At 37.3% G+C, this 258645-nt stretch overlaps 8 protein-coding genes across 14 annotated transcripts; 4 read left to right on the forward strand and 4 right to left on the reverse strand.

Moving 5' to 3' along the window:
• Positions 1–34374: 34374 nt before the first annotated feature.
• Positions 34375–53656, reverse strand: xirp2b (xin actin binding repeat containing 2b). 2 transcript variants are annotated; one of them, XM_014967903.2, is made up of 9 exons: positions 52001–53656; positions 50036–50198; positions 49475–49603; positions 48176–48262; positions 47247–47304; positions 47062–47150; positions 37383–46656; positions 36412–36542; positions 34375–36201 (listed from the first exon to the last, which is right to left on the reverse strand). In XM_014967903.2, the coding sequence occupies exons 2-8, from the start codon at positions 50084–50086 to the stop codon at positions 36451–36453; spliced, it is 9780 nt and encodes a 3259-aa protein (XP_014823389.2). In that variant the 5' UTR covers positions 50087–50198; positions 52001–53656; the 3' UTR covers positions 34375–36201; positions 36412–36450. The 2 variants fall into 2 exon arrangements, with proteins under 2 accessions (XP_014823389.2, XP_087857328.1); XM_088001202.1 differs by lacking the exon at positions 49475–49603.
• A 33564-nt stretch (positions 53657–87220) lies between these two features.
• On the forward strand, positions 87221–96204 carry csrnp3 (cysteine-serine-rich nuclear protein 3). Its single transcript, XM_014967901.2, has 4 exons — positions 87221–87417; positions 90911–91170; positions 91444–91740; positions 93077–96204. Exons 1-4 carry the CDS (start codon positions 87255–87257, stop codon positions 94223–94225), a joined length of 1869 nt encoding a protein of 622 aa, XP_014823387.2. The 5' UTR covers positions 87221–87254; the 3' UTR covers positions 94226–96204.
• Positions 96205–96626: 422 nt separating this feature from the next.
• On the reverse strand, positions 96627–104872 carry galnt3 (UDP-N-acetyl-alpha-D-galactosamine:polypeptide N-acetylgalactosaminyltransferase 3 (GalNAc-T3)). The gene is made up of 11 exons (XM_014967897.2): positions 104634–104872; positions 103161–103698; positions 102542–102714; positions 101241–101390; positions 100868–101102; positions 100666–100783; positions 100320–100520; positions 98468–98599; positions 98125–98226; positions 97864–98016; positions 96627–97769 (listed from the first exon to the last, which is right to left on the reverse strand). The coding sequence occupies exons 2-11, from the start codon at positions 103655–103657 to the stop codon at positions 97656–97658; spliced, it is 1875 nt and encodes a 624-aa protein (XP_014823383.2). The 5' UTR covers positions 103658–103698; positions 104634–104872; the 3' UTR covers positions 96627–97655.
• Positions 104873–105826: 954 nt separating this feature from the next.
• Positions 105827–120942, reverse strand: ttc21b (tetratricopeptide repeat domain 21B). Its single transcript, XM_014976012.2, has 29 exons — positions 120778–120942; positions 120321–120447; positions 120136–120246; positions 118059–118225; positions 117838–117960; positions 117266–117423; positions 116621–116705; positions 116375–116473; positions 115778–115973; positions 115551–115648; positions 115124–115324; positions 114896–115025; positions 114215–114372; positions 113881–114105; positions 113534–113772; positions 113152–113224; positions 112342–112452; positions 112126–112264; positions 111481–111587; positions 110999–111187; positions 110644–110754; positions 110476–110557; positions 110241–110391; positions 110007–110168; positions 108145–108340; positions 107668–107892; positions 107421–107541; positions 107263–107330; positions 105827–107178 (listed from the first exon to the last, which is right to left on the reverse strand). The coding sequence occupies exons 1-29, from the start codon at positions 120799–120801 to the stop codon at positions 107101–107103; spliced, it is 3954 nt and encodes a 1317-aa protein (XP_014831498.2). The 5' UTR covers positions 120802–120942; the 3' UTR covers positions 105827–107100.
• Positions 120943–125922: 4980 nt separating this feature from the next.
• On the reverse strand, positions 125923–150639 carry scn1laa (sodium channel, voltage-gated, type I-like, alpha). The gene is made up of 26 exons (XM_088001220.1): positions 149780–150639; positions 148628–148762; positions 147620–147708; positions 147392–147520; positions 146952–147043; positions 146356–146550; positions 145585–145648; positions 145291–145432; positions 144195–144401; positions 143314–143577; positions 141388–141762; positions 140261–140384; positions 139251–139489; positions 138977–139150; positions 138140–138496; positions 137489–137941; positions 135283–135421; positions 135048–135202; positions 134756–134929; positions 134442–134564; positions 131988–132251; positions 131846–131902; positions 129408–129549; positions 129231–129331; positions 128614–128884; positions 125923–128512 (listed from the first exon to the last, which is right to left on the reverse strand). The coding sequence occupies exons 1-26, from the start codon at positions 150107–150109 to the stop codon at positions 127326–127328; spliced, it is 5982 nt and encodes a 1993-aa protein (XP_087857346.1). The 5' UTR covers positions 150110–150639; the 3' UTR covers positions 125923–127325.
• Positions 150640–159628: 8989 nt separating this feature from the next.
• On the forward strand, positions 159629–163183 carry slc38a11 (solute carrier family 38 member 11). The gene is made up of 10 exons (XM_014976043.2): positions 159629–160059; positions 160162–160296; positions 160459–160524; positions 160652–160758; positions 160830–160909; positions 161026–161096; positions 161392–161553; positions 161662–161774; positions 161967–162098; positions 162203–163183. The coding sequence occupies exons 1-10, from the start codon at positions 160038–160040 to the stop codon at positions 162440–162442; spliced, it is 1128 nt and encodes a 375-aa protein (XP_014831529.2). The 5' UTR covers positions 159629–160037; the 3' UTR covers positions 162443–163183.
• An 807-nt stretch (positions 163184–163990) lies between these two features.
• cobll1b (cordon-bleu WH2 repeat protein-like 1b) lies at positions 163991–188621 on the forward strand. 5 transcript variants are annotated; one of them, XM_014976061.2, is made up of 14 exons: positions 163991–164292; positions 164492–164565; positions 180085–180273; positions 182266–182470; positions 182683–182908; positions 183067–183111; positions 183204–183298; positions 183514–183747; positions 183838–183967; positions 184848–185067; positions 185181–185263; positions 185792–187257; positions 187993–188083; positions 188189–188621. In XM_014976061.2, exons 1-13 carry the CDS (start codon positions 164290–164292, stop codon positions 188035–188037), a joined length of 3015 nt encoding a protein of 1004 aa, XP_014831547.2. In that variant the 5' UTR covers positions 163991–164289; the 3' UTR covers positions 188038–188083; positions 188189–188621. The 5 variants fall into 5 exon arrangements, with proteins under 5 accessions (XP_014831547.2, XP_087857351.1, XP_087857354.1 ...); XM_088001225.1 differs by lacking the exon at positions 163991–164292 and having other exon boundaries at positions 164438–164565; XM_088001228.1 differs by lacking the exon at positions 163991–164292 and having other exon boundaries at positions 164438–164565; positions 188192–188621.
• An 83-nt stretch (positions 188622–188704) lies between these two features.
• Positions 188705–216044, forward strand: grb14 (growth factor receptor-bound protein 14). 2 transcript variants are annotated; one of them, XM_014976093.2, is made up of 15 exons: positions 188705–188841; positions 191116–191330; positions 192980–193109; positions 204453–204609; positions 205838–205959; positions 206351–206425; positions 206511–206648; positions 208035–208145; positions 208276–208371; positions 208721–208783; positions 210145–210261; positions 211566–211635; positions 211715–211802; positions 212237–212330; positions 213816–216044. In XM_014976093.2, exons 2-15 carry the CDS (start codon positions 191152–191154, stop codon positions 213960–213962), a joined length of 1587 nt encoding a protein of 528 aa, XP_014831579.2. In that variant the 5' UTR covers positions 188705–188841; positions 191116–191151; the 3' UTR covers positions 213963–216044. The 2 variants fall into 2 exon arrangements, with proteins under 2 accessions (XP_014831579.2, XP_014831587.2); XM_014976101.2 differs by lacking the exon at positions 188705–188841 and having other exon boundaries at positions 188875–191330.
• The last annotated feature ends 42601 nt before the right edge of the window (positions 216045–258645 follow it).

The following is a 258645-nucleotide window of genomic DNA, read 5'->3' on the forward strand; positions in this document are numbered from 1 at the left end:
ATACTGCTGTCTCCTTAATATATTGTTTCATTGCTGAACTTCACTTTGGGGTAACTTGTGTCTGTTTGTGAACTGCTTTACTAGTGAAATTGACAGTGACATTGACAAATCTCCTTAATCAGCACTGAGTTGCTGGAAGCCATATTTCTGCAATTTCACAACACTGCACCAACCTTGGGGATGAAAAATGAGTGAACCAGCACTTATTGCTGGAATGTTAAATGATGTTTTTCCCTCCAGTACTTTGTTACACAACATAGATCAAACTAGAGCAAAACAGAAAGGAAAGTTTTTTTTTTAAATTAAAAGTAAACTCTGTATATAATGCTACCTCCACCAGTCATCTTATACAGAAAATACAGGTTTGCTATGTTGAGAATATTTAATCACATTTTAACAAACCCTCCCAAAAAAACATCAAAACTTTTCAATACTAAACTGAAAGAGCGAGTGTAATTGCCTGTAATTTAAAGCTGAAATTGTTATAATTTCGTGACAAAAAAAAAAAAAAGATATTTCTTACAGGAATAATTGTATGCTGAAGGAATACAAATCGGAACTCGGAAAAGAGTAAACTATTTACTTTTCTCAAACATCTCTGCAAAAAAAGGTACTCTTCACCTAGCAAAAACGTGCTTTCTCCTCCGAATAACATTTTAGCAGCAACATTACTTTAGTGCAGTTAAACAATCATGTTAAACAATGACTGTGCATAGGAAAGCGATATTTTCAGCTGCTTCCATTCACTGAGAAGGTTTTGACATAAAAGTTAACACATGCTCATGCACTTCAGAGTCACAGTTACTGGTCAGAACTGGTAAAAGAAATCTATAGTATCCAACTGAATGCATTTCAGCCTCATTACTCTCATCGTTACTAACTGCGTTCTTAGCTGTGCTGTGGTCACTGCTTTTCAAAGTTTGTTTTTTTTTTTTTTTTTTTACATATTTTGTGACTCCAGATGTGGAAATGAATATAACTCCTGTAGTCTGAAAAAGGAACGGTGGTGTAAATTAATTTTCAGAGCTCCTTAAAAGACTGAATATCCTCAAATGGGCAATGTGAAGTCAGAATCTCGCTCTAATAATAATTAGTTTAGTCTCTAAGTTTTATTCTGTGCCACATGCGTTGACCGTGTTCCATAAAATAGCAATGTAAAAATGCCATCGTGATAACAGGGTAAATATATAACAGCAACATCAGCACAACAGTCACTGAGACAAAGTTGCATGGCTGCATCTGTTAAACCCTCAGTTCCCAGAAGACTCTCACCTTCACTGAGTATCAGCTGTTTTTTGTTGAGCCATTACAGCATTAATCTAACACATAAATATAGGAAGTATGAGCTACACCAGATTTAGACACATCCGTTTTTATCAATCTTTGGCATATCATTTTAGAAATATGTCATATGTGAAACTTATATTCTGCTGCCAACCAAATCTGTAGGTACATCTACTTAGGCACATAAGAATTTGTTTTCATGACACAAATACTGTGTAAAAAAATAAACCAGGGCTAGATTTATTTTCCCACTACATTTGCTCAGCTGCCATCGTGAATGCATGTAAAACAGTTTTACTCTGAGACGAGACTGTTATTTTGTGATGTCTTATAAGAAAACCTTCATAAGAATGTGGCAACTTCATGAGCCAGCAGAGTAAAAAAGCAGAATGTGTTTTGTGAGATTCACAAACTCCTGTAAAACTGTGTTGTTACCTCCCACACACCGTGTTAGACTCATGGGGATTGAAAGAAAAACATGCACAATATTTGAGGTTAGAACATTTTCTTGCAATGCACCTCAGAAGCAGTAAAACAGAAAGCATCACTGTTTAAGTACAACATAAGGATGGAATGTTTGTTAAAGTACATTTAGTTTCTGGGTAAGACTCAACGTCGGTGCAGGATAAGTGTTGTTCGCATTTTAATTTTGTGAGTCTAAAAGCATGTGGTGCTTTGCAAATCTACATTTGGAAAATTTCTCTAAAAATTGTTTTTAAAAGAAAAAAAGAGAAGATTGCAGGAATGTAAGGTTCTATTTTAAGGTTTTTTCTACAACCACATATCCTTTAAAATAGCAGGGCAAGCAGTGGAACAAACAAATGTGCTTTTTTATTCCAGATCAAGTTATGATCTGGCGGTGTTTTTAATAAATGCGTCACAGATAAAAAGAAAGAGAAAGTAAGTATATTTTTGCTAACACTGATTAACCTTAATTAGTTGTAATTTATGGGTAAATTTGCTTAATGCAACAATATATGTGTGACTTCATACAATATGTATGTATTCACTATTTCTTAAAATATGCATAAATTGTATTTAAATTATTTTTATTTGGATAAAACACAAAAGGTAGTCTGCCTCTGGAGAGTTTTCCTATAAGTAGTAACAGCATCTAAAAATATTATAGCAATGCTAAGCAGATGGAGCCGTGTACTTCATTTTAAAAGTTGGAGAAAAAGAAATGATGCTCTGAGACATAAAAATAAGAACTGAAGTGAGGGTGTTCAGATGTTAATATGCAGGAGATTAACTGGACAAAATGCCAGCTGTACAAGAAGCAGTCCTCCTATGCCAAGCAAACACAGCTCTGGGTAGTGTGTTAAGTGTTGCAGAGATTTCCCTTAAATGTTGGCATCCGTACACAGAATAAATTGGGCCAGGGCTGTCCAGGCATTGGCTCTGGCACACAGGCTCCCACACATCATCAGGCCCAGATTAAACCTGACGTATCCTCATCGGCACCAAAACATTTCACTCCTTTTTCTCTCTTCTGTAGAAACGCAGCCGTATTCATATGGTAGTCGTTAAAGAAATCTGTTAAACGTGTGACATTTCCCTGCTTCAGCAGTCACTCCAAGTCCACCTGCCTGCTGTCGGCACACTTGGTGCTCTAGAGGCTGCTGCAACCCTGAAGTAACTGTAAACTTCTCATTTAATTTCACAAACAATCTATCCCAGTTCTTTTTATTGAAGCAGATAGAGTGAAAACTAAGTCTTAAAGTATTTACAATACTCTATTCTATTGTAATATAGAAGTGAGTGAAAGAGAAATTACAAGTTATTTGTTCAAATACTATAGAAGAGTGTTACTAAATATATTAAAATACAGACTACACTAGACCACCACTAAAATCCTCCTCGGTGTTTTCCAAGAAGATAAACTTTAAAATACTCTGTTATCAAAAGTTAAGGTCTTTGTTTGTCTCAGGGGGAAGATTGCTCCTGGGATGTGCCGTGCTCTTGTCTTATTTACTCAAATGCAGTTTGTTCTCTCCTTCTTTCCCAGACATCGTATCCTGCACACCCAATTCTGTTTGAAAAGGAATTCACAAGCACTGAGTGTTACGTCAGGGTGAAAAATGTCTCATTTTTGAGATATCACAATCCTCAAAGTGCTACACAAGAGAAAGTTAATGTGATAAATAATAACATAACATATGAACATAAATAAGCCAGAAGAAGAGCATCGTCGCAATAAATAAATATTCAATAATCCAGGAGGAACTCAACATTTCAAACAAGCAAAAGCAGATGCAAGAAAATAAGATGAAAATAAGTTCAATACATCCCACCTATGAAGAAAGCACCAGGTTAATTTGATTAAATAATGAAACATGGCGTGTTTTATAGTTGCCCATTATACAAAAATTAACCGTCTTTAGTTTTCATGCTATTCCAGTGCAAATTTCTTTAGAAACTTCAGCTTCAGTCTGAATGAAAAAGCAGCTTAGCATGATATTGTTTACCATTACCCATTACACCAACAAACTTGAATATATTTTTAGGGTGTTTTATGTGGTATTCATGGTCTTTGTGCTTGTAAAATCTAAAAATCTTAAAAGTCAAAGAGGCATAATGAAAATGCAGGTTTCTTTATATCCACTTCACAAAAATCCACTTGTGGTATTTCACTTCTTTGCTGTGCAATAAGCTTAACAACTCACACTCCTTCAGCTTTTGTCAAAATCTCTGAAAAGCAGAAATGTTTGAAAAGGCCTTAGAATGTAAAGATTATCCAGGGTCTTTGTGACTGAGTTTAACAAAAAAAAAAAAAAAAAAATCACTCAAAAATCACTGATATTTAATACTGTGTTAGAGTGAATCAATAGTGAATCAATGCTCCCTACCAAAAACAAACAAACAAAAAAAAACCCATTTACAGTCAATATTTTTCAGTCAGCTACCTTTTCAGTATTTCACAGAGCAACAACCAAAATAATGACTCAAATCCTTTTTCACTCTGATATTTTTTTTTTCCATCCTCCGATGAAGGAACAAGACATGTGAAAGAGCCACGGCTGCATTTTAGCTCTTTTAAAAGGAGAAAAAGCATCATGAGGTGTCATGAACAGCACAGAGCTGGGCAGAATGTAGACATTTAATGAGTGAATGTTTGCAATGGAACCTCTCCAGCCAACCGTGCCACATCACAGAGCACCTAGGTAGTCATTAGAGGGACAGATGGTGCTATGGCTGATTGGGCTCTCTGCTAGCCTATTTCACAGTGTTTCTACTTATAATGCCCTCTGCAGAGGTAGACGGCAGTGTCTGAAATATTACAGATAAATCAAAACTAAAAGAAAAAAAACAATAATACAGCAAATAAAGGTCATTTTATAAGAAAACCAAGCATTACTGAATATTCCTGGACAAAACGCAAGAAAAGTAGATAGGATTTTATGTGGGTGTAAGCTCACAGGCAAAAGAAAAAGGTTGAAAATATCTGCTTCACAACCTGATTTCACCACATGAAATAACAATATCAAGCCTCCCGTATGCTGACAGACGTGGAGAAACATCATACAGCAGGGTTATGTTTTACAACATCTATTCAGTTTTATTTTAAAACACTTTCAAAAAATAACAAATGAGACGGAACGGACATCGCAGGAGCTGTGAGAGCTTGAGGGGGGAAAAGATGACTTATGTATGTTTGGAAACAAAACAGAGGGAAAAAATACATTTTTCTATCCAAGGCGTGGCCTTCCAAGACACTGTGTGTTAATCAAGCCATCTTCTTGTTAAAGCTAAAGAAAAAAAAAAAACAACTTCCTGCACTTTAACACAAGCAGAGAGTATCTCTGAGCTAATTTCCAAGGAACTCTCTGAGTGTGTTTTAAAGGTAATTTGCATGAATGTGAGGCAAATAAAGCAGGACATTTCCTCATCTTTTTGTGCTTCCTTATGAATCAACTTTTCAATAATGTAGTAAGCAGAGTGAGTCATTCATGCCAGACGCTCCATGCTTTTGAGAATCTGATGATGATTCACAGCAGGTTGTTTTTATGGGCGAAACCGCAGTGAATCTTTATGGTGGGCTTCCTGCTGCCAGTATTTAGTGATGCCCTTTTCTGTATTATCAGCTGCTGGCCCCATACAAGCACTTGAAGCAGCGCAAAATTTTCCGGCCAGCAGCTTGCGACTCGCACAGTTTGACAAAAGTGAAGGGCTTCTGGCTAGTAAAAGTTCTTTGTTCACTGTAGCCACAATCTCAAAGCTCTTTAATATTACTGTCTGTTCTGTTCTGCAGAGGCCGACCTCGCTCTGTTTTCTTCTCCATCATGTCTTATGCTACTCCTACCATACAGACATTGTTTGATTAATTAATCCTTACAACAGAAATGTCTTTTCTGTGCTTAATTAGCACATAATTTTAATCCATTTAAGGGATTAATTTGTACTGTAGATAAAAATAATCCTAAGAATGTTTTTGTTTTACCTTGATTTATTCCTTTTTTCTTTCATCAAGAAATTGATGTGCCATCACTTATGCACGATAAATCTTCAAAGTTCTCTGACTTTTAGGCGAGCACAAAAACTTCTAAATCCATTCTTTGAACATCTCCACTGGTTGCAATTATTGCTGCAAGAGACTGAGCTGTTTGTCCATTCTTCCTTACAAGATAGAGCAGGCTCGGTCCTATTGAACACAAATGTCAATTTTTAACTCTTGGCAATGATTCTTAGTTGCATTTAGGACCGAATAGCTAAACCATATAGCATTGTAAGTCTAGCATTTCATTTAGACATGACCGAGTCCTTCTGCCTCTTCTGTTTTGTACCCCCCCGAGAGCTTTCTTTTAGGCTCTCCATCTTTAGCTCCTTGTCATCAGATGACAACATGATTCAAAAGAAAAAAAATAAAATAAAATAATAAAAATAATAAAAATGATAATAATAATAAAATATAATAATAATAATAATAATAATAATAATAAAACAGGCCCAGCACATCCTTGATGGGGCATGCTCTGGATCAACTTTAATGTGTGTGTGGGCGAGTGATGGGAGTGGAGGTAAAGGAGCAGAGGGCTGCCTAATCAGCGGTGTGCCTCTTTGTTATTGATCACATCATTTAGAGTGTGTGTTGTGTGTGTTATTTCTAGATGACAGAAAATGACATCTAGACATGTCATCTAGGTGGTTTTGCACCATCGCTTTAGCACTTTAACTTTAGTGCTAAGCCTTTATGCATCGCAGAAAGCACATACCACTTTTAGCACGACGCAGTGTTAGTTTTCAGCCTCACATAGGGTCTTGAATGAATGCCTGAAGGCTTAGTTTTGGTCTCATTGGACCAAAGCTATGTCTTTCACACGTTTGCTGAGCTCCCTATATTAACTGTGGCTAAATGCTCATAGGACTTTGGAGTTTTGCTGTGCTTAGGCAAAACCTTGGGACGTTGTCAGAGTATGAAGCCGAACTGCCACATTGGTGCCATGTCAAAACTGCAGCTTAGGCATGCCCATGTCATGTAAAACCCCATGTGATTTTTATCTGGGAAATGTGCTATATTAATACAATTTAGTTACTACAGCAGGCAGGCAGCATAATAGTGATCATCTAACTGGTCTCTCTGACTGCAGAAGCTGCCAGTTACGCCCCTTGCTCTGGTTGATGCCAAAACAATCTTAGAAGGCAGCTGACAAAAAAAAAAATCCCTGATCTCCACGTCAATGAATACAGAATTATCACAGAATCAACAGACTTATTTGCTTCCAGTGAAATAGGTGTGTGCATTTCTTTCCAGCAGAGAGAAAAACAAAACCCTCAAATGGTCTGGTAGAGCCAGAAACTATGAAGGAGTTTTTATCTGGAGTGAAAGGGGATTTAACTGAATAATGTGAGATCAGAAATGAGAATAAAAAAAATGTACCTCTCATTTACTGATAGAATGATATTATTTAAAAAATCCTACTTTCCTACAGGGAAATGTAGCAGAATGGTGTGCAATGAATGAAAAATGTTGCAAGAACTGTAGAATTTATCGTAGTATGTCTCTTCCCACGAATTAAAAAAAAAATAGTAGACTGTGTGCTTGTCTCAAATTAACCATGTTCTTGTTGTAGAAAGTTTTAGAATATAAGGACACATTTGATGCAAACACTAACTTGACCAAGCAACTTGGCTCAATAACAACAACTCCCAAGATTATGTACCAGGGGGAAGTAAATGTATATTTTAGTTGGAGGTGGTGTAGGAAGTGTCAAAGTGCAGCTTGAACCTCTGGAGTGCTCAGAATAAATAAATATCAAATAAGCTTATTTGGACTATCTTGTTGTATGAGATGGGTTGAGGTCACATATCATTACATGAAATATGGAGCTGCTGAGTCTCCCTGAACTACCTCTGCCAAGTTCACTACAGGTAATAAGAGCAAGGAATGGGACCAAACTAAAGAAGTGACAAGAATGTTTAAGTAAAATTGTGCTTCAGGAAGCCACTGAACAACCATCTCTGCATTTCACGTACACCTGAATAAAACTAAGAACATGAACTCTGCGGCTGTGCTGCAGTTGTGCCAATAAACGTGCAAACCATAACAATGTTTCCAGTCTTCTGGCAGTGTTTCAGAAAATATTACTGACAGCAGCAAAGCTTTTTTTTTTTTTTTTTTGTCTTTCATGGTTTGTGGTCGAATGAATTGGTTTGTTATCAATCACTTCTATTTGCTCCTTTTCAATCTTAATGACAGCATAAACTATCTGAATAAAACTAATAAAAAAATTTACATAATCTGTCTGATATCGCGCTTGCATAAAATGGCAATAATAGGTTTTCATACAAAAAGCCGGAGACTTTCTGAGCCACTGGCAGACTCTGCCTGTTTCATTCAGCGTTACTGATGTTGCTGAATTTTGAGCCATGAGAAAAGCAAAAATAATTGGTGAATAATCTGCAGGAGAAGGTAGTTTAACTTTATAAACATAAATAATTTGTTAGTTTGTTTTTGGAAGCACACAGAAGGGTCTAATAACCTCACAGCACAGCAACAAAGCAGCAGTACAACTGCAGAATTTAAATCCGTAGTTACTATTTAATGTGAATGTACTGTATCCTTATGCCAAACACACATTAGACATTTGCCTTTAATTCCTTTATAGCGAGCCATACAAAAGAAAAAAAAATGCATACTGTTCCCTTAAGTAAAAAAGGAACAAAGATCTCTGTTAATGAAATTTAAGGTTAATTACCCCAAAATAAGTTGTATTAACAAACGATGCTTGTTATACAACAGCATTTCTTAATTTTTCTGTTTTATTTTATTTTATTTTTTTCAATTCAATTCAAATTCAAAAAGACTTTATTGATCCCAAAGCAAAATTAAATGTTGCTTTATTTTTGGTAAATTATGCATTTTTTACTGCAGCTATAATATCTTAATGCCATTTTGAGTTGATCTGGCCGTCCTGTTATGAATATGTGCAGGGATGTATAGCTGGTGTATGGGTATAGAACTGAATTGTTCAGAATAGCTTCTATTTTATTGGGAGATCTAATCCTTTCTTAATAATAACAACAGCCTGGCCATTGCCTTCTTGTGCAATTCCTCTGGAAAGAGAAATCTTCTCACTTACAGCACATACTGGGCTTTCTACCCAGGTAGATTTTGTACCGGGTCCAATCAGTGAACAGAAGGAGAAGTTGTGAATGAAGCAGCTAACTGTTGCTATTAGATTTTAGCAAAAAAAAAACAAAAAAAATCATGTGTTTGGTGTCAAAGTTGTAACTGAATCCCTATTGCACAAGAAGTGCCTCGAGCTGATCCCTTAAAAACATCTAGAGAGACCGGCTTTTCTCATCACATTGTTATGACCTGATCATTAAGACGCTGCTGCATGCAAGCCCTAAATGGCTCAACTCTGTGTGCCAGACGTCATGAATGAACAACTAATTGTAACAGCAGCAGACCGCTTTGCAGAGGACAAATTGGCTTGTCATAGAAACACCACACAAATTGCTCTGTGTGCTGGTTGAGTAGATACGTGATGAAAAATGACTAAATCTGCCTCAAAAGCAGTCGACTGTATGCATGACCTCTCTCTCTACGGAGGTGTGGCACTAAATGTGAAGTTTGTTCTGGCTTTTAAGAGAAGGTCAAGCGATTTTAGCTTTCTGAAGCTGAAGGCTGAATGCACAATGTCGCATTCACACAAATACTCCCACACAGAATTGCTTTCAAAGTTCGTGGGTCAATCGTCCAGATGGCCAATGAACTGGAGAATGACCTGGATTATTTTAAGTCCAGCAGCAAAATGAACCAGAAGCTTCCCTGCTAGATACGAAATGGCAGCGGAGCCACCGCCACAGCGGCTGCCTTATCAGCCAATCATCAACAGATCAGTTCTCTAAAAAAAATAGCATTCTACAAAAAAAAAAAAAAAAAAAAAAAGCAATTCTATGAAGCAGATGTTTTTGCTATGATGATTTAAATAAAGATTTTACTCAGTAAGAAGGGGAAGGGATATGGGCAAACTAAATGTAATCTTGTTGGCACCAAGCGAAGGTCTGCTTCATCCGGTCAAAATTCAGAGCAGCTGTCCAGAGAAAATTTTAGAGCACCTCAAGCTTCACTCATAAGATTTCATTTTCCACTCAGACTTCCCAATTTCCCACACCGTGCTAAGTACTAATGTATGGTAGAATGCCTATTGTGTCACTGTACTAGAGTGACTTGACCAAAATCCAATGGAATCTGTGGCATTGTGGGTTTATAGTCCGTGGATGGTTTTCACTAGACCAACATTTTTTTCCTTAAACTTTATATTTATTGATCTTTTGTTAAATTTCATTTAACCAAGTAACTAAACTGTGGGTTCTCCTTATAAAATTTAACAGTAGTGAATATACAAAATATTTATTACAAATCACACTCTGTAATAAATCTATAAAACACATGAGTTTAAATACAAGGTTGAGTTCCCATCCAGGAAAATTACTTAACTGTGCAAACTGCCAGACAAAATCTGTTTTTCTTAATCTCAACAGATACCTTTCAATATCACCCTAATGAAGCCAGATATTAATGTAATCAATAGGCTAAAAGAAACTTTAGGATGTACGTGCACATTTGACACAGGAAGTAATTATGCCTCCATTATACAAAGTTGCTCATTTCTGCACATCACTAATGCACTCCAAAGATTTGTCTGCTTCAGAAACATATGGTCACAGTTAATGTAAATGGCCCGAGCATGGCCCTGCTCCCCCTACAGGCTTCACCCCCGAAGCAAAATCAGCATTAATGATGAATCATTATGCAGAAGAGTCTTGCATTTTGTCTCATTATCTAACAGGCGGCAGCAGCCAAGTCGACCCCAAAGACACCTACATCCCAGTCCTAATATAATCTTCCACTTCTTCAGACATGAACCTCCCAGCCTTTAAGTAGGCCACTCCAGTCTGATGTGTCCTGTTGACCACAGTTACATCTGTGACATCCTGCACTCCAAGTACACAACTGCATAAAGAGACGCACTGTGAATACAGATCGTGATGTCCTTCTGCACACCTGCACAAACACACACTGAGCATCCTGCAATGTTTTTGTTCTTTTTATTTTTTTCCATATGCACCTACTTGTTACACAGAACACAACGGACACAAGTTTCTTCTGCGGTGGCACTTTTGCTGCTCTAAAAGCTCAGGTTCTCTTCGACTCACTGACCTCTTTCCTCTTCTTTCCAACAGTCTGTCATGAAATATACATTCGCAGTCAATAAGTTGGGGCTCTGAGTCAACACAAAGAGCAGAAGGAACAGGCTGCCTCCGCTGCCATTTCCAGACGTCAAATCTGGCTTAATCTTGCCTTCAGTCTTTCTACAGTGTTTGTAATATCAAGCAAATTTAGGTAGTAGGGTGGGGCTGAAGTACTCCCCAGTTTTACTGGTTTGTATACAAATCTCACTCAGTAATAAATCCATAAATATAGACTTATTACTTATTTATAGTGCTCATAGTTAGATGAACATCTTTGTCTACTCTAAAGTCTCAATGCAACATATAAACTGACCCTAACCCTAACCCTGAGCAAGAGCTTTACATATATTCTGCACTTTAACCTTTAAATAATGCACATTTTCCTAATAAAAGAAGCAGTCTTAAAGTTGAATAAGTTACGCTGCAACTGTACTTTCTTCAAAAGATCCTTTGAAAAATGTCAGCTGTCAAATTTGTCAAGGTCTTTCAATCATCTTTCAACAACAATGATGCCATTTCAAATAAATAAATGGAATTAATATCACTTCCTTAAAACATTTACACAAAATGTTGCAAATCAAAAAGTTACTTCCAGTGTTTCTATTAACATCACTTTGAGACACAGTTTTTATATTATTTATATATTATTCCCAGCAATCATGTGATTAATCAGATTTTAATTTTACTCGTTTGACAGCCCTAATTATAACGTAATATAAAGAAGATTAAGATAGTAAATTTTACATAATACTTCCCCCAAATCAAATTCGTCTCCCAAGTTTAGTTGTCAAGGCATAGGAGAGCAAAATTCCTAACTCAATTGAAAAGAAAGTGAAAAACATATATATTTGTAATTGAGCTGTGGCTCATCAATGTTCTCACCCCTCTACTACTACTGCTCTGGTCAACAGGAGCTGCAGATACTTTGCTCTAAAGTCAAAAGTCCATACAAAGTGAAATTATATGCAGCCCATGAGCCAGTTTGGCCTGGAGGCCTAGACTGCTTAGTAGTTTGCAAATAGAGAAAGAAAATTACCATAAAGCAACATTTCTCACCAAGGACAAACAAACAAAAGTAAAAAAAAAAACACTAAACGTAAATCTGCAGAACCAACAGCTGTTTCCAAACACTGTTTCAAACTCAGCAAAAAAAAAAACAACAACAACAAAAAAAAAAGAGTTATCAGGATCCCATCATCAGGCATCATGCCAGATGAGTCACTGCTATTATCCCAATGCTATTATTCAAAGCCTTGCAAATATAAATTCACTCTCTATTTTCTATAGCTTCCCAGGGTCAACCTACAAAAACAGTTTAAAAAAAAACAACATACAAATCTCCTCCATATGAAGAAGAATCTGCATGTTTCTTTGTTTATATACCACATTAAAATGGATCCAGGGTTATCTGATCAGACAGGACAGCGCCAAGTACAGATTTGAACAAGATGGGCAGCTGTGGGTTAATTAGAAAGAGTCTGGCAACTACCTGGATGTGGTGTTCCAGCTCCCCCCCAGCCCCCGAACACGAACATTCAGCATGTCAAAACATCCTTCGGCAAAAAAACCGAACCCCGTTTGCCTGCCCATCTGTGAAATGCAGTGTGAACATGTGCATGACTGTATCTCACAATGTAAAGGCACTTGTCTAAGTGTGAGTGGGCAGTAAGACAAGAGAAGCAATACTATAGGAACAACAAAGTCTAATTCACCATCTATAGTACGGATAGATAACATATTCAAATTCATGTTGAAGCTGCCTATAAAGCATCTGGCTAGAGTTTTAGCAAGAATTCATAATGTGCACTGAGAAGATTCATGTGTAGCTGATTGTTTTTGATTTAAAAAAAAGTAAGTAAATAGTGAAAACATGTCGGATGTAAATTACATAAATATTTGTGCTCCCTGTTGGTGTCAATGCCTGCGAACAAAGCATGTGAGAGTGCAGAGCCAACACTAAAGAGCAACAGCATTAAAGACTGGATTACAGGTATTAGAGATACCTTTTTATTTCAAGTGAATTGCTTTAAAGTTTTCCATGCTTTTCTTCGTACATACGCGTTTAGAATAAAAAAGCAGAATTTGAAAGCTTTGGTTTATGTCTTTGGGCTGCAAAGATAGGATCACATAGAACTCATAAAAATTTTATGCAGCTTTTGCTTTTCTCCTTTTTGGGTTTATCACATAAGAAATCCCGCAGAGCCTTTGGTAAAACACTGCAGTCACTGTGAGTTTGGAGGAGGTGTTGAGGTGTAAACGTCTTAATCTGTGTCGTTAAAAAGTAATTGAGGTTCAGATGTTTTTGCTAATGGAGTGGGAAAATAACTAATCCCAATTAATATCTCCAAAAGCACATGGGGATGCCTAGGTTTGCACAGGACTCTGCTAGCTAGTTTCATTACCAGTGAGGTGTATAGACTGAAGTCAGAGTAAGAAAAGGCATGAATGAAGGGATTTAAGTAAAATACTTTTGTCAAATATGGTATTTCTGCATTGAGCTAAGTAGCCAGATAATTAAGTGTCAAATGTCAACACTGAACACCAAAATATTCAGTAAAACACCACTACTACATGTAAATTATGGACCTGACGAGGTGCTGATAAGCCTTATAAATTATTCCAATGGCATGGACACAGACAGTGAGTCAAATGTGACAACACAGTTTTGCAAAATGAATCAAGATGGCATGACCCCCACCTGCTGGCTTAAAGAACCCAAATAAAGCAACAGAACTAAATTCTGAAAAGAAAAAAAAAACCTTAAGACAAACAAATATGTCCAAATAAAAACTGCACTTGGCTTTCTCCAAGTGCAGTTTTGTGGTTGTAATACAAACACAATTATTTTGGAGGTTGATGAAGGGAGATTCTGAAATATCTATATACTTTCAATGCTGTCTTCTTAGATTGTAGCTGATGAGTAGAAATCAGCACTAGATAAAATATGTATCAGAATTAAATAATAAAAAAAAATGGCCCTCAAAATTCTGATTGGTGTGTGTGCATCAATAGCAGGCATGATTTTCACAGTTTTCAATCACACAAAAGTTGACATTTTGCAAAAAGCCTAATTGCTAACTAGCTGTTTTCAGATTGACTTGAAGCAGACACAGCCATAATGTAATGACAACACCCAATAGCAGTCAACTACAGTCTGTAAATAACCCTCTGCAACTTTCTAATCAAGCCTGGATCTATAAACCTTTTAAATGAAACAATTTGCAATCATTTCATTTCCAATCAGCTGAGGTTTTCAGTGGTTTTTTTTTTTCCTTCCTGGATATCATTAGTGCGAAATCAAATTTAGTCACCCAAAACTTGTGGTCTGAGCCAGTCCTTAACTTGAAGTAACAATAACACTGAAGAAAACAGTTGAACACGTTTAGCAGCACTTGATATACAGTAGATCCATCCATCATTTCTTTTTTATATAAGCAATCCCTTTCACTTTCAGTTTTTACTTCTGTAAATATAACCTCTTCTTTCATCGACATAACTGACTCCAAAAAGAAATGCATTACATTTTTATGTATGAGAGGTCCAGAAAAAAAATGATAACTAACTCTGACTCAACAAAGTAAATTTAGAGTACATCCGTCATAGGATAGGATTGGATTACTGCCAAGAGGGATAACATGCAGAAGCTAACTACTTCCCATTAATCAGATGCCAGTACTTCAAGTTCAGAGAAATGTGGATTTATGTTGGGAATGAAAAATGACGCTGCTGGCTTGTGTGCCTAAGACAAAGCACAGATCCACCTCGGGATTCGTGTGCTGCAGAAATAAATACTTGGAATCCAAATTAAAATGCAATTAGATGAGACAATATGCATACGTACTTACATTGAAGTTTTAATGCACACTACTTCCTTCTTTCCATGGCTTTATGGCTTATCAGCATGGAAAGAAGGGTAAGGGAAAGGGTAAGGGAAACTAAACATTCTTCTTACCTGAAAAAATGGGCAGACATTTCTTTTAACATACCAATTAGGAGGCGCATCCCTGCAAACCTGAAGGTAAATATGATGTTTCTGTAGAATAAATCAGAGTGATAAATTGTGTTTCTCTTCATGCTATCTCAACAGAAATGATGTAGGTGTTATTATCCAAACTGGACAAGAAGCAAAATGTGCTTCTGAAGTCATATGGGATTTTCTCTCATTTTAAGTTCATAATTAAATGTGCTAGTGAAATTAATCCTTCAAAGCTATTAAACCTAGGTATAGCTCTATATATTTCGAAATACAGGAGACTTACTTGTGGTTTTTTTGTAATAAAAAGTGATTCATGTCCTGCTGAGAAAAGAGAAAACTGGATTCTTTGGTGCAAACCTGCAGTTCTGTTTCCATCTCAAACTGAGTCGAAGCAGTGAAACATTAAAAGTCATTTTATGTTCTGTCCACATTCAGTTTGAGTTGATTCTCAAACTTCCTCAGCTTGAAATCAGGACCTACAAACTGATACTTTCCTCATGGTCTATTTTTCTCTTTAAATGTCTATTCATTTAGATTCATGAATTGCTTCGCTGGTAATTTTTGATGTAGAATTGTAGTTTGTTGTGAAATATAGTATTACTGAGGTGTTATGGAACAAAACAAGACAGACAAAGATGAACTGAATCGAATGCATTGCCCACAATAAATCCACTAAATCCTCTGGGACACAGATTAACAAGTCTAGTAGGGAAACTGAAACATTCCTATCCTTAGCAACACTCACCAGTTCATTTTGGTGGATCTTCTTTGAACGGAATGCACCTAGAAAATCTCCAATAGGAAGCGAACAGGAAGTCATCTGATCAAATGTCTGACTTACATAAGCTGACTCCTTTCAGTCCAGAAGAGCAGTAGCTCTACCCTGAGCTCTCCTCAAACAGCTCTTCATCTAATTCCCAGCCATTCTACAGCAACCAAATGTTGGTTGCACAATGCTTAGTAACAGATTTCATCCCATCATAATACCAGTCTCAAATTCACCAAGCTGCTTGGAGTGACCCGTTCTATCCCAAATGTCTACATTGCCAATGCACTTGATTTTATCCACTTTATGTATAAAAGTAACTGAAACTGGTAAGAATTAAATAATTTCAAGGAGTGATAAAATATTTTTGAATGTTCCACTAACCACAAAAAAGGCTTTAATAAGGTAAAAAAGTGTGCAGTAGAAGAACCTTTTAACAATCTTGCTTTAACCAGTCAATCTATAAACATTTTTGTTATAAAGTGTCCTAATAGCGTTGCATCATGTCAGATGCTTGACCTGTCACACTTCAGTGGATGTAACCTCCATTATTTCTAAAAACAGTGCATTTCAATCACATTCCCCTATATGCCACAGCCAACAACATCAATCCTAGGCGTCTAGGTCAGGAAACAAACCATCAGTTGAAAGCTAGATCAATGCATGTCGTGTCTCCGTTTGTACCAGTAGCCAAAAAAAAAAAAAAAAAAAACAGTCCCCCAGAAAAGAGTGAAACTTTCAATAAATTTTGTCAAGATAGATTTAAAAACATAAGGTCAGTGTATTGGGGAGAAAGCCACAATGCCTCTAGCTACTCTGCCCTTCTCATGTCTCGCTGAAGCAGCAACAGCAACCTCCCAGCATCTCTTGCACGGAGTGAAGTGTTTGCTGACATTTTCAGAAATGAGGAGGTCAGTAAAAGTTCATTTTCAGGTACTTTTTACATTGGTGAATTATTAAACAGTTATTCTGGCTTTTCCCCCCGTCTCTTAACCTCTTTTGGTACAAACAAAGCAAGTCTTATCTAACACCACGGAAAGTGAAATCTTCTATTTGTCTCTGTTTACATTGTTGTTTTTTCATAGCTGCTTTAAGCTGGTAATTCACCAGCTTTCAGTGGATTCCTCCAACATGCAGCTCAGCACTGTCGAACAAAGTCACATCATGCAGATATAAGCTTGAAGTGACAAGCAGTGATGAGTGAAATTCAACTGCAGGATAATTACTGTAGTAGATCCATCTTACTTACTGTCTATAATTTTGTCTTGTCAGTTTTACTGATCTACTTAAATGAGGGACAGTAGAGAAAATATTCAAGGGGCAGCAGAAATGCAGCAAAAACATACCTAGTCAGATCTAAAGGCACTGAAGTGTTACTGACATGTAGTATGAAACATATCTGTGTACAGACTGTGGCACATAGGAAATGGAGTGTGGGTGCAGCAATGTGCAAATCAGAGATTAAATAAAGCTTTTCTAGCAACTTTTTTTTTTTTATCTCACAGTCGGAACGATGAGTGACACATTTGCCTAAATTCTTTTTACTTGTGTATAGTCTTTGCCCAGAAAGCTAAAAAAAAAAAAAAAGTCAAATAAAATCGGTAAATCTTATTTTTTAGTCATCTATGAGGGAAAACTGGAATTAAACTGCCGGTGGCAAGATGAGCATTGACACTTGGTCGACCTTCTCCTTCCAAAAATAAACACTAAACCTCAAAGGCACCTTCTCAGTTTTGTCATTCCATTCTGCTGTTTTAATAGCAACCACAATGAAAGATGCTACTGTTGTTTATTTCTAAATAACAATTTGGGTGATACAGCTAAACCTAGCAGTTTTCTGGACCTGATCAACTGATTAGTTGATGTCATGGAACATAGAAATGGGCTTTCAATTTGTCTTTCATCAACAATCAAGATAAGCTGATAAAACATATTTGACATTCATATTATTTGTAATGAGTAATGCAGTTTTATTGTTGACAAAACAAACAAAACAGCAAACAGGCACAATAAATGTTAGTAAATAACAGAGACCATGACCGCAGTCCCAAAAGTCTCCAAACCACAGACTTTGCTTAGATTTGTGGTTTGGGAATCAAGTTATATGTAACCAAGGATACGCGCTGATTATGATCCAACAAATGACAACGATGCTCTAATGCCGTTAGAGCAGCAGAGTTGAGTTTGTGGGCTGAACAGCTTGCCAAATTTGCTCTACCAGTGCAACGCTTATTGTTTAACTTTTTGTAAGTTCTCTTTAAATATGTAAAGTATTTTCGAATTTGAATTGAATTTGAAACACATTTATTTGCTTTTGATTTTTGTTTGGTGCTGTTTATTGGATCGGATAATTGAGTTTGAAGAAAACAACACATAATGGCCATTTAGCAATTTAAAAAACATGAGCCTTAATGGAGCACAGAGAAACTGCACACAGGCTGAACACCCCCTTCTCTTCCTGATCACCAGCTCGGTTATGCTGTGTTTGGGACGTAATCCATTTTTCGAACAAGAATTTGTCGTCAATCTTCCAGAGCGTTGATTGTGGGGTCAGCTCAAACAGCTGATCCCACAAGACTCAAGAGGACTACATTCCCAAATTTTGGAGACATAAACTCTGCTCTGCAAGTGCAACGTCTATTAAGAATAGAGTTTGGCCTATTAAAAATTAAATTAAAGTCGCACTGACACTGCTTGCAGAATTATCTTAATATCCATTTGCATTGAGAATTTTTCAATTGACAAGCCTTTTTTTTTTTTTAGAGAGGATTGGAAGATGCCGTCCCACATCATGACATTTTTTCAAAGATCCAGTGTTGCTGCTCCACTCACAGCTGGTTTTCTCTCATAAATTTGGCACCATTCAAGTGAATTAAATAGGCTTTTAAATAGTTTATAGGATTATTTGCCAAGAGCCATTGTTAAAAAAAATCTACAATCACAAAAGTCCCTATTTTTTTCACCAAATTTAGAAAGAATTAGCAAAGTCATAGATTGCAAATGATCACAAGCAGGGATTTAATGAAGTATTTGAAAGAACTTGCAATACAATGACAAAATGGCCTGGAGAGTTATTTTAAAAATGTCTCTTGATACATTGATGCATTTCACACAAATATTGTTTTTGCACACTTTGGCATAATGCTATCTTGTAGCAAATGCATCTTCTCTGTCCTATTATTTCTCTCTATGTTGGGGTTAAGGCATGTAATCTAAGACAGAATCATCACCTGTGTCAAAGTGACTTTAAAAATAGTAATGTTCCCTTTAATATTGTTATTATAAATGCATTACAAACAAAGATACTTGCAAACCTAAAGTACTTTGTGCTCTGATCATTCAGGAAATGTATATTGATTCCACATTTCCTTCACATTGTGCCCATCTCTATTTTGAAATTCATAGCATACATTATATTGTGCTTTCTGTTGAGAACTGCATTAGTCTACATTTTTCTAATGGGATAAATATTACGGATCATCTATTTTCATAATGATTTACAGAAACTTAATGCATATTTAATTAAAGGTTCCGAATGTCTTTGAGGATAACACGATTTATGTTCACCTACTGCAACAGTGTTATAGAGAGATGAGATGACATCTTGTAAGAGAACACTAATTTCAGGATTAAGAAATTTTACAATTGATTTGAAAAAAAAAAAAAAGACTTGTGAGCAACTTTAATATATAGGTATAAGAAATGACTATGTTCTTAACACTCAAAAGGCATAATAAACACTGTGGTCATAACAAACACAACAACACACCCTTTATCCGTGTAACCTGAAACATAACCTGTCAACAAAGCAATTAAGAAGGTACTCTTCTTGAAAACCAATTACTGCACAGACCAAAGGATTATAATCTTTGGGCACACGGACGCAGAGTAATTAACCTTTATCTTTCAACCTGTCCCTGCTGTCAGACATCATTGTTGATGTGACTCTCAAAGAAAATTATGACCTGCAGCAAATGGAAACATGTAAAAGCACTTAGTCAGCTTTGCCTTACATTTACCCTTAAAAGAAGCCAACATCGATTCTAGGTCAGTACGTGCGCCGTTATCCACTCTACTTCATACTCAGACATTGTTTACACAGCTTGTTTAAAATAAATCTTTTTTAATGAGCGATTCAACTTCCTCCTCTGGAAGCTTGTGTGTAGAGTAAAGCTCGTGGATTTTTGTGTCCTGAGGTGTGTCGCACAGTGTGACCATATAACCTGAGAGAGAAAAAAGAAACATGGCTAATGAGAAAGCTGTGGCAGGTGAACACCATTCACTTCCCACCCTAAAGTCCTGTGGATGCGCTTATTAAAGATAAGCAGGGCCTTTATAAGTAGCTGCTTGAAATCACCCACCAGAGAGGGGTTGCTGTGCTATGGCTGTCACTGTAACACACTAAAGACGCTGCATGGCAGCCTTATATTAATTTATCTTCTGTCTAATTGTTTTTGCACATCAAAAGAAAGTGTCAGATTTCTTTCCTCAGGTAAGAAATGTCCTTTTTACCTGAAATCGAATTTCAATTAGTCTTTTCTCTATTCTTAAAAAAGACACAAGGGATAGAGTGCGTAAATAGAAAGCATGAATGCGTCTGTGTTGATAGGCTTTTGTGTCTATCAAGCATGTTTGTTTTTGCTCCTAAATGTTTTCCTTCATGCTCTTTTCATGATTGTGTTTTTTAGCTAAATTTAAGTGCAGTTTTATTGGCTAATCTCTTTAATTAGGAAGGTTCCCTACTAAATGAATTGACCAACAATACATATCTGCTGGCATAAGAGACATTCATATTCTCTAAAAGAACAATCAGTGCTCCTAGTTATCAGTACTTATAGAACAGGAAACCCTAGATCACCCTTAAGGATGAGGACTTATCTTTAATCACAGTATTATTATTCAAAGTGGCACTTTTATGATAGCACTAATTGAGTTGCACATAAAATGATACAAGGTCTTGCAATCTACATTTTACACTTAAAAATTCATTTATTTCACAGTAATAATTTCGTAGTAAAACGAAAGGACAGCCCATCTGGATTCTTGTAGTTTTTTTGTATGTGTGAAGGGTTTTGGAGTTTACTTTCTGCCGAGTTTAATTTCATGCTTGTGTAATAAATAATAACATGGTTGAGTGTACTGTTTATAGTTTTCTACACTTGAGAGTTAAATCTAAATAACCCCAGAACCTGGTACAAACTAGGTTATTTTTGTTAAAACCTTAAAACTGAGTTTACTCTCTCAATGGATAAAGACTGCATGAGTTTATTAACTAAATTAGTTTTCTGTTAAATATTTTTCATTTGTCATTTGAGTGTAGCAGAGTCACATAACATTTAAGTACTTTGTACAAGCTTCGGGGCAACAAAAGAAACTTTTCTTCACTCATCAATTATCGGAAGGATATTAAAATGTCTTTTAATGTCTATGAACAACGGTGACAGGGTCCTTTTGTGTATTCTTGAAAATTATTTATGTGAGGAAATAACATCAACCTGTACTGCAGACGGATTTTATCTGTTTGTCCTTTCAAGGGGATTAAATGTAGCATCCTCAAGTTTTCTTAAACATATGAATGTTTTTACATCCTAATGTCCTGAATATATAAATGAACAATTCTTTGATCTGTCAAAGCTGCTTTTTTTCTTCTTTTTTTTTTTCCCTGCTGCCTGCAGTAAGTAACTTGGCTGCAGAAATTAGTTTTTGCTTCTCCTCAGGCTGATCAGGCAATTTTGCACCACGACAACTGTAAAGCTATATTTATTTAAAAAAAAAAATATTCTTTTTTACAAAGAGCTTGTTTTTGCCGGGAATAAAAAGCAGTCCTGTTTTTACTCTGTACCGACCACTTTTGTTTCCTTTTAGCTTAAAATATCTCACTTCCCTTTAAACGTATACCATCTCAGAGGAGGCAGTGAATACAATTTTACTATTATTGTTATTTATATTAGAAGAAGAGGCGACGTCACACATTTGTCTGAGGTAAGTTATTGTAAAATGGGATAACAGTATTTTAAAACAAAGATAAAATTATAACAGTTCTAGCATTCACCGCGTCTAGTGTTGCTAGCATTGCTAAAATAGCAGTAAAGTACGGGGGGTAGTCTATAGTAACACGTACACAAAATCTTGAAACGGCTCTTTAGTGGGACCAATCTCCATATATGTGGCACCCTGCAGTCTGCAATCTCAGCACGTTGCACATATGACCCAAATCATCTGACCTTCCTAATAATTCAAAGATGAGTCCGATTCTTGTTCAGGGAGCACCTCTTGTCAGGAGCCTCCCAGAAGAAAGACAGAACACAGACAGGTTGAACAAACTGAACTCATGGTGATCTAATACCAGAATGTAAGTATGCTAAAACATTATTTATGGAACCCTCTAGGATATATTGCTAAAACCAAGAAATACACTTAAGATCTGATGTGCAGTCAGACACCACAAGGGTCTCCATGTTTATGGGTCTCCTACACCAGACCTCGAGAGCCCATGTCCTGCAACTTTTGGATACACCTGTGCTCCAACATGACTAAATCATGTGTCTCAATTACCTCCCAATGTCCACCAGTTCTACAGAGGCCAGGTAATGAGTTGTTTTATTTTGATGCAGGTGTGATGGTGCAGGGATTCGTTGAAAAACTGCAGGATGTCAGCTCTTCAGGACTGTAGCTGGGATTCCTGATCTGGACAACGCAAAGAAAAATAGATTTTCTTTTTAAGTAGTTTCACAACATCTCTTTCGTCTGTCTCTGCTGCTTCTGACTTCATTTCAGTTCTACTGAAAACAACTAATTTTGAGTGTTCAGTCAGTTACACCAAAGAGTGTTTTTAGTGAAATCTGGTATGGCCTGCCTAATAGAGAGTAAAAATATTAGATTTTTGAGTTTTTGAGTGGTCGATCATCGGATTGGGTTGATGAAGCTAACATTGCAGTGAAAAGCTCTTTTGGATGTGCATTTATAATGGTTTCCATATTCACATCTCATCATTTTTGGAGATGTGATGTTTTGCATGTATGCATGGTGACTACAAGAAGAGCGGGTTGTGAGGTTAATCTTTAATGTCTTTTATACACTAGTCTCTTTCATGAGCTGCATATGGGTCTATTCTGTTAAATATGTGAAAATGAGTTTACTTTGAAATGGTGGTGTGATCAGCAGATTTTCTTGTATAAAGGCATAAATATTTGCAAAAGTTTGAGACCAGCATAGCCTCTTTCTGGGTGTGATTCTAATATTTTTTTAAGGCAGAAATCATATTATTCCCAATCTTACTTTTTTGCACCTCTACAAATTTGAGATGTTACTGGTTGTTTGCAACAATCTTAATCTATAGATCATAAATATATTTTCCATTTGTTATCTCTACTATTTCTAATTGTGACATCTCTCATAACTCCATCATCATATGATGTATTTTTGACAAGTGCTGGTTTGGTCAAATAAAATTGCTGTGAGAAGAATAATTACTGGAGCAAAAGCAAGTGTTACTTAACTCACTTGCAGAAGTATTTCTCTTTATGTCAAAGTGCAGGAGGGTTTTTTTCAGTTGTTCAAGATACAGTTCACTATTGCTTACAATGCAAATGCTGCAATAAGGAATAGATATTTTAAACCAAGAAGGAATTGGTGTGCTTTGCAGAACTATTCAGACTACTCCACCTTTCCACATAATAAACATAAGCCTGAATGTATTTTACTGGAATTTTAACTGATGGACCAGCACCAAGTAGTACATAACTGTGAAGAGGAAGGCAAATGATAAATTGTTTTTAAATATTTTCGCAAATACAAATTTGGAATGCTTTGCTGTGCATTTATATTCTGCCCTTTTATCCGTACTTTGTGGGACCACATTTTGCTGGAACTGCAGCTGCAAGCCTTTCAGTGTATGTTTTGCACATCTATATAAAGACTTTATTTTCCTTTTACTTTCCCAGTGGTGTGTTCTGCTTTGTGTTGGACTATCACTTAAACCTGAGTAAAATAAATTGAAGTGTGTAACTGTGATGTGAAAAAATTAATGTGAACATTTTTCATAGGCATAGATAATCTTGCAATGCATAATTTTGCAACGCATATTAACAGGTGCAACATAAGAGGTTGGAGAAAGATTCACCTTTGACGGGTGATACTAATTAGTTGTTATATTCAACACGATGCATCATATTTTGAATGGCTAAATTGCTTCTTTTAGTGAACTGACTGATGAAGCCATTATTGTCTCAACCTCATATGTGAAAATTACTTGAGACTGTTTTAGGGTGATTTTAAATAAGAGGACATATCTAGGGAGACACAGGCTCCCGGTAGCAACATAACGGTCATTTTCTCCACGAGAAAACACTGATTTCTTCTCATTATCTTTTTTTTTCGAAATAAGTCTTCTGTAAACATGTGCAGACAATCAGATTCATAATTTCATACCATCCATTCTTCCATCAACACAAAATGATGTGTGATTAACTCAGACACATTCATAACTGCATATTGGATTACTTCTCTCTCATGCAAATTAATTAAAACTCGAATTTAATGGTGCAGAAACTAAAACGTTCATTTGCATCAAATGTGTTCATGTTGGAAAAGCTTTGAAGTAATAGTATACCAAAAAAAAAAAAAAATAATAATAATAGTAAGGTAATGTAGAGGATGCTGTGACAGAGGAATGCGCATACATATGACAGGGAATAAACTCAACCTTAACATATTGCTAGGCATCAAATTGCTTCCCACCTGTGCACAAAAGATGCTTTTCTGAGGAACACAGAAACTGAAGAAAGGTATTTCAGAATGCATCTCAAAAGTCAGCTTGATCCCTTCAAGGCCACTTAAGAGATCGAGTGGCCTGCATATCACTAGATGCATTTTTTAATGTTCTTTACTACCACAAAACAATTTCTTACCTCACAACACAAAAAAAAACAAAACAAAAAAAACATCCAAAACTGTTGAAACATGAATGACTATCTCAGCTTTGTCCGTAGACCAAATACTGTTAAAAGATTATGAATTTCCACTGGGACAACCCAAATCTGCCGTTGATGTTGAAAGATTCCAGATACTGTAAACCACGTAAGAGACTGCAAACTTAGGCTGCATTTCTTTTCATTTGGAACGGAGGCGTCGAGGTAAAGCTCTTGAAATAGTATTGAGATTTAATGTGAATGTTTGGGGATACTCCTCCCTATTTTTGTTTATCTATTTCAATAACACCCAGGGCAAAATGGTTTGAATACTGAAAGAAAATATAGCTGTTTGCGCTGCACAAATTGTGTGGGGAACATACCATCTGCTGAAAGCTGAGGGCAATTTTGGTGGAAAGGAAGAAAAACGGAAAAAAAAGCAAGGTCCTCAGGGATGTCTCTGAAGCTAGAATTAAAAATGAATAATACAATAATGTAAATAGTTATTAAAATCCTGCTGTAGCTTTTTTGAAAAAGCAGTACACAAATCTTACCACAGTAAACATTACAACAGATATTGCTCCAACATGCAGAGGTTAATAAATAAAATTCTGATTAATTTGCGGATGTCACATTTGGGTTTTGTAACGGTGAGACAAAAAGACGTTGAGGAGTTTGAGTGGGGAGAGGGAAGGTGTGAGTGACTGTACAGCTTGAAACAAAAAACCCTTTTTTAGTTTTTCTTTTCTTCTTTTTTCTAAAATTATAACAAGTTAATCAATGAAACATGTGTGTGTGATTACACATTTTATAATCTGACAGAATCAATGAATCAGTTAAATAGATGATTTTACTGTTTATGACCATCGGCAGCATTTTAAAAACACCATTCTGACAATCCAACAGTGTGGACTGTCAGAAGAGCTTGGTTGGTTGATTAAGATATTATTTTTAAAAGTAACATCATCTTCTCTTGCCCTGAAAGCAGTTTTCCACACCTGCTTTGTTTGCGTCTGTAGAGAGAACTTCAATGGATCAGATTAAAGATGAACATTTTCCCAACTGACATACTTGATGACCATGTTTGAATCTGGACATATTTTGCAAAATCTATTTAGTTAGTCCAGTGCAAATATAAAGCAAATAGTAAGATCAAAACTGCTAAAAAAAAAAAGGACATGCCTATGTCTCAGTGCCTGACCTCTACTGGAAACATCCATCTGTCATCCATCGAGCAAGATGGGGGGACAAGAGACTATTTCCATCAGTCCATTAGACAGATCCACTCTACAACTCCAGCATCCAAACAACCATTAACATCCCTCTAGGTGTATTATTAAAACTTCAAGCACAAATAATATATAACAATGTATTTCATATTTGTTAAATCTAAATATAGATGTAACTAATTTACAATTTCAACAAGTTATAAAAGAAAGCAAAAAAAGTGACCGGAACGAAATATGTGTAGTGTTGTAACTTTCCTTTATCTTAACTTGAAGGTCACATCCTATATAGAATTTGTCCACAGTGATTTTTTTTTTTCCCACAGCAATAAAATATACTTTCGCTGGAGAGACACTGGGGAAATCAAGTCACACTGCAAAAGGACCCTGTTCACAATCATTCTTCAAGTAAGGTGCCTTTAAACCACTCATGGAATGGACTTGTTACTAAATACTTTACTGCAAAACTCAGCTTCACTATTTGTGGCTACGAAACAGACAAAACAGAAAGGATATTGTAAAATGTATTCATTTAATCCTGCATAAATGTCATGAATGTTGGTTACATGCTCATTTTACTTGAGGACTGTCAATCTCAATCTCATGATTCTCATGTAAAAGCTGGAGGATTTTGCAGTTGTTTGTGGCAAGACTACAACAAATAATAGAAAACACACACACACACACCCCCACACGCACACACACACACACACACACACACACACACACACATATATATATATATATATATATATATATATATATATATATATATATATATATATATATATATATATATATATATATATATATAGCTGACTGTATAGCTCAGTGGGTAGGACACCAGTCTACCACCCGGGAGACCGGGGTTCGAATCCAGGTTGGGGCAAGTTACAACAGTGCAATTGAGCTATGCAGTGTGGGTCCCTAGGCAAGACCCTTGGAGCTATATAGCCTACCTCATACAATGAGAGACACTGATAAGCATGACATGCCGGCTCAGACGTCGCCCGGCCAAACAAGGTCTGCGTCAGGTGCTGGGGAACCAGAGCACCTTGATGAAAAATGGGCTACTGGAACAAGACGGAAATGGGCGAGAGACGAAAACATGGATCTGTTGGAGTGCTACTACTCAAGTAACCCTAGTCAGAGGGGTTACATGCAAAGACTGAGGGTGGAATGGTTACTTCGACACCCACAGTCTACAATGACTGCCAAACAACTAGTAGCTCAGTGCTCCAACATCCGCAAACGGCAACTGCTATCACAACTTGAGATTGACGAGGTACAACACAAATGCTACGGCATAAGGGAGGAGCCCAAAGGTAAGGTCAGGGGGGAGTTAACTACTCCCCACCCCGAGACTGGGTATGCAGCCCCAGTAATGAACGAACTATCAAAGCTGAACGAGACAGCAACTGACCTGAGAGAGAGAATCGTGGCCCGAATGAACACCAGGCAACCCCGACGCCAATTACAACGGCTGAGTGAAGTACCATCAGAAAGTCTCATTGAAGATGTGAATGAAGCCAGGAGGATCAACCGGCTCTTCTCCACCCAACCAGCAGAGCAGACCCACCAAGGCTGGAGACTGAACAATACTGGAAAGGCATATGGGAAAGGGAGGCGTCCCACAACAGCAAGGCACAGTGGCTAACCTCTCTACGAGAGGACCACAGCAACCTCCCTGAACAAGCCCCGGTAACCATCACTGTGGCAGATGTCCAAGAAAGAGTCTCGGGTATGAAAAACTGGACAGCACCAGGGCCTGACATGATCCATGCCTACTGGCTAAAGTAGGCATGGATGAGCGACTGGCAGCTCAACTGAACCAGCTGCTACAGAATGGGACTCACCCTGAATGGTTAACTGAAGGGCGCACAATCCTGATCCAGAAGGATCCCTCAAAGGGTTCAGTCCCATCCAACTATCGGCCAATAACCTGTCTCTCTACAACATGGAGATGCCCTTCTGTGCCGTGCTCATGGATAAATACATGAGCACGGCACAGAAGGGCATCGGCATAAATAGTAGAGGAGCCAAACACCAACTCCTTGTAGACCACACAGTCGCCCGAGACTGCACCGCTTGGATTGATTACAATTAAATATTAAAATTCAACATTTCATGATTTCAACAACTTACATTCTTTTTAGACTCTTAAGTTCCACATGTGGGCAAAATAATGATGCCTGATTGAACAGTAAGTAGCAAGGCTTTTTCTCAATATGAACACGAGAACATAATGCAGAGAAACTGCGGCTAGAAATATCTTGGAGCTAAACCCAGAGTGACTTTGATGATATTCTACCTTACCTGTAAAAGACTTCAGCAGTATAGAGTAGACCAGTTCTGTTCCCATTTTACACAAACCCCTTCAACAAACTGTGTTATATGATAAATACCTCACTAAGTATCACAAAATAAACCCCTAAAGCTGTCAAAAGCAGTTATTCAGAATTTATATGTATGACTCATATTCTCATGAGCATCCTATGCGAGGACTTGAGTCAGTTTCATTTGCGCTACTCACCGAACATTTTCAGAGGGAATTACAGGGTGCAGTGGTGTTACAACAAGCCTAGTTATGCCATGTCCAATGTGAATTGCTCTGCAATTTCCGCATACACCTCACAATTGTTTAAAAAAAGTATCTCATATTCAGATTTTACTGAGAACATAACAGTTTTCTTCTTTACTATCACATATTGAATGTAGTAGTCAATAAATTGTGATATGATTGAGAAGTTAATTGGTTTCTATAACTCTTTGTTAATGATTAGAAAGGTCTCCCAAAAAAGAAAACTTTTTTTGTTACCTATTAAATATAAACTGTCCATGATATCTTATGCTGAACATGCTCATAGGTTTATTTTCCTCTCCTGCATAGCAAACGTTTCTGTTACCCAAGTGCTGCTGTTGTTGCCTATTCCTTTTAAATTTAAATGGATATTTTTTTTAGTGAAGTGTACTACAGTCCTAAATATACCAGTCTTATAAATCTGATTAGCTGACAAAAGTGAAAAAAATCTGTTCTAGTGGGGAAATTGCAATGATATTGGGACTTTGAATTTACAGTAAAAGAAGGTGCGACAAAATGTTTTAGAACATAATGCCCACCTGTCTTTGAAAGACAGAGAGACTGACTGCTAGTACGATGATATCTGCTCACTTATGTTTTGTTTTCCTTTTACGGGTTTAATATTACTGTTGTTTTCAATAACTTGATGTTTTTCTTCCATTTTTTCTTTTCAACAGCTGAAATCACAAGCCTGGGGTGTTTAGTATTGTTTATATCCCCTTTCTTTCCTCTGATCCCGTAGGTATTTGTGGATGATTGCTGTGCTTAATCAATCTGGCCCTGCTGTGATTTCTTCAGTTTAAAAGGGAGTTTATTATCTTCACTGTGTATGACCTCCCTTCTCCCCTTGCAGATGTTAATTTCCCAAACGTTCAAAACTAATTGGCAAATTTGTAATTCAAAACTAAATTTAATTTACTCAGTTTGGCTAGATTGTATTTGGACTCAGTTGATCTGTATTGGTTTAAGACAAATTAGACTAGATTGAACACGTGTTGCTTTTTATTCTGTTTATCTTTCTTGCAAATGGGCCTCAGGCAATTTGTTTCTGTCAAAAACACCACAGTATCAATAAACAAAATGTATCTATTTTCAGGATTTTCACTTGAGGGATGTACTGAAATCCAAACTTAAGATCAAATTAAGGATAAAGTCAATGTGGATTTTGTTTGAACTGGAAGCTTAATAAACTACAAAGACTTAATACAGTCCTAGAGTCAAATAGGGAACAATAAGTTACTAGTGATGTGTAACTTACTATCAGTTAAGTCTGTTTTATCAAATGCTTGGAACAGGAGCTGCTTGCACAGTTATACTTATTGTGAAATATGCTGCAAACCTTTACATTGTGAGCGTGCAAGGGTTTTCTGTGAGTAAATTCTAATGTGTGTTCTTTGCCTTGATTGTAATTACACAGCTACTGACTTGAACCTTGCAAACGAGGTACCTGATCTTAGTGAGACTAATCTGATTAAATAAAGCTTTATTTTAGGGAGAGGTGACTTTTTTTTTTTTACAGCGTTTACTGAGGATTTGTTCCAGCTAATACACCACAATATTGATAAACTGCTGCAATGCCAACCACAAATTTAAAACACCCACAGTTTAACCAACAGCTGTACGGACAAATTATCATCGCACTAAAACAAAGATCTTTAGTTCTCCTTGCATTTACTTACATACAGCTGAAAGCAGACATTTGTAAAATGCATGACTTTTTTCCTCACTGTCTGGCAATAAATCAGATGACACCTTTTCCTATTTTATGTTTTTTTAAGAGTATGTACACATTTTCCTAGTATTGGTGGAATCGCCTTTTATACTGTATGGCTTTATTTTATTGTTGTGGGTGTCCTTCCACAAGCTTTTCACAATAATCTGCATCAAGTTTGGCCCTTTGCTCCTGATAGGATGGCTGTAACTGAGTCAGGTGTAGTAGGCAGGCCTGACAACAAATTTTCCAACAGACTGAGATCAGAGCTTTATTAGCGCCACTCCAAGACATCAATTGTGCTGTTCATAAACAACATTGTTACTAATATGACAGGACAATTAAGTCAGTGTGCATTTGGGGGACCTGTCTTTGCCTAAGCTTTAACTTTCTGACTGAAACCTGAAGATGTTGCTTCAATAATTCCACATGCTGCCACCCACATTCTTCACAGTTTGGCTGATATTCCAAGCTTGCAAGAGTCTCCCTTTTTAATAAATCTTTCCAAAAATGAAGATCTTTTTTCCTGAGTGTGTTTCAAAAGTGCAATCTGGACGGGACTCTCTTCACTGTAGATTTTCACAAGGTCCTTTGCTTTTAATCAAGGGCCGATGTGCACAAAACACATCAATATCTGTCCTAAGTATTAAAGCAGAATGCAATTGGACTTATTTTCTTTCTTGAAACATTTCATCTCCCCTTCAAAAGACATTGTCATTTTTGAGTGTGGTTGGAAACAAAAACCAGTCAAGGATCCCACAGCAAATAGAAAGTTAATAGATATTCCCTTTTGTCTGCTATTAAAAGGCATGCAGACAAATCCCGTCTGCTTTTGTCTGCCATTCATTTATGTAAATTGTTAACTAAAATAGCATATGCTAAGAGGTAGCATTAGGCATTTCAAAAATTAAACAAACAATGGTCATTAATTCATCCTTTCAGTACTAAAGTCCAAGCGATCTCTTCTAGCCAGTTGCCTCGTAAATATTCCAACAATATTTATTCGGAATGCATTTCAATACACTGACATAAATTGCAGACTGTAAGCCCAGTGCAACAAGGCAGACAACACTGACTAAGCAAAGATGTAGCACTTTAAATCGGGGATTAAGGCTTTGCACACAGTAGACGTGGAGAAAAGTGATTAGTGAGAGCACACACAAGAAGCACACAGTAACACACATAATCACTGTGTCATGGTGTGAACAAGGGGTTTAGCAACAAAAAGACACCCTCACCTGTGGTCAGCATGCCAAGAAAAGTTCTCACACAGCTCAGTGTTAAATAGACTTTTTTCTTCCCGTTGTAGTTGTCTTATTGTTTTGAATTGTATTTATTTCACAAATGATAAACCTACATTTTCACATTAAAGCAGTAGCGATAGTCCCACATTAGGATAGCAGAGCAAAGCTTTTCTGAAAGTATAAATACTTTCAAGACTTTCTGTTTTGATGAAGAAAGTCTAAAATAACTTCTACAGTTCATTGCATAGGTGCAAATCTAAATTTAGTCAAATATTCCGAAACATCTTTTAGATATTCTAAGTTAGAGCATTACATTGTTTTTTTAAATCACAGATATTTCCAAGAAGTGTTTTCCACCGCCTAAAATAATTTAAAATTAAAGAAATATGTTGCCTCTATCTCTATTAAACTTAGCAGTTGAGGCTGTCCACTAAAACACTCAACTACACTAATTACATTCAGTGGGAGCAATGACAAGCATAAATAAAATGAGAAAGTTTTAGGTTCGTACGTTTTAGAGATCAAGCAAAAAAAACAAAAACAAAAACAAAAAAAACAGATGTCCTACATGTCCTGACTGTTCTGGGATGTTTTTCAAAGTTTGATATTTAACACCATGCAGCTCCTGCTCCTCATCGCCCAGCTGGACAACCTCCGCAGCTCTAACGCGGAGCGCAGAGGTGGCAGCCCTGCCAAATAGGACAGAGATCAGTGTGTGCTCACAGGGGATTGAGTCTAAGTAGCTGCGTCGCTAAATACCCAGATGGGTATGACCCAAACGCACATAAGCAGAGATCAAAAGCGCCACAAAGGAGGAGACGCCCGAAATTCTTCGGCTGAGCGCACAGAGACCAGGAAGGACACATGAGTAGAGGATAGAAGGGTCCCCCACACTGCAGGGTTCTTTCAAAAAAAAAAAGAAAGTAGGACCATCCCGAGTCACTGCGCTCCACAACCGCCCAGGAAAAGCTCAGCCTGCGGATGCACGCGCCATAGCAGATAGGAAATAAAAATAGCCATCCTTGCTGCCCCTACCTCATCCTGCGTCCTCATCCCACTCTCACTGGTGGTGCCGCCGATACGCTTCTGTTCTGCCTCAGCATCCCAGAGCTCGAGGAGGAGGGGGGGGCAGAATCATGACGGTGATGCAATGAGGCTGACGCGCCGCTCAACGAGGAGGAGCCGACCAATCAGAGTGTAATCCGATAAATTCCTCACCAATCCACTCAATTGGAGAAAGTGAAGGCTGTGCTTGACCGCAGTCGGTAGTAGCAAGGTAGATTGAGGCTGTGGGAGAATTTTTTTAGTCAGCCGCCCGTGCGATCTGTTTTCATTCCCCATGTCTGCGCTGCAGATGTTACAGCTCCAGTAAAACAACATATTGTGTGACCTACGGTATTTGATTATAGTCACAGCTGATAGAGAATAATGTAAAGATACTAAATAACATCAGCAACAATAATGATAATAATAATCAGTAAAATTAAATTAGTGGTGATAAGCAAATAAATAGGATAATTTGATTTTACTTTTATCAACAAGCCGATGGGAATAATCTAATGTCTTTGGTGCATGCAGGAGAACAGTTCCAAAAGAAGTTGAACTACATCCAAGCTTACTTTATATAGAGGGTAGCCTACTAACTGCTGCATTTTTTTCCCCAAGGAGATTCTATCTCTATTTTGTTGAATACGAGACTGACTGTTTCAGTCTGGCTGTTTCTGTAGTCCTTCACTTTCACTCAACTGATCAGGACTTGCTTCAAAAATATGCCAAACTCTTGTCTGTTGACATAATCAGACACCGCACACCGTTGAATGGAAGCATGCACCTTACACTATTTTTCTCTGCATCAGTGCCACCTGTCCTAAAGTTGCCAGTCCCAATGATTTTACAGGTTCTCTTTAACAGGTAACAGGGTCTTCTTTGTGCATTACTGTTTCACTCAAATATTTCTGTCTGCACCAGATGGCTGGTCTGAGTGACAATGAGTTTTTTTTTTTAGGTCATCGTGAGCAACTGCGCCTGCAGTTTTTTTTTTTTTTTTCTTTTTTCTATTTACTCTTTTTGGGCTATGTTGTGTGTTTGGGTTGTTTGGATTTATGCGGTACATTTAAAACAATTATCCCCACCTGCTACATCTCTCTTCTGTAGCCACTTAGTTTATTACGTCTCCCATTCAAATTCCAATCAAAGGGCATTTGATATGCTCTTCATTCAGTCTTGTGACATTTTGCCTTCTGCACTTTGGTTTTGTTCCAGTTGAGAAAAAATATTGTGTCAAATCGGTTTAGTGCCTCCGGTCAGTAAGCTCGCATATGCATCATTCTTCACATCTCCACAGAACGACACAGAGGCATGATGGTTTTGCATGCAGTTCTGCCTGAGGCCTCAAAGATCTCCTTCATGCAGCAGGGATTTTCTTGTCTAGACCTTTATCCATTGATATTTTACTTTCCTCCAGAAATATGTTTGCAGTATTATGCACTGTACATATTGAAAGATACAAGTCTTAACAAACTTTTTAAATGAACAAAAAAGTTTTAATAAAAAATAAATAAATAAAAAACAAAGGATTTATCTGTATTTTTGCTTAAGGCTAAGGTTTAAAATCAAACTGACAAAAAAGCAATCTTATGGATTCCATTATTAACAAAGGTAATAGTCCATTCATCCATTCCATTCACTATTTACTATAGTAAATAGTGAATGGGGTTGGAGTGGAGGTGTGGGGTTAGATTAGATTACTAGTTTGCACAAAACATACTTCAGTGGCTTTAACATCATAGCTGAAGCAAGACAACCGATTTTGGGATTCATTCTATACGCATAGAATTTGGGGCAAAAACTATGCAAATAAACAATGATTAAACTCATCACTCTCCCAGACAAATCTGTAAGTACAATATAACTCTTATGTGGCTGGATTAAACATTATGACTTGCACTTGATCTGTAAAGAGACAAAGGAAGCAATAGGATTTAATTTTTTTTATTGCCCTTTGATCAACAGTATTTCAGATGAAGCAGCCTGACAGCAGGACATTTTCAGAAATGTTCTTGTACAAAGGAAAGTACAGTAAACTGTTTATTCTAAAAAATACACTTTTTTCAACGTAAAATATATTCTGTTCAAAGTAGGATACAAATGTCTCTATTAACTCCATTATATTATATACTTTCTATATTATAAATAAGACAATTTTAAGAAGATCGTATCAGTCTGCACACCAGGTGCGAATAATGATGCTTAAAAATGTTTGGTTTAAAGGTGGACCTGCCGAAATAGTACAAAAGTAGAGAAAACAGAATGAAGCTGTTCAGAGTCCGTTAGTAAAAAAAAAAAAAAAAACTAGAATAAAATTTAAAAGGACTGAGTTGAATTATATTTTATCTTAACTTTGCAATGGTCTAAATGCATATGATTCAAATCAACTAGATCAGGGGGTTTTTAAAGTGTGGGTTGTGTCTCCTCTGGGGCTGCCATGAGATGAGGAAAAAATAAGTAAACAAGAAAAAGCAACTGCGAACCTTTAACCAACCTAACTAGCCCTATGCCAGAGACAGATGGATTATTAGTACCTGAAGATGTGATGGGTAAAGCTAGGTTTATAGTTGATGCCATGCTAATAGCACTGTCCTTCCCTGTGCATCGGCTATTTCCACGGTTGTGGTGCCAGACTGTGCCAGATTATGCGCACAACCTTTCATTCAAAATTAACAATTTGGAGGGCGCCTTGCAGAACAGGTTCACCTGTACCAGCATCTATATAGTCCCTCGCTGAAGGCTCATTCTCAGATAATACTGCACCAACGTTTGCGTCAAATATGAAAGGGAAAGTTGCCTTTTTGCTCTCTTAGGGGGGGACTAACTTTTCCACACTTTCAAAACCCCTGAATTAAATTAAGTCATTTAATTAAAATGAATGTAAGTTTATTTTGTTTGTTTTTTATAGAATTGATTAACAACAACAGAAAATTGCTATGAGCGTCGGATCAAATACTGAATGGTTTATTAAACTGGACTACTGCTTATCAGGAAAAACTAACCATACACTGCAGTGAACATTAAAATGACACAGACTGATTTCCATGTCTGCCCAAGCGTACTGTATAAGGCATATATCCACTTTCTATACTTTTATCTGCACTTTTATCTACCTTTTCTTCACTTACAATTACACCCTGCTTTTTCTCACAATTTACAAATATATACACAGTTTCCTCTCTATTCCTGTCAGGTACCCTTACCTTTTTACATTACTTAACTGTATGACCTTCATTTAAACACTTTCCTTACTGTACCAACAGCAGTCTTCCGTTACCCTTAAGTCTTTTGTTCTCTTTTATTGATCGCACTTGACTAAACTCTGAATGTGGGAGATTACATTTCAAAGGACGCTTCTGGGAACAGCCTTTCTGTGTTGGAGTTTGGGGGACATGGGAGAGCTTTCCGGAGGGGGCCAGTGAGGTTTTGTGAGCTGAATGTCTTCCTCTATTTTAAAGGTTTTCTTTGGTGGATCTCCCTGAGGGGGCCAGACTACGGTTATCTTGTTGCAGTGTGGCTTGCTTTCTTTAAATGTTTTTGTCATTTCGTTTTCACCTCTGTGGGGTTTATCTATTGAATTCACACTGTTCATGGAATATCTCCAATCTATTTGATCATCTAAGGGATTTGGCCCACTGTTTCCCACAGGAGGGTTTTGTCCAAGACCGTCTTCGTATATTCCTTTGGATTTAAGAAGTTGTTTGTAATGAGGTTGGCAGTAGAAATGTCCATGAAGAGAGACATAATTTCCCAAACTGCAAAGACAAAGAGAAAAAAAAAACAACAAAAAACAATATATTTATTTTTTTTACAATTCTGCTTTCATAAACTAGTATTTATTCATTTTTATTTTTAGGAAGCAATTCCAATCCATTCCAATCAAATATTATACATTTATATAATTTAAAGTTTTTAGCAAATAAGACAAAAACAGAGAGAGAACATTGAACTAATGTCATATTTACCTTAATTTATTTCTGCAATGCTCACAGCAGAAACAGGATTTATGGTACTTTTTTTTGTCCACTATCAGAGCATCCATCGGATAAGCCCTCCTCCGACATACAGCACAGAGCTCCGACTTCGGAACCCGAATCTGCTTTCCAAAGAGATCAAAATGCAAATAGTGAGGTTTTTAGCACATGCAGCTTTTCAAACACTTTACTGAAGTTGAGAATATATATATATATATATATATATATATATATATATATATATATATATATATATATATACATATACATTTATATTACAATGCCATGTTGAAAATAGTTATAAAAACGTTGCTCTCTTCCCTCACAATGTTGGTATTTTGCTTTGAGTATCATAAATTTCATGAAAAATGTGTTAGGACACGTCATTTTATCAGTAAAGAAAAACTTGTAAGGAAACTAAAAAAACAAACAAAAATAAAGCAAAGTCGAAAATAGCAGAGAACAAGTTGAACAATCTTAATATTTTAGTTTCATTCACTGCAAAGCAGATTTTTATCGTAATTGTATCTGAATAAAACTACAAAGCCAGTAATACCAACAATCCTGCCAGATTGCTCCATATATTTTGCCCCAAGTAACAACAATATGCAGCCATGCACTGAGCAACACTGCTGAACACACATCAGTTTCAGCCCTAAAGGAATGGCACACATGCATCAATCAATGCAGGTAATAACCCACAATGACTCATGAACCACATGTAAGAACTTTAATTTGCTTAATTTATTTTACTCAAGATCATTTCTAAATTAGACCTTCTAAAGTTAGCATATTAGAAAATCAATGACATTTGTTTGTCAGCCTCCCTCTTTGCACCCCTACAGACTTCCTCTTCCAGGCCATTTCAGACACTTTTCATTATAGAGACTATGAAAACAATCTTGTAAAAGCACATAGGCCATGCTATCAAATTTTGCAGTTTCATGCCATGCGCTCTTTACCCGATGAGACAGTCTTTGTCTGATGTAGCACAGCTTGTGATGATGTCTCTTCAGAAACAGTGTACCCAAGATTTTTGAAAACCATCTCACTCTCTGTCCATGTTTTATGGAAATTCCTTAGCAGATTTTCTGTAGTGTCCTCATCGTAAGTTTCTGTTCGCCTGGCGGCTTTCTTTTTGACGGCGTCGGCATAAGAAAAAGCGACTGGCTGGGTTGAGACACTTTCAGAGTGCTGAGTTTCAGCAGTGATTGTTCCAGTTACTTTGTTACCAAATTCATCAACGTTCGAGAAATGTTCTGTGATAGTTTTTGCTTCAAATAGGGCAGATGGTTGTGCCAATATTGCTTCTGCGTCGTTTTTTAGAAAAGGGAGGGGGGTGCTCTGCCTTGAGCCTCCTTTTGTCTCATGAGATCTTTCCAGCTTTGAAGAGTCTACTCTTGTTTTGCCGAGACTTGACACAAGCTGCTCCTGATCCTTCCTCTCATCTGTAACTGAGAGACATTGCTCACCCAGTTCAAAAACATTTCTAATCGCCTGGATGTTAAAACTCGGCATTTCTTGTTGCAGTAGGTCTTCTTTTTCTTTATCACACTCTGAGCTCTTGTCATTGCGAAGGCACTCTCCAGGTGGAGTGAGCTCTTTACTGTTATATTGCTTTTCTTCTAGGGATTCAAATTTGTTTATAAAGCTTGACAAGTCTGCCTTTAGAGACTCATCTTTTTCTCTGTTCTTGTTTTCAGCCTTACGCTCCTCCATGTCAGGGCCCAGCCGTTCACTGATGGTGGTGGGCTCCTTGCGCACAAAGATCTTATTAAGCTCAGCTTTTTGTGCCCCTTCAAAGAACTCCCGCTTTTCTTTGACAGACGCAGATATCATGTCAGAATCATCCGAATCTTCCGCAGAATTTGGCTCCTTTTGGAGTAGTAACACATCATTCTCAGAGCTACTTTGTGTAATGCTCGTTTTTGAGTTGGCTGACTCAGTCAGGGTCCCTGAAGTCTCTGAAACTTGAGCATCAGTTTTGATTTGCTGGTGAAATGTTGAAGGCAGTTCCACAACTTCAGATTTTTTCTCAATGACTTGATGGGTGAGCAGTGGTGGGGGCGTGACAACCCGAGAGAGTTTTGCTGTCGTTTCTTTGAGTCGGGCCAAATTTTCTGCCTTATCAAATGTCGGCGAAGGTGTGATTCTGGTGATGCGTGATGTTGGGGTGTCACACCTGCGTGGGGGAGGCGTAGGAGGGGTGGGTGGCCTGTGGAGTAGGGTGGGTGATGGAGTCACTCTTTGTGGCGAGTCTGTTCTTCGTGTGGACTCGATGGTGATAAATGTTGGAGAGGGAGGACGCATTCTGAGTGAAGGTGATGGAGCCCGAAGGTCGATTGACTTGCACAAACTCACTTCTTCCTTTCTGCTTTCATGTGAGGTGCTTTTAAGAGTTTGGTGTTCAATTTTGGCAGAACCGATGCTGATTTTCGATATTCTTTGTGCCACCAAGGCAGAACTTGCTTTTTCTGCTACCGGCTCACATTCATGCTTCTCCAGTGTTTCATCTGTAAGGTCCATTAGTTTGGATTCTGCAAGTTTTTTAAGAACCAAAATAATTTCTTCATTGGTCTGAGCATCGTTTTCAGCAGCACTTTGTTCCAATTCGTGTTTCCTTTCAGGAGTTATGATCCAATCTGGCACTGAGTTTAAAAGACTTTTTACAGATTTGGAATGCGTTTTCTCTGAAATGCTTTGTATCTCTGTGATTTGAGAGATTAACACTTGGACGTCATGCCTCTGAGATCCCTTTGTTCTCTCTGTCGTGGATTTTACAAGTTCATTTTGTTCTGACTTGCATGTCACCGTAATTGGGACATCCCAGCTTTCTTTTGGTTGTTCCTTTGCGCTCTGTTGAGAAACTGTCTCTTCTTTCTTTTGAGATCCCTTCCCTGGTGTTTGAAGTGCTTTTTGTTGCACAGACTTCTGATCATCTTTTCTGTCAGAAGTAATAACCTCTCTCTTGATTTGAACGTGCTCTTCTTTTATACTTTTCTGAATTTGGTCGACTGCAATTGTTTCATCTCCTTGTTGAGTCATTTCAGACGTTACTCTCTTTACTTCTGTGTTTGATTCAGTGACATTTTCTTTACCCTGGCCTTGCTGTGCATTCCCTTTAGACTTTTTGGATTTCTTCTTCTTCTTTACTGGAGCAGGAGTTTCTGGTTGATTGGCAGTATTGCTTACAGGTGTTGCAGCCACAGCAGGGGAAGTAATATCCTTCTTTTTGTCTTGTTTTATCTCTGTGGCTTCTGCTTTCAAATCTTGTGAAACACTCTGCGTCTCATTGTCACTGGTTTTTTTCATCTCTGCTGGCTTTTCTTGTTTGTTGTAGTTCTTTTTTGATTTTTGGCTTTGTTTGCCTATTTTTCCATTTGCAGTGAGAGACGTATTTTCTGTTGGCAGATCTGAGACATTTTCTTGGCTCCTATTTGAAGACACATTTATTCTGTTTGTTTCATCAGTAGAAACATTATTGCATACCTGTTTTGCCTCGTTATCAGTTTTGTTTTGATCTTCTAATTTGTTGGAAGTAGTGTTGTGCGTTTTACTGTCTGTTTTGGCATGGCCACTTACATCGGCGATAGAGATCAAGACTTTATCAGTTTGGCCAGACTGATTAGAAGACACTGATACAGTTTTCTGAGTAGTTGTTTGCAGGTGCTGTCTAACACTGGAGACGGAGGAGATCTTTTGACTGGAGACCAACTTAGTATTTTCACTCGATACAATTTGCTGTTTTGCAGACAATGTAACCGTGGAATCCACAGTGGTGTTGCCATGGTGGGACCTCGGATTGCTTTGGGTTACATCTGATACCAAAACCGTCATGGAGGAGTCTGAATGAGCACCCGTTTTTGTATTTGTACTTCCTTTCTGAGTGGCTCCTGAGATACTGTAATTTCCCTGATCCCTGTTGGACAGCATATCAAGAGCAGCGCTCACAGAGTCATGTGCAAAAGTGGGAGATGGAGAAGTTGGGGGTGTGTTTTCCTCCCTTAGTTTCCGGTATTTCTCCTCTGCCTTTATCAATGCTGTGTTAAATTTACTAGCTTTCCCTCTCATGAATGGTGGAGGGGAAGGTGGTGGAGTGAATTTTACAGGAGCAATGTAAACTTTCCTTAGTGGCAGTGGCGATTCTGCTGGTAGAGGTGGAGATGGCGGTGGAGTAAATTTCATAGGAGCAATGTTGACCTTCTTGAGCAGCTTAGGAGATTCTGGGAGTGGAGGTGGGATGTCATGGGAGACCGTTTTCGAAATGTGCACGCTTGCTTCTGTTTCATTTTGGTTTGCCTGCACTTCAGTTTTCACAGATGTTGCCTGTACCTGTTGCTTTTTGCTGAATTCAACTTTAGACTCCAACTGTGGAACTGGCTGCAAAGCAGGAACTTTCACTTTTTTGACTATCATTCTTTTTGCTGTTGATGGAGAAGCGGGAACTGCTTGCGTCGGGGTGCGCTCCAGTTCTCGTTGAGGTGGGGGAGGTGGGAGGAAGTCTTGCTCACCAGTGAGTGGTGGTGGCGGGGGAGGAAGGTGGTCAGTGTCAGCATCAGCAGTTGGCGGAAGTGGACTAGGAGGAGGAGGAGGAAGAAGGTCTGTTTCTGCAACAGGTGGAGGTGGTGGTGGTAGAGGCAGATCATGCTCTGGTGCTTGTGACTTTAACGTGTAATTGTCAGTTTTTACTTTGGTTTTAGACAGTTTTCCCATCCCCTTTTGGTTTGATTTAAGATTACGAAACTCTGTTTTTACCGTTTTTATGCCATGGTTTTGAGTAATCGTTTTGTGTTCCACCACCGTTGAAGTCTTTATCCTAACTGTATCTGACTGATTAGTAATGGAGTGATTTTCCTTAGATGTTTCAACCTGCTTCGCTGTTTTTATCTTTTGTATGTTCCTCTGGGCGTCTGGATTTAGGTTTTTCACAGCAGGGCTCTGTTTGACTTTAACTCTTCTGTATCCTCCATGCCTGACTTTGGGAGTTTCCCGCTGTGCTGTTTCCATAAGTGATTTGATCGTGCCTTTAACATCACCCTTTATCACTTCCTCTTTTTCCTGTTGGGTTTGCTCCTGTGTCTCATATAAGGACTTGATTGACATTTTGATATCACCCTTGATGTTATCTTCAAAGGCAAATTTTTGTTGGGTCTTTGGGGATAGTGGAGGCTCCATGAACATCTGAATTGTCCCTTTGACATCTCCTTGAACATCTATTTCCTGCTGACATGCTTTTCTCTCACTTGAGGCATCTTGCAGACTTTGCATTGCCATATGAATATCACCGCGAACAATTTCTTCCTTTTCAACTCCCTTCACTGCTTGCTGTGCCATTTCCAGGGATTTTAGGGTCGCCTTCACATCTCCAGGAACTAAGTCCTCAACAGCAAAACTTCCAACTCTGGAGGTGGATGATTTCTCAAGAGATCTTAGAGCGCCCCTGATATTTCCGGGAATAATATCTGGCTTCTCCACCTCTTTGTTGCGTCTCTGAGCCCTCTCCAAACACCGCAGTGCTTTTGGAATATTGCCTTTTACCACCTCCTCCTTTTCCACAACCACCATCTGATTAGCTGATTCTGACAATGAGCTCAGAGCAGCTTTTAAATCTCCTTTGACTATTTCCTCCCTCTGGATTCTCTCCAGTGAGACAGTTGGCTCTGCCGTGAAAACTTTTAATGCATTGTGAACATCTCCTGGTATAACATCCTCTACTGTGCGTTCAATTTGCATTTGATGCTGGCCGAGGATAGATTTGGTGCTCTTGATGTCGCCCCCAATGATCTTCTCTTTTTTAGCTGTGTCATCCAGAGTTTCATCAGGGCCTAGCTGGAGTTGTTTGAGATAATCAAGAGCTCCAGATTCAATGCATGTGGAGTAAAAATTGACGTTCCCCCTTTCAGTGTCATCTATCTTTATCTTCACCGCCTGATCTGACTTTTCTGAGCTGGACAGCCTTTCAAGAGCACTCTTTATGTCCCCTTTTACAACGTCTTCCTTTTCAACATTAACATCCTGGTTTTTATGTAGAAGGGAGTATAATGTCATCCGTACATCTCCTTTTTCATCCTCCTGAATGAGTATGCCCTGTTTTGCTGATCCAGTCTTACTGAAGAGGTTGTTGATTGTTTCCTGAATGTCACCAGGCAGTATTTCCTCCTTTTCGACATTACTTTCCTTTTCTTGGCTGAATAGCTGCTCCACTGTTGAGCTGATGTTTCCCTTCTCTTCTGAATCAATGACAATTTGCTGCTCCCTTTTTTCCTTTCTGTTAAGGAGGTTCATCATAATAGTTTGTAGATCTCCCCTGATGATTTCCTCTCTCTGAATCTCTGGAGTCTGCTGATTCATTAGCTGGTATTTTGCCATCCTTACATCACCAATCTCGTCAGCCTCAATTAGTATTCCCGTTGAGTTCACCATTTTCTGACTGTAAAGTTCCTCAAGCGTTCCCTTGATGCTTTTCCCCAATATTTCAGTCTTTTCCACCTTAGTCTCACTAAAGCCGTCAAACGGTGTTGTTTCAAAGAGCCATGTTGTTGTTTTTACATCTGCTTTGGGAATTTCCTCCTGAGCAACAGATATGTTCTCACCCTCATCGACTTCTTTAATGTGATCGAGAGGATTTTTCTCAAAAAGCCATACTGAATGTTTAACATCTCCCTTTGCAACCTCCTCCTTTTTAACAGTTTCAATTAGATTTTCAGAGCTCATGCTTCTTATTTTGTCAATGGACTGGGTTTCAAACCTCCACTTTGCAGACCTGACATCACCTCTCTGTATTTCACTCACATTAACAGTCCTGACAGATCCCTCTGAGGAGGTGTCAGTTTCAAAACGCTGTTTATTCACTCTCACGTTGCCTCCTTGAATGTCTTCCACAGTTTTTATGAAAGGCTTACTTTCTTCAGCAATCCTATCAAGGGGCTGGGTCTCAAATTTCCATTTGGCAGATGTCACATCTCCTTTTTGTACATCCTGTTGTGTTACGGATTTAATGATGTAGACCTCATCTGTGTCTTTAATTGCATCAAGAGGTTTTGTTTCAAACAACCACCTAGTCCCGACAACGTCTCCCGTCTTCACCTCCTCACTTGTAACAGTGGTGACCTCATGGTAGTGACCCTCTTTGTCCTGTATGGCGTACAGGGGCTGTGTTTCAAACATCATTGTGTAATTTCTGACATCACCTTTCTCTTCCTCGTCGCAAACAATTTTGGATGTTTTTATGTTTTCTGTTTCAGAGGAAACCTCTTGGATTTTATCTAGGGAATAGGTCTCAAAAATAAACCGACCCTTGTTGACGTCGCCCCGTTGCACATCGCTGACTGTGTGACTGTTCATGTATTCCTCTTTACTGTCATGTATTTGGTCAATGGACTGGTTTTCAAAGAGCCATTTGCAGTTCACAACATTTCCTTTTTGTATGTCCTCTGTTTGAACTCTCTTGAGCTTCTGCATTACTTCATCAGAGGAAGACGTCATGATGTCTGACGTTTGGTTTTCGAAAATATATTTTTTTCTTGAGACATCTCCAGATGCAATGTCTATCTCTGTGACACGTTTATAAGATCCTCTCTCCTCCCCCGTGAGGTACTTCAGGTTTTCTGTCTCAAAAAGAAAGCAGGCCATTTTTACATCTTTTCCTTTAATGTCGTCTTGGTTTAAACTGCGTGTCTTCAAAACGGTTTCCGTTTCGTCGTGGATCGAGTCAAGTGTTTGTGTCTCAAACAGCCATGTGCAGGTTTTGACATCTCCCTTGCGTATTTCTTCGGATTCATTCTCTCCTTTCAGTTCCACTTTTTCATACAAGATGTCCATTGGCTTTGTTTCAAACAACCACTTGCATGTTTTCACGTCCCCCTTCACGATGTCCAGAGTTTTATTCATCTCCACAGCTTCTTCATCTTCAAGATTGCTGAAGTACTTGATTGCATCAAGAGGCTGCGTTTCAAATAGCCACTTTGCAGTCTTGACATCGCCAGATTCAACTTCCTGTTTAGATATTCCCTTAATAATTTGATATTTTTCAACACTGTCATCAAACTGATCAATGGGGCGTGTTTCGAACATCCACTTGTAGGTTGTTACATCTCCTTTAACCACCTCCTCACGGCGCACTGTTTTCACCTCATGAAAGTGGCCTGAACTGTCTTGCATGGCGTACAACGGTGATGACTCAAACAAGTTCTTGTTTGATTTTACAGAGCCAGATGTCACACCCTCTATTGCAATCATTTGCAATTCCTTACTTGTGCTAAAGTCCGTGCTCTCAAAAATGTGCTTGTAGTTTGACACATCCACTTTATCAATTTCTTCGAGGTCAATCGTTCGGATTACTTTTTTCTTTTCCTCTCTAATTTCTTCCAGTGGCTGGCTTTCAAATATCCATTTCTGATGTCTTACATCGCCCTTCTCCTCATTAAGTGGTTTGGTCTTATTCAGTTTGCCCACCTCGGCCAACTCCTTCAAGTCTTCACTTGGAATCGTTTCAAAATATTCTCTGGCTGATCTCACATTACCAGCAACAATTTCTTCTTTTGTCAAGGAGTAAGTATTTGAATCATCTTTTAATGTATCCATTGGCTGTGTCTCAAAGACCCAACAGTTCCTACGGACATCTGCCCTGCAGCTTGTTCCATCCTCTTGCGTGAGGTCATCCTCAATATTCACAGTACGAATGACTTCTTTTTTCTCTTCCCTTATTTGTTCTAGAGGCTGACTCTCAAACCGCCACTTCTGGTGTCTCACATCCCCTTTCATTTCTTCATCTACTATTGCCTTTTTAAGTTTTCCAACCTCGGGGCAGTTCTTCCTGGCTACTTGAGGGCTGGTTTCAAAAAAATCCCTCGCAGATCTAACATTTCCTCCTATAATCTCTTCAATCGACTCAGATGTCATGGCCATTGGAGAGTCTTTTGGTTGCGTTTCAAAGACTAACCGGTGCTTGCGCACATCGGCTCCAATAATATCTTTCTTCTCTGTTTGCAAACTTTGCCACTCATGGAGAGAATTTAATGTTTTTATCTCAAACAACCATCTGCCCCAATCTCCCTTGCTGCTATCCTCCATAGACAGACTGCACACAAGTTTTAAGGGAACAAATTCTTTGTTTGTCAGGTCCAGAGGCTGGGTGTCAAAAAGCCAGCGTGAAGCAAGAGAGTTCCCCAGTTCGGTTTCTATTTTGCGCACGGACTTTATCTCCAGCATTTGGCTCGATTGCCCTATGATGACACATTTAAACTGCGTGTCAAACGTGCTTGTTATGACTTTAACCTCTCCACTGATTTCTTCCAACACTGAACGTAAGCTCAGCAGGTGGCTCTCATCAATAGTCTCTGTGTGCCCCAAGCTTTCTATTAACTTACTATCAATCATGTAAATAGAAGCATTTCCATCATCTTCAGTAAACAAAATCTCTTTTGTCAAATCCTCCTCCTTGTGCATTTTGTTTAGAGTGTCCATATTCTGAGTTTCAAACAACCACGCTGCGGCACGAACATCCCCCTTGTCGAATTTGTTAAATTTGTTTTTGTATTCCGTTGAGTTGGTGTTCAGTGAGCCCAGCTCATCCATTGGCTTGGTCTCGAACATCCATGCCGTACGTCTCACATCTTTGCCCACAATTATTTCCTGTTGAGTAATTTTCTTGTTGTCTTCTTCCTCATCAGGAGTTTCATCTTTAATAGCATCCAGTGGTTTATTTTCAAACATCCAGCGCATGGCTTGCACCTCCCCAGGGAGAATCTCTTCCCACTCCTCATACTCCTCACCATAGACGTCATCGGGACTACCATCATCATCCTCATCCTCATATGTGTACACTTGGCTCTCTACCTGGTTGTTCTCTGTTTCACTGTATTCACTGTAGTACTCTTTTTCAATATTCTTACGAACCTCAGGATGGATGTGTTTGTATAGGCGTTTCAGCTCAGACATACCCTTCTGCTTGAAAAAGGCTTCTCGATTGAGTTGTTGTTTGTTTACTGGCTCCAGAGGCTCATGTGAGGGATGGCTCACTGGAATAGTTTCACTGTCTGATGGCATTTGTAATAAGTCTGGAGGAGGAGGAGGAAGATATTCAGAATCCTCAGCTGGAGGGGGTGGAAAGTCCTCATAATCCATCACTGCAGCTTGGATTGACTCCGTAGCAAATTCCTTACACACTTCACTAGTCAGCTTGTTGCTCTGATTCACGTTTGAAGACCACTTTGATCGATTGATGTCACGTCCAATCTTTGTTGGGAATAAAAATGATATATATTTTTTTAGTAAATTAACTATTAAAAAACATGAGTATATAATTTAATACATTGAACTCTCAAAATCTGGTTGCTGATGGGGGACTATACAGAACGGTAATCCATCCATAGTTAAATAAACTTCTAAATTCCAAACGACAGAGATAAATTGCTGATATAACACAAGACAAATCTGTCAAGGTTTTGAGTGAGCAGCACAAGTACACAGCAGTCCAGTGATACAATTTACCTCACCTACGTATTATGTATTTGCACAGGTGTACAGCTTCAGCAGATAGTATGTTCTACTGTGCAATTGTTTAACAGAGTTAAAAGAACTAATCTGTGCATTTTGAGAGTGATCTCAGAAAAAATATGCTTGCATTTCAAAAGTTATTACCTTAATTGGTTTTTGTGCAGCAGCCTCTTCTATTGTTCTTTCAAAGTGATCTCTCAGCTCTTTGGTTGTGAACCTGGGAAACTCTTCGTCTAATTGTTGGCACAGGAGTTACAACAAGATTTGTATTAGCAAAGCAGAGACGGGCAACAAAGAATGATGATTAACAGAGTTTCATGAGCTCCTACCTGCGTCATTCTGATGGTTTTCATAACTGGACGCCAGGTTGCTGTCGTTGTAAGTCACCTGTGTGTGTTTTAAATGAAAAATGATGAGAGGGAATTTGTGTAACTGACACGTACATAATTATAATGACTCTTCTTGCAGTTATGCACATTTATGTAAATGCTTAAAAAAACATGTGTTAAATGGATTGAACTTTTACTGATTAAAGCACAAACAAAATTAGCATTAGTTTAATTGGTTTTGCTGATTTACATGGGATGTTTCATGGTTAAAACTTTCAGAGTTCAGGGTTATGCTACTCATGGAAGGGTTATTGTGGCTAAAGTGAATGATTGTTACTTTCTTTTGTATATTTGTGGAGATCAGAGTTGATGCTCAGAGAAAGCATTTCCTATAATTAGACTGGTTTATATCAGAAAGGGAGACTTTCTCTGAGTTCTAGAACTCAAAATACCTCTGGCTAGCTTTTCTAATCAGGTTAGGAAGAAATTGAGTACTTAATTTCTTAATTCAGCTTCATTAAATGTTCCATCAATGTCCTGCTTTTCTCCCAGCGACTACAGTTAGGTATTGAAATTCAGGATTTTGTCACAGACTCCTGGTAAATGTTTTGTAATCAGTTTAATTTTAGTTATTGTTACCTTGGTTTTCATTTCCTAATAATGTAGTGGCACTTTTACATGTAGCATCAAGATAAGAGGCATTGTATATTTTCTTTTATTTTTTATTATTGGTTTTTGATTGTTTTGTTTGTATTATTTTATCTAATGAGTAGTGAGTAGCTACTGGGATAAACTGTAATAAATTTCATCCTTGATTTGAATCCTTTCGAATGTTAATTATTGCACATATTCTGCTGAAAACTGAGAAACATACAAAGATCTTCTTGTATTTCTTTAAGAATCATAATGGCAGAACATGTTATGCATACCATAGTTTCTTGGAAATGTAGCTGCTGACTGCCTGGGATGACCGACCTGCTGCCACTTGACACTGTAACCTCAGAGGTTGACATCTCCTGTTAGGGCAAAAGAGGCATTTGTCAAAGATGGTAGAAGACATACAACCTCATAACACAAATGTCTTAGTGCCTCATATCATAACCAACTAATTTTATGGCCAGTAATCAGACTCAACTCCAATTTACTAAGTCTGTTAAAGCATAATAGTACACAAGTGAACACCATTAACACATTACGCTTCTTGAGCTTTGAAAAAAAAAATCACAGGAGTAAAGATAATAAAGCCAAGTTCTTCTTTCACACTGTGAAAATAGCCAATGAATATTTCCTTTATATTCCTTGTTTAATTATCTGTCTACATAAATGGACTGCAGCATTTATAAATATACCCTAGAGCAGTGGTTCTTAACCTGGGGTTCGATCGAACCCCAGGGGTTCGACGAGTCGGTCTCAGGGGTTCGGCGGAGCCTCTGCCGCGGAAGTAAAGACACACTGTAAAGTCGTGATGACGCCCCGCTTTGCCATCACTTGCTCCAGAGGATCACGTTACATTGCTTAGCCAATCAGTGCTGCGGGAAGGAGTTCCACTCTCAGCATGGATTTGAACTTATGTCTTTATTTACTTCAGTAAAGCTCACCGTTTTTACCAAATTCTATAGTCTAAATCTGCTCCTTAGTCACATCTTTTCGGGGTTGGTACTGCCTCTAGTGGCGTGGGGGAGGTAATACAACTAATATAATTACATTAATAAATCAGAATACCGCAAACTGGGGGGTCCAGTACCTCAAAAAAGGTTAAGAACCACTGCCCTAGAGGCTTTAATAAAAGATGATGAAATATCAAGCAATGGAAGCAACATGGGTCCACATGTTCAACTACAGGTATAACAACAAAGTGCCATGCAAAAGTATTCATAACCTCTGATCTTTTATGAAATTGTTCACATTACAACCTCAACCTTCAATATATTTAATCAGGATTTTTGTAAAAGATCAGCACAGTTAGTACATTTTTTCTTGATTGATTCATGTCAGAATCTTAAAACATCTGAACTGTATTAGTAATCTTGCGAGGCTCTGCATATACAACCTCACACAGAGATCAGTTTATCAGTTTTTACTTCCAAAACTCCCATTCAAATGATTAGAATGTCAAACGTTATGATGCAGCAGCAACCAAGCTCAGGTCGTTACAAAGCATTGCCACGATTTGCACACTCATCTGCCCTGAGCACTTTGTATCATCCTAATGGAGCTGATCTGTGTACCTGCTCAGTTTTGTGATGAAAATGAAACTGAGCTACACTGTGTGATGTTGATGCTTCCTGGGTATGAATTTGTTTCCTCACACTTGTAAGTCCCCCAGGCAGAGAACAGACCTCTGACTCCTCCATGACCTAATGAAGCAGGAAACATTGTTAGCTGCTTCCACTTCTGGAATCAAACAGCTGCTCAGTATGGCTTTTCATATTGGGATGCATGCGGCGCAGACAGCTGTCAGGGGAGCTGTGACAGCTCATGTAGTTTGTGCAGTGTTTTTTCCAAATTTCCCAACAGTTGCTTAAATGTAGTAAGTGATTTTTATGGTCTGCATGAATGCAAAAACTGTCCTATGGTCACAGAAAAGAGTTGTCAACTTTATCAAGACTTTATCGCAACAGAAACAACAGTTTACCTCGATTACCTCAACTGTTGTTTCCATGATCCATGACCATTTGTGCAATTATCATGATATAATAGGGAAGAATACATTTTCTTTTCACTGCAACTTGCAGGGTCACAATGAAAGCAGCTATCTGGATACATCGTCCATGCACAAGCTGGAATACCCCGCTGGTGATGGTGTTGTCTGCTTGCTTGGAGACAGCTGCCCGCGACATAGCCTCGCAGTTGGCCTGTGGGATGACGTCTGAGTCCGCAGAGTGAATCCTGATTCCTCTGGTTTTAAACTTTTAGGATGTCCAGCCCTGGTTGAACCTGCACTGCCAGCAGCTGAGGCACATAAAGCCAACAGTTGGAGAACACGTTTACCATCTGTTCTTTTTTTCCTCCAATAATTTGAAACCAAATAACACGATACTGCTGTTATAAATACATTTAGATAAAATCAGGTAAGTAATATATTTTTGTTAAAATCTGATAACTCATAAAGTGCTGTTGCAGAGCAGCTGGTGCAAATACCATGATGCGCCTTAAAACATTTGCACACCTGTCTTCTGGCATCCAGCTGCTCACAGGATGTGCAAGATTTAGTAAAAAAAAGTGGTAAACAATTATCCAATGTCAAAGACATTAAAGTGATTTGTGGGGATTTAACATTATACCTCATTTAAATTGGCTCTCAAATTATATGAATGTACTATTTAATATATCTCGGCACTCATTATCCTCTTAGATTAATGAGTACTTCTGTGGTTGCATAACCCTGTGAAATTATGGCTCATATAAATTAGAGTTTTAAGAGGGTCAAGATTCACATTAAGGCTACTGTATTTCAGACTATTGTATGATGAGATATTTGCAAGCCCTGCTTGTAAATCATGTTTCTGGAATCATCGGAATAAACGTGACAAGAGAATAACCTAAACAGCTTTGTGATGATAAAATTTCCTTCCTTTGATTTTAGCCAGCTTCTCTTGTGCTTTTATTTCTAATTGATAATAAAACGTGTATGTGTAATTGCTAAACCTCAAAGGCTGTGTCAGGTGCTTTCCCACTTCTCTAATATGGAAAGTTATCTCATTTGTCTCTTAGTTCTTGTTCATTTAAAATGTGTTCAGAACAATAATAAAATAAACTCTGAACTCAGTTTTACCTAAAGAGTCTCGGCCCTTGTGATGGCACAGCAGTGAATCAATCAAACATTGTGTGCTTATTCAATTATAGAAAATAAACCTGAAATAAACTAATCTGTGCTTAGTTTATTTATTTTGCTAAAAATAAGTGAAACATATTTTTTTTTCACAATTTTTTTATGTATTAAAATGTTTTTAATTTATAAATTAATTTATATATTGAAAAAGTAAAAAAAAAAAGATTGAATAAGTGGTATGCCAGCAAAATGAAATTTAACCATGTTTTATGTTGGTAGGCTGTTATTTTAAATGTTTCAGTACAACTTCTGAAAGCTCAACAGATCTGGTTAAAAAAATTCAGTCAAGTCAAACAATTTTGATACGAACCAAAAAAATTCAAATCTGTCTTCAGGTCCAGCCTATTACATGGCAGACTAGGGCAGACTCGGTCGGGACAAGAGCTCAAATATCAAGAAAGTGAAGTTATCTTGGCGCCATGTACATGCAAAAATAAATCCAGCCTATTTTAGACTTAACCATCATAGGTCATGTTTCTCAGTGAAATACAGTGGAAAACTGGGAGGTCAAAGTTCTCCTTTCCAAAAGCATGAAAAAACTTGCACTCATGACCTTGCATTTAAGAATGCATTTTCAGTTTCCCTTCAAAACTCTTTGTTTCATGACCCGTCTCTGAGGTTATAAATTATCTAACAGCCAGAAGATCTGGCCTTCATACAAACAAACAGCTAAGCTACTGGAATAACTTCATAGAATTTTTTCTAATCTGTTCTTAGGCTAAAGGTAATTTTAACTTCTCATTTTAGTCACAGTTTGGTTTATATTTTGCTCTCAAATCCTGTACTACGCGAGGATGTTTGCTCAGCACCAATGATTCACTGATAGCCTTTAGCTATTTTGTTACATCTGACAACATTGAGGCAAAAAAAACAAAGTAAACTTGAAAGCTAGACACAGGCAAAATAGATAAACAGCACCTACCAGGAAAGGATGGTGTTGAATTATAAAATATATGATCTCAGCCAATAGAATCCCACAATAAGGCCACTGCACCCCTGCCTGCAGGGTCTTTCCAAGCAAAAACAAAAATCCGGGTCAGTGATGGAGACCAGCTCCAAGGCAATGTGTTCACCTCTGTCCAACTAGCAGACAGTGACAGCTGATTTTATTTTAGACCCTCCGCCCCCTTGCAGAAGATGGTCCCGCGGTGTTTTTTCCCCCCTTTTTTTAAGGTTGTAAGGCTCCATGCCTCCTGCGCCGAGTCCCAAGAAAACCCATACAGAAATACATACTGTGACTTATTTGCAGGCCCTTGTATACAGCTAAATCTGGCCACAGAGGTTTCATCATCATGTCTATCACCAGAGTAGATTCCATAGTTCAACAGCTGCTACCGTCTATCACTATACAACAAAATATGCACATGTTAACCCCACAACAAGGTACTCTTGAGAATTTAATCAGTATTCACTTTTTCAGGGACCAAAGCAGAAGAAAGCAGATGTAAATTCCTCGCGACAGAAAAATGGTGTTTATATGTGCGAGTCTGATTTGGGATCAGTGATGTAATGCTACATGCTGAGGAGTACAGAGTTTCTGGGGCTGTAAATACAAGCGACACCTCTTAAGTGTGGAGGAGCTGGCTGGCTCGTCTTGTTTAGCAAAGCTGCAAACTGTGGCGCCAGCCTGGCTGTGGCATCTCATGGAAGGTAGCTCAGTGTGTCTGCCAGGCATCGGCTCGTCCACCGCATGTAAAACTCACACCTGTATTTCTACAGACCACCTGCTTGGCGAAGGCTTTTCATGTTTTCTTTTTTTTTTTGTCTTATGCAGTCTTATTGATTTTCCTTAAAATTAACTTTGCTTAAATATTTGCATGCATCTAATTTATGTAATTGGCTCAACAGTTCTTTTTCTCTTCTATTTTGTCTATTAAAGAATAAAAAATCAAATTTGATCAATTTTTTTAAAAGCAATGTGATGTAAAATCAAAGATTTTAGTCATTTTAAGAAAAAATTATAAACTTTTTAGGCCTGCGTGAAGGACTTCACGTGTGATGGAAAACCAACACCACAAACACAATACAGTATGCTTGCCAATCAAAATGGTAGTGGCAGCATCATGGTGAGGGTCCTTTTCTTCATCAGCGGCAAAGAAGCTGGTCAGAGATGAAGGGGAACACAAACAAAAGTTTAGGGACATTCTTGAACAAATTCTAAAAAAGACATAAGACTGAGGTGGAGATTCATCTTGCAGTAGTACAATGACCCCAAACATACAGCCAGAACAATGATGGAATGGTGTAGATTGAGGCATATGCATGTCTTAGGATGAGCCCAGTCAAAGTCCTAACCTAAATACAAGAAGATCTCCAGCCACCCTAACTAAACTTGAGCCATTTTGCAAAGAAAAATGTGGAGAATTCTCAGTCTTTGGATGTGAAAAGTTGGTAGAGACAAAAGACTTCCAGAAAAAAATAAAATAAAATAAAATAGGAATACTAATACTTTTGCAAAGTATCCAAATGATTTTCATAAATACTTTTTATAGTAAATTAGATTTTCGTTTAGATACAATCAATCAATGAAGATGAAAAAGAGAGGAAAGGCAATAAACTCAGATTTGCATAACCAAAGAATGACCAGCTCTGGTAATAACAATTGATTTCATTTGAATACAATGCAGTCTTATGTGTTTGTCCTTTGATTGCAATCAAATTTTAATTACAGCATGTGAGCTATAATTCTCAACTGTTTGTGCATTTCCTTATTTATGGAATTAGCCTTCATGCTATCCGCAAAGCAAACAAACAAACAAACAAAGTACACACGTTTCATGCAGTAAAGCACTAGAAAAAAAACAAACACATAAAAACCCATTACATCATGAGTTCTTAACCAAATTAGGCTGTGCTGTGCTTTTACAAAGCACACTAAATTTTTATAGTGAAATGAAGACAAAATATCCAGAATAGGCGGGGCCACAGATAGATAGATAGATAGATAGATAGATAGATAGATAGATAGATAGATAGATAGATAGATAGATAGATAGATAGATAGATAGATAGATAGATAGATAGATAGATAGATAGATAGATAGATAGATAGATAGATAGATAGATAGATAGATAGATAGATAGATAGAAACTGAAGCCCTCTCTGCTTCCTCCACAGAGGTAGCATTTTACCGACCAACCCAAATATTTAGGAGAAAGTTAAAGAGTGAATTTTTTACGTACTCAGCCCGCAGCTGGTTGCTGTAAATATCTTTGAGCTCTTTATCTCAAGGGCTGAATAAATAAGAAAAATCCCCAAAGCAGAAGGTATATCTTTCTAAACCCCTTATTTTTCCTACAAAATAAAGAAAATGCATCATTCAATAAGGCTCCGAGACATGTCACTGTAAAAAAGAGAATAATGACAAACAAATACTGCTATTATGATGGAGAGACAAAATGAAGATAATAAATAACTGACAGTGTAGCCTAGGAATACGATTTGAAGCGAAGCGTCTTCTGCATCCACATATATGCTCTGTTTTCCATATTCATAAATTTGATAACACAGCCGGCCAACATTTGACTGCTTGTAAATTCAGAAGGAGTGTTTCCAGCGGTTTTCATTTCGACCCCTCTGTCTGGAAGAGACTTTGGTGTTGCTCACATCAGTGAGCACTGCATGAGGACCAAAGGCAGATAGAGCCATGGGGTGCATGACAATGAGCTACCAGATGCCATTAGAAGTGAGCCTGTAAATCACAAGAATTCACACAGAAAGAAAAGCTTTTTTTATTGTGACACAGATTAGTTTTTCTTTCTTCTTTCTGCTCTTTTTTTTGTCAGTTTTAGCTGGATTTGCATTTAGGAAGAATTGATTCCCCCAGAACCATGTTGTTAGAGCTTATTATCTTCTGAACAAAACGTGAACAATTTATATCCCCTACAATTTATTTGGGGTGAGGGACTCCTTTTCACTAATGCATTTTCATTTTGCTTTTGCTTTGGATTACCTCAAGTGGAGGTGTGTAGAACATGTTTTATGGATGTAGACCTTCATTAAAACCCAGCAAGCTTAAGTTATGATGTCAGATATGAGAGGCCAGTGATGTGCTGAATTTAATAGCTGACATACACTCCAAAGCACCTGAACAATTTTGGCATCATGCAGAGTTACAGCAGTTTTGCAAATCTCCTTGTAGTCAGAGCTCTGTGTGTGCTGATCTGTGCTGTACAAAAGAGTATAGCACTGTATCTTTTGACTACAAACCACCCACAAGCATTGACAGCAGACACCAAAGCGGAAAAATACATAGGCGAGTCTGGAAAGACGCTGTGAAATTGAAAAAAAATTAATTTAATGAAACAAGTGCAGTAAGTTGATGTGGAAAAAAAAGTGAGCCACACTTCACTGATTGCTACAAACAATGTGGCTAGACATGAACAAATTCAAAGGGGAGCTCTTTGCCATCATCAACAGGTCATTATCTTTAACAAGCTCTGCTGTTCTCCTGAATTTGTAGTAGGTTCTCTGCACACAATTGTCTGTCTGTTTCTAAATTTAGATTCTACAAGGAGAACGAACACGTGAACAAAAAAATAATGCATTTACTTCTGAAGCTAAAAGCTGTTTTAGCTCCACAGTGTGGCCGTCTCCAATTAAATCCCAATCAAATACCCGGAGGTTTGTAGCTGATGACTAAATGTGAAAATGTCTAAGGGGGGAAATTTTGTGGGACTCTGTGAATGCAAATTAATCACCTTTTCAATCAATTTTCCCTCAATGCAATCTGTTGGAGCACTGGTGAGGCACTACCATCATTTGTATGACTGTAGAAATAATTGTGGTGACAACCCTCACAATGCTGACATGCTGGCACAGGTCAGTGTGCCAACATTTGCTTAAATGCATATACCGTGGCAGAGACTGATGAGAATACCTTAAAGTATTTAACTGTCTATCATAAAGCGGTGAACAAGCAATGGAGATGGATGAAGGAAAATGCTTTCTGCGCTGATATCGAAGCTAATGCAATGAATTAGTGGGTAAAAGGGATGAATAAAGTTTCTGCTGTGCTTTAGGCCTTACAGAACCAACAACAGTGTTTGCTTTAAAAACGCAATGGTTTTTAATCTAAATTTCTCTATTTTCAAAAGTTAAATTTTACATTCTGTTTGAAACCAAGGTACTGACGTAATGAATCATTTTACACTTGCAAAACATTAAGAAATGATCGGTGAAGTTTACTATTTTGTCTGATATGTGTCTTGTATTTAATAATCAGTTATTTGTCAACTTCAAAAATGGGGCATCACTGAGAATGTTATGGTGTGAAACTCGATTCATTCGAACATCTTAAAAACATTGATCACCATCTCCGTTATGAGAGCATCGTCATAACTAAACACAGGCAGTTGTTTTTCAGGGCGTCACTATTTGACGATACACAGCTAAGATACTAATCACCACCACTGGGTTGAGAAATATTCCTATGTTGGTTTTCGTTGTTTGCAGATCAAATGAGATCTTGAACATGATTCCCCTGCTGCTTATTTATAAAATGATGTGGTCTGAAGCAGCAGCAGTACCATAACTTTAACACAAAATATCAGCTTCTAAATCAAAATGTTACATTCTCAAATTATGTTTTTGTTAGCAAAGAGAGAGAGAGAGAAAAAAAAAACAACAAGAAAGCAATGATCCTCGGGAGGCCTCATTTACAGGTGAAAACAAGTGTTTCTGAAATGTATTCAATGTAGCTAATGTAAAGCTAAAACTGTGATTATTGATTCTCCTCATGCTGAATGTTATAGGTGTTACACTTCCTGCATAAATACGAAATATTTCTGCTAAGATTTAAGCCAACATGCCTTGTTTATGGCATTGCAGGGCTGCTGCTGCTGCTGCTGTGCTGCTTAGATGTTCATTTCAGACCTAGAGCAGTTTCCAGTATTCAGAAGGCAGTTAAAGCTAACCAGACTCTATGTTTGTCCCTGATATATTTAGTTTGGTGTTGGGTCTCTGACTGGTGGAGAAAGGTACTTTCCAGGAGGATCAGTAAATTATTGAAAATAAACCAGTCAACAAAGTTTGAAGTATCAAGATACTGGGACAGATCAATAATTTAAGCAAGAGTGTATTTGCAATTTTCTTTAAAGAGACAATCGTTTCTTTACAAGTGCATCACCAAGGTGATACATCACACACACACACACACACACACACACACACACACACACACACGCACACACACCCCCCCACACACGCAAAATCAAGTTTCCACTTCAGTCAGTTTTACACCGCATCCTTTTCCTACACTAAAAACTGAACTACTCAACAAACCAAGAAATCACTCAAAACTCACAGCAAGACACATCAAAGATTTTATTGAAGCCCAAACAACTCTCCAGATACAAGTATGATGTTTCAAATGGCATCTGCATGAGGCAAACTGAGAGACTCCACAACACCCATCCATGGGTTCGACATTTATATAAAATCACCTGTATACAATATTACAGCACTAATCTTTACCTTTAGACTCCTCTTATTGGTCAATTCTTCTTTAGTAAGTGAACAAAGAGTACTTTTTATCCAGACCTGTGCGTGTGTGTGTGTGTGTGTGTGTGGGTGTGTGTGTGCGTGTGTGTGTGTGTGACTTCTCTTCCTTTTCTTGCAAACCCACACCAGGTTGGTAACAATATGTTGACTCGCTCTTTGTTCTGAATCTTTTTGATTAAAGTTTTAGTTCCCATTTATGCCCAACTGTAAAATCCTCTCTGGGGCTTCGGAGTAGAAGCAATTCATTTGTAATATACAGTATACCCTTCTCTATCATACAGAACATTCCCTTGGTTTTACCTTGAATGGCTTATCTTCAGAAATATTACCTCAATGAAAAACGAGTGTGGCCTCTGCAATTCAGTGGTGGGAATTTAATTTGTTCCTCTACAAGTGAAAAGCATATAAATATATACTATTTATTTAGCATACAAATATATGCTTTTTATTTGGTTGTGAAAATGTTAATTAAAATACATAAGCAAGCTTTTAAATTGTGTTGACCAGACCATCTTCCATATTACATACAAACCGAGACCCTCGCTCAGCCAATAAACAACACTAAAGTCACAGGAAGGTGGGCAAAATGAACAGACATTCTGTCTTGGACTGCCAGTCTTTGGCCCAGTGAGGCAAATGTCTCCCATCCTGCCAGCTGTCAGAGCTCCCACCACTCAGAACAAAAGCATTTTTCTAGACTGTCAGTCGGGTGTAGCCACTTTCGGAGCACTGTGTATTTGGTGTGTGGGAGTACACTCTGTCTCGGTGTGTGTTTTGGAGTTTTAACATCCAGTTAAGGTTTATGAGGAGTTGTCTTTCTTCATTATGGGGATGACGAATGTGGCATATGAAGCGCTGAGTTAATTTCAGAAAAGGTTAAAGAAAACATTTGAGAGACTGATGTGATTTTGAAACTGTTCATAATCCTCTGTGGGAATTCCCACCCTGGTAGAGATCATTGTGGGGGAACTGTGAATGACAACAAATCAATGGAACATTTTCCATGGTGGGGTTATGAATCAAATGAGTGACACCTCTAAAAATGTTCACAGAGAAAGAACAGCGAGAGCACCAACCCAAGAAAAGGAAAATGATGATTGCATTCCAGTTATTTAATGATGTGAAAAAAAAAAAAAAATCACAGTTTGGTTCATTTTAAGCAGCTTTGTCCACTTCCTGTTTGTGATACAGTCACAAATACAACCTTTTCATGTCAAGTTTACTAAAATGGATTTTTAATTTTGCTGCAATAATAACACACTAGAAAAAAGTGTCATTATAGTTTGTGAAACTTTTTTATCCATATAACTCAACTAAGACACGGGATCTAGTAATAGCAACCAAACTCACACAAGCAGTGAACGAGACTTCACTGCTTGTGTGCAACCTAAAGGTTGTGAGCAGCACATACACAAGTATGATTGGCAGGGGTAAGCCCCTCCTCTTGGCTCTGATTTAGTTGTTTCTGACTGAGCTGTGTATTTCCCTGTCTTATTCTATACTATCTTAATATAGTGACAGTTTCAACAAATGTGTTACATACGTCAGCTTTAAGGCTTGTTGTTATGACATGAGACAATAAGTTTTAGGGGTATAAATACTTTAGGAAGGCATTGTCTAAAGTCATTTATTAGTTTTTTTTTACTTTCTAGGATTAAAAGAAAACTAAAGCACAGATATTTTCTGCTTCACACCACTGCAGTTTTGACAGTCTGACCTTTGAGAAGAGAAACTCTTAAACCAAATATGACAACCAAATTTTCTGGAATTAAGACCCAGAAGGAAATGTGAGGTTATTAAAATGGCACAGCAGATGTATCTTCTTCAATGTGTGTCTGCGGCAGCTGTACATAACTTTTTTTTAATCCCTCCTACCACTGCTGTCTGTCAGTTGCGGTGTCAGATTTTTGCAAAATACTCTGTGTTAAGTAGGAAACTGATCTAGCCACAACCAGAAAAAATAGCTGAAATATCATCACATGTACATGTAAGAAATCGATGTTGCCTCATTCAAACTGCTGCATCTGCAGATACTTGGAGGCTATTCCTGGACAATGTGCACAATACTATAGCTGCTGAAACAATGACACAATCAGTTTACAACAGAAAAAGAAAAAAAAAACATCACCAACATTCATAGCAACAAGGCATAAATTTAGCCCCTGCTCATCCTATGACATCTTCATGCCTGACACCCAATCTTGGCACCAACAGCCATGACGGAAATTCAAAAAGCACCTAAATATAACTGTCTCAAGTGACAAAAGACGAGGCACCATGACTCACACAAGAATGACCTAGATTACCATCAATGAAGTAAAAAGTGTGTTCCACTTAACCCAAACCATAAATTTGGAAAACAACAAGCTGGTCACTCATCTGGAGTACGGAGGGAAAAATCTCAGAGTGAAGCTGTAGCAAAATGCTTTTTCCTCTCCACACATCATAAGACACACATTAGAAAAGACACAAAAGAAATCCAGCTGTAAATGCAATATAATATTCACACACTGTAAGATTTAGAAAAGATGGGAAAAAATAGACTAAGGTACATTTGTTTCAGTAACATCACCAGTGTCACACTTAGTGGTCCAAAAGATTGGATTAAATTATTCATTTATTAAATAACTAAGATAAATGTAAAAAAAAAAAAAAACATCAGTTTTCTTTTTATTTTTAGCTAGATTGTGTAGAGATTGGTGCCAATAATGCTTGTACTTACTAAGGACTAAGAACAAGTTAGAGATCAGTTAACCTAAAAGTTGTCCTTTGGATTGTGGGAAAAGACCAAAGTAGCCGGACAGAACATACATATGCAGAGAGGGATCATACAAACTCTATGCAGAGAGACCAAACACTTGGGATTTGAACCCAGGACCTTACCAACTGTGCAGCCCATAATCCCTTTCATTGCTCTCTAATTAACTTTAGAGAGCTTATTTGGCTGTGCAAGCTCCAAAATGAATACTTACTCGTGGCTTATTTTTGTAAGCTGAACCGTTCTGAGGCCATTTGTACTGATTTGAACCATCCAGCAGAAGTACAAAACAAATTTCCACTGTTTGAGAAGAGTGCAAGTTTAGTCGGCTCAAAAGCAATCACGGAAAATTGATTGCTTGCTGAGATGTTTTTGGGAAGAAAAAAACAACAACAATCAATCAAGGATGATTATTGTCATTTATACATTTACTGAAACTTTTAAATGAAATAGTATTCTTATTCTAAATAAACAAGACCTATTGTCTGAGTTAAATTCAAACATTCAAAGGTGGCCCCTCATGGTTTGAGGGCCCTAAGCACTGGCTTATTCTGTCTATGCTAAGAGTCTCTAACTTCAGTTCTCGAGATGTATTGCCCAACAAATTTTACATGCACCCATAGTTCAATACACCTGACTCAAACTGCTAAGTTACTTCCTTAAAACATTACCAAGTTCTGCAGAGAGATAGTAATGAACCATTTACTTGATGCAGGTGTGTTGGAACAGTGACGCATTTAAGAACTGCAGGATATTCTTGAGTTGGAAGCCCCTGGTGGCTCTGAGCGTGGGGACTTTTTAAAGAGGCCATTATGAAATCACTTCACTAAGACCAAACATTTGTGTTTGATCTCAGAAATGTAGTCTAAGTGTTTTATGAAACATTTGAGCTGCACCATTAAACTGTATATTACAAGTGTGCTAAAGAGATTTGGAAGCTGCATTTCACTGAAAGTGGAGACTTTGCTCCTGAACTGCGGCAGACCCAGTCAGATTTATCTCCCTACATCTCCCTACATCAATTATCTGACTCTGATTTATGCTAACTGAAATTGTTTGCTAAACACAAGTGCCCATTATGCAAAAAGCATCACCGTTAATTAATCTTTGCCGCAGTAAGAGAGTCTTCTGGTGAAAAAGCACATTGGCTTGAACTGGAGAAGCCTTTATGGGAGATTAATAAGTGAGTCAAAAAATTTGAGTTGTAATAAATATTTTATTAATTTTATTTTTGAAGTACTTGGATTTAATAGAATTCATTTTATTAATTCATCTTGTTGTGGGGCTCGGGGATGGATTTGTGAGCGCATGGTTCTCTGCAGGGAGTATGTAATTGATTTTCTGTATTTAAAAATATGCTCAGTAATGATCAAAACAGATCATCCAGTTTGAAGCAATAATGGTTATTTCAGTAAAATATTGATGCCGAGCAAAAATGTTTTAGTCTTTTAGTGTGTGCTCTGCAAAATTTCCCAGCCATTTAGTTGCATTATACAGTTTCTGCAGCACTACTTACAGTAAGTAGATATTCTTTTATGTTACTATATAATTTGTCCTAAATGCAGTCAGACAGCTGCATAAACAGGCTATGATAGACTAGAAGAAACGCTACAGATTTAATTTGTTCTGGCTTTTCTTGTTATACCGAAATGTTTTAGATTAAAAAAGAAAAAAAAAAGATATCAAATGTAGATACTGTATTTTTTTTAAAAGAGCTTTTAAATTAAGGTTTGTTTTACAAAAGGAGAAAGCTATCCAAAATCATCCTGCTTATATGCGAATAGGGAATTGTCCCCCAAACCTAATAATCGACAGTTAGCTTTTTAGATTCACCTTGGAGGAAATCTGGCAGATTCTCCCTTGTAGAATTGCAATTTTCAGTTACACTGGAGGGTTTCCGGGCATAAAAAAAACTGTTTAAGGTGATGCAAAAGCATCTCAATCAGATTTAGGTTCAGACTGCAAGGTACCCTTGCAGATCACTCAAATCCCAACGCATCAGAAATGGGTTTGTAACCTTTTTTACATCTGATAGATGTCAGTGTCTGATCTTAAATTCCTTTTGACTGAGATATAACATACTGCTTTCTTTTAGCCCAAGATTTAACCTTAACCTTCCTAACTAAATATCAGAAATGTTCTATCAATGTGATGTCTTGATTTTTCTAGATTAGACCTTGGCATTGGTAGTGGTTAATCACATTTCATTGATCATTGAACAAGAGGGCATTTAAATAGATATTCAAACATACTGTTTATCACAGATGCTTGATATTAGCATTTGTTAAATGGCAAACATAAATAGAAGAAATCTGCACGGGGCAAAAAATTTTCATGGCATTCCATTTTAATATATTTCCATATATATGTTGACATATGTCAGAAATTTTACTGTTTTTCTTTCTGATTTAAGCTGCTGATCAGTGGGCCAGAAAGATAAATCTCGTAACCATATAGGAGGTTAATAAACAGCACATGCCATATTAGCTTTTCAAATAAAAACAAGAACATTTTCTATTAAGAACTTAGAAGTCTGCTCAGACAGTAAACCCTTGTGTCTGTGTAATTTGCCATCTGAATGCAAATGCACTCTATGCATAAAAGCTGTCAACCAATGAAAAACAATTCGTCGCTCTTATACGCCACACAGCGGTGCTCATCTGGTTTCATTTCTCTGCTTTTATTATAGAGACGTACAGGCTCCATGCTGTCAGAGGAGCTGAGCCATCTGAAATATGTCAATCCAGAGCACTGATAGTCTGCACGGTCCATTTCACATACATTTCTTTCAGTACGTTCGTTTAAACCAAATGAGGATTTAGTGATGTGCACAATCTCATTTGTAATCGTAGTCATGGATACCCTGCCATTCAACCTCAATAGCATCTGATAGTATTAAAATATGACAGATTTGAGATTTGGCTCACACAGAATGTTAATCATGCATCTCCGCACTCTCGCACATTGTCTTCCTCTATTAAAATCATCCTTATTGAACTGATTGTGCTCACTTTGTTCACCTTGCTGTGTAAAATCACCATGAACAACTGTGTGCAACAAGAAGCTACTCAAGCTCATGTTGACATGAGAAAATTTGTCAAAGTCATAATTTGCTTATTACTAAAACATGAAAACTATTAAAAACTCCTTAACTGCTAGGGGGGGGGGGGCTGCTGTGTTGGATTTTGGAGAGGCGGGAAGGGTCCACTTAAGATTCGCTACCTGATCCTGCAGTTCAATTTCTGTTTGGCTTCCTCCCCTTAATCATTCTCAGCTGCCTTGTTGGCATTCAGAGTCCTTTCTCTAAGGGCCTCCAGGTGGCAGGCAGTTATCAATCAATGCTGATTCCCCCCCCACCCCCCCCATCTTAACATGAAACATTATAGTGGGTATAAGGAAATCATGTCATGTCATTAAGCCACTGATTCAAAACATGTCAGTGTAAATTGAGTTATGTTTGCTCCTACATTCTTAATCATCCATTGAGGGTATTGATTAAGTGTTCTTAAGCCATTTGAAAGGTTTTGAATCATGTGTTATAAAGTTGTCTCCAAAGCTGCAACACAAACTTTGAGCCTTTGAGTTCAAAGTTTGTGATGTGATTAACCAAATTTGGAATCCTACTACCTGGTCAAAAGTAAATGAAAGTAAATGAAAAGTAAATGTTTGTAAATGAAGTAACAAACAAGGTATATTTCATTTTTAAAAGTCGTTGCTCTACTCTCACTATTTTGTCAAACAGTCTTTATAAAAAGCACTATTCAGTGGATTAACATATGTAGACAAAGCCGGCTTCAGTCAGCCTATATCAGTGTAAATGTAAGCAGTAATCTTGTCCCACTGCAATATAAATCTCAAAGCAACATGTTTGATTGGTTTTAATTTACCTAAGATACCTAAAATATATCTAAAAATGGCCTAAAGATAACTACAATCAAGCTGCAATGAATGAACCTTTGATGCATTCATCAACTCATTTTGCACACAAAACCAGCCAGAACACTGACTGTACTTACACAGAGAGAGTGTGTGGTTTCCTCCAAACTGTCCTGTAGCTTCTCTAATCCAGATGTGTTTAAAGTTTCCCTTTTGATCGATTATCAGCCAAGCCGTAGAAGGACAGGAGTGCTGCTTCTACTCACCGCGCTCCATCTCTTGATTGAATTTCCATTGTGGTGCAATTGTATCGCCAAGGACTACAGGAGGGAGTGGACACAGGTCACCACACTCTGTAGGGTTCTACTTTCATTGCAGCCTATGGGGCCTCTATCAGAAGCTCTACAAAGGCAGAAAATTGGCAGGTGGTTCACAACAGCTCTCTCGAGCTCCTCTAAACAGAGACACAGTGTGTGATTTTGCTGTCAGCAATAACACATACACACCCCAATAAGCATAGCTTTTTGTACACTTGTGATTTTTTTTTATGCAAAGGCAAAAATAATAATTTATGTCTGAGCTTATTATTTAAAGCATAAAAAGAAACCATCCAGCAGCTGTCAGGGAAAATTAGATGAAGGAAGAATGTTCATTATAGATCTGACTACAGTGACATGTTGAATGAAGGAAACTGGATATCCACTGGAGAGGAATGCATAATTCAGAAAAGGCTAGAGCAGAATGTCCTATGTAACCTGGTCCTTGGTCCACACTCAGCCCTCAGATTACACTCGTACTTTCAACTGACAGCTGATCACTTTCCTTCACAGCAAACCTGAACTTTTCAATGACATCTGAGTTTCACTGCAATACGTTCAGAGGGGAAGGGAATGACATTTTATTTGACTTAACCCATGTGAGAGGTATTTTTAAAATCCACCTTTGCCATGTTTTTAAAACCATCCACAGTGGCCGGACAACGTTTTTGGCCCCTTTCAATTTTTTCTGCTTTGACTTTAGTTTTTTTATTTATTTATTTTTATCACATTTAAATGTTTCAGACCATCAAAATACATGTATGAAACAAAGATAACCTGAGTTAGAACAAAATACATTATTGAAATGATTTCATATGTTGTGGAAGTTACATCATCATACCTCAAACAGATTGAAGTTTGAACAGATTGTGTTTTAGATGCTGTTCTGGGTTCTTTTGCCTTTTTGCTGGGTTCTCTTTAAAATATTTGCATTAGTACAAATAATATATATATATTTTTTATTTTATTTAGCACTATTAGCTTTTATTCAACTGTAATCTGACAGGAAGGAGGCTGAGAGAAGTGGAAAGAAAAAAAAGAAAAACATGCAACTAAGGAACCAAGCACATGGCTCGAATTCTGGACGGCTACATTAAAGTTGGTAGTCTGTGCTGCAGGGTGGCTGATCTAACCACTGCATCAAGCAAAGCAATAATTTTGATGGGCACATTTAATATTTGATTCAGCCTGTGTTTGTCTATATCATATATTATCATACCAGGTGGAAAAAGGACAGGTTCTACGCCAAAGCACAATAAAGTTATTTAAACATTGCTACACAGAACAGCCAGAGAAACACATTGAAAAAGTGATCCAGGTGACTATTTTTAAAGGAGTACGATTATGTATTTTCCAGGCACATAGTGCCACTTCATACCACAGTCAAGCAACTATGTTGCTTTCAGATGTAATGAAAATGCTATATATATATATATATATATATATATATATATATATATATATATATATATATATATATATATATATATATATATATATATATATATATATATATATATATATATATAATCACAGAATTATTTACAGCATTAAAATTGGCCTCTGTCTTTTTTTAAGAAGCTCATACCATTTCCGACATGTCCCCTTCAGCACATCCTCACAACAATGCTCCTCCAGGATGCCATTTCCAACTGTTTTGAAGTAGTTAGTATGATGAAGTAGTTAATATGACAGTTCACCATATTCACAGTACCAGATGTTTGCTAACTGCTGTGTGGAGAAAGCATTTGTGAGGCTGGAGGCTGACTGGGAACTGCAGCTCCGAGGAGGCCCTTTGGATAAATAGGTGGTGCTGTTTAGGAGCAAGTGTTTACGAACCTTTGAATGGTTGCCACGAAAGACTTAAAGATTTCTCAAACATGGATGAAAGAATCAAAGCAACACTCCAGGTGTGTTTTTGATGAGGGAATAATATAATATGACATAAAACTCAAAAAAGTTGATTTTATGTAATACCGCAAAATGCTGAATTCACAATTGGTAAAGTCAGGTACTGAAGCTAAATGTGACTGATCTCGACTAAAGAGGAAGGTAAATTCAGAAAAGCTCAATATTAATCAATCAAAACCTGCTGTAGTGAAGATCTGCTGGAACATCACAGGGAAGGAAGCCCATTCTTATGTGATTAGGTTGGTTAATTAAGGACTACTTGAGCAAATGAGGATCATTACGGTGTTGTGCATCATTTCAGACATTACTGTCTGAAAGTGTCAAACATCAACAAGATAACTGTGGTTACATGAGGTCGTCTGGTCATATTGAAGCCCCTGAAGAGAGAAAACTACAAAAATATCCTTAATTTAACTACATATGTTGATTTAAATACGTCAATATGTTAACATTGTCAAAATAAAATATAAAACACTGGATTTTAATGAGCTGCCTCTGTTGTACAGAGCTGAAAGACACCCTTGTCTCTGTTAACCCCAAGTGTGCTTGCAGTCCTCCTGCATTTTAAGTCCATAGCTGCTTTTCAGCTCCAACACATTAGCATCACCTACTGTTCATTGTGTGAATGGCAGAAACAATACGAAGAGTACTGCTAAATAATTTAGATAGATGTGGAACTGGGGGAGTGAAAGAGATACTAAGGCAGGAAAGTTGAGAAGTGAGTCTAGTTAGTCTGTATTATAGTTGTGACAATACACCATTTTTCACCACCAGCTCTCTGACTTGTGACAGTGGAAAATAGCATGTGTACTGCTCTTAGTTAAAATTAATGATGGTTAAATTTCATTCAGCTGCTGTACTTTTGGTGTCCTGTGTACTTAATATCAGCTAATTTATCACACTCTTGTGCGTTCAACAAGATCTTTTTACATTTGCTTCTCGTGTTTTTTTCAGCTAAGTCAAGTCTGTCTACTCTTCTTTTCAGCAGGTTTCTAAACTCCCACTCACAGAGCTGTTAGTATCTGTTTTACATGTAAAATTCACTTTAAGACTTAAAGCTTGATGGCATGTCCACAAGTACAGCTGAAATATAAAAGAGTAATCTGCATAACCCAACTATTCACGGGCAAGAGACCAAATAATTCATGAAATCAATTTTTAAAGTCAGTTATATGATCAGAAAGTTACAAAAGTTGAGGTTTACAATGGCAAATGCAAAAGCAGTATATCAGTAGATTACAGAAATCCATGAAGAAAGATTATACATATTGTGTCAGACAAAGATTGTGGTCACTTTTATTTGCAGGGCACATTTACTAAGCTGAAAATGTGTGTAAGTTAATAAATAAACAACAAAATAATTCCCAAATAAATAGGCACCATCCCCTCTCCTAACCCATTTAAATGTGCTAGGTGATGGATGGATGGATGGATGGATGGATGGATGGATGGATGGATGGATGGATGGATGGCCAAATATTAAAGCTTATGTGCAGTCCTTGTGGATACAGGTAGATGAAGTAACGAGAAATTTCCACCAGATGGCACCACATCTGTGTTACGCCACTGCAGGATCAGGGATAGTAACATTTATTGAAAGAAAAAAAAAGAAAGAAGCAATAAACACCAACATACATGACTAACTAAGAGATACATAGACTTAGACACTTATTTTGAAAGAGAATATTAGAATAACTATCCTGTACGACAGACACAGTGTTGTATCACATATCCATTTTAAACAAAAAAAAAAAAAAAAAAAAAAAAAGGTTCAAATGTTGTCTTAGAGAACATTTGAGATTGGACTGGATTATTCAGTTTTGGAATATTATCTGGTACGACATTTGCAAATAAGTTCCCCCGCAGGGTCACAAAATACCACAATTTGAAAATCCCACTGAGCGAGATTTTTGTGAGTCACTGTACTGTACCAGCTGTATCAAATGATCTTATTTGTCAGGTTACAAAAACATGTTCTACATTTTTGGGGTGATCATTAATGTCTAGCGTCTGGCGTATTGTTTGTGCAATGATAATGATAATGACATATTAAATTATATTTAATATATTTTCATAAAACACTACAAAATAAGTAATAAAAAAAACAACTCTGAAAATATCTTATTTTCATCTCAAGTACTGTAACAAATCCTACAAGTTTGAACTTGTCTTTGTTCTTGCTTTTCTATGCACGGGTCTTCCAAAGTTAAGGATGTTTGTAGTTTTACTCTTTGACCACAAGATGACAGTGTATTTGTCTATACATTTTTCCCCCCCTGGACAAAAAAAGAAAATAAAAAGCAAACAAAAACAAACGTTTTCTAATCTTGAACAATATAGAACATTTATAATAATAATAATAATAATAATAATAATAACAATTATTATTATTATTATTATTATTATTATTATTATTATTATTATTATTATTATTATTATTATTATTAGCAGTAGTAGTAGTAGAAATATATTTTTAAGCCAGTTCTTGCTTAGAGTAGCTTCAAAACACATTTCTCACCTTCGTCAGTTCATTTTTTTTTTACTCTTGCTTTTCTTTTTTCTGTGATAATGATGCAGCCAGCTACCGATAAGTCATTATGACTTGACCTGAACTCATTTAGTTTATTAGTACTTAGGCATAAAATCACAGTGGGGAAAAAGAAAATGCAGCTGTAAAGCACATAAATCACACAAACATGTCGCAGTCTCAGAATAAATGTTCCGTTTTTTTGTATTTATTTCCATTTAAAATTGCCCAGCAGACCCTGTGTTACCAAGGAGTGCTACCTGAATACGGTCGTGTTGCGTGTGATTGTTGGGGGGTTTTTTTGCGCGGAGTGCTCCAGTGTTCTTCTCTGTTGCGGCTGGTTCCTGGTTTAAAGCCCCTGATTGGTCAGAAGGAGTCACGTTGTCCGTGAAGCTGTCAGTCTGATTCTGCACCATTGTTCCCCGAGCAGCCGGAAGAAGTGCCTGTATAAGCACTACTGTATGCGACAGCTGCACCGGTCAGCCCAGTATACTGTGCTGGAAACTGGCTCTAGGTTCACCACTTTCTGCTTAATAAAGGATTCTGCAAGGTAAAACTGGATCATGGTGGAGGAAAAAAAAATTGTGAACTCTCAGAGCTTCATGGGGCGTCAGGCAGGAGGATACTGAAAATTATAACGAAATGAATGGTGAGTATGAACGATTACAGGTGACAGGCCTGCATTTAAACATATTGATATGAGGTAAATTAAATTTTTCATCATTTCTTTCTTTTACATCTTTTGTTTATGGCTTCAAGTATTTTATGTGTTGTTTTTTTTTCTTTTTTTCTGCTGGTTTGTTACTTTTTGATGCTGCAGGGAACAATTCCTAAGTGGTTCATTTGTCAAGCCATACCAGGCACCACACCTCAACTGTCACTCTATGGTCATTGCTTCTTATATTTCTCACTCAACAGGCAGACCATGATATAGCCAGACCAACATGGAATCATTTTAAAGCTTTCTATGTTTTTGTAAGCAATTTAAGGGCACAAATCTGTAAATTAGGTACTAGAAATAAGAAAGGTGTCTGCATGTGTTGGCAATCCAGGTAAACCTGTTTCATAGACAAATGAAAGATTTTTCAGTATTATGTTTAGTTGAAAATCTTATGTTGATAAATATAATTTTTAACTAAATAAATTATGGCACAAATTTAACCAATAACAAAGTAACCTATTTAAGATAAAATTAACTCAAAAAGTCTTTTTTTTTGTTTGTTATTTGTGTCTTGCATTTTATTAGGATGGATAGATTTTGCCATTATCTTAAATTATATTTAAAATGGGAAAGACAAGAGAACAGACTCTTTCCAAGTTTTCATAACAACCATCAGATGTTAACTCAATGTTTGTTAGGCATCCCTAAAAAAATACCTTTTTTGTCTTGATGTTACAAAAAAGGTAGTTGGCTAAACGGATGAGAATTGTATTCAACTTTAGAGAAATCAAAAACTCCAGATTAGGTAAAACAAAAGACAAGCATGTTGAAGAAAGGCTGCTTGGTGCTGGGGATCCACAATTCTGTGAGACTGGACTACCTGCTAAAAGTTATACTGCATTGTATCAAAAAAATTTAACATACAAAAGAAAACATAAGGGCTTCTTCCACAAAACTGGAAGGCTAATTATTTTTTTTTACTTATCTTTAGCTGGGATGCCAAAAAACACAGTCAGCATTGCATAGCCAGCTGCTCTTTTTATCCAGATTAGAGTAGAAAAAGGGTCTCGTTTGAGACAGAGTGCTGTGTGGAAGAGGATAGGGACACTCTGGGGATACCCCTGTCTCCCCTCCACCTCCATCTCACAAACAGGAATAAAAGCAAAGGCTGGTTCTCATATGGTTAAGAAGATGCTCTGACAATCTTTTGTATGTCAATGCAGAAAAGGCAAAGTTTTCCTAACAAAGCCTCCGTACTGTCATTTGTGATAACAGAGAGCATTACAGCATAATTACGCCGAGTGTCTCTCTACAGCACTTCACATCAGATGCAACAACAAACAGCATAAACCATATTTCCCAGGGCCACAATGTGCACAATCTCTTTATCGACTGCGTAGTTTAAGACTTGCTAAAGGTATTAACAAACACTGTCTGTGTTTCTCTTCTCTGCTCTCCACAGAAGAGAAGTGGGTCGTCGCATTATAACACATTTAGCTAAAGGTAAGATCATATCTTGTTTTTGCTGGTTTGAAAATTATATCATCGACGTTCAAAACCCATTAGCATACCGAATTTATCCCCGCGAGATGGATGGTGTTCAAAGCTCACACAACTGTTGTTGAGACACCACAAAAGACTGGCTGATAACAGGGACAGGGTGTGATGTTGGAGCAGACAAGTGTTTAGTCAATAAAGACAGCTGTTTCACTGACACAAGAGATGCATCTGATTTCACAAAGGTAAAAAGAAAATCCATTTTTTTCTCAACCTTGTGCTAAATATGTGTTTTTTTTTTGTAAAATAGGCATTGAATTTTAACTGATATCTATTTGGACATTCATATGAATTTCATTTTTCCCTCTTTTGAATTACATTTTTCAGATGTAATATTAAAACGGTTATCACACAGATCCTTATCTTGCCATGTATGACAGCATAGACATGTTTTATGTGAGTATAGCTGTGATGAAATGAAGCACATGAAGTGTGAGCAGTGGTTATGACGTGTTCCTGTTTTTTTATGAAGTGTTTGGTTGAGATTAAGGGTTTGAAATTGTGTTTTCTGTGTAAGTTGCTTTTACCACGGTGACATAATCACCTGACCACTTCGGGTTTAAAGTTCAGTTCTCTATATAGTCTTTGAGTGCATCCAAGTGGTTAAAGTATGAGTTACATCAATGAGACAATACCTCTGACTTCAAGCATTCAGCATGGTGAGGTGAGATAATCTTCTTCAGTGCAGACAGAGCATCTGCCTAGGGAAGCATGAGATTAAGGAGCATATGTTCAGAGCAACATTTGAGTAGCACTTGTATCTATTCCATATCTTTGTTGCATTTATGAGTTTTGTTGCTATTGCTGGAATATTTTTCAACATGTCTAAAAAGAAGCCATGGCAGCTAGACCAAATCTCTGTTTTCCACAACCTAAAAACTTCTGAAACCAATATTTATTGTACATAGATGTTAGAAGGGTGCACCATGCAAAGTAGTGATATTATCTACTGTTTACTATCGCAAATGGCACATTTGCTCATCTCATGTTGGTAACAAACCAAAAGTCTCACCAGACATATATGTTTGCGGTTTGGTTAAAATGTGTTTGTTCTTCGTTTAGAATAGTAACTTCACTTGGGTGGAGTAGCCAGAAATTTTAATCAAGTAAAATTTGCATTTCTTCAAAAATCATATTTTTGAAGAAATGCAAAAGCAGAAGTAAAAACAAAAGTATGGTGCATTACAAATACTTCTAAAAGTATATATTTTTCATTAAGTTACTCAAGTAAATTTAACCAGGTACTAACCACCTCTGTAAGTTAAATAACATTAAACCATTAAAAACAAGCTACCCCAGGTTCCTTACATCTGACAAAATATTGAATAAAGTTACAGAAGAGAAGCAGACTGCAATACAGTTCATGCCACTTGGAGAAAAATTATATATCAGGCAACTTAATTTCCTTTTTACAAAGTATGAAGTAATGAGAAACCGAATTAACTATGTGATGTAAAACATGGATTGGAAATTAATGTCAGAGAAGCAGCAACACCCCAACTCCTTCCAGCATTTATAGTTAAGAGTAGACTGATAAGTCATGACTGATGATTAATATCTGCTTTTTGTTAGTTTGACAGCAAGTACAATTTTATTGCTTATCAGCTGAACCATTGAGAGGCCATTCTATATAAATGATGAAAACTTTTGCTTGTTCTTTGTTTCAGAAATGTTCAAGGAATTATGAACAACAGCTATTCACACAATCCAAAATTATGCTAACATTTGTTTTGTTTGAAGAGTCCAAATCCAGGTCTTATTAAAATTACAAATACATGAAAAAATATTCAAATAGAAATTATTACACACTTATACACACACACTTATATTTGCAAACCCTAAATAATGACTTAAAATAAATTATCTACTGCAAAAGCTAGATATTTTTCTGTAATGTGATAAACCATCTCATAAGAATTTTTTCAAATAACCAATTAATAAATCTATCAGGTGTGCTTATATTCCTTGTTAATGGATGGAAAGTAACTTTAGAACCATTTTCTTGAAAGTGTCTTTTATTTTCATCATCAACTCTTTACACCTTAGTTCCTTTCATGAAAAAAAGGACACTTTTCTTGAAAAGCATACAATAATTGAATCCTTTGGATCATAAAATTCTTTTTTGTGTGATTTGCTTAGTATATAGCGTATATTTTTGTTTTGTTTGTCGTAGAAACCCAGCCCCGGCGCGCCATATTGTGCCAGGGGCATTGTGTTTGGTTATCTGTCAACTGCTTCTGTCAGAAAATATGCAGTGCTGCAACTGTATTGCAACAGGAGGTTAAACAATCCTAAAACCCTTTTTCATACCTGTTGTGTGTGTTTTCGGTAGGCGAGTTTTCTCCTTTTCTAAGACTTCCTCTCTCCATCCATTTTTCTCCCCAGTCAGTTTGCACCCAGCCGTCTCCTTCGAGCAGAATTTAATTAGTACATGTGGCACAGAGTTGAAGGACACTGAAACATTAAGTAGATGTATTTACTTGTGAAAAAGCTGGTCAATTAAGACACTGTCTCATCTGAAGAAGCTGTGCCAGTGTTGCAAACGTCAGCACAGATGGCTTAAGCTTGATACCAGTAAATTTGTCCATTAAAAATTCACAGAGAAGGTGTCATGGCTTAACAGCACGAAGCAGAATCTCACATCAGGAGGCTAATGTGGCTGAGTTGTCTCCACACAAAGCTTCACACGCATGGGTGAATCCATTCAGTTTCCTTTGATTAGGGAAATAAGAATCAAGGGGTCTCACCTGCACATAAAGATTTTGAAGAAGGATTGGAGATCAGACTTTAGGTATTTGTGTTGAAAAGTCGTTTTATGTTTTTGGAAATTAGTAGAGTTTTAGAAAATAGAATTTACCGTGTGCTTTTCAACCTGCAGTTTTGATATTTTAGTTAATAAATGCCATAGGTCATGTTAAAATGCAGAACATTCCTTTATATTTTCCTTTTATCGGTACTAGAAAAAAAATCCCAACACAATAAAAGTGGATAAGTATTTATTTATTTTATTTTTTTTTATGTCTGTTGGCTTCAAATATTTAAATAGTTAACCAGTGGAAAAATATAAGAAAATAATTGATATGCATATTAGGTATTGACATCAAGGTATTTTATGACTGCTTGACTGTACTAAAGCTAAACCAGAATTGTTGCTGTTTGATGAAACATAAAATGTTATCCACATTCAGATTTATTTGACTCGCTATCTGGTAGGTAAATTTGGACCCTCTATTGACAAGGGGAGGTATTTTGTATCACTTTATATAGTCATTAGTGAAATAAGAGAAAAAAAAAATTGCCTCTCAGTAATTCATTTCCCTTTCAGTGTGCTTTATATTGTTCGTCACAGCACATTTTTATGCACTGTTTGTTATTACAAACCCCAAATGTATGCAACCGCATCGATGAAGTATATTTTCATCAAAGGTTGAGTGTGAACTAATATCAACCTTTCAGATTGCAGAGCAGCTTTGTGAATCTCCGCAGGGTTCATGTTTCCAATTTAGAAGCTTTGGATGTGACTCTTTTTGTGTGTTTGGCTCCTTCCTGGCTAAGCGGTGCCGAGTTTTCACGGTTCAAGATCGCTCTTTCCTGAGATGTTGCCATGACACCTATTTAGAAAGACTGGTCTGCTGCCAGCAAATCAAAAAGGTGTCTATATATATATATATATATATATATATATATATATATATATATATATACACAAATTTTTTTTTTTTTTTTTTTTGCCTTTGTCAGCTCACTGTTAACCATCACTCATGTCTTATTGATTATTTACAGTGCTGGTATTTTACGATTAATGTGATAAAAAATAATTAAGCATCAGTGTACTGTACATATGTATTAAATATGCTAAATAACAAAGGTTGAGCAGCACATTAAAAAAAATCCAGTTCAGTTTTGACCACTGTATATGCTTTAAATTGTTCATGACATGCTTTCATATCTCAGCTTGTCTTGATCTAGAGCCAAAAAAGCAACAGAAAAATAAAGGGTGTATCATCTTATACTTTGTGCGTATAATTATTTAGTTGAGGTGAGAACAGTCAACATTTGTAAGATTTTGAACTAGAGAATAACAAATGTCGATTGGACATTATCAGCTAACTGTGGTGTACAGCAGTATCTTAGATTGTAAACAACAAAGGAGGAGCAACCATTACCATGTACTGAACACACAAATAAGCAGTCCATTACATGGTAGCACAAAAACACAGGACAACTATGCACACACTAATACCTAAGGGCAATTTAGAGATGCATATTATCTTGACGTGTCTGTTTTTTCCACTGTGAGAGAAAGCCAGAGGACCCAGAGAAAACCCACGCAAACGCCTTGCAGAAAGACCACAGCCTGAGTTTCGAATCCAACATTTTTGTTTTTGTTGCTTGCTAACAAAAACAAAAATGTTTTTGTAGGGCTGCTGTGCCATGCAGCCCTATTATCACTAGTCCTATGAAATTATCATCATTGATTGTTTTATCTGTTATGCCTCATGGCAAACCCCAGGTTTTGCCACTCTGTATAGAGAACCATATATCAAAAGGCAACACTGTGTGAGCTACATTTGGTGGATAAAAAGTGCTATATAAATAAACATCATCTTAATTACAAACTCTGATTTACATTATCATTGATTTAAAAAAATGTGCATTATTACAATCATTATAAATGATTCCAATGGCACACAATTTCACAATCTCAAAATCAGACTTCGGCTGTGTTTTCTTTTCAAGAATTAGAACACTCATTCATAATTGTAGAATTTAAGATGCTAACCCTCCACACTTTTCACATCGTTAAGTAGTTTCTGTCGCTTGTGGTTTTTAATCTGACTCTAATTCACAATACATTTTAATAGCAGTGAGAGCTGCCCTACTTCCCAATTTCTCTCAGATAACTGTGAATATTTTGCATATAAAAAATGATTCAAGATCTCTCCATGATACTGGCTATATATAAATGATAAGGCTTGTCTGCGGAATGTGAACTCCACATCCCACAGCTTTCCTCAGCCTGTGTGAAAGATAAAAGCAGCCATGCGTCTCTGTGAAAGGCTTTGGCAGCTCTGTTTCTGCCAGCGAGCTGACTTTTGCTAACTTTCAGGTGGCATGGGAAAATATAGTCATAAATAAATGATAGACTTATGAATAATTTAGGCATGCATTGTGATTGACATGAGGGTGAGAGTACCTGATTATGCCTCGACAGCGTGAGACTTAAATTACAGCAAATCAAAACTTCAGGCTGAATGCGAAGCATCTGCTGTGCTGCCTGTCTGCTGTTTTTTTGTATTTTGATCACCGATTGTAACAACAAAAGGCAGCTGAGACGAAGCAGCGCTTTAGCTTAGGCATGTTTCATTAAAGAAAAAAAAAATGCTAATGTAGTTTGGTGTGAACGATTTACAGAAAACCCACAATCTCGTCAGCAATGCGAAAGTTTGTGAGCTCAGAACTATCAACAAGTTCTTCACAGAATATCGGTTATTTAGCAGAATGCAAATACATGCCGGCCTTGAAAGAGCCTGTCCGCCATCTCCAGCTCTTGATTTAACAAAATATTACAGTGAAAATAGTGCATGTGCATAGTCATGTGGCTAATCCACAGCGATGCTTCCTTTTGTTGTTTCTAAGAAGAGGAAGAACAGATCAATGAGAGCTGAAGCTGCAGAGGAGAGGCTGCAGCAGGCGTCACCAGGCTGCAGCTCGGATTCGTGCTGAGTGCTGAACAGGGGGCTGAGGGGTGTGTGGTGGGGTGGGGGGGAGCTCACTTCTCTTCACCAACACCCCCCCCACCTCCCTCCACAACCTCTACCCCTTCCCCTCCCCTTCTTTCATGTGTGCGGAGGAGATCTGTCTGCAGCCTCAGGCACGGTGCACGTTAACAATTGTACAGAGCGCATGTGGAAATCTCATTTGCATAAATCTGTAGATGTTGCAATGTTTCCTTCAGTGGATTCCTTTGTGTTTAATTGGAGATTGCTTTTATTATTATTTTTAGCTTGCATATACTTGTGCAATTTTTCCAGAGCCAAATGAGAAAAGAGGCTTCTGCATTCGCTAATTATTTATTTGCATAATTTGTACATCCGGCAGGACATGCGCAAACACAGATGATCTACAAATGTATCAATCACTCTTCAGTGGAAATTGCTGAAGTTCACTTCACTACTATTGACTATTATCCTGATTTTAGCTGTTTGTCTTTTCCATGGATCTATGCATCATTCATATTTTGATCCATAAACCTTATGCTTATAGTGCACATTAGGACAGTTACCCCCTATTCTCTCAGCTTCTTACATGTATAGAGGAAGAAGCCGCCATAACTTTCCACAAAATGAATATTTGATAAATAGTTTTGTGTACTCTCAGTGCCTGGGATCCTCCACTGACATCATCTGTAGCAGCATAATCATCCAGGCCACAGCCTTTCCTCAGGGGAGTCCAGCTGAGACCTGAGTTTTGCTCTCTCTCTCTCTCTCTCTCTCTCTCCTCCTGTCTGTGCCATTTGGTTTTACCATTTATGGTCGAGTGTGACATCCGTGATGGATGAGAGCAACACACAGCCTAAGAATGGCTATGAGGATGAGGAGTTGTAAGATTTTCTTTGTGCTGACATAGTTTTAACTGCATATTATACTATATTGACTATTCTCATGTAAGAAAAGACCTCGTAAGAACTTCAAAGCAATCTGGGATGTATAATTGTGCACCGGATTTAAACTGTGGAAGCACTTTGTGTCTGCAACGTATTGATGACATGGTCACTTGGTCACTTGGCAGAAGCACATTGAATAAAGATGTAACAATAAAAATTACAAGGTAATATACAGCAGTAGGTTAAAGAAAACAATAAAATACAATTGTTTAGCAATACCTTTGGAAATATTAAGAATCTCCAATATTTGTTTTCACAACATACAGGTTTCACAAATCAGAAACCTTTTCTACATCAGAAGTATTCCTGTACATATTCACACACAGTCCACAGACTACCACAGTACACAGTAAGTTCAGTAATGTTGAAAGCTTTTTGTACAATTCTACCTGTTTTTAGCATTATGGAATGCTTGTTAGGAGTTCTATAGTATTGGATAGCATTAGTTTGCAACAGATTGTATTTCATATTGTACGATTCTTTAAACAAGTCGCTCTTGAAAAATGAGACGTTGCGTCTCAGTGATTCAGGACGATCCATCAGCCTGTAGCTCCAACAATAGATGGATTACGTCTGCAGGTTTCATTATTCAGAAATACATGCGTCTGCGAAATTGTTGTTGGCACCACGCTGTGATGTTAAGCTAACTCGCTTCACTGTAGAGCATGTTTGCTTCAATGTTTTTTGACTGAGACCCAAATCCTGAGATGTTTTGGGTCTTTTTCCTCAGGTTTTCCACTCCGTATCTCTTGTCTCTTTCCATCATAGTTAAGGAACACTACGAAGTGTCTTGTGCAACCGCAATGACTGTTGCCTGTGAAACACATCAGGACAGGGCAAAAATAAAACAGGAAATGAAGACAGAGATTTTGCCCTGAGGATTTTATTTTTAATTAAATCATTTGAGTAATCCAAGGACTCATCGCAGCTCACATGAAACAGTTTCTGGTGGTCCAATGAGGGTCACGCACCCCCATTCCTAACAAATTTGAAATGGTAAAATGAAAATGGTGAGCAACATCTCAAACTCTACAGGCTACTGTTAACATGCCAAATGTGAATTTTCTTGACAGCATCATTCTAAAAAGCCTGAAGTTGCCTCCAATTGTAATTAGGTTTAAATTGGAATGAATGCAGTTTAAAACCTCTTATCTGTCATGAGAACATTGGTGTGAATTTGTTTCATTAACTTAATTTTTATACTATTCAAGTATCAGGTTAGGTTTATTTTATCATGATACATAAATATTATTTCTGTGTTTTTCTTTTATCATGAATGCAATACAGTATATTAAATAATCTGCCATCTGGAGTTTATGGTATTTGAACATAATGTGGCATTAACGTGTTAGAGAAGAACAATAATGAAGGTGATAAACAAGGCAGGTGCAATGAGTCAGCCTTGTTTTACTCCCTTTCTCTTCTGTGCTCTTAAACTAGGTTTTAAACGTCATATTTTTATTCACTGCACACCCAGACCTCATGATGCTGATGATGTCTGAATGACTGGAGCAACACCCCTGCCCCTTTTTTGCTCCATTAAATAATAGATTTTGTTAGGATGTCTTATATTCTACATTTTACTGTCTGTTTGCCACACTTTACAAATTACCCCAATTGCAGCATGGCTCTACGTATATAATTAGATACTCTCTAAGCCTTTGTTTGTTTGGTTTTTTTGCCTGCTGTCTTCAATTTTCTTCTGTCAGTTGATGGAGCCTCTCGAAGTGAGAGCAAATATAGGTCACCGTCACTGGTGCAATGGTGTAACAAATGCCATCGCTCCAGCTCATGTTTTACATTTTTATGTAACAGGGCAGCATATGTTTGAGGAAATATAGATAAGATGGATTACTAGAAAACTTGCCATTAAAGATTTTGGAGTAAACAATGACAGTAACAAACAAAACATATTTTACATTCAGAACAAATTTATTGGTATGATTAAGATGTGCTAAATACCTCGGGACAAACTTCTTTTATTGTGGTGTCTCATGCTGAACATTTTTGATATCCAAACCTTTAATACCCTTTTGCTATTTGGACGCTAATTACATCTCTTGCTATAACATTTCACTGCTTTGCAGCAGTAGGATTTAGAAATTATTTTACGTCTTGTTTTCTGTTTTTTGTGTGTTATATGCATAAGAGTTGCGAGAGAATAATGAACTGCAGATCAATACAAAAACTTAAGTTTGTATACAGCGTTGAAATGGCTATTATAAACTACCTGGTACACATTTATGTCAGTCCTAGCTAATTATACAATTATCAAAAAAGAATGTATTTAATTCAATTTAAAACTGATGCAATCATTTCAAAGTAAAATGTACTTTAAGTTACACAGTCTTCCCTGTTACTAGACAACAGAAATCCAGTAGGAATGAATCACTTTGGCTCATGTTCCTGTGTATTAGCATGACTAAGTCAGTGGCATTGATTTTTTTAAAAGAGGAGAGAGAGGCGCACGCAATAACTGTAAAATAATAATTTAAGAAAACGTGATGCTGATAAGGACAGCAGCTTTCCATTAGCCTGAGTAGCTCGTGCCATTTAGTGCCCATGTAATTTATAGTATAGTGTTTTTATTGTTTTCAGAATAAAAAAATTATTGCTATGTTTATGTCAGATATGTCAAAATCTTTATGGCTTTGTGTCTCTGTGGAGCTTAAGGTGTGTGTGTGTGTGTGTGTGCGTGTGCGTGTGCGTGTGTGTGTGTGGGGGTGTGTGTGTGTGTGTGTGTGTGCGTGTGTGTGTGTGTGTGTGTGTGTGTGTGTGTGTGTGTGTGTTTGTAGAGTCGGTGCATCCTCTTTACTGCTGTGTTGTTGTTGAAATGCTTCTGTGGTCATTCTGATTCGGCAGTAACAGCCAGCTGTGAGCTTTAAAGAGCTCAGCAAGCTCCATCAGTGTACAGTCTGTACTCCTCCGCTTGCTTCCTGCGTGGAAACCACATATTTTAAAAAAAGACCACTGTAATGTGAAATGTCAGATATAAACAGCTAACCAGATCTGCAAATGGGACAATTTAAAGTTTATATACTGTATATGTTCATATATATATAATGTCAACGCACTTGAGTGACATTCATCGCATAGAAAAGAAACAAGGGGATTTTGGTGTAATTCTCAGGAGGAGAGGATTTTTTACAAGTCATCCAAAGATGATACATCAATATTTTAACTAAATATTAAACTACATATTATAAGAAAAAGAGAAGCAAGAGTTCACTGTTGTTGGAATGAGGAATATTTTTTTTATATGTATTTTTAAACAAAAACAAAGAATTAAACCCAAAATCAGTTATTATTGCATGAATTTTACTGTAGAATCTACCACTAGGGGAAGGTTTACAGCCAGGAATAGAAGGCTGAAATTGTTTTTAAACTGGCTAATAATAACACTTCAGAATCTATCTCAGAAGTCTAAAGAAAGGGATTTTTCAACCAGACACTGAGTCTAATTTCTACTCAGAGAAGTTAAAGTTAAAGGGAGCTGCCCAATCTTTAGGAATAGCTTTGATGCATCAGTGTTCAGCATCAGAATTGGCACAATAAACTAGAAAAAAAAAAGTGTCCAGCGGGGTCAGATGAGGCGTTTCCTTTCACAGAACCAAGTTGCACTTCTGCTACAACCCCGCGCCTCCTTTCTGGTTGAGGCTGTGGATGTCTAGATTCTCACTTTTAATTGCTTTCGGAACCAAGTAGGCAAAATAAAGAAAAAAAAAACACTCTCCTTTGGACTTTCAATTTGGTTTTGTCTGAGTTCTGTTTTTCTTTACTGCATTCTCACATTTTTTTGTCAGTCATTTCCCCTAAGCTCTTTGACTCGTGCTCCTATCACAGCTACAACACATTTTATCAATGAGATTCACCTTCTCTTTGTTCCAAATGTTGTTCATCCTTTTGTTTATCCTCCCCATTATGATTGTCTTCATCTTGGTTTCTGTGATTGCTCTCCATGCCCCTGTGTTGTTTGTCCCTGTCATATGATATTTTTGGAAGTTCAGTCTGCGATTTTGAATTCCTCCTGCCGGCATTTGGGTCCATCAGAACAACAGAATGTGACACGTACTCAACGAATGTTACTGGACGACATGGAGCACATGTCCAAATGTGCCAACAAAAAATATCTTGTAGGAACTTCAAACTTCTTGGACTTTCAAATGACCAAATTAGGACAGTTCCTATAAGGCATATCATAAACCATGTGGTAATTCACTCTTTGTCATCAAACTGGCATGACTGTACCTTTAGTCTAGCAAGGACATTTCAAAAATAGCTGGAGAAAAACAGTCAAAAGAGATTAAAGGTCAAATCTGAGACATCTGTAGTGCCCTCTGGAAGCAAAACATGCTATTTCTAATATGACACCACAAGCTGATGTAACTGAAAGCATTACAAGACAGAAGTGATGTATTGATCGGGCAAAAATGCATTAAAGTAAAGTTGAGACTTAGCGAGGTTAATAGAGATGATGTAGGGCATGAGAAAATAGAAACTGTATAGTTAAGCTGTTTTAAAGAGACACAATGTAACACCAGTAAGTACTATTTAGAACTTTTGATAGGATTAAATATTAATTTTTTTATATAACCTTCTTTCTGGCATATGCAGTAAATACTGAAGAAAAACTGATATTTGCTGGCCTAGTAAAAACCAGTCCCTTGATCTATGCTTTGCTTTGTACAGAGGGTCTGGATCTTAGGCTATTAAGAAATAATTGCCTGCTGGAAACATGGACTGTGTTGACGTTTTAAATAAATGGATCTCATTTTACTTAATCGCTAACGTTTGGCCATGACATGTGTAATCCGCCACCTTGATGAAGCTTACTGAAAATTGCAACCTCTGTAAACAACCCTACGAGGACTAGGGCAATTCAATCTCTTATCTCATACATTCTTATTGCTTTGACATTAATTGCTAAATATTTGGCTTTATTCACTTCCTCTGTTACTATTGCCAAACTACAGACAGACTACAACACTAAAACAGCGCAGAAATCGACAGAATCATTCTCGACACCTCCTGTTTGCCGATTGGCCCTGCTGAAATTCAGAGAAATCCAGCTTAATGTGAGAAATCCCTGACAGAGTGCAGGAGATGAGAATCAAGTTGAACTGACTATAGGCAGCCAATGGCCAGGCTGGGTCTTTGGCATCTTGCGCTTTAAGGTGTGGTGTAATTGTGGCTTGGAATTGCCATGTGTCTGTGATGACTGTAATTCAGGACTCTCTATAAGAGGGGGCGAAAAAATGTCTAAGCTTAATTCTATCCTGAAAGAGGAAGTGCTGGACCTTTTATGTTGACATACGATCCAGCTGAGTGCAAGAAAGGAATTGTGGCTCTTTGACTGCAACAACTGGGGGCCCCACTAACTCTTCAGGAGAACTTCCTGGCATAGGAAGCATCAGGAGCACATGCACTCTGGTGCAGACAAATCCTATTTCCTGTGGATGAAGTGGTTTACGCTGACATTTGCTTGTCAATCTCTTCCAGCTAGACGGTGTTTGTGCAGAAAACATTTTTTTGTAGAAGGCTGTTTGCATTTGGACCAGTGTGTGTTTTGTTGGCGGATTTGATTTAGGCTGGGATCAAAAGAGACTGGAAGGGTTCTTGTTTTTTGGAGACCCCACCCTCTCTTCTTTTCTCAAAGATGTTTTTGGCATCAGATGTTTTTTTTTTCTTTTCATCTATCCAACCACACTTACGATTACTCCCTCCTTACCTTTACTATTCCCAACTAAATCCCCTCATCTGTGCATTTCCCATTTAAACTCCTTGCCCCATTTTCACACACACCTCCCCTCATCAGTTTCTTTAAGATTTTGCTCCCTCCACCCCACACACCAATAACTCTCCTTCCTTGCTCTCCTCCTGGTCCTCCTCCCTCCCCGTGTCGGTAAAAATATCTGCAGACAGCAGTGGCAGAAGCACGCCTGACTCTGCCTCTCTCTCTCTTTCTCTCTCTCTCTCTCAGACATCCCACCCATGTGATCTCACAGGCTGCCTCTGCTCCCTGCTCCACTCTCTGCTCCAGTCAGGCTCCTGCCTTTCAGCCCGGCTGCAGCTAATGAGCCTTTGTGCGGCCAAAGATAGAAAGCGAAGGGAGAGTGCAACACAGTGACAGAAGAGGCAGTTGAAGTGAGAAAGAGTGTCGTCTCGCAACAATAAAGCATATGTTACCGACAACGCAGGCAGAGCTGGAAAATTACTCGTCTCCCTCAACCTCCTGCACTCTCTGCTCTCCCTTTTTCTCCCTCGCTCATGCCCGTGAAGCTCAGGGGTCGCTGCAAGTCAGTGGGCTGAGACAAAATGAGAATCTCTCCATTCATCATGTTTCACCTTCTCTGAGTGGCCACATTTGTGACTGGGTGGTTGTAGCGCTGTGAGAAGAGGTGAGAGGAGTCACACTCGGCCAGTGGATACAGGTCAGTTGTTCCTGTGAGGGCTCACACACACACACACACACACACACACACACACACACGCGCGCACACACCTAGACACACACATAGAAGTGGTCACAGTAGGATTGATGTGTCATGACTTGCTCCAGATCCCTTAGGCTTGTTGGCGTCACTCTGGATGAGTGTTGTGAGCCTTTCTCTGTCAACTTTGTGAATGATGAAGAGAAACAAAATACATTTGTGATGAAAGTGTGCTGGAGAACTGGGAGCACTGTTGATTAAGGATGAGAGTTTATGTCTGGCTGAGTGTGTGTTCAAATAGAGGCAAACACAGGGAGGGGCTTTTCCAAGCATGTTTTTATTTTTTTTTGCTGCATTAATTTCTTTGGGATTGAGAAGAGTGTGTGCTTGCCCAGCTATGATCAGTGGAAATGCGGTGGAGACAAAGAAAGGGCTGTTGGAGAAGTGCAACAATCTCTGGTTTTTATTTAGCCATGATTGAAGAGGTTCACCTTGGACCACCCACAGCTCTGTGGTTTATGATGTCATCCGCACTGAAGTTTTCATACTGGCACAATAGAATGCAGATGAAACCAGGAGGGGTCGGACGTATGGGCTGCTCTTTATTGCTAAGAGTCCCTCACCCAGGGTATGTAGCACAGGAAGCAGGGACCATATGGGCAGGCACTATTTGTGAGAGTACATTAGAATCTCCATGGAAACCACTTTTGATATCAAAGCCTGAGCGCAGCATTAGCTGAGGGCTAAGCACACAAACACGCTTCCAACAATGGTATCTAATTAAGACCCCGAGTACAAAATGGGCTAGAATTTGCACAGGTCATCTCTGTTGGAAATTTCCACTAGTGCTTGCCAAGGTGTGAAGTGGCTAGTGAAAGCAATTCTTTTTTTTTCCATGTGAGATCAAAAGCTTTTATAAGTCAGATTTTTTTTTTTTTTTTTTTTTTTAGAATTATGTAATAAGCTATTTAATCTGTCATTAATCTCTCCTGTGTTTCTCATTCAGAAGCAAGAGGCTCATTTTCTTTTCAGCTGTATCCATGGGCTGAGAATAAACTGCATCTAGTTCAGGATAACGCTGTTTGTTTCATATCCAAATTATTATAAATTCTTCATGAAGAGAGATTTACCCAGTGAGGTTACCCTGACTGACTTTCTTGCCTCACATTCCTTGGTTGTAGGTAAAGCCGTTGACTCTGGAGGTTCTCCAAATGCTGGCCGTGCCATGCCACAGCAGCCTCCAGGGAACAATGACCCTCTGGCTGGCAGAGCCAGTCCTCCCTCTCCGGGTTGCACCTCTCTCTCTCTTATTCTCTCTCAGGCAGCATGTCTTACCGACCGAATTTGCATCTGTAATGACTTGATAGCAGAGCCCAGATGAAACAGCGAGGCTGTCTGTGAATGGAACTCCCCCACAAGCTGCTCTGGCAGATAGACAGAGCGGAGACTGGCTGAAGATGCACGCCGTCTCTACTGATTCCAGGTTCTGAGAGAGAGGGCGAGAGAGAAAGCAACCAGGGAGAAGCTGCCAGTCATTGCGAGGCTCTCTGTACCTCTGCAGCACAGTGATTTAAAAATGTAATTATTACTGTTAAAACAGTGAAAACAAAGCCTAAATATTTATTATATTTAATGACTACATTTATACAGTTGCATATATTATGCAAGCTGTGTAAGGATTGAGCTTTCTGTCTGAATGCTTTGAAAGGAAAAAAAAAACAAAATTGAAAATGGTGCACTGTTTGATGTCTGCCACGCAGTAGTATTAGAGGCAGATTAAATGTGACAGTAATTAGTTTTGGTGTATTTGACTGATGAGCCTATTCTTGTTTATTTGTCTAATTGCATCATCAGTCAGGGGAGCTAATGGACTCTTGGTTGACATTGACGTAGTCTGCTACAAAATCCTTTGCATGACGTGCCAATGACAAACATTTGAATTGAGAAAAGCAGTTTGTTTTTTTTTTCCCAGAGTGTGCACATGGCAAATATGGTATGAAAATAGTGCTGGGACTCCGACTGCTGTAATTTTCCTATAACGGGGTATGCACATGGACAGTAATAAGCTTCTCCTGGTGTCATAAGCGTGGGTAAAAACACCAAGGGATCTTGGATTCATTGCATTTACACACAAGTTGAAAACAAAAGTGCGCAACATGGCAGTGTAGAAGTAAAATGCTGCTTTCACCAGCAACTGCAGATGGAAATTTTTACCAAACAGTTAAGAAACCCTTATATAATTATTTTATATAAGGGATGCAACAACATACAGTGCAGATGTATTTACTCAAATTGATGCTATTTGTGCTACTTTAGTCATAGATTTTTTTTTTTAAATCACATAAATACATTAGTCACATTTAACTGGATTGTTTTTTGAAGATTTTGTTTCACACTGTATGGGAAACAAACACGAGCACACATCTACCAATCAATTCAGAATTGACACTGAGAATGACATGTATCCATGTACGTATTAAATGTCTTTTCAGTTCATATGAAACATAAACAATATATTCATATTATGTAGTATTTCTAAGATTTGAACCTAGCATTGTGATGGTCACCAGTGGAAGGTGAATAGATCCAGTCTCTCTCTTTTTTACCCTGAACCTCTCAATCAAAAAGGAGAATTAACTTCCTGTGGGGAAGATGTAGTTTGTAATTAGCAGCTTTACTATTTCCCCTCTGCTCCTTCGTGCCAAGGTGATCAATGACCCAGGGAAGCTGGGATATCAGCAAGCAAGACTGGATGTGTGTGTGTGTGTGTGTGTGTGTGTGTGTGTGTGTATGCGTGTGTGTGTGTGCATGTGTGCACGCGTGCATGCGTGGATGGGTGAAGGTAGGAGCTGGGGGTGGGGGCAGTCTGGGTTGGTGGCTAATTGAGTGAGTTGAGGATTATGAAGGTCCTAAACCGGGTATTAAATAACATGCAGCCCCCTTTTGCTGTGTCTCGCGTTCAGGTGCAGATGCGGCAGGCCATGAGCGGAATACTGAAGAGAAAATTTGAGGAGGTGGAAGCCTCCTCCTCCCCATGCTCCTCTGTGCGGGAGTCTGATGATGAGGTCTCCTGCAGTGAGAGTGGGGATAGCAGCGACAGCGTTAACCCCTCAACTTCAGGTCCTTTCACCCGTGAGTTCGATTCTTTTAAATACATCCTCCCATTTCTGTTGTTCTACTGACAGCAAAATTATCTTTTCCTATCAGGAAAAAAAATAATGCTAAAATATATATTTTTTTTTTTCATTAAAATTGGTGGGATTCTCACAACCAAACTAATGTAGTAGCTCACAGGTATTACAAGATGCAGGTTAAACATCAATCTACGCATCTTCAAATGAGCTAACGTTTGTGGATATAGAGCTGTGGCTGTGCTGTGAGGAGACTGGTGCTGATGATGAAGAGGAAGCATGCACAGCCAGCCTCGCTCATTAGGAGCAGCATCAGCTTACAGGCCTAAGCAGATGAATGAGCTGATCTCGAGTTTTGTGTGCTCATGCTTTACACAGACTGTATAATACTTAGAAAAATGTTGGTGAAGAGGTACACAAACAGCATATCTTTGAATGAAGTAGTCCTACTTTGAGCCAATTTAGAGACGAATCCTGTAGAAATGTCATAGTGAGGACTGCAAATGAATTCTGTGGTGGTATTTACTAAGATAAGGTCCGTGAATCAATTAGTTTCTTGGCCATGCTAAATAAAACAAGTCTTAAGTGTTAAAAGGTCACTAGAGATAATGGGATGGACAAGAAAAAAAAAGTGATTGGTCAGGTGTTAATAAAGAATTACATGATATTAGCAAACCTCAAAAACTGATGTTATAGTTTGGAGTAACACTCCAAACTGTGCAAAAGTACAGTATTTACATAAATTAATTCTGAGTACGTTTCCAAACTTGACTAAATGCAAGCAGTTCACTCGGCTGATTAATCAAAGGTGCATTGCAAATAAACACTTCAACTTAACATTTCATAGACTGTCACCATTGCATGATTTACCAATATTGTGGATTCGTTAGATGGAATTTACAACGGTTGCTATTATTGTAATACCATAATAATAATAATAATAATAATAATAATAATATTGCTAAAAATATATATTACTGCAAAGATCAATAGGCTATCTCGTTGACAACTCTCCTTTTTGATTTTTAAGAACCGTACTAACATGCTGATAGATGTTTCATCTTAATTTAGTGGAGGAAACAAAATTACTTTGCAGTAATTGAAAACAGAGGCAAGCAGCCTCAAACCACATAGTTTAAAAATGTTCTTAATTTCTTCAGAAATCAAATCATGAATTTTCACATCCTGTGCATGTCCTCCTTTGTCACAATATCTCACATATTGCTCTAAAGTCAAATTGAATTTCTCTGTTCTGGCACATAAATCATGTGCTTGTTAGCTGGACAACTGAAAATCAAATAAGTCATTTATAATCACATAGCTGTTGTTGGAGTAAAGCTTTGCATTGGAAGTATGTGGTTCCCTTAATTCACTGCTGCATTAAAACACCTGCCAGCAACATGTTTGACATTAAGAACTTCTAATAGTCATGCTTATTCAACAATGAAAATATCAGAAAAAATATATATTTTTGAGCTATTGAAAATGAATAAAAGCAGAATTAAATTCCTTTTGTTTTAAACAGCAGTTATTTTTGTCCAAAAGTCACTGATCATTTTCCGTTAGTCCACACGAATCAATTGTAGTTTAGAAGATAACATTTTGAGTTTGATTACTTTTCAGAATGCCGTAACAATCTGCAGATGTTGTTCCTTCAGCTTATCAAAAATAAAGGCAATTGCAGCTGGGATGTGAAGAAGCTTTATACAATAGAGATGTCTCAGAAACGGGCCTACTGCTGATGCACTCTGCTGTGATTCTTGGATTGATTTGACTTTGATTTAAAATATAAAAAAAAACGGTCTCTCTTCAAGTTATATCAGTTTCAAGGGCTGTAAAGAAAGTCAATTCTAATACGAGATAGTGTCCATGTGATGAGATTATTTTCACTAAATAATTGATCCTTTGAAGAAAAAGGAATGGGATTTCTTTTTTTTTTTTTAAACAAAACATCCAAATTAATCAAAGCAGTATTTGTCTCTGTGTGTCAAAAATGACTTGACAAATATAGAGATTCATTGATCAGAGATTTGTGGCCAATTTACAATTTCTCTTGAACAACTATATAATCAGAAGCTATAAAACATTCCATACGTTTTTTTTCTAGGCTTCTTGCTGTGTGTCATCAATTATTTAAGTTACAAATAGAGATGATTTACTGCTGCTGTGTGAGAAACTCATCTGTTATAAAAATGTGTTATGCTGTCATTTTAACACTACATAGAGTGGATGTTTAAGCTTTATTTTGCATCTTACTGGCTTGTATTACAAGAACAGCAATTTCTGCGTATATTTGCTCATGTGGGATTACCTTTTCCTTAGCTCCGATTTCCAAAAGACTGCCAACATTTTCAAATTCAGCATTTCCCCCAAATAGATAGAGGACCTTCCTGTTATTTGCTGAAAGTATCACTCTCTCTTGTTTCACATTTATGTTTGGCACAATCACTATTTGTAAAGATCAAGTGGTGAAATTAATTTCTGAGTGCATCTCTAAAGAGCCAAAAAGAAATTAAAAAACTGCCAATTTTTTTTCTAAATGAATAAAAATTTGGCATTAGATCTACATAATGGAGATAAAAGGTATGGGGATATAAGTGTAGACTTTCCCTCTGCAGCCTCTGGTTGGTGGGGATCTGCTTAATGTCAGCAGTTGACTGATTTGACTGTTTTAATTTCCATGTTTTCTTGTTCTGATGATGTAGAGTGAAAAAAAAAAACATCTGCAGCTTGTTTGAGGAACAGTCAGGTCAAAGGTGACACAGCCTTCAACGGCGTAAGGAATGCTTGTGTGCAAAAAAACGATTTGCACCTAAGATATAATTAGGCTGTTGGAGAAATAGCTTAAAATCTCCACCACAAGGTTCAAAAAAGGTTCCTTTTACCTGATTTTGTTGTGCCTCTCCTTTGGAAGGTATGACAGTTTACATCTGTAATGAAAAGCATTGTCCTCCTTGTATGAGACGGAGAGCTGCAGCAACCAGATGGTTTCTATTTGTCCTTTCTCTCTGAAGGAGGGGGGTTGGTGGTTGAACATTGGGAACGCTGCTTCTGAGTGAACGAGCTCTGCTCTGCTCTGCTCCTTGGGCCATGCGGATAATTTATGCTCCTAAATCGTCCTCCGTCTTGCACCTCCCCCTTGTAGAACTCTATAAAAAGACTCACCGGAAATGCCCGTCAAGCGGAGGAGTCCAAAGTAGCGTTAAAAACGGCGAGAAAAAGCCCCCCATTAAACTGAAGAATTCCTGCAATATAAACTCTATGTGGCAGTTTATATTGACACATTTTTCACAGCTATCGCGGCGTTCTTATGAGACGGCTTATAAACAATCAGAACAAAGTAGTGCTCGTCAATGTTTGACACTGTGTGTTTAGATTTAGCATCAATGATTCTTCTGCTACAAATTACTGCACTACATGCTCTACATATAGTTTACAATTTATTTGGTTTTCTTTTCATAATTTCTTTTTGTTACCACCGTTTTCCTTTTTAGCCGACTCGATCTTGAAGCGGGAGAAGCGCCTGCGGGCTAGAAGGGTGCATTTTGAGAATGTGACCGTGTACTACTTCAGCCGGCGGCAGGGCTTCACCAGTGTGCCCAGCCAGGGCGGCAGCACTCTGGGCATGTCCAACAGGCACAGCTGGGTCAGACAATACTCCCTTGGAGAGTTTGCCTTGGAGCAGGAGAGGATCCACAGAGATATGCTCAAAGATCACTTGAAGGAAGAGAAACTCAACTCAATAAAGCTAAAGGTAAAAGCTTCTTATGGGTCAATTAGAAATAAAACAGTTCAGTCTATAAATGCCTGTAATATATTGTTCAGCAGACAGAAGTCGTTGGTCTGAGGATTTAAGGCAATTTGTTGTATTTAGTTTTGTGATAGCAATTTAATTCTAACATATTTCTTAAAAATATAAAGTGTTGACTTAGCTTGTTACATCCTAATTGTTTGAAAGTAACATGGAGGCGTTAGGTAAACAGTTGATACTTAAAGTGCCTGGACGTGCTCCAATCTCGTTTTTCAGCTGACCAAGAATGGCACAGTGGAGTCGGAAGAGGCCAACACGCTCACAGCAGAAGACATCTCGGATGACGACATTGATCTTGACAACACAGAGGTGGACGAGTACTTCTTTTTGCAGCCTCTTACTACTAAAAAGCGCCGGGCACTGCTACGCTCCTCCGGCGTGAAGAAGATTGACGTGGAGGAGAAGCACGAGCTTAGAGCCATTCGCATGTCCAGAGAAGACTGTGGCTGCGACTGCAGGCTCTTCTGTGACCCTGAGACGTGTGCTTGCAGCATTGCAGGGATCAAGTGTCAGGTAGATTCCACAAAATACATATTTTACACAGAGTCTTTACACATGTATTTGACAGACCTTGTAAGCATGTAATAATTCTTAAAAATTATTGAGTCTTTTATTGTAGTGGCGTATTCTCACGGTGAAAAAATGTATAAAAGTTTAACTTAATTTGATAAAAATGTATTTAATAGTAGGGTGGAAAATCAACCTTAAGACATTTTAGTTAGTTTTTACCAAACGCTCCCATGTCACAGTCATAATGAAATTCAGTTTTTTTAAAGCTGATATTAGTATTTCACTAATAAGCTTTCACTAATAACTCATGACTTTATGTTGCCTCTGACATAAATATTATACGTGCATTTAGATTTGCCATTCTACAAAATCGAAAAGAAAACAAGGCAGACATGTTGACTCAAAGTTGGAAAATTACTACAACACTGAAGCTTATGACTTAACGTGCCCTTACGTGCAGTCTGATCAATAAAAAAAAAAATTAAAAAAATTAACAATGGCAAATGGAGCTGGACCAGGACATGATTTAATCTTCTCGTCACAAATAGTGAAGATGGTATGAGGTAAATAAAATTCTGATAGCTCACTTAAAGAATTGTAGAAGCAAGTTGCAAACTTAATGTTACAAAACTTTCATCAGTACCACTAGATCTGTTTATCAAAAACATTTTTCCATCCCACCATTACAAATGTTAAGTTGGCTAAATGCTTTTGGGATCTTAATGGGAGACAAATCCTGAAATTGTGTTTTCTTGCAACAATCTTTTACACATTTCTGAAGATTTTGGATAACAATCTGTTGGAAAGGAATCAGAAATGGCTCTTCCAGATAACAAAAAACAAGTTTCCATTTGATCTTTCAACTGGATAATGATTCGAAGTATATGACCAAACAAACGGAAAGATTATTTACCAGGCACAAAATCAATTCCTTGTCCAAAACTTCAATTTGGGAAAGGTTTAAAAGAAGAGTCTAAACTCAGGATTCTGAACAAATGAGAGATAATGCAAAGGAATGACCAAAGTGAAGATTCAGTCCTGTCCTGTTAAAAAAGGAGATGAATGCAACTGTGGTTTTGAAAACTGTTACATAATGTAGGTCAACCTTCCCACTGAATTAGGTACTTTAAATTTGAGGTTGAGTTTCTCCTAATTTTTCAGCAAGAGATTATGTTAGTGCACTAAACAACAAATATAAAATACACCTGTTTGCCCATATTTGTGAAGGGTCCTGTCTATTTAAAGAAAAATGCATTGTCTGATGATAAAACATTAAAGGATAGAAAAAACAATCATTTAACAGAAGGCATGCATCACAGAGTGCTGTATTTTTCCCCAGGTGGATCGAATGTCATTTCCATGCGGCTGCACAAAAGAAGGTTGCAGCAATTCAACTGGAAGAGTAGAGTTTAATCCTATCCGCGTTCGAACCCATTTCCTGCACACCATCATGAAGCTGGAGCTGGAGAAGAGCCGCGAACAGCAGCAAACCTCCCAGGCCAACGGTTACTGCGCGGAAACCAGCGACATGGGGAACGGGAACCTGTTCACGCAGTCGCAGCACAGGTTAGAGTACTCTTTGTCTGATGCTGTCCCACAGACGGCTGCAATGCACCTGCACTCTGTAGATGAGATGGAGGAGCCTCTGGATGATGAAGACGAGGAGGATGAGGAAGAAGAAGAAGAAGAGGAGGAGGAGGAGGAGGAGGAGAACGAAGATGACGAGGAAGACGAGGAGGACAGCAGCAGCGTATGTAGCGGGTTGTCTGATTCCAGCACACAAAGCTTTGCAAATAGCGACTCGGAGGACGAGGAGGAACCTGCAGGGAAGTCTGAGAATTATGAGGCCGACATGACGCCTCTAGCAGTTTCTCACACTGAGGTGGTGCCAATGTCCTCGGTGATGTGCTACACTGACGGCTCCGTGGGTCATGACAGCCGTATAAATGGAAACCCTTACATAATGAACTCTTCCTCCGCTGACTACTATCAGCTGGGGAGCTCCAGTGCCGACTCGAATGTCCATGCCAGTCGGCCCAGTGAGTCTTACAGGGAGGCGCTAGCATTCCCAGAAACGGTCGGCGCAACCAATGGAAATTTGGCCCAGGGACCGTTCAGCATGACCTCTGGGGAATTCACTGGCTACTCTAATCATACGGAGGAGGAGTACACAACCAGTCACCACCGTAATCTGAATGGGGGCGGTCCGGCTGCCGCTTTGTGCTGCTACCCACCCGACCAAAACACCAAGGTGCTGTCCAAGGCCATGTTTGTGGAGCAGCGTGAGAACCGGAACCAGACAGAGTTTCAAAACTACCTTAACAACAACAGCCAGGAGTCCTACAGCAGTAACAGCGTCACCGGTATGGCAGCAGAACAGCCACCCCAAGAATCAAGTGCTATCGAACATCCTGATGTAACCTTACTATCAAACAATACTAAGAAACTCCCTTTACCAGACCATTGCCCTGAGGTCACAGCCAATTAAGAGGCCTCAAGCTTTTAATTATTACATCCTCACTTGAACTCGACTATGGCATACTTTTATGGAACATCTTCATTGCCTTTTTTGAAAACTACTTTCAGAGCAATGTACAAAACAATACTACATTTTTCATCCGTAACTCTTAAGCCATAGGTTTGTGATGGAAACACTTTTGTGGTACTGTTGACAAATGCAGGTTTCTCCGTTACCGTGTTCGTGCTCAGCTCCAAGACAATACAAAACAATACAAACACAACTAATGTCATGCTGTGCAATGTAGCTTGTATTTGCAGAACTCAAGTTCTAGTATTCAAGCAAATATTGTACTGTAGATTGAACTTCTGTCTGCTGTATGTGCAAAAAAAAAGTCAGTTTTATTTATTGTGACTGAATTATAAGTGTATCCTTAAATATATTGTAAATGTTTTCGTAAAAATATGCATGCCGATTGGGACTCATTGGAAAAATTGCCTCCATTTACAAAACAAGATGTATTAATAATGTCCAGTTATCTTCTTTTATGTCTTCAAAATCATAAGATTTCAGAATTCATTTAAATCCAAGTGATCAGTCATGTCATTTTGATGATTTTTGCTCTTAGTCTTATTTGGGGTCCAGTGGCACGTTTTTGGTTATTAATGACCAAATCTTATGTTTAAAACAATTGTATATTAAAATTGCAGCTACCGCAGTTATATTTTTGGTTTATTTTTAAATAATCCAGAAAATGTTTGATTCCTTGAAGACAACAGAAAGTTTTTTTTTAAAGGGCATATACCATTTTGTACCTTCGGCTCTAGCTTGTAGATTACAATAGTAAACATTGCTCATGTGCAAAATCGAGGGAGCACAAGCAGGCAAAAATGCAGCCAAAAGCTGCAGAAGAGCAACAACATTACTTATGGAATGCAAATAACACATCCTCTCCTCTGAGAAGCCCCTTGCTCAACAACTGAGTCACCTTAGTGGTTTGGCTGTTGATTCCTTTCTCGAGCTATAGGTCATGATCATTGCAAACCTTTTTATATGGTTGTTCCTTTCCTTAAAAAAATATTCATGTTGTTTCAGCGTCCAGGGGGTATCCCATTTCCAAAAGAGACTTTTTGGCAGGTGAGGACTATTCTGTTCCATGGAGCTCGTCCACATTTTCTACATCGATAATCTTTCAAAACAAATAAAAACAGTGTGCATTCTATCCTTTTCCCTCTCCGTCTATCAAGTGTCCATACACCCATTTGGTACAATCAAACATTCATACATTCTTTTAGTTGAGAAACAATTTCTTTTCTGTCTATAAATGCTACAGTCATTAGTGAAAGTCTTCCCGTTTCAGTGTTGATCTGCTTTAAATACCAAAGGAACGAAAGGCTGATTTAAAATGATTAAATTACACCTTACAGTCTAAAGAGGAAGTTGTTTTTTTATGTTGCTCCAGTAACATTAACTAAAGGAGGTTCAATAGGCATGATTGGACTTTTCTTTTTAAGAAGTTCTTAAAACGGCATAGAATAACCTTTTCATTTACAGTTGCTTTGCAGAATTCAGATTTGTTCTTCAGGTAAATGGTTACACAGAGTTGACAATCAAAGTCTAATTTTAAATAGGATTGATTTTATGAGCGTTAAAAGTTGAACTACTGAATCATTTTAGCCATAAAGCCTGTTCATTTAAAATGTGTGCATAGTGGCATTTGTAAACATTGACAGAATGAAACTTAATTATGGAAAAGCTCAAACGAAGTCCATTAATTCTTTGCTCATGCATAAACACAAGAACGTGCTCCATTTTCAAGCTTAAATATACATTCAAATTTACTGAGTTTAGCATTCAATCGTCACCGTTTTGTTCATTAGATGGGATCTCCCAGAAAGTCCCCAAATAACTTTGACGTCATCAGTTTCATCAACACAAACCTATAATACATAGAAATTGTGCCAAAGTGTACAGTGTGGGAAGGTTCTTGAAGGCGTTGCACCCACTTAGGATTAGTGTTTTAATTTTCAGTATTTATTACGAATGGTTAAATGACGTGTATTTATTGTGGTTTACTAAAAGTCTGTATTAAGTAACTTGATATGTTAAAATTGTCTTTTGTTTCATGCGAGTTTACGTGAATTGTAACGCTTCATGTGCCTGGTTTCTTTAATTCTGCTTCATATTTGGTGAAATGCATAGGATTTGCACAAAATGGTCCATTCTGTTTTTCCAAATTATGTTTTTAACTGTACATAAAGCCTACATAACTTTCAGTTGTTGTATTTTGACATGTTTTCAAATTCATTTTATAAAATGTGATGTTATGAAACATTTTCAATGCACATTGTCTGTACTGTAGAAGCTTGCCATTCGTAGGTGCAAAAGTGCCCTCTGCTGACCACAGAAGGGAAGTGTGAGTGAACCAAGCTTTACCCAAAACTATTTATTTATCTCATAATCACATCTTCAGACTTTAAGTACACTGAACACAAAACATTTGCCATTTCAGAAAAGTCACCACGTTCAATCTGAAAGCCCAACGCAACATTCACAGCCCTCAAAACACTAGTGCCTGCACCAGAAATGCATAGGTTCACTCCTGCAGAGGCATTTAATTAAGTGGATTTTCTTATAATAAACTGAGAGTTCCCCTTCATAATCACTAAAGAATAAACCCTCAAATAATTGACATATTTAGCTGATTTTAAAAATAAATTTCAATCACTCATGATGTTTTACTACTCTTATGTTTGTATTGCAGTTACTGTAAGTTTTGTCTTTTGATATTCAAACATCTTCAGACACACTGTTAACAAATCAAGTGGTCCTTTTACAATCAATTGCATTATAAAACAGGTCTTAAAAAAGGAAAGTTGGTATATCTTGATTTAAACTACTTGAGCCCCAGATGGTTTTCATAAAAAAATTACCCAATTTATTTAAGACTGGGTAATTTTTTATTTTTATTTTTTATTATATGAAATTGCCCAATTTCATATAAAGACTAATAAAAAAAATGTTAGATCTGAGACACTTTTTAAATGGACATTTCCTATTTATACTGTCCATCACTTTACTAGGACTTTTTTTAAATCACCAATTTTACTGTATAGATTGACATGCACATCCTCAGTGTATCTTGTTGCAGTATATGCCAGCTTTAGCTAATAATTAGGTGTATGCTTTGGTTGTAAAGTGATCTAAAACATAAAAGGCACTTGTCTAATGTGCAACTGAATGAATTCTTGGAGCAGAGGCACATGATGTATTCTTCCAAAATCCACAATTTCCAACAGCAGCAATAGCAAAGATTAGTCCTTTTATGTATAAAAAAATAAATTAAAATTCAATGTAGTTTATAATCTATAAAAAAAAGCTGCATACATTATGAGATACTTGTGTCCTTGTATGCTTCATGCATACAAAGTCGACATTTGCAAAGTAGTGGTTTGCAGACTCAGACGAAGGACCAGTGTTGATATTGGTCTGAAGGGTTGCACGGAGCCAAATATGGATTCTCATGATGGGCAGTTAGACACATGTTCAATCCTGGCAAGTAGAGCAACTGGTTCTAAGGAAAGAGGGGATAACATTACTACTCAGCTACAAACATAAAGGGTAACCAGCGAATCTGAAATGAAACAAATGGAAAAGAGCAAACTCACATCCTTCAGCTCCCATTTTTGTTGGGTTCCTACAAATGTATTCATGCCTTTGTACTGGCAGTCTTCCAGCGTCACAGCCAACCCTGCCCCATGCAAACACAGCTCCTTCTGAATGTTGTGTCTAATTTCGTGACGTGTGGAATACTCAAAGTACTGGGGGTGCAGGAAATGTTGGAAAATTAAATCACCATCAAAAAAGGTGGTGAAATCCCACCGAGGTTTTGACAAGACAGATAGAAAGTAATTTTTTTTTTTACTGACCTGGTTTCCACCAAGTCCATGACATGGGTACATAATCAGCGGTTTCCCACCCTCGTTGTTCTCTCCAGCATCCAGACATGTGTCTTTCCCCACATTTTTTACCTACAGAAGGAAAAAAAGGAGTGAAAAAATTGGAAAGTGCGAGTGAGTGAGAGGAAGCAAAATGAAAAACTAACATCCAGCACAAGCTGTTCAAACAACTTTAGCCTCTGAAGTGCTTTTAGTGGTGTTAAATTGGAACTGACTTGTACCAAAAAGAGATCCCAAGAGGAAACTCATAGTGGCTAGACAGAGCTATGGGGTCTGAAATGAGGAGAACTGGTGGTAGAGAGTGTGATCTTACCGAGCCAAAGAAGACTGGGTTTAGATCAGGCATAAAAACTTCTGGATAAACGTTGTTCAAATACCACGAGAAGCTTTTGCACTGCAGTCGCTCCCGGAGGTCCACACGTTTGGAAATATCCCCAAAATTTCTCTATCGTAAAGACAAAAAACAAAAGTAGTTAGGGGGTAGCTAAAGATTTCAACATTTAAAGACACTCTCTTGGCCCCATGTCTCATCAGTACACAGAGAGATTTGAAATAATTGGAAAACTAAATAAATGTTTATATACATTACTAAAAATTAGAGAAAGACCAATCAGCCATTTCCTGAAAGACATTGATCTTCTGTTTCTTCTGAGATCTGACCTGCTCTTAAATTTATAAAAGTGTTATAACTACACTGTATTAAACATAGCTTAATGGAAGTAGAATTCAACATAAAATGGAACTGATTTTATGCATCAAAGAATGTGTCCCTAATCTTTCAGATTTTCTTCACAAAAAAAAAAAATCAGCAGCTTACATGCCGTTTGTTGATGCATTTAAGATAAAAAAAAAATGGTGGAATCTTGTATGTACTGAAGAAATACAAAAAGTCTTTAATACTAGACCTGCCATGCACAATTGAAAATTTATTAGTATCTGGCCTACCTCAACTAAAAACTGTGGCATATTCACTTTAAAGTGGATAAGATATTTAGAATGTTTAAATCTGCAACCTCTTAATTTTGCAATAACATTTGCACAGCTGTGCTGTGGTGAGGGGGTGAGGAAAAAAAGTCACTCTCTTGGCAAGGAATAAATTAGTTACACCCTAGTAAACAATGACACCCTAGTAACAAACTATAAACTTTGTTTTCAAAGGCATGAAAAACATTTATTTCTCAAAATTGTAAGAGTGAAAAAATGCAAAACAAAATAATAATGGATGCATACGGGCATACTTCAGTACAGTCATTTAGACATTTGGAAACTGCATTGTTTTAAGGAATGATTTTGAACTTGATGGAAGCCACATGTTTGGAAACCAGTGACAAAGTAACACTGAACCACCAATAATAATATAATAATATGGGGAAAATAAAAACATGTGGAAATAAAAAAAATAAAAATAAAAAAAATCAGATGAGTGATGGCCAATCTTTTTAAACTTGTGCTTGCAGATAAGAATAAAATCTAAAAATATGTGCCATGAAATTGTATTCAAACTTAAATAAGTAGTGTTGGTCCATTCCAAAACAACACATGAACCTGTATTGTAGTCCTGTTTAAAAACTAAATTAATTGAAAAGGGGTGAAAGGGAAATAATGACAAGAGCTCTTTATTAATACAGCAAAGAGAATTTAGCACACTGGACCCTAAGGAGTTGTGGACAACAGCATGTCTGAAATCTGCAGGACTGGATTGACCTCTTTTTGTGAAGTAAAGCCCTTAGAGAAATGTTTATGACCCCTTCAAGAGCACGTTAGCCAGCACCACGAGTCTGTCATGAAGTAGTACCGATGTTCTTTCGATAGCATCGGTACTAGATGCTATAGAAAGCATCTGTGTGTATGTTAAAAGAATTTGTATAGAGAATTAAACTCTTAAACCTTTCTCCTGGAGAGGGCATGCTTTCCCCTATGAGAGCATCTTAAGTAACGTATAATCAGATCTAAGGCTTGTTGTAAGCATTTCAAGGACAGGAGCTGGGATTTGCTCAAGCTTGTCTAAAGAGGGAGATAATAAGTGGTCTTGAAAACACTCATACACAGCCATAAGTGGTGGAAACACAAGACACAGCCTCAGGAGCAATTTGCTACTCCTTCAAGACAAGCACATTTAATTGACATAATTTCAGAAGCGTATTAACAGCAAAACTGGCACTTACATTCTTGGCCATTTGTGCAGCTTGCTGGTTACGGCGGTAAAAGATCTCCTTGTATTCGTCCATCCAGACCTCAGCCAGTCGTACCTGATTCCGTGCAATCACCTGCGTGCCCTTGGGGAACGTATGTGGACTTTTGGTCCTGAAAACATGACCAACAACGGAACATGGGATGATCTCCAGCTGTCCACCACACTGCCACACCTGCAAGTTAATGAAAGCCAGCAGAAACAGATGCAGAGTTAGACACACCCGTGACACCTTCTGGAAACTGGGAAAACTCCTAGGCTCAAAGGCAGTTATAAATAAGAAAGCTGATGCTGAAAATGACACCAAAGTGACATCTCACCCTAAATGACATCTCAATGTTTTCAGCACCCCAGATTTCCATTTTTTCATCATAGCTTCCAATATGGTAAAAATATTCTTTAGAGATTGAAAAGAGTCCACCGGCAAACGTGGGAGTCCTATAACGTACAAGGATTTTATTACAGGAGGTTAAATATTAACACATTGGTCACATACTCTATTGAGTCACAGATTGTATTTACTTTATGGGATACGTTTCATCCTTTCTCCTCTGCTTCTCATGATCAGGTAGAGTCTCCCAGCCAAAAGAGAGACCCCAGTCAAAGTTCCCCCGATTGTGGTGCTGACCATATGGGGAAGGTTTCATGAACTCAAACGTGTTGAGGTCAATAGTTGTTATGTCAGGACTCACAACGGCGGTGTAGTTCTCAGCAATCCTTGCCAACAGAGGTTCCAGCCACCCATGGAAACACTCACCTGTTAGTACATGCATAGAGAAGCTCTATTATTATTCATCGCTACAATCACAAACATTTTCAAGAACAATACAGTGCATAGTTAAGGGCGTGTGTAAAATAGTTTAAGTGTTTGGTGACGTGAGTGGTGCTGACTAACAATGGGCGTCGAGAAAGGTGAGGGTGTCACCGGTGGCCACGGAGGCACCCAGCAGGCGAGCGGTTATGAGTCCTTTCCTCTCTCGCTGACGGACTACTCGGACAATGTTCAGCTGCTTCAGATACTCATCCAGGTCATCCTTCAAAACATCTGAAAATTTAAGATTGTAATTAAAGGAGTCTGTTGAAAACTGGGATACAAAGAACAGATGCAGAGAATGAGAAATTACGGTAATTGTTTCTGCAAAGTTCAAAATAACTATTGGAATTAGAAATGAACTGTAAAATGGCCTGTGACTGGATCAGAGGAGTGTTTACCTCCACCAAAACTCAAAAATCTTTTTACAAGCATACACCATATCTAAGCACTACCATGCCACGGTAACTACAGCAGTCTTCAGTGTGAAGGTTGGTACTGCGGGAACAACATTTATAGCTATAAATGTTCATTATTAGTGCTCAAAGTCAGACTGTGGTTGGTGCTGATCATTTTGCTCACAGCCATTTTTTACTTCTGCCACATTAAATCCATTTATACCTTGACTGGAACATTTTGTCAAATGGGCACAAGATTGAATTGAGTAAAAGCTGTCTGCAAGATAGAGAATGATGGCAAGACTTTCAGTTTATACCAAGAAGGATAAGCGTATCACAGCTAGGTTGCTCTGTTTAAGCACTTTGAGCTTACAACCTCTGTGAGCAGTGGAGCATGCTGGATCTGTAAATATTAGCATATTGGAAATGTCACCATTAAGATAAGAGTTTACATTTCCAGGAAAACAAAGAGGCTGCTGTCTAAAGCTAGTAATGATAATCCATTTACCATTTAAATTGTGAAAGGGACAAATATGTAAACCACTCATCGCAAGACGCCAAGGCAAAAATATTTCAAATGCTCTACAAGTTTCTGAAGAGAAATCAAAATTGGCTAAAATTGGCATAGACAGTACAGTCCTTCACAGAAAATGGAGATTAGAAATAGACGATACATTTCTAAACAGTAGCTCTCTGATAAGATGCAAACTTAGAGTACCTCATATGTTTGAATAAGACTTCCCGGTATGCTAGTCTCTTAATACATCTGACCAATATTGTTGTGTTATCTCTTCTGAGGCCAGTCGCTGCTAAATCCTTAGAAAGTATTCACCAACAGCCTCTTGAGTTCATTTGTTATCCACATCAAAAGCCACAGAAGGAGTATAGTGCTGTCCTATGAGCTGCCCACCCAGCATGCTACCTGTAATGAACCCAAAAGCTCAGCAGAGTGGTCTTTACAGGGGTCCCATTTAATTTTTTTTTTACCATCCACACTGGCGTCGTCCACCAGGATGATCTCCTTGAGGAGAATTGCAGGGGAAGTGTGGAGGACGCTGTAAACTGTCCTCAGCAGAGTGCTCCACGCCTCGTTGTGAAACACAATAATCACACTGGTGGTCGGCAAGGGGGGACAGCGCTTAAAGGTTTGCTCGATGCATCTGCAAAAAGGAGGACAATGGAAAAAAAAAAAAAATAGATGTGACTATCCTGAAAGTCTTAAGAGACTGTGGTTACAACAACTGTGGAACATTGCCAGTGGGGAGTCTCCTTAAGCTGCATTTGTCAACCTTTAAGCTGGAATGGGGGAGATGTTGCTCAGTAGTTCAAATACATGCAACCCATTTAGCAATTCAGATGGATGACATTTCTGCCTGTCATATGTGGTGACTACAATCAAATACTTAGATTTCAACTTTCATCTGAACTCGGCCACAAGATCACACCGGCATGCAGAAATAATAACTTAGTCAGTACAATCATCTCAGTGGTTTTGGCCAGACATTTTCCTCTGCTAAGAGTAAATAGAAGTAATTTATTTAGATTTGAAAGTAGGGTTGGATTACTGTGTCTACATTAAAAAAAGTTTATAAAGATGTCCACATACTCTGGTGGTCTTGTGTCTGCGCCCAGGTCTCGGCTCAAGGAGACGCGATCGCTTGCATAAACGTTGAAGCAGTGCTTCTCTTCACCCCTGTCCTTCTCCTTCTGTTCTTCCGGACTGAGTGAATCCGTGTGGAAAGGTTTCCCAGCAGCTCCAGGAGAGAGAGGGTTCTGGGGTGGCCTCTCTAGAGCCGGCCTGAGCTCAGCAGCAGTGTAGTGACCCGGCAGGCAGGAGGCTCCCCCTGGTTCATCCTGCTGCCGTACGGGGGCTTTGATCTGCATCTTTGGCTTTGCCTGCTTGAAGTTATTGACAGCCCCTATGACCATTCCCAGCATGCTGTCACGCTTCACTGCCATCTCCTTCAGCCAGGGATCCTCCTGTTGGCTTTGTGCCCCCACTTCCCATTGTATAAAAAACAGAAATGTGACAAACACTATGGTCACTATGACCAGTTTAAGTGGATGCAGCGGTCTTCGGAGAACTCTTCGAAAAACACTCATCCTTCTTTCTTGGCTGTGGCTGGTTGTGGATGAAGATCCAGCTGTAATAAACACACATGCTCACACATTAACAAAGTAAATGCAGTGTTTAATATTAAGAGAGAAAAATCCTGGAGAAGTAACCATCAGATGCAAATTACACATTATTTACTATGTATTGGTGCTACACTGCAGTGTTATTTCAAAGTTTGTTTGTATCCTAAGATTGCACTGAATTTTGTCATCTTGGACATCATCACACCTTTACAGTCAAACTCAAAATTGATCATACCCCCATATTTGGGGGTGTGATTGTTTTTTTTTGTTGTTGTTTTTTTTAAGTTAATATCATTTTTAGTCATAAGTAATGAGTTGAAAATATTAAATGATTACTTTAAACCCAAATCTACCAGAGGCATAAATAATTTTGGCCTCAACTGTACAAGCCATTTACTTTTAAAGACATAATTTAAACATGATTTCATAGCCCAATCACAATAATTTAACGACAGTGCAAAAGTCAAAATGAATGGCACATGCTGTGCCAGGGAAGGTTACAAGCTACCGTGGCTGGATTGAATATTAAACATATTAGCCTATAATTCAATCATATTTTATGTTTTAAGAGAAAAAAATACACTCCCTTTGCCCTTCCCTGTCGTTTTAATTTATCCAATTTCTTATAGAATTTAACTTGTTTTAGCTCCTAAATTATCTAATGTATAGCAGGGAAAACGTCCATCCATAGATAATGTAAATTGCTACACCAATTTTACTGATTAAAGTTTTTTTTAACAGCGTAAAATTAGTTTCAGTTCAATATGAACTTTAACATATATTAAAAAAAACAGCAAACACAACTTAATTATCATCAAAACATTAACCGCACATGGTTCAAATGGAACAAGTATCTGCGAATTCTTAATCGGAATTGTCTCAGATCTGTGTATCAGAATGACAAGTGATTTCGCATTCCTTCAAACAAAACAACACGTACCACAAGTCGCTGAACTGAAGCTTACGCTTGGCAGTTCATTAACGAAGTTTTAAAAATCCACGGATATGGCATTTTGCGCTAACTGGAGATCATCTGTTTGCTGCTTTAATCCCACAAAAAAAAAGTTCAATTTTCAAAAAAGACAAAAGTTTTCTCTCTGACTTCAACAAACTTCCGTCTCGTTGGTTCCAGGTGTGCTCCTCTCAGGTAGAAGGCGGTGGCACGGCGGTGCGCGTGCGCACACCAGACCTCTGCGTGTCAAAATAATGGTCAGAATCCATATCTGGAACACAAAAGAGAACTCTTATTCAAACAAGAGCATTCTTCTTTTAAATATCGGAAGCTAATTGTTGATTTCAGACCAATACGTAGACGATAAGAACAAACCTGTGGCTGAGCCAAAGCGAAACCAGAGTTTTCCCATCGGAGCTGCTGAGAATCTGGAGCGGTGTCATTAATAGGATTTGTTCAACTGGTCATTCACTGGGGCAGTTGCTGGGTTACAAATAATGGAGGAACGCCATATACCCCACCGCGTCCAATCACGCTACTGGGAAGCACCACATCCTGCTCGTAGAGCTTAAAACTTCAGAGTCGATTAAGAAACTAATAAACAGAAAATGATCCGAAACGAATCATTGAAGTTAGAGTCATCATCCAGCATGTGAGCGGCTTTAGTTCTTTTTTTTCTTCTTCTTTTCTGATAGAAGTGATGAAAGCTGACACTCACCGCTTGTCTAATCTCTGAAATGTCCCAAGAATAAAGCTCAAAACGATTTGGATGATTGAGGGAGCAGAGAAACGGGCTCCAGCCGAGCTGACCCTCCCCTGGTGCCCAATTTGGAGTCTGTCTCTCAGTTACTCCATCTGTGGGGACTGAGCCCCCCCATCGCTTCCCGTGGCAGGAAGCCAAGATATTATGTCCATTAAAATGCTGACTGTGTCCTGCGGGTCACGTCTGTAGGTGTCGTTATGTTCATCATCGTTTAGGAGGTTCATAAAATAAAAAAAGAATGTTGTAGCAAAAACTCCAACTATGTTTTAAAAGGATTCTTCTCACCCATACAACAATTAAAAGTTCAGCTTTCAATCACCATGGGTGCCTTCAGAAGGTTTTGTGAAGGATGGCCAGATGGGGGATCAATAGCCTTGGAGTGGCACATAAAAACTAAAACAAACAGCAACAAAAAACATAACAGATTATCAGTTTTATTTCGATATGAAAAAAACTTGAAAGTGAAAGAATATCCCCTTGGCAGAGTTTTTTTTTCTTTGGATTCCTTTTTTTTCTCCCTCCCACACATACATGTTTCAGTTCATCAAACCAATTTCAACATAATACAAAAAGCATACACAATGCAGTTTTGCAAGGATGATTATTTAGTAAAACACACAATCCTGACCTGCTATGAAAAAGTAATTTATCCATAAACCACCCTTACTTGCTACAACTGGTACCAAGAGTTTATAACGGGTAATGACCCTTACATCATAGTGGAGATTTTTTTTCTTTTTTTTTTTTTTTGCTGAATTTATTCTCAGCAACATTGTGGGTTTTTGAATATGGATTGCATACACAGCATGTCTATTAGGGTGTATGTCAATCTGACTAGATTACTTTTATGTGCTTAAGGAATACAGAGCTGGACTTGATGGTGTTTGATAGTTTCATTCTTGTCTCACAAATCCATGGATAGATTTCCCAAAAGTCTTGTGGGTACCGAAGATGTCTTTTTGGCAAATGTGAGATGGCTTTGTGCTTCTATTGCTCACTGGACATCCTTCCATGTTCCAACACAGCAATGATCAAAACAAAAACACAAGGCCAAGTCACCCTGTAGCTAGTAATAGTGTGGGTTCTGAAGTGGCCACCTCAGTCTTCTGACTCCAGCATCATTGAACTACAGTGAAATATCCATAAATTTATCAGAGAATAAAAAATAAGAGCACAACTGTAGGAAGATATATGTATGCCTGGTCCTTGCAAAGTGGTCGACCCAAATGCACAAAAAGCAGAATTAACTTTTTTAACTTTAGTAATGCATTTTACAGTGAAAATGTATGCTTTATTAACCAGATGTTCTGTCAGTTTACATTTGTTTATAGAACAAAAACACATCACTGGGTAGTACCTTTCACAAACACACTGCTAATACCTCTGGAAAGCAGAGGGTCAGTAAGGACTAGTAAAATGTAAATGTTTCTAAGATTTCCATTTCAATCTGCAAAAACATTTATATAGCCGTTTCATTGCTAGAAGCTTTCAGCTGTACATATTCCCCAAAGACTCTGCTCTGTTTTCTCTTTAAACTGTCAGAAACCAACTTTTCATTTGCTCAGAAAAATCTACAAAACCATGTGCTTAAGGGTCTGCTCAAAGGCATGAGAAAAATAACTACATTTTCATTTTAAAGCAATAAGCAACTCTCTTTCAATCTTTCTCAGGCACACACGCAAAAACACGCAACTATGATCTCAAGGCAGCACGAGCTTTGTCCAGGATTTCCTTCCGCATTTTTGGATAATCTGGATGAGCAGCGAGAACCTGTAGACAGAAATGGAGCTGCGTTAAAGCATGAAACCACATCAAACCACATGAACTGTGATCATTTGTTTTCAGATGCCTCACCTTATGACACACATCTATGGCCTCAACATACCTCTTTGCTTTCAAGTAGTTAAAAGCAAGCTTATATCCTAAATGAAACGCAGACGTTTGATGTTAGAAATGTAACTTTAACTTAACTCTTGTGAGTAGAACTTGACATCTGATTTGGCTTGACATACCAATAGCTGGATTTTTCTGATTTCCATATTTCCAAGCCATTTCATAGTTGAGAGCTGCATCGCGGAACGCCTGGTCTTTTTCCATAATGTAGCCCTGATACTCATACGCTTTGCAGCATGACTGGACAAACATACATTTTTAGATTAAAAGTTGTGTCAGACAAAAAAAAAAAAAAAAAAAGTCCATGTGTGTGGAGAATGCTGAACTAATGCCTTATTTAAAAAGTAACAATATGTTTAAACTCACCTTGTTATGATTGAGACATCTTTTTAGAAGGTCTGCAGCCATGTCATACTTCCCCGAGTGGATGTATATGTCTGCCAGGAGCAGCCAGCTCTTCTCAAACTCGTCAGCGTCAGCAATGTTCCAGTTCATCTTGGCTATTCGTTTGAGCTGGTTCCTGGCTCGAGGAGTTTGTTTCAGCATCATATATGCCGTTGCCATGGCCAACAAAGCTGGAACGTGGTCTTTCTGAATCCCACAATAGAAAGCAGGAGAGGCAGGATGAGTCCCTAATCAGTTTATAGCACAAAAATTAACTCTAAGCTGGTTAATAATAAGACACGGAAAAGCTAAGGTCAATTAAAAAAATATAACTAAATGTCACTCAACAATATGAGGAGATTGCCTGAAAAAAAAAACAAAAAAAAAACGCAAAGCTACTAGTGTGGGTATATTTACACAAGAAAGAATAATGTCGTGCACCATCTGGAGTTTACTTACCTCATTGTTTGCGATCTCTGTGAAAACACCGAGGGCTTTCTCTACATTGGCCTTCTGTTTAGTAGACAGCAAGCAGTAGTTCTCCAGGATGCGGAGCTGTACGTGTCCGCCTGGCGTCTGAGGCTTTATCTCCTTCAGAAGCTTCTCTGCTGTTCTCACAGCAAGCTGCTCAGACTCTTGCTTTTCTGTGGAGTTGCTGAGGAGACAAAATGGAATTGTAACAAAGTCTGTAATATTTGAAACTGAGACGCACACACACACCAAAGGCACTGTCAGGATCCTGAAAAACGGGAGGCTTATCCCAGACCAGACAGCCTTACATCTCCATATGATAATGACAATTTTAAAATAGTTTTACACTGAAACGACATCAGCATGTTTTACCATGAGGCCTCTTGCTTTGAGTAAAAATATTGCAGTGAAGGAATGGAAACAAAGAAAGACAATATAAAACCGATGAGGGAAAACTGATAAAAAAAAGAAAGAATTTAAAAACTTGTTTTATTTAAACTCAAGAAAAAAAAAATAGCAGTATGGTGAATATAGGACTAGACTTTGAGACATTCTAACACATTAATACCTTTTAATCTAAACTATTTCGCTGTATCCCGTTGTGCAGTTCAGTTTTAAAAGCACTCTTACACTTGGTAGTCAAGACATCTGGCTCTTGTGCCATTAGATAGGATGAAACTTCCCTTCCTTGGTCAGGAGATCTGGTGCCCTTTACTTCTTTGTGTCTCTTTGTTCTGTTTCTCCTGTGCTTCACAGTGGACGCATTTCTGGGTAGGGATGCTTGGTTCATTCAGGAGCAGAAGCTACCTGCCATTTGCTGTGCCTGGATGCTGAGTTCTGAGAGGTTTCAACCCTTCTCACAATAACTTCACACCTTCAGGTGATAAATTCACACATACCACAACCTAAGCACCCTTACAAATAATGAAAACAGCCCAAGGTCATGCAAATACAGGTTCCCTTTTCAGTAATTTCACCTGTCTACTGTGATGTCAGACTGAGTCTTGATACAGTTAGTTAATCGTATTGTTACTGTAGAGTAAAGCTGCCTTGGCACCTGGCTTCCCATGGTGTGCCTACAAGACTTCCATGTAACAAAAAAGATGTTTTTATTTTTTATTTTTAAATATTATGAAGTAAACATCTGAAACTTGATTTTTTTCTCACATTTTATATAAATTTAGACCCAGAATGTTTTGGTCTACTAATGCCTGCAGATGCTTCTCAGTAAATTACAATATTGTTTCAATAACTCAATTCAAAAAGCAAAACTCATATGCAGATTTGTTACCTCCGTGCTCGCTCGGTTGACCTTTATCCAGCCAATTTGTCAGTCACAAAAATAGCAACGAAAGAAACTGGCTGTTCACACAGTGCAATACTCAAGAATATTAATAAGAAACTGAGAGGAAGAAAAAACTGACAGAAAAGTCTGCTTAAGCAACAAAAATTGTGAAACAAACCCCACCGAAGGGTGCAAGTGAAATTCACATGAAACCGTATTAAGCACATGGGAGATATAGACGGAGAACCTTTGGAAAATTTTAAGATCAAGATGAGAGAAGCACAACAAGCCAGATGAGCTGAAGCCCAAAACTAAAGCAACAAGGAGGTTCCTGAAAACCAATAGGCACTAATGCAATAAATGATCAAAAGGAGCGCTGACCAAGTACTAATAGTGCAACTTATTAGTACTTGTTCTGAAAGATCTTTTGTGGGTTTCCATTAACTGTAAGCTACAGATATTCAAATGATCAGAAATAAAACCTTGAAATATATTTTCACTTTTTAAACTGAGCTACTAATTGTATCGACTTGTATTGCCATTACTCAGCTTGTGTGAAACTCACCCAATTTCACCATCTAAATTCTCAAACACTTCTCCTCCGATTGTGTCGTTGTCTGGGTTGAGCAGGATTTCAATCATGTTATATACAGCATTCTGACCCCAGTCGTTATCTTTCCGAGCCTTGTTGAAATGTAGCAGAGCGTCGATAGGTTCTCCTGTGTACCTATGCAAAAAGGCATGAAGTTTAGACCCAAAACGTGAAAGAACAAGATTGGCTAAAATTGACCAAACTTACCAAAGATAAAGCCCCTTGCAATAGTTGAAGCCTGGATCCAATTTAATTCTGGAACAATGTTTTTCTGCCTTATCGAGGAAACTGGGGATGTTCTCCAACTTGCCGGCTCTTCTCAACAAGTCAATAAGATGCGATAGAGTTGGGTAGTTGTCTGGGAAAAAAAAAACAACACCTGGCTTTCAGTTTGGGAAACGATCACTTATTGTTTATATTTGCCAAAGAGAAAAAGAGTTACCTGGTTTGTATGTCAGGAGTTGCTCAAAATTACTAAGCGCCCGATCATAATCCTGTTTTCTAAAATTAATGTCCGCCATCATCTAAGAATAAACATGCATTAGAAATTATTTATTTGATTTAGTTGAAAAAAAACAACTTCTAACATCTGTGATGGGGCAACACAAACCAGAGTCGCATCTTCGTTGAAATTGTCATTCTTCAAAATCTCGGCGCATTGGTGCTGGCATAAATCCACCTCGTCCAGAGTGAGGTACAGCCGTGCCAATTCCAGCATGACCTAAGTAAGAACAGGGCGCACATTCATCTGTTTAGATTTTGTGTCAAAGCATTCGGAATATGGCAACGCTGAGGAAGATGCATCAGATCGTCAGCATAAAGAAAAGCTTCAGCAATTGAAATCACAGATCATTTGAGAAACACATGTAACAAGACTTAAAAAAAAAAAAAAAAGCCAACGCTTGCTAAGCACAGCCCACAGCTGCAGTAAGTACACAGAACCGTTTTGATTCAGCTGCACTGACCTTGCGATCGGTCTCACAATACACAAGAGCTTCTTTGTAGAATTTGACCGCTCTCTCATAGCCCCTCTGACTTGTATAGTGTTTGGCGATCTCAGCACAGATCTCTGCAGCACGTTGCTTCTGCGCTGGGACAGCATCGGGCTGCTCCAGCTGCACGCGCTTCAGGACTTTGGCTTGTACATCTCGGGCCTATAAACAGCAAATAACTCAACATCACTGAGGGAAATAAAAAACAAAATAATAAAAAAAACAGCTAAAAATTAAGGTATTGTGAGAAAATTTATAAATGTCTGTTCTGAATATGTGTTGCAGTAATTTCGATTGAAAACAAGTTCAATTTAGATTGAACTGGATTCTATGTAATTTAACCTAGAGCAGACTTGTTTTTCTCATAAATATATGAATGTGTGTTATATAAATAATCTGAATTGAATGGAATTAAACAAAATCATTACATTTGTCATGCAAATGTAATCACTTACTTTCTGTAGTGAAAGTAAAGCTTCTTCATTTTTTTCCTCTTTAATTTGGACCTTAGCTAGCAGCACTAGATAATGACAGGTGTCTGAGAGAGCAGGCAGCTCATTCCCTGGAAGAAAAAACAACAAAAGAAGTCAGGAACACAACATCACAGTGTGTAAGTAAAGCGGCAATGTATGGATCAAATTGTTCAGCAGGGTATAAGCAACAAAATGTTTGCGCACTCGGAGCAGGGTGAATTTTGGAGCAAATCCTAGTGGTCTAGTCCAGTGTTTTCCAACCGTGGTCCTCAAGCACACTGCCCTGCATGCTTCAGGAGTTTTCCCGGATTTCGGCACACCTGATTCGAGTTGATGGGTGATTAGCAGGGTTTTGCTAAACTGGAGTCGTCTGAATCAGGTGTGTTAAAGCTGGGAAACACCTAAAACATGCAGGGAAGTTTGCCCTGAGTACCAACCAGGGTTGGGAAATATTGGGTGAAGTTTAAATTGAAGAAGATCCAGACACTCGGTTTGCTGCTGATAAACTAAACAGTTTTTAAAAATCTCTTAACTTTGCACAGCTTTCCAACCCAGTTTTGGCAAGTATCTTTTTTATGTTATCTACATACTTATGCAACGCCACAAATATTGGGATTTCTGAAGCACCTGGATCATGAGCCAAAGCTTCATTGAGAACTCTCTCACAGCGATCATGCTGCCTCATCTTCATCAGAAGCTCAGCCAAGTCGTAGCGTAGGAAGTTCTGTTGCTCGGTCTTTAGCGCTGCTTCATAATAAGTAATTGCCTGGAATGATTGCAACAACAATGCATCAGCACAACGTCATCTGTGTCTAAAACATGTGGGTGTATAACCTAATCTACCTTGACGTAGTTGTGAGTCTTGACCAGCGCTTTCCCAATTTTGCTTGCTAAAGCACCATCTTTGGGGTTTTTCTTCAGAGCTTGCTCATACACTTCAATGGCTTTCTCTGGCTGAAGATAAACACAGATGACTGTAAGTAGCATCATAGTTTACTGCCGGTAAACTACGACGCTTCGGTGTTTTTGTAAATATTATCGTTAGCTTGGGACAAGTAGTAAGAATGTAATGGACTGCATAATGCTTTAAGGAGCAATCTATTGGAAAGTTTGGCTAAAATTAGTTGCTGTTGGTGAAAAGGCAGAAAAACAAATCTACTTGACCCAAGATTGATCTTGTGTCACAACCAAAGAATGTGTAAACATTATAAGGCAAGGTTGACACCCATAAACCCATGAAGGTAATACATCCTATTCCCTGATTTGTCTGAAATCTGCTCCGTGGGAGTCTGTTACTTAGCTACAGGCCTGCTGCGTGTTTTTCCACTTTCAGCAGTTACTATTGATTCTTACTTTTCTTTGTTATACCACCTGAACTGAACAGTGAGGATATTTCGTTTTCTTGTTAACCAAGCTTCAGAAGTTTTCTGTACTTGTTATGCACACCAGCTGAAATAAGATACTGTTTAAGGATAAAAAAATAAAAAAACACTTTTAAACATATATATTTGTTACATGGTTAGCAAGCCAACAGAACTTAACAGCAGAGCAATAACTGGACTGTTGGGATGGATTTCAGAAACTTAAAGTTCACAAAATCCTTACAACGTCAGACAACATTAGATAATAAAATAAAACATGTATTTTACAAACCTCCTGAATGTTCATGTATGCATCACCGAGTAAGAGATATGTGTGAGGACTAGGAAGCTTCTCCACCATTTCTCTGTGGAAAATACCATATAATTCATGTCATTACGTTTACAACTCTCTGTATTGTGTGATTTACTAATACATTAGTAAGTCCAAGCAGTCAAAAACAAAAAAAAAAAAAAAAACATCATATGCTTTCTGCTACACAGAGAGCTCACATTTACTTAATTTAGCTTCAGCTATTCAGAAGCTAAAGTTGATTTATATTGTTTTACTATTTCAGATTTTACTGTTCAATTTCCCTTCAGATAATTTGATGTTAGTTTTCATTTCAGACAGATTTTTTTGTTGTTGTTATTGTTTGAATCAAAACGTAACTCACCTATAACAGCTTGTGTAAAGTCGTTTTTCTCTTCTGTGCTTCAAATATATATCTGCCATTTTCTCTTTGGCTGAAATGTAGTAGGGCTGCTCAGGTGTAATGTTTCTCAGCATACTCAGAGCCAGCTCTGTGTCACCGCGCAGCAGCGCCAGGTCCGCATTGGCGATAGTGACACGCAGCTCCTCTGGAGTCCCAGAAAACTCATTGATGGCATCCTGCATGACCTTTGCAGCTTCATGCTGCCACATGAAAAATAAGTTCATCTTCTAATAACTCTGTCCGTAAAGGTCAGAAATTGTGAAAATTAAAATGAAGTTGTGTCAAGGATAAGAACTCCGTTAGCATACCTGCTCTCCATTGAGCCACAGGGCCTCAGCTAGCTCCAAGAAGAGAGACACGTAGTCAGCAGAGTTCAGCTCGGTCTTTTTGTGCTTGGACTTGGATGAGGAACCAGCTCTACGGACGCCTGGGAGACTCATGGCCATCTGCAATGTCTGAATAGCCTCCCCAAGCTCCCCTGTTTTCTTCTTAGCCTGAGCTTTGATGAGGTGGTACAAAGGGTGATCTCGTATCTAGAATGCACAACAGATCATAAACCTTTTGGATAAAAACGATCTGTGTCAATAACATAATAAATGGAGTAGTTTTATTTGAAGAAAACTAGAGTACTCGTGTTTTTACCTCAAAATTATGGCTGAGGCAGAGTTCAAGAGACTGATTGCAAAGCATCATGTTGCCCTGTAACAGATGGATCTGGGCCAATAGCAGATGAGCATCTGCGTGAGAGGGGCACTGCTCCAGGCAGTGGTTAAGACTGCTCTGAGCCCCATCTATGTCACCTGGAAGGGTACAGAAAGAGTGTGATTTGAGACATTACAGACACAAAAATATATCAATAATTAAAACACAGAAGGATCTCAACATTATTTTTATTTTGTGAAAGCTTGATTTATTTCAGTTATTCAATGTAAAAAAAAACTGATATTGATTGAAAATATTGATTCATTAAATGCAGGATGATCCATTTCAAGAGTTTTTTTTTGTAGTTATATTTGTTTATTATACTTTATAACCAATGAAAGGCAAAAATATTTAAAAAAAAAATAAAATAAAACTGATTGCTCAGGGAGCGCTACATCCATGCATATTTTTCAAAAGTAGAGTGGAAGGAAAAACAAAGCAAAGCCTGCAAAAGACTGGCAGATAGAGGCGTGGACTGCAGCTAGACTCAGTGGAATCTTTAACAAAACACAGGATAGATTTTTATCAAGTACAAAATAAGATCAGCTAAAGACAAATCAACTTTTCAATGTGCTTCAAATTTACTGAGAAGCACATGTACATTTTATTTGTATTACTCACCAGACTGGTATCTGACTTTGGCAAGCAAGAAGACTGCATGAAGGAGACCTGGCACAATTTTGACCACCGTATCCAACAACGTGGCACAGTGCTGCAGCTGAGGAGCAGGAGGCTGGCCAGCAGCAGGAGGCTAAAACAACAAAGTGTTCCAAATTGGCTTGGAATATATTGAAGCCCCAAGACTTCTTTAATAACTTTATGGGCTGACAAAAAACACATCAATTTTACCTTTGAAGGACAAAGAGCAAGATACTCTTTGACAATCTCCAACAGGAAGTCTGGGTTCATCTTCTCCAGATACTCGACTCCTAGAGGCAGGCCCTGCAGCGACGAGAAGTGTGTGTCCACCGCGTCATTCAGGAGGTTGGTCACCTCTGCCTGGGGCTGAAGCTTTTTTCCTGCCAGCACAGCCTGTAGATACAAAAGCTCCTAACACAACAAAACATAATAATAAGAAAGAATTGGTTAAATAAATTTTGTAAAAGAAAAAAGAAAAATAGCAAATGTGAGTGAAGAGATCAATATGGGCTAATTAAAGGAATCTATTAACTACAACATGAGAACAAAGAACTATTTAGCTTAGTATATCATATTTGCTTCCGAACTACAAGTACTGGTTTTAGGATTCCCTCGTAAGAATACAATGAAGTATTACCCCAGATTTTCCAATAGACTGTTGAATCTCTGAGAGAAATTCCAGCTGCTGTTCTGCATCGTCAAGTAGTCCCTCGATTATCTGGCAGCGAGCTATACCTGGATAGTAAAAAAAAAACAACCACAAAACAATCTGAAAAAGTGAAGAACATTTGCTTTGCTTTATTTAGATCCAAAGTGTCATGGTTATTACGGAGAAAAAAAAAAAAAACATTTCAAAAACATTACCAGTCAAAGCTGAAACACTAGTTTTCTCCTTGTTTGTGATGGCGATCTTGTACCACTTCATGGCCTCTTTGATTCTGCCCTGAAGCACCATCTGGTAGCCCAACTCCGTGGCTAAGTCTGGGTCCCTCGATGCCATGGAATAAGCCCTGTCCACCATTCGGAATGTCTGCTCAATCACTTTCTCACTGCGTCCACACTGGACGGCAACAAAGACACAGCAAAGGTTTTTTTAAAAAGCCGCAATAGTAATGGAAAAATCCAATGAAAAGCTCAGAAAGAGTTTCAAGTTCAAGTCAAAAACCAGACGACGACATAACACATAGAAATAGTTCTTACATCATTGTAAATCCTACAACTCTTCTTTAAATAATTTTTAAATATTTAAAATGTATTTATTTAGCTGAGGCCTAATTAGATTCACACAGAAGAGATAGTCAAATTTGGAAAGTCAAACTATTCAAAATAATCTATGGGCCACATGTCATGACAAGAACTGAGATGGTAATACAACCTAGGCAAAGATTTAGAGGAAAAAACACATTTGCTTCTAAAATCTCAGCTTTGATATATAACAACAATATTAACATCAAATCTTACAACACGGGTGAAGGCGACAGACATTCTGAAGTAAAGCTCAGCGTTGTTTGGTTCCAGTATGTCTAAACCGTTGATGAGGTTGGAAAGTTGCTTTACTGCCTGTCGAGGTGGAAAAAAAACAAAAAACAAAAAAAACAAGATCCTATGAGATAATGAATGTTGCTATGGTTTTTGTCTAAGAACTAAATGAATCATGCTAAATCCCAACCATTTAGAAAGGTAAAGGTGAAAAGCTGCTGAATGTACCTCTGTAATATCTCCATCTCTACATAAAGAGTGCAGTGCCAGCATCCGTAGAGCCTCCAGGTTATTTTTATCTTTCTGTAAAAGCCTGAAACATGACCCAAGGTGGTGTTAATAAAAGACAATCACCAACGCATTTCTTGCATTGACAGTAATAGAATATTTGATACTCCTGCACTACTAGGTTAAACTGCCAGACAAACATCATTAAAACTGAAAGAAGCTGAGAAGGCAGCCCAATGTTAGAGTCTAAAGATTAGAGTGAGGGTACCATTAAAAAAAAAAAAAAAAAAAAAAAATATATATATATATATATATATATATATATATATATATATATATATATATATATATATATATATATATATATATATATATATATATATATATATATATATGTATTGTCTGGCTTTGGCAATGAACCAAAGAGGTTCAAACAATGAAAAACCTGAATCGACTTGTTAGAGTTTTTTTTTTTTTAAATAACTTTTCTCCTCATATCCCAAGTGCAGAATGCAAGTGTTTCAACCATTTCTGATTGCACCTGTAATATTAATCTACCTTTTGAAACCTTGAGATGCAGCCTCAATTGAGATGTACAAACTGTTGGTGTATTATTTAGAAAATATAATGATTCTTATGACTTACCTGTGAGCAGCGTCGATGGTTTGATCCCAGTCTTGAAGACTTAGCAGCAGTTTCATTTTCTTAATGAGAGCTGGAATGAACCCGGAGAAACTCACTATGACTTGGTTAACCATCTCTAGTGCTCCAGAGTAGTTCTGACGACATTCATAATACTGTGCCTATACGAAAAAGAAACATATATGAAAGGTTTAAATTAATATAACATGCACAGACTTATTATAAGACATTGTTTGAAGATTTTTAAATGGCTTATCACAGACAGACCAGAGTGTGAAACAATATGGCAGAATAATTCAAATGTCTTGCAGTCTGAAGAAACTACAAGATAGGCACAATATTCTGCTTGTCTGAAATACTTATAAATATATTCAACAATAATAACTATGCCAATAATTTGTAGAGTTAAACTATCTATACCTTCAGAACTACTACAAAGTGTACATAGCTGGAGTTCTCAAAATTCAACATGGTGTGCTAATTAAACATTTGAAACATATTGTAAAATGTGGAATGGTAATGCATTATAAGATCATAACATTTGCAGTTTGGAATAATCAGAAATAAATCATTACCTTTCCCATAAGGGCAAAAACATCTGCTCTTTCTTTCAGGCCCTCATCAAAGTATTTCCCAGCCTTCCTGATGTAGGTGTCTTTCCCTGACGTAACATCTATCCAGGCTTTTAGGATTATTCCCTTTAAAACAAAAAAAGAACACCACCAATGTCACAATCACCCCCATAAGATAAGTTTATTGATTCTGCGTAAATACACTGAAAATAATAAACTCTCGCCTCTCTTGAGCCATTGGAGAGCTTGATCATTCGCTCTGTGTACTCTCTTGCTTTGTCATTTCGGCCTAACAGCCAGAGAAACGTCCCAGCGTGGTAAAGACTCTTGGGCGGTGCACTTTTACGATCCTCCTTGACCTTGGCATCAAGTTCTTGAATAATGTCTCTGTCTGTGAATACAGAGAAACTACAAAAGCATCAACGCGATTGAACTTCTCAAAAGGTGGTCCTGAACAGAATGGATTGTTGAGGGAGGGACTGAACTCGTATGAACTTTGAACTTTTCGTTTTTGTATTCTGTGTTAGTTTCTTATTTTGATTAGATTAGTCTTGTTTCTGTTTTTCGTCCGCTTAGTCCTTTCTTAGTGGTTCTAGTTTATTTTTGTGTCTGTTACTTAATGTTAGATTTATTTCCTGGTCCCCTGTGTACTTGCCTTCGCCCTCTGTGTCACTGCCTCTCCCTCTTCTCAGTCTACCTTCCCCTCACACCTGCAACCTGTTAGCTCATCAACCTACGACCTTTGCCTAGCCTTCAATTTCCACAGTATTTAAGCACCTTATCCTTCGTCACTACTGGTTCCTCTAGTCACATCCCTGTTATCCTTGTATCTCCTTACCAGTTTCTTTCCAGTTGATTTTTGGTTTTTGCTCTGGTTCCCTGTTCTCCCATGGATTTTTGTAAGTGTTTGTTCTCATATTTTCATTAAAACCTTCATTCTCAACTCAATGCCTCTGTCTCTCTGCATTTGGGTCCTTTTGGAAACCACTAAACATGACAGTTTATTTGTGAAAAAATCTGAAAACTATAAATTATTTTATCATATGTTTAGGGCTGAAACGATTCCTCGAATGATTCGAGTACCTCGATTACTAAAATTCCTCGAGGAAAATTTACCTGCCTCGAAGCTTCGTTAATTTATGTTTTATTAGTTAGCGCACCGTGTTCCGGCCGGGACTTCATTTGCGTTGCGCGGAGTCTCACTTCCGCCTCTAAGTTGTTGACAAAAGCTAAGTCTCAGCGGCATAAAGTCCAATCTTCAAGATTGGCCCGTGGGGATTTTATTGATTGATGATAATGCCCGACTTTTTATCGTTTTTGGGGAACCAATAAGCATCCTTAAAATGACTGGGGGAATGCCTGGAGTACGGCAGCATATCTCCTCCGGGGCTGCTGGTTGAAAGCGAACGGCGGGAAGAGCGCTGAGGTGAGCGGATAGACTGAGCAGGGCGGGCGGCTGAGTAGCTGATGCTTACCGTGTAAATGTAGCTTTACCGACGAACCGCACAATACATTTCATATCCCGGTCTGAAGAAACGGGTGGCGGAGCGCATCGTACATGGCTGGTGGATGAGTTTCTGAGTGTGACCAGTGAAGGTGTCGTAAATATCCCGTATTGCTTCCCCCCGTGTTCGTCCCCCGGTCTAACGGTTCGTCAGTCCGCTGGTCTATTTCCTCCCCTCCATCTTACGTTCGTTCATTCGCCCTCTCCTCCCACTCCAGGCGGCATTTCCCGTATTTTCAAACCCAAAGCGTGACAGGTTAGGTGGCAAGGTGAGTTTAATTAATCTTTTAAACTCACTGAAGATGAATACATAAACTAAAAGCTGGATTGTAGACATTTTTTATAAGCATATTTATGATTCTGCCTCTTTGTTATTAAATTCAATATAATTTCAGATTTTTCTATAACTTTTCTTCTGGTTAACTTAGAAAGTGAGCTATTATTGTTACAGGTTAGTTTTCTAAACTACAAAAAGCAACTGTTAGGGATGCTCAAATATGAAAAATTGGACTGATATTGATATCTGATAGTAACACCGGTATTATGCCAGATTTACCAATATTTCATTTTATAATTTTTTTTATCCGATTACTCGATTAATCGTAAGAATAATCGATAGATTACTCGATTACTAAAATATTTGTTTACAACAGCCCTACATATGTTACAATTATGCCAGAAAAGTATATATTTTTGTTGATCTATCACTTAAAATGAGACTCAGGGGATGTTAATGTTTTTGCAAGATGTTGTGTATTTTTGATAGAATATGTTTACATTACAAAATTTTGTATGACCTGGGTTTGGCTTTTTCTTCTCAGCATAGACAAGAGCCATCAATGTGCAGAGAGATAGATCTCGATCATCTCTGATTGTGTCCAGTTCAGCCATGGCTTCCTGAATTTCACCTGATGAAACATAAAACAAACATTTGGCAAAGTCTCTCGTCCATTCATATTAGCATAATCCTTTAAAATCATACCTTGCATAAGACTTGCATATGCGTGAAAGAAAATGTAGATGGGGCTACTGTATTTCCTTTGAGCAGCTGAGACAGAACTGATCGCATGGTTGAAGTACTTTTCATAGCAGTAGTACTTGATCAAAGCCTGGAGCAAAACATTTCGAGAAAAAAGGAGAGCGAGTTAAAACAGTTTGAGGACCAGCCTGTCCAAAGAGTTTGATTTCCTAAAAAAAGGAAAATTAAAACTGCAAATATTATGCTACGACAAAAACGAGTTAAAGAGGGGCATTACTGTTAAATAACATTCGTCGTCATGGTATATTACCTTAATAGCTTGTTGAGGTGATCTTTCCCTTACAGACCACTACCTCTATGTTGTAAGAAATAGTTAATGGCTTCCCCATCGTACTGTTTTTGTTTCTTTAATCGTTTCTTTATGTAGCATCGAATGATATTATTAGCGAGCTTTGCTTACCAGGGTTGTGTCTTCTTCCTCCATCTTTAACGCTTTAGATGGAGTGCTGACTGGGGAAAGGAAAACACAATGTTTCACGCTAATAAAATTGCTTATAATGATACAGTTTTACTGTTGAAACCGTCTTGTTTTCGCCATCTTGCGCTTATTCCTTCAGCGTTGCCTGTAGCTAAGAAACGGTTTGTGTTGCGAGATTGAAAAGAAAACCCTCATTGTTGACTTCCAGGCTTGGGACGCCGCGTAAAGTGTCGTGACTTTGCATGGTTGGCTGATTGTAAAACAAACCATGATGCACACAGATATAAATTTTACGAAAATATTTATCTAAAAATCTTGTTATATTAACCTTGAACCATATTCAAGGCTTATAAGCAAGGATTACCGCTACTGTCTATGCCTGACAGACTAAACTAGGGGCTTACATGGTTCATATAGTATGTAAATCCTCCTTTCAACTTAATATAAGGGGAAACGTTTCAGTTAAAACCCAAAAAAATAGCACTTAAAAATAGCACTGGGTTTCCAACGTTTCAGTTTACATCCTCAGCTGTTAGGTTGGTGTCAAATCTATACGGGAAAAATACTTTTTTTGTAAGAGTCGACAAGTTTATATGAATGTTCTTTTAGGCAAAATTCTCTTTTTCTGTTCTCATCGATACTCAGTCTCTTGTTCTGATATATATTCTCTTAATTTTACAAAAAGCACCCATAAAAATAACAAAACATGAATTGGTTTCAGTGCAAAATCCCTCTATTATGAGTGGACATTTGCTTTCTCCAAATGAAATATTTTCGATTTGCAATGAAATCAAACAAGTGAAGTAAAAATGTTGGTTTAAATAATAATGTGTAATACAAACATTTGTGACAGATGTCATTCAGTGTCATTACATACCCCAAAATGGATTTATTTCTAAGAGATATAATTCCATTGTCAATAAAAATAATCCTGAAGCTACTAATATATCTAAAATTATAATTTATAAATATAATTGTGCTTTATATTGGCTGGCTACTTTGAGAATCAGGAAAATGATGCATTCTATCTTCGTCCTAATCTCACAAAAGTTCAGTTTGTCTGGAATATAGATAATTTAGAATTATACTTATAATTTTGTATTAGTAGGCTTTTTAAAAATAATTTTGAAACCTCGCCAATATACACTGCTCAAAAAAAAAATAAAGGGAACACTCAAATAACACGTCCTAGATCTGAATGAATGAAATATTCTCATTGAATACTTTGTTCTGTACAAAGTTGAATGTGCTGACAACAAAATCACACAAAAATCATCAATGGAAATCAAATTTATTAACCAATGGAGGCCTGGATTTGGAGCCACACACAAAATTAAAGTGAAATGTTCCCTTTATTTTTTTGAGCAGTATATTTCATGTCCCAGAGATCAAGGTAAGTACATTGTCAGGTCATTTATTTGTCCTTTAATCAAAAATAAACCCTCATAAAATAGCCTTGAAGGAAGTTATTTCATTTAAGCTATGTGCACATTTTTTGCTGTTAATCTTGACAAGAAGGCTCAGGACTGTTATTATTCCCTGACACTAACTTTGCTATGCACACTGGAAACATATTCCTGGAAACTAGAGGGCCAGTGTTATGTAACACCACAAACTAACTTCAGTTCGATGTCCATAGTGTTGAGTTTATCATGCAACTGTTCCAGCAGAGGCCCTTCCATGCTCTGTCAGATACTATTTAGCACTAACTCTGACACATAATCATTGTCCTCTGAAGATCAATCGGAGAGTAAATCAGGTTGTTATTGAGCTTCATGTGCAACAGCGGCCAATTACTGTGCCACATAAGTTTAGTCAGTGTTGGAGCTTATTTTGCTCCAACACTGCAGCTAAGAATCGCAGACAAACTTTGTTAAAATAGCACTGTATTTATAAACACCTGTTATTATGTTACACAAAATTGAAACAAAAAGCTTTGCCATATGCAGTGCACTCAAAATACAGCTTAAACATAGCAGACAACTAAGGTGTTGTACTTAGAAAACAGCAATACATATTGCATGAGTTGTTGCACTTTTAAAGAAAGCAGGGTAAAAACCTATTAGAAGAGGACAATGTAGTCATATCCTCTTGGGTATATTGTGCTAGCACTCTAATGGCTATATCCATTGTGGTGTGTACAGGCTGCTATTGATCACAGCATCATGCCTAATTATACAAGCAACTCAGTTGCTAATGAACTCTTATTTTACCTTTTCATTTGTGTTGCCAGAAACTAATATCCTGAAATATGATCAGTTTGGACTTAACTGAGAAGAGATGCTAGTTTGCCCAAGAGGTTTCTGTTTTTCTTGGACATTTGCAGTCTTCAGGTGTAAGAAGGATTTGTTTCCATTTGAAAAGTATGTCCCGCTTGCATTTCATTGTTTTTGAGATGTGGGAAAAACAGGAAATAAGATCACGTGAAAGAGATGTGTTCATGATTAGGAGACAGAGATAAAACATGTATTTACATATTATACATATATATTCCTGTGCATCTAGTCTGTGTGTGTGTTAGCACATTTAAAAGGTATAGAGATAACTCTCCTCTGTCAAGTGTAATAGGATTTTCTGCCCATCTATCTGGAGCAAACACAATTACAGAGCTGTTATGGGTAGCAATCTCAGGTTTCTCTTTGAAATGTTTTTTTTTTTTTTTTTTTTTTTTTTTTTACTACAGTCCCTTTGCATATCAGTGGCCACATAGAAGCCAAATACACATCTTTTGCCATAGACATGCCCGCATATTACTGCCAAGCATGCTAGACTCCTGGGGATGGGGATGGCAGACCAACATCCGACCTTCAACCCTAATGTAGTCTAACAAAGGAGTGTTCTGTCATGTTGCCTGGCAACCGGGGAGGAGAGTCTGCAGAATCATTCTTGATTTAACAGCCATTAAAATAGGCAATATGTAACAGCACTTGTTGCCATTAGCGAGCTGTGTGATCATTAAGATGCATCTTGTAACTGAGGGATGTTGAATTTCTTACATCACTGTGAAGATAAAATTAAGGGAAGCAGTCATTATACGAATAAGAGAGTTGAGATTCAACATGCTGCTTCCTCTGACACAATCGTTGTGAAGTGCATACTGGAAATCATACTGGACAGACATAAAAATGTCTGTCCACAAAACAACATCTGAGTACTGTTTGTGGGTGCGGTAAAAAACTGATAACCACGAGCGTCGTGATTTGACAAGATGACTGGAATAAAGAGCACTTTGCAATCAACCTCCGTTTACTGCCCACTGTGTTGTTGTACAACCACAGTTTGCAAAAGCAGTGATGGACAATAACAAATATTTAGACAGTTTTTAATAATTAATAACATGTTCCATCCACTTAAGATGCTAATAGCTTCCGGGTATTGTGACAGCCTCCTCAGAAAGTAGATCCTGGCCTCCTGCACCAAAGAGTGCACTCGCTGGAACTCACTTTAATTTCAGAAATGTGTGTCTTGACAAAAATTGGATCTAGTGTTTAGAAGCAATATCTGCATATTTTGTCATTCAAAAGCATTTGTTGATAATCAAGTTTTAAGTACTTTCCATTTCCCTGGAAATTCAAGACAGTAATGTACTGTAAGTTGATCCATTTACAGTTTGAGTGGTCATTAATATCTTGCAAATGAAAATGGATGCTGAAAAGATCAACATTTTACAGTTTTTGAGATCACTCTAATGTTGATTGTAGTTGCTTTACTGAAAGATTTCCATTTTCCATGTTATGACTGTAAAACCATTGAATCATTTCTGTGGCGTAGCTACAAGTTCCTGAAATTAAACAAACCCACATCCCCCATCAGCTTTATTACTTCTATCCCATGACTCCTTAATGTTAACAATTTGTATTTAGTGGGAATATTTGCAAGCTTTTCAGTTGAATTTTATACAACCTGATATAAACGAGAAATATATCAATATATGCCTTCATACCAATTGCATAGAGAAACTATGCTAGAAAAATTCAGTTACCCATCTTCATCATCAATTTAAAAAAATAAATAAATAAATAAGAGAAAATTAAGCACTGATAGTGTAAGATGCTATTTAAAAAGATAACATTTTCTGAAGAAGTAAGTTGAACGTTAATTTAAACTGCTATAACAGAGAGTTAATCTTCAGCGGGTGCTAGTAGTTTCACTCCTTTGCCATTTCATACTTGTGAAGTGTTGGTCAGGTGCAAAAAGTATCTGTGTGCCACAGGATGTCAATGCTTACTCAACCTGTGGATGTTTTATGAAATTATTTATGTGCTATAGGAAATGCATGTGGAAACTAATGTTTACACCCTTTACTAGTCTTTCACTTTGAGCCTTTCTATTGATTGTTTTTTTTTTTATCTTTAAAAGGGCAGTATTATGTATTTTCCAGGCATAGTGCCATCTCATAGCACAATCAAGTATCTATGTTACCTTCAATTATCATAAAATTGTTGTATATATCAAAATATGACTTTTATTGGATTAATGAAACTGCATCCTCCACAACAAGTCACCAAGGGTGTGAATCCTACTATGTTGCAGTTGAGATAATTACGATACTAAACAGCTTACTTTTGTAATAATACCAGTGAGGGATTTATAAGAAATAGTCATTTGTTCCTAAGCTTTGTAAATTAATTAATATGAACAGCTAAATAAGACAACATATGTATATATCTTTAACTTAATATATTTTCTAGAATATTGTAATATCTTTATCCCATGACCTGCATTAAAGAACAATTAGTGTTGTTTTTTGTGCAATGATGGCAACAAATAATCCAGAGTCACTGAACCCATTTAAGATGTATGTTTTTGGTTGGTGGTATTATATTGCAAATTCTACCAATTATTTCAGTAATTACCGTGGCTGCTTTTTATGATCTGTGGCCTTAAGTCTTTGCTTGTTGGATTTGAACCGATGATTTATCCCAGGACAAAATGAAAAACAGAACAGCGAACCTCCTCTTCCCCCCAAAAAGAAGTTTGCAGTTTTATACTAAGAGACAAGGAGTGGCCTCTTTAACAACAACAACAAAAAAAAAAAGCTAAGTATCAGCAAAACACAGGTACCCCCACTATCCAAAACAACATTCACATCAGGACCAAATAATGTTGAAACATTGGCAGGCAGACTTGATATACTTATAATCTTTATTTAAACCATTACCTTTTTTAAATAAAATGTGCTATAGTAGTGTCTTGCATGCAGGTATCTTTATGCATTTCAAATAGAATGGATTTATACAATCAGCAGCAGTCTATATAACAAAAACTCTCGTTCCTTGAGTATAAAGTGTAAAACACCATGCAAAAAGCAATTACATCAGTGGGACCTTACTGTCTTCCCCACCAGATCCGGTAACAACGTATGGTGGCAGTCATGAGAAGCAACAATATAAAATGTAAACAGAGGCAAGGAAATAGCAGTGATCACATGATGTGTGTGATGCAATTTCCTTGATAACAACCTGAGCCATCAAATCCATCTTTGATGTTTTCTATGATAAAGATTGAAAGATATACTGGAAAACGCAGTGTACCCCCAGTTCTACCAGAAGTCTTTCACAGAGCTTTATTATGAATAGTTCATACCCAAATATCTTATTACACACCACACAGCATACACAGTATATTTAGTTCCTTGTTTAAAATGGCATTTTATAATATCAAACAATGTTATGATTGTTTAAATTAGAATATTAATTTACATCACCAAGAGTAAGAGAATGAAGAAGCCTGTATTTTAGACCAGTCAAAACACAGTGAAATTTCCCCAAAACATTAGCTTCCCTGCAACAGTCAAGAAATCTGTCTTTAGGTAAATACGAAGGCAAACAAGATTATAATTTTTTTTTTTGTATTTAAAAATGCATTAAATGCTTTATTTTTAAAACATGTTTGCTTATAAAGATGTGCATGATTAATCTTTTTTGTTATATATGTAAACCCAGAAGTCATAATCGTCTTCGATGATGAGAAAAAGTGCCGTTTTTTTAAGGGCCACTGTCCTGATACTGATCAGCACAAAAACTCAGCAGTCTTGATGTTTTTCAGCCATAGTTTTTCAGCATAAAGTGTGAAATTAAACTCATGGTTAAACTGTACTCTTTGGCATGCATAGCCATGAAGAGAAACATTCATGCAGAATTTCAAGTGGCTTTATCAGATGTCCTTAGCACAGTCATTAAGGCTGGTCTGAAACCAGAATATCAATTCTAAATGAAACTTTAAAGAACCACCCTAAAAGTAAAAAGGGTTGTAAGAAAAGGCAACTGACTTACAAATTAAATTCATATAGCAAGAAACCATTCCGTTTGAAAATAAATAGGTCACTAAATAAAAACTAGAACTGCACAATGGGCTATATCACTGGAGTAGCTGCAATAGTCATCAAAGCAATAATTAGTTTGTCTTTAAAAATACTTTAAGTAATTATAACAATTTCTGCAAAATAGTCCAAAGGGAAGGATTTCATTTCAAAAGCTGTAAACATAGTTTTTTTCAATTTCTAGAGTCAGTTTTGCTCTTCCATTTTTTTATTTGTCTTGTTCTGTGATGTCTTTGCTCTCGACTTCCTTTTCACTTCTGTCCTTTTCATGTTTGCTATTCACATTTGGTGTTACACTTGTACTTGAAGGCTCAGAGTCCTTCAAACCTGAGACTTCAGTTTTATGGGTGGTAGTGAGTTCCACAGGCTTTTCAGTACAACAATCTTCTTTGTCAGTCAGCTGTTCGTCCTTTTCAACATCAACACGGACTACATCAAAAATCTTGGTCCGAGTATAATGTCTGAAAGCTCTCTGAATAACAGCAGCTGACACGTCTTCCTGTTTTTGGCGGAAAGTGGTTGTGATGGGTTCATACGACACCTTCGATGGATTTGCAGCCATGAAACGCTCCTCCATCTGGCCCCTGAGTATGTCCATCTCCCCACTCTCACCCAAGACACGTTTTGTAAAGGCAAACAGGATATCCAGGCAGTGAATGCGATCACCACTCACAACTGGTAGATCCATTGAGATGAGCTCCAATTTGTTGGGCTTAGGAATGCGTAATGGTGGGGCTAAAGAATCGGCAAAGTCTGAAAGCATGCTGTACTTCACAAACTGTGTTGCAAGAGGGTCAAACTTTTCCCAGACCTCATAAAATATTTCAAAGTCATCCTCGCTTAATGGCTCGGCGCTCTCCTCTGTGGCCACGCCAAAATTCTCCAGGATGACTGCAATGTACATGTTCACAACAATAAGGAAGCAAATAATGATATAACTCACAAAGAAGGCAATTCCCACTGCTGGATTTCCACAATTTCCTTTAGCATTATTACTACCAGGATGCTCCATTTCAGAATCACAATCGCTATTGTTCTTGGTGTTGAGGATAGGAGCTAGAAGGAGATCCCAGCCTCCCGATGTGGTAATTTGAAACAAACAGATCATGCTGTTGCCAAAGGTCTCAAAATTAAAAAGGTCATCGATGCCTTTTTCCTTCTTGACATAGGCAAAGTTTGACATGCCAAAGATGGCATAGATAAACATCACCAAGAATAGCAAGAGGCCAATGTTGAACAAGGCAGGAAGTGACATCATCAAGGCAAACAAGAGCGTGCGGATCCCTTTGGCACTTTTAATAAGGCGGAGGACGCGGCCAATCCTAGCCAGTCGAATCACTCTGAACAGGGTTGGTGAGACAAAATACTTCTCTATCACATTTGCAAGAAAAATGCCTGTGGAAATAAAGGACAATTTATTAAAGTTAACAAATAAGCAAATGTACAAAAGTTTAACTGTTTATTTGCACAAAACAGAAGCCAAAGAAAAGTCTTACCAACAATTGAGAGGATCACCACAATGAAATCAAATATATTCCAGCCATTGATGAAAAAGTACTGGCGTAGTGCAATCATCTTTAGCAAACATTCTCCAGAGAAGATAATAATAAACACTATGTTAATGTACTTGAGGTTCTTTTCCCATTCCTCACTTTGTCCTTCGACTTCCACCATCATAGTTACCATATTTAACCATATCAGAACCATTATTGCAATATCAAATATTTGTTGCGTGACAAAATCAAAAACATATCCTTGAAGTTTGTTCTGAAATAGAAAAACACATAGAAATAACAATAAACAATAGGAAAATGTGGATTACCAAAAGAGACTAGATTCAGTTGATGCTCAGATTAGAGGCCAACCAATGCAGTTTCCTCCATTACTGAGTTCATTGTTATGGTTTACATTGTCCATTCACAAGCACATTTGCTGTTTGGCAAAATAACTTGTGGTTCCTCTTTGTAGAAAGTTGCTATTTTCAAACAAGCAGAACCTACTTTAGCACATCAACGTCTTACACATCCTCAAAACTGACTGCAATATGTTCAAGTGGCTGATTAACTAGCCAAACTAATAAAAGTCAAACTCTAGCTAAGTTAGATTTACTTACTTCTGGCCTTGGGATTGGTTTCTGTGGCTTCTTTGATCCCAGCTTTTTCATAGCATTATAGTATTTCTTTTGCTCATCGGTCATGAAGATGTCTTGACCTCCTAAGTAAACAGGCACAACAAACAATGTGAAACTACAGCAAAACATAAGTAGTTGTTTAAAGAGAAGATGTGACACTTATCTTTCTCTTCTGTTGATTGAAATTGTCTATAATGACACCAATGAAGAGATTGAGGGTAAAAAAGGCCCCAAATATGATGAAAACAACAAAATATATGTACATCTTCAAGTTGATTTCATATTCTGGCTGATCTCCCGCCTATAATAGAAACAACAAAACACACAAATTAAACTGTAAATGTAGAACTAAGAGGGCTGCACAGTGGTGCAGTAGGTAGCTTCTTGGTGCAGCAAGAAGGTCCTGGGTTTGATCCCCAGCCTGGGGTCTTTCTGCATGGAGTTTGCATGTTCTCGCTGTGCATGTGTGGATTCTCTCTGGGTACTTTGGCTTCCTCCCACAGTCCAAAAACATGACTGTCAGCTAATTGTTAAGTTTATTGGGTTCTCTAAATTCTCCTTAGTGTGTGTGCATGGTTGTTTGTCCTGTCTGTCTCTTTGTTGCCCTGTGACAGACTGGCGACCTGTCCAGGGTGTAGCCTGCCTCTTGCCTTAAACGCTTGCTGGAGATAGGCACCAGCACCCCTCTTGACCCAACTGGGGACAAGGGTGCACAGAAAATGAATGGATGTAAAACTAAGAGCTCCTTCAGGGTATTATAAGCCTGACAGCCTGCAAGACTTTACTTACTCTTTCTTTCATCAAGGTAGGAGTCAAGTTTCAAACCCACTGCGTTAGCTCTGCTTGTGGAGCTCTATGGTAAAACCTGTAGTCGTGCTTTCAGAGGTGCGCACTGAGCGAGTGGTGAGAAAGATTTATCTTTGCAAACAATGGATTATGTGCTGGCGTGTGTGTTTACATCTACACACTGTCCAGTGGTGTTTCAAAAATGACAGTCGTAGAGAGCGTTTAGATTTAATTTCTTTCTGGGCATTACCATAACAGGGTGGTGTTTTAGTTCAGTTAACACTATTGCCTTGTTGTAGGATTTGAAACCCAGATATTGCTGTGGGGTAGACGGGCAACCTATCCATAGTGTAGCACACCTCTCACCTGTCACCCCTACTGTTATAGAAATAGATGAATTTTGAGTTTATGTACCTAGGAAATATATATCAAGGAATATATCTGAAAAATAAGGAACAGTGTTTCCCCCAGAAAACTTGCTAAGCCCAGTGGTCGGGGTGCTAAGGCGATCCACCGGCGGTCCACTGTGTTTTTGTATTAAAATTAGAACTTAATGGACATCTTTTCTAAAAGTAAGGAAAAACCAATAAAATAATGCAGAAAATAAAACTCTACCCCAATCACTCCTGGGGTTTAAGAATACACAAAAACATAAACTCATATATACTGTATAACAGGGGTGATCAAGTCCAGTCCTCAAGAGCTAAGGACCTGCAACTTTTAGATGCATCCTTACTCCTACAGACTGGGATCTAGTGTCTGAATTCCCTCACCAGCAGTCATTCAGCTCTGAACAGGCCTGGTAGTGAGCCATTCATTTGATTCAGGTGTGTTGGAGTATCAATGGATCTGAAGGTTGTACAATGGTAGCCGTCGACGAATGGACTTGAGCAACCCTGCTGTATATACTACCTAACACTATTATGCTTCCTGACACAGTTAAGGCATTTCTTGTAGCTGGTGGAGGTTGCTGCTGAGATGAATATTGAGTTGATAGCAGGTTTGGTGGTGACAGTGTGATAGTGTGGGGACATGGCCTTCCACTCGTAAAATTTGCCTTGTCAGTATTGGAGCCAATCTCAAACCAGTCAATATTAGAGATAGGATTATGAAACTTGTGGGAATCAGATAAACCCTGCACCAAACCACAATCTTGTTTTGGGGTTGCAAAATGATGTATCAGAGACTATATCCAGAAGACAGAGAGAGAAAGGGGGAAGAGGCAAGCTGTACGTGCCAGAGTGATTACCACACCCTCAAAGACCTACTGAAAAGCACTGCGTGCACAATCCTACAGCTGTGCAAGAACAAACTGGTGATCAGTATCAACAGAAAGTTCCAGGTCGTAGTTGATGTGCAGGTTCTTCCATGAACCCTGCACATGAAATGAAATTATTCATTTCATTTCTGAAATGAATAATTTGTTAAACTGGCACCATGTCTTGTTTAGTTCTGTTTAGGAGGGAACACAAAGGCGTTTTAACAACATGAGATATGTTGCCAGGATGTTTTGTTTTTACAATTATTAAACCGAACACAAGTTTTTTTTTACTTTTCTGCTAACTCTATATCCCTCTCCACATGATCAAATGGATTCTTTGTATTGAACTGCAGAATGCACTCCAGTATTTTATCCTCAGTGAGTATTTTTAAGAACTTTAAAAAATATATTTTATTAATTTTACACTCAACTTGTTAAAAGTTTACATTTGAAATAATATCCCATCATATGTGTTATATCTGGCATTAATTAATTTGAAATAAAAAAAAAATGTTAGCAATGCTGAGATAAACAAGAGATATTTTATTACTTTGCTTTGAGAATCCACAGCAGCATACATGATATCCATCCAGCCTTTGAATGTAGCCTGTCAAGAAAGATGCTTTAAATAAGATATTAACATGTTTGGAAATATGAAAAAGTTATGAGCAGAAAAATATCAAGTTACTTACAACTTGCAGAAGAGCAAGGTAGCCCATTGCAACATTGTCAAAGTTGACTTTGACATTCTTCCAGACGCCATGACTCCCACATTCTGTTTCATTTTTCACTTCTGTTGGGAGGAAAGGCTGCCCTGTAGTATTATTTTCACACCTATAGAACTTCCCTGCAAATAGGTTTACTCCCATGATGCTGAAGATGAGCCAGAAAATGAGGCATACCAGCAGGACATTAAAGATGGAAGGAATAGCTCCCATCAGGGCGTTGACTACCACCTACATAAAAGAAAAACACCACAAAAGTAACACATATTTACTGCCTGTCCCCAGAACGTCTTTTAAAAATTATGCACAACACTATATCCATGAAATGGTATGAAAAGGAACACACAAGAGTGATGAAACCTGTGTAAACAAACAGCAGGATATAACGGCTGCAAAGTTATTGGAAGTGGAGGGAAAACAGGGAAAAAATAGGAAAAGAAGGCAGGAAATTTATTAAAGTGTACTAATCTTCAAAAAAAAAGTCGATGGTTACTTAGATTAAATAAGTATTGATAGAGAACTTCTTGAAGAGGACCAAGGATGCCAAAAGTTTCATTACTGTAAACAGAAACATAAAATAACACATAAATAAATCATGTTAGATAAAGCTGCAAACATTAAAAGCAGAAAGATGCATGTGAGAAGATGAACATGCAAATAAAGGTTTTCACAGGCAGCTATGGGAGGAAAGAGACTATAAAGACAATACAGCCCCCACCCCCGCCCCCGCCATGAAAAGAAGTACATGTACACGCATGAAAAGAAGTACATGTACCACAGCATGAAAAGAAGTATATGTACACGCTTCAGTGATTTCCTGTTACAGAGTTACATACATTTAATGTTTGTATGCAGTGAGCATGTGGAACCAAAGTAAAATTCCTTGTTTAATGACCTTGTTTGGTCAATAAAGCTGATTCTGATAAGTTATCAGTCTCAGTTTGGACTGTGAGTAGATAAAACAGTGACTTAAGTAATTTCAATATTGAGTGAGACTGATAAAGCTCATTCTGTGAACTGATTCTCCTACTTGAGTTTCTTCAGTGTAAACAAGTTATGGATGTAGTGTGAAACTGTTCTGTAGCCTGGTTGAAAATAATTCTCACTTCAACCACAGTCTTAGATTTCTCCGATTGACTTGGATTGTCTTTGGTCGATTTTTGACCAGGCTAAACAATAAATGGAAGGAGAAGTTGTGAACAATGATGTACATTTTCTGTGCTGTTTTAGAATTGTAGTCTGCCTGTAGTTTTAGCAATAGCAGCGGAGGAAGTGAACAAAGTCATAAAGTCAATCTTGGCCATGCTTCCAAATATTCAAATATTCAAATATTCCAAATATTCAATTAACATTAACAGCTGGATCGGCACATCTCTCTTCACAGTGGAGGATGATTGGTTACAGCGCAAAAGTAAACTTTTTAGCTTTGAACATTACATATGTCTTGGGCAAACATTAGCAATTGTGTAAAATCTCAACAGAGTCCACCCCTCTAGAAAGCAATAATTTCTCAACAGCTTGGATGCACACTCCCTGTACTACACTAAGGAAGTAAAGTGTAGTATGAAGGCAATTTTTTTACAAGGGTATACCTTCTATAACAAACTATAAATATAAAACAGAGTTACAGTGGGAGAAAATGGCTGGGAGAAAAAAGAGGTAAAAGGAGGAATATGTTGATTGCATGCAACAACTGAGAAGATTTTAAATAAAGTGTGTGCATGTGTGTTTGGAGAGCGTGTGCAGGGCGGGGGCAGGGGCTGTTAAGCAGAGCAACACAAGTTTTAACTTGGCTAGTCAATTCCGTAAGTAAACAAAGGCTATAAATATGAACCTGATTATCTGTTCTCTTATATAAAGCTAATTTTCCATCACATATTGTAAAAGCCTGGCAAACTTCAAAAGTGTTTTTTTATGGTTTTGGATCAGAAATGTAGTTAGTACCTAACATAGGTAGCCAAAACACCAAAAAGCATTTTACAAGAACATATTACTAATTCCAGTAAGACGTACTGAAATGTTGTTGTTTTTTTTGTTTTTTTTTTTGTCTAGAAGTCATTTAAACCACACTGTACTATGCATTATTATTTCCATGAAAATATAGTTGGTGCTTAGAAATATTCATTGTATTTTCACAAAAGTTAGCATGGGTTTCTTTTTCTGACAAAGATTTTGAGCCTTGAAAAGTGAAACTCAAACATATAAATCCCTTGAATGCATACAAAACTTTTAAATCCAAAGATGATTACATCCATAGTTCTCTGGTGATATTTTTTTTTTTGACAATTATTACCAGTAGCGATACGCTAGAGGTTAAGTTTTAGAAGAACCGTGCTTTAAGCTTCAATGAAAATCTTGAGCTCATTGTCAGCATTATGGTTTTGCTTACAGTTTTGCGAAAGAGTTCGTGACTGCACTTACCCTCATGCCCTCAAACCGTGACAGAGCTCTTAGGGGCCTCAGAGCTCGCAGCGTTCTCAGAGATTTGATTGGACCAAGTTCTGAGTATTCTAAAGCATTAGCCACTAGACTGACCAGGGAGACCTGGAAAATACACACACACAGACACTGTAACCAGAGAAGGCTGAGACCGTATAGTAAAACACATTTATGTTTAAATATTTTTCAATGTAATTGCTTCTACATCAATTAGAGTTACCTCATTGTAACTGACAATTTAAGAATGAACAAATCTTTTATTCTTTGTTTTTGCATAAGTTGATGTTTCAACTCACGTCAACAATGAGGAAGTCCAACCAGCACCATGCATTTGTGAAATACTTGGCAAATCCGTATGCCATCCATTTCAGAAGCATCTCCAGAATGAAGATAAAGGTAAACATTTTGTCTGCAAATTCCAAGATCACTTTAATTGTCTTCCTCTGCTCAGAGTATATATCTTCAAAAGCCTAGTGAGAAAACATAGTTGGTCATCACACTACCGGTGATTATATATTGTAGTCAAATATCAAGGAAGCATTGAAATAAGATTTACTTTGCAGAGAAGAAAAAATCTCTGAGACTTACAAGTGCTCCACTGCTGAGCAAAATCATGAATATGATGAAGCTCTCAAACCAGTTGTGCTCCACTATCCGATAACAGGTTTTTCTTAGAGTCCACCACACTTTCCACCAGCCGACATTCACATTTACTTGGCAACACTTACATTTCTGGATGCAACCTGAAAAAAAAAAAAAAGTGTGTTATTTATCTGTAATGTGATTAGAAGCAAGACTGTCAGATGAATGTTGGATAATTTACCAGCAGTAAAGCAATCATGTGGTTCCTTAATTACTTCTACAACAGGTACAAGCTCAGCGGGCTCTCCGTTTGACAGACCATCCACTGTACTCCCCTCAGAGGCACTGAACTGTCCATCATCGTCATCACCATCGACAACCTGTGGATGCAATCAAGATTGTGTCTCAAAAAGCAAAAAGTTTCTTGACGAAATCTATAATGCTAATTTTTGGGCCACGTTGAGTGTGATTTATCCATTTTCCTCACTCGTATTACTCTTTCAATTTTAAATCAAGATATTTCTACCATTTTCCAGAAGCTTTAACAAATCAGGAGCTAAAATCTATATTGGTTTTGAACTCAGAGCAGAATGAGTCCATCTACTGGCCAAATGCCTTATTTACAAGCAGAATCTGAATGCAATGCACTTTAAATATAAGGATTTACCAACTATTGCATTGAAGCAGTCCTTTGCAATGGAAATATTGTACATGCTGATACTGCTGTTATTGGGATGAGAACTGAAATTCAACATATTGTGCAGCTCTCGCAGTAACAAGTGAGTTACATGAGTTCCAGTCTTCAGCAAGTTCTCTTCACCATGCACAGATACCTAAATGTAGAGAGCTGCTGCCATGTAATTGTCTAATTAGCTATTTGAGATAATCAGCAATTGGACGGTTGTACCAAATAAAGCAGACTAGGTGTACATGCAGATCATTTGCATTGTTTCTATTTATCTGAAAAATCAAAAAATTTAAACTTCTTCCTTAGAAACCTGGAGGTATTTGTAGCTATTCTTTGCCGTATCCGGTGAAGCATTTTGATTTGTCATTTAGTTTACTGTTGTAAGGGCTTCTGCAGGGTGTGTCTTCTAAAAGCTGGGATGAGCTAGAATGTCTTCCTGCAGAGTGCAGGCTACCATGGGATCAGATAGTGAAGTGCTGGCAGTGATGTAAGTATGTTATTGCAATATTGTGGATGTACTAATGTTAATGTAATAATGGTTCATTTCTCCGCCCTTTCATTCTGTTTCTGTGAGAGAAACCTGATGCTATACTGGAGCAAAATCAATTGTGGTACTCAAATGGTTAGTTTTTCCAGTATTTGCAGTTTCTAAATTAGCTAATCTTCATTTTTAATCTCAGGTATAAGAGAGCTACATGAAAGTTTTAGCTTAAATTTGAAAATGTAATTCCTTTCTGTTGTTTTAAGAATATTAGTGTTATTACATTAGAGTGACAGTAGGTTTTTGTTTTAAATTATTATTTGGTAGTTTGTAGATGAATGGCAAATATAAGTCTAAGGTGTGATATGTATAATACCATTAAATCAGATTTAATAATCAGTTTGGGTAATGTGCCCAACACATGAAAAAACAGCGACTCATGTATGAATTAAGGCACATTTCTTCATTTTATCATTGATTTAAGTATTAAGTTTACAAATATGTTTTTCTTTATAGAAGTAATGCTAAAGTTTTGGAGTGACATTAGCCAGACACCCAACTTGAATGTAACCGACAAAAAGCTTGTCAGCAATAACAAGAAGGGTTTGAGTGATCTGTTAATGAGGTCTTTCAATTGATTACTTAGAAAAGTTTGATCTTGGAAAGAAAATTTTTTATCAAGATCAATCCTCTTTAAACATTGTTTTAGTACCATTGGAAGATGCGTATTTTATTGCAGGCCAGAAAGAAATTTCTCAGTTCAATGAAAATTATTTTAGATCTAAATTTGTTAAATGTGTGAAAAATCCTAATCCTAACCCTATCAACAAGGTTTTTTCTCAGAGCGGGGTCTATCACAGACAAGTAAAAATGGTGAGTAAATGAAAAATAATCCTAATGAGATGTTACAATGCTGTGTTTCTGTTTTTTTTCACCCAGTAATTCCTATTGCATGGAATCAGCCCTTTAGAGGAAAATTCAGCTCCACAACACTCACAAATAAATGGCATATAATCCAATCTGAGCACTAAGATTTTCTTGTCTAGACCAGTATTGGTGTGTCTTACTCCTAGGGAAAACATTAGGACACTAGCATGACTCTTTTACTATAGAAGGCAAACATTTGAGATGCCATTACCTGGGAGCAGATTTCCCCAGTACAAAAAAAAAACCTACATCCTTCATAAATATTAAGACAGCGGATGACACTATCTTTTAAAGCAGGAACCCATTTTTATCAAAGATCATTTTAAGAATAAGGCAAAACATAATTCCTACCATATGACATTCCGGTATGTTGGATGAAAAACTGCTGAAGTCCTCAGTGTTAAGCATTTCAAAGTCTGACTCTTCTGCCGCAATGGGAACGGTCACAGTCAGACTTGGGTTATTTATGAAAGACATGATGGAATCATCACTCCTGCTGTTGACTATGTACTTGTTTCCACTTTTGTCCACTCCAGTCACTTCACCATTGCTGTTCTTAGTTAAGTCTTTAATGGTATGATTGGGGACACCATTATGTCCAAATGTTTTGTCCTCAGTTGTTTTTTTATCTCTGATGCACAAACCGTTGCAGCAACTTCGAAACTTCAGTTTAATGAAGGCGATGGCTCTGTGTATGCGATCAAACGCAATCTGCAAATTGTTGAGCTCATTGTCATCCTCTCCAGACATCAGATTGTCTGCACTGAATGAACTCAGCAGCAGGGCCAGGAACAAGTTCAACACCTGTAGGAGGATGACATTGCTTTAACCAGGATTGATCTTGAGTTTGTTGCTCTCAGATAATAAAGGGAAAAAAACAAAACAAAAAAAACATTTAATGCTATGAAACTGCATTCATTTCAATTACTCATTACAGAAATAAGTTCCATTGAAAACATTTGAATGATATGGAATGAAATGACCATAAAAGATGCAATGTACCACAAGATTTCCAATAACCATGACCGTCATGTAGAGAATGAGACATGGGGCTTTCCCAGCCACCTCCATGCAGTCCCACATGGTCTCTATCCATTCTCCACAAAGCACTCGGAACACAATGAGGAATGAATGGAAGAAGTCATTCATGTGCCACCGAGGAAGAGTGCAGTCTTCAGAGATTTTACACACACAATCCTTATAGTATTTTCCAAACAGCTGCATGCCCACAACAGCAAAGATGAAAACAATGATGGCTAGCACCAGGGTCAGGTTGCCCAAAGCTCCCACTGAATTACCAATTATTTTGATGAGCTTATTAAGAGTGGGCCAGGATTTGGCCAACTTGAACACTCTCAGCTGTTAGAAGAGAAGAAAAAAAGAAAAACTTTAGAGACACACCTTTGTGTAAAACTCATTTGAATATAAGCATCCAATTAGAACCAATATACCTCAAATGACAAGGTCATCTCAGACGTATTCATACCCCTTGTAAGTTTAAAATTATTTTCATCCCATCAAAAAAATTCTAATCAAGGAAACAACCAACAAGGAAATCCCACAGGCATCTCTCAAAACAAAAATTAAACAATGTAAAATGAGTATCAATTAAAAAAAAAAAAATCTCTTCCTCTGTATTTACATTTTAATGAAAATGTCATGCTGAAAATTGTTGAGCTCTTTTTCAAAAGTCAATGGATCAAGCTTCATTGGCATTACAGCAAACAAATTCTCCGAGTAGCTTTTCAAGGTTTGTATGTGATGACAAGAGTCAAGTTTTTTGATTTCAGTATTAACCAAAATAATTCCATAAAAGGAGCAGCTCTAACAGATACTTACCAATCTAAATGACCTCAGAATGGACATGCCTTTTACATCAGCCAGAGAGAGCTCTATCAAGCTTAAGCAAACTATGACTCCATCAAAAATGTTCCATCCCACTTGAAAGTAATGGTAGGGGTCCAGCGCAATGACCTTGAGGACCATTTCTGCTGTAAATATGGCTGTGAACACCTTCCCAAGAGTAATTACAAGGGAGAATAATGAAACAGGATTTTGAAAACATAGTAAATATGTGAAAGATTTATGTTCAGAAGTCTAGAAGCTGACTTACCAGGTTTCCCACATACAGCATGTAGGTGAACCATAGATCCATTGGATAATACTCCATGGCCATGAAAACTGTGTTGAGTACAATGCACAAGGTGATGGCTAGGTCCGTGAATGGGTCCATCACAATTATTTTGACTATTTCCTTGATTTTCAGCCATAGTGGACAACACTCCCAGATGAGGAATTTGTCGGCAAATTTGTACCAGTAAGGAGGACACTTCTGTCTTGATTCTTCGAGTTCTATTGTCAAAACATCACAAAATATTTTAGTTGAATTGATCATTTATTCCCTTTAACCCAAAATATATAATAGTGTTTTATTCAATCTTTAAAGCTGCAGTAGGTAACTTACAAAAAAAAAAGTTTTTCTCTTTACATATTTGTTAAAACTCATTATGTATTGAAAGTATGAGAGAGATATTCTGAAAAAAAAAATAAATCAAGTTCATCCGCCTTCTCTCTTTGGTCTTGCTGTCATCTGCAGAAATACACAGCTCTGTCAGAAACATCCAATCAGAGCCTAGCAGAAGGTCTAAGTGCTGTCAATGAGGCTCATGTACGTGCTTCTTGGACCCTCCCTCGCACAGCACGTACAAGCTTAATTTTGTCTATTTGCTGCATCTGTGGCAGATTAATAACAACCTACCATTAGAGGAAAACTGTTCATTGGCCGTCATTGGTAGCCATGCTTAGTAGCCTGTGCATTCACAGTAAGAGCTGCTGTAGGGATGGAGCTTATTGATTATTTCTGACTGGGACCAGTAGAACCACAGGGCAGAGGCAGAGAAGCTTGATTTTTCACAGATTGTCTCATATTAAACTGTGAGGACATAGTGACAGTTTTAACAAATATCTAAAATAGCTCGCTGTTGGTCCATGAAGTACACAACTTTAAAACAGGAACCTATTATAACAACATTATAATAGATTTGTGGCTATTATATCATAATATGACAAAGGTTCAATGGACAGAATATTTTTAAAACATTGAACAGGGTTAAAATGACAAACCCTCCATGGTGGTTGTGATGACACTGGCTATACTTAATGCTCTCTGTCTCATCTCGGGTAACTCCAAACTGTTGAGGTAGTTTTCCCCACTGGTCGGTTTGCCTTCAGTGTCTGTGGTGTCAGCCTTCACATAGAAAGGATGATTAATGCCACTGTGCTGAAGATGGTAGGTAGTAAGAATAAAAAATAGAGTTCTTTATTTAATTTGCCATGCAGCTGACTAATTACCAGCTAATTAACCTGCAATTAACCTGTGCAAAAGACATTAACTTGAAACTGCTAATAAATTGAGAATGTATTCTTGGTTCGCTCCTTACATCTACGCATAAAAAAAAAAAAAAAAAAAAAGATATATATATATATATATATATATATATATATATATATATATATATATATATATATATACACTGCTCAAAAAAATAAAGGGAACACTCAAATAACACATCCTAGATCTGAATGAATGAAATATTCTCATTGAATACTTTGTTCTGTACAAAGTTGAATGTGCTGACAACAAAATCACACAAAAATCATCAATGGAAATCACATTTATTAACCAATGGAGGCCTGGATTTGGAGCCACACACAAAATTAAAGTGAAATGTTCCCTTTATTTTTTTTTGAGCAGTATATATATATATATATATATATATATATATATATATATATATATATATATATATATACAGAATATATAAAAAAACATTTAGGTAGCATTTTTAGGACATCGGGTATCAATACTTTACATTATTTCAGCAGCAGTAAGTATAAATCCTAAATAATTCACAGACAGTAATAAGAATCAGAATTATTTACTACAGAACAAAAGTAATTCTGGTAAGCCTGCTATATCTGCTGCAAGGTGACAGTGCTAACATCTAACTATGTAAACTATGGAAGCTGGTGATCTGCATACACATTTGTGCATGGAACATGGCAATAATGTAAAAAACAACAACAACAACAAAAAAACAACAACAAGGACCTGATTTGGGAGATGGTCAACAGTGATGTTGAGTATAAGCATTACAGGCGCAGGCAAGACAATGAAATGTAATAAACATAACAGGAGATGTCGTAAGCAAATAAAATGAGGCAATCTAGGCTATCAAGATATTTCTTACATTGTTTCCGGAGGAGGCTGTATCTATTCTCTGATTAGGTAGAAGAAGCCCTGTAGGCAGTGGTGTAGGAAATGAATTCCCGTCCAACAGAGAAACAACCCCATTGCAGTCTATAGAGCTGTGCCTGATCCCAAAGGGTTGAAACCGAAGATGGGGTAAGAAGCTGCACTGGCTCACACTGCTGCTGTGTCTATCACGTCTTGAGGCATTCAACGGGGATCCCCTCCAACTCAGTTTGCCTTCAAAAATGCTGTTCTCGTCATCTGCAAACTCATTTTCTGAAGCGACATCTTGTGTTTGGCTTTGGAGACTGAAAAGGCTGGTTTTGCTGTGTCTTCTGGAGGAGAGCAGTGGTCCACGGAAACTTAGAAAGGACTAGGAGAAAAAGATATTCTCCAGTGGATTGATAATAAATGTTGAGGTACAGAAAACAAAAAAACAAAAAAACACAAACCAAAAAAAAAAAAAACTTCCAAGACAGTATTTTGCAGTTTAACGCTGCAAAATACTGTATTTCTAATGAAAAATAGAATGGACAATGGAGGAAAAACAAAAAACAAACATAAAATCTATATAGTGGTAAGCGATGGGGAATTGAAAGAATGTGATCACAATGTGAGGTGTGTTGATGATGAAGAAAAGGATCACAATGATCAGAGTGATAAGAATTATAAGATGAAAATCTCAAGTAATGTGATGGATAATGACAAGAAAATGAGATGAGGAAGAAGAACAAAATGAAGGTGATAAAAATGACGAAGATGATGGCCACAGTAAGATCTATGATGATGATGATGATGAAGTTGATGATGAAGATGACTATCAAGATATCCAAGAGATGCCAAAATCGTTTTTGATTTTAGTAAGAAAAATTTAATTCTGGTGTCTAACAGTTAAAGAAATGTTGCCATTTAAGGATCTTAATGTAAATGTTTAACTGACCTATCTTCTTCTATTTTTTTTAACTGTAGTAGTTGTTAGGGATTTTTTGGTATTATCATTTTGTTATTACTTTAGTTTATATTCAGTCTAATGTTAATCAGTATTATTGTGATTTTCAGTTTAAAGTGTTCTCTTCCTTATGTGTGTATAAACTGACCTGGAGGTCACGACTGTCTGTTCATCTTCATGTGAAACAGTTAACTCTGTGTTTCTCAGTCCTTAAATCCTTATCAACCAGAATACCTCCTAACTGCCTGTGTGCAGTCGTATTTTGTCTTGTTGACAGTTTGACCGAGATTTGAACCGGGCTCAGACCGTAGATCAGATATCACACCTGGAACTGGGTTGCTAGTTGTTTGGGTTAGAAGTTTTACGACCTCTGTTGTTTTTCCTGACTGCCCCCTTGGCTGTTTTTCTTTGACAATAAAACAGGGGCTCACGCAGAAGCAGACCAGAATGCTCTGTGAACGGCTCGGAGGAGCAGTTGGCGGAGTCTTCTCCTTTTGCAAAAGCTTGGACATAAAATTCATATACGTTGTCTGTGGTTCTTTTATGTAGGTTCGAGAAAAATAACCATCAGTAGTTTTATTGACAGATTTTGTAAATAAATAAATTTATAATATATTTTAATTTTAAATTATTCCAAACAGGTATTTTGATTTATTTATTTATATTTCATATTTTAGATGTAAATTTGACAGCTGGGTAAATTTACATCTAAATTTACCCATTATATTATTTGCAAAAGCAGGCATAAATGGCAACACCATTTATTATACTATAAAAAACACTGGCATTAAGCTTTTAAAAAAATCTATTACCAAAGTTTCAGCTCTCCTGAATAGTTGAAAAAATACTTCTGGTGATTCAAATACAGTGACAAAACACATGATTCAAAGACTACAGGCTGAAAAACATAAAATGCAGACTTTAAAATGCAAAGCAAGTAATGGACTGCTCAGCTAATGATACATGGTACTGCACCTGGTGTGTAGATGAACATTTCATGTTATAGTTGAGCGGATGTTCATCCACAGAGAAGTGGAAACGATTTGCTGGTAAGCTGTCCAGTGAGTCTGAATGAGATATCTTCCTGGCTCCTTTCTCCTCCTCTTTTTTCTTTTTTCTCCTGTTGCGACGCTCTTTGGCACTTTTGGAGCTCAGCTTAGATACTTCTGAGGAACTCTCTGTTCCTCCACCTTTGTCCAAAGCATCTCCATTGGTTGCTGCAGCTGCTTTTGCCATTGCCTTGATGAGAATAGGCAGCATGGTGAAATAAACAGATGATACAAATTGAATCAGATGTGTCAACATGGCTGGTTTGCATTGGAAGATGTGATTCAAGTTGAACAATGAATAAAGTGTGCAATGAAAATTTACTACAAATAAGGATAATATATTTAACAAGGAAACATCTAATTTAGAGTTAGCTACTCCTCAGTGTGCCAAACCAGGAGACATAAATATTCTAAAGATCACAAAAAGATTAGAAAGCAAGGAGTGCAGTGACAAATACAAGTTTAGGTTATTTTCAGATTTTCTGATGTATTTTAACACCTGTTTATACAGTGTAGGATGAATATATAACCACTTCAACCACTGTTAAAGACAATTATTAATTTTCTGCCTAAAAGTTGTTTAAGGTGAAGTTGAAGTATTGGAAAACAGTCGTCTTTATTACATTCACTATGTGCATCTGGCATCATTTGGAGCACTAAACCCCATTAAGTAGAAGACTACAAGTACCTCAAACTTTATTGCATTCATGTCAATAACAAGATGTAAACTTCAGAAAGTACCTGTACCTTTAAGACAAACATTTGTATAAACAATTTTATAGGAGAAGGAACATCCATTTAGTGTACCTGGGCATCCTCTTGTTGACGTTTTAGCTGCTCAATGGCTATGTTATATTCATACTCCTTCTCCTGAGCTTTCTTTAGGTTGACCTGGCACTGCTCCTCATAGGCCATAGCAACTACAGCCAAAATTAAATTTATCAAGTAGAAGGAACCAAGGAATATAACCAGGACAAAAAAGATCATGTAGGGTTTCCCAGCTACTCGCAATGTCTGTAAATACAAAATAAAAAGTTAATTTGATTTTGATACAAATACCTCATAGCAAATACATGAAGTATTTTGAAACACTCAATATTTATTACTTAAATTTTTAAATTGAACTAAGGTAAGTTGGAAATAAACAGAAAACTCAGAAACAGAAAACAAATAGAGAAGTCATAAGATGTTATGTTAATGACATTTAGTAAAAGAGAATTGCACAATTTGCCACAGTAGTTCCAGTAAGTTCAAATTATCAATATTAATTGACCTTCTTTAAGCAAAGTCATATACCAGTCTTAAATCAGATAATTACCCCCTTGACCCTGAAAATGGAAATAACATAACCATTTGAGTAGATTAACAATGCTACCAGTTTTTTTTTCATAGAACATTGTATTTTTGTTGTTGTTGTTGTTGTTGTTGTTTTCCTTCAATTTCACATTAAAAGCTGACATTTTGGATGATAACATATTTAAACAATCTGTTTGATGTAAATAAAAAACCCACTGGCTCTGGGAAGAGTTTGTTGCCACAGGTAATGTTACCTCCATTCAAAGGTGCTTTAATGTATGAGATATTTGCTTTGCCCATTGTTAATATGAAGCTCATCAATTTGGTCTCCAATTATTGTTCTAAAAAACCTTTCAAGATCTGTTTGCCTGAACCACATTACGACTCGCATTTATCACAACCTAAGGTGCACCTGTGCTGCCTTTAAAGGTTGAGTTGACAGAGTACTGTTTTAAATCCTGCTTAATCCTAAAAAGGAAAAAACAAACCAAGCAAAAAATCTAATAAAAAACAACAGAAAACAAATGATTGTGTCAATTTAAACTTGACACAGCCTAGAGAAAAACTGAGTTGGATTTTATGTTCTTTTAGTTTTTGCAGAAGTTACCTGCTTATAAAGATATTCCCAGTAATCCTGTGTCATCAGCCTAAACAAAGAAAGGAAGGCCCAACCAAAGTTGTCAAAACTTGTGTAATCATAGTCTGGGTTTTTTCCACCTTTTAAACATCTATACCCCTCTGGACACTGCCTGTAATACAGAAGGAGTGTGTTAAGCACAAAAAAGTTTCACCATCTAATAATTTTCCACTGTATTATCACAGTAATAGTTTTGGCACCGTATCACATCAGGGTAGCATTTTTCTATGAAAAAGCCTGTTAGCTGGAGTCTGACGTTCTTACCCAGCAGAGCTGCTGTTTCCACAAAGCAATGCATCTCGTTCCCCTCGAAGGAAATATTGATTATCTGAAAGGAAAATTGGTGAAACGTTAAAGGTTAGGGATGGTTGAGAATATGAAATGAAATATCAGACTTAAATTGCGCTTTGTGAGGACATTCAAAAACGCTTTACATAAAATAATTTTCATTCACACGTTGAGTTAATTTCCACACTAAGTTGCCACCACAAATTAAATAAGTACAACCCCCTGTATTTACCAGTAGAACAATACAGAGTACCGCCCTAATAAAAGGTGGTAAGGCCAACCTTATGGAATTATGCAAACACCTTTATTTCACATAACATCAGAAAGAAAGTGTACTTTTACTTCATAATGTGGAAATGTATGCAATCTCTCTCTCTCTCTCTCTCTCTCTCTCTCTCTATATATATATATATATATATATATATATATATATATATATATATATATATATATATATATATAATGTATATATATATATATATATATATATATATACATACATACATACATACATACACACACACACACACACACACAAACACACACACACACACACACACACACACATATATATATGTATATATATATATATATATATATATAGAGAGAGAGAGAGAGAGAGAGGGAGAGAGAGAGAGAGAGATAACACCTTTTTTATTTGTCCTCTGTTCAAGAGCTTTTCAGATGGTCTTTGTGAAAATGTTTTTGTTTTTAAAGAAAAACAGAAATAGAAAATAGAAAACTCACCTGTATTATTTATGTAATCTTCTTCAAATGTTCTATTTCCTTCTTTTGATATTTTTATGCACTTATTCCTCAGGTTTCCCATAAACAGCTGTAATCCTACAAGTGCGAAGACACTCAAGCAGAAAACGGTCAGGATCATAACGTCAGTAAGCTTCTTCACTGACTGGAATAATGCACCGACAATTGTCTTTAAACCTGCAAAACAATACAGGAAAATAATATTGGAATTCTCAATACAATCTACATTGTCTGCTTTTAATTGTTACCCTTTTAACATTAATGCAAATTTATTTCTTAACCACATCAGAAAAAATATTATATTATCCAATGTGTCCGTGTTCATAATTCAAGAATGAGCAAAACTATCAAGTTCCAAGGCAAAAACTACTGTTGACCAAAATGGTTTTCAAAAGTTTAAGAAGCATTTTGTATTCACTCAGGTTATCTTTGACATTAAAAATTATTCAATGATCAAAAAGGTTAGGAAGGTTAGGAGGTTAGGTAGGAAGGTTAGGAAAGAAAAACTTGGATCAGTTTTTAAAAAGGGCAGGAACAAAAGGGAGAATGACCGTCATGCAGTTTCTCCTGCTGCTTACCTGGTATCACTGAAATTGCCTTTAATGTTCTGAGCACCCTGAATGTACGAAGAACTGAAAGATTTCCGATGTCGGCAAACTCAGTTACATACCTGAAAGAAAATAATTTTTTAGTTGAAGTTAGAAATTGTTTCCCTACTTGATCACAAAACCACATTAGCATTAGGGGAACAAACAGTAACAAGGTGAGAAACTAGTATACTGTAAAATCTTTCTCTATCTAATATGTTACCTGTAAGACAATTATAAGTCCCATCTTATTTACTTCTACGTAGATTTTAACTGAGTCAGAATGGATCAAGCACCAAAAAAATATTACTGGTAACAATCTGAGTTTTATTGAAAATATAAAAATCATCTTTTGAAACAAAGATCTTGGCAAAACAGATACAACAACTGTAGTTTTAGGTTACTTGAATTTCCTGAAGTTCTTTACTTACGCCAGAACAATGACACAGAAGTCCAGCCAGTTCCAAGGATCTCTCAAGAAGGTGAACTTCCCTATGCAGAACCCTCTTGCTAAAACCTTAACAACGAATTCAAAGGTGTAGATTGCAGTAAATGTGTACCTGTTGGAAAGAGGATGCTTACATTGGCACATCATTTCAACTGGAAACACCCACAACCGACCATATTTGAATGATTTGATGAGTAACTCGAAAACTCACTCTACTTGTTTGGCAAAATCAGGTTGATTGCTGAGAGTCATGAATCCACAGTTGATGAGGATAGTACACATGATCAGCATGTTGAACAGCTTACAGGCAGACGTTAAGAAAGCTGGTAGCTGTTTTAGAAGTAGCATGTTTTCTTAATGTCACGTTTACTCGATTTCTCAAGCAAAGTTATACCTTTGAACATTTTGCTTCGAAAGCTTAATAGATACCCCAAAGATTAGGCAATGAGTGCAAATGTTGATCTAGGCAGCCAATAAGAAAAAAAAAAAAAGATTAATATTAAAGAACAATTATTTTCAAATCTTTTCTGAATTTCTAAATTCTGCAATAAGATCATAAGATACTTTGACATCAGTTCACGGACTGAGTCAAGGGGTCTTCTGAGTGCAACACTTTAGGATTTATCTTAAGATTCAGAATGGGTAAGAGTTTCATTTATGATAGCTATTAACATCCAGTTTTAAAGAAACATACTTCAAATTGCTAATATTAAAACTATCAAGTGAACTACCTGTATAAATGGTTACTACATGGTTGTAATCATAGTACAAAGCATAAACAGTCATCTGACATTAAAAGCAGTTACTCATGTGGGATTTAAACTGTTGCTTTTCTACATTCCTGTATTGACTCACTGTGCTGCAGTGCTAACCAGTTTATTCTCAAACAGAAGAACAGGTGGATATTCATCTTGTTGTGTTGTGAGTTTATTTGTCCCTTCTGTTATTGCTAGAAACATTTTATTATCTGATGAAAAAATACGCTATTCTTTGCTGCTGCTTTGTTACAGTTTGATGTAATCTCTGAAGTGTGTTAGGGCTTCAGAAAAATCTTCAAAACAAAAATTAAGAGAATAAAACATTTCTACATACACCAAGACCAGAAAAAAAAAAAAAAGCTTTTTGGCAAATGTTTATTACAAAGTAAACCTGCCATCCCTAATCTTACGTTCTTTGGAAATTGGGTTATGCGTTTTATTACTCATAGCATGTTTCACACATTACTGAAAGGATATGGATGCACCAGAATTTTGAATGACAGCCTCCTAATGGGATTGAAGGGAGACAGGAGGTACAAGGCAGAAGCAGCGTTGAATCGGTAAATGAGCTTCTTGTTGTTTACTACTATAAAAGTCTGTAAAACAAAAAGAGAGAGAAAGGAGAATCATATGTTATTATATAACAGACTTGAAAACCCCTAGTACCTTTTTGAAATTTAATTTGAAAATTAATTATTTTTGGGGGAAAATAAGTACCTTTAGGAAGAGTTTTACAGGGCTGTACTTTCTGGATATTCTACTTCACTCAGTTTGATTACCCACAGTAATTCCACTGAGTGAAGAACAAGCTTGTTTTAATCAAAATTGTATTAAACACAGACATACCTGCAATTTATGTTAACGTGAGACTGCTTGTTTCTACACAAGTTTGTTATCCTAATGCTGTCTACTGAACCATTTATGCCATTTGGAGGTCAAATAAAGACTCAATAAATATATTTTCTTTTTTTTTGCTGTCACTACAAATACTTTACCACATTCTAACATATACACATTGTAATCTGTAAATATGTCTTTACTATTTAACAAACAAATATTTTGGAAAGTGTTTATTTTGCCAGAATTGGCTATTTTATAACTATTAGTTAAATTTGTGTCATTAAAAGGTCAGAATTTGCACCTAACGTGATATTTTTGTCTGCATGAAGACATTGTTTTTAAATAATAGAACAGATATTCTGATTGGTTACTCAGTACCTAAAAGTCATTTTTACAAAATATCTTTTTTTTTCTCTTACTTGATTAAATTCTTCATGGCAACTTCTTTTACTTTTACTTGAAATATGTTAAAAATATGTTAAAATTGTGCTCTTACCTAACCATCTACGCCCCTCTAGGAAAATCCTAGCAATCTAAATGTGTATTTTTCTCCTAAACCATATCACATTATTGTCAGTACCTCTACGCTCTTTATTGCTTTCTACCATTTTATAGTAAAAAAAAGCCACGTCTAAATATATATTATTCAAAGTCAATATCAAGAAAGGCATTTATTCATTTAAAGATAAAATGCAGAGGATTCTTTGAAAACAAAACTTAACTTTCTCTTTTTTTTCTCTAGATTTTCATGAGTCAAAGTTAATCAAACCTACTTTCTGGTTTGAGTAGTAGGGATCCAGGTCTTCCAGAGCTTTTGACATCAGGCCTGCAGGAATGTCATACAAAAATGGGAGAGGCTTGCCTGCCTCCAGGTCACGGCTTGGTTTGACCTCATCCTCATACTGGTGTTTTTTCTCTTCATCGTTGGACTTCTTGGCTTTTTTCTCAGCGATTCTTTTCTCAATGACTTTGAGCGACTCGCGGGTGAGGGGACGGAAGCTGTCAGGACCTGCTGCTACAAGGAGTTCCGCCATCTTTTCATCCTGCAGCTTGTAGAGAATAAAATCATTAACTTCTGGCTCGTTATATATATATTCTAACATTTAAAAGTATAACATCACATCAACAACACAGACACTTCATACCCTTAAAAAAAGACATTCATTTACCTGAGAAAAATAGAAAAGAAGAGGAAAGAAAGAAAGAAAGAAAGAAAGAAAGAAAGAAGGAAAGAAAGAAAGAAAGAAAGAAAGAAAGAAAGAAAGAAAGAAAGAAAGAAAGAAAGAAAGAAAGAAAGAAAGAAAGAAAGAAAGAAAGAAAGAAAGAAAGAAAGAAAGAAAGAAAGAAAGAAAGGCAAAAACGTCTTTGGAGAGTTGCAAAAGCAAATCTGATTTGTTACTCCTGAGTACAAACTTTTATAGTAAAGGTGTATTCTTCTCTTTAATTTATTCAAATAAGGTGTATCTTTGCCCATCCAATCAGGAGCTGTCTCTGACCCTCTAAAAAGTTAGAAACTCCCTACAATTTGTTTTCAAGATCAAACATCAGCTGTCACCTTTATCTAAACAAAGTGGAAGCAGAGCTTCTCCTCCACTGGCCTGAACTCAGGCTGTTTTATGGGTTTTCACAGATCAGTGTGAAAGCTGGAACTTCTCCTGATTCTTTCCCACACAGACAAAAGGCAGATCAAAAGATTTAGCAGGCAATTTGCTGTAGCTACAGGTAACCCAAAGATTAGTCCAAAAACTATATTTAGGCTATTTCAATCAAGACATGTTGCTAAGTTTTAAAACCAGCATATTTTAAATTTATTTTCTTAACAACCTTCAAGAAGAACAGCTAGCCTCCGATATGGGAAAAGTCTGGTGAGTAAAATACAGAATCACAGATTTATTATAGATTATGTTGTCTTTTTATCTTTAGTTTATACAAATATCTCTAAAAAGCATTCACATATTTAAAATTTTTCATATTGCCATAACCACAAACTTCTAAATTATTTATGTTCTAAAAATATATTGGATGTACATTGTTTAGGAATTGTTTTTTTTTTTGTTTTGTTTTGTTTTTTTTGTCACTTTCAAAACATGGTTTTGAAAGTAAAATTAAGTATTTTAGAATTATTTGAAAAGTGTGGCATGCATTTGTACTTTTTAATCCATCAACTCCATTGTGCTTCAGGGGAAAAGCTTAGTGTTGTCGTTTTTCAAGTGCAACATTTAAGAAGCTTTTTTTCCACAGTTGATGGTATTTAGTTTTGTTCATCTTTTCATCGACTGAAACTTGCAAATCTGATATAGACTTTCGCAGCGTCAATTCAGGTACATGGTCGTGTGTTGCATACTTGTTCAATTTTTGGATGATAGCTCCAACAATACTCAATGGGATGCTCTAGGATTTGATTTGTCCTGCTTGGTCACTTTTATTCTCTAACAAATCATTCAGGCCTTCGCAGAACAGCTGCATTTATCCACCTACCATCTCAGAAAAGCTATAACGATGCTGAAAATTGCTGCAATGCACAGAAATTTCTTCCAGCTGTGATAAAATTAGATGTAATTATCTTCTCATCTGGAAGTGAAATTAGAATTTGACATGACAATGATCAATTCCAGGTGAGACTCCTGCACCCCACCACCATCACTCAAAATGGAATGAGACTTTTTTTTTTAGCTCTGCGTCTGACAAAGAGCAAAGAGGGGAGAAGATCCATCCTACAAATAGGCCTGACTGGTAGGATGTGTTAGGAAGAGTTATGCAGTATTAAATATGAATGCATTACATCTTTTACTGCAGATCCTAGACCCAGGGAGTTTTTTGTCTGATCTACAGCATCATCACGACCAAGCATTTGTTCCACATGTATGAATTAATCAACTATTATCAGTTAGTACAGCACGTCTTCACCAACCAGTGTTTGAACATCAGCACATGTTCAATTACAGGTAGAATGTGCAAACACAGTAGGAAACTTCCTACTTTATTACGAGAGCACAGGGGGGATATTAACTATTAAGTATACATCAGTTTAAGACCTTGACCAATTGTGGAGCAGTACAAAACCCACCATAGAGGGTGTAAAATGTAATGGTTGCCATGAGCAACTCCTCCTAAATGAGACATTGGAAATGTAAGTGTTTTCATGTTCAGGAAAAAGTAAGAGAACCACATAGGTTGGTTACCATCTTAGTTTTATATTTGTTGGTGATATTTGGTAATTTTATCTTTAAAAGTAATCTTTCACTAAATGCTTATGATAGTATATTTTTACGCTGTACTATACATATATTTTACTATGTATAAGCAAGTTATGTTTTCTTACATTTAATTTTTTTATATATATATTTAGACATGATTTTAAAATGGATTCAAATTTGATTCTCAGTGATTTTCATTTTAAAACATGGGCAACATCATCTTCCTTGCCAATATAAAATAATTGCATGTCAAATATTAGACTTTTACAATACTACATAACTTAGATTTAGGTTTTTTTACAAAATGAACTGGGACGTCCTTGTAAAATAAAAGAAAATAAGTCTACTTTCAAAACTTTGCAAGTGAAATATGATGAAAAACTCAATGAGCAATATTTTTGCTGAAAAGTAGAAAAAAAGTCGAGAAAACTATCCACTTCCCATTTATTGCATTAAACAGCAACAGGTTTCCAGAGTGTGATAACAGAGATCATCTGTAAATTACATTGCATTTATTTTCTTTGGGATGTCCTCCATGGGTGACTATGTGTGAAAAAAGTGTGTTTGGAAAATCACTTGTCTGATTCAATGTGAATGTGACTTATTTATGTTTCCTAGTTTTTAAGTGTTTTGTTGGCTTGACATGATGGCCTTTAATTTGCCAAGAGGAATATTGTAAAACTCTTCTGAAATATAAGCATTATCAGTGAAATGTATTAAAAAGTTTCATTATCAATCTCTGAAGACACTAAAACTATAAAGCCCTGAGCGATGAGACATTTGGCTTTAGTAAGCTTTTGTGCTCATTTTTCCCCCAAACAATGAAAACACCAAGCAAAGAATCACCTTACATTATGACCAAAAGCTAAAATCATAAAAAACTTTGCTTCGTGTTAGAAGGCAACATGAAGAGGATAAAGTACTTTATTTCTATAAAATCACCAGGAAAAAATACATTAAAATGCAGAAGCAACAACACACATTTCCCTAATTTCAGCAATCCTCCCTATAAAGTCAATCTGCAGTGTTCAACATCAAAGAAGCCATGCATCATTCTGTCCGTCTGTTAACAACTCATTACCCACTGCTTGAGATATAAACTGGCACTTTGAAGCCTCAAATAGGTCCACTTCACTTTATCTCCAACCTGTCCGCATCATGACCTTGTGCTCACGAACCTGACAAAAACACATCTGTTCTCACCTACTCATTGTCGGAACAGAACAGAGACTAAATCACTGTGATATTTGTTATGTGTCATAAATTTAAAAGCATCCTGATGTGCTTTAGTGATGATGGACACTGACCTCAAGTCAGGAGGTCAAATGGAGGCAGAAAATGTGCTTAAATATTTAATGCAGATCAATCACTGTAAACTTAGGTTATTATCTTCTTTTTACCTCAGGGCGCTTCTTGTGGCTTCAGTGCAATAAAAGATATGTTATAACTGGTTGTAGACAAATTAGATCAATGCTTTTTTTTTTTTTAAATGTGGGACAGCAGCCTACATTAGAGTATACAACATATTTTAGAAGAGACATGAAAGTTGCAAATATATGCACAGTGGAGCAGTATGTAATATAGGATAGACGCACAATGATGTGCAAACATTTTCTAGAGACGCACAATATATTCTTTGTTTTAGATTTTAGGTTTACATTAAAATATTAGGCCAGATATTAGGCTCCTCTTGTCCTCGATACCCGCGACAGATTAAGTTTCTACTGACTGAGATGCCAAAGCTGACATTGTGATCAAGTGAAGAAGGAACAGAGATGGAAAGCTGGCTCAACAGCTCAGATTTACCAAACAGTTACTGTTTCTCAAAGCAAACTCTAAAGACTACAGGCTCGCATGAATCTTACATTGTAATTGTTTACTTTAACTCGTGGAAGAAGGGCGGATATTTCATCGCATCGCTTAATCCTGCCAAAATCAGAATAATTAACCTGTAGAATAACTGTGACTCATTATAAAACTGAATAAGGTGATTTCAACTTTAACATATTTGCATGTAAAGTGATAACCAGTCAATATTTGTGGAGTCTCAAGGGAGCAACAGACTCAAAGCCCTTAAGTAGTTCAGGCTTGCTGCTGGCCCATACCGACTCCAGGAGCCGTCTCTGTCAGTCAGGGCGTTGGCGTAAGAGCTGCTGATGGGTGGTCGACCAAATGCTTCTCCGAAATTGTTTTATATTTTTATGAACAAGCTGCTAAGATGCACTGTTTGCCCATTCTGCACAGTGTAGAAACAGGACAGTCTAATCTCTAATTGACGGCAATCTAATAATACTGTTGACAGTCAGGCAAGCAGGAAGTCATCAAAGATGGAGTGTGGGCTAGTAATTGCTGCCATGCCCCATTACATTCCATAATGTAGTGAGGGGTGAATTTAGCACTTTGGCTTTTAAACCTTTGTCAAAACATCAATCACATGTTTTTTTTTTTCTCCCAACACTCTCCTATTATGGAGTAATATTAGGTGCTATGACAAACAGAGAATAGATCAAGACAATAATAATAACAGTAGTAAAGAAGATAAAAATGCAGCATACAAATGTACAAGCACCACAGACGAGATAGAAAAACATCTGAACAAATTACTACATTTAAGAAGAATAAATAGATAGATAGATAGATAGATAGATAGATAGATAGATAGATAGATAGATAGATAGATAGATAGATAGATAGATAGATAGATAGATAGATAGATAGATAGATAGATAGATAGATAGATAGATAGATAGAAAAGCTTTTGAATTGACTTCACAGTCAAAACTCCGCATACCGATTTCTACTCACCGTCACTTTTCCATCCTCCACAGGTGAACAGCTGACAGAATGTGTTATTTTGGGCGAGGGAAGGGAATCAAAGTTTAAAATCCTTCAAAGGAGGACAAGTTTCAAAGTATCTGAAACTTGTCCTGGTACAGATGTGCTCCTTTCAAAGCGTCCATCAACAAAAGCCAGTGAGACAAGAACCGAGTCCACCACTCCCAGCGACTGAAGCGCTTCTGATGCTGCGCTTCCTGTTCCAGGGAACCAAGTGAGGGAAGAGTTTTCAGAATGGCTCTTTAAACAGTGATGTGTTGGTCTCACCAGGCGTTACTGTCGGAAGCACGATGTTAGTCGCTGACATCTAAAAGCTGAGATCACTGTTGGACATTTTACTTTCCAAAGCAATCTCCTGTTTGTTCGGGTTGAAAACGGGGATCTGGTGACGTTGGAGTTAGTCTATCAACGAGTCTATACACGTATTGTTAAACTCACGTTAGTGAGATAAATCAGCAAACCAAGCTGCAGAACAAGTGTCATAGATTACCTTGTGTCTTTAACAAAGCTGTGTTTCGTACTTAGCAAGGAAGAACCGAATCTGCAGGTTTTAAAGTTTGGGATTAGGATAGCTTGATTGTGAATTGAAGCTGTGCCGATGCTGCACCCTGGTGGATAAACGTTACACTAATTGCCTCCGAATAGAATGGCGCAGAACTGCTTGTGGCGGTTGGAATTGTATGCATATCGCTCATTTGTGAATATTTGCTATTACGCGCATTCTTCTTTTTCTTCGGAATAGAAGTATTAGATAAGTATTGATGGTCTGCACTTCATACGCAGCAAATGTTTTAGATCAAACCAGCATAACTGGTATTATTATTTATATTATGCTATTATAAGTGAAATGATAATGTGTCCGTCATGTCCAATAAATGGTTTACCATGTGTTTTATTTTAAACACATTTAATTAATTTTCTTGAAACATTTCAAACAAAACAAATATGATTTAATTATGGGATAATTGCACGTCTTCAACGGAATTTCGTCTTTTTAAAAATAAGAAATACAAGAAAATAAATAAATAAATAAATAAATAAATAAATAAATAAATAAATAGGACCATCTCTTTACACTTGCTTTTGTGCGCAAATAATGACCAAGACATTCTCGTTTTTTCTTGAACAATGGGCACATTGTTATAGTAAACTCTAGGGGAATAATCCGCTATCAAATGCCTTAGCCCAATTTGCAAGTTCAAAGTTCACAGGCTACTCTGGGATTCAATCTTGAATTTATTTCCCAAAATGATTATAACGTACTAATTTGATTCAACATCGTAGGAATTCTCGCAATAATCGAGTCAGATGTTTTAGTCAAGATGCGGGCGCGGCCGAGCGAGGGCGCTGCTGTTCCTGTGGATTGTTTTACAAGTAGGAATAAATCCTGAAAGTCACGAAAGTTTCTCAAACGTTGAGAATGTGAGAAATCCGTCTGAGGAGAGTCAAGGGACTTAGGATCCGCACGGTGCTCCAGAATGGCTCATCCGGTAAGTCGAGTGACTGAGGATTTATAAATATTATAAACAGTGTTTTGAAATTCTCTTATTTCTACTGGTTGTATTCTTTCTTCTAGCAAAGCAACGAAGAAGGGACGGCATTAATACATACGCGCAAACCTGAGTGGAGCTGCTCAATGATCTCTGCTTCTTTTAATTTCATCAACTCCATTATAGGATCTGGAGTAATAGGTGAATATACGGCCTAATGGCATGCTCATGTTCATAACTAGACTTCCCATGTAAAATAGTGATTTCCGAGATGGCAAAACTGCTCTTGCTTATTTTCCCACAAAAACAGATGCTTTAATCCAAGCCCTGCAGCAATATCATATGACTAGCGCCTGTTGCCCCCCTAACCCCCCTTTGTTTCATTTATTCATTCATTAGATCCTGGAAAAACAACAAAGACTTTGTGAATACAGGTTTGAACTCTAATCTGAACTTTTTCCAACAATTTTGGATTGCAGCAGCTTTTTGGCAAATAAAATAAAAGCCCCCAGGAATTCTTTAACGTTATTTCTTGAACCCGAATAACGTGACAAAAATGCAGGGGCTTTTTTTTTTAACCTTCTAGCACCAGATGATCCTTTTGTTTAGCCAAAAAAAAAATGGTTACACTCCTTAAGTGTAAAAGTTTTCATAATCTTTAATATACAAGCCACAAACTTTAATAATAGATTTTATCTGGAATTTATGTGAAAGACCAACACAATATAGATTGTACATGAGATGCAGAAGGAAAATGATCAACAATTTCATTTTACAACTAAATATCTGAAAATGTGGGGTGCATATGTATATAACATTTATGGATTTTGTACTTTGGAGAACAGCCTGCTGCTGCCATAGCAACAGTCTTTTGGGATCTCTATCAGCTTAGGGTAGTTTGCCTGTTTTTCTTTGCAACATAGTTCTAGCTCAATTAGACTGAATGGAGTGTGTACAGGAGCACTTATTGTCAATTGTTGACACAGATTTGCAAATTAGATTTAGGTCTGGATTTTGAATAGATTACGCTAACAAAGCCCTTTATTTGGGTTCATTGATCTTTCCATCAGTGTTTCACCAATGGGATGATGTGTTCAGGCTTCTTCTTTCTTACAGGACAATTTCATGTTCGCAAAAGGGTTCACCTTTGGTCAGATCTGGCAACAACACATTCTTTCTTAACCCTCTGATGCATAAGTGGGTCCTTTTTGACCCGGTGAGGACATCTTTTTGCAATATCTTTGTAATGAAAAGTTTTCATGACTTCATATTCCAGGTATTCCTCAAGAAACATGTTACTGATATCATGCAATTCAAATTTTTAATTAACCTTTTATACATTTTAAGAAATAGCATGTTTTATGTTACTACCCCATTCTTCCGTGAGTGGGACCAAAATGACCCGCATTCATTTCCTATGGAATTTAATGGGAATCTTTGTTTCTTACCAACTGTGACAGTCAGGAAAACATTTTTTTGTGAACCAAACACACTGAGACCTAAGTGTCACCCCTGAATAATAATATTTTACACAGCAAGAACTCTTACATATAAGTATTATCTTTATTTTTTATCTCACAAATGTGTTTGTGTCTGTCAGTCATGAGTACTCATCTCAATAAATAAAATAATAATTCATAGCTATAGAAATAAATGCATAAATAAATGAGCCAGGAAAGTATAGAGTGCCTTCTTTGGGTCGGGGAGGACGTCCTTCCCCAAGTGGAGGATTTCAAGTATTGGTGCAGCATCTGCAGTGAAGCGGGCTCTGTACCGGTCTGTCGTGGTGAAGAGAGAGCTGAGCCAAAAAGCAAAGCTCTTGATTTACCGGTTGATCTAAGTTCCTATCCTCGTCTATGGTCATGAGCGTTGGGTCATGTCCGAAAGAACGAGGTCACAGATACAAGAGGCCAAAATTAGTTTTCTCCATAGGGTGACTGGGCTCTCCCTTAGAGATAGGGTGAGAAGGTCAGATATCCAGGAGAGACTCAGAGTAGAGCCGCTGCTCCTTCACGTCGAGAGGAGCCAGTTGAGGTGGCTCGGGCATCTGGTCAGGATGCCTCCAGGACGCCTCTCTAGTGAGGTGTTTTCTGGGCACGTCCCACTGGGAGGAGGCCCCGGGGAAGACCCAGGACACACTGACGATGTTTCTCAGCTGGTCTGGGAATGCCATGGGTTCCCCCAGAGGAGCTGAAACAAGTGGCTGGGGAGAGGGAAGTCTGAGCCTCCTTACTTAGGCTGCTGACCCCGCGACCCGATGGACGGACGGACGGACGGACGGACGGACGGACAGACAGACAGACAGATAGATAGATAGATAGATAGATCACACACATACACACACTCACATGTGTGATACACATAGCATAATAGAATAGATACAGTAATGTTAGCTAGCTTGGTTAGCTAGCTAGTTTCAAGAAACGTGCTCTTTTGCAGCCCCCTCCATGCCCACACACACACCCACACACACATAATGGATGTTAACATTGTACATTATTGACATTTCATCATTGCTGTTGTAAAATTGCTGCTGTTGTCATTTTGTTGTAAAAATGTTCTACAAATTGTCAGAAATGTTCTACAAATTGTTCTAAAAACGTTTTAAAAAAGTGGAAAATGAAAATATTTCAAACATGAAATAACTCTTGTGTAAAATAAAACACAGTAGAAAGTATTATGCAAAACATTATTTTGAATCAAAATGGCAAAAGTAGCATAAAAACACATTGATTGTAACCCGGGTCAAAAAGGACCCACTCACAGAAGACTGTATAGTCAGTCACTCACGCATCAGAGGGTTAATCTTTCAAGCTGACATGAGCTGAATGGCTTCATTTACTTCTTCTGCTGCCTCAATAGTTAGTGTGGAATTCTTCAAAATTCCAATTTATTTTCTTTGTATATAGCTTTGTTTATTATTTTATTTCATCAAATTAGTATTACAATAAATTACAATATTATTATTACAATAAATTCAAACTCAAACTGAAAATAAAAAAAAAGCACATAAAATCAACATCATCGTTCTTTAGTTCTTCTGTTCGCTGACTCTCCAGGATGAAATTCATTCAGAGACATCATGTGGCCTTAAGCGCCTGTGACGATCTACAGCCTTACTGAGGTTATACTAAAACACAGGTGCACTCTGTTTGCTAATCAGGTTACTTCAGGTTTGAACAAACTTTTTTTTTTATTATTATTCGAAGGTATCACAGTGAACAGGACCCAGAACAAATGCTTAAAAACTTTTTCAGGTTTTCTTTTTAATTGACAAATTTAAACAATCCAATGTGTAATAGTGATTTTGTTGTATAATCAACAATTAACAAGCCTAATTTTGTTCATATAGGTTCAACTGATGATTTGAATATATTTCATAGATTTAAACAATTTTTTTTTCCAGCTTTGAAATAGTTTGATATTTTATTTTGAACTGAAACTGTGTGTAACTAGGTTTACCATACGCATTGAACCAGGCTGGGCTTCCTTTCGGCCTGCTCCTTTTGATGTTTGTTGGATTCATAACAGGTGAGAGGTAACACTGAAATTAGATTGTGTCATAAAAAGGTGGAAAACGTTTACAAAATGGACATTTAATTATTTGTTTTTGCTTGTTTTGTTTTGTGACAGACTACTCAATTCTTCTACTAATTAAGGGAGGAAATCTCTCAGGATCAAACAGTTACCAGTCGCTGGTACAAAACACATTCGGTTTTCCTGGATTTTTGATTTTATCTGCTTTACAGTTTCTGTATCCTTTCATAGGTATGTTTTTAAAACACCAGAAGGAGAAATGATTATTTATTTATGCTGCACTGTGTCCTGTTTATCTTTCTTTTTATCGTCTATTGTGATTATTGCATAGTAGAAACTTTACAACAGACAATCTTAACAATAAAGCACTGATTTATCTTCTGTCTTCTTCAGCCATGATCAGCTATAACATCACAATTGGTGACACACTGACCAAAGTATTTCAGAGAATCCCAGGAGGTTGGTAGCAACCTTTTGACATAGATGGATAAAATAGGTCTATGGACTTTATTTTATTCATGAAGAGCAAAATAATAATCTAACTCACGTACAGGAATTTAATTAATCTTTTACCCAATGTTTGCAGTTGGTCCAGACCACATCCTTGCAGAGCGCCACTTTGTGATCTTGTTGTCTACCTTCCTGTTCACCCTGCCGCTCTCACTTTATCGAAACATCGAGAGACTTGGGAAGGTACGGTTACACATAAATATCAATGTCCTGTATACAGCTTATCTTGCTGCTGAAATCTTGTGTGTTACCAGGTGTCCTTCCTGTCAATGGTGCTAACACTCACCATCCTCATCATCGTCATAATCCGAGCAGGCACTCTTGGACCGCAGATGTAGGAATAAGTCTATCATGAAAAACTGACAAAAAATTTTTTGTGAGCAATCACTTCTGGAAAGAAATGTCTGTATCTTTGTTTGACTTGACATTAATGTTAGAGTCCCTTTCTAGTGTTCCTACAGAGAATGCATGGGCATTTGCAAAGTGGAATGCCATTCAGGCTGTTGGTGTGATGTCTTTTGGTGAGTTTAATGATGCAAATTCTGATGACAGAGAATTGATGTTGATGTTGAAGTCATTCCAGACAGTACTCGTATCCATTTCAGTTTGCTTTCTCTCCTTTTGTTGTCTAATCACTATAGATAGTCATCCCAACATTTCAGTAATATAGGAACTTATACATAGAAAAAAAATACTACATGTACTTCTTACTAAATGTCATAGACTTAGTTTAAAATTAGGCAAGCACCTCAGTTTATTGACTTAAATCTTTAAAGAATTTAATTTTCATTAACATGCCTGTTTATGTTTCTTTAGCCTTTATATGCCACCACAACAGCTTTCTGATCTACAACTCTCTCGAGCATCCCACTTTATCCAACTGGGCTCGGGTCACCCACACCTCTGTGGGCTCTGCATTAATAATCTGCGCTGCATTCGCTGTCGCAGGCTACGCAACATTCACAGGCTACACACAAGGTATAAGTCTAAACTGTATAGCAATACAGCCCATTACTGTGTTAAATTTATTTATCTTTTCATCTTCAACGATAATTTATTTATTCTTTTCATTTGGGTTACATTCAGGAGACATTTTTGAGAACTACTGCAGAAATGACAACCTGGCAACATTCGGTCGGTTCTGCTTCGGCCTCAGCATAATTACCACATTTCCACTCGAGTGTTTTGTTACCCGAGAGGTAAGTCATATTTGGAAAGGCCAACCTAAAACTTTAGCTGCTGAAGTTTACACAAAAAGGGGTTAACACAGTGTTCTGAAGACCAGCTTCTGCCAAGCTGCTCAGCCAGAATTGATTGATTAGTGTTCAATGTAATCATTTCCTCAATGTTTTCAAACGATTAGGTTATCTCCCTATTGTCTGTTTCCTCAGGTGCTTTCCAACGTCATATGCAGTCGTCCTCTTTCCAAAGCTGAACACGTATCGATAACTCTACTCATAGTCGCTGTCTGCACAGCATTATCCCTGGCGTATGACTGCCTGGGAGTTGTTTTAGAGCTAAATGTAAGTTGTACCTGTTCAGACAAGCTCTACCTGCTTACATAACATCATTTAACTATATGCACATTCTCAGAATGAACTTATTGTGTTTTTCTCCTGCCATCCAGGGAGCTCTGAGTGCCATACCTCTGATCTTTATCATCCCATCTGCGTGCTACCTCAAGCTCTGCCCAGGCCACTGGTTCCATGGTGAAAAGCTGATTTCCATCACGCTGATAATAATTGGCTTGTTTGTCATGATCACTGGCCTGATACTGACTAGTGTCTTCCCTCAAGATTGCTCACATGGTGTTGAAATGTTCTACTGCGCTGACGCCAACATCTCTGGCACTGTGGCCCCTGAATGACAGAAATCTGCCCCACATATGCACTTTCCCTAGAGATACACTGACGCACATATAAACAAAGGGCAACAATATCTTTATGTGGATCAAGTATCCTTATTCCTACCTCCAGAGAGTATGTCAAGATGAGCTGTTTGGAAACTGAATCCTTTATTTGTTTTATAATTTAGCTTATAGCTGTAGTAGTGTCTCATATATAACGAGATAGCTGTGTTTTAATTAACTGTCTATAATTCTGAGGTGCTGAATAAAAGGATTCTAACTTTCTATCTTTGTTTTTTGACTAATAGCATGTTTTGATATAACGTTATGGATTCAACAAAGAGTTCTCCTTATTAACAACAGTGTTGAAATAGCTATTGTGTGTACAAGTCTATTTTTTGACAAATTACTAAACCCTAAAAATTCCCTGAGTGTGATTATTCCAAAAATAATATGGTGCTGTGCCTTTAGTTGGACCCATTGCTTTTATACTGCTGTTTAAATTTCACTGTGATTGGTTCTCTGCTTGATTTTGAGAACACATAATATACTTATCTAAATTTGAATGCATTGTATCGCTCAAGGACAAATTTTATTGTCAAAGTCATCGTTTTAGAATAAGTAACAAACTGTTATATTCCAACCATATGGGAAATGGTGTATTTAAGTGTGCATTATGGAGAGGTGAGGGTCAAAAGCCACAATTAAAGTATAGGGTATGCCAATGTTTTTAAGCTTCAATAAAATGTCTCTCCATTCAGATATTGTCTTCTATTTTGTTTTATTTTTTTCTTTTTGTTGAAGTTCTATACCATTTGAGCTAGAGAACCAATTACACATAGTACGAGTTCAACAGTGGAGTCATTCAAGATTTGAACAAAACAGTCATTTGACGTGTTTAACAATTTTCAGCATACAGGTTGTTTTTCAAACCAGTTCTAACCCATTTTCAAAGGGATGTGTAATTCAGCACAAACCATGTTTATTTTTATTGGAATTTACCCATGAATTCTAATAAGAAACATGCAACCAATGTTAAGCAAATTATTAGTCACTCAGACATCATTTATAATGTGTGCTTAAAAGATATAATGGATATAATTTTTAATATCTGTTTCAATATGGTATCTAAGCAATATGTTTTATTTACACTTTTTATTTGTTATTGTTAAGATTTAAACTTTTTATTTCTTTACTTTTAATATTTTTTTTAAAATATGTTTTACCATTATTTTTTATAAACTTTTATTTCATTTTTGCAGGCTGTGGGACTTGTGCAAATTTAATCAACAACAGGATTTTGTGAAGAAAAAAAAATATTTACATTGTATAAAAATAGTAATACAATGACTTCAGTTTTTCACATGAAAAGTGGGCTCCACAAACCGCCACATGGTGTCGCTTTAGACAATAAATTCAGAAAATAAATTATAAACAGCCACGCTGGGACGTTTTCACAAGCTACAGGTTATTTTAATGTTGACGAATTGACTTTGTGGTACTAAATCCAAAGTGTACACCGAGTTGTTTCTATTTATATTTAAACTTAAGCTATAAAACTGAACACAAAGTAAGAGCCCTTTTGGGAAGTGTGACGAACCGAGAACCGCCCCGCTTTTACAGCTCTGTGTCTGTGATGTAGCTCCAGATGAAAGTTGGCACAGTCCTGTTGGCTAAAGTGTCAGGAGAGAAATAACGCACAACTAAGGAGCTTAAATGAACGAAGGGGCATAACGTCCGCTTTTCAAGAAGCCCTAATTAAGGAGCGACATTATGTTTTCACCCCAAGTCTGTTTTCAGGAGTATTGACTTCTTCCTCCTAAAGGACTAATGGAAGTTGACATCTGCTTTGAAAACCACCTGAATTCATGGTAAGTCACGATCAGAAACAATTTGCTTCTTTTCATTGCAGAAACAGTTAACAAGACTCAGGCTGGTGACCTCATGCGGGGGATTCGCCCACCTTTTGGTATTGGTGTCGCATGAAAACACCAGCTAAGAGTGCTTTTGGTATGACGGCTCTCACTAAAGATGAGCTGCGCTTTCTGTTTGTGCTTGAAATGTCCCAAGGATTTCGTAAGGCCGATGAGTTTAGTCATGGATGATCGTGGATCCCAGCCCCATCCGCGGAGCGCTTCCTCGAGGTAAGTGCAGCAAAAACAGTCATTCACAATAATTAAAGCAGTTTATTTGTTACAAGAAATGCTATTCTTGTTAAGCTTAGGACATCTTTATGTATTTGGACAATTTCACCTCGTTTTTGTGCAAAAAATAACATTCGAAACTTTCACCTGTGCACACAACCAGCTGTATTCCCAGCTGTTTGACGTTGGAGCACAATGCCACTTTTGTCACCCAATTTACCGAATTTTTAACTTGCATTCCTTAAACTCAGTACATTTCGGACGAGTCAGGGTTGCTTCAGACGTTTCAGCCTCTGAACCCTCCTCATTTCCTGCTTACAGTGTTGTTATTATTATTTTTTTTCTTCTGAGAAATACACCCTACCACATGCAGAGGTCATGGGAACTATTTTGGAGGCTAAACATACAGCCTCTGTCACTGTGCTGTGCATGATGATTGTTGTGGAAGTCACCATCCACTGGGGTTACAGAGGATATTGTATCATAAACACATCCCCCTCCCTCCTTCCAAGGAAAGAAAAAATGGTGCTGGTGAAGTGCTTGGTGTGACTTGATGGAATTTCCCATCAGTTTTGGTCCATATAGAGTCAGAGGTGATGTCAGCTGCTTCTATTACTGTGGTTGGAATCATTAAAACGTGGAAAGTGAGTTTCCAGAGCCCTTTCGAAGTCTCTTTTCACTGTTTTAGCAATTTGTTGCCAAATGGCTGAGATTTTCAGATGAAATTTTAGGTGACAGTCAAGACCAACTGCTCAAACTTTCCAACCCTGGCTTATTTCTAAAATGTAGCATTTGTGAAAAAAAAAAAAAAAAATTGCATGAAACAAATCCCCTCTTATTTTGACTTGCAAACAATGGCACTTTTCTTATTTTATATCAAGGTATAGCTACGGACTTCAGTGTATGCCCTTTGGATTTTATGCAGCACAAAGCCATCAGCTTGTATATTCAGGTTCTTTGTGTGAATGGAGGGTCAACTTCCAGCTTGGTCTCGGGTCATATGCAGCTTCTAACAGGATTTTTGACAGAAATGGCCCTGTATAGTTCTATCCATCTTCCCATTAAATCTGCCGAGTATTGATTGTGTGCTTGCTGCAGAGGAGCATTCTCACAGCAAGATGCTGCCACCACGACCATGTCTTGCTTTGGGGGTGGTGTCTTCAGAGATAGCTGCAATGTTAATATTCTACCACATAATGTGTTTTAAATGTAGCCAAAATTGTTAATTTTTGGTCCCTTCTGACCAAAACTGGGCAAGCAGTTTCCTTGGAAAACTTTAATAATTTTGGCAAACTACAAATGAAATATCATGTGTTTCTTTTAAGAACGTTTTTTTTTTTTTTTTTTTTTTTTTCTTGCCACTCTTCCATAAAGACCAGTGCCGGTATGCACAAACATTCTCAAAGAGCTACTATCTTACTCTAAAATTTCTGCCAAGGAGTCCTAGCTGAAGAGTGATTCGGTCAGCTGCTGAGAGCAACTCAGCGACTTGTTCATTAAAAAAACTCTGAGCCTTCAAACAACATACTGACAATGAACTGACTCTATTTATAATTGTATAAGATCTGAAGTCAGTTATCTTACTTAATGGTGTCAGTATAAAGGTTGCTGAATGGAAGCAAGCTTCTATTTGTATAACTTGTTTTCATCCACTTCAATTATGAACTAGGTTGCTATGTTAGTCTGTCTCTCCAAATTACTCCCGAATCTCATTAAAGTTTGTAACTTTACTGTGACAAAGTGTGAAAAGGTTCAGGGAGTGTACATGCTTCTGCATGGTACTGCATGTTCATATTTTATAAAGTAGTTTGTAAGTCAATTTTTTGGTGGGTTAACCACTTTTCCATCCTCAGCTGGGGTGTGGTGGAGATAGTTAAAGACATATGTTCTCCATTTTTTTCCCCCCCTTTTATTTGGGGAGACTAACCTGCTGCTTCTCTCCTTTTCAAGCGCAGCCATACGGGAACATTTTCTGTGACCCCCGAAGCTATGCTTCATTTGTTGTCCAAATACTGACCCTGCCAGAATCAATTGGCTGACTGATTTAATGCAGAAATGTTTGCTGGCATTCATGCAAGCATTATTTACCTACAGGCAGTGCTAGCAGGATTGCAAAGTGGTGTTGTTGAAGTGTTTTCTTTTTAATGTCAAGAAAAATACTGTGCTCGCACGACACTTTTACAATAACATTCTTTGTTGTCAAAGAGAAGCCATTGGTTCAGTCCTCTGACAGTGCACAGCTCTGAGCTGGCCCTGGTAATTGGACACACCTAAAAGCATGATCTCACATGGCTGGCTCTCCTTAAGGGCAGAATGTGGAACTGGTTAAGGTATTGTGAATCCCCACAGCTGTTTCCTTACATGCAGGCAGTCCCAGGGCACAGCTGCTCACATGAGTTAACAGATGAATAATATGGCAAGAGTTGACGGTATGAAATGAGTTATTTAAAGAATTTGGGCAAGCACAGTTGAAACGCCAGAGTTAAGACGCAAAAATCACAAGACGCAGACGAGACTAAGGCGTATTACATTTTTTTTCTTTTTGCATTGTAGTTGTCCCCAGAGACAACAAGGCCGTCTTCATTAAGAATCACGCATAATTTGATAGTGAGCACGCTGCCTTCAGATTGCCCACTCACAACCAGTGGGCTCAGAAACCAAGATAAAGAGTGTCATTGAAAAATATCCACCCACTAGATGAAATAAAGGGGAAAAATCAGCCGTACACTTCCAGCAGAGTTTAACGAGTGAGCCTATGAATGCTGGAAAGTTTTATCTCATCGATGCTTTCTCAGAAGCCAACTCTCAATAAATGTTGAATAATGGCTGGCCTTTTTTGCTACTCTGGGCTCATTAACAACACATTAACCGTTAACACCAGAAGGCGACCTCTTTTAACAGTAAATAATTTCATTAAGAATGGTTCTTATAATAAAGCATTTTTTTAAATTTACTTATCTCTACTGCTTGGTGTTTCTGTTGGCTGCAGCAACATATTTGTTGCACAGATTCAGGTTTGTGCACCAGTTAAATAGACTGGAAGACATGGCCCCACGCTCTTTCTGTTGTGCACTTTTCCAGGCCATAACAGTTGGATGCTTCCCACTCTTAGCCTGACTAACACTCACAGTGACCTCACATGAATGAGTTCTTTGTGTGCTCACAATGACAAATTTTGCATATCTCCAATAATATTCAAACTTTTCATGCAGCAACGGGGCAAATTGCCTGAATTTGCTTGACCTTCATTATCAATGTTTGTCCAGATTAGATCAGATATTAGCAGTGAGAGGCTTGCCAGGCCTGACTCACATTCCTGTTTCTATTAGTCAATTTCTACATTTTGTCATATTACAATGACAAAATCATGATTTATTTTGTTTGGATTTTACGTGCTACTTTGTCAGAAATTGCAATAGACAAAGGTGGTGTTTTAATTTGTATTTACTATGCAAAATCTGAAGTGTTGTGTGGATTTATATCCAGCCCACCAATTCTGTGCTTTCAGGAATCAGATTTTGGTGCAAGTGACATCTTTTATTTGTAAGTTTTTGTGGTTTGTATTTACCAGCTTTCCAACAATGGATACATTTTAGTCTTATTTTTTGCAAAATCTCTCAAGCTCCGCTGCATACAGAGCATCTGTGAACAACAATTTCTATGTCTCAATTTTATTTATGTCTGGACTTTGTCTGGACCATTCTAACACATGAATAAGCTTTGTTCTACATCCAGGGTATCCCACTCCAGTCCTTACCAGTCAATGTCCTGCATTTTTGAATGCAAAATGTATCCCAGCTGAATTAATGGCTGAATAACTTACTCCCAGTGTTTCATCAGTCTGTGCAGACAACTTACAATGAACATTTTTTTTATTCTAGTGTGATGAAAAGGAGGTGACTATAATGCAGGACATCAGCTAGTAAGAACTAGGGATCTAAACTAGGGCTGCAAGACATTTGAAAATCCTGCACTAGCGATAAAATATTATTAAATATTGCCATGGTAATATCAGTTGCAATATTGGTCTGTTTTCTTTGCTTCCTATTGTTCTCATCTCTGGAATTTTGGACAATGTCATTTGTGCCTGGTGTGAGCATCTGCTGTTGTGAAACTGTCCAACTGGCTAAATTTTACATTATCATGAGAAATGCATGTTCATTACATATGAAATATTTGTCAACAATTATTGTTGACCAAGCAGTCCCTCCATTGGGTTGATCTGGTAGCTAAAGTCCAAATAAAATAACTTTTAGTTTGTTGAAATGTGAAAAAGTTAAAGGGGTGTGAATACTTTTGCATGGAAAAAATCTTGACATTTTTTCCGGTTGTCAAAATAGATTTGTGGCAGCCGGAGAAATCCCTGTCACAACCGTCCATTTGAATCCATATACATAACAGGAAAGGCATAATGTGTAAAATGTGTGTACTCTATGATGTGGTTCTCTAGATGGCACTGTCACTGTGCATGTGTTTTGGAAGTGGTCTCCATGTGGCCACTTGTCTGGCTTGCACTTTTCATATTATCTTGCTGCTAAAGCACAGATAGAGTCAACCTTATCATTTCCCAACAAGAGCGTAGCAAACCGGCGAACCGCAGCATGACACTAACAGGCAGCCGGGCCACAGTTTCAGTGAGGAGTCTGGCTCTGACAGCAAACATTAGTAAGTAAAAGGAGGAGAGCTACTTTGTATTCAAGATCCACACAATCTGTGTGTCCAGCTGTATTTTCCAGTGCGCCTGGCCTCTGAGGTAATGCTTTTCTGGCTATAAACATGTCACTCTCTTTATTATGATTGTAGAAGACATTAAGTGGACATATAAGGATATTTGTCTTGTGCCTCACTTTAGATTGTATGCTTGTAATGACGTTGAGTTTTTGGGTTGCTAGCACAAGTGTATCATTTCAGCACTTAGTTTTCTCTTCACATTTAGTTTTTTTTTTAAAATAAATATGTCTGTTCTAGTTTAAAACCACTGTGCCTGTCCAACTGCAGAAAGCTCAGTTCTTGTGATGAGCAAAACATTGAGCCTATGCTTTTGTGCCATTGATAGATGCTCTTTTGTAGACAATGCTGCATTGTTTCAGATGAAGGGACATGGATTTCACGGTTATAATTATGGCTGCAGAAGATGGCTGTCTTCATCTCAACTAAATCGTTTCATCTAAATGTTTGTCGCACTTTGAAATGCACAAACTTGGTTAAATCATCAGAGACCAGAGTGAATTACTGCACCTTATCATTTCTGCGTGTAGTGTAACTTGAAAGGACCTCCTGATCACCCAACCAACTGCTTCTAAGTGCATTCTCTTGAGATTTGTGTAAAAATGTGCGCCAATTGACAAAAACATGCATTGTGTTTACTCTGAGTTCCCCTCCGCTCCCTTTGTACGTACATTGCTTTGATATGGTGCAATGTTTAGAGGGAAAATATTTGAGCTGCGTGGAGATAAGGACAGGGTAATGTACCATAGCGGACCCCAGTTCAGTGTCTCAAAGGAGATTTGGAAACTAAAATGAATGATTTTAAATCTAAGTAAAAAATCTCTTTCTCTCCCTGTTGACTTTTAGCTCTTTTGATCTTTCAGCGCTATGCTAAAGTACGCAGGATTGATGTGAAGCTGGGCCAGATTATGACAAGTGGACATAATGACAGCTAAAATGAGTGCTCCACATAATGATGTAAGGGGACACCCTGAGTTTGAGTTTTTCCAGGCTTACGCGAGAAACTGCAGTGGAGAAAAAAAAACATGTTGTGCCTAAAGTATAAACGATACACTTAGGAGGTGGGAAGTTCTCATAAGGTCCCTGAGCTCTTTTTTCTAACAAATCTCCTCCCATCCCTCACTGCTGGTGAACTGAAGGCCTTTCCAGACCCTCTAAAATGCTCGTGTTTACTGTGAGTGACCTCTTACCAGATTAACAGCTGCGGCTCTGGCACTGTGTTTTGTCTTTCCTCTGGAAGCCCTATTCTTCACCGCTTTGAGACTAGCAGTTTGTTTTATGCAGTGAAACACAAGGTGCAGACATAACTTTATTTACATTCAGCTCAAGGATTACTAAGGATAATAACAGCTGGCTTAGTTGCGTGAAGGTTTGAATGTAGTTGCTTGGCGAAAAATAAAGCAGAGAAGGGCTTTTAACGTGTTAGGTAAGGGGGGGGAGTGGGATGGTTTAGGAGGTGGCTGCCAAATACCTGCAAAGTGTGAGCATGCCAAGACTTTTGTGGGAGGAAATATTTGTTTAGTTCTTTTATCAAATTGGCTGGAGGTCTAGCGTGGGCCTCCCAACTCCCAAAGCCTTCCAGGAGGGTGTTGGCTCTCATCAGAGACCTATGAGGAGTGTGATTTTGGTTACTGATTAGCTGATCATGCAAAAACGGTGTTTCCTTGAGCTCCTTTCCTCCTAAATGAAATAATGTAATGGTATTTGACTGATGGCGCAACAGCAAGGGAAGCTCAACATTTATCAAACACGCTTAGATTTGTGAGAAAACCTATCAAAGAGAACAGGTTATGGAAGGCTACAGCTCTATAAGTTGTTTGAAAAGGTGGAATTTCAGAGAAAATGTATGAGAATTTATGTCAGTTCAGCATCATATAGTGTTGGAAAAACCAGTGAGTAGAGTTGCACCCATCAAAGTTTTGAGTCAGACTATAGGTTTTGATAAGCTTTAAGCTTTTCTACTTTCTGGTTTACATGAAAATGCAACTGTCTTCACAATAAAAAGTAAATTCGGTTTTGTGAAAGTAGTTGTCCCCTTACAGAGTTTTTTTTTTTCCTGACTGCTACATGTGTCATTTATTTTCACATAGCAGAACTTGATATTTTCAGTTATTTGGTTCTTCAGCATGTCCCAGTTCTCCTGAGGTGAAAGGTTTGCAGAGCACATCATGACATTTTGTTGCCACGTTTTTGAGAAACTGCAAAAACAAACATCTATTTTTAGAAAGAATGTTGCTCAATTCTTCATGGACAGCTTCCTTTGTTCCCACTCATTTGTCTTCCTGCAGCATCTTATTACTTTGGATTTGACTGAATTTGTTTTCTGGATAGAAACTTTAAGAGGTTCTATCATAATGCATAGCTGGAGTGAAACTGCAATCACTTTAATCTGCACTACAGAGATTTGTCATTATTTTACAGTACACCTATGTAGCACTTGTGTTGTTGTGCTTTATAATATACCTGGACTGTAACTGTGACATGGATTTTCAGTTTTATTTAAAAAACAAAAAAAAACAAAAAAAAAAAACATCATTTTCTGAAGCTTTACAACTCCAGCTTGCTCACATCTCCGCTCACCACCTACCCCCTTATCATTTGACAGTATTTAGTGGTGGTGTTTGCAGAATGGGTTGCACATTCTTCAGTGAAAGCGTAAAACTACTGATAAAGAACTGCCCTGATTTCACAATGGAAAAACGTATTTATTGCTTTCGTACCAGATTGTGTAAAGTTTCCAGCACAAAGTAGCCATTATTACAGTGAATTAGGCATTCAGCACATCTAGAGTATGACTCATTGCGGAAAGTGTACATCAACAGAAAAGTTACTGGTTAAACATCGATTACAGTAAAAGGCTTACAGGAATAAAGTTAAGGGTTGTAGAAAAGATTTCTGATTTTGATTGTAAAGGAAACAAAGTACATTTTATAATTTAATATTGATAGAAATATTGCAGTGATTCTCACAGAGTAAGTCTTTCAAACCTGTTGCTGCAAACCATGCAGGAACAATCAGTGATTTTATTGGTCAGCTGTATCTGGGACAGGAGTACAAATTGTAAATACAGGAAACAGATGCAATGTTTTGAGCAAGTCGAAAACATGAAAATCCTCTAATTAGTAACTTTCTGGTGGACTATTCAGTACACTGAATGTATTTGGACAAGATGTCTTGAAAGTTGAATGTAGCTTTACAAAAAAAATCTGTTGCATCTTTTTATTAGTCCTACCCTACCACATCCCACAGCACTGCCTGGCTACAGGGAAGTGTTTGTCTCAAATACCAAGTTGAATAATAAGAAAACTAACTTTGTTTTAAGTGAAGTGATGTACAAAATATTAGCACAATAGCTTTCAAAAGAATGATTAACCTAAGCATGCGACCAACCAGGTTGGATGTGTACTGATTTTCAGTGGCATACATTCTGAAGTTTTAAACACATGTATCCCTAACATCTCCCTGTGGTCATGTGACCAAATCTGGTAGTGCCAGATGCAAGACTGAAACCAATGGAGACTTCTCAGCAGTAGTACCAGGACACTGGAGCTAAACTCCCTTCAGTGATTTAAATACCTCAATGCAGAGGGAAGACTTCATTTGATACGGAAGGATCAAGATTTTTGAAGTATTTGCATCCAAGACGTGAGTCCTGCACTGTCCAATTTAGAGTGAGTAACATGCAGTGGTTTAGATGAGTAAGTAAGTTTGAGCAAAATCACAGTTCTATTCTAAACAATGACATACTGATAGAATGGAGTGTTTTGGGTTCATGTGTGTAGAGTTTTTATTTTACAGAAGCCATCGTTTATTTTATTTCAAAGGAAACATTTGTGTAACTTTTATCTATTACTACGATACTTCTAGGCAAGTTCAGTTTGACTTTAAAAGTGTCAGAAAAAAAAAATAAATAAAAAAAAACATTAAATTAATCCCAAGTAAACTGTTTTTTTTTTCAGTTGGACTCTTGAACTTTTATATGTAAACCACAATTTAGATCATCTTCTTGGTTACAGACTTTTGACTTTTTGAAAATTTTACTTTCTTTATGACTAAAGAAATGCCCTTTACTTCCCAAGGCATAAAAAAAATAAGCTCATCAGGGTGGAGATAATATGTCTTAAGCAATTTTCACAACTATTAGATCCTTACTGTCAAACAATTGAAAAACGTAGGGTCACAAGCAAACAGTTTTGGGAATCAAGGGCCATTTCCTTTTGTCTTTGCCACTAGAAATCCGATTTGCACCTTTACAACTCCATGTAGAATGTTGTGCTCCCACCATCCACTATATTAGGCATTCTTGTTAAATTGCATGTTAAGTCATTCAATGAATCAGCAATCGCATGGCAGGACATGAACGCATTTGGGCATAGATGTGGTGAAGTCAACTTGTTAAGTTCAAGCTGAGTGTCAAAGTGGCACATAAAACAATCTGCTCATATATTTGGGAGGATTTCTTGGCTTTACAAAGAATGGCATGAAAGAGAAAAGCTATCCAGTTACTGGCATCAAACATCAAACCTTGAAGCACATGGGGTTCACTTGCTGAAGTCACACTTCATAACAAGGAATTGTGGCTGCAATTTAAATAGGCTCACCAAAATTGGACAATATTAGATTGTGTCTCACTTTTAGCATTAAAAATCAGAATGTTTTAGAAACAACAAGAAAGCATGTATTCATCCTGTTGTTAGGTGGTTAAGGCTTTGGATGTGGTAATGTAAGAATGCAACCACAGCCTCCCTGCGTATTGTTGTGGAGCTTTTCTGTCTCTTTATGACCAAACTTTGTCCAACTTCTGATGGCTACAACAAGCAGGAATATATTGTGTGACATGGTGTACCTCAAAACTGGTTCCTTAATTCATCGTACTCCAAAGTACAGTAAACTTACTTTACTGTAAAAGATGTCAAACCAGCAGAGCTGTGCTGGGTTTTGGGGACACGAAGATTTGCATCATGGGTATGCAGTCTACAAATATGCAGCAACCGCATCGCAGTATAATGCCAATGTGGACCAAAATCTTTGTTGGAAAATTTCAGACACCTAGTTGAATATATGCCATAAAGGCACTTCTCATGGCAAAAAGGGAGTACAACTTTTTAACAAACAAAGTGTACCTAATAAAGTGGCCCGTTGTAGCTTATGCTTTCAGTTATTTGTGTGCATTTAATAAGTGAGGGAGACAACTTTTAATGATCCTCCATCATGTTCAGACATAGTCAATCATCACAGTTGGGAAATGCATGTTCTTTGTTCGCCTTGACTCACTATCATTATGGTTTTGCACAACCAACGGTCCTTTAACGTGGTTTGGAAGTGAGTCAGTTCTTCAGAAGTAAGGTGTGGTTTTAAACTGTTGGCATTGTTTTTTTTTTTTTTTTTTTTTCTTTTCATAAGGAAAATAAAACTCAGGAGTACAACCTGATTTAAATTAATGAGACCCTGTGAGAAAACAAAATCATTATCAGGAGTCCCTGCTTAACTTTCTTTTAGTTTGTAGACTCTGAAACTGCTTCACTGCTCAGCAAAAAAAGAAAAAAAAAAGTAAATATATTTGATCATTCAGCAGATCCAAAGTCCTGTGAGCCCATGCTCCTCTGTGTGTCTGCTAGCTTGGACCCTCAGGTTCATGTCTGCAAAAGGGGAGGTAAAGCTGCTTACCTCTCTGCTCAGGACCAAAGAGAGAGAGAGAGAGAGCTGCCAATTCAGCTTTTTTTGAATTGCAGCTAGAGGGCTGGTGGAATTTTAGGCAGAGGGAGACAGATTTCTGATGTCACAAATTAGGGCGTGGCATTAAGGTGGGCCTTTTAAGGCTGTACTGGCAGAGATCAGTCTGTTTGACTTCTCCTGGGAGTACATAGCTGAAAGGGGAAGCATGTGAGTGGGAACCAGCGTGCGTAGAAAGGTAAGAGCGGTAAATGAAATGCTGGCAGCTGCACTGGAAAAGCAGGTCTGTCACCTGCTCTCAAACATTTCTGCTCCTCCTCAGTGTTTTGTTTGCTGGGTTATGTGCTGTGGAAGTGTGAAACAAACGATTTCTGGCCAAGTTTTCTTCCATTCAGGGAAGTTTCAATGCATGTGTTGTGACTTGAAAGCCAGGGTGTGCTGGGCCTGCTGCACTGTGGCATGTTTAAGCCTGTATATTTGATTGTATGCCTGTACTACAGCTGCTGGAGTTGTGTTTTGGTCAGTGGAGCATTGAGTTGTGGGTTTAGTTTCTTAAAATAATCAGGGTGTTGCCTGACGGTGCGATTGAAGAGGAAAGACTTCTATGAAAAAAGTAAAAAAAAAAAAAAAAAAACTCAAAAAAAAAAAAAAAACCTTATGTCTTGTACATGAACCCACAATTCCCAAGGGGCCATCACACTACCCAGCAGCTGTTAACATACCACAGGAGGCACTTTTGGTAATCCTTCATAATATTCCTTCCTGCAACTCGAAGGAGGAGTAATATTTCTTGGCAGCATTTTTTTTTTTTTTTTTTGTAGTTTCCCTCTGGATTGCTTTGCGTGTTGGTATTTAATAAAAATAAAGTTCATAAAAATGCTGAATGTTTCTTTTTCTTGTGGAAGTAATTCCAGATGGAAATAAGGGACTGATTTTTATTCTGTTGGACTGTTTTGGTGATTTTCTTTTTTTTTTTTTTTTTTTTTTTCCACCTTTTTCCTCTGCTGCCTCTGCTTGTCATTTTCTTTTCCCACCTAATCAAAGAAATATTTGAGGTATTTTTTTTTGCAAAAGTAGACGCATCTGGACATAATTTTTCTTTTTTTTATAAGACAAACTGACTGACTTTTTTTCATTTTCAGATTTGTTTTTGTCTTCTTTCTTCTAATATCTGTGCATACATATGTTGCAGGCTTCTTCCCCCCCCCATGCATTCAAATCTCATATCATCTTGTGCCTGCATTTCACAGAATTCAGTTTCTTGAAGCAGAAAGTATTTATCTTTCAGAAAGTTTTATTTATAGACTATCGGCATGCTGTCCCTCTGGGCAGTGTCCTGTCACCTTTGCTCTTTGCAAGTAATGCTAATAAATTAAGGGTACATTCTGAGTTATGATGTTTAAAACTGTGAGTGGAATGACCTCTGTGGCTGTACTTGACATTGTAACATTCAGTGTCATTGTTTGGTGCAGTAATATATGGAGGATAAAAAAAAGAAAAAAACTTTGACCGCTGTAAAGTAGAATAGGACTACAATGATGGTTAGTGTAAATATAAAGAACATATGTGGAGCAATGCTAAGATAGTTTTTAATGATGTTTTTTAACTGATGAGATAGTTGCAATTTTTATTATTGCCCTCCAGGAGACCAACGCAATAAAAACGATGAGTGGTTCTGCTGGAGTTCCCAACTTGGAACCCTCGCTTCCTTTTTATTAAGTCTCTCCAGACCTCCTTATGGAGAAAAAAAAAAAACACAAAACAAAAAAAAAAACTCTAACTTATTGATTGTTCCCTTTTATCTTTTTCCGTGTGTGCATATTTAAATGTGCATTGTTTTAAATGAGATCAGTGGGAAGGAGGATTAAACATACAAGCTGATTGGGTTTTATCCAAAGCTAAATGTTTTCCTCTTGCGTGGGCAAAAAAACGTTTTCATAATCGTGTCCTATGACAAAGTTTTACAGGCGACATGGTGACGATCAGGTTGTTATTTACTGCCGATGTAGGATTGTGTCTGTCAGCTATGCTCTGTGACTTTCAATGGGCTTGCTTGTGATTATTGGAGCTCCCAGACTCTACCTGTAAACGAAGCATCAGCACAGTCAAGCCGCAACACGTCTCCTCCCATTCAGCAACACATCAGCACAGGCCTGGATGGAAAACACACGCCGCCCTCGGTGTTTGTCACCTGCCCGAGGTACCTCAGTTTTAAAAACACTTCCGTGTTGACAGAGCTGTATAAACTGGGATGAGCCGGAGGTGCGACAGCTGTATGTTAGTCCATGCTAATTTGTTAAACGCTTCCAGATGAGGCATTTACAGGCAAAAACATTGTAGCCCTGAGGTTTAACGTAAACTGTTTGCCACACTTACTGCATCAATAGATAAAAATATGCAGACCAAGTAGGTTTAGGTTTTACGTGAAGATTAATGTGATCACCGCAATATTTCTCAGCACTGTTCAGCTGGAATATATCTCTGACTCGCATTGATCACTGACCTCATTCTTTTCATATTCCTCCATGAGGCCTAATTCTCTCGAATCCAAACTTTGTGAGCTCATTTGTTGGGCCTTCGCCAGAACGTCTTACACATTCATTCTTTCTCGCTCATGTTTCCAGCATCTGTACGGTATCAAAACTAAGCCCGGTTTTTATCCCGATACTGTTCATCTACATCGCCAAATTGTTTACATTGGATGGTGATTACAACCAACTCTGATGAATCAATACGTCTGTGATAAATGTTATTATGCATTTGTTTTATAATCTAAATGCACCATGTCAGGAAACCTATTTAACCCATTAGGTTAATATTTGCCTTATTTCTTTGCACTTCATTTCCACTTCGAGTTTTAACCCGATGTCCTTAATATATGGATAAATATAAAACCTGGAAAATCCATTTATGCTACAAATATTTCTATCTCAATGAAATTTCAATGTTAAAGCGTGGCTAGGTGGTGCCATGTTGATCACATTTTACTCAATATAAAAATTCAGCCAGCAGTTTGAAAAATAGCCATGCTAAAGCAAGTTTTAGGTTTCACTTAAACCTTTCAGTAAATAAATTCCCCATTTGAAATTGTAGTGAAATAATATTGAATTATGTTAAAGAGGCTTTGCCTCCTCTTTAATATTCTTTGTTTTCATTTTTAAATTAAATAATTGTTCTTTATAAAATCATGTGTTTTTATTCTGTCCTTTGAGTTTTGCAGATTTATTACATGGCTATCTTGACATTATAAAAGTTCTTGGACAAACTGGGATATGATGAGGCTTTAGAAATGATTACAATTCAACATGGTCTGATAAGACAACTCACTTTTTACCTCTAGGCATTTACTCCGTTTTTGTTTGTTTTTTAATTTACTATATCTTGTATAACCGTTTATGATTTAAGTTTACTGGATGCAAGTTTAATTTCTTTGGTTTGTTGTTGGTTTTGACTCAAAGATCAACAAGTCTTACCAAAATAACTGCTTTTCACAAAATGTGACAAAACCTCCTCCACTAACACCAAACTCTCATGAATCCTGGAAGACCCAGTGGTAGGAAAACAAAAGGTTTAACCTTTTTACATGATTTAGTAGAACTACTTTGGAGATAAAAAAATATGCTTTCATATTTTGATGCCAGTTTTTATGAAATGTAATATTAAATAAAACATAAAATCATTTAGAATTTTGCATAAGTGCTGCACAAAAATTAACATGCTCTAGACACCCCGCAAAACATTTTGTAAGACATTTTATGCACTTTTTTTTTTTTTTGTTTTTGGGATAATAGTGGTGCCATGAATCAGGTGTTGCTCAGCAAAAGTCTTTCCAGGTTGTGGTATTTTGTGATACTCTGGAGGAAACTTGTCTGCAAATTTCTCATCAGAAGGCATTGTAGAGGGTAGTGGGGGGGGGGGTAAATTCAGCAATTATTTTTGTGTGTCGTTGGAGTCTTCTCTGGCTACAATGCTCACACTTCTGTAAGGCTGAGTATGCTGTCGATCGATGCTCGCCAATCGCCACGACGAATCTTGCTACTCCAAAACCTGTCTGGCCACTGCGGGGAAGAGGTGGGGAGGGAGCGCTGTGCTTTTATACCTGAAGTAACAAAGTTGTAACAAGCCGTTCTGCTGTAATCAATAGGAAAATTCAACGGCCTAAGAACCATTTGACCAATGATTGCAGTAGTGAGATGGTTTTAGGCTAAAAGAATTGCACAGACATGTCAAAATTTGCACAGAAGCATAAAGATAGAGACCTAAATAACCTATTTGGACAGTTAATCAGCAAAAAAAAAAAAAAAAAAGTTACTTTGGGGGTGAGTTTCACGGCCGTCAGCCCCTACAGCGATACTAATATTTCACAAGTAGACATGATCAAGTGGTGCTTTTGACCTCGCATTGCTTGGATTCCTGTATTTGAATCAGTTGTGTCCGTGTGAGATGTTAAAAGCTGCTCCTCTGGAGTACTGAGTCAGTGAAAGAAATCTCTATCTGTGCATAGGCCGACTAAAAGAAATGACACAAATGTTTTCAGTGTTTCTTTTGCCTGGGTTTACTGACCGGTTTACACTTTTTTTTTTTGTAACATGCTGTTTTTCATGTCAGAGTAGTCTGTAAATATGCATAACTACTGGTGCCTGCACCTTTATTGATTTTGTTTGCAAGAATGCAAAGTTTTGACAAGCACTTGAAAACCTAACTATATTTACAAACGCATTAACCTCTCTACATGAATATTCCACAGTGAGTCACATTTAGGGTTTAATCTTCCTTTTTTTTTTTTAAAAAAAAAATATCAGTATCTCTCACATGTCTTTCCATTCTCAGCCTGTTCTTCAGGCTCAGTGAGCAAATCTGTCCTCTTGGTTGTCTTGTGACTTGTGTACAAAGTGGACTCTTAAATGTTACAGCCTCAGTTCCTTGTAAAGCCTCTGGAAGAAAACGTTGCTCTTGTTGTCTGGGAGGACACATTTTTAGTGTTTTCATTTCGACAGTTTGTTTTATGCAGGGCCACAATCAAAAAGCTCTTTAATTTGTTTGCATAAAGAAATGCAGTGTTTGAAAGCGCAAACAAATGCAGATGCAAATCTGAGACATCTTCTTATCTAACTGCAGGGTGTCGACCAAAACCAAAGCCCCGTCCCCACCAGGACTGAAGACGGCGGATTGTTCAGGTTTCTCCCAGTGGCACCCAGGAGGCCCTCGTTTAACCATGGACCAGAAGGAGAACCTGATGGATAAAGAGCTCTCTCTTATTGTGGTTTTGCCTGGTGGTGTAGAAAAGAACACCCAAGTTGAAGGAAGGTAAGATGCATGCAGATTAACTTGTACAACTTCTGTAAAAGCTGGCTTATTAAAAACAGTTGGAGTAAATTTCTTTCTCACACTGAACATCCAACATTTAAGCCCGACATCATGAGACTGATGACGGATTAAGTCATCACATGACGTCCTGCTTCTATCGGACTGACTCAGATGGGTGGAGTCGCTGAATGCTGTCGTCCCAGTTAACATGGATACTTGGCCAGTACTAATTGCATTCTTTTTCTTCTTTTTCTTTCATTTTGCTCTATCACAAGCATCAATAAACTTATTCCCTTACTGCATTTTTACTGGTAGCTGTGTCGTCACAACCCAATAAAAAGGTTAAAGCAGAACTGTACCACCTAATCAGATCAACATGTCTGCATACCTCAGTTTCAGAGCAAGGTCTGTGTGTCTTTCTTTATCTCTCGGCTCATCAAGAGAGTTTACTCAAGATATCACCATCTGTCATTCGCTCAAGGCACATCACACAAACAGTCACAGAGTGATCCTATGCACCTTGGACTCTCGAGAATGAATTAAGATTGTTCTTGTTTGATTAGACTAAATGCATCTTTTCATCCCTTTCAGGTTTGTTCAGATTGCTCAAACAGCAGCTGAAATTAGTTGCAGCTAAACACGTTTGAGCGTTTTCTTTATACACTTTTTGTTTTGTTTTGTTCGCCAAACTCCAGTGCTTCTTGCATCAGAAAAAAAACTTTAAAACTTGTTGTTTACCGTGTGTAGCTATCGGCAAACCAGATCGTCAAGACAAATTAGATTCGATTTCATGATGGGTTTTCTTTTTCGTTTTCAAGCACAGACTTGAAATGTGTTTTCGGTTACTGTAGAGTTGCTGCTGTATTTGCAGTTTATGGTTTTTACCTTGGATTTTGTGAAACCAAAATGGATAAACAAATATTCCGTAACTACTGTATTTTATTGTTTGACATTGAGAATAGGAGACTTCAAATATCCTAATCTATAGTCAATTATTTTGTAGAAAAACATTTTTTTTTTTATCTTTCCACAAATCTATCACATTTTATGCATTACAAAGCCTGTTTTTTTAATATAAGTGTGCAATATTCAGTGATTGTTGGATGTGTCTTTGTGCTTGTTTCATTCTAAGGTGGCTTTTCAAAACTCAATGCCATTTTAAGTGTTTGAAATTTAAGAAAACTTTATTTTAACAAAAACAAACTGCTTTTAAAGAAAATCTCTTACCTACTTCAGATTTTACTTGCTTGTATGTTTTGAAGTAGCAACACACAACACAATTGTAGCCTAAATTCTTAAAACCACTTCCTTTTAGCGTTCAATTATGCAGATGCTAACTTGGCATCAATAACATTGATTGCTCTGACAAGAGATTAGCTCTTAAGATATTAAATGCCATGTTTTGAAAGTACACAACCTAAATTATGCTAAGGTTTATAATTGGTTTCCAAAGTAATCAGACTTGATGCGTACCGTTTCAACCTTAAATAAACTCGTGTCTTCCTCCTGCCGACATGTTTATAGTGGAGCAATTTGCTGAAATGCTAGGTTAAGATTAGCATGTTTACATTCTGTTTTGATAGGACTCATTTGTTTTGGTGGAACTCATTTGGAGCTTAACAGATTTCATTACAGCTCCAGTGTGGTCAAACCTTACTGTGCTTCTGAAGGTTCTTTGTTTTGAGTGTTGTAAAATTCAAGCTGTCATAATCAATACCACTGTGAAGAGTTAAGACACTGAAATGGGATTACAAAGATTTGTTGACTAAGTGAATGACATGTAATGCAATTTTACAAGCCATGTTTTTCCTTTTTTTTTTTTTTTTTTTTTCTTTTGAAGAACATGCCAAATGTCTCACCGGAGGTTCACTTATGAAAATCCCAGAGTTGAGTTTCATCAAGGACTCAAAGACCACTATTTAAAGGAGCAGTCTTTTAATGAGCTTAATTATGCAAACTTATTTTTAATTTCCTTTTATTCCTGTCTTTCAGCAAACCCCTGATGGATCTATTGGTCACACTGTGTGCAAAGTATCACCTAAATCCATCAAGCCACACTTTAGAACTGGTCACTGCCAACAGGAACAACATCAAACTCAAGCCCAATGCCCTTATAGGAACCTTGGATGCAGAAAAGATCATATTGAAACCTAAGGGAGAGGATAAAAATAAGAAGGCCGGTCCACAGATGCCAGAGGTAAGTTATCAAAACTAATAAATTTAACAATCCTCTTTTGAATTTCAGTGACTGATCTTCATTTTTGTAAAGCTTTCGTCTGCTGATGGCCAATTCAGATGTCATGTAAAATAAAAACGTTAAAAACAGAATTTTTTTTTCCAAACCTTTTTGGCATAAGTGACACAATTGTCCTCGGTTGTCCAATTAGTGACTCATTGTTTGTTCTCCAGGCTACTGTTCGGATGGTGATAAACTACAAAAAGACGCAAAAGACAGTACTAAGAGTAAATCCTCGAGTTCCCCTCCATGAACTGTTGCCAGCGATATGTGAGAAATGTGAATTTGACACGGAGACCACAGTTCTGCTGAGAGACGTCACATCATCAGCCCCCTTGGACTTGTCCGGGTCTCTTAATGATTACGCAATAAGGGAAGTTTACGCAAAAGACACACAAGGTAACTTTTCTTTTATTCAATTCATGCCGCTAATTTTGCATTTAAGAATTTGCTGCTCATCATATTTACTCCATGCTGTACCTACTGTTTCTTTTTCTGTTGAGTATAATTTGAAGTGTTTTTTTATGCAGTTAATCTTTAAGTTTGTCTGTTTGCAGGACAAGTTGTTTCTCCTGTGTCCCTAAGCTCACCAGTTCCTGCAGGTATTTAGTAATTGCAAACTGCATTATGACTTTAAAGGATCAATCATATTACAGTTTGAACGCTAATTCTGATTTGTTTCTTTGGGTTTTAGGACTGGTAACTCCAGGCAAAGATAAAATTCAGAAAGAAAAAGAAAATAAAGGCCTCTTCAGCAAATTTAGAAAAAGCAAAAAGAAACCAGACCAGGTGACTGTTGTGAAGCAAAACTGTTATCTATGTGCACTAAAGTGTCTTTTCAGTAATGATTCAACCTTTAACTCTCTTGAAGCATATTTTTGAGGTAAAAGGGGTGTTTTTTTTTTTGTTTTTTTTTTTTTGCTTTAGTTTGCCAATGGTCAATGTTCACTGTGTTTGGAAACAGGCCTCTTGTCACATTCTGATTGGATGTTTACTCTTTAAAGCCAACGACTGTCAGTGCCCCAGCTTCTCCCGTGCTTGTCAGCAAGCCCCGACCGCTCAGCATGGCCTTACCCTGCTCAAATTCAACCCCCATCGACTCTTCAACGTTCTCCGAAGTGCCAAAGAAGAGACGTGCGCCCCAACCGCCGATCTTCGCGTCTCAGAGCGGTCACTCAGACTTCGCCACGCGCCAGAGAATCAACTCTGAACCCAGCACCCAACTTCATGGGAGTCAGGTGAGTGGATTGTAAGCATGAGATCGAAGGTCTGATGCTATTAGAATTCCAAACACTTGGATACAATAGTTAAATTTGGTTTTCATACAGAGGAGTCCTCTAAGTCGTGGGTTCTCAGCAGAATCTTCACTGAGGAGGACCAAACGCAAGGCTCCTGCACCTCCCACATCTACAAGTCCTAACGTCGAAAAAACTTTGTCAGAAGAGGAACACGCACAAGGTTTGACTCTTATTCGCCCATTTTGGTTTTGAGATTTTTTTTAATTTTTGTAATCGTACATTTACAAAATAACCTCTAAATACATTTGATTGGAATTTCTGTTGGAACTTTTAAAATGAACATCTGGCTTTTGACTTCTTTGACTCTTGCTCCTCCTAGTGGTTGTTACTTTGTGGTGCAGATGTTGGAAAACGGTATGGTCCCAGTTCTATACTGTGGGACTTGGGGGTAATTAATAATCCAACTGGGCAAAATTTTAGTTCCCCCCCCCCTTTTGTAAATGGAGAAACTTATTTTGTTTTCTGGTTTTGTGTTATCCAAGTTCTTATGTTTTTCCCTTTTGGATAATATAAAGTTACTTGGTTCTAAACATACTTTCCTGTGATTGTGTGCGCCCCATTGTCCAGTTAGAGGAAACGCCACCCGTCCTGCATGCACAGAAATCAGAAGCTGAAAATATTTTATACTGGAACAGATAGATTTTTATTTTCTTCTCGTGTTTGTGTGCATATGTGTTTTTATTCTTGACCTGGAGAAGAGATAAATCTGACAAAATTTGCTGAGTAGTGATATCCTGATGTGCTTACTTATGTTTTTATCAAATTTTTTAAAAGTGTAACTTTAATGCATGTCCTGTGGAAGGAAAATGATTAATTTTCCTTCCAATTTCAATGTTTTAAGTTTCAACTTAAACAAAACAGCAACTCTGTTTTTCAGTCGTATTATTTTTGTCTGCTTTACTTGTTTTTGTTTAAGTTGAAACTTTACCTGTTCTCCTTTTTAGTTTTCAGTTAGTAAAATAACCTACACACGACTGGATGAGAATTTCAAATAACAATGACTTATTTTTTTTCTAACTATTTTATTATTTTTTTTACAGCAACTGCAGTTTCTTCCACACTGCAGGAGATCAGAGAGCAGCAGGAGGAGGCTGCTGGATCTGTAAGCTCTTCCGCTGCTCCCAAAACCCAGGGAGAGAATGGCATCCTCACCATGTCCCCTGAATCCTCGCTCCTCTCACCTTCTCCAGATGCTGAGAGTGGGAGTACAGTGGAGGCGGGTGGGGAAGATCAGTGTCTTGATCTATCCTCAGATGGCAAGTACGAACTCTAGCGACACTACATAAGGCTGTGCTATGTTTTCATCATTATGATTTACAACTGTTTTTTTATTTATTTATTTTTTCTTATTTTAACCTTTTTTTTCCTCCCAGACGAGTGGACAGCACTGTAAATGATTCTGCAGCTCAGGGTGTTAAAAGTAATGACACAAACTCATTCGAACCCACTACCACTGGTAAGCATTTTCTCCAACAGCATTGATCTTTGTCTTTTAGAGTGCTGGGCACATTTAATGGGAATCGGATAAAGATGTTGAGCTATAAAATTGACTTATTTATTTTTTGGCGTAGCATCATCGTAACCTTCAGAGAATCCAACTTTTAATTAGTTATTTAGCATAGGTAAAACTGTTTGTATATAAAACTAATTTACTATGGCGAAGTTCTTGGTACTCTTAATGATTCCTTTGTCAATGAATGTGCCTGATGCATTTTTACTTTTACCTTTTGACTAACTCAGCAATTTATTTTTTTTACTGACTTTTTCAGTGGTAGTTTGGGTATAATAGCTACAAAAACATTTCTTAATGTAAGATTTTTTGTCTGAGTACACACTTAAAGGCCATATTTCTTTCAGTGTGAAATTATGCTTCAGCAGTGAAAGATGTACAATTTTAGCCTCTTGTCCTTTTTTTTTTTTTTTTTTAATAAAAATACATTCATTTTACGTAACAGATGTTTTATTATTTTTTTTTCTCCTGCAGATAACGTTGCAGTTCAAGTTGAAGATGTTCACCCACAGCCCGTCTGCAAAGAGCCGAAAGCTGAGGGCAATGAGAGCGGCCCACTTCCTTCTGTAAAAAAGGATGCAGAAGTTCAGGCGTCCAGTGACGCAAATCCAGAACCCCCTCGAGAGCTGCCCGATGGGTCGGCGAGTTCAGTGACCACCAGCACGCAGTGTCCCGCTGGAGAAGATGCTCCGGCGAAAACGGATTCCACGGGACTCTCTGGGCCTCCTCAGCAACATGTGGACAAAGTCTCTTTATCGACTGCTCCAGTCACCTTATTGCCAGCAGAGAAAAAAGATATGTCCACTTCAACAGAAGAGCTGGAACCCTCTGAGCCCTCCGAAGGCGCATCGCTCCACACTTCCTCAACCTCCCTGTGCGACGAAAAAAAGCCGAGCGTGCCAGCCCCAATGAAAGCATCGTTTATGCATGCAGCAGACCCTGAGCTAAAGCCGAAGCCTTCGAATGAGCTGACGAGAGATTACATCCCTAAAGTCGGGATGACGACCTACACGATCGTGCCTCAAAAATCTCTTGAGAGAAACAGATACTTTGAAGTTGCACTGACACTGGAAGCGCCTCGAGAATCTCCAGGAGAAGAACTTGATTCTGTTTCTCCTGGTTTGAAAGGGGACCAGGGACAGACTGTAGTTTTAAGAGAGAAAACTGAACTAAACTCTAACTTACCCAGGGATGACTCGCTGTCTAGCACAATTAATACCACTACTACTTTTAGTACTACTACACTGCAACACACTGTAAATGGAAGCACACCTGAACCTCCTCCTCCTCCTCCTCCTCCCCCCTCACCACCTGTGACTGTCCAGATCACAGACAAGATCTCCTCTGCTAATGAAGCTTTCCAAGCAGGTTCGCCGACGGAGGTCAAGGACGTGAAAATTCCACCCGCAACCAAACCCAAGCCTGCTTCTTTCCGCTTGGCACAGCACAAAAAAACACCTGGATTTTATGTAACTTCAGCTGCTGAGAAAAGTCTTGGTGCCACTCCTGCCTCTGGCCTCAAGGGAACTCAAGGGAGTCCAGATAGAGCTGGCCTGCCCTCTCCACCTCCACCGCCTCTTGCTCCTCCTTCACCTCCTGTACAGTGTCAAGAGGAGACGGCAGAGGCCGCTGGAGTTCAGCTTAGTCCGAAGCAGGAAGACAAGAATGTGGCCTCTGTGCGAGTGACGAGGCAAAGCAGTCTGCCGTCAAGAGAGCTGGGTGCTAGGTTAAGCTTGGAAAAATTGAGGAGCTTTGCAGCTCCTAGACCGTTTGCTCCTTCAACGCCGTCCCGCTTCGCCCAGGCTGTGTCCTCTGCTGTGAAAAGAAGCCAGTCTCTGTCCCACGGCCCAAAATCACCTCCTTCCCAGGTTTCGCCCCCTGTTTCTCCAATTACAAGTCCCTCATCAGTCATCCAGTCAAAGGGTTTATCTGAACTCAAGGTTGGTCCTGAAGCAGAGGGTTGAAATATAGTACCTTTCAAAAGTATTCACACCCCTTTAACTTTATATTTTGTCACTTTTGCACCACAAACTTCAGGGCTTTTTTTTATTATTATTTTCAAAGAAATCCATAAGACATGTAAAGGGTAGCCAGCAAAACATGTGGGAAAAAGATCCGTTGGTAAAATTAAACTAAAATGTGACTTTTTATTTTCTTGCCTGTTATAGACGCAAAATGCTTTGTGGTAGAAACTAAGACTTCACATCCTCCTGAACACTCGGTCTCTATAATAAAACATGGTGGTGGCCAGAATTAAGAATCAAGACTTAAAAATTCCTGTCCTGATGTTCTCCATCCAATCAGACTCAATTTAAGCTGCTCTGCGAGGAAGACGTGGTGGAAAATATCAATCTCTAGTTGTACAAAGCTTATGGTTCAAATGGGACAAATGTTGTGACATTCAGGGGGATGTGAATACTTTTACAAGTTGCCATAGAGATAACTATAGGGGTTCTCTGCACTCATGATAAATTACTGATTCTGGTTCTCTTTTGAAAAGAGTTTGATAAACTGTGATCCTTCTGTCCATTTTTTTCCCCATTTCAGATTTACTGGAGGGTTTCTACTTTTTTTTCATATTTTATGATTTCTACAGATAGTAAATATGTTTTATTTGACCCCGTGACTTTAAGCAGCCTTCCGTTTAACATAAACTCCCTCTTCTCTCCATCCAGCAGGGTGAGGAGGTTACTCAGATGGCAAAAGAGACTGGACTGTAGCTGTGCTGTAATTTCTACAGAATTTTTTATTTTATTTTTTTTCACCGTAAGTAAAATCCACTGCCAGACAATATAATATTATCCATTTCCACAATGCATGCTCAATACTCTTCTTTTAGGAGGGGCTAACCTTGTTTTCATTTTTCTCTAGAAGTCTTCATCCTGTGGTATGAGCGAAGAAGCTATTTTCTTTTCAAACATGTTTCCATGGTCTTCGCCAGCCTTCATAAACCTTTGGATTTTAATGATTGTTTTTGTTATATCATTCTTTTTATTTTAGACTATTTTTGGCTTCTTTTATGCGACAACTTTTATGCATTTAATGCAAAGAGTTGTGATCAGTGATGTTAAATAATCCTATAAATTATTAGTGATTCCCAGAGCAATAATATTGGATTTATTAAGGAAATGTATGATCTAAATAATATGGGATGTGTAAGACGGATCAAGTCTCGCTTTCAGTAAATGTTTCCATATTTAAGTTTTAGTTTCCATTCCAGTGGATTCAGGAGAGCACTGCCGTGTACATTTGTACTTGTTCTTGTTTGGTGAGTGTTGCTATGATTAAAGCTTTTACCAAGCCACTTGTCTGTATTGTCTCCCTGCACAAGCTGCTGAAATTGGATCCTTCAGAATAAAAGCGGTCGTTCACAACAGGTAAAACTGGATCCTCGTGTGTGTGTGTGTGTGTGTGTGTGTGAGCCAAGAGCGTGTTGCTGTAGGGTGAACCCAGTCTGTCAGTTCTCACTGCAACAATAAGAAGCATGAGTCTTGAACTGAAACCTCAGTTAAAGATGCATAAAGGTAAAGGATTTAAACAATTTTTGCTAATGTTTATTAGCTTATTCTTGGTGAAAAGCTTTGCTGGTGACTTTAAAGAAATGTTGATTTAACTTTAGCTGTCAAGGTCAAATTTATTTATAGCTATACCACGTTTCCCGCTGCACAATGTGCTTTACAAGGAAGAACAACCAAAACATTAACAGGCATAAAAGAATCAAAAACCAAACATAAGATGGAGAAAACTTCTAAAGATGGTTAAAATAAGACTGTTGGTATGATTAAAAACAAACCATTTAGCTCAACGTATGCTAAAAGCCGGTTTAAAGGGGATTGAAAGTGCTCCAGAGTTTGTCCTAACTTAATATTAAGGGGCAGGTTATTCCATAGTCTGGAGCCTTCGTCTCCACCAGATGCGAGTTAAGACTGAGGACTACAAAGCAATATTGGTGCAGTAGACCTCATGGCTTTAATTGGGGCATGAATAGAGAGTAGCTCAGACAAGTAGGAGGGAGCGAGACCATGCAATGATTTCAAAACGGAAGGTAAAATTCTAAATTGCATTCTGAAACTGACAGGGAGCCAGTGAGGAGAAGTCAACTCTGAGCGTATTTTGCTTTCTACCAGTCAGCAGATGAGCAGCAGCAATTTGGACTAACTAGAGATGATGAATGGAGGTCTTGTCCAGGCCAAAATACAAGGAGTTGCAGTAGTTCAACCTGCAGAAGACAGATTAGCCGGAAGATATGGCTTTACCTTGGCCAACTGTCTAAGATTAAATAACCTAGATTGGACCACTTTTAACATTCTTTGAAAAAAGAAAAAAAAAAAAGGACTGTAGGCTCATGGGAATGTTCATAACAAAAGTAGATTGAATGCGCCAGTTTTTGTAACCCACAATAGTTTTAAAAACAAATTCTGTTTGGACAAAATTGTTTTGAATCAATTTGAGAAACTTCAAAATGTCAAACAAATTAAATATTTTGTATGATGTAAAACAGACCTATATATTGACAATGCAACCATTTTTTTTTTTTTTTTTGCAAAACACAATGAAGTTGAAAGTCCTAACAGTGCAGACACAAAGTTGGATGTAATTTTTGTGTGGACTTATTTAAACTGCAAACAAAATCTCTTACGATGCAATTTAATTTTCGGAGGCAGATTCAATACTGTCATTATCAGACTGTGAGGCTGTTACATGGTCTCCAGTTTTCAACTTTCATCAGGTGCTAATATTTATTTTTTCTTTTAATATCTTTTTTTATTTGCATCCTACCCAGCCACAAATGCAACCTGATTGTTTAAATGACATAGCTTTTTTTTATTGTCAGTATATTGAAAGGAAACAGCTGAAACTACTATTTTTGCAATTAAGACATTAATCAGTTTCTTTAGCGTTTAGGCCAAAGCTATTAAGAGCCAGAGCTGAGAGTCTAATTAGCCACGTGTGGGAGACCTCTTACATGTAAAGTATTCAAAGGCAGCCTTTGTTGCACAGATAATTCCAATAAAGTGTCTTCTTTCTTTTTAGAAACAGTTGTTTGTACCCTTTAATGCTTTGATTTGCTGCATAGCTTTCAGCTTGCTGTTTATTAAAGCCCTGTTGTAGGTTATGCGTTGTTTAATGTAAAAAAAAAAAAGTTATTGCTTTAACTCTTTGCTGGCTCTTGGTCTGAATCTCCCTTTGTCAGGGTCTGTTACACATTACCTTTCAGGACGATGTTATCGTCCTAACCATCCCCCACGTGGAGCCTGTCACTGAGTGACACAGCCCGCAGTGCAACCAGTCTGCTGGATGAGCTACTCTTTACAACCGCAGGCCTTCTGCAGCGGAGTAATTCTAAAGTGTATACCCTGTCCAAAGTCCATAAGAACAGTTAGTTTTATAGCCTCCCTGGACTCATTGCCAACCCAATTGTTTGAAAGGTCTTTGTGTGCACATATGTCCTGACATTTAGTTTGCAAATTTATCTCAATGTAAAATAATCAGGAATTAAAAAAAAAAAAAAAAAAAAACTCTTTGATTATTAATCAACTTAATACAAATAAGGCTGTTTTGACGATGATTGCGTCAAAAATATCTTTATTGTGGTGGATCATGTTTGGGTAGGAGGGATCGTTTTGCCCCACTGGGCCAGCCCTGTGGGCAGCAGATGAGCCAGAGAAACTTGTGTGTTACTGTGTGCGTGTGTGCGCGTGTGCTGCTGAGCTGTAAGCAGAAGAGCCCCGCCAGGCAGCCTGCTGAAACTGGGCACAGTCTCCCGTCCAACAGCTCGTCTCTCCTGTTTCCTTCAGATGATGCCTTGGATTTAGCCAACCCACACAAGTGCTATGAATAAGACACTGGACAAAATACACACTTCTGGAGGACTCGGACAGAAAGCAGAGATTTTTCACAGTGGCAAGGGTAATGAGAGAGTCTTCCCCAGGCCAGCAATCATCCCACTGGAAGGTCCTTCACTCACTCCAAATGCTCAGAGGACTAGGACCAAGTTTTGCAAGGGGAACAGGTATAGCTCACTTTTGCTTACATAAACTGAATGGTACAGGTCTGCTTGCAACAATATACATTATGAAAAATTCATCTACCTAAAAGAAGAACTTTGTGCAACATATTTTACAATGCTTCCAGCCCTGCATTTAAATAGCACAGTGTTTGCATATGTACGAGCCAGAAAAAAGAGCTGCAGTGTTGCTTAGCAATACACTAAAGACCAGTTGATTGAGTTTTTAAGTTGAGGTTAACCATTCATTCAAGTCACTAACAAACTTGTTTCCAAATATAATAATGAATTATTTTGAGAGTTAAAAGAAAACTTTATTTACAGTACTTTCTTTACAACATGCATTGCTCACCTCTTCCAAATGTTGAAGCACCGAAAATGCAATACAGTGAAGGAATCAGGGGCTGTTTCTCTCTACTCTTATCTAAAGCTTGTCGGTGAATGTTGTAAGTGAGTCAACAGGTAGCTAAATGCAGGAGGGGTTAGTGCAAAGAGAGGCCCGTTTATCAAGTCCTACATACCTATTGTCTGCAAGATCAGCAGCAGAATCAGTACAAGGGCCCTGCGTGCGCTGACGTGCAGGCAAAAAGTGTAATAACACCCCCTGCCCCCCACTTCTTCAAGGGTATAGATGCTGTTTTTAAGATAATTTCCCTCTCAATTGTGGTTGGGTTTGTAGCCTGTAATGATTGTATTCATTTCTGTATTTGACATCAATAAATAGATTTAAAAAGCCAAACAAAATAAAAGAAAAAAAAAGAAGAAAGATGTTGAAAAGAACAGATGAAAGTTGCCAAAGAGTGATGATGTCAAGTCTGGAACAGGATGTCAAACTTCACTGCCATACCATTGTCGGCAGACTGGAAAAAAATAAAATAATAAATAAAAAATAAAAAGTGTATCTGTGAAGGAATGTCATCTCATATGATGAAGACTTCATTGGCTGTTTTTCAAGTGAGGGTGAGGAAATCGAGATAGATGTTGCCAGTGAGGTAGTAGCATTGACATGTTTTGGAAAAAATACCATATTACTTTGAAACTACCCAAGGACAAGGCTCTCCAGAGACTGATTAGGTAAGACTTGTGAAAGTTGGAGTGATCCAAACGTAAAATATTTATAGGCATTTATTATTTTTCATTTCGTCTATAGTGAGATGTTTTGTGCTCAAACGTTTTATCAACTTAAAGCCCAGCGAGATAGTTGTGCATTATTCTCATACAAACCAAACTGAACAGCAAGTGAAGAGACTGATTTGTTTTCAGGTAGTGTCTTAAACAGGTGACACTGTTTTTAGTGGGGAATTAGAGTTCATTCTTTTTTAATGTGAATCCAGGCCTCTTTTCGCACACAGCTCCTTTGCGTGAGTGTGGGTGCTCTCTCTATCCTTTGACGCATCAATACCCAGCTACTTGTTTTTATCAAGAAAACAGCTCATGTCTGTTCAACAACAGTAATGATGGTATATACACTGACTTTTAGTTTTCGAAAAGGGGTTTTAACATACACATATGCTGTGTATATGTTTTATTCTTAAACATTTACAGGTGTTATGGCTCTAAAATCTGTTTGCCTTTCAGAACTGACCTGCCTGAATTTGTTTCAGTTATAATCACTTTCACTTATATTACTTGTGTCTGTGTTGGTGATTCTTTAGGAATGTTAGAGAGGGGGAGGACTCTTCATCTTCCTCTGTTCCAAACCCCTTTCCTGAACTTCTACCTCCAACTGTTTCCGGCTCCATCTCTAAATGTTTATTGCCTTGGACAAAACCTAGTGCAACTCAGGTGAGTCTTCCATTTACTGTAGAAAAGCATTTGACAACAACACTTGTGTTGGTAAAAACAGCACAGCTGTTGTTTTCTGACTATCCTCAATTGGCGGACATTCAGGAAAGTTGCATGATGCGTGACTAGACTGTGTTTGACTATTGATTTTTTGTTTGAATTCATGACACGTGGATGGTTGAACAGGTTTTACAAGTATGGAAATTAAGGGCGCTGAAGAGATAAATGCTGTGTCAGGATGAGCAGACAATCTGCGTAGACGGTTTACTTTGGGAAAGGGAGTTTTTTTTTCTTCTTTTTTTTCTACATTCAGGGCCCACCATACAATATGAAAAATAAATTAAGGTGTTATGTTGACTGTAGATGTTATATTTTAAACTTAAAACCTTTATGGTCCATCCTGTGAAAATCTGGCCAAGTGTCCACACCACTGTTGTTTGTTTTAGCACAAGGTGTGGGATTCTCTTGCTCTCGAGGCTGGATTGTATGCTAATGTTTGACAAGCACTTGTTGCTGTGTAAGTCTATGTATTCATTTTGATGAAGATGAAAGAGTAGGAAATGAGCATAGCACCTGACATTTATTCAATATTAAGAAGAAAGCCTTTTTTGTAATAAGACCTTGGACGCATTCTTTTACACAAAATGTCTTGTGCAACTCTTAGATATTTGGTGGTAGGCAGCCCATTTGCAACGACTTTGAAAATGAGTATCAGTGTGCTTTTTTCTTCACTAGTGGAGTATTGTGCAGTGAGTATGCATAAATTCCTGTTTAGTGGAGAGCGTTTTTTTTTTTTTTTTTTATGTGAGCCCTCACTACCTGGTCAGTTTAATAAAAAAAAATCATCTCCAAACTCTGAATCTTCATGGTTATATCTTTAATGGCTATTCTGAGTCAGCCATCCCTTGACTGTTTTTAGCTCAGAAAACTATATGCAAACATTGACCTGTTATTTTTATTTTTATTTTTTTTTTTTTACCATAATTATGTGCAAAGACTTGGTCTGTTTATTTTTTCAGCCAGCTTGAGACATCACCTGACATCTTCCTTTAGACATCTTGTTACTTCTTTTTTACATTTTCATTCAAACAAAAATGCATAGAGAGTCATTGTTTGACCTAAAATACACACTTTAACAACATTATCTCTATTCCTTACTATTCCAAGGACTAAGTGCCTTGTATCTTCAGTCTCATTATGTGGCACACTGCAAGTAAGAGAGCCTCAGTTGGACACACTTGTAACTTCATTAAAAGCCAGCCTCAAAGATTATAAAAGTACAGTTATCTAAGTTCTTAAGATACTGAGCACTGTTATTCACACATTGGAGGTATTACATCTCATACTCACACGCTCATGACCTCATTGTTTTGGCAGTGGATTACTCTGCAACAACTTGGACAGATATTGTACAGGAAATCCAAAACTTGAAACAAATATTTGGAAGACATTCAGGATTTTGGAAAGCTAACAATTATGAGTCTGTTTCAGAAGTGCATGGGTTTCAAACTCAAGGTTTCTTTCCTATACATTTTCCAGTGTGGCTGAATTGGTTTGGTTTGGAAGCCACAAAATATTTCCTGGATGTGGGTCCCAATACTATAAGCTTGAAAGTATATTTTTTTTTGTGGTGTGTATGTGCTGTGTGCATTTGTGTGTGGATTTGTAGCAGCAGGGGGGCAGCTAAAAGCAATGACTCATCGGAAAGCCTGAAATTCCAAAGTTACACAATTAACAGCAGCTATAAGTGATATTAGAGTTTGGTACTCATGTTAAGCGCAGAAGGAGAACACTATCAGAAGGTTTACTCAGTACTTGAGTTATAACATGTACAGTTCAGGTCAAAAGGTTACTGTCCCTGTTCAAGGTGTATTAGAGATGCAGTATTAAGTATTTTTCAGGCACATAGTACCATCTTATAGCACAATCGCGTAACTAATTTAATTTTGAGGTTAAACCATTCAGCAAGTCAAAAGTGGACCTATATGTATATTTCTGACAAAGTAAAAGTTCAAGACTAATCTGCCATTTATGACATTTATGAGTGTTTGTAGACTTATGATCTCAACTGTACATGATTAACACGAGTGTGTAATCAAACTACTATTTGTTTCTTTTAAGTAAATGATTGTAATATTTGTTATTTGACTAATCAAAGGCTCCAATTAATACAGAGTAAAGCTCAACTTGTCAGTGAGGTTGAATAGAACCATCCAATTGACCTTTTTTTCTGAAACAATGACCTGTTTCTTCATAAGGAAGTCCTTAAATTATTCCTTGTGTATTTTGCTGATGAGGCCTGCCCATCATGGGCTTGGCAGCCTCTCACTTATTCTTCTCAGAATCATTCTTTGGAGAGACAAAAGGACTGTGTTTGTGTGAACAGCTGTTTTTATGTCACAAGTCATGTGGTGAAGGGTTGTGACCTCCTTTCAGGAGCTCTCAAGAAACCCATGACATCATTGTTCCAAATGTGCCGCGCTCGGCCCCTCACCCACCATCTGATCCTTTCTGCAGTGGAAAGTTGCCAACTGGTCCTCCCAGAGCGTCTTTGTGGGTTGTAGTTTCAGTTATAATTATCTCAACCCAAATAAAAATCAACCAAATGCAAGGTTTAGAATTTATTCATGCACGACGCATGGAATAAATGATAGAAAAACGATTAGTTGAAATCGACATTAGATAAAATACTGTAGTATAAAATACAGCAAAACCTTCTTAACAAAAGCAATGTTTTAACATAGATTAAAACTGTAATGGTAAGAGCAGGGAGGACATAGAGAGAGGATTTTGGTACAATAGTTGGGCCTTGTTTGACTTCAGAGCTTTTTTTAAAAGTCACATGAGGAAAACATATAATTGTTCGAAAATTGCAGATTATTACAATAACTATATTAGTTATGATTGACAAAAATATTCCAACTTTTTCCTTTTTTCTGTTAAACTTTGTGAATATATTTTTTATAAAAGCTACCTACTTCAGCTTTAGTGTGTGTCTGGATTTTGAAAATGTGGCTTTCCTGCTCAGTTTTCACTCACAGTCAGTTCTCATCTCGACCAATGATGAAACTCTCATATTACATGATGGTAAATAATGATATGTGTAGTTTGTGTTCAACATTTTGATACTGGTATAACTAAGTTATGAGAAAACAGCACATCATGATTGATCATATACCCTTAAAAAGTGAGAATATGTATTACATAATTATGACAATATTGCATAATAATTGTATCTTGTTAGCAAAATGACAGCATGCAGCGGAGGTGCTCAGGAACGGGAATGTTGACAGTTATAATGATGACAATAAATAATAAGTAACTTGGCTGTTAGTCCTTAAGCTTTGATACACAAATTATTACATTTTTTTAGTTTTCATGTTATTTACTTATTTATTTTTTTTTTTTTTACCTGAGTCATTTCCATTGTGTGTAGTGTTTTATAGCAGTATCACCACAAAAGCAAACATTTATTCATTCATTTTCACAACTGGAACAAACTTGTTAAATAGGAAATTGTCATGATACTATAACTATGCCATATCTCTAGTACCCATAATAAGAATATGCAAAAATACAGTGCAAAAACCTTAATCCATGCCTTTTACTTCTGAACAGGCAGGTTTTCTTTTACATAGCAACTCATCTTGTTTCAGTTTGGGTATCTGGGTACAGCCTGCTGTTTTCCCTTTCTTTGTTTATGTTTTCTGGTAATTTGGCTGAGCTTTTCCTCCTGAAAACTGTGTTTTGAAATGTTGACTCACATGCTTGATAAGAGTTTGGTGAGAAGCAGACTTTTAGGTTTCTTCACTGCAGTGAGAAAGTGTTCAAGCTTCAAAGCACATTTTAAGTTTGGGTCTATCTCTCAACCAAAGGAGGAAAGTGAAGGGAGTCTGACTAGGTGATCTGCTGTTACTCATGGCTATTTAACTTTTAAAAAAATATTTAAATCTAACCTTGAGGGTGCAAAGTCACACATCGTATGTTATGCTGTGTGGTTATTGGATTTAAAAGAGGTGAAGACAACCCCCCCCATAAACCCTTAAAATGCACAACTGATATGGAGAATTTAAAGTCCTTAGATTTTTCCGTAATCTTTGTTCCTCTTATTTTTCTACCAAGTTCAAAAGTCGAGCTCTGGTCTACTTTTTGGGGGTATGTTTTGAATGCCAGCTCTGGTTATGTACTGGAACAACTTTGGTGGAACAACACCAAGAATCTTCTCTTTAGTTATTAATAATCAGACACAACGTCCCCTACAATAAATGTTTAGTAAAAACACAAACATTGTAATTTCTCCCTCCTAACTTTAAGATATCTTCCGAAAACATCTGCCGTCACATTGGTCACGGAAATCGATTTGCTTAACAAGCTGTGCAATTATTGTTTAGCTTCAAATAAGATGAATACATGTACGGATATATACAATGCCTATAAAAGCTATTCACTCCCTTGGATGTGCTATGCTCTATTATTTTTACAAATCAATCATGAGCATCAAAAACGTCAAAGTGAAAACGGATTGCAGTGCCTAGATGTGCGCGCCTGATTCAGACCTATGATATCAGGCATAGGTGCATCTGCTAAATACGGATTTGAAGGGGGTGAACATATATACAAACACTTATTTTACCTTAAATGTTTAATTGTCTTTATTTTATAGGCAATTCACTTTGACATTAAATAGCTTTTTTGTGAATTCTTTTGTCAAAAGGCCAGCTTTTGTTGATTGATTTGTAAAATGAATAACGAGGGTAAAACATCCAAGTTGGTGAATACCTTTTATGGACAATGTGTGTGTAGGCTGTTATTCTACTGTCAGCAGTCCATGTTTTGGGGCCTGTATGATCTCAGCAGCTGAGATACCAATGTCACATCACTGTGGTCGTTAGGTTCTAGCAGTATCTGTCCACAGCAAAGAGGACATTTGCTTCCAGGCTGTCTGCACAATATCTGCTCTTCTCTGAGAAAACACAATCAAACCGTAACTCTGCACCTTGACTTGTTCATAATAACATCTAGATTTTCATGTAGCTCATAGATCTACTACTGGGTTTCAGATTATTGTGTTGTGAACCAGTACCAGACAGACTGGCATGCTTGACTTCACAGCAGACTCTAGAATATGTTGGCTTACAGAAACATTTAAGGTCAGGCCCGACCCAAAGTGTTTGTGAACTTCACACCTGCTTAGAAAACATGAATTAACACAGAAAATGTTGGAAAATGCTTATAATATGGAAGAAACTTAGAGTTAATAAAGTCATTTTAAAAGAGTTATAACCTAAAGCCAATTTTATTTCTGTTGAAACCTAAAACATGCTTGAATGTTGACGGTTCAACATGTTAATTTTGATGTTTTACAAAGGAAATCTTAAAATTATGACATTGTATAGTGATTTTTTTTTTTTTTTTTTTTTTGCTTGATCTGAAATGGATGAAACAGCAAATCTGGATGTGAAATTAGTGATTAAATTAAAGTGTTATTTACTCATAAGTAAGATAAATTGATAGTTACACCGTCACTTAAATTAATTTCTACAAAAGGCATGTTAGTGGTATCTCAGTGGCTGTAGACTGGCATCCAAATGAAATTCTGCTTAGGTTTTTAACTCAGTGAAAGCAAAAGAAAAGTAAATTGCTTCGCTGCAAGTCTCAAATAATTTGGGTAATGAATCCGTTTGTCCTGTATTACTCCTAATACATACCTGATATTAACAGCGTCTACTTAAATTTCAACAACAAATGCAACCAAAGCAACTGTGAAATGCATTGATGTCTAAAAACTCAAAGTAGTAACTCAAACATGCAGGATGCCCCCCACATCATGATAAAACTATCAATGTCCTCATAGTAAGTTTCACTGGTTAAAATGTTTCATGCTAACCCCTTTGTGTGTACATCACGCCTCTGGTTACTATTTTGCTGCTACAGCAGCAGTGAGGAGGGTCTTGACTGAAGCGCCAACGGTCAAGGACAATGTGTCTGGAGGTAACTTTGTTATGGGAGCTGTGGAGACTCTGTTATCGCTCCGGCTCCATTAATTCCAATTCATTTTAGCCGTGTGATAACTAGCAGCGTCTACTTGTCTGTGCTCTCACAAATCAGTGAGCTGTGTTTCCAGATAAAGAGTGAAGTCTGCTGTGGGAGGCTTCTCTTTCCCCTCTCTGTTCTCATGAATTTAGTGTGAGCACAATTGTGTTCCTTATACTCCTCTGTGAAGGCAGTCCATATTGGCGATCATAAATGAAATAGGGAAATATGTTAGATCGTTATTTTCCTCTCACGGTGGAATCGGGAGGGTTTATATCAGCTTTATGTTTGCACGACAGCTGAGGTGTTTCTTACTGAGTGAGGCAAAACTATTTGCAGCCAGATATCATTCCCAGCCATGTCTGGCTGCAAATATTTTGTACAATGTTCCCTTAATCCCTTCATATTTTTCCACAGTTTATGTTCCGTAAGCAAAAGTCAATGTATTTTATTGAGATTTGTTTTTCACTGAGTCCGTAATTTGAAGAAGGGAAATGTTTAACAATGCTTTATTACAAAGGAAAATGTGGCAATGTGGAACACTATTGTATAAAATACAGACACCAATATATAAAATTCTGTGCATACACTGACACTATATCCATTGTGAAGCTGGCTGGTGGCAGTTTCATTCCATGGGGACAGCAGGGACAGGGAAGATAAATTAAAGAAAAACGAGCTGATGGAAAGATTTATGGAGCTACGTATGAGAGAAAAACTGTAAGAAAACCTGTAGATGCTGCAAGACTTTAGACTGTGGACGAGGTTCACCTCCCAGCAGGACAACACCCTGAAACAATTACAATTGCCACCAGAACCGCAACATAATCAAAACATTAATTTGTTGGAATAGTTCAGTCAAACCTGAGAACTAAATTTGACTGAGAATCCAGGATACTTGAAAACTGATGCTCACATCAAATCCTGAAATCCAGCCATTTTTCATGATAAGAATGAAAAAAATCAGCCTCTATATATGAGCAAAGCTGGTTGAGACACGCCCCGCATTCTGCTAAAATGTGTTTCTACAAACCCTTGACAAAAAAAAACAGTGAAGGACAAATCCAGGTCCATATTTTTCAGATTTTCTATTAACCTGTAAAACATAGACTGTTTTCTTTTTCACTTGACTGTTTTGTGTGTGGTGTCCTTCAATATAAAAGAATAATATTTCTGTTTGTTGTTGCAACATGACAAAAACTGAACACGTTCAAGGGATATGCATATTTTAATAAGCAAGTGCAGATATCCCTAGTGTTAATGAAGAGGATTTTCTGTTTAATACTTGTGTATTGTGGATTACAGATTGTAATAGTCTAAAAATAGCTGTGTGGTGTCTGGAGATATAGCCAGCTGAACCCTCTCATATAAGTGAACTCTTTAGCACATTTCTGTTTTCCTTTTGTTTATTCATCATCTATTGTTTCTTTTGAAACAATCACCACTGTCCCTCTAGCCCTGCACTCTTTATATCAAATCTGATTGTCATGACAAGATCTTTTTTTTTCTTTTTTTTGTCCATTATCTTGTTAATATGAGCTCCCTTTTTCTAAAAGGCGAGAAAAGGAAGAAAAAAAAAGATATAACATTTTCAAGGACAAAGGAGGAGTTTGTGTTGTGGGGAGGCAGAACAGTTTAGTTTCTCACACTTGGAGGGAGCTCACTCCAAAAAGGGTTTTATAGGATCAAGTATGGTTACTATGTAGAAAACATTCAGTATAAATTTGTCATTAACACCGTCACTGCTTTAAATTATTCTTGCCTTCAACTGTTGAATGGATGGTTCATCTCCTAGTCGGTTAGGCGTGTAAGGCAAGAAGCATGAATTTCCATGCAAGAAGAGTCACCTTGCCTGCCATCACACCTCTATGTCTACAGAAGCGGGTAAGAATCAAGCAGGGATTTCCTGTTTTCTCTGATATTGCCATAACAGCAAAGTTTTTCCCACTGTTTTCTTCTGAATTGCTGACGTCAATTTCTGTTTCAGATTTAGATTTACATTCAAAAAGTGTCACATGAAGTCCATTTTCAGAAAACTTTTATTGGACTATTCGTGTTGTCTTCATCTCATAATTTGCTTACATTCTACTCAAAACTCAATGAGTTGTTTTAGCTTCTCGGTTTTCTGTTAGTCCTTTTGAATGCAGTTTTTCCATAAAACATTTTCCGATTCCACCAGTCAGTCAGTCAGTTACACTTTCAGATGCGTCTGAAAGACTTGGAAGTCTCTGTCTTGTTAGACTGCTTCAACTGGAACACGAGCACACCTTGTGCTTTGCTTAAAGGCTCATAATTATCTTTGGGTGTTGCAACAATACTGATTTTAGGGTTCATTTAAAAATGTGTCATCTCTTCTTCCTTCCTACTTGCTTTTAAAGACTGTTGAATTTGCCTGTTTACATCAACATTTTGATGTTATATAATAAGCCTTAATGCGGAATATTATCCTAATGTTATACATGAAAACAGCTTTTATTCAGCTCTCAAAACTCATGATTTCTTCCAGCAGTCACTTTGATATGCAAAGCTGCAACTAACCTTAAAGCTTGTTCATCAGTCGTGCTTGATAACGTTTGTCGTTTTTCTTTAATTTATCTCCTGTTGCACACTGATTATGTCTTTCTAGCTATTGCTTTCCAGAAACTTGTAGCAGAGAGGGCAGGCTTGCCATAAGCAGCTGGTTGTACAACTGTTTGTAGCGGTTAGAAGCAGCACCTGGTCTGGAAGCCCTGCAGGAATCTGAAACCATCAGTTTTTCCAGTGTTATGACATGACTGGGGAGAAGTGGGAGGATAATTCAGATGGTTGTCTTAGTCCAGGCAGGAGGCCAGCTCCTCACCCTCTCACCGCTCAGTGACAGAGCCACAGCTGTGGGAGTGCGCTTCAAGGTTCAACCCTAGGAGGCTAATTGGCAAAATGGCACACGCTGTACTGCCCTTGAGATAAGAAGGTCTAATAGAGGAGTTTGTGTTCAATGAGACTATATTTAGTGCTGTATGGTAAGTTTCTGGATATACTCTGACTTGTCTGGCTGTCTTTACGGCACGTAATGTACCGATGCCTTGCCCCAAGTTTCACCCATCACCTTGGCAAGACACTTTTTCAGATCAGCACTTTAGACAAACTTATTTTATTTCACAATTTTTCTGGGCCTCTATTGGTTTTTTTTTTACTGATTGTATTGTGATATAATTTGGTCATGAAATCAGTGGATTACTAAGACTATTAACTTGTTTACAAGTTTACAATGTAATTCAAAGCAAGTAAAGTTGGATGTACCTCAATGTTGGACTTCAACAGTTTGATCAAGTTAAGAAAACATTGGGAAAGTGGGCAAAAGAAAAGATCTTTACTCCAATGTAAGTCATGAATACGACAACACATTTTAGTTAGGTTTGCGATAGAATTAAATACATTTTATTTTGCTACTCTGTAATCTCATTAAAAATTCACCAACATTTTTCAATATACAGTTTGTTGTATACATATTCAAACATCCAAAGCAGTATTTATTTTCTGCCCAGGAACTTTCTTTGGATGGAGGCATAAAAATAAATAAATCCTATATGACCTCAATCAGAAAAGCTGCAAACTGATTTATTTTTATTTTTATTTTTATTTTTTTACTGTTTTTCTTTTCAATAAAGGCCTGATTTTTGGAGTGCAAAACTAATCATTTTCCAGTCAACAAATTCCTCCACATGAGCCAAGGATCTCTGCAGCTCCTCCAGAGTTACCATAAGCCCCTTGGCTGCTTGTCTTATATATCCTCTAGCTAGCCAGTAGGTTTATTGTTGTGCCATAATCTTTTCCATTTTCATATAATAATAGATAAAACAGAGCTCCGAGAGTCGTTCAAAGCTTGGGGTATTGCTTTAAATTTCTCAGCAACTTTCTCCCTGACCTCTCTGCGGTGTTCCTTGGTCTTCTCTATGTTCTCTAGCAAACCTCCAAGGTCTTCACAGAACAGCTGGATTTGCAATGAGATTAAATTACACACAGGTAAATGGTCTACCACATGAAATGTCAATAAAATACATTGACATTTGTGATTATATTGTGACAAGGTGAAGAAGTTTAAGAGGTGTGAATGCATTTGCAATGCAGAATAATGCATACCTGTTCTTTTCAGAAATCGCGGCTTTGAAATTGAACAAAAATACACATCACAACATCATTTAATGTACACTTCATTTTATTGTTGCACATTTGTAATTCTTATTTAAAAGTTTTCTCAATATATCTCAAAAACGTTGGTATCCATGGAGACCCCTAGGCTCACAGTGCCAGTTTAGGCTGTGATATGCTGCTTCTCTTGTCTGCTCCTTATATGTCTGGACATGTGAATCTGTTGCAGTTTTTATCCACCTGTGTGATTGGTTATGAATGGAACTTTTGTTACCGCGTCGTGCAATGTTGACTATATTAACACTGAATGGTAGGGTTGTTTATTAAGTGCAGCTGTTTGCTTTACTTGGAATCTATTGCTGAACTCTAAATGAACTGATTGAAGACTTAAGGGTTTCCATAAAAAAGGTCATGTTATTGTTGGAAGCATTGCCTCCTGAGATTTTTGGACTCAGTTTGTTTGCAAATGCTCTTTCAGTTTTTGTGAGCCTTCAAGAAATATTATCACAGGTGCATGAATGTTATTTTAAAAAGATTTAAGCCATAGACTTTTATTGGGTCTATGGCTTAGACCAACGAGGCCTAAGCCATAGACCTCTGTTTCCGGAGGAGAGAGGATGCAGGTGTTTCAGTAGGGCGCCCCAATGATGCATATATCTGGAGCTGGGAAAGCACAGTGCTAACAGGGTGTTTTGTCATCCAGCTTTCTAGTTTTGCTGCAGCACAGAGGAAAACACTGAGATGGGGCAAACTCAGTGGGAACCAGCAGACACTTGCTGTGAAGTTTGATATGTGCTTTTATGTTGTGAACCAAAGGGAAAAACAACTTTGCAATTCTGTGGACTGAGTTGTAGTTTGTGGTTTTAAAGCTTGCCCAGTAACAGCACGGTGCCCCACTCCGAACAGAGGGGGAGCAGATTGATTAATTCATTTTTTTATTTTTTTAAAGAAGTTTCTCCATGTTAATGTCCACTCTTCGCATCCTCATATTTGCACAACATACTTTGTGTATTGTGTTATGCTTTATGAAACAAATATCAAGCTGATGAGGCGGAGAGTGTATTACTTTCAATGTCAGATCAGTTTTAAAAACACTTCATTTAGATTACCTTGAGGCCTATTTCTTAAGTGAAGAATGATCTCAGTTGCCGCATGTTTGGAATGGTTCTTATTTTCTTTCAGGTGATTAAAGTGTTCGATGAAAACAACACCAGCAAGGCTGTAGAGGTGCCCACTGATGTCACTGCCAGGGACATATGCCAGCTGTTTGTCCTGAAGAATCACTGCATTGATGACCACAGCTGGACTCTTATTGACCACCACATCCAGCTAGGAATAGGTGAGATATGTTTTGCCCCCTTGATAATCTGGCTGGGCATATTCCAATCTGAGAGTACCATCAGTTATAAGGAACTGACATGATCCCTAATATATTTTGATTAATTCTTTTATTTTTATATCACTGTAGCCCAACTGTTAATTACAGTTAATTGCCAGTAATATAGAATTTAGAGACATAAAATGTTTATTTTAGTTGTTTTATTTAATATGCATGTCAGTAATTGCTGTTTTTTTTAAACCAATCTACTTTGAATTGTGTTTAATGTGCACCTTTATTATTATTATTATTATTATTATTATTATTATTATTATTATTATTATTATTATTTTGTAATTTGATGCTTCCTGTCCAAAGCAAATTGTCTGAAAACATAATGAGAAAAACAAAATGTTGCTAGACATCATTTCTCTTATATTCTGGGACACTGGGTGGAGATGGTAAATACAGCTGAAACCAGATGTTGCGCTGTAGGTTTCCTGTTTTAGCCCAGTTAGGATTGACACAGTTATTTAGACCTTCTAAATTATGAGACACAAATTATTGTAGATTTTTTAATCACTTTCTTAACAGTCAAAACTTTATTTGCTATTAAATTGCAATTAAACGTTGTGATTTAGATCAAACATTTTGAGTATAATTCTTGAGTGTCACCTTTAGTGCACTACATTCCAACAGTAAATGCCCAGATATTGTGGGTAAAGTAACATGAGACATAAACAGAGGCTGTCTTTCAGCATCAGCTTGTGCTAAATGACACATTATGTGTCATTATTATGACACATTATGTGTCATTTAACCCAAGCCATTCTGTAAATCCAGTAGAACAAAGAGCTTTGTCTTGTCAGGAGGTGGGTGGAGCTTCACTTGGGTTGCCAGGTGAGGGGCGGGGCTTCGCTTGGCGTTAAGGTGACACAAATCTGGCGGAACAATTTAGAGGTTTTTGAAACAGGTCGTTTTGCAGACAGTAGCAGAACATTTACTTATTTCCAAAAGTGTTTTATTTTTTATTTTTATTTTTTGCTCTTGGATTGTTTATAGAAAGAGACACCAAAGTGAAAGAATAGAAATATGCAAAAAGTGACTTTTGCATAATAGTGGATCTTTAAATTTATAATGTAGATTTTGGTTTGATAACACACCTGTTTCCCTGTAACTGGTCACTCACTTGTTAAAACCTTTCATTCATTGAGCTTTCATACATGTTCTCCGTCTGTGTTTTCTCCAGAAAGGACCATAGAAGATCATGAATGTGTTATGGACGTGCTATCAGGCAATGGGATGGAGACAGACAGTCGGCTGTATTTTAGAAAGAATTATGCTAAATATGAATTCTTTAAGAAACCGCTGGTGAGTTTGCCACAAAATTCTACTGCGTATAAAGTAATCAGACCAGTGGTGGTTCTTGCATGAATGGTGTCCTGGACAAGTCTATTATCTAAATCATCTAAAATCAGGCACGGGATATCGTGCAGTGAAGTCTCACACAAAGCACATAAAATAGTTTCCCATTTCCCTCCAGCAAGCAGAAAGCACACTCTCCCCATTGAGAGATAAAATCAATAGCAACTTTGTTTAAAGCCTAGTCAGGACAAGAAAGTTATATTTTTCTTTCTGGTGCTTATTCCTCCCTGGGAAACGTCCCATATGGCCCACATCAAAATCCGCCACTGGATCACACACATCTTGCAACTGTTTAAAAGATGAATTAATGTTAAACAAATTTTGCTAAATTTTGTAGGACTTTTTCCCAGATCATATGGTTTCCATATCAACAGAAACTAATGGCATTGTGGATCACTCCGAGCTTATTGAGGTATGGAGGTTTTTGATTTTGAGAGCCAATGGTATGAAATAAAGACTGTGAATGGTCAACTATTTCCCCCACGTCTCCCAAACAGACCTTCCTCAAATCCAGCACTTGTCCTGAGATCCATGGCCACCTTCATGTCAAAGAGCAAAGCAAGAAGTCCTGGAAGAAGTTTTATTTTGTTTTACGGAGGTCAGGGCTTTATTTCTCCACCAAGGGAACTTCTAAGGTTAGTAAAACAAACATTCAACAAATAATTAAACAACGTTTTTGAGTATTTTATTGATATAATTTCAGTTTACAATTTTAGAAATATACGTCTGCTGTATTTTCAAAAATAATTAATGTTACATTATCTAGGGTTGATGCAGTTTGTCCTCAGAGGGGAGTCTAAATGCATAGAACCAATTGAAAAACTCTTTTAAAATCAGTAAAATCAGTTCATGATCAGTTCATCCTCTGCATGTGCACCAAAGGTGTTATAAAAAGGCACTGGAGCAGGTTGAGCTTGGTTTTCCTGAGGCCAGCCGCAGTGGAAACCATACTCTGTGCTGCTGACAAGTGAAGCTTATACCTGGTCTGCAGCCATGCCAGCACACCCACTTTTCAACTGCTTTGCTTTCATTTCTTACAACAGTAGGTCTTTTGTTGTTAAAGTACAGGTAGGTTTGGTATGGCGCCCGCTTTTCGTCCTGCATGTTTACAATCCATCTGGTGTCTTGGTCAAACACTTTGCTAGTCAGTCAGCACAGACATTAATGGCTGAAGCATTACTTTAAATAAGGAAGTGGGAACAGTGTGTCACATGAAAGCAGAACAATGAACGCCTTTCAGTTTTTTTTGTTTTTTTTACTCAGAGTTATCTTTGACAGTGTAGCTATTGATGCTGTCTCTATGTCTAAATGCATGCTTATCGCTTTCATTAAATATTTTGATTTCTCAGATGGAAATTCAGTTTCAAATATCATGCTCCACTACTGAGTTCTTATATTTTCTCATTTTCATGCTAATTTAATTGGCAGTACTGTCTATTTTGACATTATCGAAATATTTTAAAGAAACCATAATCTTTTTTTAGGAAAAAAAAATATCCTTTTGCTTTCTCGTATATTTTCTATTAATCATTGTCACATAAAATGAAATAACAACCATTACCTTTGGCATGTACATGTATATTGAGCAGAAATATGTCTTGTCCGATAAAGATGTTTATACCTCCAGAACTTTCCAGTAATTTTAAATGTACTTTATTGGGTTTTAATGTGACAGACCAACACAAAGTAGTGTGTAATTGTTATATGGGTGGAAAATGACAAATGCTTTTTCAATTCTTTTTTAAATAACAACATAAATCTCTGTGTTTGCATTTGTCATCACCCACGTTCAGTCTGATACACCTAAATAAAATCCACAGCAACCAACTGCAACTTGTGCCTAATATGAACAATTTTGGTGTATAAGGCATGCTTCTCTAAGTCTCTGTGTAACTTTAGAGTAACAGTTTTAATGATGGGTATGTTTTTTTCTTCTTCTTCCTTTTTTTATAATTCCATTTAAGCTCCTAACTACAGCAGTCTTTGCTGTATTTTCACAAGAAGCTCTGTTTGATGTACAGGAACCAAGGCATCTCCAGTTCTTTGCTGATTTCGCCGACAGTGACATCTACACTGTTCTATCAGCCAAAAAAGCGCATGGAGCACCAACAGAGTTCGCTTTCTGTGTCAAGGTAGGGAGAGCTTCTTTTACTTCACAAGGTTTGAACTTGTTTTGAAGAGAGAAGAGAACTATCAAAGCTTTCGGGTTTCCAACACACATTGTATTTCAATATCGTGCCTGCTTGTTACGTCTCACTGCAGGCTACAAAGTGCAGTTCGTCTCGTGATTTGAAACTGCTTTGTGCGGATGATGAGCAGACCAAGACCTGCTGGATCACAGCCATGCGCTTGTTAAAGGTTGGCTTGCTGATGAATAACTGTGGCTGATATGTAGGAAGAGGAATGCTGAGTCAGTGCTAGAATCAGATTTAGCTTTGGAAAGAGGTCAGGGGAAACTATCGAGTGATGCTGGATTAGCATTCCCGCTCTTGATAGAGGCAGCATGTGTTCATTGTCTGGATATCTGATGGATCAGTGGGTCCATCACACTCCTCCATAAATAAAATTGAGTGTAGCATAAAATATGAATTTCAGTGGATAATCTTTTTTTTTTCTCGTCTTCACAACAAATAAATAAGGTTTAAAAATTAAATGCAATGCAGTGTCTGGGTTCAAATTAATCATTTTAACCTTCTTCATCTTTCAGTTTGGGATGCAACTTTACCAAAACTTCATTCAGCCTCATCAGAAGCAAAAAGTCTCATCCATGGTAAGCTGAAGTTGTAAAGTTGTCTGTAATAATGGGAGCTGAAGGTGTTTGCGTAGTGTTTCGGTGCTAGTTAGGTTATTGTAAATTTGTTTATAAAGTTCTATTCCTGAATGTCAGCCACAGTTCCATAGAGCTATAAAAATTATATGTTTACTGAGAACATTTTTGACGTCTTCCAACATTTTCTCTCTTCCGTAAAAAGTATACTACTGGGATTTCTTTGTGAGAGAATACTTGGCTAGAAAGAAGTAGTGGAACATTGTAAAAGCAAACACGAGTGTAAAGTAGACTAATAAACTTGAACCATGAGACAAAGTTCTATGAATTGCTGCACGTTTTTTTCTTATTGAATGGTTTTTAATGCGGTACTATAAACTTATTATATGTCAGTGTTCTTCTTTTAGCCTCTGTTAAAATAAATCAGTCAATGAAGCCTTAAAAACAATGTGAATACATAAAAAAAAATGCAACAGTGATATAATTCTGTAGGACAAATAACTCACCTTCAGTGTTTTAATGTCGACTTCATGTCCCAGAATAGCCTCAAACTTTACTGAGGCAGCAAACAGGATCTATTTATGGGTTATGTGCATGTTCGCAAGCTGCCAGCCTTCTAAAAATACATAATGATCAGCTGCTCTCACATTTGACAGCTCATCCCTTCTTCTTCTTTTCCTGCTGTCATGGGGTCGAATGCTCCCTGGCAGACATAGCCAGGAGGATTTGCTAGAAAGATTGGAAAGTATGTGAATCAGCTCGATGCCAAGCTGGGTAATTAAATTTTATGTATAGATAACATGATATGTTTCAGCAGAATTGCTGCCATTTATAAATGACAGTTGAGCTGATGAGTATTTACGGCATGTGATGTGGGTCAGAAAGGATAAACAGCAGTAAAATAAATAAAAAAATGTTTAAGAGCACTCATTTTAATTGCAGAGCTTAGTTGGTGGAACGGCAATAAGTGTTGCAATTTGAAAGCTTTGAGGTAATCCTCATAAGAAGAATTTTCTTGACTGTGTGTGTAGTTTAGAGCCACTCACTCTATGACAGCTTAAAAGAGTAAAATGTGCCCATGTGTCATTCTTTCCAAAGCCACTCTAATCCCTTTTCAATAGGGCTTTCTGTCTGGAATTATCTAGAAATGATGAGGATGGAGTCACATTACACAGACACTAGGTGGCAGTGTAATCCCACATGGCAGCAAGTCTTTAAATCTTCCGTAACCTGTAAAAGGGACTCAATTAAAAACAATCTGCATTTTATTTCCGTGATTTAGATTTTCACTTGCTTGAACTAATGTGTCTTTTATGGTTTAATTACAGTGCCTAAAACAATATATAATTTCTTTACCATTTCAGAGAAGCATCTCTGAGAACTCGCTGGTGGCCATGGACTTTTCTGGTCAAAAGACACGAGTGATCGAGAACCCGTCTGAAGCTCTGTCCGTGGCTGTGGAGGAAGGCCTGTCATGGAGGGTGAGTCAAGGATTTCTCAGCACATGTCTCACTCTATGCAAAGAGAGACGTCAGCGTTGTTTATTTTACATGATTTTTTTTTTCTCTCATGTAAAAGGAGTCAATGAGAGACACACCTACAAAACAATTTATGGTTTTTACTTTTTATCTAATATATTTTATAAGTGTGGCATGCCTTTCTATGTAATGCATGAAAATGTATAACCTGGTCTAAATGGAGTTCAGTGCAACTAACTGCAGAAGTTACCTTATTAGTGAGTAGAGTCTACCACTGTGTATTTTATTCTCAGTAAAAATCCAACTGTTCTCTGAAGGACTCAGACGTTTGTTAGAGAGCATAAGTGAACAAACAGCATCAGGAAGATCATGGAAGTCAGCAAAGAGGTCAGGAAAAAATCTGTGCAAAACTAGAAAAATAAGCTGTGGACAATTTAAAAGCAGGGCAGGTTATCTGAAAGTTTCCAAAATTTCAAAGAGCAATTTATAGTTTGAAAATGGAAAAAAAATAAAAAAATAAAATAAAATAAATAAATGCATGTGTAAGCCATCCAAGACATAGTTTTACATTTTAACTGAGAAGCTGAACAAGGCATTAATCTGAGAAACAACCAAGAGGCCCTAGGTTACTCTGGAGGAGCTGCAGAAATTCACAGATCAACTGTGAGAATCTGTTGTCAGGGTAACTATTAATACTAAGCCCTTCAGATCTGGGCTCCGTGAAAGAGCTGCAGGAACAAAGCAAGAGGGAGTCCAGTTTGCAGTTTGCCATCTGTCACATGGGGAAAAGCAAACATGTGAAGGAGCTCAGATACAATGAAATCAAAATTTGAATATTTGGCCTGTGTGCAAAACACTGTTGATACTGTCAATACAATCTGACTGAGCTTGACTTAATTTGCAAAAAAAAAAAAAAAGGCAGAGCTTTCAGACGTGCAAAGCCGGTTGAGAAATATTAAAATCCATACATCATTTTCTTCCTGCATTAAAATTATGTGCTGCTTTATGTGAAGAGCGGTTTGAGATTTGAGTAGTCAAAATAATTGGAAAGTGCTATAAAAGTTCAGTCCATTTACCACTTACCATTAGTCTAGCACATAAAATCTCAATAAAATAAAATGAAGTCAGTAGTTGCAATGTGACAACATGTAAAAAGACTGGAGTATGAATATGTCTGCAAGGCACTAATTGAAAGCTTCTCACAAAGCCATGAAGACGATTCAAGAGAAAACAGGTTAACCGAATATTAACATTATTATATATCATTATATATGTTATATTATGACAATCACTCATGTCTCCCTCAGAAGAAAAGCTGCCACCGTTTGAGTGGTCACGGGAGCCCCTCGTCCACACAGAGCTCAGTTCCAAACCTAGGTATGTGAGATACGTCTCTGTCTGCTTCACGTATGTACACACGTAACAAAACAGCTAACTCCCAATCTTTGTGCTGCAGCAATCCACTTGGCTCAGCCGTGGTTCCATGGGAAGCTGTCTCGGGAAGAAGCTCAGCATTTAATTACCCAGCAGGGTCTTATTGATGGGTAAGTTGTTAATTCTCTTTTAGCATATTGTCTCGCTTAAGACAATTGGGATTTTGCAAACAGGGTGACCTCTTGCCTCATATCATTTAGAGAGTTTTTCTCTCTTAGCTGATTTGCAAAAGAGCAAGTATAACAACACATTTATAATTGTTTACACTCAGACCAATCGTGTGCGGTTGACAAAAGTGTTATTTACAAATGATGACCATTAAAATGGCTAATTTTTTGTGCTGCAGTGTCACAGCTTAACACTTTCTTTTGCTTTGATATCTTTACCAAGACAACTAAAACAACAATCTTTAATTGACTATATTATGTTTTACTACTCATCTCAATAATTCATAAATCTTTAAATATCGGTAAGTCTCAGAAGTCATATTTTAACATACATGCTTTGTCTTGAACTACACTAACGGGGTTTCTTCCTGTTCCAGAGTGTTTCTTCTGAGGGACAGCCAAAGCAACCCAAAGACGTTTGTTCTCTCACTCTGCCACATGCAGAAAATCAAACACTTTCAGATTCTACCAGTAAGTACACTCATTTGCATAAGTCTAAGCTAAACTGGAAAACATTTTTTTCTGATTAAAAGGTCGGTCAGATGAGGGTGTTTTTACAAATGCAGAGCAAAATAATTTTATTTGTGGTAATCAATTGCCAAAAACAGAAAGGAGATACATGTCGTAAGATTATTTAACATCTCTATAGTCAGAGCTCAACTCAAAATCAAATCGAATCGCCCTGATTAATGGCACTGATTGTTTTCCAGATCAAATTTGGAATCATAGTATAAAACAAAAACAAACAAACAAAATAAAACAATACAGTATAAACTTTATTAGATTTTCCTCCAACTTTTCTGACAGATTGAATTATTTGATGCCTGAACAACAGCAATACAAGCAGTTTCCCTGGATTCACATGCAGATGTTCCTAGCTGTAGCAGAAGGAGACTTGTCATACATCACTTTTGTTTTCCATTTTCAACCAAAACTTCCAAATGTTTGAAGATTCACCTGTGCATTTACTGTAAAGAAGATGAATGACGTCTACCCTGCTATTTCACCTGCAGTACAGCTTAATATCATTATTATGTGCATTGGCTTGTTTTCCGTAGTCATCTTAGTATCTTTTATTGCAATGACACCAGACACATCTCCTAGATAAACACGTCTCCTTGACTATTATGAAAGTTGTTGTCAGATATATATCTGCCATCTCCATTTAAATTTAGAGAAGTAAACTAATAGGAGGTGGAAAGACCTGTCTGGGAAAAAATAAAAAAATAAAAAAAATAAAGAAAATCATAACTTTAAACCACTTCCATGATTTTGTTATCAACATATAGCTCAAGAAAAAGAAATAAAATAAAATTCACTTATAAAGACTTAAATAGTCATATTTTAAGCCTGTTAGTCTTACTTAGCACTACTTCATGGTAACATCTATGATGTTGTGTCTCATTCATGGGAACACAAGTTAGAAGACGGTTGGTTGTAAGGCTACATTTTATCCAATTAAGTCACAGTTTCCAACAAAATCGGAAAACATATTGAAAAATTAGTGGTGTAGACATATAACCTAATTAAAAATTGTATTTTACAATTAATATGCCATAAATCATCTTAGAATGTATTGTAATAATTTGTTTCAAATGTCCAGAAACATGTGATAGAGCGAATTGAGGATTTTGGAAATTGCATTTCTTTTCACATAATACAACTTGACTCTAATTTATGGATCATATCTGGGGCTCCTTGCTCTTTTGGCTCAAAACATGTCCTTGTATGACAATATTTGTACATTTGAAGTCATTAACATATATTGTCGAATAATCCTAACTAAAGGTTTAGATCGACATGAAAAACAGATGAGAAATGAGCCAAACATGCAAAATAAACTCTACACCAAGGTCAATTTCACTTGTTTTCTATTTGCCACAATTAGCAGAATTTGTATTACATTTTTCTCTGTTTTATGTGCACATATGGATGTGTGTATTTGGTCCATTTTAGGTGGACGATGAAGGGGAGCTGTTCTACAGTTTGGATGACGGTCACACACGATTTACTGATTTGATCCAGTTAGTGGAGTTTTACCAGTTAAACCGTGGGACTCTCCCCTGCAGACTGAAGCATCACTGTATCCGGATTACCCTGTGAAATGGACACTAAAGACTCCCCAATGGACCCTTTACTTTGGGTTTTGTTGGACAAACACCCTTTTCAATTTTTTTTTTGCCTTACAGAAGAACAACGTAGAGACTGTGGTTTTCACAATGTGGAATATTCTCCATCTTTGTTTTTCTCTTTCAGGAAAAGCCAGCTGTCAGATTGGACTGTATGACCATTATAGGTTGCAAATAAGATTATTTTTTAACTCAGTTGTCTTTCTACATGTATTGGGAAATCTATTTTGCAAAGCCTAATCATGACGATTTGCTCTAAGAAGTGTGAAATTGTGTTCCTTCACAATATCAGTGAAACTTTTTTGTAATACCTGGTTTTCTAATGGTGTGCACAAACAATATTGCTGAAGCTCCTTTATACTCTACAACCACAAACTTTATTATATTTTATTGGGATTTTGTCTTTTTGTTCGCGGTATGCCTGCATGCATAATAATGAAAGAGAAGTGGTTCTGAAAATGTAATAAAAAAAAAAAAAATCTGAAATTTCTCCCTTTGCAATTACAGCTGCAAATGTTTTGGAAGATGTATCTAATGACTATCATTTTCACAAAATAGCTTGTCCCCGTCAGATTGCATGGAGAGCATTGATATGTTTTAGAGCTTTTCTTCCATTCTTTCACATTTGCTGTGTCTCATATATGTCTTGGGGGGGAAACTCCAAATAGTACTTCTTAAGATTTCCCCCTTGCCAATTTTCTGTGAAACCCAGATTTGGGGAACACATGACAAATAGCTGCCCTGGCTTCAGATTATCCCACCTGAGAGGTGGATCTCTCCAATTCCTCCAAAGTTACCACAGGACTCCCACCTGTCTCTTCTGATGACTGCACTTCTTGCCTGGCCTGCAAGCAGAGGTGGATAACCATGTCGGTTTGTAGTGTCGCCACACTCTTTTCATATCTAGATGATGATATGAAAAGATGTGAGACCTCCAAAGCTTTATACCTGATCTGTCTGCTGTTTCTTGGTCTTTCTGATGTTGTTTGTTAACAAATGATTTCTAACAAACCTCTTCAGTTGTTGAATCAAACTGAGCACACGTCAACACTATTTACTAATTAGCTGACTTCTGATCGCTGTTGAATGCACCATTTTTCTTAATGGGCACTAGATGGCTGCTGATTACAATTACATGCCACAATTTAACAAAAAAAAAAAAAAAAAAAAATATGTGCAAAAAAAGGCAGGCCTGCAAGAAAACTTTGAGTTATGTGCATCCCAATAAAAATATATTAAAGTCTGTGATTTTTAAAGTAGAAAAAAATAGAAAAAAAGTTAAGGTGAATAACTATTTTGGAAGGCATGGTAAACGTGATTCATTTCAAATAAAGAAGCGTTTGCTTGGATGCATGCAGTTCTGAAAACATCAGTAAGAACACATTTCAGCTGTTAAATAGGGCTATTTTTTCTTGTTTTTGTACCTCTCAGTGTTCAGGATGTTTTTTTTTTTTTTTTTTTTAGTTGAGAGAAACTGCCTCTCAAGAAATCAAACAGCGTTTACAGCTTTTGCCTTTCAGCCATCATGAAGAAATTCTGTATATCTGATTCTGATCGCACTAAATTCAAATGTAAAATAAAATGAACCCTTTGGAGTTTGTTCTTTTTGTTTTCTCACCTGGATTGATTGTAATTAGATCACCACTTAAAGGCAGTGTCAGAAATGTTTTTGTCATGTTTGTTTGTATGCCATTAGCACTGCTGTGTAAAATCAGCATAATTCATTATTATATTTTTTTTAAACAAAACTACATTATTAAAAGAATATATTTCGAGTCACTTTTAAAATATATGTCTGCGATTTCTTTTAGCTTCAAAATTTTGCATTCAGATTGATTTTTATCTGTTGCTGTTTTTTGCTCAGTTGATATCTGTGGTGTGAGGAGATCTAGCCATTGTAATGTACTAATTTCTTTTTTATTATGTTTTTCCAAATAAGCTGTATTGTTTTTTTGGCGATAGGGCCACAACCAGCAATTTTCAGATCGATTTGGAACCTATGCTCAGTTCCACAATTTTCTCACATTTGTCAATAAACTGCAAGATTACTTATTAATCTGTGCATGGCAATAGTCTCTAACAAAGACATAGCATTACATAGACCATGCAGGGGTTGTCCCATGTCCAGTACCTGTAACCTAAAATAACTTGAAGCTGTTAGAGAAGATTTTATGGTAAATATGCATTCCTAGATCTAGATTTAGAGCTAACATCTAAACCAGAGATTTCTCTTGTGGTATTATTTTTCCCCCATGTTATTTTCACACTGTAGTGTAACATGCTGACATGGTTTGACAGCAGGGGGGTGCCGTGGATCGGCTGGTTTTCAGATGGAAGATCAGAAGTTTGATCTTCTGCCATATGTCGAAATGTTGTTGGGTAAAATGTTGAACTCTATCTTAAAATGGATCTGGTATGCAGCACTGATTATATAAGGTTTAATTTTACTCCAATTTATGCAAGAAGGAGCAATCTGGCTGAAAAAAGTTACAGCAATAGAGAATTTAAATGTTACAAGGAAGAATTGTCTTATAAATGGGAACATTTGATGTGAAAATCCAATACTTGAGTTCTGATGCAGACATTTTGAAAGAAAGATGTGTATTGACTGACTAAACTCAACTCTTGTGACTTGTGATATGTTGTTGTTGTTGCTTTGTCTGACTGGATTTTACCTCTACCACAACCCATAAAAAGGCTATAATTTGTGCAGTATTTTTTTTTAAAGTAACATTTCTTTTAAAACTCGCATATAATAAGATATCTACAATATTTCTATCTAATAAATCTGTTTTACCTTGATTTAATTGATCATGTTTAAGGAGATACAACGACTGCACTGGCTTTGTATCTGTCCTTATGAAGTCTAACTTTTCTCAAGCCACCAATCCAACCATTTTACATTTCATGGGAAAAGCCACCTTTACCTTCATCCACTAGATGGTACCAGAGACATTTTGGTTGCTTGAAACCATAATAGATATTTAAACATTAATATTTCATATATTATTTAAAGAATTAATGAATATGGTCTTATTTAAACTTTTTCAGCAACTTAGGGTTCCTGAAAAATTGAAAAAAAAAAAAAAAAAGAAAGAAACATACTTGCCTCAGGTATTGTAAACTACTCCATAATTGTATATATTCATAGCAGTTTAAGAATACTCAAAGAATCTACTTGTTACTGGCATTTCACAGGTCTCTGCGTTATAGCAACCATTTCCGTACAGTAACTTTTACGCTAATGATGGTTAAGATAATGTCTGCTGCTTGCACAGTAATGAATTTGTGGTAATCTCGTAAGAATGGTATTTAGGATTCCACGGGTAAAAACAAATGCTCATGGATATACACTCCCCACACAGCACAAAATGGAAAAGGATATCTTGTCAATCTCCTCGGTTGTGATATAAACACATTGCCCCTATACCTGCCCTGCTCCACTTCAAGCGCATATTTCGAAACACTTCTCTCATCCAGGGGAGATATGTGCACACAGAGAAGTCTTAAACGCACCCCTGCTTCCGAGGTCTTGTGCTAAATGTTGTTTTGGATGTATTCCTGCCATTGATCGGAGTCTGGCTGCAGGGGGAGAGATGGCAGCTGGGAGAGACTGCGCTTCCTTTAATGAATTCATCCAGCGCAAACGGCCTGTGGATACACAATCTCTCCCAGTAAAGAAATCTTGTCTCCATTCTATCTTGGCCCTCATGGACAACCAGCAGGGTTTGTAACACCTCACACCAGCACAACCATGAAGAATTCACTCCTGCCTGCTCTCAGACTCTTATGACTTCAGGTTCTGTTCTTGAGAGCTGTCAACTTTGCTCTGTTCTTAAATGCCCCTCTTGTTGTATTCCTCTTGAGTGTATTAAATTATCCGCCTTTGCCTTTTCTCGACCAATGTCTGCATATACCCAGTGAAGTGAAGACCTTGCTGTTTGCTGTGCTTGTGATTCACAAAGAGGCATTATTTGGACGTGGGTTAAAGTCTACGAGGAAATGACAGTGGTTTTGTTGGGAGATGCACTGCGGTGAAGGTTAGTGGGGTATTTTGCTGGGTTTTAGCAGAAACATTTTCCCAAAGGGAGCATGTAAAGCCAGAAGCAAATTTGAGTCATGACCATTCTTAGCCTTATAACAAATTATAAAGGTTTAATTTTCACACAGTGTGAATGAAACAGTTTGCATAAAATACAAATGGGTATGATGGATCAAGCTAGCAGACTCTGTATAGTTTACTGAGTTGCATGATGCTCTTTTCTTATCCCTATTACTGGTTATATTGACATTGAAAACCATCATCACTTCTGTAACCCTAACCAGACACAGTAGAACAGTTGTTTCAACAGACATAAAAAAATATATACTTTTAGGAAGTGAACTGGAGAAGGTGTTGTGATGGTGGAAGAACTCCCAGCAACTTTCAAAAACATTCATTATTGTTAAGTTGAAGGTTAATGAGACATATATTTAAAAAAAAAAAATCTGCATAGTGTGGTGTGAATGTTTATTCAGCCCCCTTTACTCTGATTACCCAATATAAAATCCAGTGGAATTAGGAAAAAAAAAGTCCATCCGTGTGTAATTTAGCCGCACCATAAATCCCAGTAGTTCCCTGGATTTACTTTAGAGAACACTAGAAAAAGAAAATAACATCATAAGGGCCAAGCATCATAATAGACAGACCACAGATAAAGTCATTGAGATGCTATGTGTGAGGAAAAAGTAGCATTGCACAGCATATCTTGTCCACTTTGACACAGGGTGGTGGTAACATCATGCTGTGGGATTCTTTTCTCTTCAGCTGGGACAAGGGAGAGTTGATGGAAAGAGAAATAGAGTTAAATGCAACACTGGCAGAAAACACATCAAAAACTGCTTCTCTGACAAGAGTTAATGTTATCGAACAGTTTCCATCCAAGCCTCAGTGAGCTTGAGTTTTTTTTTTCTTTTTGTTTGTTTTTGAGAAGAAAAATGGGCATAAATGTTAGTCTGTACATGTACAAAGGCAGTGGAGACATATTACAAAAGACCTGAGGTGAAATATGCTTCAACAGGGTATTGACTCAGATGACTGAATACATTTACGCAACTAACTAACCAAGATTATTATTTGTAAATAAATTGAAAATCATGCTTTTTTTCCCCCTTCCACTTCATGGACTTCAGCTAGTTTGTGTTGGTCTATCTCATAAAATTCATACGAGTATTTTTACAGTATCACATTTATTTGATCAAAACTTTTTTCAAAAGAAGATTCTTTCTTTCTGTGTATCAAGCAAAGGGGACTCCAAAAGAACTGTTGTTTGCTGTGGCACTGTGAGGTAAAGAAACTGAAGCAAAAAGAAAAACATGGATAAACATAAAGCACCACTTGTAGTTTCTGTGTGCAGCACTACACCACAGCTGCCTGCTATTGGAAGCTAGAAAAGTAGAATTTCTGAGCAGTTACAGCCGTTAATTCAAAAGACCTTTAAAAATTAAAGAATTGTTGTTTTTCCATGTGGTTTTTGGTCTTAAGGCTGTGCAAGAACTTGGCATTAACATAGGCAATAAATGGCCAACATGCAGCTCACAATCATCTTTCTAACTACTTCACCCATTACAATAACTTTTTCCAGACTGCATTTGCAGTGGAATTTCTTGAGCATCAGATGTAATGCTTTCTTATCTCAGATAATGGCCCAGACGGTATTTGCTCTGTAAAATGTCGTTCTAACCCTATGATATACTTTTATGTGAAGCACCAATCCGTAAGTGCCAAGCTTCGTTAATGACAACAGTAACATATATGCTTTTCAGAAAGCAGATTCCTAAATTCAGGTTTTTATATTCCATTACTGGCAGTAATTCAATGGGTAGCCACAGTGTTGTCATCAAATCTCAAAAGATGAGACATATACCTGCTTTTTGCAAAGCTCTGTTGAAAATACATCAAGTAGCTATAGGTTTGCTCTAATTGGAAGCATTTTCCTGCCTGAGCAGAAACCTGTTTAATAAGCATTTAAAATGATTTCTAGTGTCGTATTAAGCAACATACATATTTGCATATATATATTTTGCTCTCATTAAAGTTTTTAAATTATATTTTGTTTTCTAAGACGTGTCTGTGTTTGTGAAGTGAAATTGCTTTCCTGAAATATTTCTCTTTTGCTTTGTTGCTTTATTTTGCACCTCAGGGGCACTGTAGTATCTGGCCTGCTTGATCTTTGCGAGCCTGCTTTGCTATTGAATCAGTGTGTCCTATACAGCGGGGCTCCTGTTATTGTATTTTGAGTCCACCTTCAAAGCAGCAACATTGCAGAGGCTCTTCTTCACCTTGAGAAATTAACATTGGAGAACCGGCTTTTCTCTGGGGGAGCCCTATTGAGGCCAAGTCCCCTCCTAATCCCCTGCTGAAAGGCATGTCTTTACTGCTCCCGGGAAACGGCGACATCGCTACATATCAGCCAATACCATGACATACAGTCACATATATAAAACAAAATTAAAATATCAACTAAAAGTTAATTTGTTTGTTCAGTAAATCAACTCTAGGAAACCCACGTACGTATTTTTGGATACTCATGTTTATTTGGGCATTGCTAAAAGTATTCAGTTAATATTGGAATAATATGTAAGACCAGTAAGAAAACATATTTTTAACCCAAAAATATTGTTGCCATTTTGTTCTCTATGCAGTCCTGGGAAAGATTGTTGAGTTGATAATTAACGGCGAGTAAGCCACAAAGAAGGCCAGCCATCTATGCAGCAATCTACCAATCATTGCTTATGAAGCTAGTCATTCATAGAGGTGTATCCAAACATAGTAATAGAAAGTTGAGTGAAAAGAAAACATATGAAAGAAAACAAAGGTTACTTCGACAGTTGAAGTCCATGCTTCATATACGGCTATATCTGGGATGTGGGCTACAACTATCACATTCCTTGTGTCAAGCCACTCCTGAAATGGAGACAGGGTCAGAAGCTTCTCATTTTGGCTAAGAAGGAAAAGGACTCGACTGTTGCTCAATGGTCCAAAGTCAACTTTTGACATGAAAGTACAATGGCGGTTTCTGATATGGGCAACATGGGCAAGCATACCTTGTGCTGCCGTGCCTCAGTAAAATGACACACTTATGCAGAAATAAATAAATAAATAAATAGTTGCACATATGGCAACTATGTTGCCATATGTGCAGTGAAAGTATATAAAGCATGTTCAACTTTTCCAAATATATCTTTTTTTTTTGCACAAATCAGCAAAATCTTCCACTTTGCATGACTTAGAATTGTCTTTATTGTCTTTTGGTTTTGATGATGTCTGATTGTGACACAGAGACAGTGATGGGGTTTTTCTTTGCAGAAATGAGCAAACAATGCATTTAAAAAGTTCAGCGCCCCGTGTGGCTGCTCACCAACTGAACTGCATAGAGACACTGCGTGTCAAAACCTGCTGATGTTTTCCACAAACTGAAGTTTGGAAAACAGGTCGACGCTCAGCAGGGGAGGATTCTCACTTTAAGGCAGGCAGTAAGTTACAGACAGCAGAAAAAAAAAATAAAAACATAAACCACAGCTTGCGGTGGTGGTGAAGCGATGGTTGCATGTGGAAAACAACAGCGGTGGATTCAGGAGGAGGCCTCAAACAGGAAAAAATATTTTGGATTAAAGTCAGAAAGAGGTAAGAAACAAACTGAGGTTGAGATATTTGACAGTGTAGCACGAGAGGTGATCCAAATTCTTGAATTCACTTGTGTTACTTATCATTCGTACCTGAACATGGAGCTGTCCAGAGAAACTTAAACTGTGGCCTGTATCCTTGATAATTGGAAGAAGTTTGAAATCAGCAGGACTTAGAGCTGGCTGGTCATCTAGAGTGTTTGGGAGGAAGCGTCTTAGTCAGGGAGGTGAGCATGAACCTGATGGTGACGCTGTTCTTCAGAGACCCAGTGCTTTACTGAGGAGGGAGAAGAACCTTCCAGAAGGGCAACCATCTATGCAACAATCTACCAATCAGACCTGTATGGTAGAGCACTCAGACAAAAGTCACTCCTTAATGAAAGACTCATGGCAGCCTATTTGGAGTTTACCAAAAGGCACCTGAAGGACTCTCTGAACATGAGAAACTAAATTCTGAGGTCTAATGAAAATTGAATTGGTTGAATTCTTTGGTGTGAATGTTAGGTGTCATGTTTGGAGGAAACTCCATCCTGCCTACAGTGAAGCATGGTGGTGACAGCGACATACTATGGGGGAGTTTTGCAGCAGCAGGAACTCACAGACCAGTCAGAATAAAAGGAAAGATGAACGCAGCAACTTACAGAGACGTCCTAGATGAAAACCTGCTGTGCAGAGCTACTGACCTCAGTTTGGGGCGACTGTTCATTTTTCAGCAGGACAACGACTCAAAGCACATGACCAAGATCTCAAGTATTTGATTTCTTTCCAAGGGTGGTGCAACAACAGCTGCAAAGGCTGTACATTTTTAGTTATATGTGATTAATATGTTTTTATTATTATTATTATTATTATTATTATTATTATTAATTTTTTTTTATTTTTTTTTTAACAAATTTAAAAAAAATGTAAAAAACTTTTTCTGTATTTTCATTATGGAGTAATTGTGCGCAGAATTTTGATGAAAGAGGCAAATTTAATACATTCTGGAATAAGGCTGTAACGTAGCAAAATGTAGAAAAAAAAATGAAGCACTCTGTACACTGTACCATGAGCCAATTTATTTCAAGGTTACAGAGCATAACTAAAGATGATTTGTTTTTCCTTGCATTGTTTTGCAAAACAGTTTTAAATGTTCAAAAATAGCACACAAATGTATGTACACAAGCACAACTGCACACTTTTCGGATCAATTTAAATTCGTTCCTACTTCATTTGCATGGTGTGCGAGTGACTCCTGAAGAGGGTGGGAAGCCTTGTGGAAGTATTAGGAAATGGTCCATCTCTGGGAACACAGCGGAATAGAAGCAGAGCGGCATATGTTGGGATTCGAATGGTCAATCGATGAATAACCCAGAGCAGTGTTTTTCCCGTGCAGACTGGCAGGCATTGTGCAGCCGTATCTGTGTGTTTGTCTGCGTGTTTGCAAGAGAACGGCAGAGATGGGGGGGGGCGGCAGGCGAGAGAGGGGATTCATCTTTCCCCGAAGTATTATGTGGTGGTCAAAAATATTTGCAATGCCAGGGGGTATTTTGAAAAATATTTGAAAAAATTCAATACCATGCTGACCTTTTGCTGGGCATTTGTGAACAGATTCTCTCTCCATTGTATCTGGCTCAGAGTCAGAGAGGATCGCTGTTACTGTATCGTGTTGGTGATTCTAAATTATGTTAATCTATTCTGTACTTTTGCTTTCATATCTTTATTGACTTTTTTTTGTTTTAGTGTAAATGTACAAGTCAAGGAAATAATAACAAATCAAGAATTAAAACATTTTATTTCACATACTGTGAAGAGTACCTTATAAATTAAATTACCTCTATGAATATGCAAGCTATATATATTATATCATACACATTTTTTATTTATTTTCCTTTTCTGATTTAGCGCAATGCTATTTCTTGTAATTATGCCTTGTGTTACATTGATTATGTCTTTATATCTGCATGAAATACTTTACCTACAGATAAAACTAACATGTTTTTCAAGCTACACAGCTGCACCACAAGAGGGCAGAAAGCATTCAAACAAATTGTCTAATGAAATTCAACTTCTATTGGTTCAGAACATCTGCTTTTTTAAGATAGTGTCAGTCCAACACATTGTACGAAAACAAAAGCAAACAGAATTCACTTTTTTTAATTTCACAAATTGCCATTTTACTAAGAAATGAGACTAATACTAGCAACTTGAAATTACAACAATATGCACTTACAATAAATAATTATTTACAAACATTTATGTTAACAAATACGAGCAAACTAAATATGTGGAAATCTGAATGAAGACGAAAAATAATAGAACTTCTTATGTGTAATTTTTTTTAATTCATACCGAACAAGTCAAATGAGAACAGCAATTTTAACTAGTTTTGCATAATCTTTGATATAAATATTTATTGACACATTTTAAATCATGGATTTTGTCTTGATGTTTTTTTTTTTCTTTCAGGAAATTGAAAGATCTGACTGCTTACCATAAAAGCGAGTAAGATAGAAAGTAACAACTAATGTAACAAAGACAAAAAGTAATTATTAAGATACAAATGTGAATGTTAAATTTTCAGAGTAAAGACATTTTTATTATTACTAAGAAATTATATTTCCAAATAATTTTAAAGCCAATTCAAAGTCATCCCAATACTGTCCCACAAGTCTAAATTCAAACCAGCATAATATCTGGTTTCAGTTTAAATCAAGCATCCTCATCTAAAGGGCCCTCTATACTTATTCACTTTTCTGGTAATGAATTAAATAAAATTATTTTATAAATAAAATACTAGTGAATAAATTAGAATAATGATAATCTTATAATCTTTGATTCCAGTAGCGTATTGTCACACTGTCCAGGAATATTTAGTTAATAATCCACAGTGTTTTGTTTCTCTGTAAAAAAAATATGGGAAAGACAATAAACATGAACATGCCATTCACGTAAGGCACATGTCTAAACGTGTTTCACTGGAGACGCTAATTATAAGATCGTAAAATAAGTAAACGTTGTTTTACATGTGACCTATTTTTGAACTTTCATTAATTGTGCAGTTTAAATAAGAAAAAAAAAAAAAAAAAAACAAGATCCAAAATCTACATCATACATACAAAAATGATTCAAGGAGGTTCAAGACTAGATTTGACATGTCAACCATCCCCTGTAGTTTCAGAGGGACACCTTTCGGACTACAGCAGAAAGTTTCGCAGTCTACAAGTGCGAAATCACCATTATGAATTTTTGAAACTTTGAGCCCATGACTGCAGCAGGATGCTGGAAACAGACAAATATTTACTAGAGTTTTGAAAGAGCTGCAATAACTCTGCACCATGACATTCAGCAATCTCGCCATGATCTATCAACATTTCTCACTGTATGCTACCTTTAAAGATCCAAACACACAGAGTGTATGACAAGGACAATGATTTTACTCTTATAAAAAGGAAATTATTTGAAAACAAGATGCTGCTGAAATTACCAGCAGTAGCCCCAGTGCTCCCTCTGCCTCTCTATCACTGCCGCAAGCCTTTCTCTTCCCTCAGATAGAGGCCAGCGAGAGATACAGCTTGTCCTTCAACTCAGAGATTTACAGCACAGCTAACAGACTTATTAAATTCATCAACAAGCCACAATACATAAAACGTTGCAGCATTGATCTAGCTGCCGTATCTTACAATCAAACATCGTTTTATGCTGCCTAAAAATGTGGGCTCTTTTTTTTTTTTTTTTCCTGACAATTGAACACACAGAAAATGTTTTGAGAGCATGCTATTTGTTTACTGAGCGCTTCCTTTCATGCAGAAGCTGAATGCAGGCTAAAGTGAATCGTACCTCTGGACCTCACTTTTTGTACGGCTAACTCCCAGTCTTTGCCCCTTATTATGACACAAGTTAATTGAATCTCAGTCCAGAACTGCCTTTGAGTTGCTTCTGTGTGTATAAAAGGTACAAAAGTGATGGAGCAGGTGTAGCAATATTTGCACTTAGAGTATTTCCACCGACTATCAGCCCGCTCTGGTCAAACATTTAAGAGAATAGCTCCAGCTTTGTAAACCCCTTTCATTTACTGCTGGGCAGTTTTCCTATCTTCCTGTTTTCAAAAGATTCCTCTTTGACCCACATATACCAACAACAGTGAAAGACTTCAGTCTGAGCTGCAGCACACGGTTTACTTGGCTTGCTAAAGATACACCGAGAAATGGGATATGGACAAAATGGCCGTGACCCCAGACATGCCTGCACACTAGAAAGGGAGGAAAGCATCTCTGTCCACAACAGGCTGTTGAACACTGGGATCACAACATATTTATGTGTAATGGCTTGCAGAGGTGGTCTGCTTGCATGGTGGTCGGGTAATTGCTGTCGTATTTCTTAAACGACTGAAACCTAACAATAAGAATTTACTGGCTGTAATTTCTGTCGACACATTCCTGTGTGTTTCACTGGCTAAATGAAGGAGGTGGAATATTGTTCCTGGTCCTCGATGTATAGTTAGTGGCACCATTTCAACAAAAAAGTAAAGAAGAAGGCAGCAGACATGGGATAAATACAAAATAGAAATAACATGTAAGTGTAAATATATTCTGTAAAGATGTTGCTTTACATATTTATCCATACTAATTTATAAGTCATGGACTACTTATCCTCAAATATGGGGTTATACTATGTGTTATTTTATTTTATTTTTGCTCTTTCCTTTGGTTTGTTATTTTGTTGTATTTCTTTCTAATTCATGTAAAGCACTTTGAATTGCCTTGTTGCTGAAAATGTGCTATATAAATACAATTACCTGACCTATATTTTACTCTTTTTTCATCAAAATGCAATCACATTATTATTATTATTATTATTATTTTTTTTTTTTTTTTGCATGCCTTTTGCTATTTACTCCTTGCAATTAGTTAGGAAATAGTAAATAGTATATGTATTACAATGGAATTATATTTAAATATATTTAAAAAAATAGATTTCATTTGTTTACATTTGAGATAACTATTCATTAATTTCCAACTTTTGCTCTAATCAAACTTTGTCTCTGTAAAATTGCTGACTTTGGCCCAATCAGCCACTTTACTTCATCTAACCAACCTCATTTGTGGTAGCTTCTTCACACACTGTTCAGCAGGGGTGATTTACAGAGCAGCCAAAGTAGTTGGACACAGGGCTTAAATTAGAAAAGAAATCAGTAACACTTTATTTGTATTTGTAATAATTCAATTTTGTTTTGTAACCAGGTTGCTGTGTACTGCAGACTTCTGCCCAGGTCCCCCTTGAAAATGAGATCTAGATCTCAATGGGGTTTACCTGGTTAAATAAAGGAATAAAAAATAAAAATAAAAAATAGAAAATTTGAAAAGGTAGGTGTGCATGAGACTGACATGACACTGTCATAAACATGACATAACACCTGTCATGAACATAAAGAAGTCTTTTTGAATGTTTATGCATTCAAAAAGACTTCTTTATGTTCATGACAGGTGTTATGTCATGTTTATGACAGTTCAAATAAAGTGTTACCAAAAAGTCTTGAGCCTCAAACTTTGCGATGATGATAGAAATGAAATTATGACATATTATTGCATGTGTATTAAAAAATGTCCTTCAAAAGTGCAAATAGGTGGCTTTAACAGCACAACAAAAATGAAAACTTCAACTTCCAATGCTTTTGAGGTCAAAAAATCAAAAAGACTCAACACCACATTAAGCAGAGACAATTCAGTCAAAAGATGCTTTTACGTGATCAGGCATTTTCGGCCATGATGGCCCACTATGAATATTATACAATAAGCAAAGGTGCACAACATTTCAAATGATACTAGTGCAATTTATGTTGTTTCAAAGTTACAGTAAAGAGCAGCTGCCTACAAGTGACCAGGACAGGGCTAATTACCATAGTAACACGGTCTTCAAAACTTAATTGAATGCAGCATAAATCAGGTGTCATTTCTGGTGTTTAACTGTTTTTATAACTATTCAGCTATAACATCTAGAGTTGGGATTCAATAAAAAAAATAATAATTAAGTTAATTACAGGGTCTGTAATTAATTAATCACATTTTAATATTAATAGATTTTAATAGATACATGCACACCACAATATATATGTATCTGTTGTTTTTAATTTATTTAGGTTATTTCACAATTAGACTGGTGCAAAGTGCTACTATACAGCTTTCAAGTGTTTCAGGTCCTGCTGATCATTCATGCAACTTCTTTGAAAAAAAAAAATATTTCAAAGTAATATTTTGAAATGTTTTGTCAAAGAAATATTTTTATTTAAAAACTAACGTTTGGTTTGAGGACACCTGTGCTGCTGCTTGCATCAAGTTTTGCATTGGGACAATATTTTAGGCTGGAATAGCTTGGATGATATTCCAACATTAATATTTTCCAGTGTCTCATCAGATATGTCTTCGAAGCAAAAATGTCCCCTTAACTGTTCCAAGAGAAGTGGCTTTTTTCGTCCATTGTCGTTCCTTTCCGATGTCACTTTTGTGTCAGAATTACTGGCGTACTAGAAAAACGCAAGTATGAGTTTTCTGGCCCAAACATTTGTATGTCAAAAAAAAATACTATTGTGTTAAGATTTTTAACTCATAACTCAATGCCCTGACCTAATACCAACCATGAAAAAGATCTTGAATAAACTGCCTTATCCCTAATTTATAAGTCCTAGTCACCTTAACTGGCTCATTTTTTTAAGCTACAAATTCGTTGCAACTGCTGACAATACACTTGGAAAAAAAAAATAAAAAATCCTGACCAGTTTGGAAGTGGTGCTGCCTTAAGGGATTTCTGTTGGTATTTTGGCTCTTTTCAGAATCTCTCATGATGCCACGGTGAGCACAGTCTACAGCTTTCAAAAGCCCAGTTAATAAAGACGCTCAATTCCCTGAGGAGTTAAAGAAGAGGCGACAAGGATTTAGTTTAGGAGACAAATTGAGAAGAAGGTTTAAATCATTTCTTCCTCCGATATTGGGCAAAGAGAAAAAAAAACATATCAAAGAATGGAGGACTGACAAAGACGCAGCAGAAATGCACTATTATTTGTTTCAAGATGATATGGCGGGAGGAAGATATTTCACACTATGAAAGCAAACAGAAAAGCTCAAACATACCAGATGAGGCATTCAGCTCTTTAGTTCCCTCAAAGAGGACAAGAGGTTATTCCTTCCAGGCACACATCATTCCATTATGGGCTGTTTGTTTTTAACTAGGATTTCCCAGTCAAGATCTTATTTCATTGATTCCAACCCCAGTCTTTTAAAATTAAATATTAGTTGACATCATGTCTCTGTTTGATTTTTACAGAGAAGGTTGACACACTACAATCTAATAGTGCAAATGTCACGCTTATAACTGATCCCAGTATTTCTACAGAAGCAAGAAAGTCCTTGAAATACCCAAATCTCTCCCACTCAACAGCCACTGTTTCTGTGACGCTGCACTATCAGAGTGGTCCCTCATGCAGCAGCTCAACCATCTGCTTAACAGCCCATGCCTTCATATTACCCATTGATTTTGTACTTGTTTCCTGCAGTACCTCTTTGTCCCTCTGTTGCCTGCTTTATGCTGTGCAGTGGGAGAGCCACAAAAGTGATGAGCGGAAGGTTTTTGATCAAGGAATCTAACTGAACTCTGAACATTCACATCACATAACATACCCTGCAGGTAATGGTGAGGATTTTATTCCAGGTCCATTAGAAATAATGCTAACTACGCTCAACAAAATAGAATGTAAAAGGGACGAGAACCTATATTTTCCACCACAGCCGATAGGTCATCTGGAGAGGTGAATTTGGTCAGCGGTCCTTTTTGACAAAGTCAAAGTTATTAATGTAAAACAAATGCAATATGTACAGGACATGCATAGGACTGTAATTATGTTACTTTCAGATCCGTGGTGCAATAAGCATCTAAATAAGATGAACGTTAGGTAAACAACCTCTAGGTTTCACCAGACAGAGCAAATACATGGCGTACAACTGACTAAGCCTATTGAATTATTAAAACAATTACCTTTCAGCAGCAGGTGTCCAACAAATTTAGTGCACTTCTATAAGACAAACTGTGTCACATTCCATTGGTGCTTGAGTTTTTGTTTGATAAATTACTTGCGAGCTGTTTATGTTTTACAGGTCTAAATGATATTCAATTCTTTTCTCCGTGTTCTTTGTGTTGCCAGGCTCTGTTTAGTTTCTCAGTTTATTATGATTGTGTATTCTATTTCTTAGATTGATGCTTCTTTATCTTCTTAGTCCCAGTTCAGCTCCCTCTGTGTTGTTTAGTCTGTTTCCCTGTTAAACTTGTTCACTAGTTATCAAGCTCATTCAGCCCACGTGTGTCTGTCATGTGTTTTTTAAGTTTCTTTTTTTTTATTTGCAGAGAGCCAAACTCTTATTTTGTGGCTGTTTTATTCAGTTACTCCCTGTTTTGTTCTGCTTTCATTTTTCTGTGTTTTTTTTTTTTTTTTCTTAATAAAGATTTTCATCATACGCCATAGATGGTGGTGTCTACACTTTGGCTCAGTTAAACCAAACATTACAAACTAACAGAAAAAAAACAAAAAAAAAACAATAACAAAACATCTGGCTTACAGTAACAATTAAAAGTCTGACAGTGCTTAGTGTGCTTTCAGCACCTCAGAAGTGAAGGTTCACTGCCAATGTTGAGACCGGTTGGATGTACTGCTAAATTCCCTGTATGGTTCTGTATGGTTTGATGTACTGCTAAAACCAGCTACTGTACTTTTTACTATAAATCAAACTTCAGCAAACTCTACAGCAAGAAATGGAACCAGTAAAATAATAAATCAGACAAAGCATTAATGGTAAATGCCAGTGGCTCATGCCTTTTTCAGGTAGAACATCCCAGACGTCCTCTCTCAGCTCTAATGGTCCCCTGATGTATAAGGAATGGAAATACAAACTATCAACATTCAGCACACGGAATGTCTTTGATATAAAATAAGAACCACAGAGGTGACTGAATAATAATATTGGCATCTTTTTCACTGTCTAAAAGTTGATATTCCTCTGTCATTAATTTTGCATTTGGTCCTTAAAACTTCGAAGCAATGTGGAAAAAGAAAAAAAAAAATTCTGCTCCTCCGCCTGCGTTGGTTCTAAAGCCGCTCCTTTCTGCTTGGGTCATTTTGAGAGGATTACATAAAATACACGCCTCCAATAACAGTGTGTAAATAAATGCAAATCATACGACTGATAAGAGCTCATAAATGCAAACAATGCTTTTGAAATAAAGATGACAGAGCTGCAAGAAAACCCAGAATACTCATTATCTCTATAAGTTGCCAGCGGCTGTCCAGGAAACTGTTGTACTGCTAATCTCTTCACATCTGCTTTTTCCTCTGAAACATACAGTAAAATAATGATATTCTTATCTTCTGTTCCCTCTTTGAGGCCGAACGAAAGATGGAACTTTTCATTTTGATGCCACTCTGCTTTGATTAGGGTATAGGATAAAGGCGGTCTTGATCTGCCTGGAAGAGAATAAAGAGCGTCGACTTCACAGGGATTTCCTTCTTGCCTGAATGTACCTTCTAAACAGAAACGTATGATATGAATCCGACTATATGAGTTCAGTTGATTTTATCCAAACTGACATGGCAAACTGATTCAGACATCACTTTTACTTTCTGGATAAAAACAAATGTCTTTTCTCTGTACAAGACAGGTTTTCCAGCCAGACTTTAAATCTTTTTAATTGACTATCAGGATTGCTTTTTCTTTGGAGGACGGTTTTCATCCTGTTTCAAAACCGAAGCTCGAGCTGGGACATCTGTCCTTTAAATCAGCTTTGGGATCTCATAGACCGCATGGATTTTCTTGCCTGCCTTCCTGTGCTTAAGAAATGATCTCCCTCCTTCGGTACTGTGTGGATTAACCACCGCACACTGTTTCACCTGCCTTCACTCGACTTCATCATTCTGCCTCTGTAGTCAGTATAAACAACCTAACCAGCAAAGAGTGAGTAAGTGGGAGAAAAGATTTACTGGTAATTCGCCAAATCCCGTGTCTCCTCACTTCTGGTGCCGTACGTCGTTTCATTTTGCAAGATAAAAAGTAAAACAAGGTCTGCTGGTAATGCTGTTTCCAGAGCCCTCGAACGATTAAACTGTTTCAGTCACGTAGCACACTGTGAAAACATTCCAAATTGTCATTAGAAATACTTTTTTTTTCACCTCTTCATATCTGCAAAACCAAAGAAACCTAAATACTGTAAAGTAAATACAAAAGTTCTGTAGAATTTTGAAAGTCTGCAGAATCACTTAACTAAACTAACATTAAAAGATTAAAAAGAAAGTCCTGACTGGTGACTCAGTGTAAAGGAATCAGAGTTGGTTTGAAACTGTTTAAGCAGCATCGGAACTTTTCAAATCAAATGTGTTAACCTTGAATCCATCATTGCATATTAGTTTGATAATTTTATAAATTAATACGCACCTAATTGCAAACAAGAAAAAAATGTGTCAATAAATCAACTACTTTTATGGAAAAATCCTTAAAAAAAAAAAAAACTTCAACAGCATGGGTTTTTGTTGAGGTTTTATTTTAAAGCAACTGTTTTCACTGTACTTTTACAAATATTCTGCTTGGCATGAAAGACTTTTCTCTATAATTTTCTTTAGCCCAACTACTGTAAAGTGCCGCTGTATTTCCTTTGGTCTGCTTGGCTCTACTCTGTGCCTACACCATATCAGGGGATGAAGCTGTCTGTTCAGGTGATTGACACAAGCCCACATTAAGAGGTGGTTTTGGAAATTAGTCCGTGGAGACCCTTTGGAGCTGAGCTGGAGAAGGAGGCCTGTCTCTGAGAGGAGCTGTGCCTTTTTAACCCCACTCATTTGTATGCCGATGCGCGAGAGGCAAGCTGCTCTCTAAATGGCTGAGGCATTCTGGCTGGTACCCCCTCGACACGTTCCTGCACAGACAGACCCCGTGGAGAGCTGCCAACAATATGCAGCCCAGAATCCTCAAATTACAATGGGCCCAATTAATAATCACATAGTTATTTCATATTTTATACACTCGTACAAGATTCAGAGTAACAAAGTCTCCATTAGAAATCATCAATGTGTGTTTTCTCCTGACCAAGGCAAAGCTTTACCTTAACACCATGAACTTTGCGTTTTCTTTTCCTTGGAATGTTAGAATTTGGGATTTTTTTAATGATGTGGTAGCTTGACCATTCTTTCACCCTCTTTTCAATTCACCATTATGGGCAGATGTGTTAAAAATACATAATAATGGGACTGCAGAGGGATAGCCATGAAATTTGAATGAGTGTTGGATGAATGCAGCATGAAATAAAACATATAGCTGTTATATATAAGGCATGACTTTGGACCAATTAAGACATTTCACAAAGTTGTGATAGTTTAGTTAGCAGTTTAAATGTTGGCATTAGACAGTAATAGATTTTTTTTTTTTTTGTATAAACAAACTTTCCAGCTGCACAGAAAAAGTTACCTTTATTTAATTTTACATTTTACAATACACATTTGCCATTGAATTAAAAAAAAATAAATAACATTTTTAAAACTTTTCCTCAGTCAGATTAAAGCTTATTGTGCCAACCAGTTATGTACATTTTCATGCACCACATGAGATGTAAAAAAAATAACTGAAAGTTGGACATAAATTATATAGAAGTCATGGAACTCATGCAACAAGCACAGCAAATTTTCAATTTGAGACTAAAAAGCGATTCATAAGGTCTCTGTGTGGAGAGCTTTCAATGGCGAATTACAGGAAGACTATAAATGATTTAAATACCTTTTACACTTGAAGCTTTTTATCCGTATAAACGCAAAAATTAAAAAATAACATGTTCCATTTAACAAGCTAATCAGGTCATACTGTATTTTAACTGTCCAATAGCCAATCCACTTTGTTCTAATCACATTTTGTGTTCAATGTTTTGTTATATTAGATCACACCAAATGACACAGACAGATTCAGCGTGGTCCACTGCGTATCAGTGAAGAACAAATTTCAGATTTTGACATGTTCATTTAAAACTTGTTAATCAGATATAAATATGCAAAACGGCTTCCCGTGGGCCTCCATTGAAATGCTAATACAGGGTGCAAGTAAAGGTGGGGTGAATATAGGTTCTGATGCAGCAAAATCACAAAGGTATATTACTGTTCTTATCTCATTAAAATATGAAAGAGATCAGCTATGTTACAGCAACCTTTTTTAATGGAAATGCTGTGATTTCAAGAGGTTTGACATTTAAAAATTTAGATTCTCATATCAAACAAAAAAGCTTTTCAAGATTGTTTATTTTTTTACGTAAAAAGATGGTTTTCCACCTCTCCTTTTCTTTGTTTCCCTTGTTGATCTTTCTGATGCCAAATGTTAAACTGATTTGTGTTTTAACAGACCTTATAAATGTGCTACTGTGAAGCATTTGAAATCAGGTGGGAGTATAGTGGGAGGCCTTAAGTGTAGTGGATTATGAAAGATAAAATTGTGAAGTGTGCTTGCATGTGTAATGCATTAAATCAATCTATAATTGTCTGAATAACTTTCCTATGCAAAGACGTGTATATAGGTCAAATTAAGGTAATATAGACCCGGCTCTGTAGTTCTCTAAAGCCTAAATATACTAGGCTTGGGAATATCTTTTCCCCGAAGCATTTCAAATGTTCGACTCTTTCTGTGGTTGTGTTCACACAGCATTGTAAAAATGCCCACACCACTTAAACTTTTTTTTTCACATTTTATTGCATTACCATCACAAGTCAATGAGTTTTTTTGGGGATTTTTCTGACGAAAAACCAACATAAAATATACAATTGTAAAGTGAAAGAAAACTGATGCACTTTTGAAATTTAGCTCCATTCAATGTTTACATCTGTTCTGATGTGCTTTCCTGTCTCCCCCGTAGTCATCCCACAGCTTGATGCTGTCACCACTGTAAATGTGGTGAGTTCTTGGTGTACAACCACATGTAAGACTAAAAGTAGCTAATAAAGTTTATTTTTGCAAAGATGTCCTGTCTATTATCTTCTTCCACTCGTATACTGTTGCAAACCTATGCCACCGGCACAGAACAGCTGTATGTAGTCTTAATTCGAATTACACACAGGTGAACTCTATTTCCTATTTCAGTGACTTAAGAAGGTATAAAGTACTAAAGTAATCAGACTTTTTGCTGTAGCTTTTTTACAGCAAAAAGCTACAGCAAAAAAGCTACATTTTGTTTTACTGTAGCTTTGTTTTTACAGTAAAACGTAGAAAATCAGGCATCAATTTTCACATAAATTTCACAAATGTGAAATTTGTGTACAAATTTCTTCCCATTAAACTACACCAAAAGCTGCAGAATATAAAAAGTTGAAGAGATGTCAATAGTTTTGAAAACCATTAAAATGAATCTAACTGAGACTTTACAATTCAGCTTAAATCCATGCTAATCTGTTATAATATCTTTTCATGTAACCTAATGGACAGTAACCAAAACAGCCACCTCCAAATCCGCTGTGCTGGTTGCCCTAGCAACTTAAAGGGGCGGTGTTCTGTATTTTTCCGATACATACTGTTTAACCATTTGACCTTCAGTGAAAAATATGCTGTATACGCCAAACATGGCTTCCTAACGCCTCTGACTTCTTTTGACTTTCTAATTTGATACCTTGAAAGTGGCTCCTGTCTCTTTAAGAAGCCTTAACTTTTTCTGACAGTCCACTTTCAGATCGTCATCACAACAGTGCTTGTCATTATCCCGTTTACAACCGGGTGTTGGACTGAGAAGTTCATGATGAACTCAGCAGACATGCTGTCCCACCAGGTATTTGCAAATTATGTTCCTGTCAGTCTGATATAGCTGAGTACAGAAGGTGCAGGGCACAGGTGCTTTGTGGGCTGGAAGACTCCTCCTTACCTCTTTTTAAACAACATTGCTGTATCAATGGTAAAATAACAAAAAAATTGAAAGAAAATGTTTAGGTAAAGTGAATTTTCTACATTTTGGTAAAAATCAATATCTAAGTACTATTTCTTTTGTCGTTCCAGAGAGTCTGATCATCATTAAGAAGATCTTTCTTCACAGATATGCATAATCCTCAAGGTTATAAATATAACGTCTACATCCTCACCGCAGTATCAGCGAGAAAAAAAAAAATCACATCATGGTGTCCTTGGTGATAATCCAAAATCAGTGGTGAATTGCACATTGAAAAACTTTGTAACTTAGCTTGTATTATTCATTTGAATATTATGCCGAACACTTTTCACTTTGAAAGGAAGAGTCCGTTAATAATGTCAGCCACAAAGATTATACCTTTGAGAGACTAGTCAACAATTTCTACAAAATTATATTTTTATTTCCATATTTTAGTAAATTTGGATCCAAGATTACACACTTAACTCAAAAAGTCACAAATGTTAGCTTCCATTTTTTTTTATCTTGCCCCATCCTGTATTTCCACAGACATAATGACTCGAAATGCAATATAAAACAACTCTGGTGTATCTCTGTTGTGGTTAATTTAATAAGTGAGTTATTCTGTACAGTTTTACAGGTCAAAAGATAAAGCTAAAATCCCATCGGAGACACTGGGATTCACAATTAGTTTATTGATGCTGACTGGCCAGCTCCTCATTTCTGCTTTACTCAATTAACCTAAAAGTTGCTATAAAACATTTCAGACCTATAAGAGCATTATATTAAAAAAAAAAAAAGTTGGTTGCTGTGCACCTTGGAGATCAGAAGAAATGCTAAAAGTTATATCTACAAGGAAACCCAAAAATACAGGCAATATGGCTCACAACCCAGGGTACCAATACATCAGGGGAGACACAAGCATTTGGGAAGAAATATAAAAATCAAAAGTTCTGGCCTAATCAAGTTCGGTACTGAACCTGGATGGCCTGTACATAGTGAAAGTGCCCCATTGTGTTTCCACTCTCTGCTGGTTTCCGATTTGCAGCTTCTTGGTACTAAGCGAAAACACAATTTCAGGTTTCACAATAACAAAATGTATTATTTAAAATTCAAAATCTAAAATAACTAGCTTGAATACAGGTGAAATCCAAACTTCAGTTTGTGTTTTGCACACAATACCAAGGAACCATTTCCATACTAGTGTAGCTTCATGGGACACACTAACTGTACAGTATTTGCTTTGTTTTTACCGCAGACAACATAAACAAAAATGTCATCTTACTTTCGTTCAATAAGGGCATGGATCATTAAAAATGTTTAGCAACTAAAGATGAAATGTGGCATCTTTCCAGAATAAGAAAATATATAACATCTGAAAATGCACTAAAGAAATGCAAGAGATTAATTAAAAGAAATATGGCTGTGGCCTCTAGCTGCACAAGCAAAATACAAAGAGCTAAATTACGCAATACTTATTTAAAGCATGTGGAAGTGTTACATAAATTATTTGATAAATGCTTACATTCCTCAGCAATATCTCAGCTCACCCTGCAGTATCTACAACTTATCCTTGCACACAGAAAATGGCTGCCCTGCTCCACACACGCAGGTCTTCAGCACCATCCATTTCAGAAACATACCATTTTATTAAAATTCTGACTGCATAGGGTGATCAGAAGTCCAGTTTTCCCCAGAGATGCCCCGTTTCTGAGTTTCGTCCCGTTCATCTAGGGGTAAGGTCCTGTCCTGTAAAAAAAAAAAAATGAATCGTCCTTTGGCAGAAAAGTGTTGGCTTCTGTATTGAACCGATACAGCACACAAATTGTTCTCTTTTTTCACAATACATATTTCTATCACACACAAACATCAATGCTAAATTTAACAATAATGAACTAAATAAAAACAGGAAATATTAAGGACACCAAAATTGTCATTGACAGAGTGGCTCTCATGGTTGCCTAGAGACAAATACCACACAACGCATCGCTTTCAACATCAGATGAACATTTAGCAAATGTCCATTTGATACATCTGATACATTGTACTGGTTCTATTTGAATGCCTACAGTTTAGGACAACAACTCACCACATAACTGACCCACAATCACAATCACTCTCAGGAGAAAATTTTAAACTGGTATTAAAGAACAATGATAAGGAATGTAACAATGTCTGGAATCCAGGTTCTTGGTGGTACTGTTTGGAAAGGAGATGGGAATTTGAATGGGAATATCGGTGATGAAGATCTGTAAATAGAAATGAGAGGTAGTCTTACTTAGCAGAGTGACAGAGGATCGCCGGGGGAAGGCGACTGGAATTTGGGGAGTGTGTCGTCTGCGATGAGGTGATGAAGACGTCAAAGATGGACAGGCCGAGGGTGAAGGACCAATGTTGGAGGGTGGGCAGCTTGCAAGGTGGAGGTTAAATTTGAGGATGGTGAGGGCTGCCAGTCCTGAAGGACGACTCCCGGGTGGTTATTTCTTGAAAGATTTGGTTAGGTGACTCCAGTAGTGACTTCAGTGAGGATGAGTACAAGGCATGTTTATAAAATTGATTGAGTGACTGGTGAATGCTTTTAGTGGTGCACGGTGGGATTGTCTGATATCAGAACGCATATCAGGAGACTTGGACATTGGTGTCACAGTTCATCTTTAATCATCTCCTGTTTTTTCAGACTTGATTTGTTGCAATGGAAAGGCAAAAGCAAAGGTGGCCATTCATATAATAACTACAACCATTTTATGTTTTCCAACAAAGCAATTTTTATGTCCATCCTAAATATGCACCACAAAAAAAGATGCAAAGAAACCTGATGATGTGTGTTTTTAGTTCGGTCAATTTTACAAAATGTTGCCCTTTAAAGCAATCTAACTTGTACTACAATTGTTCTACAAAGCTTTACTGGAGTTTATTTTACACATTATAACTTATAAGACCTCCTTACTAAGTACAGCAACATTTTGTCACTGGTCAGCCAACATTTTATTGACAATTTATACATTTTTCTCTTGCATACTTATTCCTGGGATACCTGAGTGTGTGAAGTACCATTTTCCCTCTCTGAAGTGGAAAATGTTCTGTTCAACACCTCTTCATTAGCTAACCACCAGATGCCAGCCTCAAAAAAGTGCTTATACCAAAAAACATGATAACCACATTCCCATGCTCTTAAATTCATTTGGGGGCGCACTGCACAGATGTTTTAATGCTTTGTAAAAAGTGCACTGGGAACACTAGAAAAGTCAAGTTTAGTGTAATTATTCATTTCGCCTTCGCAAAGACTGGTGAGTGCAGAGTAACCCTGACCAGTCCCTCTAGAGAGGTGTTTCCGTTCCTGTTGTGTACAGCCACTTAACCAGACTTACAGACATTAGGCACCCATGACTTTACTTCCAATCCAAATTTGACTCCTACAGTACTCTTCATTAAAATTTTACAGGTCAAAAATTTAAAAGGCCTTTAAAGAAATGTTCTTTTTCATTACATGTGACAAAAAATGAGGAGGTCAACCAGTGGCATAATGGGCACAGTAATTAGGGACTCGCGGTTTGATATAGTGTGACTGTTAACCAATGTAAGACTAATTAATCAATATTTTAATTATTGGACCTTGTAATGATGATTTTGTTACTTTCATCTGGATGGTGTTGCCAGAGTGGCCTCCTCTGTCATCATTAGCAAGAAAATGGAGGCTTCTACTGTGCTGCATGTGCCTTCATTTGTGTTACCAGTTAACTGCCAGCTAATAAAGAGTTCATATTGTTGGTTTTAGCAATTACTTCATAAAGAATTTTTGTCATGTTAAATTGAACTGTCTTCATTGTCACTTCCAGTTTTGCACGAATCAAGATTGAGGTTTTTGCCCATTCTTAATGGCAAAATGGCCCTAATCATCTGTGAACATCCATCTGCAAGTACTGTCACATATTCTCCGCTAAGTATAAACACCATGAGTTTTATTTTAAAAATGCTATATTTGCTATTCTGTAATTGCATTATTTATTTGTGTTTTATATTTTAGTCTTTGGAATACCAGAATTTTCACAAAGTTTGTTTTTCTGATTAAATCATATATGCATTATATATATATATATATATATATATATATATATATATATATATATATATATATATATATATATATATATATATATATATATATATATATATATATATATATATATATATATATATATATATGTATATATATATATATACATATATATATATATATATATATATATATATATATATATATATATATATATATATATATATATATATATATATATTAACTCAGACATTTTGATCAGTGACTCTGAACTTGAACTTTTGTTTTGCACTGAATTACATCTATTGAAGTAGTACTAATCCTTTCTGATTACATTTTTTTCATATACCTGCCTTTGCTTTGTTGGTGTGTTTCTTTGGCCTGGTGAAAATCATTAAGTTCATTTTAATACATAAAATATTAAAAACCATTAAGTTCATTTTAATACATAAAATATTAAGCCAACATAATGGATACAAGTTTGTGACTGTATGTTAAAACCTGAAAAAGTGAAGGTGCATATTTTTCCAAGAAGATTACAGCTTTTAATATTTAACCATAGTTAAGTTAAATGTAACACTTTATTTGAAGGGGTATGCATAAGACTGACATGACACTGTCATAAACATGACATGACACCTGTCATGAACATGAACGAGTCCTTATGAATGTCTATGACAGTTGTCATGAAGTGTCATTTGGTAAATAATGACACTTTTAATGCAAAGTTGCTCTTAAAGTTGCATTGAAAGTCCATTAAAAGTGCCAACATTGCATTAAATTGTCATTATTTACATAATCATGCAAAGTTGCCGCTTTTAATGGACTTTTAATGCAACTTTTAAAGCAACTTTGCAAAAAAAGTGTCATTATTTACCAAATGACACTTCATAACAACTGTCATAGACATTCATAAGGACTTGTTCATGTTTATGACAGTGTCATGTCAGTCTTATTCACACCCTGTCAAATAAAGTGTTACCAAGTAAATGGCATATAAATACCACTACACATCTTCTGCACAGATCATGATCCCATATTCTGGCTTAAAAAAAAGGCATACACATATCTGTGCATGTTTGCAGGCAAGACTACCCAAACAAGCTTCAGCATCCGTTTCCAAAACATTTTAATTTGGAGGCTAGATATGATGCTTTTATATGCCAAAACCTCTAGTCTTCTTTTTGGTTACTCAGAGGGTTTGAGATTTTTTAAAAGTCGGGAGGTGAAGGGGGGTCGTATTAGCAGACCCATGAAGTGGAAGAACAAGCAAGGTTAATGAGCAAGAGAAGACAGAGCAGCGCTGACACAGAAAGGCGAAAGCAAAGCGAGGTGAAAAGGAATGCCTTTGTCTTTTGGTCAAGCAATAAAAAAAAGGGCAAAAACATTAATATTTTTTCTGTTTCTAATTCTTAAATGTAATGTTACAGTTTTGTGGATTTAGATATTCAGGAAGAAAAAAAATATTTGCAAGTAATTTTATTTCCCTGTGAGATATGCCTCCTTAAATGGGATTACACAACTCGTCTGAGTGTGGCCTGTGAGTGTCAAGCCACATCTTAACAACAACTGGCGAAACTGTGTGGAGCTCATCTCCACTGAGGCAGAACTAAAATCTGGAAATAATCAGCTAGTGGGGAACATGAGAAATTCTCCAGAAAACACTTTAACGCCACTGGAGCCCACTGCTCCTCAAGATTGGATTCAGGTACCTAATCCCAGGCGGCAGCTGCCCACCCTCCCCCTTGCTTTTCTTTCATACAGTGGAGCGCAGCAACCACGGGGAGTCAAAGGGGGCAGAGAGACTGCTGTGGCTGACACCTGCTGGGCGCTATAAATATAAAAAAAACTGGAGCTGCCATTGTTAGTTTGTACTGTAGTTCTCTCTCCCAGGCCACTCTCTCTTGTAGGCTGATGTGTACTTTAATGCTTGCTGAAGGCTTCTGCCATCACCAAAGATAAGCAAGCATCCAAATGACTCAACTGATTCCACACAACAGCAACGATCCCCGGCCTGGACGGCAACAAAAACCTGTCACTGCGTTCCATTCAAAACAAAGGCAAGAGTGCACCCTAAACTTTGTATTTCTGTTGAACAATATAGGTTTCAAATTTAGTACTTTTTAACTGTCTGCAGAACATAAATATGTATTAAAATGGTGCCTAAGCCAAACCAAAAGTAGAAAAAAAAATCAAAAGCTGGAATTGATATCCCTGTCAGTCCTCTCTTATTCTACATTATGACTTTGATTCTTATTGGTAAGTTACTGTGTTCTTCTAAGCTTGACAAAAGTTCTACATTGTCATTTTGGGGTATCTGTGTGTAGACGTTAATTTAATACAATTTGGAATAAGGCTGTAACTTAAATGTGAGAAAAGTGTAGCGCTGTGAATACTTTCAGAAAGCACTGAATGACTGAATGTTACAGAGCAGATAACCAGTGCATGTGATGGTTTTTTTTTTATAATCCTAACAAGCTGTACTCCATATGAAAAAAGAAGTGAAGTCCAAAAAATCTGCAATATCAGTCAGTGATAGAATGACCTCATGATGACTATGCCTGGTAAGATACCAACATATGTATTTCTTCTATGGAAAAAAACTATAATTTCAGTGTAAGTCTTTCCATGCAACCTATCTTTCATCTCCCCCTTTTAAAGCTAGGAGAAGTAATGTGATTTGTTGGACATGTTCTGGCAAAAAAATTAAATACATAAATAAATACATAAATAAATAAAAGTCTGAGCTTGTGTTAGAGGGAAAGTAAAAAAAAGTGAAAATGAGCAATAAGTGATGCAAAAATGCTGAAAAGCAGTAAAATGACTTTCAGCTTTTTGTTCTCACCATTTTATGAGGGAATTCCTTAAAACATATTCTGTGTATTTTGTTGGAATCACAGCCAACCATGTATTTGTTTCATACAGAGCTGTTTGCTTTCTGGCTTTTTCTCATCTCCCCTTGCTCTTTGACTCTGTTGTATCCCACGCCATGGGTAAACGTGGTCCTTACAGATGATCTCCTCTGGATTTCCAATTTGCAGAGCTCTGACTGCTACAAGGGAGCAGCAATGTGCTTTAGCAGGACAGACGAAGCCAAACTGCTAGTCTGCAGCCGTGACACCTCCATTTCATGATCTTGTCAGTTCGTTGGAGAAAAAGTGGATTGATGTCATTTTCAAGGAGTCTCACAAAGCAAATCCTGACTTCAAACATGAAGGGGATTCTTATTAAGATGATCATCTTTGTCATCTGTCAGAGGGGAGGAAGACATGCAGCTGTAAAACACACTGAATGCACACACCAGAGGGGATTATCTAAACCAGCCTGAGGTTTATTCACACCTAACCAGCTTCAAATAGCGACACCTGAATGTGTTCTGGAAATGTAATGCCTGTGTGTATGTTTTCTGCTGGACCCTCCCCCATGGCCTTCTCCTCCCATTGATTTTCCCGAGGGATACCCCGCTGAGGAAACGACAGGGCTGCTAAAATGTACAAAACCAGCTCACAGCAGGCTTTTGCCTCAGTTCTCTGCTTATGGATTTAATGCCTGACGTAAGCTAAAAGAGATAAAATAACAAATAAAAATAACAACAAGTTCTGATCAGTGCCACGAACCGCACACTGTGTTTTAATTAAAGGTCTGTAAATGTACACATTTATCTCATTATGTAGATGATGAAATTGGGATCTTTTTAGAATGCAAATTGTAATGTATGTGTCCACTTAATTAAAACAAATTTGGAAAATGTATTATTTTAGTAGTTGAAATAAAAATGTGAAGCTAGCTTATAGATTTTTTTGTACCCAGGTTGTTCATTTTTTAAAAGAATTCCTATTTATGTTATTAATTTTGCATCTGATTCTTGATGCTGAAATGTTGTGGCCTACATAATTATGGGGAAGAGTGCTGACTTGACAATTTTCCTGTAGACAGTCATTGACTCACTGAACCAGCAGGCCAAGACACAAAAGAAGCTGACTATTCACAGGGTGATGTATCCAAAAATATCAAAGGAAAGTTTAGTGGAAGAAAAAAAGGTGGTAGAAAATGACCAATGAGAAAACAGGCCTGTTACATGGTGGTACAAAGTCATCTTTTCAGAATTGTGCTGTTTTATTTGATTATCAAGGTTCTGCAGTCTGAAGGAAAATTGAAGATGTACAACTCCGTTTCATCAAGCCCAAAGTTGGGGGAGTATGCGTTTTCATGTAAACTTTTATTTGAAATAAATGGACTATTTTTTTAAAAGGTTATATTGGCTCTAGTGGCCTTTATTTGATAGTTAATTGACAGGAAAGTTGGTAATGAGAGATGGGGAAAGACATACGGCAAAGGTTGCCTGGCCGGGAATCGAACCTGCAACAGCCACGTCGAGGACTAAGGCCTCCATATGTGGGTTGTGCTTAACCCCTGCACCACCACAGCACACCCTAAATGGACTAATTTGAAACAATTTAGGCATTCAGCATATTTTACAGAACACTAAAAAATCATCACTATCAATTCACTTTTAAAATAATTAGAATTTATTGTTTGTCACTGAACACAAATTAAAGACAAATTAATAGATGTTTGATTATACTTGGTTTACCATGATTAGAAGTGGCTGAGACATGTGTTCAGCAAAGGAGAAGATGAATCATATCCACAAATATGCATCAGATCTTCACATAATTTGAGGTCCAAATTGAATGTTTAAAAAATGCACATCAAACATATATAAAGCAAGCTAACAATAACCTCCTAAAATGATCTTGGTCTTTATTCTTTGGAAAATTATAGAATATACCTAAAAACCAAGTCTGTGCCAGAAAACCTGTAAACTAGGGGAACTCTACCAATGTTGGTGAGATTTGTCAAGTACCCAAGTAGAGTTATGCCAAAAGTTTGTTGATAAGTACAAAAGGGTGTAACTTACTCACAAATACTTGACTGGATATTACCTGCACAAATCAAATTAATTCCTTGAGCCTGTATATACATCATATGTTTTAAAGTGAACACTTTAGACAAATCTATAAAAAAATAAAAGTTGTCCATCAAATTATTATTTTTTTTAATTGATAAAAACAGTTCTTTTTCCACCCAGGTAAAGGAATGATTAAAATATATAATTTACAAAACAAAGTAAATGTGAAATTAAATTTAACAAGATACTGATAAGATGTAAACTTCAAATGGAAGGAAATTAATTATGACCTTCAGTGATTCACAACAGAATTCCGGTTAAACTATTTTACTACATACACACCAGTGATCAGGCCCACAATGCATGAAACCATTTTAAAGTGGTTGCTTTAAAGTTGTGGCAGTTCAAAGTGACCGAGTGCAGTAAGATATTCAGAACGATCCAGAGCAAGGTCAGTGTTTAAGTATATCTCCGTGTATCTGCAGAGAGGGAGACAAGGATACAACACATTTCATCGAGGACCACTGGAAGGGACAATGCAGAGCCATGACTTGTCTAGACGCCTGCTACTCATCCTTAGCAGAACGGCCTCCTAACAGCCTTGTGCTGAAATAAATCTGTGACCCAGTCTGCTTATTTATCAAAGACTTAGCAGATTCCTTCAGCCCCATCGAAGCGACTGCTTTGTAATGTATGCATTTTACATTGCAATACACACACCAGTTGCCCAGACCCGTCTGACTAACCTGCATTGCAAAGCCAGCCGGCTCCCTGCCCGCCACACCTGGGGCCCGTAGCTGGCGTGTGGCTGTCACTGGCCATCGCCATGCCATGCGATTGATGACAGCTATTCACTGATGAAGCTGTATTCATCATTCCTGTCCAGGGCTGCACTGACCAGATGGACCCTGACCATCCATCCACTGTCAGGGACACATCTGTTCCCGGTGTTGCTTAGAGTACTAACAAGTCACCTGCTCCCTGAAAGGCTGGTGTCAGCCATGAAGACAGGAATGCTGTTACATGCTGCCTGTTAAAGACAGAAAAAAAATATTCAACAAAGAAATACAGACTGTTTCCCAATTGTGTGGGATTTTACTCAACGTGATGGCACCATCAAGGTGTAAGCTGTATTTGGAGGTATATTGCTTTTGCTGAATCATTCTTCAGCTTGTGTTTGCATTTGGGAACAGTAATTTCCACAGAAATTAATTCCTAAATGTCCAGCTATTCACATAGGCGATAATTTTTTCAGCCCCATTTTCTGGTGGAGATCAGAATTCAGAGTTCAATCGGTTAACAAATCAATCAATGATGACAAGCTGAGCTGGTTCTGAAGGAGCAAAGTGGCCTCACACCATTACACTAGCACCATTATGTTTATCGCTATTATGTATTTTCCTGAAATTCTTTGTTAATTTTGTATAACAGGAGCCTCACCTTCCAAAAAGCTTCGCTTTTATCAACCCACTGAATACTTTCCCAAAAATCCTGAGTTGCTTTCAAACAAACTTTTAACAGGTCAGTAAATTATTTATCACCTCTCTATATTGTTACCTTCACTGTAAACAGTGCATGATAAAAGTTGGAGCTTTACAATAAGGTGCAGAGGTGCCTGTGGGTAACCCACTCGGCTGATTTATGGCTAAAAACCTTCTGCATCTTGTTTATTCTGCTCACTTGTCAACTCACAGATAGGGAATTTGGTACCATTACTGACATCAATTGGACATTTTTAAATGCTTCAAGTAGTCCAAGTGTGACAAAGGAAGTCCTGTAAGGTTCGTCATTGTCTTAAGACTCGGTTGTAATCGCCTTACTCAGCGTGACTGACAAAAGATCTCTCCAGCTTGATTGGAAGTATTGATCTTGAGGCAGGTCCATCCAGACAACTCGGAGATGCACACTAACAGCTTACACTTTCAAAAACATCTCTTCATCTGCCCTAATCATCTGATCAATAATTAGCATTAGAACAGCAAAGCCTTCAGCCATGTGTTACGTGCGCCAGGTTTCAACTGCTTGCTGCCTCTGCTCTGCTTCCCACAGGAGAGAATTCTGCTGAGTAAAGCCGATCTGGGGGACTGGGGCAGGGAGGGCAGGTTGGAAGCCCAGGCAGCAATGACTTTCAGTTTCTAAGCCCCACCCAGCAAGCTCCGTCCACCCTCCTTCAATGTCGTGCAAGATCGGCAAGATTTCTGTCACCTTCATATGTGGCAATCTGCCAGCTGCTCTTGGAACCAAAATTCATTCTCACAGCATCCTTTCGAAGCAGCATGAACTTGTTAATCTTCTGATAATTGAGGCTTTAAAAGGAATATCAAAACTCAGATCTGAGAACCGACAGCAGGCCAGAGTTTTCATTTCAGTAAACTATATTTCGGACATCTTTTAAAATGAGACATAACCAGATACTTACATGTGAATGAAAAGAAAAGATAAATTAGACAATTTTTTTTTTTTACAAATACCCTTTATTCTGATGCATGTCTGATTCAAAACTCAGTGCAACCAAAAGGGCAGGGATTAAGTTGTAGATAGGTTTAAAGCAGGGTTAGATTATAAAACAGTATCCCTAGCTTTGGGCATTTTACAGAAGACTGTTTTATCCATCATCTCAAAATGACACAGCAGACAGCAAGAAAAGGAGAGCATTAATTAAAGAAACAGCTAAGAGGTCTATGGTAACGTTTAAAAAACTGCAGGCACCCATAAACTCTGCAATCCAAAGTGAAATGATTATAAGATTCTGCAAAAAAATAATAAAATAAAATATATGAAATTATATATTTTTATAGGTATTGTATTTAACATATATTAGTTTCCCACTTGACTTTGTATTTTTGTATTTAACTTGGACATCATATGTCTTTAGTTACATTATAACAGTCAAATGTCTGGGTTAGGAAAAAATGAAAATCTGGATATTTTTCTAAACCTAAACACCTGAAACAAATATTACCACAAATTGTTGTCAGCTGAAGCACCATTTTTCATGTTTTATGTTGAAAATAGTTACGGGACGGCTATCTGAAAACTAGCTTTAACTCTGATTATTCTACTTGTGCTTCAATTATACTCTAATATTAGTTGGGTGCATTCCATTAGTCATTTGCTGCTTGATTATTGTTTTGTAATTAATAAAAAATTATGAAGGAAAGGGTCCTTAATCCCCAGGTTGTTTTTGTTTGTGTTGATTACAACCTGATGATACTGACAAGTGCAGACTAACTCATCAACTAATTGCTAAGGGTATATAGAAAGGTTACAGAACAATTAAGAGAACTTCAACCTGCAGAGAATGGTGGCTGAATGCAGATCTCTCCCCTTTTCCAACACATTCACATCAATGCAAAAGCTACGCATTTGGCTCCTGCAACAACAAATACAAACTACTGAAAATATTAAATATATATTAAAGATTTGACAGCAAAACCTGGAATCCAAATTAATATTTTCACTTTGGAAAATTCCTGGAAAAAGAAAATCCATCTAAATGTTGCAGTTTTCCCTCAGGCCCTCCTTTTTTTATCAATATGTTTCTTTTTTTGAATAGACATAGCGCCTTTGTTACTCTGCCTACCTCGAGGCCACATCTTGCTGGAGACGTGCCAAATGTGTTCCACTTGTTGAGTCCATCACTTCCTCCAAAAGCCAACAGGAGCACACAGATGGACCTGCACGAGTGCACACAGCACTCCCTCACAGGCTTAGATGACTGCATTGTTATTATGTGCAATTCAGGAACAACAGATGACTACTCTGTAGCTCTCAGCAAGATGTGTCTCAGTACCCCTGCGTTGTTGAGAATGGTCCAGTCATCATGCCTTTGACTTCTGGTAAACAGTTATAGCTGCACCTCTACCTGTCTTGGATTGGCAGCTGTTGCACTACACACATCAATACTGTGTAGTATAAAAGAAAAGGTATGCATTATTCTATTTTATTATGAATCTCACTCAGAAGTGTATGCTAAATGCTCTTGTATCTTCACAATGCCAAACTGTAGACCATTTAAGGTTTTCAAATATCTCTCGAAAAACAAACAAACAAACAAACAAAAAAATAGGTTGAAAGAATATTTAAAAAATTGCCCCAAAGCTCTGAACGTCATGTCTTTAAGGCGTCAGTTGATCATCTATTACATGGCAGGTTTTCAGCTCACAGAATTTTGGTAAGCATATGCAATATGTCAAACTGTGTGTGACATAATGCAATCTTCAACAACATATTTCTTTCCATTCAATCTATTTAAGCTCCATATACACAAACACTAATATAAAGTTAAAGTTACAACTTGTGCCCTATGTTTCTTACAGTGAAACAAACTGTAAGAAGTGCAAGTATCCGGTTTCTTTCAGTTATTTTGATGTCTGTAGGTATATAATCTTTAATAGGATATACTTTGCATGTCAATGTCCAGTTAAAATACTTTAGTCAGGTAGTAACTAGGCAGCATTCAGCTAAACTACTAAGTAAAAATAAGAATATAAGAAAGAACTTATGAACTAAAACATATATGGACTTATAAGATGGCAAACAAATAGCAGGCATGATGAAGTCAAACCCGTTATTCGCTTTTCAGCTAACAACAATGAAAGTAGAGTCTTTGGTCCTAGGTAGCGATCCCTCCAAGTTCCTCATGTACCTTAAGAACCATGAAAACAAATACTAATCTGCGGCTGGTCGGCATTATCATGGGGAAAGAACATAATGTAGAAATGCTGAAGCATCACCTTAAGACATCAAACAGGAAGTAAAGCTTATGTTCTTCAAAATGGACGATTGCTCTAGATTGCCATATTAATTACTAATTGACTTTATGACTAAGTTGTCATCATAAACCCCTAATCTTAGTTTCATAGAAAATGTTGTGTGTAAGAACAAGCAACCCTGACATCAGTTATGTCAGAAGGAATGGTCCAATATGCCAGCAAACTACACTGCTCAAAAAAATAAAGGGAACACTCAAATAACACGTCCTAGATCTGAATGAATGAAATATTCTCATTGAATACTTTGTTCTGTACAAAGTTGAATGTGCTGACAACAAAATCACACAAAAATCATCAATGGAAATCAAATTTATTAACCAATGGAGGCCTGGATTTGGAGCCACACACAAAATTAAAGTGAAATGTTCCCTTTATTTTTTTGAGCGGTATATTTTGATGTTTATGGTAGAGTACTCTTTTACTTTTTTACTTTTTTTTTTTTTTACCCAAGTCATTAACTGTAAAAGATAATTCCACCAATTACAATTGAAACATATGTCCGAGTCTTCGCGAAATCTGGCCTATATGACTGAATAAATTAACTGAGTTAAATTCAATATGTAACAATGTATCTGTTATCTGCTGTGGCCAACTGTGTTGGTGCCCATGTGTTAATGCATGTACATGTGTGAGTGGGTGATTCTGAGCATGAGCTTGAATATATGTCAGTGTGTGTTTGCCTGTATCTGTGTGTTTGCACCTGTTGATGTGTTTGTTGATGCCTGGTCTGTGCTCCTCTCCTCATGCGCAGGCACTCAAGAGACGCCTGCGCTAATGGAAGCTGAAGCTGTCGTGGTGGTATTGATTGCTCAGACCTGCAGATTATTGCTCTGAAGAGTGACCAACAACAACCCACTGAGGTTGAAAAAAAAAAAAAAAAAAAAAAACCTTCTCTAACCAACAGGAGTCCAGCCGCTCAGCCCTGAGAAGCAACATGTTTAATTGTTTGTGGTGTTCTCCAGCCCCTACAGCTCAGGGCCCTGAGGGAGAAAGGCAAGTCCAGGGCCTGACCTTTCCCTTCCATTGCCAGCCTCATTCATGTGTAGACTAGGAAATGTATCAGTGCTTCGCACTACAACATTGCTCCAATTACCAGATACAAACAAAATCTGAGCCCTTATCAAATGGAATAGAAACATTGCATCCAGAGGCCATGAGGGAGGCAATGCACAGTTCGGTAAAAGTGGGTCCAAAGATTTTGCATTTTAAGATTTATAATCATGGTTCCTCCACATTTCAGGTGACACAATTGCATACTTTTCTAGACTCAAGTTCCCAAAATCCTCTGACCTTTATGACCAATGCTTACATTTATGTTTAAAACACACAACCCTGAGTCTAATATTTTTACAGTGGTCAAGCTTTACGTGTAAATGGGAAATATTTTGGTGACAAGGACAGATGGACGGATGTTTTAAATAAAACTCCACACTTTTCCAGACAGCACAGTGCCCCTCTATGAATGATATAAACCGTCTGTATTTATCCTACTAAAATAGCAATATGCTGTGCGATATATTAATTTATGCTTCCCAAAAGGGATTTCTGGGCTTTCTAACTAAAAGTCAGCTCAAGTTAGAGATCATCCTCAACACCTACATTGATTGCTGAACAAAAACGGTGAGAGGTGCATTAGGAGAGTCAGGTCCATGTTGGCAACACACTCGATCAGCATTCAGCTCAGTTGTTTGCAATTATAATGAATATTAATGACTGTTTTCTCATACATAATATTCTCATAATGACTCCACAAAGTAAATGCGGCCCTCCTAAACAACCATTTATCATAACTACATACCACAGCAATAATACTGTCAACTACTGCAAAAATAGAGCCATCCGTTACGCTCTTCAAACTCTAATGTGTAAGCGTATATCTGTCAAAACGAACTGGAAAACAAACAAACAAACAAACAAAAAAAACTATATCCTGTATAAAATCACATTAAATATTAAAGCCACTGACTGTAAGATGAGTATCATCCTCCTATTATTTTCCTTTACCACTCTACTTTTTATTAATTCTGGCAGCAAATGCATTTTTACACACACAATATATCTTTATATTTCTCTCTAACTGCCATTAACCGTGTTCATTACTAAACAAAATGTAATTGAGGGTTGCGTATGTGCTCAAGACGCCACACCCCCCCCCCCTCCTTTACTTCCATCAAATACCTTTTCCCGAGGGCCATTAAAATAGCAGAGAAGCCAGGCTCAATCCACACAGACATTATCTGCGAGCGGCTGAACCCTGTTTGGGAATTGGTAAAGCGTACAGAGAAATAGACTTGGGACAGAACACCCTGGCAAATTCCATTTCACAACTGAAGTGGTCTACTTGTGAAAGATCATTTGGGTTGGAGTGAGTAAACAGAGGGGACTCCATCGCTCTCAATGACTTATGTGTGAAAGCTGGGGATTACAGGCGATCAGGAAGTCTTGGAGCTGTTTGGAGAGGAATTGCCTTGCAAAATGAATCAAACTCCGGGCACTGTGTTTCGCAAAAGCATCTTCTTTTCTCTCTCTTGTTTTGGCTACATGGGACTTCAGGGAATCAAATGGGTCAAACTGATGAGGACTGACAGCATTTTGTTTTAATTCACTAATACTTCTGAAGTAAACTAATAAAGACATCTGATTTTTGAATTTAATTTTCTAACAGTTTATTTTATTTAAGTCAACAGCTTAAAATGTACAAAATTATTGTTCCTTCACAGCTTTTTTCTACTTCAGAAAGATTCAAAGTTTTGCCTTAAGCTGAAATAAAACAGCATTTTTTGTTCTGTTTTTCTTTAAATACAAAAAAAAAATCATATGGATTTCCTTTGGATGGTAAAACACATATGGCTTTGTGTTGGACTCAGCAGCTGGTCCTTAATTAAGAGTGCGTTTTTCCTTTCTTTTTGTCAGACCCTTGACCTTTGCCTCAGAGTCGTCAAACTCATTCTCTAACTACAACTAATTTGAAATATCTGAACACTTGCAGAAAAATATAATCCTCATTGTTAATCCTCACGGCCGAAGTTTCTGTCAACAGAACCACTTGGTGTGAAAATTTGTATTTTATCATTTTTCTTTTCAGTGTCATACACCTGTCTATTTCTGTGTTGATGAGAATATGCTAATGAAGAAAATATATACTTACTTGTCACTTATAATATAATATGTGATTATATTATCGCAGAACAAAACTCTATGAGGCTTCTTAATGTCAAAAGACCAGGTTAAGTAGTGAGTAATCCTGAATACAATGATATTGTTGTAAGATCTACATTTATTTAAGTATTATTAGCTAAATTGAAACTGTGATTTTAGTAAAGTTTAGTAAAGTTTGTACTGGGACTCAACTGTCACTTCAAAAGACGCCTTTTTTAATCATTTCCCCAAGCCTGAATGTGCCACGTTTATTGGTTCAAACCGATATTACGTCATATTATTTATCAGAATAGAGAGATAACTTCCCTGCCATGTCAGCGACTTTAAAGGTGCACCACTATGTGATTTATAGGCACATACTGGCATTTTATAGCACAATCAAGCAACTATGTTACCTTAAGTTATGATAAAAATGCTATATAAGTCAAATATGACTTTTAAGACATTTGGCTTTGCAATTTAACTCATTGCCTGCATCTTTGAAAACTCCTGCTCTTTCTGAAACTCCACCTTCAGGAAGTCTTCACAACACTCCTCTATTAATTTTATAGCGAAGTTTTCACTAGCGTTGCACTGGTAGCTCATACAATGAGCTCAGTAAATGTGCAGTTCCGTCAGGGGTTTGCTAATTGCTGCTGACTAGTCTGAAGGAACTGGCTTAGGTGGAGATCAAATGGCTTGCACTGAAGCATCAGAAGGACAGAAAGGCAACATTGTACTCATGTTCACATGAACATAAGTACAGTATTGAATTTATAGGGGATGTAATGCAAGGCAGATTACATAATCTATGATGGAATTTAAAAAAAAAAATCATGTTTTCCAAATTTAAATTATTACCAGATAACCAGAAAAATCAGAAGGGACATTAAATGTGTCATTAACATTAGAAACCTGTTCAAGAAAAAAGAGAGGAAAAAATAGATAAGCAGAGGAAATACAATAACAAATTTCTGATAACTATATACATTTTTTTTATTATTATTATTATTGTTTTTGTTTTATTATGTTGAATTCAGCATAGTTAAACACTCATTTGTGCTCCCATGTTGCATCTCCATGTTTCTCATTCAATAAATTGATATGTATATATATATATATATATATATCAAATGTATTGCACAAAAGTAGGAAACCAAAATGAACATGATTTTTTTAAGACATCAAATTATTTAAATCCTTGTTCATAAACTTGTTAAAAAATTTTCCAGTGTGATGGCAGTGGGCTTTTACATATACACAAAAGCACTTAAGTGTGATGGGCGAAGAGGCACTCAGTTACTGTGGAGCCAGTGAAGCTGATAAAAAGGGAGAGGCATTAATTGAATGACCCTGGCATCACTTGTTTAAATAAGCAGATGTGCTTTAATATCAAAGGCGCACAACTGTAGAAAATTGTGTCTTACTGGCTTTTAATGTCTTCGTCTTTGACCATTTTTAAAATGTTGTTTAACTGTTAACTAATCGGCTTCAGTAAAATTATACACATAATGTAAGTGACCTTACAGTGTAGGTCATCTGCAACGCACTGAAAGTCTTTAGATTTAAATTAACTCTTGCTGGGGAATTCTTTGGGGTTAAAATCACACTAATTTACTTTTTCAACAGACTGCTAACAAGCTGTTTTGATGTTAATGTGATTTTATGTGTCTTCTGAACACATCAGAACAGAAGAGAAATAAGCGAAGACAGACATAAGGCATACCTGGTGGAAAAAAAATTTAATAGTGGAAAACATCTGAATTCCTGCAGAGGACAAACCGTGGCTGCTATGACGGATCCGTCAAAGCAGCAGAGTCTGTCTCTCCTGATGTGGACTTGGACTCAACCTGCTGCTGACTGAAGCTCTGCACTGTCCACTGGCACTCAGCCAAACTATGCATGCTACTATTGTCCTTCACAATCCAAATCTCAAGTTTTCTACTCAGTTAAAATGCATCAGGTGCGGGCATTAGATACAAGCGATTTATGTGTTATTTGGACTGAATTACAGTGGCAGCTTCTCAAAGTTACTCACAATCCGAAGACAAAACTGAGTCTTCACAAAAGTGTTTTTGTCATGCTTTCTTGCCGACCATATGACACCATGCTGTACAGTATGCCTTGGAGCAGACTTCCAAACAGTCCCGGCATCATCTGGTGTATCTGTCACATCCACAATTACATTATTGCTGTTTCACTCACTCGAGCCACTGTGTCAGAGCTCTCAAAAACCAAACAGATGGAGCTTGTTGGCAACAGAAGGCATGCAAATCATGGATCATTTGATTGGAGATCTTATTTAATTATTCAACCAAGTGGTCGTCTTGGATACAACTCAATACATGCTGCCTACTGTACAATATGTGTACACAACTGTTACAATCTTTATCTAATATGAAAACTAATTGTGTTTTATGAGGAGCATTGTATCGAGCATATAGCAAACATCTAGCAGAGAAAGGGAAAAAAAAAAGCTGTTGCTTTTAGTGGTGCACATTTTGGATTTACTGCAGCTTAGTATCTGCATGCACATATTCACATATTTACAGTCACATTCACAGCACCAGTCTAGCCACATTTAAGTATAATGTTCATTTTATACAAGCTTTATAAAAAACAAGCGGAAAAGCAGGGGGAGAGGCAGCTCTGACAATGAACCTAAATTTCAATCATGTCATACAAGACAAGGATTTCACGCAGTGAAGTAAATTAAATGAAAATTTGGTGTTGGCTGAAATAGTTTGCAGAAAAACAAAATGAGCTGTATTTAACATCCAGGCTCAATGTTGAAAAGTGACAATTGCTTATCTCCATGGAGATCAATAATGGCTGCGGGATCATTGTGTAAAGTGTCTGCAGGTTTAATGCAGAAAGGATGTCATTATTATTTTCTTTCTCCTAATGACCATCATTATGCACGGACACTGATTGAATTCCATTTGTTACCTACGTTTGAGCCTGAGTGGAATAATTACCATTTAAGTATCTCCATTAAAATTCATGTTCATACTCAGACCGTCTTTTAAAAATAACTAAAGTATTGAATGAATAGAAAATGCATCAGATATAACACAGGCTTGCGTTCATACTTCAAGTATAATTACATGTATTAAAGCATCTCTTCTTTTTTTCCCAGTTTGTCCACTTTTGAACAAGAAAAGCAGCTGCTGTTCGGTTGTTATCAATACAGCACACTCTTAATATTTAATTAAAATGGATTGCTGGTAAGTGTGATCAATACTCAACACCCTTTCTAAATTGCTTTTTCAACCTCTTGAGTCACATAGAAAATAAATATGTTCTAATGCTTACATATAAGTCTGCTACAATTCTGCTTTTTTAGATGTGTCACAGGCAAAGCGGTGATTGCGCTGCATTCAGACATCAGCAGATCTTTTTCTGCTGTGCCAAACATGGATGACAGCTTTAAACAAGATTTATTCCCAAAGCAACTCTGTCATAGGTCTATAAGCCTATTTCTTTATCCACTGGCGCATGAATTTGGCAACAACAAAACATGTCACTCCTTGTTTCTAGTTTTACTGGTGGTCATCCTTGAGCCTGTAGTCACCCAAGTGGAAGTAACTATGTTTACGTTGCAGGTACATAAGCAGCCTCCTTCTCAACACAGTCATCTTTCTGTAAATACACAGCCGGAGCAGAACAGCGAGCCGGTGGAGGAGAACGGAGAAGGGATTTAGCCCCACCTAATCAATCACTGACAGATTACTGCTAAAGCTACTTCCATAAACATTAAAGAGGGACAAATGCAGAATTGCAACTGAACAAGTGCTAGTTTTAAGCCAACAGCAGGACTTCCTGGTGATTTATCAAAGTCACTGCCACTGAGCAGCATGCCTGCGTGATTGTAGTTCACAACGGACAGAACTAAGGCACAGAGCTGAAAGGAGTGTTTATGCCCTCAGCTGTGGCACTGTCAGCCTTGTGGAATTTACTGTAAATCACATTGCCTTTATTGCAAGATTTAGTAGCTTATCCTCTTGTGGGCTCTATTCACTTCAAGATGCTCCCTATTAGAATTTCAGCTAGAGTACATACACACTGATTTAACAAAATAGTTAGAGTTTATTCCATAATAATGATCTGACAGTTGGCGTGCATTTTTCTTTACACCGATGTCTATTGATATTTTTGGATCGTAATTATTCACTTAAACATAAATTCACAATGAATTAAATAAAATAAATTATCTTACAACATAATTGTATATTGACTTGAGCAAAGGATTGCAGTATGTATCTAACATTACATATTGCAGAAAAAAATTATTTAGCATGCATTCAAAATCACCACAAATTTATCAATAGCAAATACTTCAGAATAATAAAGACAGAGTTTCACAGAGGTTACCTTTAGTTGCTACATGTTGTCCAGATCATGTAGCAACAGGGAACAATTGCCTACATTAGCTCATTGATTTTGAAGCAATTCCTCATTCTGAGCATGCATGTGGTGATGGTGGAGAGGAAAACTCACTTTTCCATGCGGCACATCTCATGCACAGCTGAGATATGCATGGGCATGGGTTAAGAAAATATGAATTTAGCATTAGCACTGCTGCTAAACTAGTCAAGCTAGCTGATATAAACATCTTACATGTGTTCTAACAGAGGTCATGTTAATTTTTTTCTGTAATTACCACATTTAAGCAGTTCATTGGCATCAACTGCTGAAGAAACTCAGCTTGCAAGCAGGATTGATTCCAGAGTTAATCTTGGTTATATTAATTCTACTATCCCACATTACATTTACAATGTTTCACATAAAATTTATTTTACTAGTGCAAGGACTCAAATAAACATTTGAAGAACCATCAGCGACATCTGGTCTGTAAATGATTGCATTTTGATTATCTTTTACTCACCACGATATCTGGTACTCTTCAGGCAAATTGTTTTATGGTTGTGACTCGACTAGAGCGAGTGTGCATTTGAGCTCAAAGATCTTTATTCCTGATGAGAAATCATTGACTCTGATGGCCCAGAGATGCAGTACAGCACCTCAGCAAATTATATTGTTTACAGCATCACTCCATGAAAAGTCCCCAAATCGAATTTGATTAACTTGTGTAATGACGGAGAATATAAACACAGACCCAAGATGAAAAAGCATTATAGGTTTCAGGGCCAGGCCGAGAACTCAACATGTTTTTATTTGTTATGAAACATGATGCAAGTGTAGCTGCTGTGATTACGCTGAGGATCAGTCAATACCTCGACAAACCACTGATCAGGGGAATAAAAACGGTTACGTGAAGATGCATGCTCCGCTGCCTGCTGATGGTTTCTCCGGAGTCAGTGCTTCACTGCCCGGCAACGCTGCTGAAGTGATCCCACGTGAAATAAGATTCAGTAGGCAGAGGGTCAAAAAAAAAAAAAAAAAAAAAAAAAAAAAAAGGAAAAAGTAAGTCACATGCCTTGTAGGCCCCTAGCCTCTTTCCGGGGGAAATGAACAGTTTTGCTGGGTGAGCAACAGGAAAGCGGATATATTCAGTTGTTTTCTTTCTGTCATTCAAGGGCTGAATTTCAGTTCTGTTAATTTTTATAACCAAAGTCCAAAAGTAAAAATGTTGATCTTAAATCATAAAGACAACAGAACAAAAAGTAGAAATATGTCATTTTTTTCTGAAGGTTTTGGCATGTGTCAAAAATTCCAGAATGTGATGGACATGAACTGTGCTCCCTATGGCTGTGTGCGTGCGTGAGTTTGCGCGTGTGTGCGTGTGTGTGTGTGTGTGCGGGGGTCTGCATGATGTGTGTATTGACGTGCTGTAGCAAGAGTTCAGGGAGGCAGCTGAGCAAAATAATTTAGAATGTCCTGCCTGCTGACACAAGGACAAAGGCACAGACTGAACATGCCCATATGAGGAAGGAGACAATGGACGTGGCTACACCTGGAAATGCACTGCTGTTGTTTTCACCATGACCTTCACAGCACACAGAAATTTTCACAGGCTGTTCCTCTGCAAGCTCGGACGCTCACTTCTACTCGAGCCATGTGAGCATATGAATTATCTGATGAATGCTGGCGTCTTCTAATGCCCTACAGCAGAATCTCTGTCCCCTCACTCTTCCTGTCTCTTTGTTGTATAGCTTACTAATATGAAATGCATGGTACTTTAAAATACAGCTTGAGTGGATGTGTTGAAAGTGTCATTTCCAGGTGCAGTTCAGTGGCTGCTCCCTGTCCT

This window comes from Poecilia mexicana, unplaced genomic scaffold (assembly GCF_051168715.1).
Source record: "Poecilia mexicana isolate PSO_F unplaced genomic scaffold, ASM5116871v1 scaffold_2, whole genome shotgun sequence".
NCBI lineage: Eukaryota > Metazoa > Chordata > Actinopteri > Cyprinodontiformes > Poeciliidae > Poecilia > Poecilia mexicana.

Bases quoted from the DNA above. Each gene is read 5' to 3' on its own strand.
- xirp2b (XM_014967903.2), bottom strand. From the start codon at position 50,086: ATGTCGCGGGCAGCTGTCTCCAAGCAAGCAGACAACACCATCACCAGC. The intron at 49,604-50,035 runs GTATTCCAGCTT...CTGCTTCATTAG, and splicing joins ACAACACCATCACCAGCGGG to GTCATGGAGGAGTCAGAGGT. The intron at 36,543-37,382 runs GTAAAGAGCGCA...TTTGGAAAGCAG, and splicing joins GACAAAGACTGTCTCATCGG to ATTCGGGTTCCGAAGTCGGA.
- csrnp3 (XM_014967901.2), top strand. From the start codon at position 87,255: ATGCGGCAGGCCATGAGCGGAATACTGAAGAGAAAATTTGAGGAGGTG. The intron at 87,418-90,910 runs GTGAGTTCGATT...TTTCCTTTTTAG, and splicing joins AACTTCAGGTCCTTTCACCC to CCGACTCGATCTTGAAGCGG. The intron at 91,171-91,443 runs GTAAAAGCTTCT...CTCGTTTTTCAG, and splicing joins TCAACTCAATAAAGCTAAAG to CTGACCAAGAATGGCACAGT.
- galnt3 (XM_014967897.2), bottom strand. From the start codon at position 103,657: ATGAGTGTTTTTCGAAGAGTTCTCCGAAGACCGCTGCATCCACTTAAA. The intron at 101,391-102,541 runs GTAAAAAAAAAA...TTAAATTTTCAG, and splicing joins GGACGACGCCAGTGTGGATG to ATGTTTTGAAGGATGACCTG. The intron at 100,784-100,867 runs GTAAATACAATC...TGTACGTTATAG, and splicing joins GATGAAACGTATCCCATAAA to GACTCCCACGTTTGCCGGTG.
- ttc21b (XM_014976012.2), bottom strand. From the start codon at position 120,801: ATGGAGGAAGAAGACACAACCCTG. The intron at 110,558-110,643 runs GTTTGTGTTGCC...GTTTATTCTTAG, and splicing joins TCAACGAAGATGCGACTCTG to ATGATGGCGGACATTAATTT. The intron at 107,331-107,420 runs GTATGTCAAGCC...CGTTTCATTTAG, and splicing joins TCAGAAAAATCCAGCTATTG to GATATAAGCTTGCTTTTAAC.
- scn1laa (XM_088001220.1), bottom strand. From the start codon at position 150,109: ATGTTAGAATATATATATAACGAGCCAGAAGTTAATGATTTTATTCTC. The intron at 131,903-131,987 runs GTAAGTAACTTG...CTTTCTTGACAG, and splicing joins ACCTTGCTCTTCTGCAAGTT to GCTACATTCAAAGGCTGGAT. The intron at 129,550-131,845 runs GTAATAAAATAT...TTTCTATTATAG, and splicing joins CTGTGGATTCTCAAAGCAAA to GCGGGAGATCAGCCAGAATA.
- slc38a11 (XM_014976043.2), top strand. From the start codon at position 160,038: ATGTTTGTTGGATTCATAACAG. The intron at 160,297-160,458 runs GTATGTTTTTAA...TGTCTTCTTCAG, and splicing joins GTTTCTGTATCCTTTCATAG to CCATGATCAGCTATAACATC. The intron at 160,525-160,651 runs GTTGGTAGCAAC...CAATGTTTGCAG, and splicing joins ATTTCAGAGAATCCCAGGAG to TTGGTCCAGACCACATCCTT.
- cobll1b (XM_088001225.1), top strand. From the start codon at position 164,453: ATGAGCTGCGCTTTCTGTTTGTGCTTGAAATGTCCCAAGGATTTCGTA. The intron at 180,274-182,265 runs GTAAGATGCATG...CCTGTCTTTCAG, and splicing joins AACACCCAAGTTGAAGGAAG to CAAACCCCTGATGGATCTAT. The intron at 182,909-183,066 runs GTAACTTTTCTT...GTCTGTTTGCAG, and splicing joins TTACGCAAAAGACACACAAG to GACAAGTTGTTTCTCCTGTG.
- grb14 (XM_014976093.2), top strand. From the start codon at position 191,152: ATGAATAAGACACTGGACAAAATACACACTTCTGGAGGACTCGGACAG. The intron at 205,960-206,350 runs GTGAGTTTGCCA...TAAATTTTGTAG, and splicing joins AATTCTTTAAGAAACCGCTG to GACTTTTTCCCAGATCATAT. The intron at 208,372-208,720 runs GTTGGCTTGCTG...TTCATCTTTCAG, and splicing joins CAGCCATGCGCTTGTTAAAG to TTTGGGATGCAACTTTACCA.